The sequence below is a fragment of the Lonchura striata genome, chromosome 1, assembly GCF_050655825.1.
Source record: "Lonchura striata isolate lonStrDom1 chromosome 1, ASM5065582v1, whole genome shotgun sequence".
Classification (NCBI taxonomy): Eukaryota; Metazoa; Chordata; class Aves; order Passeriformes; family Estrildidae; genus Lonchura; species Lonchura striata.
The window spans coordinates 46,001,343-46,245,135 of record NC_140703.1 but is presented as its reverse complement, the minus strand read 5'-3'; the positions used below and the strand labels follow the sequence as shown (position 1 = coordinate 46,245,135).

The 243,793-nt window shown below is 39.5% G+C and overlaps 9 protein-coding genes across 17 annotated transcripts; 3 read left to right on the top strand and 6 right to left on the bottom strand.

The window, feature by feature from the left end:
- Positions 1-5,864: 5,864 nt before the first annotated feature.
- Positions 5,865-42,841, top strand: EXPH5 (exophilin 5). Of its 5 annotated transcripts, XM_085576025.1 has the most exons (7): positions 5,865-6,074; positions 6,884-6,967; positions 23,349-23,506; positions 27,651-27,795; positions 32,393-32,441; positions 33,766-33,892; positions 35,442-42,841. In XM_085576025.1, exons 1-7 carry the CDS (start codon positions 5,956-5,958, stop codon positions 40,727-40,729), a joined length of 5,970 nt encoding a protein of 1,989 aa, XP_085432151.1. In that variant the 5' UTR covers positions 5,865-5,955; the 3' UTR covers positions 40,730-42,841. The 5 variants fall into 5 exon arrangements, with proteins under 5 accessions (XP_085432151.1, XP_021385053.3, XP_085432162.1 ...); XM_021529378.4 differs by lacking the exon at positions 6,884-6,967 and having other exon boundaries at positions 5,866-6,074; XM_085576036.1 differs by lacking the exons at positions 5,865-6,074; positions 6,884-6,967 and adding an exon at positions 6,546-6,670.
- A 3,684-nt stretch (positions 42,842-46,525) lies between these two features.
- On the top strand, positions 46,526-69,445 carry POGLUT3 (protein O-glucosyltransferase 3). The gene is made up of 8 exons (XM_021529377.4): positions 46,526-46,833; positions 60,129-60,326; positions 60,698-60,984; positions 61,739-61,955; positions 63,298-63,494; positions 64,472-64,666; positions 65,692-65,796; positions 66,645-69,445. Exons 1-8 carry the CDS (start codon positions 46,605-46,607, stop codon positions 66,768-66,770), a joined length of 1,554 nt encoding a protein of 517 aa, XP_021385052.4. The 5' UTR covers positions 46,526-46,604; the 3' UTR covers positions 66,771-69,445.
- On the bottom strand, positions 49,103-50,518 carry LOC144245910 (uncharacterized). The gene has a single exon (XM_085576082.1). The coding sequence runs from the start codon at positions 50,516-50,518 to the stop codon at positions 49,118-49,120; it is 1,401 nt and encodes a 466-aa protein (XP_085432208.1). The 3' UTR covers positions 49,103-49,117.
- On the bottom strand, positions 53,610-56,530 carry LOC146768652 (uncharacterized). The gene is made up of 2 exons (XM_085576074.1): positions 54,489-56,530; positions 53,610-54,005 (listed from the first exon to the last, which is right to left on the bottom strand). The coding sequence occupies exons 1-2, from the start codon at positions 56,391-56,393 to the stop codon at positions 53,748-53,750; spliced, it is 2,163 nt and encodes a 720-aa protein (XP_085432200.1). The 5' UTR covers positions 56,394-56,530; the 3' UTR covers positions 53,610-53,747.
- A 14,498-nt stretch (positions 69,446-83,943) lies between the features above and the next one.
- ATM (ATM serine/threonine kinase) lies at positions 83,944-140,672 on the bottom strand. Of its 4 annotated transcripts, none has more exons than XM_085576006.1 (63): positions 140,558-140,672; positions 138,730-138,830; positions 138,532-138,644; positions 137,836-137,981; positions 137,257-137,421; positions 136,272-136,437; positions 135,755-135,993; positions 134,835-134,998; positions 134,431-134,600; positions 133,511-133,882; positions 132,788-132,982; positions 132,352-132,447; positions 131,628-131,853; positions 131,368-131,499; positions 130,509-130,634; positions 130,298-130,387; positions 129,199-129,367; positions 128,345-128,544; positions 127,726-127,808; positions 127,482-127,637; positions 126,937-127,012; positions 126,669-126,799; positions 126,199-126,319; positions 124,981-125,157; positions 124,042-124,211; positions 123,469-123,715; positions 122,783-122,901; positions 121,410-121,536; positions 119,997-120,196; positions 118,557-118,731; positions 116,804-116,968; positions 116,415-116,547; positions 114,417-114,512; positions 113,531-113,702; positions 113,006-113,147; positions 112,199-112,375; positions 111,672-111,840; positions 109,081-109,168; positions 108,569-108,724; positions 107,690-107,798; positions 106,870-106,958; positions 106,672-106,774; positions 105,399-105,547; positions 104,312-104,416; positions 103,680-103,799; positions 102,564-102,798; positions 101,068-101,235; positions 99,085-99,204; positions 97,516-97,733; positions 96,591-96,798; positions 95,868-95,981; positions 95,292-95,450; positions 94,002-94,140; positions 93,563-93,645; positions 92,171-92,311; positions 91,078-91,194; positions 89,751-89,900; positions 88,891-89,056; positions 87,588-87,674; positions 87,394-87,508; positions 85,726-85,789; positions 84,923-85,059; positions 83,944-84,802 (listed from the first exon to the last, which is right to left on the bottom strand). In XM_085576006.1, the coding sequence occupies exons 2-63, from the start codon at positions 138,799-138,801 to the stop codon at positions 84,619-84,621; spliced, it is 9,201 nt and encodes a 3,066-aa protein (XP_085432132.1). In that variant the 5' UTR covers positions 138,802-138,830; positions 140,558-140,672; the 3' UTR covers positions 83,944-84,618. The 4 variants fall into 4 exon arrangements, 2 of the variants coding, with proteins under 2 accessions (XP_085432132.1, XP_077637473.2); XM_077781347.2 differs by having other exon boundaries at positions 83,944-84,799; XR_014954015.1 differs by lacking the exon at positions 85,726-85,789 and having other exon boundaries at positions 83,944-84,799.
- On the top strand, positions 140,637-163,922 carry NPAT (nuclear protein, coactivator of histone transcription). 2 transcript variants are annotated; one of them, XM_077781349.2, is made up of 18 exons: positions 140,637-140,835; positions 143,855-143,973; positions 145,592-145,652; positions 147,105-147,177; positions 147,640-147,683; positions 148,395-148,625; positions 149,136-149,217; positions 150,274-150,406; positions 150,898-150,989; positions 151,073-151,160; positions 152,913-153,009; positions 153,427-153,558; positions 154,317-155,996; positions 157,272-157,387; positions 157,480-157,588; positions 158,632-158,689; positions 160,733-161,894; positions 162,640-163,922. In XM_077781349.2, exons 1-18 carry the CDS (start codon positions 140,652-140,654, stop codon positions 162,715-162,717), a joined length of 4,539 nt encoding a protein of 1,512 aa, XP_077637475.2. In that variant the 5' UTR covers positions 140,637-140,651; the 3' UTR covers positions 162,718-163,922. The 2 variants fall into 2 exon arrangements, with proteins under 2 accessions (XP_077637475.2, XP_077637474.2); XM_077781348.2 differs by having other exon boundaries at positions 149,133-149,217.
- Positions 163,923-164,396: 474 nt separating this feature from the next.
- Positions 164,397-178,411, bottom strand: ACAT1 (acetyl-CoA acetyltransferase 1). The gene is made up of 12 exons (XM_021529373.4): positions 178,334-178,411; positions 176,401-176,448; positions 173,806-173,923; positions 172,823-172,918; positions 171,594-171,694; positions 169,699-169,842; positions 167,696-167,846; positions 167,066-167,161; positions 166,283-166,396; positions 165,854-165,918; positions 165,054-165,211; positions 164,397-164,758 (listed from the first exon to the last, which is right to left on the bottom strand). Exons 1-12 carry the CDS (start codon positions 178,391-178,393, stop codon positions 164,638-164,640), a joined length of 1,272 nt encoding a protein of 423 aa, XP_021385048.3. The 5' UTR covers positions 178,394-178,411; the 3' UTR covers positions 164,397-164,637.
- Positions 178,412-182,088: 3,677 nt separating this feature from the next.
- Positions 182,089-213,831, bottom strand: CUL5 (cullin 5). The gene is made up of 19 exons (XM_021529372.4): positions 213,444-213,831; positions 206,133-206,242; positions 203,724-203,823; positions 202,158-202,334; positions 201,245-201,386; positions 200,053-200,198; positions 199,896-199,976; positions 198,611-198,704; positions 195,246-195,376; positions 194,377-194,484; positions 193,742-193,806; positions 191,627-191,759; positions 190,960-191,091; positions 190,203-190,326; positions 189,284-189,459; positions 189,006-189,167; positions 188,211-188,329; positions 186,811-186,934; positions 182,089-185,688 (listed from the first exon to the last, which is right to left on the bottom strand). Exons 1-19 carry the CDS (start codon positions 213,465-213,467, stop codon positions 185,494-185,496), a joined length of 2,343 nt encoding a protein of 780 aa, XP_021385047.1. The 5' UTR covers positions 213,468-213,831; the 3' UTR covers positions 182,089-185,493.
- Positions 213,832-220,892: 7,061 nt separating this feature from the next.
- On the bottom strand, positions 220,893-230,588 carry RAB39A (RAB39A, member RAS oncogene family). Its single transcript, XM_021529408.4, has 2 exons — positions 230,081-230,588; positions 220,893-224,039 (listed from the first exon to the last, which is right to left on the bottom strand). Exons 1-2 carry the CDS (start codon positions 230,401-230,403, stop codon positions 223,613-223,615), a joined length of 750 nt encoding a protein of 249 aa, XP_021385083.3. The 5' UTR covers positions 230,404-230,588; the 3' UTR covers positions 220,893-223,612.
- Between the last annotated feature and the right edge of the window lie 13,205 nt (positions 230,589-243,793).

The window sequence follows — 243,793 nt, the reverse complement described above, 5'->3', positions numbered from 1 at the left end:
TACTCACCTCACTGCTCATTTCTTTTCCAGGTCACCTAAGAGTGACAGAGTGCACAGAGCTTTCGGAAAATCAGTGGTTACCAGTGGTTGTGACCAGTTGTTACCACTGACCTTCCACTGTAATAAGTAACCTGTCCTCTTACCCTCTATTTCCCAAGTTGTAACCTGTTATATACCCATAAAATGACTTTGTATTTAATCTCGTAACTACTAAGTTTCCTTGGAAGCTGTTGATGATGGTACTATGTAGTATCTTCAAAAGCACAAGCAGATTATATCAGTATTTGCTGCCATCCTTCAAAAAGAGCACTGTCAGGTAAGGAGTTTTGTTTTTAGAAGTCATACTGAGTCTTCCGTAGTGCTTCTTTTATATAGTATTTATTGATCAGCCTTACAGATTCTCTGATGAGCTTCTTAATGTGCTGAAGAAGGGTTTAGTCCTCATTTAGAGATCTTCAGCAAGTTGTTCCTCCCAGCTATTTTTGTCCTTTCCCACCCCCCTTTTTTTCAATATGCTATCAGCCAGGATTTATGAATTTCTCTATTTTCCTCATTTGGATATGACTACAGTGTTTTAAAAGTTTCCTTCTTGCTTCTGATGACATCTCTTCCTTATTGTTTAGTCATGCCTGGTTCTTTGTACCTTTACTCAAGTCTCTCTTAATAGGTTGCATGCACTGGCATATGACCTAAATATATTAAATGTATAATTCTGCTGTATCCCAGGTATTGGCCTCTGGTGATTATGTTTATGCACATATTAGTTAAGGTGGAAGAGAAGGTTGCCTAGTTTCTGCCAAGAGAGCAGATGTTATATGCAGTACTAGCCAGCCTATGGCTCTGATAATCAAGACATCAGACCCCTAATGAAGCAGAAACCCTGCATAATTTCAACCAAACATGTTTGCCCTCCCATTCCAAGCAGTGGTTTTATACTCCAGAGCTGTAAAGGTAACAATCTGCTTCACATGCCTCTCTGGGCTGCAGCCCTCTGCAGGAACACCCTACAAGCCCAATCTGTCTCGCCCTGTGTGAGATTCTACTCACAATATTCTCTTCTCTCCAGTCCGGGGAAAGTGCCATCCCAGCAAGTATTACAAACAAAATTAGTGATTAACTGAATCCTAAAAATAAGTGAGGAAGAAGGACAGCCAGTCATAAGGACACAGCAAACAAAGGGGTGTCATGGATTCATTTTCCAAAGCAGCAGCAAATACACAGAGGGGAGTGTCATGAAGTGCCAGGGTTAGACTGCAGCCACCATTTTAGAGAGCTCTCTCATGACCACCTTTCCTTGCTGCTATGCAATGCTTTTGGCATATTGCTCTTACCTTTCTTCTGGTAGGCAAAAACCAGATCTTATTTTGCTATGATGTCCTTATGTCATTCTAAGGGATCAACAAGTCTATTTCAGCAGAAACAGCCTTGCACAGGAAACCAGTTGAGGAGTCCATAAGGACAATGTATGGGGCAGGAAGGCCTTGGAGCAAGAGGCAGCAGCAGTAAGCAGTACTTGCAAGGTGGGGAAATGTGCTGTGTGGGCAGAGCAGAGTCAAAAAGTGGGGGAAGGGAGCAGCCCACACTCCAGGGTTGGGGAGGAAAAAAGAAGCAGGTGAATGACAGACTCAGCAAGAGGAAGTGCTTGAGGAGATTGTGAAAAGGAGCAGTCTGCAGCCACACAGGCTGCAAGATGTGATTTGGGAATGCAGTGTACCCTGAAAACTGTCTGTCCCTATGGGAACAGATCTGCTGCCCATGGGGCATTTACAGGGTGGTCAGTGATGGTCTGCGCCCCGCTGCCTGCTCAACCTGGTCTTCGCTCCCTCCTTGCCTTACAAGAGGCCGTGTAGCACACAACAGCTAAAAAACACAAACAGCATTTGGATGTTGGTGTCCAGGCAACCTTCAAAGTGCACCACTTCACAGCTGAAATGCCTAAATGAAAGGCCAAAGCTCTTTTGAAGGGGGAGTTAACGGCCCAGTGAAAGATCCTGCTCAGTGGAGATGCTGACCTGTGGCAGTGGGAACCATACACTGCAAGCCTCCATGTACCCTGAAACTCAGATGGATCTCCAGATGTTAACACACATCAATAAACAATGACTATTACAATAAATAGAGGTATAAACAATGGGCTTGTTAAACAGAGGAGAGGCACTGCTTTTGTCTTACGAGTAGTATGATCTGAGTATTTTTCACCTAGCCTAGTGTTAGAAATATTTATTTGAAAAACAATAAGCAGAATTAGTATATTTTAAATGGAAGATGCTTCATATTTGTTCTTTGCCTTGTCATGAAGCCATTCTCACTTAACACAGGGAGTTAATTAAACCAGCCTTCACTAATCTGGCTGACAATTTAGACAGTAATTAGTGCAACAGGAACAGACAAGACCTTACAGTTCTTTCAAGCCTCAAGGCTGATATGAGCCTCAAGGCCAATTGCTACAAGAATTAACCAACCCTTCTGCACATTCCTCTCAATTCCTTAGGTATAGACCAACTTTTAGAATCAATCCTTCTGGCTTTCCACCCTATACTTTTAATTCTTCCACTGAGAATAAGTGGAGTTAGCAACACCCATTAGTACAGCAGTATTTGTGAAGGAAAATTTTTGAAGAATTTGCCTTATAATTAAAGTATGTGTGTCAGCATCCTCTTTAGTGGCATTGACAATTAACATGACTAATGATGTCTCATGTCTGCACCCTCTCATATGCTACTTTGGCCCTCTGTTTCAGGTTTTCAAACTGGAAAACACTACTTATTCACAAGAAACAATTCTGTATCTTCCTGGAGCAGCTGCTAGCTAAAAGCCATGGAAAAAATTTTAAGCATGTATCTTATCTTTGGTTTATTGACCAGAAATTAAAGCACCTAAGGGGTTAGGAACATTAAATACTGTAATATAGACAGTGTTTTCTCATTATCATGACCCCTGTATGGAAAAGACATAAATTGTAAGAAAGTTGGAGTAATGAAAAGATATTTGGAAAAGTGGTTATTTTTCACAAAATAATTTTTTGGTAAAAGACACTATAGATAGGAGCTGTTTCTAGTCCCAGTCCAATACACATTTTGTAATGGTTATGTGGCATACCAAGGATACTGTGTAAAATGAAGGTCTTATTATTATACAAATGGCTATGCCCAAATCTCTAAATATGCTGGATAAAAGCCATTGAAATAATTATCACTGTGAAGTCTTGCAGCATCCCTGTAAAGCCATTAATGTATGTACATGTCACTCTTCTAAACAATTCCATTTCTTCGTACACAACAAAAAAAATTATTTCTTATTACCTGAAAGACTATACATTGCTTATACATTAAATTAACATCTTGTCCCTGTTTCCCTCTGCACTAAAAATATACCAACAAATATTTTAATGATGGGAAGAAAAATGAACCAATTAATCCAATTTGTAGAAATTAAGAAAAAGAATGACAGAAACTTAGAAATACAAGTCCATTCTTGACTTACATGCAGGATAGATAAAATTATAGATAGTCACCAAATCTGTGGGGAAATGCCACCCTTTATTTGTAAGAACTGTAATATAGAACTTCCTTTGCAAAACCATAAGAAAATGCACAGCCTTCCTATTTATTCTGTATGTATGTATTTATTTTTCACCCTAGAATCACAGAATGGTTTGGTGTGAAAGTGATTTTTAAAGGTCATCTAGTCTAATCTCCTGCAATGAGCAGGGACAACATGTAAGTTTGAATGAGAAGTTAAAAGACCACAACTCACCAATAAGATGCAACATTGTTTTTAAGATAAGTGTGGGCATTGATGAGATTCATTGCAATGGATGTACAGAAAAAAATGTTACTATGTTCTGCCCCAGCTCTGAATGATGCAGAAGCAGAAGCGTGATGTGTGATGCAGGAGCACAGTGAGCAACTGCTTCCCATATCCTGCAGGTGCCAGTCAGAAAGGGAGAGTGATGTCTAATTCACTGCCTGGAAGAGACCCAGGGAGAACTCCATACACTCAGCTTCTGCTGGTGAAACTCACTCTGTTATGCTCAATGCAACAAAATGGGAAGGACAGGACATTTAGGGGGAAGTTCTCTGACTGCTCCAGGGACAGCTGTGGCTCTTGCACCTTTAGAAACAACTTAGAAATGCTTGGACTTTACCCAGAGGCATCTCCCATACACTATTAAAAATTTGCTGTCTTTTCTCTGTTGGAGACACACACTCTCCCCATCATAATCCTTCATAGTTTGCTTTTTCACATTTTCATCAATTGACTGACACCCTTGCTTTTGTTTGGTTACCAGGATTCAGGTAAGTTTCTCTTTGGGTCAGACAAATGATGTCAGAAGCTCTGTCAAAACAAGGAACCTCCTGCAACCTATTATTCCCACTGTGCTCTAAGGCCCTTATTTCCACTCAACTCCCCAGTGGGGAAACATTCTCCCACAGCCCCATGTCAGCCTGCTGCAGGGTGGGACAGTGGCTGCATGTATCACAGCCCAGCTCCTGCTGCACACTGCCCTCTTCGACTGACTTGCTCTGCCATAATAAAAATTGTGTTTTCTTTCATAGAATCAGAGAATATTAGGGGTTTGGAAGGGGTCTTAAAGATTGCCTAGTCTCAAACACCCCCCACCCCGGCCATGGGCAGGGAAACCTCCCACTAGACAAAGTTGCTCAAGGCCTCGTCTAGCCTGGCCTTGAACACTGCCAGAACTGGGGCATCCACAACCACTCTGAGCAACCTGTTCCAGTGTCTCACCACTCTCTCAGTAAAAAAATTTTCTCCCTAATATCTAACCTAAATTTCACCTCTTTCAGTTTATTCCCATTATTCCTTGTCCTCCCACTATAGTTCCTAATGAAGAGTCTCCTCTCTCAGGTTTCCCGTTGGCCCCCTTCATATACTGAAAGGTTGTTACAAGGTCGGCACAACAAATCTCTTCCAGACTGAAGATCCGCAACTTTCTCAGCCTGAAATAATTCATCACAATTTTCCTTCTCCATCTGCAGTTCAGCCCTGAATAAAGCTCTTCTCCAATGGAAAAATTTCAAAGGACGTTTTACAAAGTTTTCAACTAATATAGCGAACTAGTCAGACACATACGTTGGAGAGATACAGCAATTCATTATGCTCTCACCAACACAGAGCTGAGTTACATTAGAGCTGTTAGAATGGAGTCAGGATGAAATTACTTCCGAGATGTGATTATAACTCCCAGGTCAAGAACAAATATAGCTACCAAATATTTCTTCAGGAAAACCTTAAAGGAGAGTAAATAGGAAACACTGTCCCGTTGTTCCCTCGTGGAAAAGTTGCCGCTTTGCATCCACTCCGCAAGAGTCCCGCAGCAGCGGGACGCGACGTGCTCCGCGGAAGGGCTGCTGGGGGCTGAGTGGCGCCCGGGTGGGGCGGCGGGGCCGTACTCGGGTGCCGCGGGGAACCGGGCAGAGGCGCGGCGGGGCTTGCCGGCAGGAACGGCGCCGTCAGCGCCACGGGGGAACCGCAGCGGCCCCTCCGCGAGGGCGTGCGCTCCCCGGGCAGCGCCACAGGGAACACCGCGCCGAGCGCTCAGCGCATCACCCGACTCAACCGCGGGACACGAGCACGGGGCGAGCGACCACTCAGCACCAATCCCAACTCCGGTTCCGGCTCCGGCCCCGGCCCCGACGGCAGCGCCGCCTCCCCGCTCCTCCCTGCCCTGCCCTGCCCTGCCCTGCCCTGCCCCGCCCTGCCGCGGCCCTCCCTGCCGGGCTGCGCTGCGATCGCTGCGGAGGGTGTTGCCCAGCCGGGCAGGGCGGTCCCGAGCGGTGGCGGCTGCGGCTGTCGCCGTGCGGGGACACGCGCGTCCCGCGGTGCCGGCGTGCGGTCCGCCCGGCGCTCGGCCATGCCGGTGTGGCTGCACGCTCCGCGGGGGTCAGCGCTGCCCGCCCGCCTCCGCCCGCTCGCCCGCCGATAAGCCAAGCCATGACCGCAGCGCCCCAGGGGCCAGATCTCAGCTTTCTGAACGAGGAGGAAGCCAGGGCGATTTTCCAGGTGCTGCAGAGGGACGCGGAGCTCCGGCGGGCAGAGAAGGACAGAGTCAGGTACCGGCTTTCACCCCGCTCCTGTCGGTGCCCATGGCGCCCGCGCGGAGATGGAGGGCGCGGAACGGGGTTTTTGGAGGGCGCACGGCCCCAGCCGGGCGACGCGGGGAGGCTCTCATCCCGACGGGGAGAGCAGGAAAAGGGGTGGCAGGGATGCCCCGCAGGGAAGGGTCTGCGCCGGCCAAGGTTGGATTGGGGCTGCGGTGCTGCGCGGCGGGGAGAGCTGAGCTCCCCGCGCTCCTGCCGGGGCGGCGGGCAGCGCCAGTGCCTCCCGCCAGCGCTGGCTGCCGCCGGAGCCGTCCGGCCGGGCACCTCAAGCATCGGGACCTTTGAGAAATGCATGTTGTGACAGAGACGGCTCTGAGTCACGGCTCCGGCTCCCCACGGCACCTCTCCTTCCCCGGGGAGGAGGAGGAGGCCGCTTCTGTGCTTCACCGTGCCGCTGGCATGGGGTGTAGGCTAAACACCGGTACCCGGGAGACCACGGCGACGGGGAAGTTGTGCCGGACCTTGCAGGGAAACGCACCAACTCTGCGGCTTTTTAGTCGATCCTAGCAGCTTTTGGAACCAAAGCCAGGCACTCACCTGCCTGAAAGGTAGTTCACAAGACTCTTGAAAATTACTTAATTGAATTCTCTTTGCCTTATCAAGATATAGGAAACCTCGACCATGTTTCTATATCGTATTATCCCTTTGTACAATCACCAAAGCTATTGGTGTTGATAGTGAAAGCAAAGGTCGAGGAATTAATAGAAATTATGCTGGGAAATGAGCCGTTCATTGTTAAAGGTTATAATTTCTTCCCGCAGGTATGAATTTTGGCACATTGTGAAGTCAGTGGCAATGTCCTCTCAGATTTGCAAGCGGGCACTTTTCACAAGTAATGCTTTCATGTAAGATATAGAGGGAATGTTAATGAGTAACATTTGCGTCAAGTGGATTTTTGTACTGTGTATTTTTTATTTCGGTAAAGTGGATTTTATGATGAGCATGGTTAAATATTATGTGTCAACAATGACTTACATCTAAAACTTGTGTTGGTTTTCTGTGGCATATGCACATGGACTGAGTTAAGTTTAGCAATTTCTTTCTTCCATAATTTGGTATTACTTTTCTTTTTCTGATTAATTTCCGTTCCATGTGTCTTATTATTACCCTCCCAAAAAGGAGAAATATTTTGTTGGAGATAGGGAATTACATAGCTGGAGGGCTGTAAGTTTAAAACTCTAAAGTTTTTGGGACTAAAAACTTTAGAGTTTTAAACTTACAACAACTGAAACAAATGCATTGAAACTTCCAGTGCTGTTGAGAGTCTTGTGAAGCAGTGGCCTGCTTTTGAGCTCGAGGCTTTCACCTGCCCCCAAATTTGTATTTGTTTCTTTGTGCACTTAGGACTTTGTCAATAGAAAATGTTATTTATGTGTAAGGTGTCAAAATAAACATGGTATAACAGGATATTTCTGGTGATGCTTTACTGAGATGTAGTCTGTTTAAATCTCAGCTGAAGAGGCATGTAGAGCAAAATGTAAGTGAAGTATTTATGACCAAGGTGCCATGCTGAAAATCTAGGTTAAACCCTGGATCTGTCAAAGGTATGTGTCCTTGGGCAAGTTTCCTAATCTCTCCTGGACCTAATAAAAGTACCTTCTTCCTCACTCCACTTGTCTACCTGGTCTTATTTAGACTGCAAGCTCTTCAGGCCACAAGACTCTCATCAGGAGCAGACAGGTTCCAGTCTGTGTGGCATTGCCCTATGCTACTATAATCAAAGTAATAACAGTGATCACCCTGGAGGGCCAAATCTTGCAGTTCCTATATGACCACAGTGAGCTTCAGAGGCTCTGAACAAAAATGCATTTGTTCCCCTTTGTCCCATATGTCTACCTCTTTGTCATTCTTATTACTGTTATTTTGATAATTAACTTCATAGACATTTTTTCGGTATAAAAGTTTTAAAAGAATGCCTGAGAACTGTGGCAGCCCACTCCTGGGATATTTTCAAAGTGTGATTTTGAAGCTATTTGATTGATGCTGTCAATCAAACAAGGCATACAGGAGACACTGTGGAATGTAAAGAACAATTTCATTAAGACTATTCTTTTTGCACAAAGTTAGTGAAGTGAGTTGCCCTTCAAATTGCTCTTGAGCATGGTTTTGGAAAGAGCTAGTTGGAGCTGGGCAGGGCCAGGAGGCAAATCAATAACAACCAGTGGTCAGTAACAAATTGGTGAAGAGTTTTCAGTGACCATCTGTATTTGCAATATAGCATGTTCCTGTATAGACCAGGCTAGACTGGACTGACAGAGGGAATGAAGCATTTGCTGGCAGACCAAAGTTAGGTTCTAATGACTGTACTGATCTTGTCCATATTGTTTGATGTCATACAAGCAAGCACATAGCTGTCTGCCAGTCTCTTTAAAGATCGATGAAAGATGGAAATTCATTCCAACTTATAACTCTAGAATCCAAAAAGCAGGAACAAGCTACATTTGTTATATTGAAAAATGTTAGCACCAGTTAATTTTGAAAGATTAAATAAAAATAAAATTAAAATATTAATTCTGACATTCTCTGTGGTTTATTGTGACTTCATCAAATGTATTGAGTTTGAATTATTTCCTGACAAGTGCATTTCTTTTCTTGTTGCTTACCTGCACTGGGTAGAACTGGATCTCTCTTCATCCAGTCAGCCCATGGTTTTGTGAAATTAAGTGTATAATGCGGAGATTTTCTGGGGAAAGGTTGCTTTATACAGCCTCTCTCATCTTCCTTTCTCTTTGTAGTCTTTGTGTAGAGCAGGAATGTGTGAGTTAGGTTGTCAATTGTGCACATTTGTATAGCTCTCAGCTCTGTTTGGTGCTTCCCCTCCTGTTGCTCCTGATGTCCCTGCACATTCTCTGGGTACCACTGGTCCTTTCTTGGCTTCCTTGGAGACCTTCAGACCTCTAAGCCTGGCCTGGGACACCTCTCATTATAGCTTTGTCTTTTATGTAGAAATGAACTGTATGTCCTGTTGGACCTTAATTTATTCTTGCTATGGGCAGGGAGCAGAGCCCTGGCTGTGTCCTGTCCTGCTGGTTCCCAGGACCTCATTTTTTGGCCGGTTCTCTCCTTCCAGTGCCCTCTCGTGGCTCCTCTCAGCAGTATCTTTGAGCAGCCGCCACAAACCAGCCTGCCTCCTTCTCCTTGAAACAAGTTCAGAGACGCAGCAAGTCAGTTTTGGCATGACTCCTATGGCTGCTCACTGCTATATACACCGAAAATACTTCAGAAACTTACTAATCACATATTTAATAATTTAAAAGAAAAAATACGTATTAGTTTTGAACTTGGGTAACACTTGCCTTCAGATTTCTTTGCTCATCCAATCCAATTTCATTCATAATATCAATTCAAATAAAATTTCATTTATCATACATGTTAGTGTGGAAGACAGATGGAATTTAGGGGTTTTATATCAATTTACCTGTGTTGTTTCATAATAGTATTTGCAGTATTAAGGCAGAAGTCCAACTCAAGTCATGAAATGCTATTTAATAATGGCTAATGAAACTGATGATTTTACAGATGCTTGTGGAAGGAGGTTCTTTGTCACAAATACTTCAGTTACAATTAGATGCCCAGGAGAGGACAGGGAGGAATACAGCATGTTCACAGTGCAGTATCGTTCTGATGGCTCCCAAACAATTCAGTTTCCGTAAGATCGCAATGAATGCTTGCACAGTTATTAATACCACAGATCAACTTTCTTCATGTAATGAAATAGGCCTGAAAATCACAACATAAAAACATTTAAGATACTATTTGACTAATGGTTTTCAAGACTTCAGAGTGCACTCAGCTCATCTTCTTAAGCTTTGTCCTGCAGCTGCTGAGGCCAGAAATGAAAAAAGAGCTGACAGGTTCCAAAGGCTAAACAAACCTGAAGTGCTTCTCTTCTTCTGTCATTTACTGATGAAGCAAATGGGCAGGGTGAAGAGAGGCTGACTGCCTTCCATCTCTTCAGGACAGCACTTCAAAGCCTGGGCAGGTAGCAGAGGAACTGGCAGTCCCTGTAGGAAGTCTCAGCAGCATTTGGGCATGAAGCTATGGGATACAGAGGTGGAGCTAATGCCTTTTATCTCCAAGGCAGCTCCTCCCTCTGCGCAGTGTGGAGAGGCAGGCAGTGCCCAAGCAGGTGTCATTCCAGTCAACTTTGCATCTCTGATGTCTCATAGTGTCTGAACACTGAGTGTAGAGATGCACCTCCACCCCTGGAACTGCATCAAGGCCCAGAGAAAGCAGCTGAGTTGAGAAGAGCCAGGAGACATGGAGACAGCTACTTAGAAGAGGCAGCAGGTAGGGGAATGTGGCATGGGAGCAAGTAGCAGGTACAGTTGCAGGTTGTCCAAAAAGGGAACAGTTGGAAGATAGAAGAGTTATGGATAAATAGAAAATGCATGTAAAAGGGCACAAAAGCTTTGTATTCTTTAATCATTTTATTTAGGAGACTTGGCTGTTTTATGCAATGCTCCCATTACAACTGCATGCAATAGTCTTGTGCTATTTTTGTTCATTAATCCTTGATAAAAAGGGAAATACTGTTATCTTCACTTACAAATTAGATATTGAAAATAACTGAGAGACTGAGCCAAGAATAGGGAAATGAACCTACCTCCCCTAACAGCGATTTACTTTCTAGATTGTGTTTTGAGAACTAAATATGCATGTATGTAAGGATTTTTTTTTTTTTCAGTAAGAAGAATGGCAAAAAAATAATTGCCAGCACTAGAACATATCTGGCATATAAGCCACTGCCTATGAATAGGAACTGAAAAAGAGAGGAAAGGGAAGGTTTAATTTGTTTTGCTCTTTTCCAGGTTGGTTTATGCTTTTGGGGGGAATTTTACTAGATTTATTTTGCAGAAGACTATGAGAATAGACAGCAGCAAAACAAAGGTTTATTTTAATTTACCCTCAAATTTGAAGATGAAAAGCATATGAAATTAATTGGGAGGTACAGTCACCACTACTCAGTGCTCCACTCTTGCTGACCCATTAACAACATTTGAGTGTTGTGGGAAAGATGAATCCCCTCCTTAGACTGTTCTAGACAGTCTCTAAATTAAATCATTTGGACATAGTTACTTGTTACAGGCACACAGCTGTTCTTACTGCCTCACAAAGTTAATTTACCGAGTTCATTTGTTGCAAGTAATTTCTTACTATATTATCTCGATTGACATTTACTCTCCCAGGTCTGCCAATAGAAGGTGGGAATACAATCCTGTGTTGGAACTGTATTTTTTCACCTTCTTTTCTTGGGAAGATATTTGTTGCAGAAGTGCAGACATACTAAGTTTTGTATGTATTTGAGCATATTTGTACTTGGTGCTTCAGTTATGTTATCTTGCTTACAGTTTGATGGGTCCGTTGTTGCAGGCTTTATTGTGTCATATTCACAAAAGTAGTCCTCTTCACCTTCTTGGAGACCAAGAATAACTTCTTGGGTGTTAGAGATATGGATTTGGGGCTCAACTCCTCATAATTACAAAGAATTTTTAAAATTAGCTCTGAAGTACATGGTGAGGAGAGCAGACAGGATACCAGGACAGCATTACTTGGGTATATTGTTGTTCCAGTGGAGTTCCCTTCCTGAACAAAGCATTAATAAAGAAATTCTTTCATAAGAGATACTCCACCCAGGAATGTTTCAGGGCACAAATGTTCTATTGTGTCTTGATGTGGAGGAGATATTATTATTACTTACCACTGATACTGTGCCACCGATGTGTTTACCGGCTTGTAAACACTAATGAAAATAGGTCTTTGAAGCCCTGAAGGGCTAATATGTTAAAGAAGTGCCAGTAGAAGCAAAAATGGCAGGGAAGACTGGGATTTAAAAACCTTACTTGCTTTGGTAAGCAATTACTATCATAAGAATCCCATTTTGAGACTTCCCTTGTTTCAGTGGGTACTGTACCCAAATGCAGTTGGTAAGCTGCATACCAAGTTTTTCCTCATTGTGTTTTTTAATTGTCCTATCTTGTGGTGGGATCTAGACTCACAGACTGGGGCTTCACACAGGGTGAGAAAGAGAAGTAGAAATGGCCAGAGGCAAGTAGGCGCTGTGTGTGCCATTTTCTCTGTTGGTTTTTACTCTGTCCATCTGGGCTAACTAGAGCAAAGTCTGTGATGTAACTCCAGTTATATACCTACAGAGCAGAGTCCTGACCAGCTTTGCTGCCAGCTCATTGGTCTTGTCCTTTCACAGTGAATTAATTTCACTGTCAATCTTTTCCCCTGAAGATTCGCACTTGGTGTTTGAAGGCAGGGGGTTTCCTATGCTGTGTGTGGTGGCAGAAGGAAGAGCCTTTTGAGGTGTGTAACATTTGAAAGAGCCTGCCTATAGGGCACTGAATGTATTTGTTCTTTTTTCAGGTATTGGCTCCATGGTGGCTCCCCACAGGGCTGGCAGGGCAGAGCCTGGGCACCAGGGCTGACCCCAGTGACACAGATGGGCAGCACAGCAATCACTGTGGCGGCACGGCAGGGCTGAGCCAGGCTGTGGGGCTGAGCCAGGCTGTGGGGCTGGGTCACGCTCAGGGCTGGGGGCAGGCTGTGGGGCTGAGCCAGGCTGTGGGGCTGGGTCACGCTCAGGGCTGGGCCAGGCTGTGGGGCTGAGCCAGGCTGTGGGGCTGGGTCACGCTCAGGGCTGGGGGCAGGCTGCCACCACAGCTGGTGCTCACGGAGCAGGGCCAAGTGATGGTGCATGGCCATGAGCAAGACAAGAAGTCGTGTCAGGGTCAGACCTGGTGACAGTGACCGGAGTCAGCTATGGCCCCGTGATGGCCAGGCAGGCCAGGGCAAGGTGGCCGGACTTGAGGCAGAGTTGGGTGTCAGCCTCGGGGTCACAGCAGAGGCTGTGCACAGCCAGAGCTGGGGCTGTAAGTGGAGCACAGCCCAGCGGGACAGCCAGCGCTAAACGCAGCTCCCCAGGGAAGGAGGGCTCACCCTGCTGGGGCCTGGAGCTGTTGTCTTCATGACACCTTTGTCTAAGGACACCCAGCTCTGTTCTTCCCAAGCTGGTCCAGGGCACAAGCAGCCAAGCCCACAGGAGTGGGAAGGATATTCTCAAGGCACTTTCACCTGTGCCCATTCAAACGTGGGCCTTGTGCTGGGTCTTTCAGACTGCTGAGATTGGTGTTTACATTTTCAAATGACCAAAGAGTGTAAAAGTGAAAATCACAAAGATTATTATTGTTGTCACTGAGCTCACTTTCTGATGTCAGTAGGGCTGCCAAAAGTAAGATGGTGTTGAAAGTAAGATTTAAGCAAAGACTTATTGTTAAGTCATAGGCAGACATTTTCCAAGTCCAGGCTTAATGGTGAAAGTAGAATTTCTTGAACTCTGTCTATATAGATAAATTGACCAGCCTTCAAGAATAAAATGGTTGGACACAGCAGAGCAAGCAAGCACTAGCTATTGAGTAGACAGTCAATATGGAGAGTTACTCTGGAATAACTAATGCAGAATGGTCCAGTCTTTTTAGGTTTTCCATGGACTTGTGACCCAATCACAGTCTTGTACACCTTGTAGGAATTCTGCGCACTTCCCAGGTTTGACCTTTCCAACAGTAATGTCTTTGTATGCTCAACATCCTCTGTCTCCTCCGCAGTTCAAGTGCAGAAGTTAAATTAATAATTGACATTAGTTGCAATTGGAAATTGCCATTAGATGGAAGAAGACAGGTTTCCATACTAAGCAAGCAGAGAGTCGTTGAGGTGTCTGTATGAGGAGAAGAGAATGATTTTCTCATTCTGACAGCCTCTACACACTGTTTCCCAACACCTTCAAGTCCTTGCATGTATTTCAGAAATAAGAAATTGGTTATAACAGTAATTCAAAAAAGTGTTTTGCAGAAACACATCTGGTTCATGTTCAGAGCAGCTGGCTATCTCCCCGTGCATACCGGCATGGCTGTGCTCCAGTGGTGTGCTCAGGTTACACGTGTCACACAGGCCTGTCAAAGACTGCACTGCAGCACGTGCTTCACATGGTGAAGTGCACTGCAGTTTTGCTGGATTTGGTCCCTGATGTACTTCAAACTCCTGCATCCATCCAGACATGCAGCACTTGCACCTCCCGCAGACGTGGCTCTCGGCCTGGCTAACAGCTGGGAGCAAAGCTACTTGGGCTGTGTGTCAGGACTCCAGCTGATGTTCACTGGTTCTGACAGATACTGACAGAAACAGTGATGGCAATACAGATAGCATTTGAAAATGGTTGTGAGTATCCGTCTCCTTTTCTTCTTTTAATTTTAGGTTTTGCCAGTGGTTTGTGTATACTGAATTTAATTATCCTTTAATTTTTTTTTCTTTCTGAACTTAGTTTTCAGAGCAAGTGGAGTTTGGCCCACTGGAATTTTAAATTTTGGGCACAGAGACCCCATTTTCTTTTCTTTTTCAGAAATTTAATACAGGACTATCTAAACTAAGCCCGGACCTCTGTTTGATCTTTCCTGTACTTACTATAAATTGACAAATTATGTATTTCCTTGGAGCTTACAGTCTGAAAAAATTCATTACTGAAGTATTTAATGCAAGAAATTCATTAAAGCAGGTAGGGGAAAATGGGATTTGTTCTGAAGCCATGTGCATCTTAAAGTTCACAAGAAATGTATTTCTAATCCTTCTTTGCAGCTAAATTATTATATTTACACTATTAACTCTAATAAACTGAATTTAAATGTCTGCATTTTAAACTTTTAACTGAAACTCTCTTTTTCGCAGTCTTACCTCAGAAATAAATAAATCTATATACTGGTACAATATTGACTGTGAACAAACACATCAAAACCACAAAAGCCAAGAGTAAATGGTGAAAAGTACAGTATGCTTACACTTTATAGCACGTAAATTACATCGAATTTACTTTGTTTTGAATAATTAAGGAACTGGTTATTCTACTGGCCATGTCTTTGGATTTTTAGATCAGTAGGGGTCTGAGTGCAGAAAGCTGCAGTCAGGCAAAGTTGCAACACTGTGTATGGGTTTCTCTGCAGTCTCTTTCTCCATTAGAGATTTGTGTGTTCTTAAATACATATTTATATGTGTATATTTGTGTGTTCTTTAATATATGCAAAATTATACACATGTAAATATAATATTTTAAAGTATTATTATACTATAATATTTCCATTTCCAGTGGAAGAGTTGTGAAAAACTATGAGAGACTAAGGTACTATAGCAGAGGATCTCTGTGTAAGTATATATTACATACATGTATAGAAGCATTACATTTCCAGATGAAAAACACCCACTGTGTCAACTTTTAAAGCTTTCATTAATTCTTATGACCTATTTCCTTAGTTTAAAGCAATGTAAATGAGGTTTTTGTAACACATAAACTATGTACAAGTACACTGACCTGTCTTACTTCTTTTGTCCAGAATTGTGAACTCTGCTCAATGTGGGACTCTGCACAATTATCTTAGATTGCAGAGGTGTATTTTGAGAGCCCTAGGCTTCAGGCTTAGCTCTGTACAAGCAAATGTCTAACTCTGTTTGGAGTCTCTCAATTTCAAAACTCTGTCCAGACCCATGGGCCATCATACACAAACCTGCTTGTAGAGATGAGGATTTGCTCTTAATTTGAAACCAATTCCTCTCTTACAAAGTTCTCACCTAGTCAATGTTTTGTTTCTTGTTTGTGGGACTTTTTTTTTCTTATTTTGTTTGTTATGAAAGGTTTTCCATAAAGAAAGTCAAACAATAACATGAGGAATAGTGTCTGTGTTGTATGTCTTTGTAAGGCAGGTAACTTTACATGACTGAGCTGTAAATTACTTGCAATAGACGACTGTCTCTTTGCATGCTATCAATATTTATAAAAGATGATTGTAATCAACTAGTAGCTCTACCCTGGCAGAGTAAATATGTCTGCTGTTAATCATTAGCTTGGGATTTATTGAGAGACCTGATCCTCAGCCTTTCAACCCATCATGTGGTACACATGGTACACATCTTGCATTTCCGTATAAGATTTCTGGGACAGAAATTCAGGAGCTCACAACTTATTCCTGGCATGCAGTGTTTTTGTACTGAGACTACACCTATGACTGCAAATAAATCAGAATCTTTGCATGGAGAATTATATCCATTGCCTCTGTTAGCATGTATTAATATTAATAGAAATTCCTATTAATGAAGTAATCTCATTAGCGACATTAATTACTACCATTCAGAAGCTATGTGAAACACTTTAAAGATGATAAATGTTTTTTCTTTCTGTTGCATCATGGGTTTGTTTTGTTATTACCATATAATATTGGTAGGTAGCTTGCTAGTATTAACAGCATAGTAAAGTAACACCCTTTTTTCTAGGTTGTTATTTTTCTAGATTGTTAGCCTACAGAGACATTGTAACTAATCAATAAAACATTCACAGAATAAAGCTTTTCCCTGTATTGCATACATTGTGAAAGGAACTGCAGAGAGTCAGCCCAAGCTGGAGAATCACCAACAGCTGTAACATTCCTACTGGTATTCCACCTTATTCACTCTTAGTGGGCAGCTGCCCAAAGGACTAAAAGAATTCATTTTCTAAGTATGCATAACTGCTAAAAGATCTGTACTTACAGACTTACCTGCTTGTTCCAGCAGGGCTGAAATGATATTTTCACTGTAAACCCGGGATAGCTGCTGTAGTTTCATGTTAAAAGTAATGTCTTGAGGCATTGTTACACGTTGAGATGCATGATTAGTCACCCTTAGCTCCCATGATCTCAGTTTTCAATGCTCTGTTTTGAAAACTTAACTTTTTGAAGGCAGCCATTGAGCTTCTCATTTCAGAGCTTTAACTAAGAGCCTCTGATTCCTCAGCTGCCAGAAGAGAGTGGAATTATGTAGCATGAGAATTAACTTTTGTTCTTCCCCTTACAACATTTTCTAGTTTTCTATTTCAAAGAAAAGTGTCATTCTATGCTCTTGCTCAGGAAAGCAGACAAAAGCTTTGAGGGGAAAGGAGTGTTGGACTTGATGAAGGAAAACAGCAGCTAGTGTAAGTCAGTATATTAATTTCACATAGCTTAATATGAGAAGTTAATGTTTTGGAGAAAAAAAGGGGTAACTTTTGGTCACTGTACAGAGGGTGATGAAATTAAAGAATTGTAGACACAAAGGTCATTGTGATTTATAGAGTAGAAGTATTCATAGTCCACTGGGAGTTCAGTGTTTTGTGTATGCTCATAGTCTCACTGTCTTTGTGGATTGTGTGTGATGAATGCACTGCATTATGCTATCTCAAAGCAGGTGATCAGCTTTAATTTAAAATAATAAATTTGAATAGTTGAATAGACATAGTGTAATAATGTCAGATTTTGTGATTTATTCTACTTTTTAATGAAGAAGAGGAGAGGTGGAAATGAAAGGGTTTTCTCTGTGAGCAGACTTTAGGTAGAACTTTAAAGGTAGAACTTTAGTAAGGGCAGTAAAGGTCTTCTACCTTAAACTCACATATTCCCTGACTGTATCCCTGACATACACAGCAGGCCTTAATGTGTGAATCTGATACCTGTTCTCAAAAAAGTGTTCTAAGGACAAAATTATATTTCTGTTTGCAGCTATCTGTTTATGCGGCCCTACTTCCTGTTTAAATTTCTGACTGCATATCAAATTCACGTGCAGAAGTGGTATCTTTGTGTTTTAAGTACTTCTGTCTATATAAAATGTACAGTCTGGGAGGAAAAGCTAGAGAAGATTAATTACCTTTTCACTTCCTTCTGCCTTCTGTCTCTTGGTTTTGTACATTACTAGAATCTAAAAATTTAGGGATAATTATGAGCTGGCAACATCATGAGACCACTAAAGTGGGATTGAAAACGTATGCTGTACAATTCAGTGCTGGGCACCCCTGGCCTTCAGGTGAATATTTCTTGGCACTTCCAGTTGCTCCTTTCCATGCAGGGTTGTCACCACCAGGGGACTCTCCCTCCCGCAGCCTGGCCTGGTGCCTGTTCAGGAGAGTTAAAGTCCTCCCATTACATTTATTGGTGTTTGTGTCCTGGTCAGTCACAGACATTGAGCCCACACGCTCTATTCTGCATTGTTGTGCCACATCCTCTTTGCTCATGCACATCTTTAGTTCTCTTGGTCACATACTCGGATAAATACATCTGAGGGCAACTTAGTGGGTTAATGGGCATTATAAAATGAATACATAATAACAAAAATGATAGAAGGATGAAAAGGATGAACACTCAGAAAACTATTATTTCAGAGGAAGAGAAAATTAAATTTGAGCATCAACAACCTAGCAGGTTTATTCAAGCATTATTGATTGGCAACACATTTTGTTCATCAAAATAGAGGAGACCTTAACTTTTCAGAGAATTACTGCAGAATTGCTTAATTTTACAAATATCAAATTAAAAAATAAGTGAATTTCAGTTAGATTTTTTTACATTGTCTTGTAGTATGTACAACCAAAACATGGGAGTCTTTTTTCCTCTGTGATTCATCTACTTGTGCATAATGTCTTATATGTAATAATGAGGCTGACTTGGATAATTTTTATTAGCCAAACAGACAACAGTAAGAAAGAAAAATAAACAAAACATGCTTTAACATGAGTAAAAGTATACCAGCTACTAAGACTAAAGACTGCTTTAGAAAACAGACCTGTTGTGTGTCTGACGTGCTAGGAAAGAGTATGTTGACTCATTGTTTTTCTTCCTGGTAGGATTAACCTGCCACAGGAGTTTCTCTGGCACCTTGGAAACCAAAATGTTGTTGTTATTCCTATTATACGTATCTAGGAAATGACAGATAATAATTTTTTAAAATTATTTCACCTGTGGTAGCCTTTGCCTTTTGTCAGTAACACTTCTTGTCCCCTTTTTTCTAAATAAGATGACAACTTGGAAGTATGTCTTTAAATTGTTTCCATAAAATTATAAGGAACTATAAGTAAGAAAATATACTTGCATATGCATTTGTCCTGGTTTGGGACAAATTTGGAAGGGAATGTCCAAAGGGATATTCCCTAAAACACAAAATTCAGTGGCTCTTTCCCCCACCTATTCAGGTGATAAACCTCCTTCGAGAAAAGTAGAAAAGTCTGTTTATTTAACAAGCAAAGTATTTACAAACATGAGAAAATGAAAAATATTAAACAATGGAACCTCTCGTTGTTCTGAAGAGATGGCACATTCAGAGAGAGTCCTTTGTCAGTTCAGAGTCCTTTCAGTGGCTGTGGCCTCGGCTTTCTCTCAGTCTCTCCGGGGCTCGGGTTCGGTGTCCCGGCCACAGTGCAGCTTGGTGGGGGCCCCGGACAATAGTCCTGGTGTTCCCGGACCGAACAATGGCTGGACAATTCCAAAAAGCCCTTCTGGCTTCAGCTAACGAGAGGAAAAACCAGCGAAAACAGCAAGGAAAATCTCCGCGTCTGTCTGCTGAGCAAAGGACTCTGAGAGCACTGCTTACCTCTGTGTTTTGAATACAGCCGCGAAAAGAATTCCACCACTTTTCCTTCTTCCCCCCACTTCGCTGTCAGATCTAGTTTTAAAGGTGCAGAACTTATTTCTGGGCTAAACAGACGAATGGGGATACAATGCAGCATCATAAAGTCGTCCCAGGATAGCGTTTTAGACCTACTAGTGGCTGTGACAGCAGCCAGAGTTTTCTAGAAAAATAGCTGGTCATAGAAATGATGGAGCTGTACAGTTCACCAGTGCAGCATAATGTACAAAGTGGTGGGAAGGGAATAAATTGAACTTAAACATATTTAGGAAAGAACAGGTTCTTCAGACACTGATTTTTAACATCTCTAGCCTTTTCTTCCTGACAAAGCAAGGAATATGAACAGAGTAAAGAGAAAAGCTTGGTTTAGGTTACTGCAAGTTATCTTTTTATCCAATGCTTTCAACACTATTTTTTTCCTGCAATCCTTTCAGTCTTGTATTTTCAGACACTGAGAACTTTGATCCAATGAGCAAATTTGATCTGTTTATTCTTCACCTGGTTCAATTCCTCATTCTTTGTAGTTGCTGCTTATCTGTTCTCTTATGACGTGTGTGGTAAGAGTCCTTTAGGGCCAAATCCTGCTCTGCTAAATTCAGTAGGAATAATAATTTCTGCTTTAGCAAAAATGGGATTGAATCCTCTGTCCTCTGCAAACAAGTGCTGTCCCCAAATGTCCTACTTGGCAACCCAGTTTCTACTACCTTGAACACGTGTGTTCCTCTTTATATTCAGAGTGAAGATGGTATGGAAAATGCCTTTCCTCTTGCAGTAACAATTAAAGCTCCCTATTATCCTAAAAGGAAGTGGCAGGGGACGCTACACATCTATTGACAGTATTTATGATAACCCACATGAAAGTCTAGAGCATACAAACATTTAGGGTAACTTTTCCCTGGAGATGTCTGTAAGAAATACTGGGACATCCTTCTGCCAATAAGGAAGAGAGATGTTTTTAAAAACAGTGCAAAGAAGTTGCTCCTGAGTGATTCATTGGTTTAGATGCTGTGTAGAATAATAGATGGGAAAAGATAATGAGCCTGTGAGGTCATTTAGGGTTGCTGCCTGCACTGATTTGTGGAGCAGTCTGCTTTAAGTAATCCTGGAAATGGATTTGCCTTCAATCCCACAGTAGTTTATAGATATTTTTCCCAGTCACAATGATGTTGTCTCCTCTCAAAAAGTAGTGGTTCCAAGTGTACAGAATAGCTGTAGGCAAATGAAGAGTAAGGATAGATGGAGCAGACTGGGAAGCAGGATTAGTACATTTGGTTTGGAGGGCAATAGTTGTTTTGACACTTCCAAGGTGCAGTGTCTCAACACATAATGTGTAATCCGAGTACCAATAGTGCTGCCTCAGAGGCAGGTTCATTGCAATACTGAGTGCAGATACCATCTCCTCCTGTAATTGTTTCGTGAGATGGGCTTTCCTTCTGGCTCACAATTGGCATTCATTAGTATCGTGAGGGGGCACGTAAACTTGACAGAGCAGGTATGTAGGGAAATGATGTGGTTTGGCTGGGAGTCACGCAAGGAGAAATACTTAATAGTCGTGCAATACTGCAGCTATGTATCGTGTATCGTATCCAATAACTACATATATAGGGTTCAATGTATGCCTCTGTGTGTGTATAAATACAAATATGCACAAGCAGTTTAAAGGATTTATTTGATGAGTTGGGCATGACAGCACAATTCAAAAGCAGCCTATTCAGAGATAACGACTAGATATAATGCCAAGCATGCACCATTAAAGACTTTACAGTGTTTAAGCACTGAAGTCAGTGTTTGTGCAAGACTTTAACTCAGTTTCTCAGCGCAAGGCGTGTTCGTGCAGTGCCTGGTATGGCCGATGTTAGAGTGACTGCGGGTTTTTTCTGTTTCCCTTTGCTCTGGAATGCGTAAATGTGCAGCAAACAGCTGTTCCTGTCCGTCTGTCGCTTCCCGGCCGCGGGCGCTCGGGGTGGCGGCGCTGCCCCGGGACGCGCCGGGAGCGGGCGCGGGGCGGTGCTGCCGGCGGCCGCCGCCGGGGGGCGCCAGGGCCCCGCCCGCCGGCTGCCCCGGGAGCGGCGGTCCCGGCGCCGCTTCCCTCCCGCGGCAGGAGCGACTCGGCCGGGGGTGCTGAACGCCCGCGGGGATGGGTCGGAACAGGCGCTCTCCGCTTTCGGGACTTCAGCAGAACTGCCCAGGGTTGTTTCCCGGCAGGCGCTGTGGCGGCAGCCACTTCCCAAGCAGCTCATGCTTTCCTCTCTATGCTCTTACTCCTCCCAGTATCTTGGATCCCCTTTGGTAAGGTCACAGGAGTGAGGTCATGGAGTTGGCTCTCGAGAGCACATTGTTCATCCCCTCCTGTTTCACATCAGTGCTAGGCTGCGTTCCAGGCTGCACAATGTATTTACGGTGTTGAGTCACTCCCATGGTGCGGTAATATCTGTGATCATTAACATTTTTGCTTTTGTAACAAGTTTATTTGGAATGGCTAGTACTTGTGCATGTGGCTGTGTAATCTTCTTCAAGGGAAATACTCATTTCCCAAAAATGTCTCCCTCCAGCCTTCCTGTCCATCAGATGCCACCAGATGCACAATAGGGGCTAGGCTAGTATGGGCAATGAATTCTATAAATTCCAGATCAAAATATATCAATTTCTAGACTAGATGTTTAATTTCAGGTATTTCAGGTTTGTTCTGTGAAGTAGTATTGTCTCAGGTGAGTTTTTATTTAAATTGATAACTGAAGCAACTTAAGTTGTCTGAGAGCATCTGTATTCCTGGACACAGATTTTTACCACTGATTAAGGAGGCAGATTTACATGAAAGCCTTGCTCAAACATTGGTATTACATCTCCAGGCTGTGCCAAAGCCATGTTTTGTTGCCATCAGAATCAGTTGGGGGTGTGGATTTGCTGTATTTGCATCTATACTTTCAATGCTAGTGTAATGTAATTTGAAAACAAGTAATTTTGCATGTCCCTTGCACTGCTCCCACTCCTTTGCAATTGTACCTTGCTCTTTTCTGTCCAACTACACAATTCATTCATATGACCTCTTGGTCTAAAATCTGAACTTGCTATTAAGTATCTTCTTCAGTTGCAGCCACATGTGTGTAGTTTGCTCAGGCTGCACCTCAGTGTGGCAGAACATTCATATTCATTATTAGTTGCCTTCATCCATATTGAACACAAGCAGAATCACTATGCATCAAGGAAACAGGAAAATGTGATAAACTTGTTGAACATGTTTCAGGAATATCTATTAGCTGAATTCTCAATTTACTGTTCTCCTTTGCATGGAAAATGTGTAGTGGACTCTTCATTGTCAGGGCGTCAGTGATCTACCCTTAGAAAATAAAAATAATCTTGTTATTGCTTCTATTTAGATGAGTGAATAATTATCTAAAAAATTGCTTTATTTAGAGTGTTATTTATTCCAATTTGATTATTTGATCAACTTAATCTTGCTTTCAGTTAGTTTTAGAATGTGTATGGATCGCCTTATTTTTTCAAGGAAAAAAGATGCACTTCCTCAAGGAAGAGAATAATGCAAGCATAATGAGTCATTCACTTAACCTGGTCCCATAATCTCATTTGTGAAACAGTAGAATGTTGCTGTCACTAAAACTTTTATGTGATTGCTGTGAATGTATCATGTGTCACTGACTTTGTAAAAATCATTATATGTAGAGATATACTGTAAATACTTTCATGAAAAAAAGGGAGAGTTCCTAATGATGGCCCTGTAATATCTAAAATGTTTTAATTTCTTTTCCTTTTTAGCAAACTTCTCAAGAGAAAGAAGTCTGAAAAAGGGCTGCAGGGAGTGACAGGAGAATGGTTTGAAGAAATAAAAAGAAGAAAATTTCAGAATTACATTGATGTCAATAGAATGTTAAAACCACCGTTAGAGCATCAGCTAAGGAAGAGCAAAAACACCAGTGAGTTGCATTTGTCCATTTCCTCATCTTTATAATAGTGTCACCAAACCAATGTCTTATGGCATGTCAGAGTGTAATAGCTAAGGAGTTTCTGAAATTGCACTGAGCTTCTTCTCATATCATAGTTTTACTAAAGATGTATTTTCAAAATGGGTGTGTTTCTTTGAGCAGGTTCTGTTAAAAGCAGAGATGGGATTCACAACAGAAAATCACTGATATTTTTATGCCATAATTAGAATCATAGTATGGTCCAGGTTGGAAGGATATCAGAAGATATTCAGGTCCAGTTATTCATAGGAAAGGGAACCTGGATGAGATTATTTGGCACTGTTTGCAGTCACATCTTGTAAACCTCTAGTGACGGGGACTTTACCATGTCCCTGAGGAGGCTGTTCCAGTGATTAATTGTTCTCACTGTAAAAAATGTCTTTATTAATCAAAATGAAAATGCTATAATTATAGCAAATACAGTGGTAGTTTCCCAGAGAAAGCAGTGATGTCTGCATTGTACAAAAGGTTGTGGTTTAACCCCAGCTGGCAGCAAAGCAATACACAGCCACTCAGTCCCTCAACTGTGGAAGGGGGTGAGAATTGGGAGGCTAAAAGTGAATTGAGGTAAAGGCAGTTTATAAATAAACTTATATTTATTTTATAAATAAAGCAAAGTAAGGCCTTCATTACCACTCTCCACAGTCAGGCAGGTGTTCAGCATCTCCAGGGCTCCATCACATGTAATGGTGACTTGAAGAGACAAATGCCTTCACTGTGAATGTCCCCCCTTCCTTCTTCTTCACTTAGATTTTATGTGCTGAGTATGATGCCGTATGGTATGGGATATCCACCAGGTCAGCTGGGGCCAGCTGTCCCAGCTGTGTCCCCTCCTGCCTCCTTGTGCGCCCCCATTTCACTCGTTGATGAGGTGGGGTGAGAAGTAGAAAAGCCTTGGCTCAATGTAAGCCCTGCTCAGCAGAAGGAAAACATCTCTGAATTACCAACACTGTTCAGCACAAGTCCAAAACGTAGCCCCTATTAGCTACTATGGACATAAGTAATTATAACAGCCAAATCCAGCACATTCTTTACTCCTTATTCCATGCCATTTACATCAAGCTGAGGTCCCACACTATCCAGTATATCCCCATTAACCACCCCATTGCCGTCACCTTGTGTGTGCTCCAGCTTGGACTTACCCATATACTGCAGTGTCTCAGGTGTATATATACTCCAAGCAGAGCCACAGCTTCTCCAGGGATATACTTCTGCAGCATGGACTTATCCACAGCCCCAGTCCATCTGAGGTGCACCTTTTCCAGCATGGCCTTCTCCATGGCCACAATGCCTTCAGAAATGCACCCACTCCAACGTGGCTTTACCCATGGCTGCAGTCCCTGCCCCCCTGTCATGGGCTTATCCATGGCCGCTTTGATGACCACATGCACAACCACAGATTCTTTGAGGTGTACCTTCTACAGACTTATTCCCAGTCACAATCTCTTCAGAGGTACACCATAACCATGGCACATAACCATTCCACCAAGGAGCACTAGGCTCTAATTTACAGCCTGGCAAGTAAGCCCCATGGCAAGCACTGGAGCCTGTCAACTAATAGCTAAAAAGCAAGAACAGTAATAAATTCAGTCTAGCACATTCCACTGAGATATATTGTTATCTCAAACACTTCAAGCCTTACACTGAGCATCCTAAAGAACTCCTGTGGTTTAACCCCAGCCATCAACTAAGCACCACCCTCATTCACTTGACCCCCATCAGGATGGGCAAGAGGCTAAAAGTGAGAGAACTCATGAGTTGAAATAAGACATTTTCATAGGTAAAGGATAAGCTTTGCACATGAGGAAGCAAACCAAGGAATTAAGTCACCACCTCCTGCGGGCAGGCAGGTGTTCAGCTGTGCCCAGGAAAGCTGGGCTCCATCATGCCCAGTGGTTGCTTGGGAACACAAACACTATCACTCTGAACATCCTCCCTTCCTGCTTTCCCCCTCAGCCTTCTACACTGAGCATGGTGCTGTATGGTCTGGAATGTCCCTTGGGTCAGCTGGGGGCAGCTGTCCCAGCTGTGTCCCCTCCCTGCTCCTTGTGCACACTGAGTACACGTGCTTGTAGGGTGGGCTGAGAGGCAGGAAAGGCCTTAACTGTGTAAGTGCTGCTCAGCAGTGGCCAAAACATCCCTGTATTTCCGACACTGCTTCCAGCACAAATCCAGAACACAGCCCATGCAAGCATCTATGGAAAAAAATAACTATACTGGCCAAAACCAACACCAGAAAATTTGGTTTTGCCTAGTTTTCTTAATAACCTAAAAGCACCTAAATGACATTTGGAATAAGTAGATGACTTTGGGTGAGAAAGGTTTGACTATACTAGTGGAAAACTTTTTTCTGGTAACACTGGGCTAAAGGCATACTAGTGCTTATTATCAGGGTGAGTGTCAAAGCCTGAAAAGTTGGCCTGACCGGGAAGCAATTTCTTGAAATCTCATTTCACAGGTCCTGATGCCCATCCAAAATGAACATGCACAAGAAACATGGTGTCTCTATAAAAAGCATGGTATTCTATACTGTCTTTCATCTTCTCTCCAGATAGTTCTCATGCCTAATATATGCTTTTATTCCATTCACACTTCTGCATGTTTTTCATTGACCTTCTCCTATTTGTGCTTCTTAACCACTTGAAGTAGAGTAATGCATTTCCAAATAAAAGTGAAACTTTAAACATTCTTCTCATACTACATACCTTAACAGAACAGATCTCAGTCTTCCCTGACCTTTTATCCCCAACATCTCCTCTAGTCCTCAGCTACGTACTGTTTTTCTCTTTCAGAGATGGTCTAATTGACTAAACTCTGTGTAACTATTATCTTGTATTTAAATTTTAAAGCACCTGTTTCTGTTTCAGATCTGAAGAAGCGCTTGTGTGCCTCAGAGGCTTGTCTCATATTTCCAACCGTATAAGCTGGCTAAATAAAATGTACTACTTCTACCTGGAAGCTTTGTTTTGTCTACATCCCTAGACCACCCTGGATATGGCAGTGCTATTAGGACTCTCTTGATGTCACCTGCATTGTTAAGTCAATGCCATCAAGAGATTAGGCTCTGAAAGGGGTAAAGAATGAGGCATTTTGAAGTACACAGAGATTGTCACTGAAGGGAAAGCCATGTATTACACACAAGATTTAAATCACTTGACCTGAAGTATTCACTTCATTTTGGACAATGTCCAAAATGCTGCCCCTTGCTATTGTTATAAATGACACTTTGCCCTAATTTCTGGGTTTGCTTTCTCCTACACTCATTGGATCAGCCATTTTCAGGCTGTTATATTGTTTCAGGCATGGGTTGCTTTAAATGGGAAAAAAAAATGTAATGCCTTATTCCTGAGTGACATCTTGTTTCCTTGTATCCTCCAGTGTGGTGCAGATCCTGCTGTTTCTTTCCTTTATCTATAAGCAATACTCATCATCTTCCCACCAAATGCCAGCTGCTTTTACAGGCAGACTGAATTTATGTTTTATTTGAAGAAAACAAGTCATAACCTTCCCAAAGGAATCATTCACGATATCTTGCATTGAAAATACAGATGTGATATGCAGTTAGTAGCAGAAAAAAAAGGTACCCAAATGGCAACAGGAGTCCTGTTGTAAGGAAATCTGTGATACAGAGGACATGTTAGTCTGCATTAGTGTTTTGTAGTTACATTACAGTCAGTTAGGTCATTGTATATTCTGGGTAGTCACATATTTCTTACTAATGTAAAAAGAAAGTGAGTAATGATTGTGGGTGCCTCAATTTTCAAATGTTTGATTTTCCTGTATTTTAAAAAAGGTATGATTTTCAAGTAATTGAATTCTGATTACTTTGTGAAAATCAGCCTCATATATCTCACATTTATCACCCAAAATAAATAATACATTTTGGAACTTTAGACCTGTTTATCTTTCTCTGGCTTCTAGTTAGTCATTATTAGCATGTATGTCACATAGTCTGTCCAAAAATGTCAAAACTGGATTTACCTGACATAAAAGATAAGCAAAATAAAATTGTTTATTAAGATATAACATTTATGTATATATTAATACTGTATTTATTAAGAACTTGAAGCAAATCTACTTTTTATCACATTTTTAGGTCATCAAGAAATAAAAATGTCATCCCGCACAAATCCTCAAGCACAAAAGAACACTTCAGCTTCCTTTCTGGGGTTCAGATCACCTTTTGCTTGGCTTTCCTCCTTTAGAAGATCAAGGAAAACCCAGACTCAGAAGCAACCACGGTGAGCTATAATCAGAACATATATTATTTCCAGCTTTAAAAAAAAAAAATGTTCTGTGGTTTAGAAAAAAGTTCTAAAGTTTTAGAAAATTTTGTTAAATTATATTTCAGTCTCTTGCTTTTTACCTCATTGGGAAGGCTGGGATTTTACTTGGTCCTGTAATGAGAGATTATCTGTATTATGTCGGAAGAAAGAGAACTAAGTCAGTAGTAGTAGGTGGAGTCTCTTGGCTAAACCTATTTTGCTCAGGTTTTGCATAAAGACTTAAAGTATATGGAAGACTGTAGACTTAGCAGCAGCTGGATCCTGTTTCATTCTGTCTCAAGGACACGGTGTAAGGTGCATGGGGATCTGGTGCCCTATGGCTGTGATACAATAGGAAAGCACAGCTTTTCCAAGTCATGGCAGAGAGTACTGGCCCCAGGCAGCTCTGCTGCATCAGTTCCCACCATTTCTAGCCCAGAGGCAGCTTAGAGGCAGCCCTGCAGCTTTAGCTCCAGCCAGGCAAACCGGACAGCTCTCAGCCCTTTTGCCTTCTGTGCTTTCTTTGTTGTGCTTTGGTTTCAGTACTGTGGTTTGCTTTGGTTTACTTTGGTTTTTGAATCTGAACCAAAATTGGTCTCATATGCAGCTCTAGACCTGCTCTTTGAAGAGCATCATACTCCTTTGCCATTCCCAGGGCTGAAGCTGCTGTTCAGAGGAAAAGGGGTGAGGGGAAGCTATAGTCAGTCTGGTTAGGCTGCTTGATCTCTCTTAACTTTTGTCCCATGTGGCCGTAGATCAGCAACATGTGAATGAAGGCTTACTATTCTTTTGTGCATCTTAGAGTAATGTTTGGGACTGGCAATCACAGGAAGAGCTGCATTGTGCAGTGCTATGAAATGTAAGTATAAAGGTGCAAGATCTTTGGTACAAAAAGCTGATTTTTGCTCAGTGAGTCTCAGATTGCTATTGTGGTCTGTGCCTGGGGCTCCCTGCTGGCATGATGGCAAGACAAGGAACAGCTGTAAGAAACAATGACAGGGAATGCAAGCCTCTAAAGAAGTTATGATTAGTCTGATACGTAGGTTTTGTAACAGACAGCTTGCTATTGTGGAGTGTTTATATCAAAGCAGGAGATTTAATAAGTTTAAGTAGAGGCTGTGAGGTTAGCTTTGTGGATTTTCACTGGTAATAATTCTCTTACATAACAACACAACACAGAAAAAGAACATGCATTGTTAACACTGCTCCATACCTGTCATCTGCTCCTTCCACTTTCTTGTGACCTGGCAATGCCTCTCATCCTGGAACACAGAAACGCTGGGCCACAGTCTTTGCTGAAGAATAAAGGGACACTTGTGTAACTGAGAATCAGATTTCAATGGTGCTTTATCCTGGTGCACAGTGAGGTAGCCAATGCACATAAGAAGGTCGAGCCTTTGCTGTAGAATCTAAGCACTGAAATGATTTCTTAATTTAAGAAGGCAAAAAAAAAACCAAACCGTGCCTACTTGTTACATCAGCTTTTCTTGTGTGTTTATCTGGCTTTTCCATGGAAAATCTATCGTATCTCGGGCTCAGATGCCTTTGATCGAGCATAACTTGAAAAATAAACAAGTCAATCCTGACGTGTAACTGAGCTGATTGCTACATTTTCTAGTCACGCCTCTCTGTTGAAAACTTCCCCCACCCTCTTCTAGGTGTTGCCGTGGCATGTGGTTTGCTTTATGCATAGGCAAAGCACTGAAATAATCTGCCTCTCACCAGGTAGAGTTATTTTGGAGAGCTAGTGAAACACTATAAGACGCAGCACTGTAAATCCTGTAAGTAAGCCTAACTGGCAGAAGCTTTTCAATGGCGAAACATTAATGGCTGGTTAGAGGGTCCTTTCAGTTCTGGAGAGACAGTTTCGGCAGCTGCGGTGGTGTTCTACTGTGAGAATAAATTATGGATGCTGCAGGAAGGAGTGCACTTACATGGAGATACAGAAGATGCTAATAAAAGGTTTGTAACTGTAGTCTGAAGGCAGTTTGATCACTTTCGGTTTAAAGGTGTCAGTTCTTGAAATCATCCTTACTATTTTCTATATATGTAACTGTGATTCATCCTGGACAAAAATGCTGTTTAATTGTGTTTTCAGCCTATGTGAGTTATGCGTTTGGATTTTAGTTGGCTTTTTATGTAGTACTGATAAGAATAGTTTTGAAGAAAATAGATTATACTGACATTAGACAGCTTGGTGGTAGCCTGGGGAAGACAGGTGCCTTGCCTCTGTGGAAGTACTAATTTACAGCAGATTTTAATTCATAGATTTTTATTGTTGTTACCAGTCGTGATAGTCATCTTTTACTTTTAATCTTACATTTGATTGTCATTTAAAAGATACATATGTATGTAAGTGGAAAAGTAGAAAATACAATTTCTCATTTTCCATATTGAGGAGTATTTTCCAGATGGCAAATATTTCTGAACTTGAACATAAATTTAGCTTTTTTCCTGTTTATGGATAATAGACAATATTTACAAATATGTGTGTATGCATTGTGTACAAAATAATGTAAACATTGTTTAGTGTCATTAACCAAAAAAGAAACTGAAGTTTCCTAAAATTAAGCAGTATTTCTCTGAAAGTAAGAAAATATTTAATTTTGAAATGCTGGAAAATTTAAAACAGTTAATAGAAAATAATAAGGCAGTTTGGAAATGGAGAGATTGGCATAGGAAAAGATTAAAATAACCTTGTCGGTAAAAGTTAGCAGGGAGAAAAATAAAGCAGGATTAAATGACCAGTTATTTCTGAGAGAACAGTGACAATAAAGACACAGATGAATTTACAATAGTGCCAGAGGTGCAAATGAAAATTTAAATTTTGCCTAGACTACCAGAAGACATTTCTAACTGACATTTCTAACTAACATGTCTACTTCACGTAGGTTCGTTGCAAGGAACAATTAATACAACATCAAGTGGGAGAGCTCTGTGCTCTTGGGCTTTGCTGAAGAGCGGCTTTGCACAGTAAAGCTGAAGAAGAAAGCTTCTAACAAAGCTTTTGCATTTTTGTTATGCATAGAAGTAAAACTAAAGTAACTTGCTAAGCCACAGGATTTTACTGAACTTAATTTGCAGGAAATAATTGTAAAAGCTCTGAAACATAAGTTGTGTTCTTAATTTGTTTTGAAAGCATTAAAGCACAACTTTATTTACGTTTAAAGGAAAAGCAACATACGTTTCTGAGTTTTGGTTCTGTAAACTTCATTCAAAGGGAGAGGTACCCCCCTGATTTAATGGCTGTTTTTATTCAGAGCTACAAGGAAAAATTAGGAATTTCAGACTCAGACTGTCTAGCCAAATCCTAAGCCTGCTGAAGTCAACAGGCTTGTTTGGTTTCAGTTGGACCCCATGTCAGAGAGGAATCCTGGTTTTACACTTCACAATTACAGAACCAAAAACAAATTGCACCTTTCAACTGTTCTTCCCTGCCTGCAAGCACATTGCAAACAAATGACAAAGCACTTCGGGAGGAAAGGCTGGGCCACAAAGAACTTGCCAACAAGCCGGTTTATACTTGCTGTTGAAGCACAATAAAGTAGTCTACCTGAGCACAGGGAGGCTTTAAGAGCCTAAGAACAAGGTCATTCAAAAAGACTTTGAGACAAACAGGACTGAGCAGAACCATCTTTCCCTACTTTATTTTCTCCCAAGAATTAATTTCCTGGGAAAAAACAGTTTCTTAGACAAGGAAGAATTAGCAATCAGCACAGGCTGAACATTTCCTTCAGGGCTTTTGAAGGGACTGGGTTTGCTTAGTTGTAAAACAAGGATCTGCAGACTCAAATAGACTCAATGAAGTCTAGTCCCGTTCTTGTTTCTTTCGTTTATTTTGTATTTGTCTGCAAGTCACCCCATCAAACAGAGTACTTTTTATGTTCAGGGCTTCTCGGCTTGTTCTAACCACTGCATTACTCACAGACGCTCGAGCCAGTTCTCTGCCAAACCCCTGCAGCCTTAAATAGCTTAGGAAAGCAGATGAGCCCTCTACCATGCCTTAAAAATTGGTAAATAAAGGCTGTTTTGGGTGAGTAGTGGCAAGTTCCAAAGTTCACACCAAAACCAATCTGCTGTCTGTCTCTCCTCCTTTGCAGGGACAGAGCACAGCTCTGCATCTGAGTAGGGTGAAATGGAAGAGAAAAACAATAGAATTGCAGATGCAAACCAATCAGAACTTAACAAGTATATAACTTAGACTATGAGTAGTACCTACTAAATTATTGTTGTTTGAAAAAAGAATTAATACCATCTTACCATAATGTTAGATTGAAACAACTACTTTATGGCTCTTGCAGATACTGGGATGTCAGTAGGTTGAGTTCATTTTTGGCTGTGCAGTTAGGAAGTTTGCAAGCTGACGAGGCCAAATTGAATAGTACATTTTCCCAGCACTTTATTTTAGCAGGATTTTGGCAGGAGGGAGGTAAGGATGAATTCTTCATAGGGCAAGTTTTCTTCAGATGCTTCTCAATAGTTGTTAAAATGAGAAGCCGCTGGATATTTGCTACCTGATGAAATTACAGCAAGTTCCTTTTCAAAGCCAACATGTAAATCCCTCTGCCTACAGATATGACAGTTCTGCTAGCCCACCCTCAAAAGTGGAAGAAATGGCAACGGTAAGTAGCTTATCAATTTCTTGTCTGCAATGTTTGTGCAATTTTTCAAAAAGTAGTCCCCTTGGTGTAGGCTGTTGCTTTAACATCTGTTTAAATAGTATTCTTGCAGTTCTTGTTTTAAATACTGAGTAAAATGTCTGTGTTGTGAACTTGTTACATGTAGTAGACTGAGCTTGTCTGTTAAAATCCAAAGCTATCCTAGCTAGGCCCTACATAAAGTTATGCAGATTTCACTTCTCTCATAATGACAGAATAATTGCATGGATCTTTTCCTAGGTCAGGACCTTCATGTATTTTGGCTACTGTAACCAACCTTTAAATAGATCAAAACTCACACTAAATAATAATCTAGTATATTTACTTTGTTTCATTTCATTTGTACAAGGATGAAAAACTGGGCAGACAGTAAGCTAGAACCTCTTATGCAACATTTCCATGCACAAAGTTACCATGTAAATGTAAATTTGAAGTAGGAATTTTTTTTGGATGGATGGATGGATGGATGGATGGATGGATGGATGGATGGATGTTCCATTTTATAAGCACAAGCCCATTTTAAGGATAAAACAACAGATTTATTTCTGATGTAATTTAAGTGCATGCTGTTGAAATACCAAGTTTTCTTCCAAGGATTATATTTTCTATCTTAATTATTGTATTACTCTGTATTACTAACATGTTTTTCCTTATCTTCAGTTGGGTGGCATAACCACAGAGGGGACTAAGAAGGTATGCAGTGTATAATCAAAGGCATGGAAGATGTAAAATGGTCACCACCCTTCTCTCATATTTCAAAAACAAAGAAATAAAGCAGAGAAATATGGGTGGGATAGAACCTCTCAGTTTAACATGTAATCCAAACACAGATGGGGAATAGGATGACATTTTCCCCACTTTTACCACTAAGTGCTGTCTTCCTAGAAGAAAACGGACTGTAGTGTTAAATTATTAAATCTCTGTTGGGAGGTCAGTGGCTGAATTTTAAAATACACTGGTCAAGGAAGAAGTGATTGTGAAAAACTAAATTGAGAGATACAATGCAATAAGGATGCATTTGGATAAAATAGTTAAACTATGCACTTATCCAAAACGTGCTACAGGATGAGAACAAGATGAGTAGTTCTCCTTATTATATGTGTAGAAGTCTATAAAATGCATGCAATTTTACAACCCTCAGTTGTGTATTTTAATAATACATTATTTACTGGACTGACAGAGTTTGCTCACCTCCAGGATATGTGACACAGTTTGTGATGTGATACGTGAAATGTGATTTGAACCCACATGTAGAACTGAAACCAGGTTACCTTACAATTTTTAACAGGCTGAAATGTGTAATACCCCAATGTCAACTGAAACAAGCAGTCATTCTTTCGATACAAACCAAAATGAAACAATGGAGAAAAATACACTGGAATGGAATGAACAGCTAGAGAAGGAGATTTTCAGTGGTAAGTGTATGTCCTTATTTTGGTATTGTTTGATAGTATTGTTACCAGAAGTGACTGTGGTTTGAAATAATTTTCTGCAAAAGCACAGGCTGTAAAACATGGCTCATTTCTAGCCATTTCTTTTTGTCGTCTTTGTCAGCAGAATGTGTACTCTAAAATTGATTTTAGGAGATGTAAGTGATCAGTCATACTTAAAATGTGTTTCATCTCATACTCATACAGTTCAGAAGAATCCTGTGTAACTGTGCACAGTTCTCTCTGCTGTTTCTGCCGGGAGCCCATACTGTGCCCTTTAGATGCATACATATGGTTATGTGAGAATTCTATCCGAGTTTCCTGCATGCATAATTTTAATAATAATGAATTACTGGGCCTGGTTTTATAAACTGTGAAGCCACAAACCATACAAGCAAGAGACATTATGGCATTCACTTAGTTTTCTGGGAGCCTTTTTATACCCCCAGTCAAAAGTTGCAAGTTCTATTTAGTTTGGCTTATATCCTCCCAATGGAAGACTCAGAAACAGCTCATCGTTTTTCTTGTTCTGAGTTTCTCAGGAGTCTTCTATTTTGTGTGCTAAAAGAAACTTAGGAAAAATTGAGAATTTTAGAACCTTTGGATCACATTTTATTGCAACTATACATATTTATTGATGCTTTCTTAATGCTTTTGTAGTGTTAGCAGAGATCTGTAATGACCGATCACTCAGTCTTATGTATTTAAGTGGATTAGGAAATTCTGTAATAAAACAATCATATCCATTTTATATTATGTGTAGTGTTTTGAAAATAGCAGAATACAACTAGCAAAGGCATAATTGCTTTTGATAATAAAAATAGTTTTAATACATTGCTGTCATTCTTCTGACTATCTTGGTTAATTGAGCTACATAGTGTTTAATTCCAGTTCATGAGGTTGCCTATATATTTATATAAATACATATTTGTTGCTAGATTGAATCACAGCTTCCTAACTATTCAATTACCCTTTCATATCCAGAAAATTCCATTTTCAGTGCTCATAAAGTTCAGAAGAGAACTTATTTTATGAATGAAATAAACAGTGGACATGCCAGACTACTGAATATGCTTGTTTGATGGTTTGCAGGATGCTGTTTTCTTATAGTTATGTCATAACTGCTTTGTGAACACACAGAAAGGTCCATGTTTGCCTAGTGAATTCTTTTCATGGATTTTTTTGCTTACAGACTATATTTGGAAGGTTTACGCACACACACACGCAGACACATACAGTGAGTGAGAACTCGGACTTCAAATTGTTTTGTTCTTTTAAATAGCATAAAGACTAACATTTACATAAAGAGCAGTCATGGCGTAGAACATTTTTTTTCTTGTAGTCATAATGGGTGACTGATGAAAAATCCTATGGAAGAAGAACATGTGGTTTGGGAAAGGTTTTGAATGCTGAGAAGCTGACTGAGAAGCCAATTCTGATTATTAATGTAATACATGAAACTTTTTAACATAAGCAGTCGGAAGATTATTAAAGAAAACAAAACCAAGTATCTTTTTTTTTTCCCTCTGTGCAGTTCTAAGTGATCTGGATGACCAGCTGGCCCAGGAACAAACCCAAGACCCTTTGGACAGGATCGTTTCTACAAGCAGTGCATCAAATGTCCAAAGTAGTAGTGCATGTCCTACTTCAAAGAGGCAGACTGCTAGTAGAGAGCAACAGAGAAATGACTGGAGTGACATGCCTAGCACATTTTTCCCAGATGGAATGAGAACACTGAGAGCCAAAGACGAACACAAGATTTTCATCAGACCAAGGAAGTTACACAGTGCATATATAAACTGGCACCAAAGAGCCTTTCAAGAAGACTGCAGTTATGGTGATGCAGTCGATGGAAATCCTCGTCTGCACCGCAGGAGGCTGTCTGCGGTTTCTTTCGGACGGTCTTCGGAAGGGAGCTTATATCCTCCTTCCGTAACACACAACAGCGGATTTAGGCACAAGGGTTGTATGAACAGGGACACAGCTGGCAGAAGTTACTCTGTGTGTTCCCTTCGGAGATGTCCATCATCAGTATCTTCTGATCAGCTCTCAGCATCTAGTTTACAGCATCCATTGGCAAGGGAGAGCAAGAATGGTTTTGTACCAAGGTTTGGTCGACAGAACCCAAAGAGAATTCCTCTGTCTTCCATTATATGGAACAACACACCAGACTCTTCAGAACAAACTCCAGAAACAATGTTTAGAACTCAATCACTGATGGAGTTTCATGCTACAGACCATGGTAGATATCCCAGCTCTTTACAAGAAACTAAGAAATACCCAAGTTACCACTCAAAAAACCACTACAGAAGATCTATTTCAAGCAGTAATTGCTTTAGTAGAGTTAGTTGCCCTGACAAAGCTACTTTTCCGTTGCCCTTTGATAACTGGGAAAACTATCCTTTATACAAATCAGAAAATAATCTCTCTAGATCCTACTATAGAGACACCTCTTCTCATGGGCAGTTGTATGCAAACCAAAAAAATTCTTATGGAAGAAAAGACACCTATCCTTCTTGGGCTGATATTCCTCAGTGTTACAGTGATGATGTGTTTATTTCCCCTGATGCCAGCTTTGAAGCATTTATGGCTAATTTAAATGACCACCAATGGGCACATGCAAAGAATGCCAAGTTTGGTTCACAGCGCCTGCAGAATGATTTTCACATGTACTCTCCAGAAAATGCAGGTATCAAAAGGATGACAAGAAGTGCAAACAGAAATTTTTCAGAATTCACTGAGGGCTGTCAGCCTTGGCTAAGTTGTACCTCTTCTGTTTCTTCATCTGGTATCAGAACTGATGAGTCAGTCTTTCCCAATTCAAAGAACCAACCAGAACCTACAAAACTGAACAGGAATTCAGTTGTTGTTACCCAAAGGGGTACTAAGGCAGATTTTACACACCTGGAAAAGGCTGAAGGTGTGAAACAGCCAGATGAAGACACACTGTTACCCTCAGTTTCTCAACAAGCAGATACAAGCTACATCAGCAAACAGAGTTTTTCCTCTAACGGCCCTGCTTCTCCCGTTTGGCAAAGAGATGTATCTCTCTTTAAAACAGTGACATCAACGAGACAAGCCCAAGCCACTGCCAGAGGAGATACTGCAAAAGTTTATACATCAAATGGTGATACAAGAAATGTAGAAATGAAGGAAAATGATTGCCCACCCAATAGTGTGTTCAGTCAGCCTCCCTGCATTTTGCCAGCTGATGGGAGCAGGAAGGAACCTTTTCTTCCAAGTCAGAAAGAATGGAAACATAATCTGCATTATGCAGCACAGGATAATTGGAGTGCAGAAGCCCTTAACAAAGCTACTCCAAAAAGACAGTCCTCACTACTAAACGTTACTTCTGCTCTATCCACTGAAAAATTAGCAAACTGTCAAGGCATGTTCTGTCCTCCTGAGCTCTCATCTAGTTTCTCACAAAACTCTCCACAAGCACTTTCTCATAAAGAAAATGCTAAATGCTTAGGAATGCTAACTAGCTCTTCGGTAAATTGCACTGTTACTGAACCTCAAGCAGAAGTGGGGGAAACAGCTGAAGTGAATAGAACAAGTGTTAGCAAAGAGATTTCACAGGAGACACTGCAAAATGCAAGCACTTTAGTTACTAAGGACTGTAATGGACAATTCACTACTAGTTCTCCACGAAATGTAAATTCTGGAAATATTTATATGCGTGGCTTTGATGGAGACCCCAATACCTCTGAAAATAGTTTAAGTTATTTTTGCCTTGAAAAAGAAACTGAAAAAATGAGGAGTACTTCACCTTGTATCAGAAGGTTTCACAGGCAAGACAGCTCACCAAGACACACCAGTAGCTGTAGCATTATTGGCTCCCCTGGCAGAAACAGCTCCAAATCTTCTGACCCCCTTGTTATTTATTACACTTTGCCTAGAAAATCAGCTAGCATTGCTGGTAGTATTATGTCAGAGACGCCCATCTCTTTACCTAGAGAAAACAGAACAACATACAATTGTTTAAGGTCAGAAACTCTGCATGGAGCTGACACCTCTTATTCTAGTCAAAGAGATGTGTCTTGTTTAGACCCAAAATGTTCCTTTTTAACATCAGCATCATTAAATGCTGCCACAAGTAACAAAGATTACCACAGTCCATTAACCAAAAATAGTAATGATTCAGTAAATAGCAGTACATCAGTTGATGTGACAAACAGATGTAAACATCTAAGTAGAAGAGAATCCTCGGTGTTTTCAGATTATAAGGAAGGGGGAAATTTTTTGCAGAAATATAAAACCACAAGCACATTTACCGTTTGTGTTGATGAAGATCATGTCAAGTATCATGAATTAGTTTCAATTTATTACACACTACCACGGAGGCATTCAAAAACATTTTGTAGCCTCTTTAGAGATAATTCAGAGGATGCAGATTTAACTTGTCCCAAAGAAACTGCTCAGTCACCAAGAACACAAAACAAGAAAAATGAAGGTCATGTGAGTTTAGCAAATGTTTTTTTCCCTACTACTTCAGAAAAAGAGGTGCCTTCATATTCTTCTGACCAAGTATCTTCAGTTCTGGTCACACCTCAAAATTCAAGAACTGCTGTTGACAGTGAAGAGAATTCTCACTTATCCCCTAGCTCTGAGAAGTCAGTGAGTGTGGTACTTAACAAGAAAGATAATTCAGTATATCTTCCATTAGCAGAAAATGCACTTTCTGATGTGGTGACAAAAGAAATTTCTTTTGGTGGCCCACAATCCACTGCGATAGTGACTAAGTCAGATAAGGCCATTTCTAATGCTTCAAGCAGCCAAAAGGCAAAAATATATGTAAAAGAAAAGAAGGAAATTTTACAAAGAGCCACACCACTGATGTCTACTTTATCAACCCCTCCCAAGCCAGGCAGACATTTAGAGAAGCCCTTATATTCTAATTCAACAAATAAAAATATCATACAGAAGGGAAGTTCGGAAAGCTGCTCTCAGCCCCCAAAATTGAACAAGAAAAATCTGAACAGTTTATTGCTCGGCTCCAGAGAGAAGAGTTCCCTTGGAAGGAGTGGTAACAGAGAGCATGCTGATGTCCCACTTACTCCCATGGAAGATACGTACAGGGATAGTGCCCAAGTTAAACAGAGAGTAGATGTCCTACACCGAACCACCCCTTTGTGTAATAATAAATTTAGTGGACTGCAATTAAGGACTGACAGTTCAAGAAAAAAAGAGAATAGTTTAAATTTTTGTAGCAAAGTGCTTCCAGAGTCTTCAAGCAAAGCATCTGAGATAAGCACAGCTTCCAGTGCTGATCCATTTCTTCAGCTAGACAAAGTGGCTAGCACAGATACAGATGAAGTAAAGAATTCAAAAATTAAAAAAGAGCAAAACTCACAGAGTTCTTATATGGGTAAAGTTTACAGTGGTTTTCAGGAACCAGAGAGGCATAATGAGGGCAACCTGAACATTAAAGATAAAGTCCCCAGGGTTACACAAGATCAGAACATAACACAGACTGCAGAAGAGGAGAACAAGCTTCTCTCTGACTGCACAAGAGACAAAGTCAAAGATCTAGAGAAAAGGAAAAACAGACCTTCAATTAAAAATAAATTGGCAGCTGTTTACAAAACAAGTCGTAAATTTTCAAGTAAAAATTTACCCCCCAAACCACACATAAGTAACATTTTTTCACAGAATGATGGAAGTGCTACTTTAGAGGTCAACATGTCCCTTGACTCATTGATTTCAATGGATTCTCACCAGCCATTCCTGGAGTTGGACAATGAAAATCAGAATCACAGTCTGAACTCTGACAAGAATAATCCAAGACCAATAACAGCTGATAACAAGAAGACTGAAAATCAGAATGATCCTTCTTTGCTTGTTAACAGCAAAAGGAGGACTTTTACAAGTTCATATACCCAGAAGGAGGCCATCAGTCCTCAAAAAACTGCAGTGAAAGTGGGAAATAGGCCAAGACTCACAACGTTGTTTCCAGATAAACCAGTAACTACAAGAAATAAGAATTCCCAAACACCTGATCTCAGGTTAGAAAGCAAAAGGCAGCCCGTTGCTCCCAGTGCTACTACCTCATACCCACTGGATGAAGAGAAAGGAAGAGCTAGCAGTCATACCTGTGCTCCTCCCTCGCCACTTTTAACTGACAAAAACTCCAACACCCATGTAAATAGCTGCTTGCAGGCAGACACATGTCCAGAGCAAAATTTGACTTCCCAGACACTGCTTGGTCAGCGTCAAAATACCTCTCAGCCTGCCAGCTTAGAAAACGCTAACCTCAATAGCTATCAGCTGTGCAAGAGCCGTGTGAAAAGTCAGCGTGAGCGTCACCTCTCTGAGGGCATTTGTGCTCGAGATTCCCTTGAGACCTCTGCCTCGGGAAGCAATATTCTACCCAAAGATGGCATACATGGGAAGAGATTTAAATCTTATTCAGAGCTGTTGTCTTGTGATGAGAATGAAAACTGGGCATCAGACGATGAAAAATGCTACAGCACTAGAAATTTAATGTATCCGTCTGTGGAATTTGGTATATTTGGCAAGGAGCAACAACTGGCTTTCCTGGAAAATATTAAGAGGTCACTCACAGAAGGGCGATTATGGAGACCATGTCTACTTAACAACCCTGGTGCTTTCAGAGATACAGAGAGCTCTTCTATAAACAGGCCTGAGCTTCTGAGCTCGAGTTCTGCTGGGAGCAAAATGTCATCAGCTGCTTCATCCCCCCGAGAGCTGACTGATACCTATGTGGAAGACTTGGCTGCTTACTCGGACTCAGACAGTGATACGACCACTGATGATGAATATTACCTAGATGAGATAGATAAAGAATCAGAGCTATGAAGGGACTGTGGTACTAAGAGGGCACAATAGTGTGGTAGTTTCTGGGCAGGCAAAAACATGTTAAATACACTGGGCCCATTCTTGTGCTGCTATAAATTGGTACAGCTTCCTTAGTTTCAAGGGAGTTAGTATGGTATATTAGCTAAGCATTTGACTTTTGTATTAAATGTGTGGCTTCACCTTTCCTGTTTCTCTTAGCAGGGAAAAACAATGTTAAAAAATCTCTTCCCCAAATAATAAAAGGTAAACATCTGTGGAGCTTTGGGCAGTGTTAATCTGAGGATGGCTTTCCTCTGAGTCAGCAAGCAGTATTTAGGTTCCTGCCAGCTACACAGTGCTGGAATGGATAAATTCAAGCTTGAGCTTGAGCTTTTCTTACAGAACTTAACAGAAAACCAAAATGTTACTTTGCTGATAATTTGTTGTTTCTCCAATCTTCCTTGTTATCAAGCATGATAATGCTAATCCTTCCCACTGAACAAATATCCTCACAAACTGAAACCTCTTAAATCTTTACAGCATATTCTGCATGAATGTTCTTTTTGTGCATTCCTGGGAAGCATAGCAACAATGTCCCTGGTGGCATTTGTTCTGCTGTGCTGTTGAGGCAGATTCCACAGTAGGACTTTACAGCACTGCAAGAGCAGTGAGCAATGTGAGTTGCAGAAGTACTTCTAGTATAGGAGAAAAAGCTCAACACAGGGCACAGCAACTGAGAAATCGACCAAAAGAAAGTCAGTTGAGCATGGAAATCTGCTTTCCAGACATAGAAGATTCATAACCAGCACAGCTTTGGTAACAGTTGATATGACAGGCCAGATTTCTGGTCTTAGAAACAGGTTAATTTGGATTAAAAGTCATATAGTTTTAACAATTCAAAATATAAAACTATTTAGCTTGTTAATTTCTTTATTAACCTCATAGCTTGAATCCATAGTTGTCCTAGTGGTGAGAACATAACCAAAACAGTTTGTGAGGTCCCAGAGTTCTGCAGCTGCCTCTGCTCGGCTGTCTCAGGATGAGGCACCTGCAGCCACTGGGCTCCCTCAGGGCAGCAGCACCTGGGGCAGCCTGAGAGGGCACTTGGCTGGGACACTGCTGCACTTACAGACTGGTGGCTTCTTACATGCAAAGTAAATGAAAACACTGAGAAAGGCTCTTTGCCCTTTGTCGAATTGCCATCCCCTTTTGGTATTTATTTTTCAACTGTTCCTGCTGTGACCACAGTACTCTAAACAGAATGGGTGTAAACATGTTCCATTGGCTCTTTTTCAGCCACAACAATAATGTAGTATTATTATTCAGTAGCCAAAACTTGTCCCTGGCCATTAAATTTCTAACTAAGCTTTATTCTCTCTTTATGAAAAATCAGAAGTGGCTCACTGAACCAGAAGATATATTTTAAAATAATTATACATTTTCTTCTACTTTGTTTCTAATTTCATATATGGTCTGAAATGATGGTCCATATTTTATATGCTTTTTAATTCAATAAAATTTCTGTAGGACATAGTTATATTTTTCTAACTTGAAGGACAGCATATTGGTATTTTAAAATAATATATTTTACACAAAACAAGCAATGCTTGTATCACTGACTGTTCCACAAGAAAGTAAAAGATAAAAATATTACAGTAGGTAAGAGGTATCCTTATTTTTTCATACTGTAAGCTTCGTTAAAGAAGTGGGTCTGTAGCTCAAACCTGTACTGATATATAAGTATAGTTACTTTTTGCTGGGGTAATTTGTCTTTTGTTGTACATAGAAGGACTAACATAAACTGTATATTTATAGACAGAACTGATTTCGACCACATGCCTGTTTCACAAGGATAAAATAATATGCTGACATAAGGCAATGCTGGAAGGAAATGACTAATGTATAATTGCAGTCTTGTAAAAAGTGGTATTCTAAGGAGAAATTACCTTTTTCTGTAAATGTCTCTATTCTCTGTGTGTACAGGATTCTGTAGAGTAAGACAATAAAACCAGCTGAGTATCTGTGGAATTTCTGCTGTTGTACATTTCTGCAAAATAAATTAATCCAAAAATTTATGATACCAGCCTACATAAGGTACAGAATAATAAAAGAAATGTGTACAAAGGAAGTAAATTGTCATATGGTTTTTCTTGACTAGATATGGATGGTTTAGAACATTTTTATTTGGAAATATTTTCTAACCATTCAACAGTAGTTGGATTAAGTGCTCACTTTGCAGGCATAATTTTTTTTCATTTGCTGTGCTGTGTATGACAGGAAATCAGATGGCTTGATTTAATGTAAGCAAGTAAAAACTGTTTTTGATTGTAAATCAGTTGTGGAAGACTGCAGCCTGTTGAGGATCTGTAAACTAAAATTTGCACTGAATAACAGTATTCTAATAGTCAACTGCATGAAAACATAGGGAGCCTTTTGAATAGAAATCAGCTATTCAAAAATAGTTTATCAGCTATTCAAAAAATTCAGCTATTCAAAAAAGGTTAGCAGAGCCAAATTCCACTTCCACTCTTCCAAGATTTTCTTTAGCAAAAATATATTCTATGAATATTGATAATTTACATGATTTTCACATTTAAAATTATTTGTTTGAAATAAATTCTACATTTACATATATAATGTATTGGTATTGTATTTGCTTTTCACATGCTGTGAATGCAGCAGATTATAAAAAAAAAAATCCAGCATCCATATGGTTGCCAACATCATCAGGGTGCTGATGGCCAACAAAGCCATGGATTGAGCAGGGCAGGCAGCCTTGGTCCATCTGGCAGCTGTTGCCAGCAGTCACATCAGCTGCTGGGCTCAAGCAGGATGTGCTGTCTTCTCGTGTCCTGCCAGCTGACAAGTCTCCAGCACATAAAATAGTTTTCCATCCGTGGTAGAATCTTTACAGTAGATATATTAAGCCCTTAGAAAGCTGTATGCCTGCAACTTGCCTTGAGGTGCCAATACTCCATGTAGAGGCCAAGAGTAAAGTGATGGCTCCACGTGAAGATCCCTTCAGCTGCAATTAGGCCTGAGAGAAACCTGTCTGCCACGTGCCGTGTAATAGTGTGAGACTAATCACAGTCTTGCAGCCTTAATTACTACAGCCAGTTTTGTGGTACCTGAGCAGTCCTTCAGCCTGGCTTCAGGAAGAAAACATGGTTTATGCACTATGGTCGTTTCTCTGTCCACCCAGTAGGTCATGCATGTACTCAGATGATCTTTGAGCATTCTCCCATCTTTATGACATTTTAAAGAAGGGACAGAAATGTCATGGTTTCATCAAAGGATGTCAGGTTGGGTGTCACTTCAGAAGGTCTATGGTCCAGCCTCCTGCTCACAGCAGATTGGCTTCGAGGTCAGGGCTGGCTTTTTAAGGCTTCATCTATTTGAGGCTTGAAAATCTCTGAAGATGGAGACTAGACAGTCTCTCTGGGCAACCTATGCCTCAGCCTATAAAATGGAGATGTTACAGGGTGACCATCTTTTCTTTCAACTCATGCCACTTGTCCTTCATCCTTCTGCCCTACACCATCTCATGATCTTCCTGGGGGCTTCTGTGAGGTCCACCCCCTCATCAAAGGGACCTTAACAGGCTTAGCAAGTCCAGCTGCCCCAGTTTCTCCTCGCAGGGCTGGTGCTCCAGCTCTGCCATCTCAGTGGCTTCTCCTGGATTTGATCCAGTTTATTGATGTCTTGTACTGGGGAGCACAAGGCTGGATGCAGGATCTAGATGAGGTCTAACAAGTACTGAGTGGAGGTGGATAATGACTCCCCTCGACTTCTGCCCTTGTTCCTTCAGCCCAGGCTGCTGTTGGCCACTGTTAGTGCCATTGATGGCCCATGTCCCTCCATGCCCACCAGGACCCCCAGAGCCGTTCCCTCAGAGCTGCTCCCAGCCCATACCTGGGGTGGGGTGGCTATTTCCCAGGGAAAGGGGTGCAAGAGCACCATCAGGCCCTGATTCCTCTGACTCTCCCTGCCCATGGGCACTGTTTCAGCCCAGCCTGGGGCCATCAGTCCCTGCCCCACTGATGGCATAGGTCATTGGTCTCCATCTCTCCTCTGCCCTCCCTGCTGTGGCCCTCTCTGCAGGCTGACAACCGCAGGACAGCAGCTATCCCAGAGTGGTGTCTGACCCTGATTCCCCTCACAGGGACTGATCCTGATCTGCAGATTGATGTCCCTGCCTGACCTCAGCCCTGCCATCCTGAAACACTACACAAGTTTTTTCTCACCTCTTGGAAGCATCAAACATGGTACACTGTGGCTATCTGAAGCGAGGGAATTGAAGAGACTAAAGACAAAAGCAAGGAGGAAACCAGACTTGGTAATTCCTCCTTCAAGGAACCTGTTTTTCATTGTTTGTATGCATAAAGACTTGATGTTCATGTTATTCAAAACCAGGCAGAATCCATTTGTGCTCTCATTGCTTTGCATGTGAAAATCCAGGCTTGCCCAAAAGCTAGATTTAATTCTCCTACAGCCTTGTAAGCCCTCCCATCTACTCATACCTTGAAATACTTTCTAGTAGCAGCAAATGTTAATAATGATAAAACAACCTTAGGAGACAAATCATTGGAGTTTTACCCTCTTTACTTGTAACCCACATTTTAAATCCGTGAAATTATTTTGTTGTTATATTTTCTAGAGGATGATACCGTGATCCTTTTTTCCCCCCTCACCAAGCATCACAGCACTGATGAGAGCCACCAGCAGCATCTCACCCACAGACCTCAGGAGCACCTGGGCATGGGTGCATGGTCTGAGCCTCCTCTCTGGGACAGGGAGCTAAGCCCAGTGATAGGGAATCAGGTGTCAGTGAGTCCTAATAGGATCCCTGCTCTGTCCTTCACTTTAAATTCAATTGCTATGAGAAATCTTAAAAACAGTGAGGAATTTCAAATTATGTCAGGTTTGTTGTTTGTTTTTTTTTTTTTTTTTCCCTTTTATAGCAATCACTGTACATCAGCTGACACAAGGCAGTAACAATAAGCTATAGAGAAAGACGATTTTTTCCTCTCTAAATTCCAGGCCAGCTCTTCAGCTGCTGGTTGAGTGTATCCTTAACCACAGGTAACGCGTTCTTTGAGAGAGGGCGACACACCCCCCGATCATCTGCTCCTCAGCGTCCCGCAAAGCGCCCACAGTCAGGGAAGAAAAACCTCTCGGGACAGGCAGCCGCAGCCCAGCGGCTCCGAGCCCGCTGCCCGCTCTCAGAGCGCCGTGCTGCATTTCCCGCTGCCCGGGGCAGTGCCCGGCTCCGAGCCCGCTCTCAGAGCGCCGTGCTGCATTCCCGCTGCCCGGGGCAGTGCCCGGCTCCGAGCCCGCTCTCAGAGCGCCGTGCTGCATTTCCCGCTGCCCGGGGCAGTGCCCGGCTCCGAGCCCGCTCTCAGAGCGCCGTGCTGCATTTCCCGCTGCCCGGGGCAGTGCCCGGCTCCGAGCCCGCTCTCAGAGCGCCGTGCTGCATTTCCCGCTGCCCGGGGCAGTGCCCGGCTCCGAGCCCGCTGCCCGCTCTCAGAGCGCCGTGCTGCATTTCCCGCTGCCCGGGGCAGTGCCCGGCTCCGAGCCCGCTCCCGTCCCGAGCCCCGCGGGCAGGGCGCGCTGCCGCCGCCGGCCCGGCGCACACGGGCTGCGCTGCGCTGCGCTGGGCTCTCACCCCGCCACTTCCCTGCGGACATCGCGGGACAGCCCGGAGTAGGAGGAGAACCAGGAAAGTCGCCGACGGATTCGGCCGCCCGGGCAAAGCCCGGCCCTCTCCTCGCCTCCCTGCGGCTCTGCCCGGCCCCGGCGCCGTCGGAACGCCCCGCGGGGCGGGGAGCCGGCGGGGGCGCAGGGCCCGAGGAGGCTCCGGACCCGCTCCGAGCGGCGCGGTGGGGCCGCGGGGGCGATGGGGGCCGGCGGGGCCATGGGGGGCCGCGGGCTGCTGCCGGTGCTGCTGCTGCTGCTGCTGCTGCTGGGCGCCGCGGGGCCGCTGCTGCTGCAGGCGGAGCCCGTGAGCGCCGAGCGGAGCCTGGCGTGGGGCCCCGGGCTGGACGCGGGCATCACCGTGCCCGTGCGGTACTTCTACATCCAGGCGGTCAGCGCGGCCGGACGGAACTTCTCCCGCTCCCCGCCAGGTACCGATAGTGTGCTCCGCGGGGCGGGGGCGCGGAATGAAAACCGCGCCGCGGTTTTGACGCAGAACCTGGCTGGAGGTGCCCGGCTCTTCCCCTCTTCCCTTCCTCTTTGCTTCCTTCCTTCCTTCCTTTCCCCGTTCCGTGCGGTGGCTGTGCCATCGCTGCTCCCAGGCTGCCCCCCGCGTCCTGTTCCGCAGCGGCCGGGACACGTGGGATGGCAAGCGAAGCCCATGGTCAGAGCCTCCTTTCTTCTGGTGCTGCCCAGTGCCTCCTCTGCTCTCACCAGTATGGAATTTACAGCAAAGAACCGTAAGCTCAGAAAGAACCCGTGTTCCTAGAGCTAGTGGACGTAAAATCCCAGTACACAGCTGGGAAGTGGTAACGTAATTATTTTAACGCCGCGCTCACACCAATTGCTTAAAATCTCTATCTCAGTCAGCAGAGCCCTCTGGGCTCTGTTATCCTACTGCTGCTGCTCCGTTAAGGAGTAATTGTCATTTGTTGTTTACTCAGCACAAGCACAAAGCATCCCATGACACTTCTCCTAAGGGTGGGAATTGGGTTTGTTCTTGCAGGCCAATGGTATGATGCAAGTCAGCTGTTTGCTGCAAGTTAACTCCACACACTCTATATTAATAGTTTAAATTTGGAATAAGAATTACTTTTGTGTCACAGATTCCATAATGAAGATAACCCTGAGGTAGCCCCAGAGGAAATCTAGTGTTTCTAATTTACATAGGGTAGAACCTACTTAATTTGCTGTGTATTGTTTACTGATCACAGAGATGGTACTGAGAGGGCAGCTACCAAGTATGCACGGCCTCTTCATGTCTTGTTAGAAGGCTGCTGCTTGCAAAATTAAGGAGTAGCTGTATATCATACAGGGTATGTCTTCCGTCTGACAGGAGCGTGGATGCTTCATATATTTCAGGTCTGGGCTTTCTCCATCTGCTGCTGCAGCTTGGTGCTGGATGTCAGCACAGTTTTGTAATTGCAGTCCAGAATGTGACTGCATGCTCACTGCCTGTGCGGTGGCAGCTGAGCCGTGGGTTCAAACAACAGGTTGCTAAAGGTGAAAAGATGTGAAGATCAATTGGATTCGCATGCTAGTGTATGTCCTCCAAGATAAACTGGGAGGACATGGGTACTGAGAACCTAGTTTTGATCGCAGCGTGTTCGTGTGTGTTCGTATTGATGTTAATAAATTCAGTGTCCCAGGAAAGTTTCCAAGTCCCCGTGCCATCTGGCATGGGGGCATCTGGCATCTCCATGCATCCCATGACCTGCTGTGGCCTCCAGTCAAAGAGAGCATGTGTGCTACCAGCAGGGAAGAGCTGTTGCCTCAGCCTGTGCTAACTGCTGTCCAATGCCGGGAATTGTTTAGGAGGGTGCCTAGAATCCTTAAAAAAATTAGCAGTAGAGTTCATCATATTCCAGTGTATGAGCACTGTTTAAAGGATTCATAGAGACCCTGGCTATAAACTTGTGTTCTCGAATAATTTAAAATGTTCAAATCTGTAAAATGTCATTAAGAATTACAATTAACAATATTTATTTAGGTGCCACTCTCCAATATAAACTAAATACATCTCAAAATATACCTGTTGAGATAGAAAAAAATTCACATTATCAACACTATTGCAAAACAGAAACACTGGTCAGAGTAGCAGAGCTGCGGTTAAGGCATCACATTTGTGAAATTTGTCCAAATCTATTAAATTATTTTTTGTGTACATTAGAATTTCAGTCAAGTGGGTAAGGACTCAATGGGATCCATTATAAAACTTGTATAGCATAATTAGTAGATTTTAAATCCAGATTTGTTTTCTAAATATCTAGTCTGTTCACTGAGGCTTCTGGGTCTCCGACCACTCTGCTTGTCAGAGAGCCGAGTCCTCGAAAGCCGGATAGCGTAATGAAATCTTCCTCTATGAAGGCGGGACGGCTCACAGGCGGCTTTTTTCCAGGAGCGTTTATTGAGGAACAGCAATTCAGGGAGCGAAGGGAAAACAACCACTCCGGGAGGGAGCTCGCTCTGAGAGCCTCGAACAGGGGGCGGAATCGGGATTATAACGGGGACAAGAGAGGGAGGGTCCAGGCATGAAGCGTTCAGTGAGGGAAGGCTTCGGGGGCAGAGTCAGGGTCGAGTGGCAGGGTTATAACCAATGAGGGTAAGGGGAAGGAGCGGCTTCAGGGAAGGAACCAATGGAGGTATAAAGAACAAAGAATTTTCTAGCACCAAGGGATGACAGACATACTGATTGATAACAGGGGAGACGGGGAACTACACACCTGTCACCTCCCAGGGTAATTCGGGGGGACAGTTTCCCAAGTCCCCTCCCACATCTCCCCCGTTCTTGTTAATTAAATAAATATTTGCCAAAGTCTTGGTAAGCGTCTTTTTGAAGATGGTTAAGGCAACTGAAATGAGAAGGATAATTATGAAAATCCAAAAGAGTCCTTTTAAAATGGAGGCTGCCCACCCGGGAATGCCCCACTGCATCAATAGTTTGTGGACGGGGTCCACAGCCGAAGTTTCCGTTTTGATGTCCTGTACTTCGGTCCGGATCCGCTGGATGTTGGCTTGGATGGAAGTGCTCCGTGATGTTAAATTGAAGCAACACAATCCTTCGAAGTCCTCGCAGCTGTGGCCATGGGCGAGCAGCAGGAAATCAATAGCCGCTCTGTTTTGTAATGTGGCTTGCCTGGTGGTTTGCTGGTCTGCCAGAAGATCGGAGAGGGCGGCAGACGAGGCGTTGGCATGCTTACTTATCCAACACTCCAGGTGAGAAAGCTCACCGAGGGCCTTAGCTGCTGCATACCATGGTAAAAAGATGGATACAGCGACCCTCTTTGTTTTTCCCCAATCGTAAATTTCGGAGTCACAATTTTCGTCGAATTGAGCATATGATCTTTTGGTGCGTGCCAATTGTCTCTCTTTTTTCCAATCCAGAATTTGAGTTCTGTTTGGAGTGAGGGTAGCAAGCTTGCCAAGGCTGCATGGGCCTCCCTGGAGCCGAGATGGAATTCCCGACCATACTCTGTCCCCACAGATAAGAAACATCCCCCTGGGCAATGTCTTGGGATGAGTGGATGAAACTGAAATCACCTGGCTAGTATAATTGCACCAGGTTTGGCTGTTATATTTTTTACTGATAGGTGTTACATCTTTCCGGTATGTGTCTTTGGCCAAGTCAATTCCGTGCCAATTTTGACTTGGCCTCCTATAATAGAATTTGACACAATATCTAGCTGTGGAGGACCCCAGTAAGTCCAATTCTTGGGGTTCCTCTTTGCTGTTGGGCAAAATTTTGGTCCACTCATCCCAAGTATCGACCGGGTTAGGCCTCCTACCCGTGGTTCGGAGCAGGTCGGAATTGGATACCGGCCAATCATCAGCTACCAAGGGGACCCCTACCAGGCAAGTGGACAGGGGATTGTCCACGTTGCCCATGGCCAGACATAGGTTATCCTGCTGCAAGGACTTTGCCAGCGTGATCCAGACGTTTTCTTTCGGCTGTGGTACCACCCAGCCATCTGCTACATGCAGCCACAGGAGGATGGAAAGCGTGGCTGCAACCAGCTGGGCGCAGTGGGACATCTTCTGTTGTTTCTTTTGGGTGAATGATGTTCTGGCAGCCATCCTAGTACTAAAATTAAACAAAACAATATTACCAACATACATTTGGTTCCCTCCCCTCCCCCAGCTCCCCCTTTTGGGTTAAAATAAAAATAAATTTCAGGACGGAGGGGTAAAGGGATGACGGGTTAGGTATGAGGGTAGAGGGAACGGCACAGGAGGGGATGGGGTGGCGGAAGTTGTTAAGTCTTGCAGAGGTAGGTATGTCCTTGTGATGAGGACCCGGGAGACGATGTTGGGTGGTCTTCCGGTCCTCTTCTTTTTTCTCCGTCGCCACGCCACTGCATTATCTGGTGGTGATTGTGATGGGGTCGCTGGGTTGCTCCTCGCTGGGGGGTCCGTGGTAGTGCTCTCCAGGTACGGTTTGACGTATTTTCCAGGAATCCATTTGGGACCCTGGGCTGTGGAAACACAAGCGTACCCTCTCCCCCACGTTATCAGAGGGTACGGCCCTGAGATGATTTTTGATTCTGGGTCTCTGATGAGGACTGGCGGACGCTCTTTCAAAACTGCCCTGGTGTTATTGCAAAAGTGTCTGAGTGCAGGGGGATTCGGCTCTCGGTCAGAACAATTTAAGAAATTAAGAACATAAAGTGCCTTGCATAATCTTTCAACTGGTGTCATGGCCAGAGCCGAATCGTGTTGTTGTTCTAGCAGCCTTTTTAACTCTTTGTGGGAGCGTTCCACTATTGCCTGTCCTGTGGGGTTATGGGGAATGCCGGTGGAATGGGCAATTCCCCATTGTTGTAGAAATTGTGCGAATCTTGTCGAGGTGAATCCAGGCCCATTGTCCGTTTTGATGGCTTTTGGGACTCCTAATGTGGCAAATGCCATGAATAGATGTTTGATGATATCTTTTGTTTTTTCACCAGTGTGGAGTGACGCGAACACGGCCCCAGAAAATGTGTCTATGGACACATGCAGGTATTTCAGGCGGCCAAAAGGATTATAGTGAGTGATGTCTGTTTGCCACAGCTCCAATGCTGCCAACCCTCGGGGGTTTATCCCCGTTGGCAGCGGTGGAAGGGCGAAGGACTGACAGCTTGGGCATGTGGCTAGTATGGCTTTGGCTTGTTCTTTTGATATTTTAAATTGTCGGGCAAGGGCAGGTGCATTTTGATGGAAAAACGCATGGCTGAGCCTTGCCTGTGCAAAAATGTCTGGTAAGGTTAATGAAAGTGCAGGTGCAGAGTAATGAGATGTCATTGCAAGGAGGTCGGCCATCCGGTTCCCCTCTGCAATAGCTCCTGGCAGGTCTGTGTGAGCCCGGACGTGCATAATATAATAGAGTTGCTCTCGGTGGGAGATCAGCCAGATTAATTCCGTGAGCAAATCGAATAACTGTTTGTTTTGAACTTCTTTGAGCAGGGCGTGTTCTGCCCGTTCTGCTACCCCGGCAACATAAGCCGAATCTGTTACCAGATTGAAAGGTTGCTGAAATTTTTTGAATGCTCTCACGACCGCAGCAAGTTCTGCGATCTGGGGGGAACCCTCAACCAGTTGGATGTCAGACTCCCACTTCTGACTCTCTGGGTCCTTCCAAGTGATCACCGATTTGTGGGATTTTCCCGACCCATCGGTGAACACCGTGAGAGCACCTTTAATAGATGTTTTATTTTTGAATGACTTTTGGGCCAAATATAACGTGTCTTTGAATATTTTATGTTTAGGGTAATGAATGGAAATCTGTCCAGGGTAACTGTCTAAAGCAATTTGCAAACTTTCGTTTGTCTGAAGCAGGGATTCCAATTGTTCCAAATTAAGAGGTAGGTAAATGCACGCCGGGTCACACCCTGCGAGGGTCCGGAGGCGTTGTCTGGCCTTTATTATTATTCTAGCCATCAACTCTGCAGGAGTTGAAATAGTTTTCGCTGGCTGGTGCGGGAGAAACAGCCACTCAATGATAAGGAGTGGGTCCTTCCGCCCAGCGTCCCATTGAAAAAGCAGACCATGGAAGTTTGGGCACTTACCCAGTATGGCAAGGGTGACGGGAAGGAGCCGATCCACACGGTGGGCCTGACGGGATCGTATGGCCTCAGCGACTCTCTCCAGGGCTCCTTTGGCGGCAGGTGTTAGCTCGCGAGGGGAAGCTAGGTCGCCATCTCCTCGTAGCAGGTTGAAGAGCGGCGCCAGCTCCTCCGTGGTGAGTCCCAGGAGAGGTCGGATCCACGTGATGGTACCGCAGATCTGCTGGAGATCCCGCAGGGTCCGTGGGTCGTCTTTGACGGTGACAGATTGGGGCGCGACAGTCCTTCCCGTAATGTGAAAGCCCAAATACTTCCATGGCGCTGACAGCTGGATCTTTTCTTCAGCAATTTCAAACCCTGCAGCTTTAATGGCTTTAACAGTTTTGGAAAGTGTGATCTGCAGATAAGCTTGTGTTTCAGCGCAGATCAAGACATCATCCATATAATGCAGGATGATCGCTTCAGGGAACAGCTTTCTGATCGGCGAAAGCACCTGGGCCACAAAAGTTTGGCAGAGCACCGGAGAATTTTTCATTCCCTGGGGCAAAGTGGCCCATTGGTATCTCTTATAAGGCTCCGCCCTATTGATGGAAGGAACGGAGAACGCAAATCTGGGGGCATCTCCGGGATACAATGGGATGTTGAAAAAACAGTCCTTGATGTCAATGACTGCGAGCTGCCAATCCCGGGGAAGCATGGAGGGTGAGGGAAGGCCAGGCTGCAGGGGGCCCATGTCCTCGATTACCTCATTGACCCTGCGCAGGTCTTGGAGCAGGCGCCATTTGTCTTTGCCAGGTTTTTTAATAACAAAGACAGGAGTGTTCCAGGGGCTAGTGGAGGGTATTAAATGCCCCAGGCGGACCTGCTCCTCTACTAATTCATGGAGCGCTTTTAATTTCTCCTCCACAAGGGGCCACTGGTCCACCCACACTGGAACATCGGTCTTCCAATTCAGCGGTGGGGAGGTGCGCTCCGCAGTGGCCCATACTAAAAATCCCATGCAGGGCTAGGGATATCGAGGCGGGCACCCCATTGGGACAAAACGTCCCTGCCTAATAACATGATGTTAGATGAAACAACAAAAGGCCGAATGGTGGCAACCTGTCCCTCAGGGCCCTCCACACTTACCAGGTGTTTGCTGCGCATGGAGTTGACAGCTCCTCCCACTCCGGAGATTGTGCCACAAGGGGGCACCAACTCCCAGTCGCGGGGCCACTTTGACCGGGGTATGATGGTGACGTCTGCCCCGGTGTCTGCCATCAGGTCCAGTTTGATGGACTTTCCCTGAAGCGATAAAACAGTCTCAATCATTGGTCTGGATTTGCAAACATTCTGTGTGAGGAAGACAAAATTGTCTTCCCCGGAGTCATGTCCAGCGAAATAGTCCTGTACTGGTGGATCGGTGAGGTCGGCCACGTCGAGGAGGTACATGGCAGCGAAGGGGAGCCCCTTGGTGATGGTGCAAGGTGGTTGATGGCAGACGACTGAGACGGTGACCTCGGACCCCGGCTGAAAACACACCACTTCAGGAACGACGGTAACACGGTCTGGTGTGAGCCTGCAATCTCCGAGTATTAACACTGTTACCTCACAATTACGGTAAGGGGGTTCCAGGAACCCAGCGGGAACTCTCACCAGGTCCTCATCCTGGAGAGTCACAGTGATGGAGCTTTTGAGGACCCGGTGAGTGTCTGAATTTAAGTTGCGGGTTCTACGGAAGAGGCGGAGCCCGTCGTCGTGGCTCCGCCAACCCTCCGGAACTGTCCGCTGGGCCACTGGTCCTCCCGGATGGTGGGGAGGCCTGGGCGCTGTGAGGGGCCACTTGTTGTCCTTGCGCGGCCCCTCCCCGCGCTCCGCGACCCGTTTCCCGCCTGCTGATGGTAGGGCATCGGGTTCCTGGGTATTGGTCTTGGGGAGGGTGTGTACGAGTAGTGTGGTTGCTCCGGGGGCCAGTATGGGCAGTTGGCTTGTATGTGGCCCATCTGGCCACACCCGAAGCACCGGATGGTGTTCATCGTCAACATTGCCTCCCCAATCCCCTTACTTACTGCAAGGGCGACAGTGGTCTCGGTGGAGGCGGCTTTCGTGCAGGCCTCCACCATCTGTGCGATGGTGGGTTCGGGGTCTTGAGGTAAAGTCCTTAATATCTTCTTTGTCTCGGCTGTCGCGTTGGTCATGGCCATCTTTCTCAGGAGCTCTTCCCTCGCTGCAGGATGGTCTATCTGCCGGTCGATGGCCTCCCTCAGCCGGTCCACGAATTTTATGAAAGATTCCTCTGGGCCCTGGGTAATAGCTGAAAAGTTCTGGAGCGGGGTTTTCCCATCGGGGATTTTTAACAGTGCCGCTCGGCCAGCCTCCTTGATGTCATCTAGGACCTCCGTGGGTAACAGTATTTGGTCCTCTGGCTGGCTGAACTCCCCCTCCCCTGCCAGGGCTTCTATGGCTTCCTCTCCCTCTCCAATTGCCTCTGCTAAATTGTGTTTTTTCAGAAGAGGCTTGAGGAGCTTTCTCCATTGAATGTCCCACAATAAAAGCTCGGTGGGAGTGAGCAGGGACTTGGCAATATATTTAACGTCATGCTGGACCAATGTATGGTCCGAGAAAGTGAGGTCCAATACATTCTTAAAGAAAGGAGAGTCTCGACCATAGTCTTTGGCAGCCTTCCTCAGTTCTTTAATCTCCACATATGGGAGTTGCTCCCAGTGTGGCCGCTGCCCCCTGGTCCTCACCACAGGTGCTGCGAACGGCCCCAGATCTTTTGCGAATTCCAAATCCCCATCCTTAATTGCCTCTGCCCTGATCCGGGCCCACCCACCTCCCGGCCTAGGTGTGGGCCGGGGGCTGTCGCTGTCCTCATCCTCATCGGAGGATGAGGCAGGACGAGCAAGGGCTCGGACCTTCCCCTTGGCCGGTGGGCTTCGGTGGCATGAAGCCCGGCAGGCCAAGATGGCCTGCTTCCGGCCAGGCCGACTTCCGGTTCCGGTGGCGTGGGAACCAGAAGAGGCCTGAGGGGAGGCGTGGCCAGGCTCACCCACCGGGGCGTGGCCTTCCGGCAGGGGGTTCCCTCCCACCGGGGCGTGGCCTTCCTGCAGGCCGGTCCCTCCCACAGGGGCGTGCCCTTCCTGCAGGCCGGTCCCTCCCACCGGGGCGTGGCCTTCCGGCAGGCCGGTCCCTCCCACCGGGGGCCCACCCAGGGGTGTGGCCATGGGGGCTGGAGGGGCGGGTCCCGACGACGTAACAATCGACGCGGTGGTAGGGGCGGGACCCGACGCAGGGGCGGCACCCGACGGGGGTGGAGCCTGAGGGGGACTGGCAGGGGCCCGAAGGGAGTGAGGAGGTGGAGAGGAGGCGCCATTTTGTCCCTCGGTGGCGGGCTGCTCGGCCATGTGGCCGGCGCCATTTTGTGAGGTGTGGTGACAGAGATCAGGAATCGAATAACATGGTTTTAAACTGGGTACAGGGGTTTGAGGGCTTTGGGGAGAGGAAAGACTCGCACTGGGATGGCCAGTCCCAGGACGAGGAGAGGACAGAGTGGGGCGGGGAGCAGCAGGGAGACGGTAGCAGCCCTGTGCCTGGTTATGGCAGGATCTGCTGCCCGACCCACCCTTAGGGGAAACCGAGTTAGGAGTGGGGGGGGCGGAATGAGGGTTAGGAGAACCGGGGACCCAACTCTCACCCTTTTGTTTAAATAAAGTGTAAATAGAATGAAAAAGTGGAAAAAAATGCCCCACAGAAAAATTCCCCTTTACTTGTAATGCGTATAACAGTTTCCCAATATTTCCCCAGAAAATAAGAGAAGAAAAATCATCCCTGGAGGTGTCAGGGAAGTTATCGAAAATAAGATTAACAAAAGCTTTAAGGTCCCTCTTTTTAAAAGAAATGTTACCCAAAACAAGGGAGGATTTAACGTGGAGGTAAAAATCCCGCCGGGCAGCAGACAGGCGATTGCCCATTCTCACTGCAGAAAAAAGGAAATCCCCAAAGAGACAAAGAGAGAAACGAAAAGGAAAAGAGACGGGGTCGGGTGCCAGACAGGGCACCAGCAACTCACGACAAAAAGACCGCTGTCAAAACGAAAAAGCCTCTGAGGGGGAGAGGAAGCGCTGCAGGTCTCGTCCCGTTCGGAGTCTGCTCCCAAACTCGAAGTCGAACCAGGACGAGGTGTCTGCAGCCCGCGAGGTAGGCGATCTTCTTCAACGAAGAGCAGCCGCTCGTGGAACTGGTGGCGAACGGCGCTTTTCGTCCTCGGGCAGCCGGATCACAGAGCCGAGGCAGCCGAGGAGACGCTCTGCGGCTGACTCCTGAGAGGGGCCAGTCTGTTCGGGCGCCAGTTGAGGGCTTCTGGGTCTCTGACCACTCTGCTTGTCAGAGAGCCGAGTCCTCGAAAGCCGGATAGCGTAATGAAATCTTCCTCTATGAAGGCGGGACGGCTCACAGGCGGCTTTTTTCCAGGAGCATTTATTGAGGAACAGCAATTCAGGGAGCGAAGGGAAAACAACCACTCCGGGAGGGAGCTCGCTCTGAGAGCCTCGAACAGGGGGCGGAATCGGGATTATAACGGGGACAAGAGAGGGAGGGTCCAGGCATGAAGCGTTCAGTGAGGGAAGGCTTCGGGGGCAGAGTCAGGGTCGAGTGGCAGGGTTATAACCAATGAGGGTAAGGGGAAAGAGCGGCTTCAGGGAAGGAACCAATGGAGGTATAAAGAACAAAGAATTTTCTAGCACCAAGGGATGACAGACATACTGATTGATAACAGGGGAGGCGGGGAACTACACACCTGTCACCTCCCAGGGTAATTCGGGGGGACAGTTTCCCAAGTCCCCTCCCACAGTTCACCAGAATTGATATGCACCATTGCACATTACACTGGAATTTCAACCCAGAGGCTGTAAGTGTTTGACCTGCCTTTGTAGGAAGATGTTGAATGATGCAGAATTCATTCTTTCCCTGGAAAAATTATTTCCAAGATTAAGAAAATCCCTGCTGAAAATACAGAACTTTATTTTAGTGTAAACTGCATAGATTTTTTTCCTTTGTCTACTTGGATAAGCTTTATCCTTCTTTTCTGCTAGGTTTTATCCTAGGTTTAACAACTGCCAACCATGTCTTTATATACTACTGACCATAATAAAATCAGCTGTTAACTGTTGTTCAGATGATCTACACACTCTGCTAACAAATATTTCTCAAGGCTTCCCAGGTATTCTTGCAGGTTTCACCAAATGCTTTCAAAGAGCATGCTTCTTCCAGCTCTCATTCCAGTGCTGCCAAACAGAGTTGTACATCTCAGTTCACTCACCTCCATACCTGGGCACTGCAGGACCTCTCTTTGGTTCTTTGGTTACCATGATCCCTGGGCTTTTGTGATGGTCACACACAAGACCTGTATTTGTTACTGGGTGTATGCTCTTGCATCCGACTCTGAAAGCATAGGCTAATAATTTGTGTGTCTCTGTAGTGAGTCCATCGATTTTGTGATTTTCATCTGTGAAAGTAACCAGCAACAATTCCAGTAAAACAGTTGAATCAAAAAAATCTTCTTTTCAGAAATTTAATTTCTCTTCAGCATACATGTCAGAAATGGGGTGACTAGGTTTTTTTTGTTCTTCTCTAGCAGTTTGCCTAAATTCAGTATCTTTTCCCTCTTTCCCTCCATTTTGTCACTTGTTCCCCATGTGTGGTGTACCTCTTTTGCAAGCTGCACAGGAGAAAAAAAAATGCGTAAAGCAGGTGGATTATCTGGATTTCTTAAAGTATCCCATTTTGTCTGTATCTATATTTTAGTCTCTCTTCAGTACTGGGAAATTATTTTGGACGTAAATTGCTGTCTCAGACATGTTTTCAGAGTAACAGAGAAGTACTAGCAGTGCTGATTCAGCAAGGACACATTTTTCTTTTGTAATTTCTTTGGATTGAGAGAAACAGAAAAAAAAAAAAAAACATGAGTGAAAATACTATGGTAACTTCCTCCAAATAAAAAATAAAAATCAGCAAAAAGCTGTTATGATTAAGTATACAGTAGAGGCCTTGGCCCCATTACACAATGAATGTTGTAAATTACAAACAAGAAGTCTGTTTCCTCCAGTGAATTATTTGTACTTACAGAAGATACTCAGTCTCATTTTTCTTCCTCTTCACTTTCAGTGGAGTTAGCTTTTTCCCAGAGAGCTTTGTTATCAGTCACTTCCCTCACCAAATGATTCCTATATCTAAAGTGCCACAACTAAACCTAACATGTCCTGTGGGTACATCAAGCGCTCATCATGTCTAGAGCAGGACACATATAACTAGCAGGGGAAAAGACCTACGTAGTTACTTCCTGTAGGTGAGGACAAGGATAATATTCAGTAATATTTGACTTCTGATTTCACAATATTCACTCATTTTTATGACAGCTGAAAACTTACTTTTCTTCAGTGGAAATCACTATACCAAATAAAAATGCTGTTTAATAGAATGGATACAAGGAGACAATGACGTGATACCAACAGGAAACAGTTTTCTTTGTGAACCTCATGAGATACTGTGGATGTGAATACTTATTCATCCAAATAATACTAGGTGATAGTCATAGGGAGAGGGTACTTGGTTAAAGTCAGCTACTTTGAAGGTAGTTTAAAATGGTGGTTGTGACTTGCAATGACCTTTAGAGGCAGAAATGTTCATTCTTTCAGGATAGTAATTTAATCTGAATATTCTTGCACAGTATTTGACTTGAATTCAATTTCAAGACCCAGTGATCTAAGGAAGACATGATTAATCATTAAAAGACTGGTACTTACCACATCAGTGAATTTATCTGTGGATGCGAAGTATAGGGTTACCTTTGACATCTCAGCCATTTAGTGCTTTTGGGACATATTCAGATTTTAGTAACATCTTGATTTTATCTGGATTTTTTCAGTTTCATTTATTTCTGTATACTACTTGTTGGTAGCATTCATTTGTATTTGTTTGGTTCACAATGCTTAGACTGTCCTACTCCTTTTTTTTTATTAATAAGGTTGACAATGACCACTTGTGATAGGACTACAATATATTTATGTTTTTGCATACTCATATTGTCCATAAATTATTCCATGTCTTAGTGCATTAATGATGAAATGCTGGTGATCTTTAAGCACAGGTCAGACAGATGTCCAGGGAGCATCTCTACTATCATTCTCTTATCCCTGCTTTTCAGTAGCTGAGACTTTAAATGTGCAAGACAGTCAGCAGCAGCCCAAAGCTGAACAATTTGTATGTGACTCCTGCATGCTGCAACTGCCTTTCCACAAGCTGGCAAGTATTCTTTTCTCCTGTTACTTTAACTTGGTTTCCTGTCTTTCTTACTCCAGAGGAAATTATTGTTCCTCAGAGCACTAACTTGAAAACTTAGAATAAAACTTAATCTTAGCTTCAAAATACTGTTAGCCATTCCTTCTGTCTTGTAATCAAATATTTAACCTTTTATCTACACCTGCAGATTTTCCATTTAGAGGTGTGCAGTGACTAAGAATATTTGGTAGGATGATATTTCATCACTGGAAACTAGTTTTTACGAACTTGGTATAATTTAAAAATTGTAGTGAACAATAAATTAAATTCAATGGTCTTAATTCAGTGGAGTTTGCTCATTACCTTTATTTACTAGATGTAATTCTAATAGCTTAAATTGGTTTTGTCTGGTTTTATTTTCCTCTTGCCAGGAAGAACACAGTTCAAAGTGGTAATTAAAGCACTTTCTCCAAAAGAAGTAACCAGAATTTACACCCCTCGGCCTTTGGATAGAAATGATGGTACATTCCTTATGCGGTATCGGATGTATGGAAGTGTCACAAAAGGCTTAAAAATTGAGATATTTTATGGTGATCAGCATGTGGCTCAATCACCTTATATTTTGAAAGGTAAGGGTATTTTTTGATATAATGTGTCAAAGTTCTGAATTAGGATGTATTTGAAACTGCAATACCTGGGCTGTGGTAGCTGTGGACAGCTCAAACAGTTCTGAATCTCCATGTGCTTGGCAGGTTCACAGCAATGGAGCTTCATTTAGCAGAATAATTTCACCCAGATAATAAAAAGTCTTGTATTTCTGAAAAAAGAAGAATGTTGCTGTTTTCTCAGTTACACTGCAGAATTCCAGAAATTATAGGAAGGATGATTGCCCAGGAAAGCTTTAGAAAGCATGGTATAAAAATGCCAAGCCACTGTAATGTATAAATTATGTGTGCTGTAGAATCACACATACAGACTCTGGGTGCTTTGTTTTCCACAGAACCAGTTTATCATGAATACTGTGACTGTCCTGAAGAAGACCCTGAGATCTGGCAGGACATGATGTCCTGTCCATCCCAAGAGCCTCAGATTACAGAAGACTTCATTTCGTTTCCCACCATTGACCTGCAGCGAATGCTTAAGGAAATGCCAGCAAAGTTCAGCCAAGCACGAGGTGCAATTGTTCATTACACCATTCGGGATAATCACATCTACCGGCGCTCCTTGGGGAAGTACACAGATTTCAAAATGTTCTCCGATGAAATGCTCCTGTCACTGGCCAGGAAGGTATCGGTTTGGATCATGGCAGACTATCATAGAACCACAGAGTGGTTGGAGTGGGAAGGGAGCTCTGGAGAACATCTTGTCCAACTCCCCTGCCAAAGCGGGTTCACCCAGAACTGGTGGCACAGGATCACCTCTGGGGTGGGTTTTGAATATCCACAGCCTGTCTGGGCAGTCTGTTCCATGGCCCCATCATCCTCACAGTAAGGAAGTTTTCCCTCATACTCAAATGACACTTCCTGTGTTTAAGTATATGCCTGTCTCCCCTTGTCCTGTTGCTGAGCACCATTGGAAAGATTCTGGCCCCATGCTCTTGACAACTGCCCTTAAGATATTTATGAGCATTGACAAGATCCCCTCTCAGTTGTCTCTTGTCCAGGCTAAACATAATTTAATATGGCAGTACTGCAATTGTTGTTGTATCTTCACATGTATGATTCCTGAAGAAAGATTTGACATTCCATCAAGACAACATTGGGTGTTAGGAGTAATGTGTGGGGCTGGTCCTGGCAGTAATGAAAATCCTTGGAAAGCTCCAAGGGGTAAGGCCCAGCTGGGAGTGTTCTGTGGCCTCTGGGTGTTCCTTCCAAACTTGTTTGCAGGGCAGAAGCTTGGAATTCATGCATTGAGCAGAGCTAAATCTATGAACTATCTAGTAGGTGCACTGAGTCTACGTGACATGAGAGAACTGAGGAATAGATGTAAGAGTGACAGACAGCTTCTCTGTGTTATTATCCTGTCTTGGGTACACGTTTAGGTTCGTCTTCCTGATGTGGAGTTTTATCTCAATGTTGGAGACTGGCCCGTTGAGCATCGGAAAGCTAATGATACACCTGGGCCCTTACCTGTCATCTCCTGGTGCGGCTCTCTGGATTCCAGAGATATCGTCCTGCCGACGTATGATGTAACCCACTCAACTCTGGAAACCCTGCGTGGAGTCACCAATGATCTCCTTTCCATTCAAGGAAATACAGGTGAATTAGAGAGTATGGATTTTAAAAGAATTTTGTGATTTTGAAGAAGCAAGTTGCATTCAAATAAGGTGTTGAAGTCTTCAGTTGAAAGTGCCCTGGGACATCTCTGAATACAAGCAGCTTAGTCTTTACAGATTGCAAACATTTCTCAACACTGCCACTACGCAGATGTATCATTTAGAAACAAAATTTAAGAAGTGCAGTTTGCAATAAACATGAATTTTATGTTAAAGATGTCCAGAAGATGCCTAATGTGACCTGGCAAAGTAAAACTAAATGTAATTAAAAGGCCTTTCTCCTCAGTAAAGGGCTCAAATATATTTATTCTAATCAAAGTGTCACCCTTTTTCTGACTGTGTTGTGGTCCAATGTTCTGTGTACAAAAAATTAATTTGAATCCTGAAAGAAGTAAGCTGGTACTGTGCTTCAGCCTCTTTCAAATGAGAAAACATTGTATATATGAAAAAAATACCTCAGAGTGAGATCTCTTGAATTGCTTTTCTGGCTTTGAAAGAGGAGTCAGCTTTACTGACAGGTGTCTTCCTCCCTGTCAGGAAATTAAAGAATACTTAGGGATCATACAAATGGCATAAGCAATACCTAAGGAGTAAAACTAGAGTGGAAAGTAATTTATTTTTATTTAATTAGTTCTCGGTTCCTCTTTTCTTTATTAGTTTTTAAATTAATATTTCAATTAAATGGTCAGTGAGAGGCATTGTGTGTTTACTGATTTAGTACAGCTGCTTTTCCAATTCGGAGACAGTAAGAGACTACTCCATTTAGTAGGTCCTTCAGGGAAATTTTCAGCAGAAAGGTGAGGAAGGGCATATTTAATGCAGTAAGCAGAGATTAAGTCTTTCAGACTCTTGCTAAGTATTTAGAGGACACAGCATAGCCATTTAATTTCTTTTTGAAGGCATCATTAAGTGGTTCTTCAAGGGCCTAACTAAATTGCTGGGTAACAGAGGTGGATTTTGCTAAAGAAATTAGGTTATTGTGGCAGGCTTTATGGATGGAGAATTGCTTTAATTATTAGTATTTTCCTTACGTATTTTTTAATAATCCCTTAGGTAGCTTTCAAGATAGTTGAAGTTATTGAAATTCAAAATTGTTGAGAGGAAAAGCAATTTTCTGTATTTCCTTGTATGAGTTTCTCATCCCAAAATTCGAACCAGAATTGAGAGTTTAACCCTGTGACTAATAAGGAGTTATGGGAAACCCTGCCTGTCCTACCATGTCTCCAAGTGTAATGCCACTGTCAGACCAAGTTCCTTATTTGCCTTGAACAGATCCTGCACATTTCACTGCTGTTTGCTTTTGCCTTATCACTCACTGCTCATAGGCCCCTTCTGGGAAAACAAAACTGAGCGGGCTTTATTTAGAGGTCGAGACAGCAGAGAAGAACGTCTCCATCTTGTCAAGTTATCCAAGGAAAATCCAGAACTACTAGATGCTGGAATAACTGGATATTTCTTCTTCAGAGAAAAAGAAAAAGAGCTGGGGAAGGCTCAGCTGATGGGCTTCTTTGACTTCTTTAAGGTAGCAATCAAATTATGGTTTCGGATTAATTTTGCTGTCAAGTTCTACCAACTGAAAAGACAAAGTTTACTTTTGTTAATTCTTTTCAGTAAACAAAACAATTCTGCTGCTGTGGGCGCACAAGTCCATGCAGAGTAGATAAACCACTTGTAATCAATGTCCTAGTGTGACACACTTGTAGAGAAAGCCAAGAAAGACATTTAGAGAGACATCTTGGCTTATTTTTATGTTATAATAGACTGAGAAATTGGATTTCTCATCATCTGGGTTTCTTAGATTTGGGATAAATATGAAAACAATGGACACAACCTACAGCCATTTAAAGTACACTATGGATGTCAGAAAGAATCTTTGTAGTAACAAATCAGAAAAATAGATTAGTGTTTTTGTTGTATCTTAAAATAAAAATTCTACTGCAAGAGAGATATAAAAAATAAAGGGGACCGAGTCCTGTATAAAGCCATTATAATATATAGCATTTGAAGTTCTATTCTGAAGATCAATATTTCAGAAATGCTGTAACAGCCAAGAACATCTGCCAAAGCAGTACATTCATAGTTATTTCTAGTATAATGTTTCAGCTTATTTTATATAATAGTACTTTTCAGGTTATTCTATATAATAATGTTAAGTCAGAATAAATTTACTCTGTTTGAATTGAAGTATAGATTAGTTTTCTTTCCTTCCCTGCTGTACCCCTTGCTCTCTCCCAGGACACTTCAATAGGACGCCCATCAGGCAGTTCATGTGACACAAAGGTTCTTGACTGTCAGCCTCATGTTGAAAACAAATCCTTTTTCCATTATGTTATCCAGAAGACCATGAAACTACACGTGCTTAACGCTAAAACGAGTTTGAAGATGAAAATGAATAAACATGATTACTTCTTGCCTGTTAAAATAATATTTTATACAGTCGTTGTTCCCATTCTGATACAAAGCATTTCACCTTTCTTTTCCTCTCTCTTCACACTGTAGTACAAATACCAAGTGAATATAGATGGCACTGTAGCAGCTTACAGGTTTCCATACCTCTTGCTGGGTGACAGCCTTGTATTGAAGCAAGATTCCCAGTACTATGAACACTTCTATGTTGGATTAAAACCTTGGAAACATTATGTTCCAGTTAAGAGAAACTTAGAGGACTTGCTAGAGAAAATAAAATGGGCTAAGGTAAGCTCCATTATTGATTCAAGTTCAAAGTGATGAACAAACATGTAAACAATTTATCTGAATAGTCTCTTCTTTTGTATTTACACATATATATTTTGCATGAACTCTGTTGAAATCCTGGAATAAGGGAAGTACATTTTGTTGTTAGTATAAAATGGGGAGACCTTATTTGAAGTAACCATCTCTGTTTAGGGCAATACTTAAGTGTTCATTTTAGGTATGGGCAGAAGAGTTCATGAGTCAGAGCCTTAGTATACTGACTAAGGTAATTGTGAAAGAAACAACCAGATTCCTAGATAGTACTTTAATTAATGCTATAGCTTTCTTAGCCCCTGATTAGAGCAGAAGTCACTGCATGTTCCATTTGAATGTACAAAATATTGCTGCTCTCTGTAACATACTCAGAGTGAGAGGCTGGGATCCTGTTAGCAAACAGATACAGTTCTGTGATTGAAAACACCATTTGTGCTTTAAGTCAAAGTGTTGTTAAGGTTAAAAAAACACGGGAAGAGTTTCTTTTCTGAGAGTACTATAGTTCTACCTAAGGAATCAGAGGACAGTACTAAAAGCTTTGCAACATAGACCTAAAAAGCTTGAGAATAAGTACATGAATTCATGCAGTTATTTTTAAAAAGAAGACATTGAATTCCATTGCATTGGACAGGACAAGAGCTGTGGTTTTGTCCTCTGTAAAATTAAGTAGGTCTGGGAGATATTAGAACTGATTATGAAGAAGCTTGTGGCTTGGACAAAATGGTAGAACAGTAATCAACTGAGTTTTCAAAATTGTACAGTTAGTCATGAAAGTTGTTATTGGTAGTCCTAAGGTAGCAGTAAGTGACAATAAAAGCAATCCAGTATTTTTAAACAAATCTGCAATTTTAATCGTGCCTTTGCAATCACCAGTAATTGCAGTTAATTTTGCAGATTTGAATAGCCCATTTAATAAAACTTCTAATGCTAGTCAGGCTTTGAGCAACTCACTGATTGCTCTGTTATTCATTTGTTTCATCTGAATTTTCCAGGAAAATGATGAGGAAGCAAGAAAAATTGCTAAAGAAGGACAACTAATGGCAAGAGAATTACTTCAGCCTCACAGGTTTTACTGCTACTATTATAAAGTGCTCCAGGTGACTACAATAGATCACTTTATTATTCTCCCCGCAGCTGCTACTGATGCTACAAATTTCATATTCAGTCCTTAGATCAGTAGTAGACAATGGTACGTTATTCATAGGAGATCAGTGCGAAGAGCTTTGTTAAACCCTGCTTCATCATTAAAGAAGCTACCTGACATCATAGTTATTTTACAGAATCAGGAATTTTTTTTCTGCCCCCATCCCCAGTCAGCCCTATTTTCATTGTCACTTGGTATTTGGTTTCCAGTAGATCTCTGTGAGAGATAATCTGTATATCCAGTTTTCTTCCATTTCCCCTTCATACTTCTCACACTTACATTGTGAGCTACTCTACTGCAAAACAATGAATACATGGAAAAAAAGTTCCAGAAGTATGACTAGTAGAGTGTAGGGGATGAAGCAGGCCCTGTAGTCATTGCTTCCTTAGAAAATGCAAATCTCTAGTGAAAGAATTTTCTCCTCTCTGAAAATATCTTTTTCCTGTACTGCTATGCAGGCAGATGACAGCTTCACCAGCCACAGGTTAACACAAAGGTTGGAACTGTTCAGTGTACAACAATGACATTTTTATGCATTATCTGCATAAAATGGTTAGGCACAAATGATGACAATATTCAAGTTACCATAATAATAGGCAGAAACATGAAAGGCTCGTGTTCAGAAGCAACGTGGCCCATTAGTAGGTGTGTTACAAAGACACCTTGTGCAGAGGTTGTGAACAATGGCATAAGGAGCTTGGATAAAGGTAGGCTGCTGAGTGGAAGGGAGGAGGAAAATTCTGCTTCATGAATTATATGTTGGTGCTTATAGCATTCTTAAATGTTGTTTACATATTTCAGAAATATGCCGAACGCCAAGCCAGCAAACCTGAAATACGGGATGGAATGGAACTTGTACCTCAGCCTGATGACAGGGACTCAGTGTGCAGTTGCCACAGGAAAAAGCCTTTAAGGGAAGATCTATAACTGTACTGGATGGAGAAAATTACCCACTTAAAATGCGAGACTAGGAATTAAGCTGTGAAATCTAAGATTCTTATGCAGTAGCAGGCATTATTAGTTATTCTTCTTATATTTTCATACTCTTTTCCTGCTCATTCTGATCTACAATGTTGGTTCTTACAGTTTTGGCTCCATGACCACCACCAGACAGACACTGAGCCTGCAGTGGGGAGTGTCTAGGGGATTTGTTTGATGTACTGCATCATCAGAAGGCAGAGCACAGAGCTGCTCGTGTTCCAGATGGGACCTATTAACCGAAGCTTTGTGAGGAACTAGTCACCACAAAACGTCTTGCCATGAGTCAGTTCAAGTTTTTTAAAGGAGCATTTGTGATACATTGAAACAGTGTTATGATTTCTTCATAAAGTTTACCTCAGTGTTAGATTGTTTCTTGTATGCAAAACAATTTTCGAACTAGACAAAGAAAATGAATATTTGAGATGTAATGGTATCAGATCTGGTCATGCTTTCAGATTATTTTGTGGTTTCTGACAGGTGACAGACAACATGATATAACCCTCATCAATTTTAGAGGGAAATGGAGAGCAGGGGGAGAGATTAGAAAAATAAGTTTATAATCATCATGGCTGCGAATCACCAGAATTAAATGCTGCTTTAAAACAGACTCTGTAGCTATCACAGTCACAATGCTTTGCGTGCCAAATCACCACTCTGAAAACCTGTTCCCTGCCAGTGACTGTCTGTAAATGTAGGCACAGATCCACAAATGGACTTGGGAATTTCAGGCCATGGGCAACACTGGTGTCTTAGTTCAACAATACTGTCCACAGTATTCTGGACTATGTGAAATCTGAAATTTCAACCACCTAGGTTTAATTCTTGTGTAATAGTCTAGGGTTTAGAGTCCATGTAAAGCCATTTTTTCCAGAGGGTGTCTTAGCTCCAGACTGGACAAGAGGTTTTCAGGTCTTCTGCTGAAGTTCATGTGCAGCCATGAAGCTAGCAATGCAAAATTCACAAGGGCAGAAGGATCTGGTCATACCTTTGTGATAAAGTCTGCCTTTGGATGGGGCAGGAGAAGAATCCTAGTCCTGGATGCAACTCCAAATACCTCTATTGATTTTTGCCCAAGTTTGTCTGCTTCAAAATGCATGAATAGTCCTGGAAGGAGACAGCAATACCAAGACCAGTGCCCACAAGCACCCATTTCTGTGTTTTCATCTTGGCTAATGCAGCTTTCCTGAGCAGCTCCTGACTCACTACAGTCAGATAAAAACTGTCATGAATACTAAATTCTCCCTACACTAAAAAGAATGGAGATGTCTTCAAGACAGTGGATTTGTCTTACTGATTCAGTGCACAAAATTCAGTGCTCTACATGTCATGCAGGCTTCATTCTTGGTTCTACACTGCAAATTACATAAAATTTCTGCATTAGAACAGGAGGAAAGACAGTATGCTAAATATGGGAAGAACTTCGGCTTTCTAAAGAGGACAATGCAGCTGTCCACCAGTCATTTGTTACATTATGCTGGTTAAGAAAAATACCTGTATCATGTTGCTCTACTCATAATCTTCTTTGCTCGGGTTCTAACACTCATTTATAGTGGATGTATTCTTATTTAACATGAAAACCAGTCCTAGAACTTCAGGCTATAAATACATGTTCAATTCATCTGACACAAAATTTTGTACATCAAAGCTCAGGAACAGGGTTCCATTGCTGAAGTTGACACTTAAGACCGAGTATGTGCTCCCCTTTTGTTCAATGTATACAGTCATTTTTACTGTATTACATGATCTTATTTTGGGAAACTACCCATTATGCCATGTGCTTTTTATATTCACCAGTGTTTATGGAGCTGGTGTGCTCAGCAAAGGCAAGTAAGCATAAAAGATGGTTGAACAACAAAGTTTTTCACATATTTCAAATCAAGAGTCCAAAAGTGATTCATTTGTGTTTTTAAAAATGGGAGAGAATGGGGCGGGGGGGGGGGGGAGTTATGACACATACTTCATAGTACTTTGGAAATACCTATGTAGGAAAACTTGTCTAGCTTAAAACAGAAGTCTTTCAAACTGAAAGAAGAATCAGATAAAATTGATAAAATTTAAATTATGACTATAAATAAATGTGAATATTTTATCCCTTCTTTCTTCCCTCATAAAAAGGGAAAAAAACTATTCTTAATTCTTTTCTGCCAAAAAAGTCCTTGCTTTTGTAATAGGCATCACTTCAAAGCAAAGACTAGTTTGTCAACAGAGTGCCTTATGGATGCTTTTATAGCTCACAGGCAAGAAATATCCTGAAAAATATGACTGCGCTCATCTTCTTGCTGTAATTTACAAATTAGTAGAGAGATGGTGGAACTTTTACTACACGTCCATATTTGAGAGAATCTGGTTCAGTTTACAACTATAGCTCTTCCAAAGGTAATAGAAGGTAAGGCAAAGTCTCTCTTCTTTCCATTGGTGCTACTATATGCAATTTAGATTGTGATGAAGAACAATCATAACAATTGCCCCACCAGGCTAGAAGAGATGTCAGATATGTTTCAATTTGCTGAGAAAATTATACCCATCAGCCTGGTGTGTTACAGGAAATGCTAAATATTGAGTAAAACCTGGTTTTGCATGTGAAGTGTAATACATACATTAAATAGAATTTTTAAGTGGCATACATAGACTGGACTTTGTATTATTCTGTGGTAGTTGTTGAACAGTGGCTGCTCAAAGGTGTAAAAATCTCTTGTTGGTGGTAATTTTGGAAAACTGTTACCATACCACAGTACTAAATTTTGCTATAATAATTTCATTTTTTAAACAGAAAACCTTTCCTGTTTTTGTCAGGGATTTACTAGAGATGATAGAGGCAGGTTTATTTTTTTGAAATAGTATGTCCTACAGCCTAGGGCCAGTGTTTTCAAACACAGGAATCTGCAGAGAAGGGGTTTGACATCCAGAAATGTTGGGAAGGCAGTCTTTACCTAAGATTCTTTATTTTCAGATTTCTTCAACCTTAACAGTAGCTTCATATAGTGAACACTGCTTTTATGTCGTATGTATGTCCTAATATATTTAGACACCCACATTTGGAAATACTCAACCTCAGTTTTGTCTTGAAATGAGAACTAGTAAATCCTGATCTGTTGAACATAAAGGAGATACAGTTTCATATATATTTTAGACTGTATTTTTTTACCTTTACCTCAAGATCATCAGTATACTGGTTTCTTGACAGAATTGTGCCAGGCTTGCCTTGTAGATTCATAATTTAAAAACCCTATAATCAAAGCTTGTCTGATGGAATGTTAGATTCAAGCATCCATGCTGGGAAGCATACGCCCGACATTTATTACATTACAAAGTAAATTATTTAGTTAGGGAGGAGGGCTGACAGGGAAAATATACATCGCCTGTTGGAGCACGTCTGAGAAGCTTGCAAAGAAACTCTAATAAGGAAAATAAGCATTATATAAACCTATGATATTATCAGCTCCTTTAGCACTGCAGTTTTGCAAAAATTTTGTCTGTAAGGGCGGTGATGAAGTGCAAGATTTTATATTATTATATTGCTTAAGTTTACAGGATTTAACAACTAGAATCTTTTTGTCTGTGAGAAGTTGTATAGCATTTTAATGAGGCTATATAAGTACTAACTCTTGAGTTTTGAGTACAATGTGTTGTTAATAGGAAAATCTATACTGCAGAGAGTTACGACACTAATTCTGGATTTTGTTGTGAGAATAAGGGAAAAAGGATTATTTGCATGTTTGTTTGAAGTAATTTTAAACATCTGTAGCACATTCCTTAATTGAGTCTCATCATGTGAGCAGTGATAAGCAGGAGGTGTACTAGCAGGAGTGTGGCCAGCAGGTCAAAGCAGGTGTTTCTTCCACCTGCTTGGCAGTTGTGAGACTGCAGCTGGAGTCCCATGTTCACTTTTGGACTCCTCTGTACAGAAATACATTGACACCCGACATGGACCACCAAGGTGATGAAGGCAATGGGGCACATGGTGTGTGAGGACAAGGAGTGAGCAGGGTTAGATCAGCCTTAGAGAGAGAAGGCTTCTCAGAGGGACACAGCAGAAAACAGACACAAGCTGCATCATGGGAAGTTCCTGTTAGGTAAAGGGAAAAAGAATCCTGAAATGCTATCCCCAAGGAGATGAAGCTTGGTCCATGTGATCTCCAGATGTTCATTATTCTATGAACTGTTTTTCAGTCACACAACAAGCATTTATCTAGTCACATAGCAGCAGGATGAACCCAGCTCTTGAGTGTCTCCATGAGGTGACGTAGCCTTTCTGTGCCGACACTTTTGACACTATTTATGATCATGTCTCCCTTGATAATACTGACAAAGTTTTGCACATACTTTTGTGTTGGCTTGTAAGGCTATAAAGTTATATATTGATATTAATTATACTTTTATACTATTAATATGTATAATAATTTACCTTACTAATATACATTATCACAATATATCCTAGTCATGCAGTACACAGAAGATTTGACAGAAGTGACATACATCGATTTGGCATTACAGGCCTGGACTGAAAGTGCAAGACCTGCTCTTTCAAGAAGCTGCATATATACTTTACAGGTATGAGATAATTGTAAAATATTGTGACTACAATAATGAACCATCAAAGGAATTGATTTTAAACAGCCAATGAGAACATTAATGTATTTGTAAGTTATACATATGGTTAAATGCCAGCATACTCTGTAGGCTGCTGGTGAATGAGCATGACATATTCCCATCTCAGATCCCAGCACTAAAAAATCAGTCAGGATCCATCTGTACCACAGGTTTGCAATATAGTGTGGAGAGACTCAAGACAGCTCAGCAGAATGCCAGAAGGGCCTACCCTATATAGGACATGTGAAACATGATAACCTGCCTGCTGAAACCCCACAAAGTACCTTATCTGGATGGAACCTGTCTGAAAGACCATCAGATCAAGTTGTGCTTGTCAGATTTAACTTCCCCTGTAGCTTACATGACTCCAAGAGGTTGTTTACCATTAGCAGATGATTCTGCCTAATTTTGGGTCAACAGCAGCCACACTTTCAGTTATTGTTTCCCAAAATGCCAAGCCAAGCTGTTTCACCACTCCAGCTGCAGAGATCTGACATCCCATGGCTGATACCCAAGATAAACCAAAATTATTACTACCACATTAATATCCTGCAGGTCCAGAACCTGATTTCATCTTGCTTGTTTCTCTCACCAAATTTTTCTGTTGCAGCAGAAAGATATTTGAGTATCTTACTAACTTTAACATGGAAATCTGCTCTCAGAGTGACAATTGGTTAGAATGAAAACTCAGTTTTCTTCCAAATGACGAGGGGTTTTTTTGCTCAGGACCATCAGCTTTTATCTCAGGAACAAGGTAGTTTTGTCAGCACAGTTCATTTCATTTATTGCATGAAAAAAAGCAACATATTATCCCAAACGAAACAAAAACCACTCTGCAGGTAAAAGTTGTTACTCTTTTTTAAAAAGATGCCTGTTACAAATACATTGGTATGTTTGTAGTGAAGGCAAAGCATGAACTGAACTTTATAAATAAAATAAGTTTGAAGGGATATTTCAGGAACAGGCTGTTACTGTACACTGATAGTGATCTCCAAGACTAGATAATTCAAAACAGTAAAGTTTAGAGCCTGGATTATACAGTAAGATTTTATTTGCTACAACATAAAAACCAGAAGAATCAAGAAGACATTATACCTCTGTCATAAGCACTTATGCAAAATTCTGTAGTGAAGAGATTCAACTCTGCCAAATGTCCTTAAGTTTATTTAGGTTTTTTGGCAAGGTGAGTTATTTAGAAAATTTCAAGAACGTATGTTACTGATAGAAGCTGCTTCTCTGCCAATAAATTCTGCTTTCTTCTGCCTTAGGAACAAAGGAACTTTAAATGTGGACTAACCCTCACTGACAAACTCCAGCATGCCTTTTCACACTATAGCTGTTCCATATTATTTAGACCTTGGTATTTCTTCTATTCCCTGAAAGATTTATTTGTGTCTGTAAAGTAACCAAGAGTCAGAGTGATCCCAAACTTCCTGTAACTGAACCTGAAATGTAGGTGTGAATTTGAAATATCTGATTTGTATTAAATTAACTTTTGACTCTTTAAAAACACCAAGCATTTAAAGATCACTTAGATTATGACTTTCTAATAATTGTAAATATTTGGCAATACTTAAATACGGGCATTACATAGATAAGATGCAGAATAATTTTCAGTATTTCTTGTGAAATAGTTTCCAAATTCTGATTACCTGTGGGATGGCAAATTTCCCTGTGATAAAATGTTGTCTCAAATCAAAATATTCCCAAAGATCCAGAAAAACTGTGACCTTTTCCTGAATATTAATAATACTATATGTATAGTGAATTGTTCACTGGAGCTGTTAAAAGCTATTGCTATTTACTCTTTTGCAAGACATATGTATTATATATATATATATATAAAATATATTTATTTCATTGCAGTTCCATTCCAGTCACAGAAACACAAACTATCAATTGGATTTTTTATTTCAAATGGAGAGAAACATGGAAAAATTGGCTTTTCCCTGTAAAACTTGAACCCATCAACTCAGAACAGGCCAATTGGCATCACTTAAAATGCAAATTTGAATGAGGTCTCCTCTACCATCATATGCCTATCCTGTGAATCTAATGAAATAAAATCTTCAGGAAGTCCTTAATGAACACACAGCCCTGAGTTCCATCCACAGACTCAACCATTTACTTGAATATGGTGATGATTGAACTACCCTCATATGCAGCAGATTTTTTTTTCCATTCCGGTCCCAAGTCAGTATTACCCCAAAGCCAAAAACAATTCTTCTGCTCGGAAGGCACCACCTTCAGCCTTCTCAAGCAGCTATGGTCCACTGCCAAATGTGTTTGCTGTATTTAATATCAAGTTACACCCTGCCTTGATGACATGCACTAATGTGTAATTGTTGTCAAACTGGATCTGTTAAGTAGGTTACTGGGTGCAGTTGTCACCAGTTCCTTGATGGATTATCTTGTTAAGGAGGCCATTAAAAAAATCACTTTTGATGGGGAATAACAATTATGTTCACATAGAAATGCCAGGCTCTGGTGCCATTAGAGTAAACAGCATTGGATTTTTGCTGAGTGCGTTCAGATTTGTAACAAAATATAAGGTCTTGAAGGTTACCGGATCCAATGAAAAAAATAAGGAAAAAGCACCTACTGTTCATAGACAAATTAAAAATTAGCTTGCTTATCTTTAGGGTGAAGACACAGGACATCTAAATCCAACTAAGCATTTTCCTATTTCTAAGAACTTAATAGCTTAACAATTTGTCCCCTCAATCAATTCCCTTGAACCACCTAATCATTTGTCAAGACTAGCTAAAACCCTAAAACAAATAAGAAGTAATATACGTTACAGGCTAAACTATGGAGATGAAATTTAGCTTCCTGTCAGTTGGATTTATTTCTCATAGTTACACCATCAAGTAAAATTTTAACGACTTTTGCCCAGATATGAAGAGGCCAATGAATGTGGATGATGAGCTGTTGTTTTCAGGGCAACAGAGGCAACACCCACTGAACTCAAATTGGCCCTTGAAAATTGCATTGTATCAGATTGTGGTCTTCTACTTGTTTCTGAGAACAAAATGGTCTGTCCCTGAAAAATTCTTAGTTCTATAGAAAAAGAAAATATGATACTGGTCACTTATGTAACTCAATTTAATAAGAAAAAATTCTGACATTTTCTAGGGCTTCTCCCTTATGGTCTGGCTTTTACTGCAAAACTGTGTTAATTAACCGTTAATTATTAATTTTGGATTTGAAGTGGATCACTTTACTACATTATGCCAAGTTAATAAATGATTTCAATATTCCCCAATTGCATGGGACATAAGCATTTTCTGATTAAATGAATATATTCTGACAGTGCTCAAAGACTTAAAAGAGGTTGCCTGAAAAGAAGATAGACTGAAACTAAGCTAAGGCTCTCTTTCACACAAAATATTGTATATTAAGTTGAATCTAAACCTATGAAGTTTCTCCTCTCCCATTTCTTGAAAAAAAAAATCATGAATTCATGAAAAATCAATAGTTCACTAATTGCTGAGACAGATTTTCCTTTGGGAAAGAAAGCAAGCAAAGAAAACAAATAGTGAGTTACAAAATTAGTGTTTCACTTCACAGGAACACTTGCTCCTGTCATGGAGCCAGCAGGTGTTCCCTTGGCTGATATCTCAAGGTCTGAGAGCCGTGACAGCTTTCCTGGCACTTCCCCAGCATCAAGCATTCACTCCGAGTAGGGAAATCAGCCCCTGTGTTTTCAGTTAAACCAATGCTTATTACAGGGTCTGCTCTGTTTTTCCATGGAACAATGCCATGGATCTGTAGTTACAGCTGCCTTATTTGTATAATGTTGCATCTACATTTGTATTCTCCCAATATTGTCAGACTAATACCTGTCTGGATTTAGCTTTGCATTTTAATTTAGTGTTAAATTACATGTAATTGCTTTCTGTAATAAATTTTAATTTGGAGTACTGATGGGGATGAAGGCCTCTGGCAAGAATTGTCTCTTACAACTGGCCTGAGTAGTTTCAAAAGCTATCTTGTGAGTATAGTTGGGCCTGCTTTCAAACACTTTCTATTACTTTCACAGTCTTTTGATCACTGTTTCAAAGTCTTTGTCTTAGAAATCAAGTTGCAATTTCATCAGCAAATCTAGGGTGTGTTTTCTCTTGTGCTTTATGTCTTCTTCTTCAATCAAGGATTTTGAAACTCTTTGTTATATAAAAGGCAACAGGTTTTGTGGAACAGTATCTCCTGGCTTAATCGGTACAGGCATTCTCCTCTTTTATTTACCTGATTTTATCCATCTATCTGATCTAATAGCACTAACCAAATATAAGAGGTTGATTTTAAAATGAAAAAACGTTAGGGTTTGGTTTGTTTGAGGTTTTTTTGCCTGTGATAAATTAAGTAATACAGGATAATATGCGACATGATAAGAAGGATTAATAAATTGAAATTAAATAAAGTTTTTTCTTTCTCTGATACCTTTAAAAATTCTCGGGGCTGGATCAGCAGTGAGAATATGATAGTAATCTTTCAGGTTTTCACATTACTGACAAGGGAAGTCAAAGCAGTACACATGCTGTTACCATATCTGACTGGTCACAGGCTATCCAGAAATCAACCTATTAATTTTTTATCTGGTAATCTCTGATTTAAGAAACAGAGATTCTGCTTACTTATCAAACTGATGGATATTATATAAAAATGCAAATGGACATACACATCCACTTTTAAATGGGTCTATTGGGATATTCAATTGCATGTCTACAACTGTCATTAAAATCAGTGACAAAATCTACTTTGTTGGCAGTAGGTATTATTTTCCTCTCTTTTTCTTTAAGTAATTGGATATTCTGACAGGGAGGATACTCACCAATGCTCTTCTTCCTGAATGTTCTTGATGCAACTTTAAACTCTAGAACTATTCAGTAAGAGAAGTATTATACTAAACAAATACAATCTTTTTAAAATGACTGAGAGTCACTCCCTGGCAGCCACCAGGCACCCCGGGCCTGGAGCAGACCGGGCTTGCTGCGGGAGCGCCAGCTCCCTGTGAGTCACCCCCTCCTCCTGGCTTGATCCTCAAAGAAAAAGGTGGATTTCTCTGCTCATTCCCAGGTGGTGGGAAGCAGATTTGTCAAGCCATGACACAAGTTTCAGCTTGTGTTGCAGCTTACACCTGAGTGTCAGGCTCGGGGAGAGGGGAAAACAAGCACTGTGGAAAGATGCATGGACTCAGAAATCTAAAATGGGGGTAGTTTCATTGTTCAGGAATGGCTTTCTGTGTTCTGCTTGAAAGCTGCCAGTGGGAAGGAACCCACAGGGATCACTGAGTCCAGCTCCTGGCCCTGCACAGGACACCCCACGAGTCACACCACATAGCTGAGAGTCCAAAATTGTGTGTATCCCAACCTCAAGGATGATCACAGAACTATTCCAAACTTTCACTGGTATCCTGTTCACCTTTTATTTCCTTTCTGCTCTCTCATGGTACCCAAGTCTGTTTTCTGGACCAGCTCTTGTGAAAGGCCATTCACAAACCTGCTAATAACAAAATAACTTTTGTTATTCCTGCTTTGTCTTTTGTTATTTCTGCTTTTGTTTTTTTCCCTTTGGTGCATGTCTTTTGTTTTTAATTCAGTCATGTACTTAGAGAGGACACTCTTCCAGAAATGAGGACCTGTCCTACATGCTTGCTTGTCCATCACATGACTCTAATTCATCAATCATATACATATTCTCTCTTATTACTTAAAAAGGAGGAGGAAAAGAATTCTTCAAGGGTCACAAGTAGTTACTTAGAGCTAGAAAAGAATTAGCTTAGAAATTACCTTTATTAGCTTAGAATTAGCTTTATTTCAACCTGCTTTCAATGTAGTGAATGTGGGACTTTATACCAATACATACTTCTATGTAAAAGCTTTTTCACTATTAGCTTATATAAAAATAAATTATTTATTCTAAAAATGTTCTCAATTTCACACTAATATGATTTATTAGACCATTTCAAATTCTAAAATTATCTAAGGTTGGAATGGGAAAAATCTGTTCACAGCTTTTTTCCACAACAGTGAGTTAGAAATACCTTTTTTTTTGTATATTTGCACTTCTCTGCAGGGTGCCCATATATTCCTTTACAACAAAGAACCTGCAGGTGTAAGAGGAACAGATCTTCCTCTTCTGATGAGGAGCATTTACCCTCAGGATGTGAGGGCTGTACAAGTTAGGGAGTGCAATGCAAAGTAGCTTGTTGGGTTCCACTACTGGCTGTCTCACTGCTTTATAGCTGCGGCATAGGATTGTAAAATAAGGCTCATTACAGTAATTTAAATCAGACAGTTATTTTTGATTGCCCCCAGTCTTTTCTGGGTCCCACAGTTATGGATGCACTGTGATGTTGAAAATAACTGAAACTGGGATCCAAGGGAAAACAAAGCTGAACATCAAAGTAAAGACATACAAAACTAAAGGGAAGGAAGAACAGAAGAAACTAAGCACACAGTAGGCAGCTGTCTTTTAGAGTTAATTATGATGGACTGGAATTCATTTCTTACAAGCCACTTGAAAGCTGCTTGATAATTATAAAAATATTTATAGGCCTAGCTGACTTCCTTTGCTTATTCTTGGGAGACTGTGGATGGTGTATTCTTTAGGTAACTTTGTCTGCCTGCTAGAAACCTCACTATGCTTTGCAAGTTTTTTAGTTTCTCTACTAAAGGGCTTAAACCTGATCAAGAGCCTGTTTCTGCAAGTACTGCCAAGTAATTGAAGCAGAATATTCACAGTAAAATACTTTCTGACCTAATTTCTCTGTAGGATGCAAGCATTACAGATCATTATCTTTCCACTTGCAGACAGTGTTGCTTGGTGTTGCAGCAGACACTGTCATCAAAATCAGGCTAGGTACTGTAAGCATCATTTTACTGTATGGGGAATTCTCTGTGGCATTCATTCTGGATGCACAAAACTGCCACTGAATGAAAGCATTAGGAATATTTGCATTCACTAAATGTATTCAGCAAAGCAAGTCAAAGTGGACAAAACTAGATTCCTAAATCCACAATCTCTGCAGTGCTAACCACTTGATGTTATTGACTTAGAGATATGTGGGGGTTCTGCTCTTACTAAACCACAGGTTTGGGTTTTTTTTTTTGTTTTGTTTTGTTTTGTTTTTTGTTTTTTTTTTTTTTCCAGCTCAATCTTAGTTTCTCTGTTGATTTCAGCCACACCTGATTCTTATGGCAGACTCTCAGTGGCCAGATTTGTTCCACCTGTCTTTGGTCTCTTGGCAGAGATGCATCAGGAAGGAGCACGAGTTGTTCAAGGTGCTTCTGCAGTTAGCAGGCAGAAACTGGGATCTCTGCAGAGCCATTAACATCTTGGCTGTTGTAAAATTGCTCTGGGGAAGAACCTTTCCAGCTCTGGTAGCTACAGAGGGAGCCTGTGGAGTGTAGGCTTCTGATGTGGGTGCTACAGGGAGACTTAAAAAATGGTATGAAGTCCTTAAATGTTCTTTTACTTGAAATATCTTAGTACGTATGTCTGCTTTGGTTTAGGCATAAAATGCTTGTCTCTTGATTTTTGGTGTTTAAATAACTTGAAAAATCATAGTCCTATGTAAATATATTATGCTTTTGCCATATTTAACTAAGTATTATGGCTACCTCACATCAGATTGCTGGAAGGAAGCTAGATTATTGCCCAGATGTCTGGAATTTTTACTAAATTTCTGATTTTCTTCTATAATGATTTGATTTCTGCCTCAAACCTCTTCCTCCTTATTTAACTTCACCTTATGCAAACAATAACATTAGTATACCTCAATTCAATTATACACAAGGAAGATGAAGCATTAGGCACATCTATACTTTTGAATTACTCTAAGGATTTAACTGGTTTTATTGTTGGCATAGGTTTTTGTTAAGCAAGATTGTAACACCACTGTGTCTGAACTTAATTATTTTAGAATTAAGTTTATTTTGGTTCTGACAGTACTTTTTCAAGAGAAAGAATTCATCACTGGCTGCAAATTAAGTCCTTTGCAGCACTTTCTTTCTATTTAACTCTTCCAATATTAGGAAATAATGTCTTGTAAAAAAAAAAAAATTCAAAAAAATTGACAAAGGCCATGCATAAATGGGAGTGGTATCATGACTCTTTAATACACACCAGCTGTTTTTCTTGAATCTGCAATGATAAATCATTTTCAGATCATTAAAAATTGAGCAACTCTACAACAAGGAAGTGGTTTCTAAGTGGATGATAATGCATTTTCAGTAAATTCTAGTTACCTCATAGAGAGACTTGGAAGACCAATATTAAAATAATGACTTCTTAATAAATTTTATATGTTAAATGCATTGTGACAGCCAGCAATAAAAGTAAATTACTTATTTTATATAGAGAACATGTTGTAACAGCCTCCTCCTCCAGCAAGAAATCCATTAAACTCCTTGGTGTATTGTCAATTGGATCACTCCTGTACTGAGATACTCATATTTCTAATAAAGACTAACTGTAAAATGCAACAGAAATGTAAAAATATTTTTAATACAATCATATTCATACCTTAACATGGTTTTATAGACATGCAATTTCTTAAAGCACTATTTAACTTTAAAAGTTTCAAGCATGCCTATAATTAAGAGATAAGTAGTTCTTTCATAGCAACAAACTATGAAAAGACCCCTCAGCTACAACTGTAATGCAGATGCTGTAAGGAAGCCAGAAAACAATGACTGAAGCAGGGGAGGGACAGGCTGAGAGCCACATTCAGTAAGGGCCTTTGAAATGAAAAAAAAAAAAAATTATAACCATGAGAACAAAGACTCAAAAAATAGTGTAGGAGTGAGAAGGAAAGTGGTTGAGAAGAACAGTGAGAAAGAGGGAGCCCACAAGCTGACTTCCATGTTTTACATAAAGTAAAACTGGTAATTTGGAACTGAATGATGACAGGACACTTTTGCTTTAAGTAATTGTTGCATATCCTGAGGAGAAGCAGAGGCTCAGAGGTTTGTGTTTATCTTTCTGTACATAATGTCTGCCTTAACACAATACCTTGTGTATTGTCAGTGCTTTACGAGACCTTGTGTGTAAATGACAGAATTAAGGTGAACAGATAAGAGATAATTATAATGAGATGTGTGTCACATGGCAGCTTGCACCCACAGTGGTTTTCACAGACCTAAATAAATTGATTTAAAACTGGTTTTAATTGCACTGGTAGGACAGCTGTGTGCTGATAGGGCATCAGTTTCTGTGTTTTGACATAGCCAAGGGGCTCTTAGTGTGCATGATCTACTTATGCGTTATGCAATGCATAGGTGTGTTAGCATAATAAACTGATTAAGATAGTGAGGCAAGCCTAAAAACCAAAACAAAATCATATAAAGACCCAGATTCTCCTTTCCTTTACACCGAGATGATTGAAATGGTTTGTTACAATTTAGGACTCGCACTGCTGTCTAGAAAAAAATCCACCAACAAACTTATTTTGTTAAAAATAGTTTTGGATTTTAAACTATGCAACAATGGGAAGTGGAAAATATTAAGTAAAAAAATAAAGACTCAAACCCAGAGCACTGATATCAGATATGTCTCATAATTACAGAAACTACTTTGTTAGATGTGCCATCTTAGGGAAATTTAATTTGCTTATATCTCATTTCTGCAGCACAAATAGAACACAAATAGAAAGATGTAAATTATATATTTATTCATGTTTCCACTCTCGTTTAGACTTCCAGTTTATTAAGTCACAGTATGATCCATATCCACACTGTAACTTCAGTGGAACAGAGGCTTTTACTCCCTTCCAAGAAGGAGAAACAGATTTCATATCACGACCAGACGTGATACCAGTTAACTTCACTTTTTCTCTGAGAAAGACATTTTTCCAATGGATACAAATGCCAAGAGGTCATTTTTCTAGTATTTGTTCATATCTTCTCTACTCCATTGTGATGTGGATTTGTAATTTCAGCAGAAAAGCTGAAACAAGCACTGCCCGACTGAAAAAGCAAATGTCAGCTGCTTTTATAGTAGACTGCTGTTTACAAACACCAATGTCAATGTTCTGCCCAAAATGCATTTGCAATAATGTAGTTTTTCAGAATGCATTACTTCAGAGAACAGCACAAGGCTTCTGCACAGTAGGTTGCCGAATTAATGCTCAAACTTTATACTAAAAGCTGAAAATGTTGGTACAAACTGATCCTTTATTTTTAGCTCTTATTACCAGGATTTTTTAATCTTTAACCTGTTTCAGTAACATTTACCTAAATACATTCTTCCTGTAAAGTAATCACCTCTAAACTGTGATTCTTCTCTCTCTCTGTCCCAAGCTGTTTGCTTTACTCCTGGCAGTTCACAACACTGAAGTTCCTTAGGAGAGGATGTTGTGAAGGGATGTTCTGTCACAGTCAGTATTGCTTTTAGGAAAGATAAAGCCAAACCACAGGGCTTGCCTGCAGCATCATCCCTAAGCCCTAAAGAACCATGGAATTCACCTCAGATTTTGCTTAACTAAGGTCTTTGCCTTTATTGCTAGATAATAAAGGGGTGACGGAGCACAAGGACCATGGGTTAAGCAAGTTGGATCCCAGATGTCCCACACTGCCAAGTCATCATCTACTTTATGGGCTCAGCTTCAAGCAGCACCACTTGGCTTTTTCTCAGCTTTAGTTCGTCAGAGAGCTTATTTCAGAAATGGTGCAAAAGGGACAGTGGATAGCACTGCCTGGGGTTTGGCTCAAGAGCATTTAGACACACTGTTCTGTGGGTGCAGTCAGAGTCTGGTAGGAAAAAGAAATATAAACCAATGTGAAGACATAGTAAGAGATACTAAGCAAGATTGGTTAGACATTGCTTCTTTTTTTATGTCTGATTAGAGTAACTGAGAAGTGATGTTAATTTCCAATTAAAGACTTAGATACTAATGTGTGAGCTATTTCAGGTATCTTGGCAAACTTCATGGAATGAAAATCTTAACCAAGTACAGGTCTAGTTCTGATGTGCCTGTACTCAGGTCAGGACACTCCAAGAGTCTCTCCTCCACGAAAGCATTTGTTTTGGGAGCTGCCCATGAGAGGTATTCATTTAAGCAAAACATCTTGATTATTGATAAGTGTTATCCAGAACTTCTATGGCATGTTTAAGTGCTTGGAAGCAGGGCTGGAGACCTGAAGAAAAAATGTAACTGTCTTACAATGACTGATTGCATTGATAAAATTAATGATGTGTGACCTTGCTAGTAAGATGTTAAATTCCCTTAAAAGAACAGGACAGAGGGCTGGGAAGGAATGCTGAAGAATGTGCACACCACAAACTTCAACTACTGTACAACTATGTAATTTCAGGTTTTCCTTTAGCTTGATGGGCCCAAATCCAACAGTAGTGTCCAGGCAAAGGTAAACTCAGGGATAAAATGACTGGAAGGTGTCTGGAAATTCCAGGTGAGTCATGAGAAGCACAACTGCCTTGTTAGTTTTTATTTCATACAGTCTGAATGGAGCACTTTTTGGATAGTTTCCAAAGCCACTATTTTCTCTGCAGTGGCTTGAGAAGCACCTAAACATTTTGTCTTCTAGAAATGAGAATCTATGAGAAATCTCAAGGCCTCTCTACCACAGACAGAGGTAGTTTGGGGAAAGTGTATGTGGAAGCAAAGCTGGGTTTGTATGGAAGAGTTAACAACTGATGAGAATCTGAAAGATCTGTATCTAGATGGAAAGAAATCGCATAGAAGCAGGATCTGCTCTCCCTGAGGATATAATGTACAAAAATACTCCAATGATTAAGATGAGACAGTAACAATTTTTGGGTGCAGATAGATATGGAATACAGTAACATTACAGATCACCCCAGGACAGTCTCTGGTGAAGAAAAATACTTGAAGGACTTTGTTTAGTCATCTCCTACCTGCCATTGCTTGATAGGACATTTCTCCCTTTCCTAAGTGTCTTTTAAATTCCACATAAAGAGCATGGGCTCTGTCAGTTACTTTAATTTTCAGAGAACAAACAGATCATTGGACAGTATTTCCTCCCCACAAAAAAAGCCAGCATGCACTTTTGGTTGCAAGGATCAACAGAAATTTATGTCATGAAAACATAGTACAAAAGACTCATTTTGCTGTGTAGACAATATCTTACAGCATAAAATTGTGAGAACACCATAGAAATAAAAACCTATTAAATGCTGATTGGAACAGGAGTTCTTCATTTATATTGTTGTAAAAATGCATGAAATGTAAACTAAGGGTACATCAACCTTTATTCCTATTTTGAAATATAAAGATGGTTTGGGACAATTCATTAACTATGCAAGGTAGACCATTATTTGAATGGATTCTCTGATTATCCACATTCACTGACTACCTGATTTTTTTACTTTTAAGAAGGAGCAATGTCTTCTGTAAAACCATGTGCACTCAGAATGAGATTTTTGTGCTTGGAATACAACTTCAGTGTTTCTGAGAGGTGTTTACTGCAGATACAGTGAATGTTTGCTTTACAGGCATTTCCAATATGCTAAGTTTCATTTGTATAGTCAATATGTCTTGTCAAGGAAGTCAGTGCAACAAAAGCTAAGTATTTTTTATTGTTTTATACTATTAGAGTAATATAAAGTACCAGCATAATTTGATTTACAACAGGAAAAAAAAAGTAGCCATATTTTATTTGACCTAAAGTTGTCATTTATATACAGAAGTATGCATTTAACTAAGCTTAAAAAACCCCAACCCCAAAACCCCTTAATTCATTACACATGAGGTTTTCTGGTTTTCTTTTCTTTCACTGTGAAATTTAAGTATAACCCCCTTTTGGAAATGTAGTTTAACTGGTTATATCATGAATCCTGGATTTTGGATCATTCATTCTACACAGTCATGTTACCTCCACCAGATATGAGAGTCCTGCATTTTAGCAGATATACAACAGTGATGAATCTCATGTTTTTAGAGTGCAACAGATCCAGTCTGCCCAAGCAAAGTCCTTGTGGGTCACAAGGAACATCAAAGCAGTGCTTGGTGGTTTAGACTGCAGGATGCACCTAAGCAAAATAAAAAATGTTTCTCAGTAACACGTTATTGAAAAAAAACCCCAAACCATCCACCAAATGCTAAAATGGAGAAGGTGTTGTGGTTGCTCTTCATATAAATTTTGTGAAATACCAGTTTGAAATGTTAAAACACTTAGTGCAAAAAAAATAGGTTTCTTCTAAAAGCATGCTGGATCCTTCCAAGTCACTCCCAGGATTTCCATCCATGATAGAGACGGCTCAGATTTTTAGGGTCCATGGCCTGTTGTATGAGGAGGTTCACCTGCCCTCCCACACTGAGCACTGTTCCCTCCTCAACACCTTTCAGCTTCTCCTGAAGTCTCATCAGAACACGCTCAGCCACCTTGTTAAAACTCTGGTCGTCACTGCTGGCAGAATAAAAAAAGAAAACAGGTGCTGTAGGTATGGATCCTGAACAACATCCAGTGAGAAAACCGTAAAGCAAGGCAACAGTGCAGCAAGAGGAGGGTAAGAAAAAAATCTTGCACCTGGCTTTTCTTTTAGGCTCCTGTGGATCAGTACCAAGTGTAGAGCTCATGTCAGCCTCATCTGCTGGCCTCTGCTGCAAATACAAAGCTTTCAAGGGGTTCATGGTCCAGTCAAAAAGAGGATCATAGAGCAGCACCTACACAGTAAACAAACCTCTTTTTAATTTCAACTGTTAATTATACCTAGATCAGTGCCCTAGCACTGTTGGAAATGCTCACAATAACCACAGTATTAGGAGGGTGAGTGTTCTGTTCTGGTTTTCTTTTTTTTTAATCAATAGAATTGGGCTAAATTGGTTAGTAAATAATCCAAACTGCCTCTGAGCACTTGCAGGTATTTGTGTTGTTCATACTTGACAAAGTTTTGCCAGCAGTCCCATCTCAGCAGTGAACAGGTAATTTTGTAATACACTGCTAGACACTAAAGAGAATCATTACCTTTTAATGCACAGCATAACCTGCTTTCAAAAATCAGTTTCAGTCTGTTCTTTGTGGCTTATGCAAAGAGGATTTAATTCAATCAGTATTACTCCTGCTGGGGATGTTGCACTATGGCTAGAAGCATGTAGGTGTTGGAGAGGGAGAACTGCCTGAAGGAAACAGTCCCCACAGAAAATGCAAACTGGTTACAACTTTATCAAAGATTAAATGAATTAACAAATCTGACCAAGACCATTATGTTCTAATTCAGTACAAAACACCCTAAATGAGTATTTGGTGCAGTCATGCATATGAAGACAAAGACAAGAAACTGAAGACATTCTGGCAGGTTACTATCCAAAACCATGAAAAAAAATGCTTACTTCTACAATAGTCAACAAAGCTTCTTGAGAATTTCTCATAACAGCCATTGTTTTCTCACAGCATCTAGGAAATATTTTTACAGTATTTTAGGTTATTTTTGGCAAAATGAAATTGTATTTTTGTAATTTAAATAATGGATATTGGTACTCTACTTAAAGTTTAATTTCTAACATAAGAGTAACCTCTCTGACATTTTTTCACCTGGGGAAGAAAAAAAAGAAATTTAGACATAAAACCAAGGGAAGACTGTGTAATTCACTGATTATTTCTCTGTGGAAAGAGATGACCTGTTTAACTGCCTGAAATATTTCAATATGCAGAATTAACCACTGAGTTAACACTGCCTATTAGGGTGTGCTATATTGCTAGGCTGGATGAAAACATGTGCTGGGATGCTCTGGAACGCACTGGAGAATTGTGGTAGGGTTGTTTTCCATGAAATGAGCAGACCCAGTAGCCAGACTACAAGCAACTTCTGAAATCCCCCCAATGAGTTTTGATACAGAAGAGGTTACCTACATTCAAGCAAACTAAGCTTCTGAAATGAATCTATCCTGGAAGTTTCCCATAGGAAACTATCCTATGAGTCAGGTATTCCTGTGAAAGAGGGATTGTGCATCCTGTCTACTTCAGAATGAGAACACACACACACGAAAGTCAGCTGAACACATTCCCAGCCAAGTGCCTGTTTACCACTTACAGCTGTACTGTTCAGTACAAATCAGGCTGGCTGAGGCAGAAACAGCATCTGCACCAGTGCCTTTGATACTCTTATTTACTTCAGCTGCAGCCCAACAAGTCAAGTTTTTCTGTATCATGGTTTCAGAAGTAATACCAAACTGTGAGTTTGACAGCATCATCTTTACACTAGGAGGGGCAGTGACTGCTCCTTCATGGGTGTACTAGGAACTACTTATTAACCTTAATTGCTGCCTTAGAAAGACAACAGTTACATTATGTGCTTTTTTAAAGACATGAAATTTGGAGGTTGTAAGCATTACTTCATGAACATCGTCAAAGTCTGGAATGAGAAATGTCCTGCTATTTAGGAATCCCTTGGGTCATTCACAGAAGGTAGGATGGAGGTTGACTGAACTCAACGCATTTGGGATTCTTCTGTTTTGCAGTCCAGATCTATGGTATTTATATGGAATAGATCTATGAAGTCCAGATTTATGGAATTCGGATTTTGCACTTGCAAAGTAATATAAAATATATAATCCAAAAGGGAAAAAATACTCCAAATTATATACATAAAACTAAACAGAAATTTAGAGTCAAAACAAATTGGTTCAAAGACATTTAACAGCTCCAAAAATATAGCACGGCTCTGAAAGAAATACATAGTTCTGAAGGAAAAATAATTCATTCTGAATCAACGCTTAGCTGTGGAGCCTCTGGAAACACTGAGCTCTCCCTGAATTCCACAAGAGGGTGATAATAACCCATTGGCAAGTGAACAGTATGAAACACTGAGCAACAAAAATTAACTTTCAGCTGGTTATATAAATACAAGCATAGGAGTTAAAGGTCAGTATTTAGGTTTGGGTGTTACTAGCAGAGATCTCAGTCCCCTCTGAAGCATCAGAACTATTTAACATGTAACAATCCCAAAGCTGGAAGTACTCTGCTGCCTCCTTCTCCCTTTGCAATCCAGGGGCACTCACCTTCTGAAGACCCCTTCCACACCGGTGATACCCATTCCATCCACAATGTCCCTGGTTAACCTAAATGGAACAGTCTCTGGTATGGGAAGGATTTTGCCTTGCTCAAAAGCAACCCCTAAATGAAAGGATGATAAAAGTTAAAAAAAAAAAAAAAAGTTAAAGAAAAATTAAAGTTCTCTTGCTGTCCTACTTACCCAGATCTATATGCACCAGTTCTGCTGTTTGTTCATCTATCAAGATATTCTGATCATGTCTGTCTCCAAGCCCAAGAATGTAGCCAACTGAAACAAAAATGTAAGTGCTGAAACAATGTCATAAAACCCACAGAAAGCCTAAGAAAGATTACTGGTGTAATTGTAACAGGCAAAAAAAAAATTAATATTGAGAATATTTCTTCCCCCCCATATATAGATGTTATCCAAGGAAAGAGCAAATATCATTCCACAAATCCAAAAAGAAAATGTTGACTGAATGAAATTGCAAAAAGTTTATTCTCATACAGATGTGCATTGTTTTATCTGCTCCACAGATTTCTTCCCCATTTCTACTTGTAGATCAAAGATTATCAAATAATACTGCAGCTTTCAAAAAAAATTAAAAATTAAAAGCAAGTGCATAATAAAATCAGGTTTTGTTATTATTACTATCGTTAGCAACCCCCCCTAACAAAATAACTGTTGCCTAAGTCAGTTTTAAAAATCTCCAGTGAACCAAATTATAAGGTCTTTCACATAAGCCTATTTCACTTCTTTAGTCCTTAAATGTAGAAAAACACCAAACTACATTTCCCTTACTGCAATTTACACCTTTTACTCTTTTTATTAGCTGTTGGACATGGACAGCAGTAGTATTTCCTACGAAAATCTTTCATCTGACTTGTACTAAACTACAGATTTACTTTTTTTTTTTTCAGTAAAACGGGAGTGCACAAGCATGTTACCTTTTAAAATGGGATCTATGGCAATGTATACAATCTACCAACAAATGTCTTCCAGAGACTCAGTACAGAATTGAGTCATCCAGAAAAAAAATCCACAGTACTTACATTAAAGTATTTATTTTTCTTTATTATGACAGAAAATTAAAGGAAATATCCCTGAGCTTAAATAACCATTTCAGCCATGGATAATAATGTCAGTACAAAGACAGTAAACGACTAAGCTTTGCAATTCAGCTAAAGCATCAGAGGCTACACATGAAATGAATAAATTTTACACCAAAACAACAGAAATAAAGTCAGGTAAAAAAACCCCAAACTACCAGAATCTAAGAAAACAAACTATTATTTAAACAAAGAAACACAGAATTTCATTCTTCCTTCTGCAGGAAAAATGGGGATGTGGAGGAACAAAAATAATGCTAATGTTCTTGCTGGCCTTTTTTGCCCCCTACTATGCCTTTTTTGACATGTGACAAAAGCAGGACAGCTACTATGTCTGAAATGGTATAAACTCTCTGGTTGTATAACCTAGAAAGCCACTGTAAATAATCTAATACCTATAGAAGATGTAGCCACACTGCGAGTGTATGCCAATCGTTTTTCAAACCACACTGCTGGGTCCAGGAATTTCTCCATGCAGAAATACCGGAACACAGGTTGAAAATTCTCACAGACTTCCATGAAGATTCTGTATTTCTCTTCAGAATGTTTCTTTTGGGCATCCTTTAAACACATAAGAAATGTTTTATCCATGACTAACTGCTTCAGAAGGAAATGACTTCTTCCTTTCTACCCATCTCCCCTCCATCAAATGCTCTTTCTGAGCTAAGAACTATCGTCTGTTTTTTGCAGCAATTATTAATGCCCCTAACTCTCCATCTTACTAAACAATTCTATTTTTATATAGAACTCAGAGGCACATGAGAAAAACCACTCCTATTTCCTTGATGCAGCAGGTGCATGTGTTTTATAGGCATGTGCAGGTAAATGGATCTTGTTGGGAGGCACTTCCTTTCTTTGCACTCTCTTCTGGTATCTCTGCTTATCTGATGGCTTCATGTCACTGTGAGAAAGTCATTCTCACTCATTCCCATGCAAAAACTCCACCAAGTCAAAATGAAATATACTTTTATCCCATTATTACTATAGCAATTTGAAAGGAAGTAGATTCTTGCACAGTCATGGATATTTAAAGTAACAGGTACACTTGTCTGCAATTTTGTAAACTTACAGGGAGGTGATATGTAGAACTGAATTGAAAGTCCGAATATCTATTTATTCCATGCCACTGGCCATAGTCATTCTTAGATATACCAGAAATATAGTATGTAGTTCTCCGTAAATTCCACCTCCCTCCCCCCAGTAAATATTAAAGAATCAGCTATTTTGTGGTGTTTTTTAAGTTATTTGGACTCACCAGCATTATTTTTTGACACTGATGAGCTGTGTAATCCTTTGGCCTGTATCTCTTGTGAGCTCCTTCTTCAGCATTCACAAGGTACTCTCCAATGGGAATTGTTCCTGAGCACCACTCCAGAACTCCACTTCTCTGAGAAAGGGGAACCACCTGGAAAAGCAAAACCATGGAGGGGAGGTTATACATGGGGGAAGGCTATACACACTAAACTATGAATACACACCCTGCAAAGCATGGGTGCACATTTCTGTTTCTTTAAAGACAGCCAAGCCATGCAGTTGACACCGCAGTATCTCTTCTAAATACACATGTATACATATATAAAAATCCACACAATTTTTTTCTACCTAATAATTGCAATTTTTTCCTTGACCAGTGAACCTTCCACCAGACATGTCAGCACAACCTAATGATTAGCTACTGCCTGTTTCCTTCAATTTTAATTTCTTATGGAAGTCTTTTATCTCATAATGCAACACCCGTTCTATTTTTCCCTGCTGTTGCTCATTTTTACACACATAGAAACCTGAGTCTTACTTGAAAACTATTCAAAAAATGTAACTTTAACTCCATCTGAGAATTCTTTAAACCATGCTAGCAATTCAGATAAGGACCTTTAGAGATTCCAGAGTGCACGTTTCTCATTTGTCAAGGAGAAGAGCTTATACTTGGAGAGTACTTATTCAGAGGTCACCTTCACAGCTATTATTATAATGTCAAGTACATAAAAGGAGGCAGGAAAAGTCCCTGTTTAAATACATATTCTGCATTCACAATAACAATTTATTGCATTTCTTATTTCCAATTCCAATTCTTACTCCCAATTCTGATTCCAATACAATTTGGAATCATATTCCAAATTCAAAAAAATTCCAGTTCAAATTCTGTATGAAAGACCCTAGATAGAACTTCTGAATTTAACTGCAAGGAATATTGCAAGAATGGAATTAAGTATTAATTAAGGAATATCACAAGGCAAATTAATGAGAATTCATAAACAAACTTGTATATTCGAGTTTAATGACTAGCAACTTACAATTTAATGACAGAGAATTACCTAATTTCTTTTCAATTACAAGTTCATATAAAGAAATCTTTGAAGAGTATTTAAATATATATTAGGCGTCAATGAATTTAGTTTAATGATTTGAAAAAATAAAATTGTAATAACTATATTGTTTATTCCATACTTTAAGATGCAGTGACTATTTTAATAGCCCATAAATAAAAATCCTTTTATATTGCATTTGGATTATAAAGAGGAGAAGGAGAAATATGCTTTATTTCTCTCTGCTGCCACAGAAAAAAAATTAGGGTTCTGGGCTACCTTGTATCTTCGGATATTTAATTTCCTCTTTCGTGTTTCAGTGTTTTGCTGGAGCAATGTATTGCACATCTGGAAAACTTGTTGCATGACAGCATCTTGTCTCAGGTCATCACGCCCCTTCAGCATAAACAGAAAAAGCAGCTGAAAAACACTTCTCAGCATCCATTTCTTGCTCAGCAAGTAAAAAAGTTATTTTAAAAATTGCACAAAACACAAGTTACTTTTCCACAATAATCACTTGGAATAAAATGTAATTAACAGTTGTTTTTTCCTCTGTATTTGGTTTTCTGTTAGTGCTCAGCTGCTTAAAGAGGACCATCATTAAGTTAAATCCTTAAATCATCACCTCTTTTTTTTTTTTTTTTGACAGATGTGATTCAGGTTTCAATCAACCTACATTTCTTATGGTTCTCCTTTTAAAAACAGGTATTAGATTCACCATTATTGAACAAGCCAGCACACAGGTGAAGCAGCATCATTTGGTACTGCAGTTCTGATTGCTGGATGCAGATCTAGTGATTCATACTTCTCTTTAAAGCTTTCAAAACTAACCCATACTTAGCAACAAAACAGAATTTTCCTAGCAACTGCCCAATGTTTGCATACAAAGAGAGAATGTAATTTGCTGAGCTAAGGAGAAATGAAGTTTTTTAGAGCGCTTTACTTCTATGTGCATGCTTTTGATTGTCTCTGAATTGCAAATACTTTTTTATACGGGGAAGAAGAAAGGAGGTATTTAACAAAATACATTGATGGTTTTTATTTACAGAACTCTTCAGGTCACCAGCTGAGGCATGACCAAGCAAGTCTGGTAGTTGTCAGATAAGCTACTGGATTTTAATTATAGGTACTATTGAAAAAACAATTACAAACATATTTAATATATTTACTTATTATTTATATTATATTACTTACTAATACTTCATAATTTCGTTTATTAAAGCATTCCTCAGCTGAGAAAACTGACAGTGAAGTGTGAAAAGTCTGCTCATGGTACAGAAATGGTACATGAGAAAACTGACAGGAGAACTTAAAAAAAAAAAGTTCCAGCATGCTAAGTCTCTGAGATGTCATTACAACTGACAGAACCCACCTTAACCAGCTGCCTCCTTTCTTTACCATCTGATCCTACACAATCTATTATTTTAGGCAGATTAATGCCTCCTGCTAAACGAAATTCTCGCTTGAAAAAACTTATTGTCACCAAATTTTCATACTGTCCTGTGGGATCCACCTGAAATTAAAAATACATTAAAATGAATGTAAATATTACCTCCATTTCACTCAAACAAAGCAGTAAAAAGTTATTTACAAGCCTCATTAGCAGACCATATGCTAAATACCACAAAGGCCATGAAAATATGCTGAGCGAAGGATTTTTTTTTTAAATTTCTCCTTGTTCACCTCATTGGCAGAGGGGATGTGGTACTGCACACTTCCACTAAACAAGCTGTGACACAATGTTAGCCTGTTCCAGTTAGCACTGTCCCAAGGAACTGCTCACATATAGCTGGGGAGCATTAGGCTCACACTAGGCTGCAAATGTACCCCATCTACACTCCCAAACCCGCTGCAGGGTATGGGATCTATACCTCAGCCACCCCCTGTATCCTCATGTCCCAGAGCAATACTACCCCAGGAGCCTACATCACAGACCTGCAGCCATTTCAGTCAGTCTGTACTGGAGAAGAAAGGCAAAGAAAAGAATGATCCAGTTGTTTCTCCTCAGAAACACCCGGGGCCAACTGGAGCCCTACTAACAGATGTTATTTAGCATGGGTGCCAACTTCTGGTTTCTGAAATCAAACACCTTAAAGTATAAAGTACTTATTATAAGTCACTTGACTTATGCAGCTTTATAGACATAGCCTGAGGGATTTCAACACGAGGAATTCTGGCCTTGCAACATTTAAACTTATATACTGGTCAAAAAAGCAACTCTACACTCCTGAAATGGCAGTTTCCCAGGTGGAGTGTGTGGTATCAAAAGGTGAGTGCCTGTGCACCCATCCAGACAACTGCTTATGCCAATGGGAATGGATCATTCCCCATTACTGAATGGTAAAAGCATAGGAACAGCAGAAGAGGCACACCTATTAATTCTCGCACCTTTTATGACATTCACTTGCCTCCCTGAAACTCTGAGCTAGCACCTACAATACAAGAGATTCACACTCCAAACCCCCTGTGTGAGTTAGGTGGCTCACTATGATATCACCTTTTGATAATGAGAGACTACTCAGAGGTAACAGTGACAAACTGTCTTTGTACAATAAACCACTATCCAGAACACATAATGCCTGGGATCAAGGTTTTCTAAGGAAACCATCTCACCCTGCACCTCCCCACCTGACAAGGAAGTATCTCCATACAGTGGACTGTAAAAACTATGGGACTTGGATGAAGAGGTGACTGCCATTACAAAAGCTTGAAGATGATTCTATAATGATGGTATTATAGTGCATATTTTTTCAACTTCAGTCACCTTAATTTCCATGGTAGGAACAGCAACATCCTCCAAGTTCTTCAGTTTAATGATTGGCTGGTCAGCTGGAATATTTATTCCTTCTGTAATTAAGAGAAATTAATATTTTTAAATTCAGAGCTATGAAATACACCTGAATTGACAAAACCCAGCTTTGGGACACAAAACCTCACTGCATACTTATACTGAGCTGATGAAGATTATCCCAGGACAACTGGTGATTTTTGGAGTTTCATACTAAGGATCTGAGCCCTACAATCCAAGTTATTACTATGACTTTTAATCTAGTTATAAACTACATTCATATCTATCAAAAATAGGACACAAATGCTAGTACCACTTTTAACTAAACATCAGTATTTAGAAATACACTTTTTAATCTGAGAAAATAAAACCTATCTTCATTATTAAAACAAAAACCAGTTTCCCCAAGACTTACTTCTTTGAGATTTCCATGGAGTAGCATCTAAATTTGCCAATGTGATGTAAGCATCACAAAGTGCTTCAATGTCTCTAACCATAGGAGCTCGTCTTTTCCTTACAATATTCATTATCATGCTGGCAGCTTCCATTCTCTCCTAAAAAAACCCAAGGAAAACAAACATCAGATCTTGTAAACTACATTTTTTAATATTAAAGATGCATCATAACATGCAGTCAATCAAGTAAAATTGAGATCTGTCCTATGAAAACAGAGAAAACTGCAGCAATGGATAGCTCTTTGTGAGATGACATGAAATAATTATAAGGAAAAATTCTGTGCTGTCTAATCTGAGATAATGAGTAATGTAAAATACTATTGGCAATGGAGAGGGAGCAAACCTGTCCAGGCAAAGCATAAAAGATATGAAAAAGTTATTCAGAAAAAACGGTAAGACAGGATTTTAGATGTTCTTCCACCATCTGCCTGCTTCTTTTATTTCCTCCCAGCTGAAGAAGAAAATCTTTTACGCAAAAGACAGAAACCTGTCCATGCATTCCTTCTGGGCCTGGCTCTAAGAGACTTACTTTAGCATAAACCCAATCCTAATGGGGAAATCAAAAAAGAACTACAGATGTAAGAGAAAGGCAAAAACCCACATAAAAATGTGGTGAAAAAATGTATCAGTGTGGGGGGTAAGAGGACAATGACAACCAACCTTGTCAGGCCTACAATGATGTGAGAAAGAAGGGGTAACACTTTAGATGTGGGATGACTCCAAAGACAGGTTAAACAAAAATTAAGCAAAAACATTAACATGAAACCACAGTTCAGTTCAATATTACCTGTCAGCATGGCTTTTAGCATATCAAGGACCAAAAGATACACTGCACAAGGCAAATTGCTGAGATGGAACATGTTACCACTCAAAGCAGAAGAAATACCCAATTCAGCATGTACTTTAAACAATAAATCCACTCAAGTCTTTCTTGCATCTAAAATAACTTTTACAGAATGACACATCAGGGACTTTTACCACAAGAGTCTGCAATAATCAGGGCTATATGTGGCACCAAACATTAACCGTATTTTGCTCAACCCTGTAATGGTTTCTTTCAATAATAATTACCTACCTATGCATAAAAGGGGTTTTTTAATTATTAAAAGTACTGTTTCCCTTCTACTGCTTCTTAACGAAAGTCTGCTAATGAGCTCTATACTAAAATACCCTTCTACATGTTTTGGGTTTTTCCATTTTTTAACAAAATTAAAGGATTGAATGTGATTAATAGAAGTTTTTGTAGTCACCACATCAAGCTGGGAGATCTCTTTTGGTGCATTTTTAGTTAACTTATTTCTTCTTATTGTATCTGGTTTTGTGAGGCGTTCATCTTTGTCAGCATTAGCCAAAGCCAGTATTATAAACAAAGCATGATGTGGATGATCCAGTGAAATTTGAGACATTAGCTGCCAACAAAAGAAAAAGATCCCATTATTGAAAACAGTACAGAAGAAAAAAACCCCAATATTTAATTAACATTATTTCTTTTGAATTGCTAAGGTTCCTAAGATGAAATAAAACGTAATACTTAAGACAGTATTTCCACAACTGAAAAAACACTCAAAGTAGATTTCTATAACTGCATAAAACTACTCTTATAGTACAAGAAAATCAATAAAGTTGATTTTTTAAAGTTAAGAAATGAAAGAAGTCCCCAGTCCTCTTCCCCCATCATACTGATTTGGCATCATTCATTTTTAATACACCCTTATCACCAGTGTAAATTGTTTAGCTGTAACTGCTCAGAGGAAGGTGGATATTGTTTAGAAGTAGGCACTACCATGCCAATCAAGGTATCATTAGATAAGAAAAGCAAAAATTACATTATTCAGAACTTCATGAAATCCTAAACTATCCATCATCTTAGTTCCCATTCGAGCAGCCAGCTGGTACATCAGAGGCAAGAACTTGTATGAAGGGATCTTCTGTGCGTTTTTCTGTAGGAGAGAAAACTCAGTTAGAGAGCTGTACTAAACTAAACTAGCTGTACTAAACCTAACAAAAACTGCAATAATAATAATAATAATAATAATAATAATAATAATAATAATAATAATAATACTTTGAAATGAAAAATTATCATGGCTGTGTGATCAAGCAGCAATTTACTGAGTATCATATCATCTTGGCCCATGTCTCCTAAATGTTGCAAGTCCTTCACAGGAGTACTATTTTCATTCTACCTTTCACAGCTTTTCACCTGGAAGTATATTTAATATAAACAAGAATAATGTACCTAAGGATGTTGAAGATGGGTAGATTCCAAAGTATGTGAAGAACAAGGGGGCCACAGTAAACGATCATGAGATATGTTTAATCATACAGCCTTGTCAAATTAAAATGCTAATTAAAGTTAAATTAAAATGCATTGAGAACTACAGGTCTCATTGATGAAAAACTAGTTGATAAGCAATGAAAACTGAACAAAGCAAGTTTTCAGGAAAAGTTAAGGATCTACATAATTCATCTTCTAGAAATACAGGAGAAGGAGAAGATGGGTATTTATCTGCCAAAGCATTAGGAAAAAAACTGGAACAAACATATACCTTCATCATTTCATTGACTCTGTCAACTCCAGAATTTTCAAGCCAGAGGGAACAGAGTCGGAATATCCACATATCATGTTCTTCTCCACTTAGTAAACAGCTGATGTAGTTCTCCACTGCTTTACACAAGAAGCGGTTACGATCCTCGGTCAGGGCTTGTATTGCCCCTTCATCCAGCTCTAGTTCTCGCTGAACCTTCACTGTGTATCTATACATGAACAGATGTCATGTTTAAACAACAAACTATTTCTTAATAAACTTACAGCAAGGCATTCCCTAGGTCTCTCAATTACTAATATAACATTTTTTAAGTTGTTCTGTATGTACAAGCACAGTAAAATAAACAACTAAGAAACTGTATTGTGGGAGCTACTCCCTTGCTGTATGTGCACACAGACCCACTGCTGTAAGTAAACTTCCTATCTTCTGTCTTCTTGATTTAATCTCAATATTGGTATAAATGTGAATATCCAGTACAGATCATTTGTGTAAAGACTTCAGTTTCAAGCAGCTGAAGTACATCCTTTTCTTCTCACTTGCAGTTGCTCTTTAGTAATCCTTAAGAATTCTGTATTAAATTTAATTCTACTCTCTCACTAAATGTGAAATAGAGAAAAATGCCAACTCATTTATTTACACTATGCAACATTCTTGTCAAATAAACTGAACAGATCCAAGGAATACACATGAATTCCATGCCACGATCATCCACACTGTGTCCTTGGCTTAGTTTTGGCCCACACTATCCAGCACACACCTGGGCCATGTCCAGGCACAGTTCAGAAACCATTCACAATAAGCCACTGCTTTGTGGAGAAGGGAAAATACAGCTGTAGAGATGTGACCCACGCTGCATCTGCTGCCCAGAGGGTACAGCTGGAGCCTGTGACAGCTCCATAGTATCCACTCTCCATGTAATGCTCACCTGTTGGTCTGAACTCTACGCTCCCTGATCAGACCGACTTCCTCCTTGGCCTTCTTCAGCAATGCCTGTTTATTTTCAAACTCTGAGGATTTCATGTAATTCTCAATTCGCTGGTACTGATTATCAGAGAAACGAGCCAAGGAGAGGAAAGCCTTCATCTTTCCTTTCTTCAGCTCATCACTGCTGTCACCACTGTGGCTTGCAGCAATTTCCACAGCCTAAAGAGGAAGTTAAAATAATGGTAAGATCAATAATCAGATAAATAGTGCTGCATAAAACTTGAAACTATTCTCACAGAAAAACAGAATGGTTGAGGCTGGAAAGGACTTAGGGAGCTCATCTTGTTCAACTCCCTCCCTGCTCAGGCAGGATCATCTGCTTGAATAGATTATTTAATATTGCCTGTGATGGAATAAATATGCATACAACATGACTATAACAGGCTGAATATTTTTCTAAGTTAATTTAATCTTTGAGAAATGTTTCAGTGTAACCTTTCAAAAAAGATTATCCTGTATGAAACAGCTTTAATAGCCATACAGGAATTTTCCATGCTTATCTATCTTTTACAGTAACGAGCCATGAAGTTTTAAAATAATCTTAAAGCCTTGTATAATAAGATGGTGAGAGAAAAAAATAGAAGACAGTCCAAAAAATGCCAAAAGTAAAGGAAATTATATATGAAATTTATGGATTCAAATAATCAAGAGTGAAGAAAGCACAGAGATAGCAACAGAGAAAGGCAGCTATGTTGATTTTCACAAATTCGCATGAAATAAAGAAATGTGGAGGTGGCAAATATTTATACAAGTATTTCTATTATTGGCTAGAAGTTTAAAACTAAAAAATTAAAGAAATTTGAAACACTAGATCAAGACTTTGCAGCATCTCAGGGGTGACCTTATCACTGTCTACAACTGCCTGAAAGGAGGGTGTAGCTAGGTCAGGCTCTTCTCCCAGGTAATAAGCGGTAGGACAAGAGGACATGACCTTAACCTTAAGCTGCACCAGGAGAGGCTCAGGTTGGACATTAGGAAGAATTTCTTCACAGGAGTGATCAGACACTGGAGTGGGCTGTCCAGGGATGGTGGTGGAGTCACCATCCCAAGGATGAGTTTAAGGAAAGACTGGATGTGGCACTCAGTGCCATAGTCTGGTTGATGTGGTGGTGCTGGGTCACAGGTTGGACTCCAGGATCTCAGAGGTGTTTTTTCCAACTTGTTTGATTCTGTGATTCTCTGAAATACAATGGCTGTACTGAAAAGCTGGTGAGTGAATAATCTCTCCTGAGAAGGAAGAGTCAGGGATAGGGAACAGGAGAGGGAAACTAGACTAGCAGTTGTAATCACTGCCCTTCTAAGCCAATAAAAGACATTTCACTGTGATTCTGAGCATTTAACAAGATTACAGTGTTACATAATACAATGTGAAACCATAATATTTATATAAGAAACCATATTTTCAATACAGAAAAATAAAGACTGCACTGAAAAACCTGCTTGACATTTTAACACTGTATTTTAACACAGCATTATCTCACAGATTGTATATTTCAAAGATTAGATGCACCTTTTCTAAGTATTTCTGCATGATGACTGTAGGGTTTTCCAAGCATGTTTCTGCTAACCAGGTTCCGCAGAGCCTCAGGCACTCTGTATACATCAATTTCAGGTGAGGATCATTCTCGACCTTTGAAAAAGCAAGTTTTGGGGAAAAAAAATATAGAGAAGGAGGCATCAAAACAAAAAATCTTTTACATATGAGGTAGGAAATTTCTAAAGCCTTTAAACCCTGAATAGAATTCAATCACTGAGGCATCCACATTCCATCCACATCTACAGTAGTCAATAACCTTAAATCTCATTCACATTCTACATAAGCCAAAAAGGAGAGTGCACATTTTAAAATACCTGATAGTTTGAACAATCAAAAGCAGAATAAACCAATGACAAAATGTAATAAAAAATTTAAAAACAGTTTATAAATATCCCCATTTAGTCTAGAGTACCATAGACAACTCCGTAGGTAATAGTCAGAAACCACAAAAACCATGTGTGATCATCAAATTCTTCAGACTGACTTCTACATGGAAACTTGATTAAAAGTGTTTTGAGAAGATGACAGAGCACATTTCCAAAGGACTCTTCCCCAGACTAGATGTTCAGCTTTAACTGTAGAGTAGGATAAGTTGGCAAAATACTTCTAATATAGGGTATATATTAAAGACCAAGATGGCAACATTGACTGTGAAATACGTATGTGAACATCATAGGCTGTGAAAACACAAATTCTCCTTACATAGACAGGGTAAATGTAAGGAAGGCTAAAAGTTTTGGAGGGCCTCATCAACTGATTCATGGAGAGATTACAAAAATCAGAAGAGCAGCAACTTTTGATTTTGCCCTGGTATGTATAGAGAACTTGGCCCAAAATAATTCAGCATTTCTGAAGCATGATATTCCTTAAGAACATACATGGATTCAAAGCAAATGGTTTATCCTTCAGCAATTCTCAAAGAATGCCATCTCAAGTGAACATAAAGGTTTGGACATAGAGGCTTTTTTACCGCAGTGGTACACACAGTCAAGTTCTAGTCAAGTATTTGTAGACCATACTTTAACAAACATCATCCTGAGGGATCCATAAAGGCTGGATTGATGGGCCAAGGCCAACTGCATGAAGTTCAGCAAGGTAAGTGCCAGATCACAACAATCCCAGGCAGTGCCTGGAAAGCTGCCAGATGGAAAAGGACCTGGCTGTGCTGGTCAAGAGCAGCTGAACGTGCCCCAGGGTGTGCCCAGGTGTCCAAGGAGGCCGATGGCACCCTGGCCTGATCAGCACTGCTGTGCCAGCAGGAGCAGGGCAGTGACCGTCCCCCTGCACTCAGCACTGCTGAGGCCACACCTCCAACCCTGGGCTCAGTTCTGGGCCCCTCACTGCAAGAAAGACATTGAGGGGCTGGAGCGTGTCCAGAGAGGGGCAGCGGGACTGGGGAAGGGGCTGGAGCACAAGGGCTGTGAGGAGCAGCTGAGGGAGCTGGGGGGGTCAGCCTGGAGAACAGGAGGCTTGGGGGGACCTCACTGCTCTCTGCAGCTGCCCAAAAGGAGGGTGCAGCCAGGTGGGGCTGATCTGTTCTCTCATGTAAAAAGCAGCAGGACAAGAGGAAATGGCCTCAAAATGCACCAGGGGAGGTTTAAATTGGATATTAATCACTAAAAGGATTGTCAAGCATTGAAACAGGCTGCCCAAGGAAGTGGTGGACTCACCCTTCCTATTTAAAAGGGATTTGAAAGACATGTGGTGTTTAGGTTTAGTGCTGGACTATTAATAATGAATTCTTACATTTGCCAGTCCTACAGACTCACTTTGAAAACCTCTACCAAGATTTGCTAATACAGTTTTTTTTTTCCTTTCAGACATTTTGAGAGTACAAACCAGATTTAGTATTTAATACTGCAGACAGGCTTTTAATTTTCTTCTATGAGAAAACTTCTGAAAGTGGAATTAGGATCTTAAATATTCCCATAAATTTATACATTATGTAACACATACCTGAAACCAATCTGCATCTAATTTTTTTATCATTGTTTTAAGTATATTCAGTGCAAGACTCTCTTCCTTTTTAGCCCAGAAAACCTGAGCTTCTTCAAGTTGCCATTCAGAAACTCCATTTCCATTTGGATTGTGTTGTTTGATTTGAAACATAGCTCTTTCCGGAAGCTGAAATTGAAAAAAACAATAATGAACAATTCTTCAAGTAAAATATCTGTATCTCACAGCAAGTTTTTATTTTAGACTCTCTCTCCATTTTCTGTATTTGTGTGCCATAGTCTGCCCATCCAAATAAAAAATTTATTTGCAGTAAAGATGTGAAATTATTTTTCTATATACTTGCAGAAATCCTGATTTGCAACAAAAATAGACTGGAATCAAATCTCACAAACTCTAAAATAAAGTACCTATATTTAACATTTTAAATTGGAGGTAGAGAAATTCTATAATCAGTACCTACTGAAAAATGGATTTATAGCTTAACAATTACTATTACATTATTACATGCATTATTACAGATTACAGAAAAATAATTTTAAAAATGACACCACCATATACTAATTCTCCAGCATGCCTACATCTTCACACATATCACTGGTAAAGTACGATCCTCACTACTTAGTATCACTCTGACAGCACAAGGAGCAAGCTGTGCTTTTAACAAAATTGAGGCTCTTACAGGAGACTCACTGCCACAGGCATCAGACAAAAATATCTGAAATCATTCTCCCAAACAGCTTCAGAGGCACTGAATAAAGTGTCTCTGCAAATACATGAAATCAAAGACAGCACTGTTCTACTGAAATCATCCCTATTCAAAAAAGAGTTAGAACATTCCTGAAATCAAAGTTTAATTTAGTTTTGCATGTGTGAAGTGTTAAACACCTTTCTAGGTTCTGTATTTAGCTGGAACTATTTTCTGTAGGGATCCTTGGAGGATACTGTTGCTCTGTAAATTCTTGCAGCGTAACTCATCCAGATGCATCACCTAGAACAAACCAAGGCTGACTCTGGAACTTTAAAGCATCAGCAACTGAAAAATCCACTGATAGTGCAAATCCCAGAAAGTCATTCACAGAAACAGATTTACCACAGTGCAATGTTTTGAGAGTACAAAACTTTGAAGACAACACTAAATACAGAGATGCAATGAAGTTATCTCTGCATTTTACCCTACAACATATGATGCAAGTGAAAGTTGGATATGTAAAACTGCACCAAAATGAGAAACACAGCTAGAAGAGCATTTTTCCCTAAAAATGTCATTTTTCTATTATCTACCTCATTCAGTAGCTTACACTTATGAACAAAATTCAAAAAAACATGCCCATAAATACAATTTATTAATAAATTCTATATAATTTTAGTCTCAGATTAATTGATTTATTGAATAAACATAGAATACAGTCAATCATTAGTGCTGTTAAAAAATGAAGTTCTTTTATAAACTAAAAAAACCTAAACATCTGTTTCTGATCTTTCCTGAAATTTGTTACCTGAGTATTTTTAGCAATTCTTGCCAATCTAGAGAGCTCCACTAGATGCTTGGTCAAGAGGTCTTTAATACATTCTCTTTTAGTGTTTTCACTCTCCTTTTCAAGCAAGATTTCCAAAATTACAGTGCGCAGAGCCATGACAGGTTCCTGGAAATGGAAGTCGCTGTCTTTGAGAAGCTGGGACTGTCTCTGCCATTTCAAGTAAACATCATTCAGTTGTTGAGCAGTAACAGATCTGCAATTGTTCCCAAAAGAAAAAAGACTTGTTATTAATTCTCACTAAATATCAGTGAAATACAAGATGAGTAAAAAGTAAACTGCTGTTCAAAATCTACACTTCAAGAAATAGACATAAAACCCTACTGGTTACCATACGCAGACTAAACTGGAAACCTACCAGTTTTAATAAACATGAAGTACAACAACACTGAGAACTACTCCTTTGTAAATATTCTTGATTAAGCATCAAAAACTTCTGTTAAAGGTCCATCAGCAAAGGGAATCGCACTCAAACAAAGGGCTGCTGAAAAGACTCTAGGGTGACTATTAGCTACCAAACGGACAGAACTATAGCAGAAAAAATTCACTGTTAATAGCACTACAGACATAAATACCCTCCTGTGATTAAAAAGCAACCTTAAGAATTTATAATTTTTAAGAATACTGATGGTAATAGAGGTCCATGAAGAAAATTATTCAAACTGAAACAGCTTTCAGTAAAGCTACAGATGTCACCAGGGAAATGGAAAACAGTTTTAGAAAAGAAACCAGAAGAGGAGGACTCAGTGACCTGAGTAAACCAGAAGCTAGGGGAGATGACTACTGCCTCGGAGTATGAGGAAACTCAATATAAAGGAAAGCAAACAATTATTTAAAACACTATATTGGCATGATATCAAATAACTCAAACTAGACTGCAAATTAAGCCTGTCTGGAAATAAAGAGAATCTAAAATTGTCTTCATGTAGTGAAGCTAAAATCCTTGTCATTTTCAATATGAAGTTTGAGATGTTGATGAATAAAATCTGTTGTGGTCATTTCAAGTTTTGGGCTATGCTTGATTACTAAGAATCCTGAAAACTGAGGAAATGGTCTGAAACAATCTCAAGAAATCACCTGGAGAACAGCAGACCTGCATTTTCCAACTCTCCAATTAGCTGTAGTCTGCAAAGGGTTGGGTATAATGAATAAACAGACTCAAGACTGCCCTTGCACAGCTCTTCTACTTCATTCACCCTATGGATTTAACAGAAAAATAGTAGATTATTTTTATTTAATATCAGCAAGTAATTCCAAATACTCATAACATAGTTTCCATACAGTGAACAGAATTTAAACAACAAAACTCTTCAGTCTAGAGTTACTGTGTATTACCATTCAAATTCAAAAAAATTAAGTTTGTCAATAAACGAAAACACAGTAAGGACACAGAAACTCCAAAATCGATGTGATAGCTCAGCTAAAGAAGAGCACTCAGCAATGGAATCCACTTAAGAGGTCCACAAAGTAAGGCGTGTGTACAGGAAATGTATCTTCAATTAGCACACAAATCACATATGCACAGATGACAAACTGAAGATAAAAAAACACAGAGCTGCAGTCTGGAAGTAGTTTTTATCCTGTGCATGAGTCTTTATTTGAACCCATAAAACCCCCTGATAGTCTTTCATACATAACCTGTAACTACAAACAATACATTTTGTACATCTCACTTTCTAACATCACAGTATTTGCATACAATTTGTTACCTGGCATCTTTAAGACTGTCATGGAAAGCAGAGAATTCCTTATCTCGTAGAGACTGAAGAGCATCATACAGTGATTCATGGTAGCCTGGAAATCCTGCTTCATCTCTAACAAATAAAACAAAAGTTAACATAGAATAAAATGAAAACCATATTTCTCTATAAAGAAGTCAATTTTGTCTTTGAAACAAATATTTTTAGTTGCACATTTTCTGCTGTTAGATAGGTTGCTGTTTTGCACAATAAAAACAATCACACAATGCTTTACATTTAAATTAATTTAATGTTTTTATAAATTCCAGCTGTTCTTGTTATAGCTCACCTATACAAAGTTTGTTCTGATCATGGCATGGCATATGCCCTTCAACAGGCCAGTGTCTAAACAATGACCTTAAGATCGTGAGGAGAAGAGAACGAGCACACAAAGAGTTTGTTCCCCATCCTGCTGTAAGAGTTTTAGGAGAAAAATTCTCCTGACTACTAAAAATAGATGTAGGAATTACTGAAGATCCCATCATGTGACTTTTTTTGCTTTTGCCAAAACATAGTGAGTCTATTCTGTATTCCTCCTAAACTTGCAATGATGCAGCTGTACTAAGGAAGGACAGAGTTCACACTAGATCCTGGTCAGCCATAACCAATAACTGCTGTCATGCATCCTGCAGTATCCTCTCTCCGAGACATTACTCCTTGTGGGGGAGTAGCCATGAATCAATACTGGTGTTTGCTTATCCAGGACTTGATAACCTCTCATGGCTTACTAAGTAATATTTTCCCTATTTTCTTATAAATTAAATACTAAAAGCTCTCTCTATACCTCTCTTGTACTTAAGATACAACTATTATATGAGTCAAAAATGGAAAATTTCAGTTTAGCGTTACGAACAATCCTGTGTACAGTTTCCCAGGAAGACAAAAAGCATTCAAACCAGACAAGTCTAAGTGAAAAACACTGCTTTTCAATTCAGTGATTAAGATGAATTAAGTGACCTGCTTCACAGAAACTATATTCTAATTTTGTCTTTTCTTGCTTGGATCTGACCCTATTGCCTTTTGCCTAAAGAACTAGCAAAAAGATAAGGTGGTTTACTTGACAGAAGAGATGTGGCTCCACTGCATATTCCTCCATGCTGCCTGATAGCGTATTTCCTGGAGTTCTGCACACCACTCACTGTTTTCATGTTCCAGCCCTTTTAAGTACATGGAAAGAGTGTGGCAAAGCCCAAAATTCTGCAAAGCCTGGAATCAAGAAAATGACTCAAAATTGATTTTCCTCCTTTATTAAACTGAATTGGTATTTTTTAACGGCTTTGTTTACTATTGGAAGCAAAGAACCCTTTGCAGGAAAGATAGGATCATAACTATTTCTAAACATTACATGTAAAATGAAAACTTTTTAATAAGACTACCAATCACACTATTGACATCTGCAACTCCAGGAAAATGGTTTTAGCCACCACTTTGGCTGGCATTCTTTGAAATAAATTTTCACATTAACATTTCACATTAACTAATAAATTTTCAAATTAACTATCAGCACACATTTCTCCAGGCCAACATTCCTGGGTGGTAAGTCAAAATGAATTTTACTTCTTAATGAACCATTTCTCCTGATGAGGATTTGAAAAGATTTTCTGTAATTTCTATGTTTGAAGGCCATAATGTCTTTATGATTGTGACCTATTAATCCGGTTACATGTCAAGCCAGTATGAAGGAAAAACACAATGGAATTTTAACAGTGATACTAAATAATTTGTGGTAAGAAAGTAAAAGTACCATAGTGAACTTAAATGAGAGGAAACATATTCTACATATGAATACATATGTAGAATATGAATACATATTCTACATATGAATATTAAACATATTCATACATATTCAGTGCTACATTATTATACAACTGGTATTAACATTTTTAGGCTAAGAAAGCAACGCATTTTAAGGGTTCAAAATAACACAAATTCTTTTTATCTACTGTATCAGAAAAACTACGGCTTCATAATGGAGAAGTTTAAAGAATGATATAGCAAAAACAACCAATTGCATTACTTTCTATATCCTGTCATTTTAGAAGCTGGCCAAAATCTGGAATAATATTGAATATAATTATTTTTAAGTATTTCACACAATTCATTACCCATGATGGGTATTATGGGTGAGAGACAAGAGGACCAAGAATCTTAATGTTTTCAGAACAAATACTGAGTTGTCTTATATTACACAGTTTAGATGCCTATGACAATAGGCTAGACTTAATGAACAAAGAGATCACTTTCCTAAAACTATTTTAGACTCACTACAAATGACTCAATATGATGAATATCACTTCTTACACTCATTTCCTCTTATAAAATAGTATTACCTCTATTATTCCTGCCTGGCGAGTAGATGGAGAGAGGCTTGTCTCAAGGTCATATGTTACAAGGGCTTTCTCCCATACTGCTTCATGCTCATATGTTCTTATCCTGTTGTAAGTGAAAAAGAAGTTTTCAGTTTAAGTTCCTTACTAGTAAATTAAAGCAATGCCTTTAAAGAACATAGGAACATGAATAAATTATACCGTGCCAATGGCTGCAACATTCTTCCTCCACCACAGCCATAAAGGCTGTCAGGTTCTCCAATGCTTCTATAGATGTCCATGAGAACATCCTGGAACATGCACCACAAAACAAAGAACTATTATTTTGGAACCAGCTCAAGTTAGTTTTACATAAAGCATATCAGTTTATAAATGTTTTTACAGGTAACATAATTGCTTAATCTTCCTTTATGTAGTATCTGAGCTTGCTATCATGACTGGGAAAAAAAGTGACGCAGTCTAGCCAAACTCTTCAGGCCTACTTATAATGCTAATTTATTTTTTAAAGATCTAGAGCTGGACCTTAGGTGGGCTAGTTGAAAAGTAAAAGGCAATAGTAGTAAATGAGCATTAGCTACACCAATTAAGCAATGCATTAAGTCATACAAGCGTAGTTCTGGAATAACGAACTATGGAAAGAAGTTAACTTAGAAAAGACTACTGGATCAGATTTGATATATCAAATAAACCCGAAGGAGGTAATACTACTTTGGTTTACTTTGGTTTTGATAATTACAACTCCTACATCACTTGCTGATTTTTAGTGAATATATATCTGTGACAAAACAAACTGAAAAATATTTGGCTGGCTACCACCCTGAATTCAGTTATTTTGGGAAACAAAGACTCAATTTAATTTGTCTGTAAAGCAACTGAATTAACTTTGAATTAAAGTATGAGGAGGACTTTAAAACACATTTTTAAAATTCCATTAGATCTACCCTCGTCTAAGATGAAACCTATTGTTAATTGTAGTTATACGAGATGGTTTGCATTCAGATTAGGAAGCACACACAAGTACCTGCAAACTTAGGCCAGTTTCTTCTTTACTTTTCTCATTCAAAGTAGTAATAGGTGTTCTTTGACTTTCCTCTTCAAATGTCAAACGCTTAGCTGCTTTAAAAGAAGATCTAAAAGAAATGTTTCAATATGCAATTTCATATAGAGAACTAAAGAAATTCTGAGACAACACTCAAGAAAAAAGGGGCACAAACAATAAATGCAAGACTGCCATAATCCCAGGTTATTCAGTATGGCTCATCAGAATGAGGAAGTGATTAGTTGAGCTGGGAATATCAACATCAAGGAGTTTAACACCAAGGAGTTTTTTTGGAGAACCCCCCTACACACACCTTGTAATTTCTAATATTTTATAAATCAAATTATTTTTGTGAATGCCTGAAATGTTCTTTCTCTGTGAAAGAATAAAAGCAGCTAGTTAATATATGTGCATATAACCAAACTTTTGTTGTATTTTCACTACCTGACAGTGGTTTGTCCCAAAACCTAAACTAGTTCCATATTTTGATCTTGCTAGACCAGAAAACAAAGATAATTGTCTGTTATGGAAGAAAGCTCCTACAAGGATAATTTAGCTGTATTCACAGAATTCTGGTCATCATTCTGGGGTTTACTTTCTCCCCTTTATTAACTTCTGGCTGTAATTTAACCAACAGCACTAAGAAAAGTTTCGGATTACAAGTCAACATGACACTGTTCTGAGGCTTGGATCGCATTCAGGAGTGGAAATATTTTCCATGTCCATATACACAGCTATGGAATATTTTTACAGCTCCCTTGACATTCCATATAACTAAAACCAAAACACTGTTGGGACTCACAAAACATGATTCATTTTACCAGAAATGTCAAGAAACCTCAAGAAGAGGTTTCCTCCTACCTTTCTTGCTGCTTGTCCCTATTTATCTTGTCTGCGTAGATTTCTGCGTAGAGCAAGGCTGTGAAGTGAGCAGCACAAGACTGTGCTGCTATAGCAACCTCCAGATAATTCAGATCTAGCCAGAAGCTGTCATCAAAAACTGTGCCTGAAACAGATCTGATTAAATAAAGACTTTAATACTGCTGTAACAGACCTTTTCTCTAGCATTAAACAAAATAAACCCAGTATTAACTACAAAGCTTTCAAAAGCCTAACTTTATCTTAGCTCCTGGAAAACCCATACCACAAGAAGTTTATCAGACAAAAAGGTTTTAGAAAACTCCTTCAGCACAGTTGGAACACTTTAAGGGTAGCCATATCACTTCTGTAACAAATACAAGGTCACTACTATATCTTGTCTTTTAACCAACATGTTCTCTACCATGTTCTTTTTTTTTAAAATCTAGAGCACCAAGAGATGTTTGAACAGTCACAATTAAATTAAGGCAACGTTTTGAAAAGCTTGGATTCACCTCTTTTGTCTTCTCAGGTAATCAACAACAGCAAGCATGGCTCTTCGAGATACTTTATCCAAGCTTCTAAAATTATGGGTTTCTTGATCTGGGATGTATATTTCAAAGGAAAGAATATAATGAACTTTTGTCATATCATATTCATTTACAAAATAAAAAAATCTATTTTGCAGGCAAGAAAATAACTAAAAACTTCCTTGAATTGCATTTCCAAAATTAAATTAACAGTTTGTCACAAAATGTATTTCTTCTCCTTACATGATGTTAGTGAGATTACAATAATTTGTACTTCAATTTGATGAAATTATCTTTGTATTATTAGTTTATGGATTCTATTTCTTCTTACGGAATTCAGAGATGAGCTAACATCACTGCAAAAAGCTCTGTAACAGACTTCTGCCATTAGGCTTCCACCATGTAATGTTATTCCAAAGTCATAGAAATTAAATTACCGCATTGCAGACTTTTTGTGTATGGCTACACAAAATCCCCTAACTTCCACATACAGGTACATACTTTAAAAGAATCTATGTTTCTATGTGTTGCTTCTTGATTTAAAAAAAAAAAAAATTCACACAGCTACAGGTTGTGCTCTGGTATTTGGGTTAATAATTTCTTCATTCCTCTGGTCATTTCTGAATTACCAATTGCAAGAAACAAGAAACAGGGAGCATGCAAGCAAAGGTTTGATTACTACTGCATTACAGTAAGGTGCAGTAGTAGCAATTTCCTCTAAAGAATGCAAAAGACACATTAAGAAAGTATCTTGGCATTTTTTCTGCTCCAACAAACAGAAATGGATGTGTTCATAAGCATTTAATTCTCCCATGTCTAACTGCTTGGGTTTTTCCCATTTGGATCCTGATGGATTGGAATGAAATCTATCTAGATTTTCTAGGAAGAGTTTTCTCCTTGTTCTCACAGGATAACAGTTTCTCGTTGAAGATGATTAAAATTTTTGCTTTGAATACTGATGTTCTATCACACCAATTTTGGAATTAACATATCTTTGCTCTGTTGGCTACTGTACCTCCAGTTTACCTGTAAACAATCTGTCATACAATGAGCTGTGTGCTGCTTCATGGTTTTGGGTATTTCTTTTGTTACCAGGACAGTTTTTCATCTGGAGAACTCCATTTAAAGCTTCTGTATTTCTTTCCCTTTTTTTATTTTTTATTTTTTTCATTTATTGCCTCAGTAAGATTCTCTGTGTAGAATTATTTTTTGGAATAATTTCTTCACAGAAGGGGTGATTAGACATTGGAATGAGTTCTCAGGGGGGTGGTGGAGTCACTGTCCCTGGAGGTGTTTAAGGAAAGTCTGGATGTGGCACTCAACGTCATGGTGCAGTCAATGCAGTAGTGTACAGCCACAGGCTGCAACTGAGGATCTCAGAGGTCTTCTCCAAACTAAGTGATTGTGGTTCTGTGAATCAGAGTGTTTGAAGGGGCCTCCATCACTGGTATTCTTGAACTAACTGCAAGTTTCTAGAACTTGGAAAAATTCCTTCATATTTTTATTAGAGCATTTTGGGTCACTCTGTACATCTGAGCATAAGATTGTGAGTTGTAGAAAGAGCCTGTTACCTGAATTCAAGAATGTAACTGTTCCAGTATTTCAGTCCAGGCTAATGAGCATCCAAGCAAGTACTTTAAAATACACCTAGCATTATTAGGGTTATTTACACCACTCTTAGGAAAAACTGCAATACTAAGGGTTCCCCTTCCTCTCTGGCAACCTGAAGCTTGCATGACTTGCCTGTAAAGAGACTGCAAGAGATTGTACACACTCTTTCCTTTGGTGATTTGTCACTGAAGAAGGGAGTTAGAAGATATAGCACAGTAGCTACTGCATCAAAAAAACCCAAACCAAATCAAACCAAAAAAACAAACCTACACTAATCTGAAGTTACTGTACTTATTTCAGCTCCTGAAAAAAGTGCATGTACAATGGTACATGCAGTGTCTAATAACAGTGTCGAACAACAAAGATCTTCCTTTTACACAGATTTCTGCTAACTTCAACCATAATCTAAATGCAAAGTACATGAACAGTTTGTTTAAACGGTGCTTTGCTTTAAAATGAACTTACTGACTTTATCATACTCTGGTGCAGTTCTTTTGGTTACAACTTCCTTTTATTTTGCTGGAATGGAACGGGTCTTCTGAATGTACAGGAAGACTATTATCAGTATAAGGCAGCAATTAAAGCAAGGGTTAGTTTTCTCCAAAGGGAAAATTCAGGTGAAAACTGTTTTTTATTGCTTTTGTTTGAGTAAGAGAGGAATTTAACTGCCAATTAGTAATTTTAAAAGACAGTCCATGACTCAGTCTTGCAGCACTTGACATTGGATAGCATCTGAATTCAGCAAGTGCTGAACATCATTCAGTTATGAATAAGAAAAGAAATTATACATTGGGTGCTGCCAATGAACAGCTTCAAAATTTCTGGTATCTCCATCGAAAAAGATCAGTTGGGCAGAAGCTTCTAAATTCTGCCTACAAGTGCACATCATACATTTGATATCATAAGATAGCTTTTTCACAACCAGAATTCCTCTTTTATCTGAAACGAAAATATTATGGCATTACCTGAATCAGAACTTGGAGTACATCTACTAGAAGAGGCAAATTTGCAACAGGCTGTAAAAAACTTCTGGATATGAAGTGACAAAAGATTTCTCCAAGATTCTTCTGAGTCATGAAGAAGAATATCATGAATCAAGTACGGAAGCAAAGTTTGACACAAGTCTGTTTTCACCTAGAAAATAATAATGCACAGCAGCTGTTAAGAAAGAAATGCTTTTTGGTTGTCTTTCTCAGGTTACAGCCTAATTCACAGCTGCTCAAACAAACGTGATGCTTGAGAAAGGACATAAAAACCACACAACAGGGCCATGCTGGCATTCACTTAAAGGAGCCATATAAAGTTCACCTATGTTTGCAATTATCTCTCAATTCTGTATTTTGAGAATATATTTTCTGAGTACCTGCAATATATGATCACAAAGGCCCTGAATTATTTAATAGCAGAAATAACTACTTGCTATCAAAGTGAGTAATCGTATTTTTTGTGCATCACAGCACACATACATGTACAAATGTATTATTTAGCTCACCTCACAGAGTGGCTTCATCAACTGGAGAACTTCATTTTTCACACCTCCACTGTCCAATATTGTACTAGTTAGGTGCTTGATCCAGGTCTCATGAGTTTCTCCCAGAGGAATCCACAGGTTTGTGTCATCCAGTGTTTCTGAAGAAGCCTCTGTATCATTAGCAGACACTACAAGACACTACAGGAAAATTACACATTTCAAATACAAAAAAAATTCCATGGCATTTAAAAAAACATACTGCAATGCACACTTTCAAACATATTAACTATTACTGGTCCTTCAGCTCATTAACAATATCAATTTTGTTCATGTAAATGTAAAGTTTTCCAAGGAAATCTGAAAGTATTAAAAATAAAATTTTACTGGTGACATCAACATGGTCACATTAGGCATCACGTTTAATTTACAAATAAAAAGATTGAAAATTAGGAAATGTCTGATTTATGCACTTTTAATTATGCACTATTTCTGAATTATTTTCCACCATTTTATGCATCAAGTAACACTGGAATCCTGAGAAAGCATTACATTGTCCATTAGGTAATCAAAAATTTTGTGTCTAAATGAAAGTACACACTTTCTAATGTTAAAACAGTAATTTCCAAAGTGAAGGGAAAGCTGCCACTGGTAAAACAGAAATGAGAAGCAGAGATACAAAAGCAATCAGATTTGCAAATATATTGATGCCAAATGTACCATTTATCAAAGCCTACCGCAAACATCTTTTCAAATTCACTTTTTAAAAAAGATAGATATTTCTTTTTCCTCTACTCCATGTGCCATGTATATAAGGTGTATCAGAAATACCTTTTTCCTAGATGTTCTGAAAGGCTGTAGATAGATTAACATGGGATCAGCTTTACTTTTATAAATTTCCCAAAATTCATTGCCAGACTTGGTGGCTAGTATGTTCTTCAAACAGGAAACAGCAGCAGCTCTAACACCAATACTGAAAAAAAGAACATACACAACATTGTTATCATTAATTTAATTCAGGTATTTGATTTTCAAAATCACCTTTGTAAATACACAAGATAAGTAATTCAACAATCTAGGGTGCCATTGCATATTTTCTTTCAGAACAAAGCCTGAGTATTTACTCCACAGCACTTGTATCCTCTACAGCACAGAGGAGACTCTCTGGCTTGCATCCTACTACAGAATTTCTAGGAAACATCCAAGATTGACTGACTAATTAATCTGAGCCTTGGAGAAGCATATGGCTGGTATTAAGAACACTTTCAGAGAGTTACTCTGAGGTGATCTGAACAATGTACAACTTAATGGTTCCTATTTTGCTTTTGAGTTAACTAAATAAATAAGTATACTCACCAATTATCTGTTAAAGCAGTGTTTATTTGAATTAACATTATGAAGACACACTGAAGTTTTCTATCTTCAAATAAACCTGCTGCTCTAGAATCCAGTGCATTTTCAGTACGCTGAAGAGCAGTGGTGGAGAAATCCATGGGACCTATTTCTCCCAAGCAACTTCCAACAGCCTCTGCAAATGCATGTCATTTTATAGTCTTTCTGTAGTCTCATACATACTAAAACAAGGTCTTACCCTACTTTTAGAACTGAGACTTTTATGGGGTAAAAAGCTGCAAATATTTATAAATAATCACTTAAGAAGCTTTATGATTAAAATTACACGTGAACAAATTTTGCAGCTTAAGACTCATAAATATTAGAGTTATGCTTTTAAACTCAATTTTCTAAGAGTGCCTATAGCTCTGGATTTTCCAGCTTGTATCAGATATGTCTCTTATGTTTGCTTCTGCCAGAAACTTGCAAATGGAAAAGGTCAGAATTACTAATTTTCAATCCCTAAAGGGTATGATAAATACAAACAGAAGCCTGTGTGAGTCCAAACAGTAGACTGCAAACTCAGTAAGAATTAATCTATGTTTTACATAAAAATGTGTATCAATGGTTGTCTCCTCATTTGCTTACCAGTATTTTATCAAAAGTATTTTATCAAAACACACAACTGAAAAAAAACTAAAAAAACAAAACTAAAAGTGATCTTGAAAATAATTTTTAACAAGGGATGTTAAATGTTCATTAGAAAAAAAAAAAAATGTATTTCCCTGCTCTTTCCTTCATACTTTGCAGATGAGTTGAAGTGGAAAGCACAGTGGGAAGTAACAACCACAGTTTCAGTATGGTGTTTACAATGACAGCCATAATTTACCTGTGGGTCTAATTAACTTACCCAGCACTGCTTTTTCTCCTGTATGGTTAACTGCCATCTTGGACAGCTGCAGTAAGCTCACTACCAATTTCACTATTACAGAATCTTCTGGCTTTTCTATCATTCAAAAAGAAAAATAGATGCCAAGCATGTCAGTATATTTGCAATAGAAGTTATTAGAAGAAAACATTGCTTCAGTGTCTTTTACCTACAAATGTCAATATGTATGTATCACTGATGTTGAAGCAAGATGGTATTAAACAGTACATCAGCTAAATTACTCATTTTTCTTATTCATCATGGCTTGGAAAAATGTCTGTGCATTTGAATAAGCCAAAGAATCCCCCAAACTAGAATGCACCTATGCTATTATTTTCAGTGTTTTGATGCAAAAATGATAATTAAATACATTAAATATTAGCATAAGTTGGTGTAAGAATACTATTTGAAATAGTGAAGTCATACTGTGTGGCTCCACTGACAGCCCTTAAGCTAATGTCATCATTCTGTTCTAAATCTGAACTCAAGAAATACCTCAAAATTAGGCTTTCTGTCAGTAATTTCTGAGAATTTGATTAGCTTTCAGTTCCCAAACTAACTTCACCAAATTATAAACTCTCAAGATGGGTACTTCCTTATATATTTACTCCCTGCCTGACGTCTTTTTTTAAAATAAACTTTCCAAACAAAATGGTCTAGGGAAAAATATGATGAATTGTCAGTGTAAGGCAGAAAAAAAAAATGAAAGTAATACTTCTAAAACAAGTACAGATTGGAGTAGAAATCTGGAATCAGACTTTATGCTTACCTTACATCTTTGGAAAAATGAATACATAGAAGTGCTTAACAGAATTTTAAGTGCTTAACAGAATTTTATTATAAGGCAAAAGCCCCATTAAGCTTGCCAGCCCATTTCCAGCAAAGCAAGAGAAAATACTTCTCAGGTTTTGCCTGAGCATATCTTCACACCTAATAACCTCTATAAAATATATCCAACTCCTTTTAAAGTCAGTTATTTTGTTAATCTTCATAGTAAGTAGTATTAAGTGCCATGGTGAATAGATTTTGAAGAAATTACATGGTTTCTCTTGTATAACTGCTCCCAGATTATTTAATCTGTTCTTGTACTGTGATAAAAGTGGTAAGCACGCCCTACTATGCTTCATCACTCTATTCACCAGTCCATACAGCTCTATCTATTCATATTCAATCTCTTTTCCAATCTCACAAGGCTCTTCTCTGATGGAAGCTGTTCCACACAAGCTTGTTGCAGTTTCACTACCTCTGTTCAAAGAGAGGTATCTGTAAAATGCTAAATGATACACAGGATGTGTGGGCCAAAATGCACTTGCACCGTGGCTTTACAACATTACAATTCCCCAGATTTTACTTTGTACTTGTTTACAATTAATCACATCATCTCTTTTTATCTTCCTGTCGTGCACACAAGCTGATGAAGACTTGATGTAGAGGAGAAAAGTGAAATGGTCTGGCACAATTATCTGAAAACCAAACTAGGAAGGAACTGAGTCTGGACTGAGGGGTGAAACACAACCCTGGCACGTGTCAAAATTCAACTAAACTAAATCCTACTATTTGTTCTGAGAGCTTTACTTTCTAACATGCCTTTAATAAACTGAAGCTTCATTTCATTTAAAAGAGGAGTAAAATTCCTATACAAGAAAACACATTAAGCAACCACAAATCAATGTACTTCTACATTATCGTGGTCACTCACAATCATACATGACCCATGACAAATTCTTGAAGGGTATTTTATCCTCTCTGACATGTAACATCTCATTTACTTATTATTCAATTTGCTAAAGATATTTTTGATGCTTTTTGATACTTATGATTAAGAATTATAAATGTCAATCTACTCTGCGTGTCAAATTCTAATATGATTACATTGTTATACATACAAAAAAAATTCCATGTCAAATTAGAATAGGGTACATCATTAAACACCTAAAACCAGGTAGAAAAGAAATAAAACACATAATCAGATATCAATACCCTGGAAAATTTTCAGGAGATCCTTCATCTGATCTTTATACTGTTCCAACTTTTTGCGTAAATCATACAGTCCTTCAAGCCGTGTTAAGGGCAGTGAATCACAAACCCCAGCCGAGAGAAAGTGATTAATTTCCTGCAAAACAACACTGCATTAAGCACACATAGCACACAAATAAAGGCTTCAGGTAAAGAAGTGGCTCTAAGCAAGTTCACAATGTGGATGCAAAGTAAAAGTGGAGACCTACAAGTATTTTCATGGCTGAAACGAGCAATAAAAAGAATCCACGTCTCATTTAAACTGAAACTATAGTTAAGAAAATTAGTCCTCTGTGGAAAGTTTGCATTACAAAAAACACTATGCTGTGAGAAGTATTTTAAAATGCAATTACCTCCAAAAGAGAATATGGTCCTTTACTGTATTTTATTTTCTGTTGAGTTGCTCTCAAATCTTTAAAAGCTGGGTATTCAGGAAAAGGATCTAAGCACTTGATTGCTTGGTACAGACTTTCATTATCCTTATTATCTATCACCAGGTACTTCAATAATCCTAGGACCTGAACATAAAATGTAAATGAAAACCAAAAAAGATAGTGGAACATTTTTAAGCCATATTTCTTACTCAGGTTATAAAGTTTGTATTTCTCTAAGTTTCATAAAACTAGTAAGGTAATTTACTTACAATATTAAAAGTTGTAAGATGTTTAGAGGCTTGGGGAAATCACTATATTCTGAAATGGTGGGGCATTTTTGCTCTTCCTCCTCCCGAACAAAAATCAAAGCTTTTACTATCCCAGCCTGCTGTTTGGTTCTGTCTTTTGATGAAGCTGATTTCAAATGCTGGCCAATATATTTTCTGTGATAGTCACAATAATTTAACAACACACTGCACCCAAGCAGTTCTGGTGTCATTATGACTTTACTGTTCTCACTGAAGTGCTGGTAATTTGGAATTATACAAACATCTATATATCATACCTTACTACCAAATAACTAAACTCTGGCAGAACTTGTACAACGATGTATGTACAACTTAAATAAATGTCAAAGATGTACCGCTTCGGAAAAACATTGTTTTTATGCTTTACTTAAAAATCAGTGCAACTGGATATTCAATCCAAGCACCTTTGAGGAGTTTTAAATCTAAATGATGAGTGGTTTTATTTAAAGATTTGTATTTATCTGCAAATTATCAATTAGCCTCCATTCAATGCTAGAAGAAGAAACAAAAAGGAAGAAACTGAAAAGTGATCACCAGAGGGTGGGCATCCCTGCCAGAGTATGAGAAGGTTTCATATTTGACATCTGTTCCCATTCAATTCAGAGAAATTTCTGTCCTCTCCATTTTATGCCTGCCCAGGGATATCCTGACACGTGGTCTTTGCAGATGTGTATGTGCAGCTGTTTATACAGACATATTGTAAATCTGATCACAATCATGAAGCTGTGAAACAAGACTGCCAGGCTATTTTCAGCTGGGTCGGCACACCCCTCCAGCCGAACTGGAAGTACAAGGAGGAGGAGAGCAAAGGGCTGCAGTGCAACCATGCAGATGCCTATGGTACAATGGAATCAGATTAAGCCAGAAGGCAGCATGAGGGCTGGAGTGCAACAGGCACACTCTTCTGATCTACAGCTACTAATTGTAAATCTGTGAATTCTCTTACATTTTCAACCCCAGCAGAACGCACATGAAGAGCAACACTAGAAGGGAAACAATACTTGTCACATATCAGAAACTGCTGTTTCCCTTTTAAGGCCTATGTGCTATATTTTTTTTTAATTATAATTTATTAAATTAATAGCTGAACTACTAAAATCTATTTTCTGCATATATTTCCTTTTTGTCCTTTAGACACCTTGTACCAAAGGTCTTCATTGTATTTCCCATTAAATCACAGAGCTTTTTAAGGAGTAATTTAGCTGCTTGATGTGCTGTTTGACAAAACAGTAGTACCAAAAGTGAAGTTGCATTAAAAAAAATTAAAAGCATAGTGTTACATCCAAAATAATAGGTTTTATATAAACCTCCAAAGCATAGGATAAAGGAATTAAAATTGAACATGAGTACAGATGAAGCCTTAAGAACAGTGAACGTGAACTGGAAAACTAACAGGTAAGGCATAAGCAGCATCACAAAACTACCTGCTCCTGAATCTGAGACTGGTCCATGGCAAGAGGTATCAGGGTTCCTACAATAACACGAAGGTGAGTCTCCAGAGCATCACTGCAACATGTAACTGCTGTGTGGCAAACATGATGCAGAAGATCACAGCAGAGAGAAAAGCTGCGCATAGATATGTCTCTGATTACGATGGGTCTGTCAGAGGAAACAAAGTGGAATTAAAGAAATACAAACTGGCACTGTCTCAAGTGTCAACACTTAATACATCAAGGAATAATAAGGGAAAAGGAAAATAAAGTCAGGATAAATTGATTCTAAACTTTAAAATTTATCAACTCAATGAATCAGCTCTAAAGACTTAGTTCAGGAGACACAGAGAAACTGAAACAGTGAATTTGACTGATCACTTTAGAAAATGGAATAAAATCTTGTTAAAAAATATACACCAAAAAGAAAATAAAATCCCCAGAAAAGTTTTAGATTATTTTTTGTCAAGACAGTCTTGACAGAACCAGAAAAAATAGAAAACATGCTCTATGATTCCTTCTGTACCTAAAATGACCATTAGTTTTAAAAAAATCAGGCTATAAAGTACACCTGGAAATTATGTAGTGCAGCTTCCTCCCTTAAGCTGTGTCAGCTTCAAATTCAGATCAGGTTCTCAGGGTTTCATTGAGCTCAATTCTGAAATCCCTCTGAAAGGAAGTGTTGCTCTCCATTGCAGCAGCAGCCCCTGCCCCAATTGAGTGTTCAACAAAAGAATAATAACGCCATAATAATGGCATTTACTATAAAATCCACACATCTCAGTGTATGAAATGCTTCAAACCAGCCAAGGAATCAATTTATACATAAACTCAGAGACAAAGAGGCTAATTACTGTCTGGGAAACCCCAAGTTTAAGCTCAAGCAAGAAAGTATCTGTAATCTTCTCATCCAAAAGGTGAGAATCCCACTTAAATTTTAATCTGATGAAGGACCAGTTTTCTCAATCTGAAGGCAAGCTAAGATAACATGTACAATTCTCACTTGCTATAGGTACTTAGTACTGAGACTTTAAATGTCAACACTCAATAAGCACATTTTATTTGACATGTGCTTACTTTGCACTTAATTCCCCATTTTTAATTTTTCTCCCATATGCTTGAAATTCCTAAACACTCTGTCATCAAAATCTCCTAACACTGCTTATTTCTACAATTTGATCGCCTATTACAGATACAAAACCTGCAATATAGCAAAAATCTAACTACAAGGCTAGCACAAAACATTCCATATTTTAGTAAGAGTTCAATGTTTAAATTCTGAAATTATAAAAGAATAGCAACTTGATTTTTTAATTTTAGCAATTTATAATTAATATGACAGATTAATTAACATCTGCTAGCAATATCAGAATGTAAGGTTACAGAAGCAAGGGAGCACAGACAGGAAGAACTAGAGATAATTACTTTGTTTACCTGCTGTTGATGTGGTGAATCAGGGTGTAAATTACATCTCGGAGGACAAAAGCCCAGGCACCTCCTAAACTGTCTTTGATCTCTTTAAGTAACAGACCAACAAACAAGTGATAAATTGTAAGAACTCTGTGTTTCTTATACATGTTTTTTGTATCTGATGCATGCTTACAGAGAGCTAGAAGGATCTTCTGGAATGAATCCTAAAAATGAATAAAATATGAGTAAAAAAAATATTCATAATGTTAATACAGCTAAGAAAAAAACTTCAAAAACTTCAAACCTAAAATAGGCAAAAAAAGCTCCATTATTTTTACTGCTTTAAGCAAACAAAAAGCCTACAGAGAAACCAATTCTCCAAACAGGACTATAAGTTATATAACTTAATTTTCCTTTCTTTAGTCCCCCTACATGAGAAATGCTATGCACATTTTTCAGAAAGCCAAACAGTTATGGCAATGTCTACCAACAGAGAAACATTAACTAAAAACCATGAATACATCAGGTAAAAGCTCAATCTGCATTTTTTCAAACATAATGTTCATGTGTGCAAGATGCAATATTTCACAGAACACAGCTGTACAGGTTGCAACCGTTAAAAGAGTAAACTTAAAAAATACTAGGCAGGTTGTGTAACATTTTAAAAAAACTACTCCACTAGCTGGCAATATTAACTTTTACACTCAAAAGAGTTAGATAAAACATGATTTAGAAAAGTTTTTTTCCTATTTTTAGAGTATTTATAGGTAGGCAACAGAAGTTGTTGACAACATATGCAATAAAACAGCGTAACTTTAAACAGATACATTTCTAAGGAACAAACTTAGAAGACATTAATATGTTTATGATTTATAAAGCCGTATAATTTCCTATGTTTTCATATTTGCCTTTAACAAATGAAAATCAAGTGTCAAAAAATACCATTAAGTATAAAATTTCACCTTGTCAGTAAAAGTAAGTCAATTTTATAATTTCATTGTAGGTTGTAGTTAGTTAAAACTGACCAAATATAATTATTTTAAAACATTCTTCAGACATGTGACAAATATGCCACATTCTAAATTGTGCCTGGTACAGAGATTTTCTCAACCTTTAAAATAATCTCCTCTACTTTATATGTGTTATACAATGCATCTAATTACATAATTTACAGTTATGTAAGACATATTACACGCATAATATAATAATTAACTAATATAATTATATAATGCACATAACTCTGTCCCTGAATTTAGGACATCTTCCACTTCAAAAGGCAAACAAATGAATAGAAAAGGGTCTAAGGTTGTTTATTTTCTTTACAAAGAAATGATGACAATGTCTAATTTAACTAAAGGGTATCCAAAATAAAAATTTTGCATTCTACAGGAAAAAAAAAAATCATTATTTTCTTACATTATACATCATAATACTTACAGGGCTTTTAGAAAGAACTGCTACAATACTTTTTAACTTGCTTTTATGACAGTTGCTAATATGGTCCAAGGTTGCCTTAATCACGTAAGATGGAAAATGAGGTGGATTAGGAGCAGGATCCAGTTCACTACATGAATAAAAAAGATATTTATATTTTTCTTCTCAAAAGTCAAACCACTTGTATTTAATTCAATAAGTGAATATTAATGAATAACATTAATTCCTAGAAAATATCTGCTTTCAGTAAGAAGCATCAAAAGCATTCAGAAAAGTGACACTCATTTTGTAGCTGCTTGTTGTTCCTTTATAGTAGCTTTCAAAACTGTACTTTCTAACATTCTTTTACATATTTTTGAAATATCACATTGTTAAAACCCCATACATATGTCTCATCTAAGGTACTTAGCAAAAAATCTAGTTACAATTCATGGGTAAATCTTTTGCATTTTGTAATTGTGGGAACAATTCAGTTGAGGAAATACAGGGTAGGGAAATTTTCTGTGACCTCAAAAAGAAAAGAAATGCATCATGGTAGTAATAAAAGCACATACACGAAGTTTCATCACTCTTATTCTTACCATTTCCTTCTTAAAAAGAAGAGCTTTGTTTACAAGCAGACACCACAGTTAATAAAATCACTGCAAAACAATTATTTTAAGAGCTCTTAAATTCTCAGCCATATAACTTTTGGCAGATTTTCATAGAAATGCTTTGGATTCTTTCAACTTACTATTTTTACAATAAAGTTATCTTCTTCAAGAACTTTACAAAATGCAATGTTTTCCCAAAAATTTTGTATGTGAAAATAAAAATCTGAAAAATTATTATGCACATAGGGATATTTTAGGACAACAACAAAGACTGAAAAGGTAATAAACAAGAAGGTATTTATGGCACTAGGCTATTTCTATTATTTAGGAGTTTGTTTGTCATTGCTTAACCAATCTCCTTACCAAAGACGGGAGCTGTCACTGCAAGAACCACTAAGAAACAGTTCACTTACCCTCTCCATGACTTCAAGTTATTAAAAACCATTAAATCACTTTAATTTAGAGACTAAAACCTGACCAATTTTACAGAGGGCAGTCCATTTAAATGTGAACTTATGTCAATTGGCAGTGCCACAACAGTCCAGCTCAACACCATACAACCGCACTCCCTGGCCCACTGCTCATTCCTTCCACGAGCTGCAGTATTGCACAGCTTCTCCTCCTGATCTTGAGGAGTAAGGAGGTATGACTATGATAAATCATTACTAGTAACTATAAACCCTCTCAGCTTCAGGGTTACCTCCTCTTATGCCTGAAGGGCAAATTTTAATGCACAATGTTATACAAACACACTCAGCATTTAGAAAATTTGCACGTACATACCTTATATATTTACTTAGATCAGACCCTTCTTCAACTGTGGTGCCAGCTGGTTCATGTAAAGTCATCAGCAGTTCAACCACAATCTCTGGCAAGTTACTATGAGATAAACTGTCCATTTGCTACAAGAAGAAAAACAGCATTTTAATTAGAAAAAGGTATTACAGCCACAATTATTTCTTTGGCTTCTGAGAAAGCCTACTTCTGGTCTAGATTCTCTACTTGTTCCATCACCCATGACATACAATTAATTCATCAATTAAGCCTGGTTAAGCTTCTCTATGGCAGTCACAGGTAGAACAATCTGCTTCCCTACAGTATAAAGAAAAAAAAAAGAAGTTTCACTTTACAACTAGTTCTTAACATAGTTTGCCTTTGGAGAAGATGGCTCCTCAAAAGCATTAACAAAATATTTTAAGAGGAAAATGTGACAAATATACAACAGAGAAACTCAGGGTTGTACAATGAACGGTAAAAAAAATGTATTGCATTATGAAAAAACTATGCTTCAGTCAACTTTCTGCCTGAAAGTTTCTATTGACCAGCTCCTTGAAATCTTTGGGATAAAATTTGTCTAGTTTGAATTCAGTAAAATACTACTTTTGAACCTATAAATTTGAACTATTTACATAATATATGATTTTTTCATTCTGGTCTGTCAAACACCATAGAACTCAATTTACACATACCTGTTTTCCTAAGCAGTTTTCATCCTTAAGCACATCATAGACTTTAGAAGCCATTGCTCTTTGCTCTGCTACTTCACTCTTTTCATGGCTTTGATAGGCAAAGTACGGGAGGATATTGACAAGTAACTTTGGAAAGCAGTCTGCCAGAACTTGTCTCCAATCCTTCTCAATCTTGTTGGCAAGTGATTTCACATCTTCAAACTGACTTCTAATCACCAGGTGTGGAACCAAAACTTTGTAACAAGACCTACATGTAGTAAATAAATTTCCAAAGTGTCCTTATTTAAAAATACTTTTTAAAAAAAACTTGAGCATCATATAGCAAATACCATTCCTCTACTGTATAATTAAACTTCCAATCATTGTTTAGCTACTGCTACACATACACAAAAAAAGAAGAAAATCTTACCTGCATAAATATAGCATACATGATGCTTGGAATACATTTCAGAAGATCTCAAAACATCACCTTACAACAAAATCCTGATGCATTACTACATTTAGCAATTTGAGATCCTGTGTCATGATTGTACATAAAATCTAAATAATACTTTCATCATCTAGCAAACTTACCTGTAGAACTCCTCAAGGCTAGCATAGTTCAGAAGAACATAAGGAAATGCAGACAGGCTGTATCCAGTGTCATTTATTTTCAGCCACTCCATCACCAAATAGTCTAAATGTGATGTCATGAAGTCTTCTATACTTTTATAGCCAAAAATGTCAGACACTTTTTTCAAAACCTGAAATGCATGAATAAGTAATGCAAAAATAGCATAGAGAATAAATGGTATTATGGCAAACTGACAATATTACATCTCCATGTGTACCCTCCAGCCTTTTAATGAATATTTGTGTAACTCAGCCCTTGTTTAGCATAAGCCATTTTATTATTCGTATTGCCATATCTCAGAAGAGTGCAATCAAGGAACTACAACTAACCCATAGAAATTAAGAAAAGATGGCCAGTACACATTTTGCAGGGTACAGACTGTGTGCAAAAACAGGAAGCAGTGAATAGAAAGGATAAGAGAAACATCTGCATTTAGAAAATTACTGGCATGAAAGGCTGAAGTATAAACAGCAATCATTTCAGTACATCCTTGTGAACTTCAAAATAGAATTCCACAAGATACATACCATCTTCCAATAAACTGCATTTATTTTACATATTTTCCACATAAAAAGCTTGCTTCTTCTGGGCAGAATGATTTTTTAAAATTTAATCTGCAATATTCAACGTATAAAAGTCTATTTGTATTTCAGATCTAGGCTTTGAACACACAAAATTTACCATTACAATTGCTCTTCATGATTTCATTATTGATCTTCATTATTTCATTATAAGTCATTAAATATAAAGACAAATTAATTCAGTTATGTAAGTACCACATTAGTTATACCTTTACAATACTTAACAAATTTCAGTACTGAGCAAAACATCTTGTAGTCTTCCAGTCTTAACCTAACCTTAATTTATAACCTAAATATCAAATGAAATGTCAGACTTGCCTTTTTCACAAGGTGAGGCTCTAATCCATTCTCTTTCACAGACTGGCAAATAGCAAACAGAGCTTGCTTTTCACAGACTGGGCTGCAGCACAGAACCATGGTTATAAGCAACAGCAAAACTGCTTTTCCATTACTTTGTTTGTCCAAAAGATCTTCAGGACTTGTATCACCCCTGACCTTCAGTAAGAAATCAGGAAGACCTTGAGAAAATATTCTGTTAAAGCAATTTCCTAGTTAATAAATCAGCATAAATAATTTAAAATTAAGGGCATTGACATAAATAGTGCTGAACAAGTCAAGTCTCCTTTTTTTACTCCTTGAGGCATATAGGGAAGAACTGCCTTGCTATTTAAATGCAGTTCTCCCCTGGTTGACAAGTGATGAGTTTAAATGAAGTTACAAGAAACTGCAGTGAAAGGGGAAAAGCTAACAGACACCACCAAGCTGAGGGGACAGAACAAGGACTTTAAGCAAGAAATCAGACGATGACAAAGAGCTGGAGGTGAAAGTACAGAGGGATGAGAAAGATGACAGAGACATGAAGCCTCAGCAGCAAGGCTGCAGCAGACAAAGGGATGAGAAGTGACATGCAGGTAGGTAACAGCATGACAGAAAAAAAGGGAAAATGTAGATGAAGTAGATGACATGATAGCAAGAAAGAAGGAAAAGTGAAAGACCCTAAAAAAAAAAGTTAAGAAATTGCACAGTACTACATCACACTGTTGTATATACAGTCACTGCACTGAAGTGTAGCATTTCCTTCACTTGAAGCCTCTTCTGAATAGTTTAAATTTTTAAGCAGATGTCAGTTTTGTGAAAACCACTGCTTTAATATCACTGGAAACATGATCTTTCCGAAGTTTACATATCTGGTTTAATACTGTGTAAACACATTATTTAGTTTACACTGCTCCTTATTCATTATTTATATGTTTTCTTTGAGGCTACATTTTTCTATGATTCCTAAGTGTTACAGCACTGAACCTGCCAACAACAAATAGTATGATAAAGAAGAGCAGTCTGAAACATACAGTTTACAAATTCACAGACTTCTAATGTGGGCAAAACCGTGAGTGACTGGATATTAAAGAAATTCCCTATCACGTTGTTTCACGAGCTCAGATTACCAGAAGTCCAGAAGAATTATTTTTTCAGAAAACTAAACGTAACAATGTAATTTTATTCAAAATATCAAAACTAATGACTAGATGTTGGTACCAGATTGCTCATTCCTTCCTGAACTCTGAGGTATGCATTCTCAAAAGCCTTTTGCTGAAGCTTCAGGGGAAGAGGTCTTGACATTCCAGAAGAATCTCTCTGTTTCACATCTTGAAACAAACTTAAAAAAAAGAACAGTAATTATTAGCATAACACTAAGGAATGTATGTTGTGCATACCAGTAAGATTCCCATTTTATGAGTATAATTATTTTTGTCTTAATTGCCTTATATAGATTTTTCTTTATTTTCTTACAGAGCATTTCTCTCTATATATTGATGTCTCACATCACAGAATAATTGAAATGCAAAGTTGGAACACTTCAACAAAATTTGACAGGCTTTTATATTCTGACAAAATTGCAGTTACAAAAGTATCAAAAAGAACAGCTATGCAGTAGCAGAAGTGAGATCAATTTAACTGAAATTAAGCATTATTCTCACAAACAGAAAAGATATCTACATTATCACCTGGTAATTGACTTTGCAGCAAGAATTCGAACTTGATGGTGACTGTCTGCAAGGAAATGTGGGAAAGCATCACTCACAGGCAGATCTTTATTTTTCACATTAAGGATTGCCCACTTGCAATGAGGATCAACCTGAAGAACATTAATATTGTGATTCAAAATGTAGAGGAGATACACTGCAATATGTAGAAGATATTTATACACTCTTTTTAAGTACATCTTAAATAAATATTTAGTATGCTGATCAATGTCAGAAAATCTGGGATTACCTCAAGCAGGGTTTTCATGCAATTTAAAAGGGCCACTCTTACTGATGCCGTGCATTTCCCTCCTTGAGATAATTGCCTAAAACAAGGAAAACTCGATTAACAGAAAAAGTTGCCCACAGTTTTGAGAAACAGTCTTGCAAGTTAGTTTCTGCTGCTCACAGTTGACTCTTTTGTGTTCCATGGGCATGTTTGGGAGGATTTGACATTTTTATTGGTAATTGCAAACCATATTCTTTTTGGGTTGCTGAAGTTCAGCCCTTGTCATAACAACTGATACAATTCAGCATAGAATCAAGTCTTTGTTTATATACATCAGTGTAATGTTTATTATTCTGGTACTACCTTAAGGATTAATTTTTTGCTACAAATATTTTTGCTACAAATGACACACAAAATCTGAGAAGTTAAATGCTGCATAAAGATTCCACAGTACACAAAACTAGCAAGAGATGCAGCAGCACTACAGTCTTCTTGCTGACAGCAAAGATAAAAACCAAAAAACAAAAAATGTTATGTCCAACAGACTCCTGCAATAAATAACGTACCAGAAGGCTCCAACAACTGTCAAAAACTGTCCTTTGGCAATCCTTGCCTCTTCAGTAGGTTCTTCTAACTGGGCCAACCCTGCTGCTATAGGGAGCAAATTATTTAGGATTACTTTACAAACTTCTTGATCTCGACGATACAAAGAACACACGTTACTGTAAAGAAAAAAAGAAAAAATATCTTGAAAAAGCCACCAAATCCCCCGAAATAGATGTAAAACATGCTGAATAGTTTCTTTCTTACGAAAGAGGCTTAAGAAGCGTATCAACATCGACTGCAGGCAAGAAGTGTTCTTCCATAGGAAGCTCCTTCAACAGGATCAAGTACTGTGGAATAAAAAGCCCAAATGGAATAAAAAGCCCAAACAAAACTAAAATGATAAACAGTACTTGGAAAAATAAGTAGTCAAAAAGAAGAATTAGGAACTTTTTTGTTAAGTCTTACACAAAACCATGAAGGAAGACACCTATCATTAGCAATTGCAGTTAGATGTTTTCATGCAAACACCAACACATAATAATAAAGATCACCAAACTTTTAGTTCTGGCAGTAAAAAATATATCCTTTGTAAACTAAGCCACAGATATTATTCTACTGCAGAGACTGTTTCTAGTTCTTTAACAAATAATTAATTCTATAGGCAAGAGATATATTTTTCTCAACTCTTCATTTTCTGTCTTACGAATTCGAACCGCTGTTTTCCTGGCTACAGCACACTTAAAAAACACCAACTGTAGCCATTTTAAGTCTTCCCAGGGGACTGATGACAGGAGAAAGACAATGTGTAATCGAGAAGACTATGCAAATTTAGTAACAGTACAATTACAGAAGTGGGTCTGCTGTAAAAACCCCTCATACTCACCATGTGCAGATGCAGCGGCTTAGCGCTGTCAAAGACACTGCCTTCAGTCAGCATTAACAGCCTCCTCCGAATATCAGAGGCTCGGAAGCTCAGCGTCTGAACTTGGACTGTAGTTACACAAATACACAAGAACCTCACAATTTCAAGGAGAAGTAAATCCTGCTTTGTCAACTGTTCTTCAGCCAATGGGCTCAAAGCACCTGGAAGTAAGGTTTTCATGTAAGAAATGCTTCTCCAAAGGCAATAGAAGAGGTGGTAACATTTTAAGTCTTTGCAAAACTAATATAAGTTCTAAAAAAAGATAGAGTACAAGCAACCTTTATGTTCATTTGTTATTGAGCAGCTTGGGCATTTTAAGTAAGAATTTAAAACAAAAGGTAAAATCAGTGCTTGTAGCTCCTAACAGGAATAAACAGATTTATGCTCCTGTCCCTCTGAAGGTCCAGATATAGTGTCAAGAATTATTGATCAGCAGAAGGAGAAAAGTTAAATAGGACTATTTTTAAGATAATGAAGCACAATCTAATGAGAGACAAGTATTCTACAGACACATTTTCTAGTCTTTTCTATGCCAAAACCTTTGTCTGACTCTGAAAATGTTAAGTCTCTCTTCTTGCCTTATTTGATTTATAAAATTAAAAATACACTACTCCTTTCTAAATAAGCTCAAACACTTCATTAACATCTTTAAAACACTGATGAAAATTATTACTGCTTAGAAAGTACCTGGTTCAATCACTACCTGCTTCAACTACTAAAAATGCAGAACAATTTTGTACCTTAGTAACTTTTAAGCAAAGACGTATTTGCAAAAACAAGCTTTTGGAAGTAGTCTGGAGATAGAAAAGACTTACCTGTTACAGTTTGCATGTCACCAGATTCATTTGTATCACTGATGTCAGTCACTGAATGATCATCAAACAAACCATCAGATGCCTGGTTATCTACTTCCATCATACTCTCCTCAGGATCATTTCTGAGATCCACTTCTCCCAGTACACTTGGCTTTCCAGTAACTGTCATCTGACAAAAACACCACAGCCTTTTAAAGTTGTTTTTTAGGGACAGGAGAAACACCACAGACATAGCACAAGGACAGACACTGCAGTTTTCCAGTAACTAGAACCAGTGAAGACAGTAAGGGTGACACTGAATTGATGAATTTCATCCTTTGTGATAAACCTGTTTTCTATACATTGTCTGATCTATTCTCTTTAGGATAGAAGCTTCCTCAGACAGACCTCTGCATTTTAGATTCTGCCAAGGACAGTGTTAGTTTTTAAGAAACAGTTCTCTCTGTAAGGCTCACCAACTTCTCACCATACTTCGTAACTATAGAGAAATGAAAAGGAGCCATGTGATTTTCTGAGGGCAAACTAATTACCACTTTCCGTACCAGATGACAAGTTAACACATGGCAAAACCCCCAGCTCTTCCTCACCTGATAAGCAGGAATTTGCCTACCCAGACCTGACTACAGCACCATGTGCCAAAGAGTTTTAAGAATTGTGCTAGCCACACTTCCACTTTTCCCAGTGGGAAAGGAGTAATTTACAGTAAGATTTAATACCCACATAATAAACACAAGAAACCCTGCTGCTTTACAAGCGCATTAATGTTACCTATCTAATGGTATAGAATTATTTTGTATATACTTCTACTGCAAAAAAGTATTAAAACCATGAAAAACAGCAGAAATTTGTTTTTTAATGTGAGCTGGAACGCTAACCTTCATCAAATGTTATCCATCTGCTCTTCTTTTTACCCTAAGCCTGTGCTCAAATGCTAAAAAGAAATGTTTCTGGTTAGGAATTCTCTATAAAACTCAATGTATTTCAATTTATTTTTTACAATAATATTTAACTCGTTTGGTTTGCCTCCAGATTATTGTGCTGTAAAAACAATCCCCTCACAGAAGAGCACCGCATTCAGAAACAGACAGAATGTACTTACCAGATTCTTGCAAATATCTATCAGATCATTCATAAATTTTGATGTTAACAAACGCAGGAATAGATTAGACAGCATCTTATTAGCACTGTTCTGTAAGGAAGCAAGAGGTACAAATAGGTCAATTAATTTTTTTCAGGAATTAAAGGTATGATACTCAATTTCCTGATCTTGTTAATGAAGAAAGAAATTTAAACTCCTTTATAAACTTTACCTTGGTACAATTGCACAAACATTTTGTACACTGCATTATCAAAGTCCTCAGTGTGTTGATCGACGTATCTTCATTTAGTTTGTTTTTATATTGGGAAATGGGTTCTCCAGCATAATGAATGAGAGACTAGAAAAAATACAACATGGTTAGAAAACCTCAGCGAAATGCCCTTATACATTGGCACCTACGCAGTACACACATAAAGACAAAAGGAAATGGTTCTCATTCATACAGCTTTGATATCCATAGAGTGCATCAATGAATCCACATTTTTTTTCTGTGATATTTGCTGTGCTCACTTTTGCTCAAGTAGTGACAAAACCACGGCTTATGCGTGCTTGAAACACTAATATTTTCATCACAAAAGAAAAATACAACACATCTCTATAAAGTGTAAGTTTTGGGTTTCTGTATTTAAACCAGTAACCACCTCAGATAGTACTAATAATAAATATAATAGCAATAGCTGTCTTCATACTGATTTGAACCATCAAATTAAATTCCTGAATAAATTCCTGAATAAAATTCCTTAAATTCCTGAATAAAAGACCTGAAAATTGTTATCCTGTAATTAGTTCTCTGTCTACACGTCCACGACTTCTATTTTTTTGAAAGGCGTTACTCAGAAATATATCAATATTTAGAATAATCTCCACTGCAAAACTCATGAGCTGGTATACTGACAGAATTTCAGTGACTCCTCTTTCATCAGCAGAAACATATTTAAACCTCTCTAAGCTACCTTTTTCTGAAGAGATACCTGTACTATTCTGTGTCAACACAAACAGAATTTTATGAATGAATTTATATTCAATGCTTTATTTAATTTTCAAGAGGTCCCAAATGCATTGCTGCTTACCTTAGCATTCTGGAACAACGCTGACTTACAGGCATCCTCCTCTTTAAAAATACCGGTGTAGCAATAGCAACCCAGAACACCAACCAAGAGACTGACACATCGCGCAAGGTGCTCAGCAGCAACAGCCTTAGACTAAATCAAATACACAGGATAAATACCAGTGGTTCATCACCACCAAATATAGAATGCATACACTCTGCCTTGGAAATAGATTGCTTGGGAGCACAAATGTAAGGATGTAACAACAATTTCTAACTTACCTTAGGACCACAACTGCTTAAAAGCTTTTCTGACATTGCTAAAAGGCAGTTCTCCAGTGTTTCCCTAAGATTTTGGTTGATGGCAAGTCTTGAACCAGTCACATTTTTATCTGCAACATTTACTCCAAAGTTAGTGAAAATATCCATTTCATCAAATGTAGTCTGCAGGTACAGCTCTTCAACATGAGAAAAACTATTTTCTTCTTTCCCTTGCACATGCTGCTCACTTGAAGAAGAGACACAGTTTTTACTTTGCAGCCAGTATATAATTTAAAAGTCTTAAATACTATTATTTAAATACAGGAAATATACAAAAGTAAAATAAAATACTTTATCTTTTTGCACTTCCAAACCCTGTTTGACCTTTGCTTTCTGACATGACTTTCACTGTGGAATGGACAATACCACTCTACCTCTAACTGAACCGTAAGGAAACAAGAAGCCTGCATACAGATCATACCTTCTCCTGCAGTTATGGAGCAGCATCTGCTTTGTGTTACAGTCCCTGACCTCAGCCTACTTGACACAGCTGAAGCAGAAATCCACAAAGCCCCTGAAACTAGTATTTTTAACTTCTAGTAGGTAAGTCTTATCTTGCATCAGAACAATTTAAACACATTTTAGTCTTATTAAAAAGAAACTTTGAATATAGTCCAAAGCATTGGTGAAAGATGCAGAAGCATTCCTAGCTTAAGTGCCTATAATGATTAATTTAAAAACATACCATTTAGCATCATTTTGGAAAAACATCATGGAGGCTCTGCAGTTCTTCATCGTAAGGCTCACAAGAATTTTTTGTAATACAAGATGAGGAAAATCACTGTAAGAAAGAAAATAATTTAATATTTTCTTGCAATCAGACAAACTCTTGGGATTCCTGAAGCACACACAAACATTGAGCAGATTAACAGGGTATCTTCAATGAAATTTAAGTTTTCACTGAAGATTTTTAATGCAGAGTTCATGTATCTACTGTGATATGGGCAGATAACCAAATTATATCCCCAAAATGACATTCTACAGGAAGCTGAAAAACCCTACAGACTCTGCTTAAGCTTTAATGTATCCGAATTCGGCATTAATATAATATGCTTTTACATGCAGAATTTTTTGTGTTACAGGGGGAGCTTGCATGTAAAATTATGCCACAAAAACTTTACCTGAGGAGCACAGGAGGTAACTCTGCACATTCATCTATTTCTTCCTCCAAATTGCTGGACAGGAGCCATTTCATTATTGCCTCCCTTAGCACAGAACCCAGATTACTCTCAGAAATATTCTGTTCGATTCCTATGTCCAAATTTTCTGGCACTGAGTAGGCAGACATCACTAATGATAAACAACATGCAGCAGAACTGCAACAAAAATGAACAGGGAGAAACCAGGTGGTATTTGTTGATTAACACTCTAAAGCAAAGTGAGTATTTCTGCAGGCCCAAGAAGCACCGAGTACACAAGCAAGTTAAAAAGCATGCATACTGGTCTATTCCTTAATTAAAATCTTTGCTTTTTCTTGGCTGTTACAGACATTGCCTACCTATCTTAACGACTATATCAGAGTACTTATTTCAGAATAAAAATTCAGAAGAAAACATCCTTCTTAACTTCAAAAAAATCAACATTTGTCTATCAGATCTTTAAATTTTTAATCCATTTAAAATTTTATTATATTCTAAATGTGAAGATGCTTGTCTCTTCTGCCTCTGCTTTCAGTCTTTTTATGTATTTATGATAATTTCAAATGCTTAGAACACAAATGTGTGCAGTTTTTGAACAGAAATATAGTCACATCAACAAAAATATTGAGTAACACAGTTGTTTTGTTTGTACAGTAAAGAGAAATGTGAATCAGACACAAGACACTACCACTGATTCCATTTTACCTTGAAGGTTTGCATGCAGGTCCTGAAAATATTTTCCAGAGTTCTTTATCTGTTACAACAAGGTTCCCTTGAATCATAGCTCCAAGCAGCCCAAAGCTCTCCACTTCAATTTGCTGAAGGCTAACGCTGCGAATGGTAAGAGTCCAGATCTTTGCCCAGGTTCTCTGGAGCTCCAGCTTCTGGGTGCTTTTCAAATCAGTTCTCTGGTTTTGACACAAAGCTACCTCTGTGAGACACTTCAGCACGTACGGAGTCCTTTCTCCTCGGCGCTGCTGAGGCAGTAACTGGTGAAGGACATTGAGTAAGGCAGGTAGCTCACTGCTAGGAATACTCGTGGGATACTTGGATATTAGCTGACTTGTAATCTGTAACCTTGAAAACAGAAAGTGAAGGAATCAATACCAAATATACAGAAATCAGCATTTTCAGAAGTAAATGAACAAACAAACAAAGCCTTCTTCAATTGCATTTCTCATGTACACTTTCCAGGATTGAGCTGATTTGTTTATTATCAAAAGTTAAAGATTCAGTATTTCTACCATTTCTACTTGTAAAGACTGTTCATCTAGCCTCACTATCACTAACAGTTTCTTACAGTTCAGAGGTCCCTCATGCCAAAAAAAAATACCCCTCAATCAAGGTCCAAGGTAAGAAGCCAGGCCTTGGAATAGTTTTCAGGACAGGTATTACAGAAAACTCTGTGAACTAGTCCAAAACGGCCAAAATCTTAATGGTTACTGTACTATGCCACAGCCAGCTTAGAGCAACTTTCCAAATGCTCTGACAATCTAAGTTCACTGCTTAGATATATATCACAGCGTGTCCAGACACCCAACTTAAAGGCACAACATATTCAGGAGACTGTTAAATGTAAAAAGATGTCTGGAGTGATACTTTTTTTCATGTAAAGATGTTATTACCAAGGTATGACATCAAAATCCTTCTGGGATCTTTGCACATTATCTCGAATGGAACCCCAGCCAAGCTCAATCCTCCTGCGCTTGTTTGACACCGTGTCCTCACTGGACTCTCTTTGTGAAACAGCATAGGACTGGGTAATTTCAAGGACTTTGGTATCCTCTGTAAAAACCTTTCAGAAAGAGAATTTTAGAAGTATGCAAATTAAAAAAAAAAAAAAAAGCAGCAGTCTTTACAAGAAAACTGGAATACTTATAGCCTAACAAGAAACACAAGCAAAATACATTTCTAAACTGTACAGAATTAACAAAACACAACAGATCACAGACAAAAGGTATGAATACTTCAGTCAAACATACAGCTCAGTAATTATGTAGTCAATCTTATATTCAAATAAAAATGTTACCTGATGACAAATATCAGCCATTAACTCAATTAAATTTTCCTTTACAGCAATATTACGTGAGCCTGAAGAATACTTCCCACGGCTACTGATGAGATTTATTTCATTCACCAGCAGATCATACAGGTTATGTAAGATGCTTTGCCACCTTGTTAAGTCATATGCAGCTGTACATGCAAAAACAATTAAAAGATAGCATCACCCATTTGACCCAATATGTAAACCTACCCAGACAATGCAAAATACAGACAAAATCTGAGTAAGGCAAACAAAGTTCAGCAAGTGCAGGCCTGAAAAGCAAATTCTATACATTAGAACGAATAAAGTAAAAAAGGGGAAAAATTAAGAAATAACTTAATCAGCATAAAGAAGTAATTAGGATAGGAATTAAGTTTCTAATAAACAATTCTTCATCTAACTGGAAAGAATACAGTTAAAGGTAATTGATAGATTTGTACAAAGTATAAAAAAGAATTATGCTAGAACTACAATAAATCACGACAAACAAACATAATTACTGAGTTATATTCTCTGAGCCATTTTATAGTGTAAGTCAGAATCAACTGACTTATAATTTTTGTAAGTAATTTCTGGGTTTAAATAGATCTGGTAAGACACCAAATGTATTTGGCAATCTAAACTATTATTTCTTTTCCCCAAAGACTTGGTACTTTTATTTAGCAATTGAAACTGCCTTTTGATTAAAAGATGGCCCAACCTTTAAAGGAATTTAATACAATTAATATGCTCTCAGGGGATAAAATTTGAAAATTTCTTTTCACTTTCACTAAGTATTAACCTGTAGCATAAAACTACTGATGAATAATCATCACTACCATTAATGTTTCCAAGGCTCAGTATCAAAATTCAGAGTTGGCACAATCACATGCAGCAATTAAAAAAAAAAAAGTTTTTTATGGTACCTCTTCCCTGAGATTTTGCACCCTTTGGATGATGAATATGAACTTGGAGACGAAATAACTCAATTATTGATTCTTTCAGGGAATCCTTTGGTCTATACTGAGTCCATATGTAAAGCACTGTAGGCAAAATTTCTTCCCCTACTTTGCAAATCCGCATGCGACAGTTGTCAGCAAACTTGTTGCAGAGGATATTCATTGCTCCAACAATATGATCCAGGCCTGCAATATTCCTCTCCTGCCTGTAACACAAACCTAACACTTAAACTTCCAAGAGAAATTATCTTATTTATTTTCATAAGTGCTGTTTAAATGTAAATACTAACAAGTAACAACATTCTGAATAGTATTTGCCTAACAAATGCAGCAGTTATTAATATTTTAGACAAGTTCCTTAATTGACATTCAAAGGTAGAAGAAAATACATCTGAAGAAGTATTACCTGTTAACACTCAAGTCTAATCCCGAGCACTTAATATAAGTTATTTTCTAGCATACAAAAGGAGCACTTGCAACATACCTTGCAGACTGCATTGCTTTTGAAAAGAAGGCAAGCATGTCAGAACACAACCCATCAGTTTGGAAGCAGTACCCTCTTGTAAGTGTATGAATTATCCTAGCCACTAAGACTCTATTAATGCTCCCTGAAGGTTTGAAGTATAAATGGCCATAGAGGGTCAGCAACTCTGCAAATGCATTAAAAAAATAGAGGTAAGTATAAACATATATATTACAGAGAATTACATTAAAAAGTCTTGACACAAAATATTGCATTAAAGATACAGAGACTACCACACTGTGGTCAACAGCTAGTATCCATGTTCTTACTTTCAACAGCAATAGATCTCTGATTTTATAAATAAAAAACCTGACTTCTCTAATGTACCCCAAGAGTTATGAGCAAGCATTAAGGTGGAATCACAAGAAAAGGTTATAGTAACCTTTACAAAGATTATATAACTCTCTTTTAATAAAAACAACTTGTTTCACTTACTGGATTAAAGTCTGACTTCTTCTAGATTTATGGCCTTCAGCCCTGCCTCACCTCAGTAACTAAATTCCACTGTACTCCTTAAAACCTAATGTCTCCTTAAAACCTAATGTCAACATTTCTTCTGCCACACTTCCCAGTTTTGCCCATACACAGACTCAGCTAACTTTCATGTTCCTAAAGGAACTAACCACCCCACAGCAAGCCCCACTGGCTCCCCATGCCTGTGTTCTCTTCCAGTGACCTGCGCAGACCATGCACACATGACCTGACCGTACAGAAGTACTTATGCTTCAGCAAGCAATAGACAAACAGTACACACAAAGAAAAAAAAATCAAATCCTAATCCTTGCTGCTTTGTTTACTTCAAGTGTAAGCCCACAGAGGCTGACACTGCTTTACTCCATATTTTCTGTACTACTTCACACAACAGGACATCAAACAAAAGAAAACACATCTAAAATATGTTTCTACAAAAGGAAAAGACATCTCTAAGTAGGCTCAAAAATGTTACCTGACCACTGCTGCTGGGATATCTCACACCAATATTTCCTTACTGAGACGATATCCTTTAGCAGTATACTACTACAGTCAGAACCATAAGCAGCACAACTTATTGGATCTCTTATTATTTCCATGACATAAATCAGAAGTTCCTGACATTTCAGTCTGGGTCCTCCTATATGAAGAAACGACATGAGACTATTTAATTAACACAAATGCTACCAAATAAATCTGTAATTAATTGTTTGTAAATGTTACCAATTAAAAAAAAAACAAAACAACACCAAACTTACAGTTCTGAAACAGTTCTATGAGGAAATATTTTCTTAAACTGTTTCTAAAATATAAATTACCAGTGGGAGGATATATCAGTTATAGACACATTGAGTAATTAGAAAAAGGCACTGTGAACACCAAAAAGGACAGATAAGGAGCACAAGTGACAGATTCACCTTAAGATATTTAAATAGCAAAAACCTGGAAGCAAATATGATGAGCCCTACATTGGTAACTTCAAAGATAAATTCAAAGTTGAAAGCAAAGTACCAAACCAAACCAGTATCTCTATATGATAATACGTATTACTGACGTTTATTGGCACATCTGATGAAATATTTGACCAAACTTCCAAATTCTTGTATTTTTTTCTGTCTTGCAGTTTGGGTTGAAGCAGATGCATTTGGTTTTGTCAGTTGCAGGTTTTTAAGTTCTTTCTGGAAATATTTCTGCAAGACACTTCAAAAATAAAGGAGAGATTAACCAAGGATCTGCTCATTTATGACTGAAGTAAAATAGGAAAATGTTGGTTTAGACTAAAATGCCAGTTCCTGTTCTTCTCACAATTGTGATTATCAAAGACTAAACCCAACTGAAATACACTACAGTCCAAGCATGACTGGAAAACAGCTTATAAAAGGAGACGCAAGTTTTAAAAATAACCCATAGCAACTTGGAGTAGGAATCAAACTTTCCTTTAAACTTTGCACAGTGCTAAACATACAACTTACAATTAAGAAAAAAGCATTGCTAAGTATTTTTATTTATGCTGCAACATTATAAAACAAAATAATAAGAAGTATTTATCATTGCTTTTACTGCAAAAGCCTTTAAGTCTTATTTCCTTATAATTCGAAGTTAATATATGGATTATGTCTTAGATCTATGAATAAATTACACTTTTCACGGTATTTGTCATGTAATTGCTATAGATTTTCTGGCCTTCTATTTAAATTCATGTCCCATTCAAGAAAATTGTGACCATTCACAAACAAAACCAAGAAGCTACCTAAATACAGCATCCCAGTTGAGTTGCTTTGCTTGTTTAGAATCAGAATTCCGGTCCAGCTGGAGAACTGTTTCAGAATCACGGAGAAGTTGCTTGAAATTTTCAATTTCCTTCTGAAAATGTATTACAAAAAGAATAATTTGTTATGATTCCCTTCATTGCGATTTGAGGTATACTGCCCAAAAGAAAACTTGTTACCCTTCGCTCCACAGCTTTCTCATTTTCAAGGCGACGACAACAAACCAGCAGATCATGTAATGCAAGACTCATGGTTCAGCTTAAAGAAGAGTCATTTATATCTGCACACAGAAGAAATGGATAAAATAGTAATTATTGACCATGCAGCCCAGTAAAAATGTATACTGAAAGTCCAGTATCAAACAGAACCACGATGTTCAATGTTTCACCAAAAAGCTCATTTGCAGCTGGGTCAGTCTTATTGGTTGAAAACTCAAGCAGTTTCATGTCAAGAATGCGATCTATTCCCACAGACAACAGTCACAGAATAACTGCAGAGAACCCCATCACATAATTCTGACTTCCTCCCTTTCCCATGAGCGCTGAGTAGACCTGGGCAGACAATTGAGAGGACAATTATAGTAAGAATGACAGAGCTAAATACACTCTGGCAAGTGGACCTAACTTTCAGTAGCCCTCTTAACCTGATACTGCCAGGAGAAGGCACCTCCTGGAAAATGCTCCCTCACATTGTAAATTTTCATAGGTATGCACTATCTATTGATGAATCCCCAGGGACTAAACATGCCAAAGGATGATTAAGTATCAGTCATATGAAAAAACAACTTTTCCTTCTGTCATCACTTAAAAGTATGCTTCTTCTTCCATAGAGGTTTGAATTAGCTAGACCTTGTATTACATGAAGTTACGATGTTGCAGATCAGAACCATGACATTCTATTTAAATCCTCTGCTTCTACTTTTGCACCCTTAAAGTAGACTCAAGAGAAACCCTGTTTGGAAAAGACAGATCACACAAGCTGGAAGTAACTCCAAACACGTGCTGCTGGATGTAATAAGCAAGGGAGAACAGGCATTCATGATGCACAGCACTGCATCTTGAGTGCTTACATGACAATACAAAAATCGTCATTTAAATAAGCAAAACTTTAAATATCTACTGTCTTAGACTGCATTTATTTCCTTTGGTGTCAATCAAGATCAGGCTGGAACTAAGTAAGATCAGAGATTCGGTGACTCATAGATGTGTGTGAAAAATAATACATTTTAAGTGTGAAGGCTGCCTGTACTGCACAACCGCACTTATTTAAATTAAATGTTCCTTTACTAAATTCAAGAACCATCCTGAGTTGGAAGGGACGCACAAGGATCCCCTAAGTCCAATTCCTGGCCCTGTGCAGGACGCAAGAATCACATCAAATGCCTGAAAGAGTTGTCCGAGCAGCTCTTGCAGTCAGGCAGGTTGGCGCTGAGAGCTCTTCCCTGGGCAGCCTGCGCCAGCGCTCAACCACTCTCTGTCCCTCTGGTGGTTGGGCACCGGAACACAAAACAACCCAACCCAGCAGACTCGATGCTCTTGCTGGAAACGAAACGGAAACAAACTTTTCAAACACCCGCGGCTTCTGATGCGCTTGATCGAAAACTGCGGCAACAAGGGTCGTCTGCTGCCAACAACCATAACAGCAGCACTGAGAAATTCCCAAGAATGAATCCACGTACTCTTTCTCTTGCTGATTAGTTTTCCACCTATCCCATGACGGCCGCCTTCCCGCGCACATGAATGACACATGGGAAGGCGGGCGCACCAAAACCATGAACGGCGGAGAGAGGAGCTGGCGGAGGCGCTGCGAGGTGCCCCGGCACGGGCACGCAGGCAGCGCCGAGCGGCAGCCCCGGTCCGGGTAACCCCGGTCCCGGCAGCCCCGGCCCCGGCAGCCCCGGTCCCGGCAGCCCCGGTCCCCGCAGCCCCGGTCCCCGCAGCCCCGGGCCGCCGCCCCTCAGCGCCGCAGCCGGGGCCGCGGCCGCCCCGCCCGGGCCCAGCCCCTCACCTCGGCCGTGGCGCTCGCAGCCCCGCTCCCGGCGGGGCGCAGCGGAGCGGGGCTCACGCGTGGAAGCCGCGGCTGCGGGCGGACCTGGAAGCGGATGAGCGGCCGCGGCGGGTTCCGGCGGAAGGGGCCGGGCGCGGCGCTGGCTGGCGGAGTTTCCGCGCCTTCGCCTGGGTGGCGGGGCGGCCGGCTGCGCCCGCCCGTGCCCCGCTGCGCCCGCCCGTGCCCCGCTGCGCCTCGGGCCATGCTGCTGCCGTCCGACGTGGCCCGGCTGGTGCTGGGTGAGTGAGCCGGGAGGGACGGAGGGATGCCTGCGTGAGGCGCGGAGCACCGGGAGGGCTGTGCCGGGCATTGTCAGCCGCCCGAGGCGCGGCGGGACACGGCCGGCTTCGCCCTTGCCCCTTGGCAACGTCTCTTGGTCCCCCAGGCTGGATTGTCGCTGCCGGCGTTTATACCGGGCGCTGCTGGGCCGGCCCGCCGCCCCCCGGCCCGGCCTGTGCTCGCTGCTGGGGGATTCGGGGCTGAGCGAGCAGGCCGCTCCCCAGCCGTGCCTTGGGCTCGGCTTCTTGGCGAGTCCAGGGAAACGTGGCGGTCTGCGGTGCCCACCTGCACACCGAGAGCTGCTGAGCCGTGCTTCAACAGTTCCTGATTGCAGGAGTCCAAGCGTGACCCGAAATCCCAGGGAGGGCTGCGTTAAGGGTCAGATGGTTTTTCTTTTCGGCCGTGTTTCGCTCACTTTTGAGGATGCACTTAAGAGTTCAGACTCGTGATCAGAGTCTATGGAAAGCACTGCGTAAGTGTGTTCAGGACACTGGTAGCAAACAGTGAATCTTTTAAAATGACTTTATGCTTTGGATTATTTGGATTCTGCCAAAGGTGAGAGCAAATTGATGGTAAGGAAAAATATGACTCACATATTTCAGTCCCACATGTACAAAGTACTTATTGGCACAGGTTGCCATGATTTCCTGGCAGCTTGCCCTGTGAGATTCAGTTTTCAGTTTTTTAAAATCCAAAGACATTAAAACTGAAACTCTTCTTAAGTGTTCCCCTAGCACAAGTTATTTTTAAATACTACCTGAACTGTTGCTTGCTACTGTCTTGAGAAAAAGGCTAGTGAGAGATGCAATTTTTTTATTACTGTGAAGTAACAGGATTTTTAGAAACTCCATGGACTGTAAAAGAAAATTTGAATTCATACAAGTGAGATCTCTCATTGCGCTCTTCCAAACAAGATTGGTGAAGTTACAAGTTTCCAGGTAGAAAGCTTTTCTTATGTGCTTACCAGCAACCTGAAGATGTAGCACACAATCTTGGCATCCTGTGTGCTGAGAATGATCCATCCTGTCTTGTGTCTGTTGTGGCACGGAGCATGCATCATGTCTGGAAAACCTCTGAGCAACCTAAAGTTGCAGAACAGGACATTCCTTGTAACCATTTTTATTCTCTAATAGGGATTCATCTTCTGTGAGACATCTCTGAATTTCAGTGGTAAATAGACTTCCCAGTGCAAGCTCTTCCACCTTTCTCCCCCAAGCCCCCCACAAAATCTTTCTGGTGCTGTGAAAGTTGATGAGTATTTGTTAAAGAAACAAAACTAAAATTATAAGCTGAGCTCACACACAGGATATGCATAAGAACATTTATCTTTTCCTATCTGATAGAGTGAATGTGTACTATGGGTTAGACATTTCTTAAGGTAGAGCAAAATATTGAATAATTTCCATACATTCAAAATGTAGGACACCTTTTGTGCCTTTGATTTTGGTGTCCTATGTCATTATACAGTGTGTGCACAAGCAGTTTGGGCCAGATGCACAGGCATTTTTAGCCTTTGAAATGCTTTATTACCAGGAAACTGGTGTATGTCAAACGTGCCCGTATGCAAACATTCGGTCATCACTTGTGATACTGTAGTAGTAGGTTCAAGAAAGAAAAACGGCAACTTTTTTTGTTAAGTGTTCAGGTAAGGATGATTGTAAGAGCAGTCATACCTGCACAGATCAGAACTCCACTGAACCTAATACCCCATCTTCCAGCCTGGACCATAGTGAGATATCATCGTGTTTGTGGAGAAATACACATTCAGCCACTTGTGGCTCGAGATTTTTCTAGGAAAAATGTAATTGAAAAATTAAATAGGATATTCCTTTTCTTTCTGCAGGCACTACTGATGTTTTCTGTCAGGTCAGGCCTGCTTTTACATTGTGATTAAATTCACAGTGGGTATTCCCAGGCTGTGTTTAATTTTCAAGTTTGCCTACTTGTTGAAGACATGAACAAGACTTGCATGATGGAAATACTATTTGTTTTCTTCAGCTGTACTCAGATCTGCTGAAAGATATTTGTTCTCATTTAAACGGCACTTAAAGGGCACATTTTTCTGCAGGTATTCATGAACTGAGGTGGAGCATTTTGGGGGTCCATTGAAATAGATAATGTATATATCCTGCGTTGTACAACTAGGCACATGTTTTATTTTATCCTTAAAACATTCCATGCTAAGCTCTGCTAGGAGCGAGAAGGAAGAAACATTTTCTCTGTGTTTCTTTGTTTTAGAATCCTTCATTCAGATTGGTCTATTTCTATCTTTTAGTGTTTAAGGTGTTTGAAGATTAAAGCAGGGTTAAAATGTTTAATTAAAGCAGAACATATTTGACGAAAAGAAAACTTTGTCAGTACATTTTCTGTGATGGTAACTACTGATTCATAGGGTGTAGAGAGCAAAATTTGCATCTGGTACATCTATCCTAAATGAAAATTTCTGTAAGTGTGTGGGGGGGACCTTTTCTGTTACTAATTTTTGTATAGTGCCAATATTTTTAATATATCTTATCCACTATTGCAGCAGCTGTACAGGTTTTACCTATTTTGAAACAGTACAATGTGTGGAGAATTACTCTTACATAGCAAGGTGTTTCATTAACAAAATATTGTAGATTTCCATTGAAGTATCAAATAGGGTGGTTCAGCCCATATGAGGGTTTGTTTGTCAGCCTTCTGAGCTGAGAACATTTATTTTCTTGTGTGTAAAGATAAACTAAAATTTGTTCATATTGCCTCACTTCCAGTTTTGAGTACTTTGAAAATACAATGTCATTACAATCTATATTTTTTTTCTCTTCTGGGTTTTAACTGTTAAATATCTGGTAGGAACATATGTATTTTCAAAATAATGACACTTCCCTTTTATTACATGGAAATTTTTATCTGATTATTCCAGCACTGTATTCAGATTTGATACCTTTTGAGCAGAAATAATGAATGAAATAGCAAAATTTTCCATCTAATTTGTTGCAGGCTATTTGCAACAGGAAAATCTTCAAGCTACCTGCCATCAATTTATTCTGGAAAGTTCAGATTTGAAAGAATATGCAGAGCACTGTACAGAAGATGGTTTTATTCCAGCCTGCTTGCTGGTGAGTTTGTATTTGCAAAGCAGAAACTTACATTGTCTTGCATCCATGGAAAACAATATAGTGGATTTCTCAGTGCAACAATTAATTCTCAAATGCTGCTTAAAATGTTTGATATGTGATTTGTTTAGTGTTTTTTTCATCCTGTGATATTAGCAGTTATTTGGTTTCTAGTATTTATGCTTACTAAGAAAAATGTAAGCGTGAAATATGCAAATTGGTTTCAGAATATTATGCTTAGGCTGCTTTACAGCTTTGAGGTTGATTTATGGAAGGGTGTTGTCACAAGGGTTTTCTTGATTTTAGGGCTACTTCTGTAATTTACAAGATCACTTTCCTATTCTAGGCATGGCAGCCAATAATTTTCCATTTCAGGTGCATTGTAAGTATTTAGGTAAGGCACCTCAGATTTATTTAAGTCTAACAAATTTGATTGACAAAAATTGTGTTCAGCCTCCTCTCTATTTGATATCATCTGCATTGTTCCGGGTGAAAGGCAGGATTTTGGGTGTGCATAAATAGTGTGTAGCCACATCTCTAGATACATGTGTAGAGCTCTAGACCATAATTAGATAGTTTGCATTTTAAACAAATTTACAAAATGGAATTTTTACTATACTTTGTAAATCACAGGATTGAGGTATTGCTGTTTATCAAACCTTTTGTGTTTATGTGTGTGTTCTGTTCATGTTTTCTGTTTCATTCTTCTAGTATATTAGTTAATTTCATTGTCTGGGACTTTGTCCATAGTATTCATAATTCGTGGAAGTTTTTTCCTAAGGTCCAAGGTGCACCTTCTTGATGCACCTTTTCAAAACAAAGTATTGAATTAATTTTATTTACAAGTGTTCAGTTATCTGCACTTTGGTGGTAGGGGGTTGAGAACCAAGCTATGGCCAGCAAAAATTAGAAAACCTATAAAAATATAGATATAGGTTATCCAGATTAATAAAACTTTTTATAATCATCCTTTTCTCAGTAGAAATGTTCTTCCTATTATTCACCTAAAAGTGATATCATAGTATCTAAGACAAAATTCTTACTGCAACTCAAATACTTGCAATAAAGTGCTATATTTGTCATGTCTTGTAGAGTTCCCACTAGTAAAGAAGAGAGGAAGGTACAGGATAGTGGTAACTTTAAAATTTTAATTATCTTTGTGTCACTTAAAATAACAGGACAAGTAAACATGATAAGAAGGTTAATTCTGTGTGACTGTTAAAAATTTTGCTTCAGACAGGTTCCTTCACGTTTCCATCTTAGTGCATGTTGTTTCCCAGCATGATACATAGTCATTAGCCTGTTACTGCTCATCAGTAACAGACAATGATCATCATGCTGTTCATAATCTAATTTTCATGGTTTTATTCAATAATACAAAAAAGATGAGTGAATGTCAGACAGCTCTAACTACCAGTGTTGTGCCTTGAGATACAGTACTTCTCATTTTGGGTATATAAGAGGATTTTGTACCATTGATTGCTCTCTACCAAGTACAGTCCCTTGTACTGAGGGTCAGCATGGTGTAGACTGTTGAAGAGCTCCTTAAATATGATGTGCTACAGCAGAGGAAGTAGAAGTTATTAGTGAAAATTCTAAGATCAGTTGGTTTTTTTTCCAGTCGCTGTGTGGAAAAAACTTGACAACAATTCTTAATGAGTACGTAGCCATGAAAACAAAAGGTAAGCCTTCAGAATGAGGTGTTCTTTTATTTTTATTTATGTATTGTGAACTTGAGGAAGAGGTGTATGGTCTTAGAGTAATCCCCCATTTTAGGCACAGTTTTGAAGGTTAACGTATTACGCAGCCAACAGTCACTACATCTAGTGAGCAAAAGTAATTGATTATCTTAGTTTGCATATGCCAGCATATATTTTTACTTCAAATGTGAGCATTTTTATATCTCAAAAGCATAGAGATATAATGTGCAAAATGTATGGGTTTACGCTTGTGAAATTATACTGTTTATTGTTCATACTATTAATAGGAGGGGGAGGTGCTTATCTCTCTGGTGACCAGCAACAGAATGTGAGAAAAATGAAATGCTGTGTCAGGAGAAATTCAAATTGGATCTTAGGAAAGGGTTCTTCACTGAGAAAGTGGTCAGTCACTGGAACAGGCTACCCAGGGAAGTGGTCATGGCACTGAGCCCTGTCAGAGTTCAAGGAGAATCTGGACAATGCTTTTAGTCACACGGTTTAGAGTTTGGTAGCCCAGTGAGGAGCACGGAGTTGGGCTCAATGATCCCTATGGATCCCTTCCAGCCTAAGGTATTCTATGATTCCATGAAATAATCAGAAGGAGTCCTATGGTATGAAATATTTCTTGTCTTATTTTTAAGACTAAAATAGTTTCAGAACTACTTAATATTTTGTATGAATATTATAGGCAGAGCTAGAGCATTTGCTGGTTTTGAAATTAGTTATCAAGCTTCTGAATGTTTCCAAATCTTACAGGCTTTTGATATTTGTTGTATGATCATATTTTAATGGTGCTTGGTATTAAAAATCATACATGGAACATTTCTGAACATTTTTTTCCTTTCACACTAGGTTTGACAGAAATGGTAACTAAGATGCAGATGTACTTCCTTCAAAATGCTTTGTACTTAGCATCTTGAAAAACTTAATAAATTGAATTGTTTACTTATCTTTTCCATCACACTTCTAATGTTTGGTGCTTCAAAAAGACCAAATGTTTTTACCTGTTTGGGTAATATAATGAAATAAACTATTACTTTTAAAGGCCTGTCTGCCAGGTTATGATTTTCAAAGGCACAAAATTGACTTGGGAATATGATTACCATTTCCAGAAGTGAGTTGGGGGGTATTAGCATAGGTTAGGTTAGCATGTGTTTCCTGAGGAGACAACACCATGTGCAAATTCCTGCAAGAATTATAGTAATTAATTCAGTTTCATCAAGGCTTCTAAACCAGAACTGTATCCATGTCAATCAAAATTCTTTAAATTAGGAGTTATGGCTGTCTAATAGAAAATTAAGAAGGCAACTAAACATCTAAAGTTAGATGATGTCTGAAACACTCCATAATAATTATTTTGTTTGTGATTTTACTTTTCTCTCAGCATATATCAGTTTTGGGCATAAATTAGGTTTTTTTTATGGTTCATTTTAGAAACAACAAATGAAGTTCCAGCAATGATGTCATCGCTGTGGAAAAAATTAGACTATACACTTTCTCAGATCAGGTAATGTAGTTTTAATTAAGAAAGTAATATTTCACTCTAAAAGTGAGTCCCTATGTAGACCAACTTCCCTTATCATTGTATGAGAATGGTTAGCTCTCTGTTTCCTTTGAGAGACAGTGAAAAAGATGGGTATGTTAGAGTTAGTAGTTGAGCAGACATTTAAAGATTATAAGGAGGGCATTAGTGTGAGCATGTTGTCTTCCTATAATAAAACAATACACTATGACTCATTTAGAATCTGATACCTTTGTGGTTACTTGATCAAAAATGAAACAGTAAGCTTCACTTGAAGGATCTGTGATGATTGTTGGAAAGAATAAAAAAAATAACCAATGGATTTTTCTGAAGGAATGTGTGGTTAGGATCAGACTGACATTAACCATGTGGTAGGTAATGTCACACTGTATAGCTTAGTGCTTCCATTATGCTCCATTAATTTTTGTTACTTGCTTTATTTTTTAGGAGCATGCAGAATTCAGATTTCAGATTTTCTTCTAACCAGAGGAGTAAGTAACTGAATCAATTCCATGGAATCAGTAGGTTTTATGTTAAAATTATCCGTTTCGGCAAAAAATAGGGGTGTATGTAATGTATGTCTGCTGTCTTCAGTGTGGTCTGTGGATTGCTGTAATGATCAGGAAAGGAAAATAAGAAAAGATGAGCTTTTTCCTAGGGGCATAAATTCTCTATTATAGCATTTTCTCTGCTGAAAAAACTCCTTTGGAAGTTTACATGGTTAAAAGGTTTAAAAACTACTGCTTCACTCCTGAAATTGCTGACTTAATTTGTGCTTCGTAGATGAACTAAAAACATAGCTGGTCTAATTATAATGCAGTTGGATTTCTGTAGAAGGGGAACATAAAAACATATTGCAGTCTTGTAGCATTTGTCATACATACAAATATATATCCAGCCAAAATACAAAAACATACTTGTTGTATCTAAAGTTGTTTCTTTCATTACAAAAACTGAAAATAAGCTATCAACAAAGAAAAATTGGATTACTTAAAAACAAGTTTTTCTCTGTAGTATTTTTACTACAGAGTATTTTATAAGAAAAGAGAGTGTGAGCTATAGATACTGATTGTTCCCAGATTTGAGATTCATTGGATTGGGTGGTGTTCTGTTGTTTAAATTTTTTAAACAGATTTTGTATGAATATCAGTAATTTTTAGAAATTCCTTTATCATATATTTTCATCTTGTCTTTATTTCCAGTACGTACAAGAAGTGGAATTGTAGAAATGAAAAGGCAGAGAATGCTTCAGCAGTCAGCTACTGCAAACTCAGGACTGTTGTCAGTAGCCCATCAGTCAGGGCAACAGAATTCCTCTTCTGTTGTACCTCCTCAAGTAATTCACAGGCCAACAATAAATCAAAGCATGCCGCAGACAAGACTGACTACACTGCTTGTGAACCAGTCACAAGCTCAAGAAAACAAGATCAACAGTAAGTTGCAAAAAGTTTTAAACCTTATTTTTCTGTGAAAAATCTATGGCTATTGATGGAAGTTTTCTAAAATCAGGGCTAATCATCTTCCACCAAAAAGCTCCAGAAAATTCATGCTTTGTTCCCCAGCTCTCCAGACTGGTTCAGGTGATTAAAAGAAAATAAGTGCCCAAAAGAGAGATGGCTCTTGCATACTTGCTTGCCAATGTGAGTTCAGAAATCAGAAGTGCATTAATTTGTGGTTATTCTGTTCTGTGCTCTCACCCTCACCCAAATAACTTGTTTCATCAGATAGGGATGATCCACGTTAAGTGGATGTCTATTTCAGGATATGTTTAAAAGGACTGTTCCTCATTTCCATGATAATAACAAATTATTTTGTGTGACTTTCCAGAAATTGATTGGAACATAGTAAGCAATTGTGTAGATTTTGCAGAGCTTTAACAGTGTCACTGGAAGTGGTATTGGCTTCATGACTTCTATTTTTGTTTGTTTTTCTATGTAAAGCAGGAGGTCTCATACACATTCAAGTTCCAACGTCACAAGAACGAAAGCTTCATTCAAACTTGCTTTCTCCAGGAAGGCGAAAAGGGTAAACAGGGATGTGGGTTTGGTTTCAGGTGGTTTTTTTGTTTGATTGTTTAGAAATTAAACAGTGTTCTAACCTTTAGTGTAAATTTTGTTCAGTGATGGAGTGTTTCAAATGTAAGATCTTGGAGAGGGGGCCAGTGTTTGATATTTCACAAAGGAAAGGGAAATCAAAGAGCTTAAAAGTAGACTGATAAGAGGCTACTCATGCTTCTTTGTGTACACTCTGTTTTTACTCCACTATTAGACATAGGCAAATAACCTTGGAGCTGAAACTTGGTATTTCCTTCTAAAATGTCCTTTTCAATTATAAAAATTCTTAATACTGATACAAATTTGCATTTAACCTTTGTAAAACTATTGAGTAAATTTTGTCAGAAAAGTATTAATATTTGCACTAGAAGTTGTGTGAAAAACTTCTCTTACACTAGTTTTGCATTTTTTATTCTCTGATTCAAATGTTTATTTTTCCCCAAGTCTTTCCTAATCCATCTTGATTTTTCTTGATGCAATTTTATTTTCAGTGCCACTGAAAATAGATGTTTTCAGAAGAACCTACACTGTCTCCTAAAAAACATTAATTTTCCTATTTATCAACTAAATTCTTAACAGAACTTAAGATTTGTTTTCTTCTTTGAAAATAAGTTCTCCTTGAGAAGTCTTTGTTTTCAGTGGTAATGCCCAAATCTGATTGTGAGTTGCAGTTGACTAGTACCAGTCTAACTGGTACCACCAGTTAGAGTACCTGTAGTGGAGGGGCAGTAAATGCTGAATAGTGGGCATAGAATTCAGTTTGCCATTGTGCCATTTCTCTACAATCTCTAAATACATAACTTCTCTAAAGGCAGACACAATAGATGCATAAGAGATCATAAAACAGGTACCAGCTTTTACTGCATTTTCAATATGTCGTTAATTTTCTGGTGATTAATTTTTTTTTTTTTTTTTTTTTTTTTTTTTTTTGCTAAAAGGGAAGAGAAGCACTTGATTTACTCACCATTAGGTCTACTGTTTGCAATTTTCTCATAAACTACATCATAAATTTCCTGGTATGTTTCAGTGAATCTCAGAAGAGGAAAAGTATTGGGACATCTGGACCTCTTTCAGCAACTAGAAGTTCTCAAGACTCTGAAGAAGCAGTAGTAGAAAAAGAAAGTGAACCCCTAGAAGAGTTAATTGATGGTAACTTCCCAGTGAGTATATGCCTACAGAAGGTATTTAGACTTAAGAAACAAAGTCAAACTCAAGAGAACTTGTCTTAAACATGTTGTTCTTCCTGGTTTTTACAGAAATTACCTTTAGAAGATAAATGAATTGGTTTGTATTTGAACTAGCTCTTGTGTATACTAAATTCATAAAGTTGACATGGCTATGTAGAGTTTTGTTTTTCTTGGTTTATTTGCTTTGCTAAGATACCTGTAGGCTGTCAGAACACAGTAATTCCTTAGAGAATGGAAACCAGAAGGCACAATAAGCCTCACTGTACTTTAGGAGAGTAGAAGTACATGAATGTTTTACATTGATTTTCATAGCAATGTAATGCAGTCACAGATGACTCTGTTATAAAAGTCTTCTCTCTTTGAATTGATTCTTTAATTATTTTTTACCGGTTAGTCAGAAATTCTTGCTCCTTTTCTAGTGATGTTAAAAATAGAAACCTGACCACTTCAAAACTGTTTTCCAGCAACTGGTTATTGAAAATGCCAGAGAAAAAATATTGAGCAACAAATCTCTTCAGGAGAAGCTCGCTGAAAACATTAACAAAATCCTGGGGAGGTAATAAAAGGAACTTCTGAACTTCATATGTTTTCTTATTTGATTTATTTTTGAGTTTTGAACTAATGACATACATGTTGCAGTGATGGCAGTGTTGCTCAGGCCCCTAAACAGACAGACAGTGGTCCCACAGAACAGGAGACTTCAATTGATGAAATCCTTGGACTTCAGGTAGGTGTAGATTGCCCTGTTGACATTGTTTTTAGGTTCAGGCATGTGAGAATAATCAGTTATGGGAACTATGCTGAACCTCTGACATCTGAAGATATTCTCTCCTCTTCCTATCCTTTCTTTTTTGTTTCTGTTTGCCAGCACAGCTGAGCCTCCCTGATGCTCCCCTCTGTGCAGGGGCAGCTCTGCAGCTTCCCTTGCAGAGGTGTGAACTGCTGGGCAGGTTTGAGGAGCTGAGCTGGCAGGACACTGGTGTTCTGCAGGAGCTCATTTTGTGCGAGTTTAGCATTCTGAATTAATTCCCAGTGCCTGTCCAAGGCAGCATAAGCATGCTGCAGGGTCGATGCCAAGGCAGTGGGGTTGTTTCTGGCAGTAATTAGCTGGTAACCCTACACTCAGAGTGGATTTAAGAACTCTGTCCCAGGCACCAACTGCCTGCTTCTCACTCAATGTTTTGTACCAGTAATTGGCTACCAGTTTCTGACTGGGGATCTAATCAATAGCCTTAGAGAAGAAAAAATAATTTAAAATACCTTGCTGTCTCTAAATATGTTTAATCTGATCTGATTTTTGATTTGCTTCAAGATATGTATGGATCATTTAGTGTAGCAAGAGAAATTATTTTTGGAGCCTAAATAATGGTGCTTTTTCTTCAAATTTAGTATTTTCTTGCTTTTGGAGGAAATGTGTGTTCAGCTTCTGCAAACGAAACATAATTATAGTGTTCTTCCTTCATTTTTCTGTAAGTCTTAAGCTGGAAATCACAGAGTTAAAAAGGATTTTAATGAGGGAAATTTCACAGCCCTCATGAGAAAGACAGGAGAGTAGAGGCAGTTCCCTGTTTATGAAGTAGAGGTGTCTGGTTTATAAATGCTGTTCTTCTGTTGCTTGGCAATTTTAGGTCAGTTGTCAAAATACAGAGCTAAAAAGCTGTATTCCATTCTTCTGGGCAGAAATAAAGCAGCTTCATGGTTTGGTTGGAGTTCCTGATACAAAATCAAGGATATAACATGAAATATCCACCCTTAAGGGTGGAGATACATATCAAAAAAGGTGGAGAGATATATCAAAGGTTGGAGAGTGCGTAAAGGGTCTCCAGAAAGGCAGGAGAAACTTTATATTTTATCACTTGAGTATGTTCTGGATACTCATTTTATTCTTGGGCTTCCACAGAACAGAATCAGGAACCTTAGAGCACTGTCCCATGTAGCTGTGCTTTCCAAAGTGCTTTCCAAAAAGAAGTAGTTGGAGGTTATACTACAGAACATGAAATGGGTATATGGAATAAAATTTCCATTTACTTAATGTTGGCTTCTAGATATATAATATAATGAAACCTAAGAAATTAGCATTAATTTGGGGTTTTTTTTTTACCAGTGGTTTGCTTGGTACAGGCTCACAGCATCCATACCACGTGAATAAGTTTCCAGTGCAGCCTGAGATTTAGTCTTCCTTTTTGGTTAGTGCTGGCCATTATGTGGAGAATACTCCAGTACACACGTGGTGGGGTGATGTCTGACAGACACCTTTGGGTTTTGGAGAACCTTATTTCTTAAGCTTCAATCACTAAGATTTTTAACAGACATTAAATTTGTGGCAGAAACATTCTCAGCATTAGTCTTCACGTTTCTGTGCTGAGCAGAAGTAATAGAACTAAAAAAAATCTGAAAAGAAAACAAATCGTGTTTGTTTTTCTTTTTAAGTTATTGAAGTAACTGTCTTAACAGTTCTGTATATCATGTCTTTCTTCAGGGTGAAATTCATATGTCAGAAGAGGCTATCCAGGACATTCTGGAACAGACAGAATCAGATCCAGCTTTCCAGGCTCTGTTTGACTGGTTTGATTACGGTAGGCTACGTTGTACTCAGGTGTACTGTTACTGTAAAGCATCCTGAATGATGAGCTTCCCCAGCATTGCTTGACAAAACAAAGGAATTCAGCAGGCCTCTTGCAAGAGAAATTACATTGGTATGCCTTTATACAGAATTAGATTCTTAGATACATTTATACACAGCTATAAAATACGGCATTTTTCTGTGGCTGATATTCTGGGTTTGTGCTGGCTCAGTTTTATTGCTGTTACTTTAGACACTCCAGCTCTGAAGGATGATAGTTTATACTTGTTTGCTGTTGTAAAATTTTCTGGTGTATCCTCACATGAACCATAAAGAGATCTTTACACTTTGATTAATTTAAAAGATAGTGATGACATGTATATGGAAAATTACATATTTAACCATTCTTCATGCTTTATTTTGAAAACAGGAAAGAGCAAAGTAAACAAGAACCTACCTGCTGGTATTTCTGGTCGGAATGGAGTAGAAAATGAAATCCTGGTGGCTGAGGATAGCCTGGAAACATTTGGAAGTTCTTTAGGAACAGAAGAAACTAACAGATGTATGGGGTTTTTTTCTCTTAAGATTTCTCTGTTAACTTTTCATTATGAAAATATTTTCAGACAATTTGCACATTTCAGAATTTTCTTTTTTCAGGGATAATGTCCATGTGGACATTTACATTGCATGAGCATACATATACATCTGGCCTGTTCCAAAGTTTCAGTCTATTACATTTAAAAGTAGTCCCATCGGTGTACTTAAAAGTTGTACTTGATATGCTCCTTAATGCAAGCAGACTATCAATGAATGGGTACTTTGCAGTATCCATTGTGGAACACAGAAACAGATTATTTTACATATAACCATATTAATCTTCTTTCTCTATTCTATAATGTATCTGTTAATTAATACAGAAAAAAGAGTCTTACTCTGGCCAAAGGGGATGTTAGTCTGTCTCCACCATTCTTAACGATAGTCCATGAGTAGCAGGTATTTAGTTAAAGTATACGAGAAGTAGAGCCAAGAGGCTTTTATCATGAGATGGTTTTTGTGCTTCTGGAAATCCGATGTAGTGACCTGAGATATTTACATGTTATCTGTGTACTTAGTAGTAATGTACAAACTGAATTTTCAGATTATCTAGTGTGTGTATGTATTTTATATATATTCCACTCAACTTGAACGTAAGGATGAGTAAGATTATTCCTACTTAGTTTCATGGGAAATAGTTTTCCATTGAACTGATAGTTATTTCTAAAACACTCTAAAAAGGATCATCTGTTCTAATAATTATTGAACTGGTTTATTCTTTTACAGGTGATAATTCTGGAGAACCACTATCATGTAAAGGCTTTCAGTTAGAAGAAGCATCATGTGCCTTGAAGACCAGCATTAGTGATGATATGGCTAAGAAAAATCCAGCCAGTGAACAGCTGCATGGAAACTGTAGACCAAGGAAGCAGACTGAAGTACTTACAGCCATTACCCCTGAACATATTAGAGAGCTTGAAATTGCCTTTGACTCGGTGTCTGATTTGACTGAACCTAACAAGAGACAGAGTTCTGATAGCAAAAGTAACGAACACTGTGCAGACACTTATGTTACAAAAGAGTCATCTACATTAATTTCTGAAAGTGAGAGTGCTATGGAAATTGAAAAAGGCCCACCAAGTGATAGTTCTCAAAGTAGTCCTAATTTAGAATATGTTCATTCTGCTACTCCACAGATTCCTTTGATATCAGTGGCAGAGGATACTACAGCTGGTGAAAACAGAACTGATTCCAGAAGTAAATGTCAATTTTCACCAGACACATCGCTGTCTGAAAAAAGACTTCCTGGAAGCCCTTCTGATGGGAACCCTGGCCACAGTGTACTACTGAAGAAAAACAGCTCATCCATTTCTAGCCCATTGACAGATGCAGGAAAAGAACAGACTGTAACCAGTGATTCAGCTGCCTTGCCTGGTGTTTCACAGGAGAACTCCAGCTACCCCTCTAACCATCAGGACCAGAGCACACAGGCAGACTGTGCTGTGGGATCTGCAGTGGACATCACAGATCTTGACAAAACAGCGTTGCAGCTTGAAGCTGTTGATACTTCTAACAAAACTTACTCAAATGATCAGCATACACTTGATAAGCCTTGTAAGAAAGATTTTAACCTCCCTTCAGAACTGCCAAACACAAAGGGTCCACAAGGAGAGATGCAAGAACCTTCATCTTCTACAAAAGTAGACACTGATAATTTATATTTCTCATCTGGTGATAATGCATGTACAAACATTTCTGTAGTATCCACTGAAAACAATCTTACTACCTCTGAAATATGCCACTCACCACTCCCTGAAACTGCATCCTCAGCAGAGGAGTCAGGTACTGAGGCCAAAAGTATAAGCAGTAGTCAACCAATGGATGTTGATCCTTCTAATATAATGTCCCTCAAGATCATCATCAGTGATGATCCATTTATTTCATCAGACACAGAGTTAAATAATGCTGTTTCCAGCATCACAGGAGAAAATTTGCCTACTATAATATTGTCATCTCCAGCCAAATCTCCAACCAAAACTGCAGGCTTGCCCAAATGTCTTACTTCAGAAGACACAGAAAAAAGTGTGGATTCAGCTCTGGTAGAGCAGAATCTTCTTGTGCTTAGGCCCAAGGATCCTGTGGTCACCTCGGTTAACACTCAGAATGAAGACTGCACTGGTTTTTCAGTTGCAAGTTCAACTCATCTTTCCAATGAAGGGGGATTTATACAGTTGATGCCAGCCACAAGCACAGCTTTTGGGAATTCAAGCAACCTTTACATAGCCACATGTATGACTGATCCAGCAACCTTGGGTGCAGCTGTAACACCATCAAATGTAGTTGTATTGCCTGGCAGTTCTATGCCCCTGGCTTCCCAAGCTCCAGCTGTACAACAGTTGCGGACTCCTCCCAGATCCAGCAGTACATTTCCAACAAACCAGACTGTCTCCCCAAACTTCCCACAGGGTAATCTCATTATTAGAAAAGTACTGAAAATATGGTGTTTGTACAGTGGTTTTGTTATTTTTGTTTTTCTCCTAAGTGCTTTAAAAGTAAACAATTTTTAACTTCTCTGTCTGCCACTTGAAACTATCCAGGAGTTACTTTTTTTTTAGTATATTAGTTGCTAGTAGAAATTAAATAAAACTACGAGAAGTCATTGATCGTGCTGCTTTGAATAAAAAAAAAAGCCTCATATTTCAGAAGCTTAACTGATACAATTTCAGCAGCATTAGATGTAGGAATCATGTTTTGGTTTACATTGGAAAGAATTCCATTACTTTGGCTAAATAAAACAGGTTTTTATTTTGATAAGATTACTGTTATAAATTAAATGCTCTATGTTATAGGTATCCATATTTTGTGTAGATAACTGGGTAGATGTAGCTAGTCCTTCCCAAATAATTTCCTTGGTTTTGTTTCAAATTTCAAACAGTCTGCGTTAAAAGTACATTTAAGTAAATATGAAAGTATAACATTATTTCTTTCCATGGTTTAAAATTTGTACAAGTGTCTTTATTACTACAGCAATAAAAATTTTGAGTGCTTTTGGAAATGAAAAAAAACAGCTATAAATCAGCTGTAATCACCACATTTCTATTTCTTTCAAAAACTAAGAACTTTCTTGCAGTTACCTTTGAACTTCTGTGTGTAGTCATTTAATTGAGGTCTGAGGCCAGTGCAGTCAGAGACCAGGTTGTGCAAGGTACACACAAGGTATATGCAAGGTCTTAGGGTGACAGCCTTTTCTGCCATTAGGATTTTTTTATGCAACTCTTCAGTGTTTTTTTCATAGAGAAAGGAACAGTTTTCTTTCACTTATGAAAATATTCTTCCACTTTTCAAATAATGTGCTAGAATAGTTTCCATATTTTATAATTACGATATATCTGACAGCTAAATAAGATATTTAATGTTACTTTTACTGGTTTTTATAAATGACTTTAAATTAAAGCTTAAACGTTAAGATAGGTTTATCATACTTTATTTTGAGCTACCTCTTACAAAGGAAAACAGACTTTAACTAAAGAATTCCTTATAAATGAAAGATAAAGCTGGTGCTTACCCTGTTTTCTAGTAGTGAACTATAGCAAAGGGCAGTGAAGTTTTTCTAAAAATCCAGAGCTTTTCTTGCCACAGGTTTTGACCATGCATAATTTTAAGAAATCTTGTTTTGAAGCTTTTCTTTTCACTGAAGTACCTTTAGTTTCTGTACAATCTTAACACTTTGGTATTTTTTAGGTTCTGCCATTATAATTGCATCTCCAGTGCAGCCAGTTTTGCAAGGAATGGTGGGAATGATACCTCTCTCTGTCGTAGGACAGAATGGAAATACATTCTCAGCACCTGCCTGCCAGGTAGCACATCACAAATAAAGCTATTCGGGATAAAGCTGGAGTGATAAGAAGTGCTTTGGTAAATTGTAATGGAATATTTTGATTCTTTCAAGGTTCTTCACATGCCTGTGGCTAATCCAGTGTGCAACGGAAGTGTCCCAAAGCTTCCCATCCCTCCCAAATCACAGAAGATTCCTGGAGCAAGAAACAAGAATAATGCAGGTGCCTGCCTTGCATTCTTGAGAGGGGCAGAAAAAAAGCAGAGGGTTCTAAGGACAAGTCAGTTCTAAGTAAAAAAAGTTTTATAAATGTCTCTGCTTCTATTCCTGGCGACTGCTGGACTGTCTTGGGAGTGGTCTGTGCTTGCAGTTAGACACTTGTTTGCTCAGTTTACAAAGAACATCCAGCATACAACATGATTCCAGTTTTTGCATCAAGCTTATTTCCAAAATGTAATGTTTTGAGGCTCTCATGCAGTTTTAAACGTTTACTTTTCTTTATGTTTCTGGTTATTTTTCATCTTGTTGGTTTTAAGTAGTTTACTGCTGTCATTGGAACTGAGCCACATAGTAATGAAGATACTGGAAGAGTCATCAGTTCTAAAAATGTAGGAAAAATATTTATTAGAAGTGTTACATGTTTATATAAAAAATGCACTCTACTGTCTGTTTTCCTTTTGCCCTTTCAGGCATATGCTTCTGTATACTCTTTTCATTGAGCCCTTGCTGCTTTAAATAGTTAATTGTAATGAGACTGGAGTCATGTTCCTTTCTCAGTGTTGGAAAGGGGTAGAGAAAAATAATTGAAAATAGAAACATTGAGTTATAAGGACAACTTGTGCTTTAGCCTATCTGCCTTTGTAAAAAAGAGTAGGTTTGCACATAAAAATGAAAATAGAATGAATTTTCAAATCAAGATAAAAGCTAGGATTGTATAGTAGCTTGCATTCTGGTTTGCTGATGGATAGCTGAGAGTTCCCTGTGTTAATTTCCTTCTACCTGGAAATCACCACTGTTCATTTTTAAGTTTAGGATAGTTTGTTTTGTCTTGCCAGAGCTGTGTAAAGTGTAGACAGCAAGCTTCTTCTTTGTTCTTAGTTGGGGACCTTTGCTAGTCTACTAATTAGTAAAGTTTAAAGTTACGAAATACTGTGGAGTTTGTTGCTGGGCTTTTCTTTATTGGTTCTCTGTCAGGTGAAATGTCATTGTACTAAAACTGTGAAATTATTTACCTGTCATTCATTAATATTTCATCTGTTGTTCCAGGAAAACTGGTACCAAGTGTAGCTGAGCCTTTGAACCATGCAAATCCTCGAACACAGAGGTCAGTAGTGCTAGGTATTGAAACTTGCTTGCTTTTTCCTGTCATGAATTTCTTCATCCAGTATTGGTGAAGAGAGCAGCTTTTTTTGGTAGTGGCATAAGCAGTACCCCCTTTCCTGCTGCCTGTCTGCTAGGAGTATCAATACAGATGTGTGCTGGGACTGGTGCAGCCTCTGCTAGAATTGTCTTGTTCCAGTTCCTGTGTTAATTTTGTATGGCTTTGTCTTCATTGTCTCATGTCTCAGTTGTCAAATATTGTTTGAGCAGAGTCTAAGCTACAAGAATTTCCTGATATATTTACTGTGAGATTTAAATTACTAAAACCTTTGCTTTTTTCTTTTCATATGAGTGGTACCCATGGTTTTGTAGTGTAGTCTCATTGTCTTTACCATTCTCTGACCAAGATCCAGTAGAGTTTATCAGATTGGGTTCTTCATCTGTATTTCAGCTGTGTAGATTATAACTCTGCTTGGTCATTTAAAAAATGAGAGCTGAATGCAAAGATGGCGAGGACAACAGAATGCTAACTTCATGTTGATGAACATATCTAAATTTCTAATTGGGGTAGGCATTAGTTTTCTGTTGGCAAATGAGAGAAGGAAGCAAGGCTGCAGTAGGAACTCTCCTTACCATTAACGGACTTCTGAAAGAAAAGGATGTTGGAATGAGCGGTAGAGTTTAGGAGGAGATCAGAAGTTCAATTTAAATGTAAGAAGTGAAATTATCTTTTTTTGGAAAACTAGCACATACTTTTAAAAAAACTACCTATTTAGAACTCACTTAAAATGTTGGAAAAGTGGAGATAAAACAGGAATATTAAAGTCAACTTATTAAAAAATCCCAACCATATATCAAGTTATACTATATACATGCATGCAAAAAGTACTGATTTTTTTAAAAAACACAGAAGCAAGATCTTGGATAATACCACTTTAGTAATTCAGAATTGATCTCTAGATATATGTTTTGCATAGCAAAGAGAGAAAAATCTTTCCTGCAGAGAGGTGTAATTTCTTATTTCCACTTTTACCCTCTGTCTCATCTCAAATTTCATGGAAAGAAAACAAACTGCTACCACTCAGACCTTTTCTACCATTTCAAAGGTACCAAAGTTAGCATCCAAAAAACTTGACTTTTCCTCATAGAAATCATAGATATTTATGTGCAGGGAGAGAGCCTTACAGGCATAGATGAGTGATGGTGAAGCTCCCCTTGGAAATGCAGCACAAGCCAGGCAGAGGGCAGAGACAGAACAGTGTATGAGCTGACAGAGCAGAAGCATTTTTCTTTCCACAGTGCTGTGGTGGCTTTTTCACGTGAATGGGGCTGGCTGTCAGGTGGAGACCACACCCCAGGGAGTTTGGATGTTGTTGTCCAGATGCCCACTGTTGTCTTGCTCAATGTCCCACCATGCACAGCAAGCGCATAGGGAAGAGTACAAAGACATGTGATTACATTGTCCAATATATTCTGGCAGCCTCTTAGGAATTCCAGCTCTAAGGATTCCAGAGCCGTAAGTAGTATTCTGGGATGGACTGTCCTGTCATGAATGTACTCAGTTTCTTTTGAAGTCAAGTAAGCTACCAGCATCCACAAATATCCCAAGGTAAAAAACTTCCCAGGTTTAGTTACATGCAGTGTTCAGACCTCCGTGTTGTGTTTTGAACCTAATACCAGTGTTATTTCATGCCCTTAGTTTTTCTACTGGAACATACAGCACATAGTGTCCTTTTTGTGGGCTTTCCTCACAGAGCTCTATTGCATTTCCCCTCAGTGTTCTCTCTTTCCAGGCTGAGGAGCCCCAGTCTACCTAATTGTTCAGAGTACAGACTTTTTTTCATACTTTTTTTTCATACCAAGAAAGCCTTCTCTGAGCTTTCTGCAGTTGTCATTCCTTACTCTTGGTCTTTACGTGTTGATAAAATACTTGTATTTAGGATGGAGAGAGGTTTTTGGAGGGATGGGTGGGGACTTCCAGTCAGCTGAAATTAACTTGCCTAGTAAGAATAAACATGTCAGTGAAATGTTTTCATCTCATTTTCAGGGCTGGAAATTTGGACAAGCTTACCAGTGCAGAACCAGGAAGGAAAGTGGAAGAGAACTTACCTGTTGCACCAGCAGAGAACATAAGCTCAAATTCAAGACAGAGTGAGAGTCACAGGAGAGTGCTTTGTTTTGATAACGTCCTACCCACTCCAGGAGGAAGCACCCAAATTCAGGCTCCTAAGAGTTCATTGCAGAAAGAAAGAAATGAAAGCCCTTTACTTGCTGTTGACTCTGCATCCTCCTCTGCTAAGGCACAGGTACCAAAGAGAGACAAAGACAAAACATTGCCCAGAATTCTGTGTAGGCCAGAAGTCAGTAGCAACAGAGGCACATCTGCAAAGGAGCCACAGCCCGAGCGGAAGGTGGCAACTGCAGGGCTTTCATTAGATCCCTTCCACAAGACAACAGCAAACAAAGAGAATGAGCTCCGAAGGGACACTGATGAAAAGCAGAAGAGCCAGGACACTGCCAAACTCTCAAACGGCCAACAAAGCGTTGGCTTATGGAATGAGAAGACAGTTGCTTCAGTACAAGAGCTGAACAAAAAGCAGGGGTCGCTGTCAAATGGGGCTGGCAGCGGCAAATCATCGGTGTCTGTTCCTTTGTCCTCGAAGGAGCCGAAGCGAGAACCCGCTAAAGCTTCTGGCCAGGGCCTCGGCCTGTCCAGCCCATTCGGTAAACAGTGCGTGGAGATGCTGCAGGACATCCAGTGGCAAAGCCCTGCTGGAAAGACGGTTGAGAACGGAGAGCTGCCGGTGCCCCGGACGCCGTCGGGAGTTGGGGACAGGCACACAGATGACACCACCGACAGCGTCCGCACCCCGACCTGCCGGCGCTTCGCCGAGGACAGCGCCACGCCCCGCATCATGGTGCCCCCCGCCACGCCCGACCTGCCCGCCTGCAGCCCGGCCAGCGAGACGGGCAGCGAGAACAGCGTCAGCATGGCCGCGCACACCCTCATGATCCTGTCGCGGGCGGCCATCGCAAGGACTAGCGCTGCAACCCCCCTCAAGGACAACACCCAGCAGTTCAGGGCTTTGAGGAGCACCGTAAAGAAAAGGAAACTGGAGGACTTAAATGAGGGGGAGAGAAATTCTCGTTCTGCGAGTAGAAAGGACCTTCAGAGCTCTCCAACACCATCCAAAAAAAAGAAAATCAAGGCAAGTATAAACATCTGCTTCTTCTAATTAAAATTCTAAACATGTATTAGGTATCTTCATGTATACTATTTGTAATGCAATGGTTCAGAGGTTCTAGTGCAAATCCCCTATATCCTATTTAGATTAGCCAGTTTTTCCAGCTTTGCCTCTTGAGTGTACTCTGAACTAAGCTTTCTTAATATTGGTTTAGTCTTCAGATACACGTAAGTAACTCCTACTAACTCTCTAAATAGGCACCAATGACAATTACATTATTTCTCCTAAAATGTGAATGAGTTTCTAAATTCCAAGCTTTTAGGTGGAATGTAAGAATTAAGTGAAACTCAAAGTAGGCCTTACTAGAATTCAGGCTGCTCTTGCATCCTTGTTTAGAACCATTAGTGATACTCCCGGTCTCTGTAGTGTGCAGCACTGTGCCTTTGACTTGAGGATTTAAAGGCAAATTGCCAAGGTGTGAGACACAAAAAGGTGTCTGGATGTAAATAACCAAAAAGGAGTATAACTTTGTAATTCCCTTAATTAGTTTTAGCGTGCTCCTGAAACACTGAGACTGGAAAATGCTCCATTCCTTGGAGAGGGGAGCACATGTGAAGGGCATATGGCAGTGTCTGAGTTCTGGAGCAGATTTGTGCAGGAACAGATAAAAGGTGGATGCAAGAATGAGGAAGAAAAAAATGCTTGGAGACTCTTTCAGTTCTTCCAGGTTCTTTATATTTAACACAGTTGTTACTTTCCTCTCCTACAGAAAAAGAAGCTCCCAAATTCTTTTCCAGCAGGAATGGATGTGGACAAGTTCTTGTTGTCTTTGCATTATGATGAATGAACAAAAAGAAGTTGAAGTGGGGCCGTCTGAAGCTCAGTGGAGCAGTGCTGAGGTTTTGCATGGGAAAAGAAGTTAACTCTAAAGGGCAAGTTGCACTTTCAGTGCACTGAAGTTTCACTTTATAGCAAAGTCGTGCTGATTCTGAAGCAGGTTGCGAAGTGTAAATATCATTGAGTTGGTATATGTTTATTTTTGAAAAAGCACTTACATAATTATAGAGCCATTTAAATTGCAAAACTGTAAATTTGTGTAAATGAAATGTAAGAAAGATTGTACATTTCCTGTTAGACCACGTTGTCTGTGTTCTGCTGCTTTCTCTACTTCTCCAAAGCGCTCAGCCAGTCTGTGGAAAGGTGGTGTTTGTGATTCACCACTCTAAGATGGGGCAGCTACCTTGGCCACTTCTCATTGTTTTGTTGAATCTGAAAGTGACTTAAATATTCAGCTCTAAGTGGCTTGTGCTCACACTCTCTTGTTTCATAACTGTCAAACCTGTGTTGTAAGGCTTTGAACGAAATAACAAAAAGGCCAGTAAAACCTCAAAAAGCACTTCTTATCTTGTGGAGCTTTTCCTAGCCAGTCATTCAGCCAAGAACTTTAATTTGGACAAGCCTTCTCTGTTTTCAGTATTTTCCGCTGAATGTCATTCAAATGCAAAAGCTGTTTTTAAGCAACATATTTTTGTGTGGGGTCATGCCTCAGTATGAATACTTCAACTGAAGCAACAGCTAAACAAGAATTACAGTCTGTAATTCACAATGCAAAAGTCAATTCCCTCACCTTTCATTTGTACTGCTGAGAAATTATACTACCTGACTCTTAATTTTTAGCCAGACATGGAAAAATTTGCATCTCATTTTTCTGTTTAACACAGAAATTGTCATAGCTATTATAAAAACTGTCTCCAAAAGGGGGGCAGGAGGAGCTCAGCCTCCATTTTACTGAATGAGCACACCTTGCTCCAAAACTACAGAATTTTCTTTACTGGTATTTCTTCCTTTGTTCTCAAATTGTTGACATTTAAAAAAAAAAATTTGCAAGTTTTATTGTAAGAGATCTGTACAGTAACAGGGCAATGTTTCAGAAACAATACAAGGATTCCTAAGGAACAAGATTATGCAGTAGATGTTTATATTAAACCCATCCAGTAACTAAATACTGCATAGCATTTACAGCTTGAATAAATATTTTTGTTTTAATAAAAAGTTCTGTGTTTTGCTTAATGTTTTTAAGTCCACTAAGCAGCTTTGCAGATACTGAATAGAAAAGTCCTGTTAGTCAGCTGTTTTTAAAGACAAAGAGTCCAATATTAAATACTAAGTTCTAATAGCAGTTGTCAGAGGGACTAGGGCAGGCAAGCACCAAAATTATCTTAAGCATAAAATGCTTAATAGTGATGGTGACACTTAAATTCATTTGCTGTTTGAGACTGAAGGTAACTCTTGCCTGGGCCATCCACTACCCACCGTAAGTGTCAGCTCAGGGACGCTGGTTCTAATGAAGATGTGAATTACCCATTGACTTACATAGGAAAAAAATATCTTCAGCACCAAGCTGCTGTCATAATGCAAATAATTTTTAGGAGAAAACAACCATTTCCAGTAGCAGCACTCTGTGAGTTACCAAGAGAATTCCTTTTCAAGGGCCTTTAAAAATGATATGTCAGTGAGAGAGGGAGCTATAGTTAGCATACTTTATTGTCAGGTTTCAAGACAAAATTAAAATTTGACATTGCTTATTTGTACTTGTATAAAAACTTGAACTGATAAAGCAATAAAATGCCATTTGTCTGGATCAGTAATCATTGATTTTAGAATAGCAGTTACAGAATTCATCCACTGATTGATAAATAAGATGTAACAGCTACCACTCAGTTTTGATCAGAGAGCATTCAAGGCTGTGTTTCTGATGCTGCTTGGGCTACAGCTTCTGTATCAGTATTGCAGAAGCACCTCCGCCTCCATTGCAGATTCCTGCAAGACCATATTGTCCTGGTTTCAAAGCATGTGCCATGTGAACGACAATTCTTGCTCCAGACATTCTAGATACAAGAAAAACAAAAGAACATAGCTTAGTTTAAAGGAAATTCTTAATTTGACCTACACAGGAAGAATATAGTACCAACAAAAAACCTGAAACAATCCTTTTGTCTGCAGTTCTGTGTAGTACAGATTAAGTACTGGAGCTAGAGAGGAATAAACACAAAGGTTCTTAAACACAGCATTTTTGTTTGTGTATGTATAGCTAAAGTTTCTTCAGGAAAAATAAGTCACCTCTATGTCAGCCTGTATATTACAGAGTACCTCTACATGCAGCAAAGCTCTTTCAAAGCTTACCCTATTGGATGTCCAAGAGAGACAGCGCCTCCATTAATATTTACTTTCTGTGGATCAATGCCCAGCATTTTAATATTGGCCAGCACCACAACACTGAATGCTTCGTTAATTTCCCACATTGCAATATCTTCTTTTTTCAGGCCTGTCTCACTTAGGATCTAGAAATAATACAAAATAATTACTACTATGAGAAAATGAGGAAACTAATTAAAGAAATAATAGGTCTATATTGAAGTCAGTGACTCGGGCTGCCCATACTCTGATTCACAAATTCACATTTAGGAACCTCTTTGTCAGATGGGAAAAAGCAAAATCAAGGGATTCAACCACAAACTTGAATTTTCACCGAAGAAGGAATGGAGAGCAGCCAAGGATGCATTTCCATCACACAACGCTAAGACTGCTGCTACAGTAAGTCCATAAGTCCATTAAAAATGACACAGTACTGCCTCACACCATACACTGCTATTCAGTTCCTTTTAGAAGGAGTCTGTCCTTGTATAACCATACTTATTTTGCCTTTTGGCCATAAAGGCTGCAAAACTTCAAAGGTGCAAACATGCCCAAAGTTGCTAAAAGCAGTATAGAACAGTAGTCTCTTCCAAAACCAGTGTGTGAAATTCATTAACTCTGAAGATCTACAGTCTAGCCTTGGTCCTCTGTAAAACATCTGTTCCTTGTATTTAGGACATCATTATAACTTCAATCCTAATTTAAGAAGCCCCACTGAGGGGATGAACTAACAGTGGAATTCTAGGGAAGCCTGTTTTTTTCCAAAACCCACTCAGTTTTATTCTTACCTTAGGAACAGCATATGCAGGTGCAATTGGAAAGTCAATAGGATCAACAGCAGCATCTGCAAAAGCTGAAAAAAGAAAAAAATCAGAAAAGGTGTTTAAAGACATTATGTTTTTACCACACATTATTTTCTTTGCAAGCAGCAAACACTACCAAGATAGAGAAATTCTGAATACCATGGTCTATGAAATAGTGGCATCTAAAATGTAGTGCCTAAGTAAACCACGCAATAATACTTTCAGATTTTTATTATAATATATAGAAAATTCTGTTTATGGTCAAAAGTCTGCTGGTGTAACACTTGAAATTTCAAGGACTGTACTGGGAAGATGCAGCCATTATGTCAGGTAACCAGCCAAACAGGACTCCCAGTCTGAGGGCACACTATTGGAGTATTTCCCAGGACTTCCTACAGGTAAGGAAGATCATACCTACTATTCGTGCCAAAGGTTTGACTTTCAGTCTCTTGGCTGCCTCTGTAGTCATCAGCACCAAAGCAGCTGCTCCATCATTCAGAGTACTGGCATTAGCAGCTGTAACTGTTCCTAGGAAAGGTAAAACACTCCTCAGATACAGGTGAAAGTGTTGTGCAAAACAGCTCACATTTATCCTGTTAAGGATTGTTTTTCCCTGAGTTCATTGAACAAGAAGTCTTAATCATTTGGTGAAACCTGTTGCACTGAGTTAAATGAGTTGTTTTTTGGTATCTGATGTAACACATGCAGCCACAGGTACTTGTATCCTTATCCCAGTGCCAGTTTAGATCATGCCTTCCTTGGCAGCTGCATTGCTGGCATTTTCACAGAATTCCAGCTCAGGAAGGGTTGTAAATGAAGGACAGTTTTGAGCTAGCCAGGAAGGTTCATCAATTACAGATTCAGGAAGCAATGGCAATTCTGTAAAGCCACTCCAGCTCCACAGCAACAGTTTACACTTGGCAGAGACCAAAGCCAACAGTGAAACTGAAACCCATCTGTCACTCTTTTTAAGGTAAATGTCCCAAACAGAGGTGTTCATTGGTTTAAGGTCCTTGGACCATCTTTTAATCCAAGTCAGTTCATGCTGTGTTGCAGCATGGTTCTTTATCTCAGCAGACATTTAAAAATAAAAGAGCTGTTGTTGGCCATTCAAGCTCTTGTGAACAGTACTCTCCACCCTGACAAAACATCCCTGCACTTGGCAGGAAATTAAGCAGTTCTGTTAATTACATTTACCGTTTTCTTTTTGGAAAACAGCTTTCAGCTTTGGAACTTTACTGAAATCGACACGTTTGTATTCTTCATCTTCTTTCACTTCTGTATCTGGTTTCCCTGAAATTAAGATTTGGTTTATTATTTGGTAGAACAGTTTACTAAATACTGCCTTACATAAATAACTTATTTTGGTAAAAAATTGCAAATGCATGTAAAATGCATATCAAGAAATGTGTTTAGATAAACTGAAAAAAAGTTATTCCTTAACCAAATTTATTTACAGCAAATCCATTTATACTTCCCAGTGGCTGAACAAAAAGGACAAAGAGCCTATCCTTAATGTAAATTAAAACAAATAGATACAAATAGATGTACTTAAGCCATAACTAAATTCAATAGCTAACTTTCACTTAGACCAAAAAAAAAAAGATATAGGGTGCAACATTAAAGAAAAAATGAAAAACAAAAACCAGATGACAGGTCGCTGACTGCTGTTCACCAGAAAGTCTGACTAACAGAAAATTCTTAGGTGATCAAAGTTAATGTTCCTGAGATGCACATGTTTAAACAATACAATTTGCACTGAACACAGACAACATCACAGCTTTCTATAAGAAACAAGATTAATCTCATCATGCCTTTCCACAATACCTTTTTTTGAAATAGTGACAGGAACTATTTCATTTTTCAGTACTCCCGATTCCCAGGCTGTTTTGCTCTTGGTGTAAGAGCCTATGGCATAAGTGTCTTGCTCCTCTCTGGAAATAGTGAACTTCTTTGCAGTGTTCTCAGCACAGTTGCCCTTGGAGGAAACCAGGCCTGTTAGGTTTGGCATTCCTAAAGACGCAAAGCTCAACTACAACTGAAAAAACCTCAACCAGCAGATTTCCAGAACTGAATGCGACTAGTATTTGGTGTCTGTTTCTGATTTATACCGTCATGAACAAATAGTAACTCTTGGTTTTAAAATACAATCGTCAGATTTAGCAACTGTTTTCTGGATCCAGATTATCAAAGCCATAAAGGAACTTTTCTTAAAAAGGTGGGGGTTTTTTTGGTTTTGTTTTTTTTTTTCTGTTAAAACTGCATGCAAAAGTAAGTTTAAAGTGCTTAGGGCTGATATCTTCAGAGACTGAAGATCATTGTTCAGCCACAGAACCACATGTTCACATAATTTTCCTAGGTTTTTCACTCCATTATTGCCCTGCATATTCCAAAGATTGCAACAGGTCAACACACAGAGCTTACTTAGCCTTCAGAATCTCTAAAATAAAAGAATGCATTTGTTTTTTCTAATAACTGGAATGAAATAAGTAGAATGGAACAACCCAATTATTTTATATATATAGGCAAATCATAATTGTCATTATATACTCACAATTCATTATCCTCACTATCTAAATATCCAGTGACAAAATTCTTAAAAAATCATTTAGTCAACTGAAAAGATTTGCCCTTGAAGAGGTTTTGTTCCACCTCATTTCATTAGAAAACTCAATGAATCACACAAAACCCTTTAGTATTGTGTCCCTCCAGTTCTTCAAATAAGCAAGTTCACTTGTATGTAATTAATGAATTTAAAGTCTTCAAACTTCAAAGCATCAGCAACTTATGCTATTGCCAAAACACAGCCAAAAGTAAGTTCACAAAGCCATCCTATGGATTTTCTTGTATATTTTCACACAGACTGTTAAGGCCTTCTAAACAACCTACATCTGCTATAAGACAGACAAAAAGGTTCCAACATGCTGTCCCAATCTAATAAAACTTGGTGTATTATAACCAACTGCTAGAATTTTTCCTCACACGAGGGAACTATCAGAGCCATTCTTGAGATTCCTATAAAATCCTCACATTCAAAATACATTTTAGCAGGAATGTGGGAATGAATTTCAACATTCCCACATAGCCTAAGCACTAAAGTGCAAAAAAATAAATCATACATATGTGAGGCCTATACCAAATCTATGGATCAAAGTAAATATTCTTCATGACATTTTATTGTATCCCACCAAGAACACCAATTGATCAATCAATAACGCCCTACAGCTGTGAATTACCACTGGTAAAAGTCAGAGATATTCATAAGCTGAAAGTAGCCATTCTCTTTTCTAAATTTTCTTCCCTGGTGATTGTTCTTGATTGCCTTTGCATCAGTTGTTTTCCAAACCCATCCTAAGTTTGCCCTTGTTTGTCCAATTTAAGTTACCCTGCTGATGAGTAAGCACACCAGCTGACTCAAACCTTCCCACAGGAGATATGAGATATGTACTCTGGGGGAGGGAAAAACATGGGCCTGCTGGATCCTTCAGAGCAGATATCCTCAAAGACACCAAACAGCTTGATTGCTCCCTTGCTCAGATGGAGCAACAGCAACCCATCAGTAGCAGAATTAATTTTTCTCTTAATCCTTGCTTTAGGCTATTCAGACTGCAGAGACAGGTAATTACTAACACACAATGCTGTGCTATTGTGGTCTTCTGTTCTGTCCCTCCATTACAGCTGCTGCAGGAAACCTGGAAATGGAAGACTTTTTCCTGCTCATATCCAGGCTTGCTAGATGAAGCGGTTTCATAACAACTATAAGCAAGCTTTTCAGATCTGCAGCAGGTCTATCTATGGTTGGTACATGAGCACTGTGCAGGAATATTTACCATATGGATATGGTTGTAAGCATCTGTCAGTCCATCTTTTACTATCAGGTCTTCCAGCTTTACTCCTCCATAAGGTGTTGCTCCTCTGCTCATCGTGTAGGGAACATTAGACATGCTCTCCATTCCACCAGCGACCATGACATCCTGCCCAAAGGAAACAAGATAAAATTAATAATCATGCAGTGTGTTCTCCATGACTTCTTGTAGGAACACTATTAGTAAAAGCTTAAGCATGAGCACTTCGTATTTCTGAGAAGTCTTAGAGAAGGAGATAAAAAGAACACCCTTTAAGCATTTAAAAAGCAAATAACAGGAACAATTGATGACAGTTCATCCATCCTGGCAGAAACATGACATGAAGCAATAAAGAAAAGAAAGAAGGCTGGAGACAAAACTATTGAGAAGACAGATAAATTGGAAAGGCAGTGGAGATATGGAAGCAGCAGCAGACTAGAGGAACAAGAGTCCCTGGCATTTCAATTCCATTAAGTGAAAGACCTGGAGAGAGAGCCAATACAATTGCTTATATAATGGTGTACACTGATTTAAGCCACTGGGAACCATTGCTGACTGTCATACCACAGATACCTCACAGCCCACAGCCAGGAAAAACAAACCAATACCAAGCCCCCCATAATAAATAGCTCTAAGAAACTAATAGCTGGCTGAGTCTCTGATTTTGCTGAGACTGGCAGCACAGCTTGTATGATTAATTCAGCTGAAAATTCCAGTTCTATTCAGAGCTCATGGCCTACATCTGTCAAACCAACCAAAGGCACAACCACTCTCATGAACTCATTGGATATAAATGACTAAATCCAAATGTAGCTGTTTACAAAGACATGCTGGGCCTGGTTCAAAGTCTGCTGACAAGATTTCCATCAACTTCAGCAGGCCCCAGACAAAGTGCTGTTTTCTGCAGGCCAAGGCCAAAGCAATAAAGCAGTTGCTTAACTCCAGTTACACTGTGATTACCACAGAAGGGCCATCAAAACTTAAGCACTTTACTTTTGTTCTAAACACACACACAAAAGTATTCTTCACTTATGAGCCAATTACTTTTAAAGCCAAATATATATATAATCGAACTGATTGTATTTTTACTTCAAAGAACGAAAGATGCTGCCAAAATGCTTTGGGTGTGGAATTAAAAACAAAACTGAAATGTCTTTCTTCACATTCACACTTCACCCACATTATTTGCTTCACAGCATTTAATCGCTTACTGAAAATGATGTATTATCCTATCCTCCCATGAAGTGACAGAAATTTTTTCCCATTGTATAGAAATTCTTGTAAGAAAGTTGACAGAGATGAGCAATTCTCCTTCGTCAAGCTCTGTAATGAAATAGCTTATTCACCAACAATAAATTCTGCTTCTTCTAAAACAATAAAAAAGCCTGAAAGATTTTCAGTGTACTTGGAAAAAACATTGCTTGAACATGTGTATTTAATTCATTTAAATGTTAACACTGTCTGAAAGTCAAGTCACTAAAAACTAACTACATAAAAATTTCTTCACCTTTTCAAAACTGAAAGCTTGAAAATTCCCTTAATTATATTTTGGGGGCTGGACTGGTAGGTGGGGCGGGGGTAGAGAAATAGAGAGATGAGGTAAATACCTCCCAAACAATCCACCTTGTTTCTTCAGCTCTAAAAACATGTCTGAATTTTCCAACTATAGTATTAATTTTCTTTTCTGTTTTGCACTCAAACATACTTAAACAATTCTAAAATTAGTGTTGCATAAACAAAACAAACCCCTGCTAAGTAGCTTTATTATCCCAAGTCAAAACACAATCCCAAATCAAAAAGCACAGCCATTAGTAGGACAAGATCTACAAACAACATTAACTGTGTGGTTTTCTCCATAGAACAGCACAAAATCCACATACCTGACTCCCACACATCAGGCTTTGTGCTGCCATCATGATTGATTTCATTCCTGAAGCACAGACTTTATTGACAGTGGTGGTAGGAGTGGCAATCGGCAGACCTGAGTCAAAGAAGTTTGTACAGCTGTTATTTGAAGGGTAGACTTCAGTAATTTATTGGTGTTTCAGCAACATTTCATATGGCACCAATTTTTATCTAGACCCAGGATGTCCAGCTTGCACTGTTTAGCCTGCCAAGGCAATTTATCTACACTTATCCATAGTTACCATCCTCCTTGGAAACCCCTTTTTTTTTTTCTCCCCTTCCAACAACTGACATGCGATAAGGGGAAAGGCAAGGAAATGGAAGATCAAGAAAGGGACTCCAGAACTGTTCCTGTTCCCAAAACCCTGATCCCTGCCTCTAAGCAGCATCCAAGGCTGGAAAAGCATAAATAAGCTGCAGAATTTAGCAACTGGCAACAAGACAGACCCCAGGCAAGGCTGGGCAGGACTCTGAGCACCCTGATCTAATGGAAGGTGTCCTTGCCCACAGCAGGGGGGTTGGAATGAGATCTCTAAGGTCCCTTCCAACTCAAGACACTACATAATTCTGTGAATGAAAAGAGCCATATTTATCACTTTGCCTAACATGAAAGTAGTTCCCTCTCCTTCAAAAAATGTACAACATATACAAGAAAGTTCATAGTTCCTCCCTGACTGACAGGCTTGGCTAGAAACATGCTAAGGTATAAAATCCCACCCCCATAGAAGAAGGGAGAAGAAAATAACTTCTGCACCCCACTAACTTTCATGTTACAGCTAACATACAGTGAATCCTTCCAGTGTCAGCTCGAGACTCCACAGGAAGAGGAGTTGTACATACTCATGTGTTGGAAGGAACTCACTGACTCTTTATACAGTCAGGATTAAGAATAATGAATGATACACTGAAGACAAAGAGTATGTTTTGTGAAAGATTCAGAGCAGTATCCATCATTAATGTAAAGTGTTGTGGAATTACCAGCCTGGTCTCCAGTACTGTCTTCTCCAGGTTCTGCAAACATTGTAGGCAATTAACACCCCAGTTGCATGAATGCAATATGCACCCTTCACCCATCACAGGGCAAAAAGCATCCACGGACTGCCCTGACAAAGGGCTGCCCACCACTCTGCTTTAACTCAGGGCCCAATAGATTCCAGCTACATAAAGACAGAAAACCTTCAACCCCAGTGTCAAGAAGGAATACCTGCACCCAAAACTGCTTGTCTTGCTGGAGCTTGTCCTTGTCCAGCCTGCAGGACATTGCCCATATAGGCCTCTTTCACTTCTTCTGCAGGGATTCCTAAAAAACAAAATAGTTTTGATTCAGGATCCTTTTGACAAAACTTGAATGGGAACCTTTCTATTAAAGACTAATGAAACTTGCCACATCCAACCCATGTGCTAACAGAACCCAGGCCCCAGTGGGTGCATTCCAGACCTCTACCCTTATATTCATGGAGATAATTCATGGGAACTAGTGATCCCTCTAGAAGATAATTCCCCTGTCACCCTGAAGAACAAGCTGCAGTTATTTCACTGAAGTCAGCATTTCCAAGTCTTACTAATCACCAGAGAACCTCAATTTTCAGGGATCGTTAAATGCACAAAACTTTTTTTGTTCTAGAATCATGTATGTCTAAAGACAGTTTTGTTTGTTCAGCAAGGGCAAGTCAAGGCCACAGCAAGCTGCCACCACAGAGAAGAGGTCTGCTCTCCTGCTGCATCTCTTGCAACAGCCCTGGTGTCCAAGTTCTTGTAGTATTAACCCTCCACTCCCCTAAAAAAACTTTTTAGCTAGACTGAATCCATCAAAAGACTGACAAGGCTGTCCTTCAAGTACATGTATGTGCCCACACACAGGCAGGGAAAGGAAAGGCTACTGGTCTCAGCAGCAAGTAGCTTTTGCATCAGCTTACACGTAACAACAAACCAAATATCATGTTCAATCACATCTGGAGTAGCACAGATACCCCTGGCTACATTCTGCTCCTAGAAGCAGCACTTAATTCAAATTGAACCAAAGCCTGACAGCCAACTTTACTTAAATGGCTTTTGTGCATAGAGTTAAAAATGCCACAGGAGCAAAAAACCCAGGACATTGCAGGCTAGTTTCATTACCAAACCATTGAAAAGACACTGAGCCACTTTTCTTTGCCATAGGAAAAAAAAAAAAATGTGTATACATACCTGCTCTGTCAATTGCTCCCTTAATTGCAATGGAACCAAGTTTAGTGGCTGGCAGTGATGAAAGAGATCCTTGGAAAGATCCAATAGGTGTCCTTACAGCACTTGCTATCACCACCTCCTAAGTGCAGAAGAACAGAGTAAAAGTCACAATCTTTCTCACAATTGAACACATATACTAGTATTTTTTTAATGTATCTACTTTTTATTATTTCATTGATGTCACAGCTTCTCTTTCATCTTGCAATTGTTTTAGAGCACTATCAATGCATGCAGCATGGAGAGTAAACCTAAGGAGATTGGTGTGCAGCTGTAGCACTGCAGCCTTAGGATCAAGGAGCCGTGGTGAGATGGCTCACATGGCTGGAGTGCTGCCATGCCAGGATAAGGGCTCTCTAGGAAGGACAGGTCAAGAAGACAAGGCAAGGGGAGAGAGGAGAAGCCTTGCACTTTTATAGGACATAACAGGTAGAGTGCATTGAGCTCAGCCTTGGCATTGATGATGCTTGCAAGAATCATGAACATCCTGGAGCAAAGGGGGATCAAAGAAGTAAGCTGGGTAAAAATGCCAGGACGGATACCAAAACTCACATGCAAAAATGAACCATACATTAAGTTATGTATGAGACAGAAATAGGGACAGAGAATCTGGCACACAGTCTGAGCATGGTGGGGATGAGGTCATGAAAGCCAAGATCTGAATCTGGCAAGCGATGACAAAAGCAACAGGAAGGCTTCCCTGAGCACCTAAGAAGAAAGGAAAATATGGGCCTCCTTGGTGACAAAGGACAAGGCTGAATACTGAATGCTTTCTTTGCCTCAGTCTTCAGTACTAAGACCAGCCTTCAGGAATCCCAGGTCCCAGAGACTGCAGGAATGGTAGAGCAAGGAAGATGCACCCTTGGTGGAAGAGGAACAAGTCAGGGCAAACTGGACATGCATAAATCCATGGGTCCTGACCAGATGCTCCCATGAGTTCTGTGGGAGCTGGCAGGTGACTTTTTAAGGTCACTTTCAATAATGTTGGGACGGTCACAGAAATTATATATGGTGCCCAAGAAAAGAAGAACAGCCAAGCATTACTCCAATCCTCAAAAAGGGTAAGAAAGAGGACCCAGGGAACTACAGGTCAGTGAGATCCATTTTGATCCCTGGAAAGGTGATGAAACAACTAACCCTAAAAAAACATTTACATGAGCAAGAAAATCATCTGGAGTCATCAGCATGGATTCACCAAGGGAAAGCCATGCTCAGACAAAGTGCCAGCCTTCTGCAGTGAAGTGACTGTTTTGGTCAAGAAGGGGAGAGCAGACATGGTCTACCTGGGGCTTTCACCATTGTCTCCCATAAAATCCTCATACAGAAGCTAATGAGCGATGGGCTAGACAAGCGGACAGTGAGGGGGATAGAAATGGGCTGAATGGCCAGGCTGGGGGTGGTGACAGAGGTACAAAGTCTGTTTGGGGGGCAGCTACCAGTGATCACAGTACTGGGTCCAGTCCTGTGTAACATCTTCATTAATGAGCTGGATGATGGTGCAGTGCACCCTCAGCAGGTTTGCTGGTGACACCAAACTGAGAGGAGTGGCTGATACACCAGAAGGCTGTACTGCCACAGAGAACTTCAACAGCAGCACTTCACCATGAATGTTAATACTGCAAGGAAGGGTGCAAAGAAGGTAGAGCCAAACTCTTTTCAGTGCACAGTGAGCACCAATTGACACAAAGGAGTTCCCACTGAACAGCAGGAAACACCTCTCCTCTGGGAGTGTGGCTGACCTCTGGCACAGTTACCGAGAGTGGTTGTGAGGTCTCCACCTCTGGATATATTCAAAAGCCCAGGTGCCAGCAGAAGGTGTAAGCAGCAGTTTAAGACATGGTATGACATTCAGCCTTAGGCTAGTAGTAAAGACAATTTACTCTTCTTTTGCCTCTTAGCTTTAGTGCTACATCCACGCGTGCACCTGATAACCCTGTGAGAGCAGCACTACAATCTGGCACCAAAAAGATGCACATGTCAGACCTCTAGCTGCCCCTGACAGCTGCCAAGAAGCAACAATGATTGCTTCCAGCTGTATTAGTTTCAGTGAAATTTAACCACAAAGCTTTACATGGCCTGGTCTTGAGGGTTTTTCTATTTAGACAGACAGGCAAAAAAAGAAAACACTAGAAAAAAAATAAACAAAGACAAATTAAACTTGTTTAAAACTGTAAATGGTTGTCTGTTACTGTATCCCCTTCATAATGATAGACTTTAGTAACAGTAACAAACCTGTCCTCATCTTTCATGTTGTAACAGCAAGTTGCAGGATAACACAAATAATTTCAAAGTGATCAGTTGATATCAGCTGTATTTTCCCATTCTGGGTTGATGGTTAGATGAAGCTTATGTCAGCTGACACACTTCTAATTTTGTCCCACATTTAGCAAATCAAAATAAAAATGACAATCTGACTTATTTCAGATTTTGCAGTAAAATGTGGCTTGGGCACAAGTGACATTGTCTTTAAGCCAGTTTTTTGGTAATGATTTTCTTAAAAATTATTAACAAACAAATCTAAAACAGCAGCTTATTAGTCAGATAGTGCTTTATACTTACGTTTAAAGTACGCTGTGATGCATAGCCACGGCTTGTATACTTCAGAGCCTGAAAACAAGAAAGTTCTCAGAATCTCACTCAAGAAAGCCAATGCCATAATGTTTCATTATGTCATGTACCCATTTTCATAGAAGTCATTATTTCAAAAATTAATAACTAAGAAACACTGGAAAAATATGAAAAAATCAAAACATGCCTTTGAAAAGAAGTGTAGTCTAGTACAGTCTCACCATAACATCTGTGATAATATGTTTTCTGAAAAATAAACAAATACTCCTTCAAAAACAATGCCAAATTCATTTTGTCCAAATCTGTTATGTACATCTGTAGCATATATCGAAGACAGAGGTGAATGCTGTTATCTTGAAAAAGTTTACTAGTCCCTCTGTCTGCTTCCCTGAACTTTGTTCATTCATTTCTATTAACTCCACTGCTTTTAAACAGTGGTAGTTTGCATCTGCAGCTTCCACTCCCTTGGTATTTTATGAACAAAAATGAAGATAACAAATTCAGAACATTACACCAAGATAGGGTAATAAAATCAAGAAAAAGGGATTATCTGAGCAGTCTAATTCACCAGCCAGTCACTTCATCTAATTAAGCAGTACAAAGATAAAAAGTTATATCTGTAGGTATTGTTTCATATATTAACAGAGCAATCTTTCCATTAGTGGCTTAAACTACTTTCTTTAGCCATTTCCTGAGACAACATTTCAGCACATTGGAAACTTCTGGCCTTCTATCTGTATTACTGAATTGCAGCTAAATTAATACTAATTTATAACAACTGCTTAAGGACACAAGAACATCACCATTTTTATAAACTAGACAATACCTTCTGGTTGTGTCTCCACACAAAAATTTAGCCTGTTTCTCCTCTTCATTTGCCAACCTTAAACTAGCTAACAAAAGGCTGGCTTTTTTTTTTTTTTTTTACTGTTCTGAATTAGTTGTTTGATTTTTGTTTTGTTTGGGGATTTTTGTCTGGTTTTCTCCCCACTTCAAGTTATAATAGCCTGCATGAAGTTTTAAATTAAACTTTTGCCTGAAAAATAATTATGTCCCTTACAGGGCTTTAACAGCAGTGCTTCAAGGGTTAGTGTTATAAAAACAAAGCCTAAGCAAGCCTAGCAAAATAAATACCTATACTACTATAAATACTCTTACTGCACAACACCTGAAATTTAAACTGGACTAACCAGACAATTGTTTACCAAGTGCACCTGGCGTCTGCTAGGAGTATTCATGCTCCGTCAGGAAGGAAGGACCCACTTCCACAGCTGGTAAAACGCAACCTTCAGCTTTGCATATGGCAATTCGGATGAGATCCACTCGCGCTCCTTTTCCTCCCAGCACAGCTCCCGTGCCATGCCAGCGCCCCAGGCACGGCAGGCACAGCCAGCACCCAACGGCGCTGCCAGCCACACAGGCTTTGGGCACCAGCATCCCACTGCCTAGCTGAGAAACAACACCTACAGGTATAAACTTATATAGTTACACTGCTTAATTAGAGGAATCCAGCCCGAGTGCTGACCCGGCCCGGCTGGGACATCCCTGCGGCTGCACATCCCTAGGGCTGCGGCGGTACGGACAGGGCTCGGCACTCGCGGCGCCGACCGTGGAAAAAGCCGCGCTCAGGATGGCGGATAAAGGTCCCTCCGGGCTCGGTGCGGGGCCCGGGACCGCTGTGGAGGGAGAGGCCGCCCTTCCCCCACCAGCGGCTTCTCCCTTCACCGCACCCGGCCCGGACCCGCTCCCTCCGCGCGGCTGGGAGGAACTGCCGGGCCGGGGCTTCTCGCAAGGGCGAGGGGAGGGGGCGCAGCCGCCCCGCCGCAGGGGCGGTGTGACCTTGGCCGAGCCTTTCCGGGCCCGGCGGCGGGACCGGGGCCGCGCAGGGAAGGAGAAGGTAAACCCGGGCCCCGGGTCGCCTCACCCGCAGCAGCCCCGCGGCCGGCCGCCGCCCGCACAGCATCGCTGCCGCTGCCGCCGCCATGTTCCCGCCGGCGCCCCCGTCACCTTCACCGCCGCCGCCCCCGCCTATCGCCGGCGGCGCCCCGCCCGCTGCCCGCTGCCATTGGCCCCGCGGCGCAGGGCGGGGCACGCGCGCCCCTGCCATTGGCTGCCGCAGAAGGCGGTGGCGGCGTCGGAGGGGCCGGCGCGCGCGGTGCCGCGCCGCGGCTGCCGCGTGTGCGGGACCTCCCCGCGCCGCGAGTCCCGGCCGGCCGGACAGCGGGCGGAATTCCTCCACGGAAAGGGGATTAGACATCGGAACGGGCTGCCCAGGGAGGCGGTGGAGTCACCGCCCTGGAGGTGTTTAATGAAAGAGTGGGCGTGGCACTCGGCCATGGCCCGGTTGACACGGCGGTGCTGGCCACAGGTTGGACTCGATGATCCCGGAATTCTTTTCCGACGGAACGGATCCTGCCGTTCCTCAGCGCCAGGCGCGCTCCTCTCGCCGGTGGTGCTGCCTCTCGGGGCTAGGCGGGGCAGGTTGACGGGGACGGCCCGGGGCGCACGGCCCGGGATGCCGCGCTGAGAAGGAAAAGCACTGGTAGCGAACTGTATGGAGACCGCGTGGAAGATCCTTGCGGGAAAAGGGCCAGCCCCTGGGGTGTGTCCTCTCCGCCATCGAGGCTGCTCGCCGCCCCTCCTCGGCCCGGCCCTGGCGCACAGCACGCTGCAGGTGAAGCTGCCCTGAGCCGCGGACGTTTCATCCCGTATCGGATGGGCACGGCAAGGTCGGTGGCGATGAAAGCGCCGAGTATTGCTGAGCCCGGGACGCTTTGTGTCTGGCGTGCCCTTGTGCTTTAGCTGCGTGCTGTTTTCAGAAGAGTCAGCAATTTAACTCCCCCTAAAGCCCTTCCTGCCTGGCCATGGCATAAGCCCCAACATTGTTACCTCAGAGTTCAAACCTGGCCTTCACGGAACGACTGATGCCAGCTCAAGCCCAGCTGCGTCTCAGGATGCCCGTCCCAGGCCCACGGTCCTTTCTGCACTGTGCTTTCTCCCCTCACAATCTCTTGTCTCTGAACCTGGATTTGTAGACGAAGGCCAGCCGTTTGCCAGCCTGACAGTGCCTCTTGTCACTCTCTCTCTCCAGCATGCACAGAACTAGGCCAGGAATAGCTTGGTTCTTTCTCAGTCTTGAGCTCTGTATCTCAAAGGAACAGGTTCAAAACACAAAGTGACTTTCTGATGTAGCACAGTCTAGGACAAGCAATTCTGTATTTGTTTCTGATCAGTCTGTTCTCCTCAACCACTTTTTAAATCCCTGAAGTAGTTAGTATATTGTTACAGTCACCCACAACTGAATGAAGCATTCCCCAGAACTGAGGTCTACCAGTCACATAAATGAGCATTTTCATGCGCATTTCCTTCCTCTTGTACCCTAAGCTAGAAAAAATACCAAGAACCAGGCTTTGGATATAGCACCTAGAAAGCTAGAGTATTTCAACAACCTGTAAACATCCATTTGCTACCTTGACTTTTTTTTTTTTTTAATTATTTGGTCTTCACATTGTAGAACTAATGTGAAGTTCTCTCAAAACTACTTCAAATGATTTTCTGTTCTACATCTCATTCAATCCCTGTGAGAGAGGATTTCACTTTGTCCTTGCTCTCAAAAATAAAATACTTCCTGCTTTCTATATATATCCAAAGATTCTCCAGACATGCCGCAAGAGGCTGACTGGGACAGGCACTGGCGAGGTCTAGTCTAGACCTTCATTTAACGACAGTGTTTCCAAGTTCAAACCAGAGATAATATAGGAACTGACAAATATTGTCTCAGGAAGAAAGGTTTTACTCTGAAAATATCTATGTACCCTATAACAAAAACATCCAGGTTGGATGACAATGTTTTTAAGAAATGAGTAATGCTGAAAAACGTACAACAAAACCCAGAAAACTCTCATTTAATTTGTCTTTACTCCTGCAGTATAAAGCTCTTTTTAGGGATATAACCTGCTAACATTCTTTAATTTTTTCATCATCTCTTCTCACTAAGAACGACTATAATGTACTAATTTCAAAGTCACTCACTCTTGGTGTCCAGTCACAGATCATTAAAAAGTCACACAGTGCTGCTCTTAGCTCAGCAGGTGGTATTTGCTTTGGCCATGCCCTGGATCTGCAGAGGGAAGCAGCAGCTGCCATTCTTGACTCTAGCTGTTCTTACAGGTGTGTAAGGTTGCATGCAGGAGCTGAAGCACAATATCCAACTGAATTTCCATAGTGGATCTCCATCACTAAAATAAATTAGGATCTACCTAGAGATGTTGAGATATCCAGGGAGTGGATCAAGAGCACAAGTGCTGTGAGAAGCAGCTAAGGGAACTGAGGTTGTTTAGCTCGGAGAAAAGGAGGCTCAGGGGGGACCTGATCACTCTCTACAAATGCCTGAAAGGAAGTTGTAGCCAAGGGTGGTGGGGTTGATCTCTTCTACCAAGTAACAAAAAAATGGCCTCGAATTGTGCCACAGAGGGTAAAGATTGGATATTAAGAAATTTTTTTTTCATGGAAAGGGTTGTCAAGCAGTAATACAGAGAAGTGAGTCACCATCCCTGGACTTAGTGGATGTGGCACTTGGGGACATGGTTAGTGGTGCACTTAGCAGTGATGGTTTAACAGTTGGACTCAAGGGTCTTTTCCATCCTAAACCATTCTACGATTCTGTTGACAGGTAAAGCAAAGAAGAAAATAAAGCCACATTCTCACTTTATCAGAGGAATGAACCAGGTTAAGCCTTTTGTATTTATGTCAACGATTCTACCAAAATGGTGATCAATTTACGGGGTAGGAGTTGATTCAGCCAAGAAACTCCTGCAATAACCGGCTTCTAGGGAACAGCGTCTCCTGAAAAATCATTGGGAAAGACTATATATTGCCCTAAAAGAGGGGAAAAAGTTTGGAAATAATGGCAACCTGCCATCTAAACTCTGCCTGCAAGAACTGCCAATTGGCCAATTCCCATGCACAGTACTGAGCAGTCACTCAAAAATAACTGTTTATTCCATATAAATAGTTCTAAACTCTGCATGTACCAGAAAACACAAAACACCAATGGTTAGCTGGTGCACTTGAAGAAAAGAGCTGAAATATAAAAAGAGATTCACATTAAAAGGCAAGAACAGTCAGAGAACAAAAGTCATTAGATTAAAAGCACTCCTTCAGGCAAGCGCCTGTTCCCACATCACAGTTTACTGCAGGATCAGCTACCTGAAGGTCCTGGTGGCAACACCAGTAACTTTCAGTGACGCACATTGTAAATAACTTCAGAGACTAATGAACCAAAACATTCAGCAATCCAAGTTCATCCCTGTAAGTTGCACAGAGACATAACCTTTTAAAAAATGCCATAAACCTTTTTTAAAATGCTGTAAACTAAGTTAGGCAACTCCCAGGCACTTTTGGCATGGCAGGTTTTGATACACTGACTGAAAGACTACAGCTCATCTTTAAATAGAATTCGGAAGACTAAATAGCTCTACATATAATTTTACATATGTAAAAATTTTTAACAAGAAAATAATTGGAAGTCTCCACTTTTGTTTTTTAATTACTCTGATCATAACAGCTGTTGGGACTTGAAGTCAGGCAAATTTCATACAGTGGCAATTTTAGGACCAGCACCTGAATTCAAATTAAAAATTTTGTAGGGTGAGACACCAAAATACCTTGCTAAATGAGTAGTCTTTTAAATTACATTTTTATTTTGCAAGAAAATAAATTATACAACTTAAAAAATAAAATTCAAAAATTAAGCAGTACATCAAAATAGTTCAGCTGGACTGCCATACAGAAACTACCACCATTCAAAATTGTACAGCATTATTATCTTGGTAGTGGCACACATTCAAAATTGTAAATACCATATGGAGATAGTTATTACAACTCAGGAACCCGAGTTCGCTCAACACTCCAGACTACATATAGTGTATATGACAGGAAAGCTTTCATGTATTGTTTATTTCACAAATATGACCTTAAAGAATTACAAAGATAGCATCCCAGTCATTTAGATGAAAATAGAAAACAGTTTGAGATAGCAAATCTTTCTGTAAAACTATCAAATCTTTTTGCCAATTGTATTTTTAAAATTTGCACTTTACAGGACAATGGCATCCCAATGCAGATAAATGCAAGATGTGAACATTCAGAACAATTATATTAATTTTAAAAATATGAAAACGAGAAAGTCGCATTGTCATTTGGAAATGTAACTGCATTACAGTCATAACGAAAAATAAATGAATAAAAGTAGAAGCTAGGGACATCAACTGTGGAAAGAGGAAAATGGAAGACTTCAGAATTGAAACTGAGATTATCATCAAGTTGTTGGGACAGAGAAAGATTTAACAGTATTTCTTAATTAAATCCATTAAAAGTGATTCCCCCCCGCCACCCCTTCTACACCAGATTTCATTCTTTAGCTATTCACCGTGGCAGTGTGTGTGGCAACGTGTTTTTCAGATGCAGCACCTCCTTAAGCTAGGTCTTTGGACATATTTATTCATAGCTAAAAATTGCAGCCTTAAAAGTGCATTGTTGCCATATTGCAAGTGAAGAATAGTTTTCATTTAGATCTGAACTCTACCCTCCCTAAAAGAACAGCTTACCCCAGGTATCTCCCTGTGCCCCAGGTGATACTAATTTTAAGTGCATATTGGTGAAGTGACCTGATGAAGGATGCTAAATGTGATTCTGCATCTTTAACAAATTTGCTGGTGTCTGTCTTAGATATCATAAAAAACCCGATATCCATTTCTGGTATACATTTAAATTAAAAATGACCATATCATAGGCACATTACCAATTCTATTTCCATTCCAGGTTTTGAGAAATGTATAGGTAACAATCAGGTTGTATTGTATTTATTGGTTGGGGAATGTGTAGCTCCTTGGCTTTTAGCAAGCTTTTCCTTTCTACATATATTCCAGCTTCCTAGTTGTATCTAAGATGGAGTCCCTTAAACTTCTCTTTCAAATCTAAACCAATGGCTTCAAAATTACCATGTGACCATTTCACATCTTTCTTCTCTGGTTAAGAGTTGGAATTTTTCATGTTGAAGAGTGTGCTCAGACTGTCATGTTCTCCCCAGTTATCCCAAGTAAGCATTTATTACTTAAAGGTTACAAAGACTGAAAGTCTTGCAGCACAAAGTGTTTTATTAGAATTTTGTTTTCTAATGTTCAAATAGTTTCATTGGTTAACTACACAGAGCACCACTTCCTTTTGATTCTGAATTGCAACACCACAGGGCCAACATAAAAGATGCAATATTTTTAAACAGCATCGACTTTTGAGTATCAATAAAAGCATGTAACACGAGCTGTAGGATTTCAATCAATTGTAATTGGCCAGGCCTTGATTTCATCTCGTGGTCATAAACCCTCACTACCAAAAATTTCTTACTCAAACAAATGTCCAAATACACACTGTTCTCAGGCAGTCACACTGGCATTTACATTAGTAAATGCAGAGCACACAGCCTGCTTAAGGGTGCAGCCATTCTTGGAGAGTTTGCTTTTAAACCACTCCTACTGTATACTTTACTGTAACCATGTGAAAGTAAAACTCCTCTAACTTACTGGAAGGCTTTCTTTTTTGACTAAAGTTAATTGTATCCTTTCCCCATTTCATCATCAAAGATGATGAGGCCTTCACATATAGTTCAACTGGTTAATTAAAAAATAACTTCACACACTTGTAATTAATAGAAGAAATATTCATACAGAACTGAATAAAGCGCAACTTACCTTTGTCCTAAGACAGGCACTCTGCTCCTATGACTCATGGTATCGCTCCAGTACAGGCTGGGACATTTCAGAACAGCAGAGAGTAGGGCAGTGCCAAATGACTACTTCAGATGATTGAGAATGGAAGAGGTAACATTAAGAAGTTGAGATTCCTGATGTATGTTTGGCACTCTCTCTACATACACTGAACAAGGTATTTTACCTTAGCATTTTATCATTTTCATCAGAAGTGTACTTCCTACCCTACCAGTTACAAAATAAAAAGCAGAGGGTTTGTTTTTCATATAAAGATGTTGACTAGTCCAACTGGATTAACCTTGCATGTATATAAAAGTTACCACTGAGGAAATAGTACAGGGATCTTCAATTGTTATTCTCTTTGTGCGGGAGTTGTGCATAAATTACTCTTTAATGCATCCTGATATATGTAGTCATACTGAAATATTTGGAATATAAATATTAAATGTACAAGGAAATACACTTAATATTTCTGTTCCTATAGCAGACCCACCAATGAAAACTGCTTTTAGAGTGAAGTTTCATTCAAGAAGCTTTTACCTTGTCAAAAAGGATTGTAGCAAATCGCTTGTCCAAATTAAGGTAACAACATATCCACTTGTTTACAGGAAACAATTTAAAAACAATGATCTCTTACTTAGGGAAAATATCACTGACTTGGAATTACTTTTGTGTCACTTAATGTGTCAATTATTAAAATCCAGTTACTAGATTGAAGCACTGCTCTAGCAAACAGGTTTTAACTTTAACAAATACGTATCAGTTGTGATGCATGTGTTTGTGTCTCTCAAATGTTATTACATGAAAAGGATCAGAGATGGACAGTACATTACTCTGTTGATCCAAAACACAAAAGTGAAAGTGCTACTCCTAGTCCTAATTGCATTAAAAAAAAAAACAACAACCCAGAAACCAAAATCAAACAAAACAAAAAACAAATCCAAAACAAAACTAATAGCAGTTCCTCAGTGCATGAATATTTGAATATTTTATCTTGTGCAAGTACTGGTCATCTAAAAACCCAAACCTGTATTCTTCCTGGCGGGTGTAAATCAAATCTACTTTAAAAAGTTCACAATGGGCTCTTCATGAATGCAAGTTTCCCACAAAACAGCATGCTGTTAAAAGTGTGCAACATGAAGGGAATGCCATCATGCTAGCTGAATGAGATTGGCAAAATACAGTCCTCTGTAAGGTAAGGCAGGGATTTTAATATGTAACGAAAGTCAAAACAAGTCCTTCTGCAGCACAAACTGTTGCAGCTGTCTGTCCAAGCACCCTTCCATTTATGTTCTCAGCATCCTGCAGAGTCCTCCAATTATGCCATGTATATAAAGGTGTTGATATCTGACTCATCTCTTCTGATATATTTGTGCTCTATAAGCCATTCGATTTGCTCTTTTATCATTTTCTTTTGTGGCAAGAACATGTTTTTCAATATTTCTACCAGTTCAGTCTGAAGCTGGGCATTAGTAATTTTCTTCCGCATCTTCATTATTTGGATGATAGCCTCCTGGTGGGGACAAGAAGAAAAGAAAAATTATTTTTAAATGCCTGGGTGAAATGACAAAATGAACACAGCATTAATAGGAGGATCCTGGTAAGGCAAGACAGCAAGGAAATCTGTATTTTTCCTTGGAAATCAGAACTATGGTGCATTTTTTTAGCCTATATAGAACTGCTTTTACAAAGAAGCTGATAAAGGGAAAGAATGAAGCACTGGCATGATGCAAGAGATATAAGACAATTCCAGTCAAAGGAGCAGTTAAATCCTATATCTAGAGTGTGACTTACTCACTAAAACCAAATGTTCACTCACTCCCTGAGCAGAAGTTGCAGTTTCCTAGGTGACTTGTGATATACCTTGTGAACATCTCACTCATTTCCAAAGTACAACTAGGCTTAACCCTGTAATTACCCCTGCTATCAGAATGGTTACATCATATGTTACATCAGGTGGTACAACTCACAATGTGTGTGGCCTGCAATCCAACCTGACTGATAGAACAGACCTGAAAATTGAAGGTAAAATGAGACTCCATTGTATGTAATGATCCCGATGCCATAAAAAAATCAGGCTTTTTTAAAAACTGTCAGCTCAAAAGATTTGGCTTGAGTAGCTGACTATCAACCATAGAGCAGGAAGCTGCAGTTTGTAGTTAAGATGCACTTTTCAACTTCTCCTTTAAGGAGAAGTCATAGTACTGTTACTACAGTGTGATTCCACCTCCAAGATTATTCTCTTCATACAGACCAAAGAGATATCAAGATCAACAATGCTGTTTATTCATGGTGGTGGCCAGTGTCAGTCAACGTTACCAATCTGCTGCTGTCACCCACCCACACCATACGCCTTCACCACTTGCTTAGTATCTGCTTTATCCTCTTTGAAGGTGATGACCTGGTACTTCAGAGCAGGAGGCTAATAACTACAAGTGCACGAACACACATGCAAAATCAGGTATTCATAAGGATATAGAGTCATACAGCAGAAGTCATTCCAATGGGATTCAAAAGCACCCATTTCATGCATCAACATCCAACCGTAGGCAGCATGTAATGATAACAAATTACAGTAATGACAATACAACAAAATAAATTGGGGAATTTTGCATTCCTCCAGCAGGTTACTTGCCTGGGTTCGCAATATTCTTAGCTGGACTATTCCTTCATTCTCCTCTTCCCGCATTCTCTCTGTAGTAAGTTGCAATCGACCAATCAAATTTATCTTGCCCCTTTTCTGAACTTTAGCGTTTTTTCTGAAAAGAGTTGCATTGCATGAAAGTGAGCAAAAAAACCCCCAAAAAAACCCAAAACAAACCCCAAAACTTTCAATTACAGAATTATTGTTAAACATAAATTAGCAACAAGTACCATGACAAATCAGATACTTATAGGTTATTAGCATTAAAGCAGTGAGAGAACTGTCTGACAGATCAAAACTCAATGCCAATGTTTCCACACAGTGAAACCTAAATAATGCTAGCAAGCATAACAAGTAAATCTAGCAGCTGAAACAACAAAATTTCAGAAAAATATATTTCAATTTAATTATATAAATATAGGGTTCCTTGGAGAAAGGTTTTACAACAAAGTTCAGGAAATATGACTAGTTAATATTCCATCAAATAACTGTCTGGGACAAAACCCAGCTATTGCAACAAAGAAAGCTGATGGCATTCTTCAGTGGTCACCCACAAACTTTCTCTGCAGCCTGTGTCTTCTGTCATGTCCTTTCATCATTTCCCAAAGCTCAGAATCCGGATGACAGGAATAAGCATTATGGCCCTGGGCAACAAACTAAGCCCCAGGAAAGCAGATTCATCACTTATCTCTTTCTCCACAGATCCAGATGTCCAGCTGCTGCTGAGAATGAGGCACACAATCTGAGGTTCCTATCAAGGAGCCAGTTCTCATCATAGACATTAAGAATATAGGCAAGCAGAAGCAAGTAAACCATGATGAATGTAGTATGTATCACTTTAGACATTCTCTCTTTGTATTATCTTGTGCTTGAAGGACTTCAAAGCACCAGTAAAAGAGTACTGCAATTCTCACAGAAATAAAGACACTCCTCTCTGGTGGGAGCCACACCAAAAATCCTGGCTCTTGACAGCACACCACATTATTAAGCAGATTCACTTATTTTTTTTTCAACTTATCACTCTGTTTCTGAACTCCTCTGTGTGTATAATAATCAATACAACACTACTGCTCTGAATACAGGCTGTCTTCAATGAAATTTTATGGATCTGTTGCTCACTGGAACATAGCAAAGCCTCCAATTTTGCACCTCGTCCCTAAGTGGGCAAGAAATCAGATTTATAAAAACATTTGTTTGAAGAGGCTGCTGGAAGTCATCTATTCCAATCACCTATTTGAAGCATGACTATTGCCAAAATAAGTGAGAGCAGGGAAGCAAAGCATGTGTCTAGGTTAATTTTGAAAACTTTCAAGAACAAAGGTTAAGTTAAAGTGAATTCCTTTAGTTATAAGCCAGTACATTGTTATTTTACTTTTCAAACATCATCTTACATTAAACTGAACTCCTGGTTCACCGAGAAGAGGGTTCCTTCTGTAAAGTCTTTGGGTGAATTGACTTGAGGTTCATATAATAAAACCTGACGTTTCAGCTTTGGAAATGCTACAAGAGACTACAGAGAAAAGGGGAGGGGGAGAAAGAATGAAAATAAAACACCAGACTTTCTAAATGGAAACAACTACTTTCTATAAGAATAATTCACTGCAGTGCTGATTGTAGTGAGGGAACCACATAGCCTTGTTTGGAACTAGTAAAATCAGAGAGGGGACACAGTTTACCAAATCTTCTTCTGAAATGGGTTAGCATAAGCAAAATCATGCAAAGTAGTAAAATACACAAACTCATGGCTACAGAAGTGGTGTTAAGTCTGACTTTCATGACTTCTCTCTTTATGCATGAGCTAAATAATTAGAAATCTGCTAAAGCAAACATTGAAGTTATTTTTAACCAACATGTATTTACCAGGTGTCACTAGTTTCCTAGAATTAGACCAGACCCACATGATAACACACAATCATAACTCTCTGCTTTAGACAGCATATGGTCAAAAAATTCTTGCAGTTTCCAAAAGCTTGTGAAGTAACACTGGGTAGGGAGAACATATTAATGTAAAGGCTGTGTGTGCTCAGCAGCAATACAAGGAGCCAGCACTGCAATTGATTAATTTCCAAGAAAGGCATTCACATTTCAGTTTCACAGTGTTATCAGACAGTGCTTTAGAAATACTAATCCAGTATTTCAGAGTACAAAAATCAAGAAATAATCTGTTTCAAGAGAAAGGGATATACCCATAAAGTCCTCCTAAGTTCTGCATCAGGGAGTTCAGTTGCCAGTTTAAGATTTTCAAAGCTGATCTTCTCTCTAGGTCTTTGGTTCCATGCAAACAGCACAGCCAGCTGAAATGTTGTTACCTCTAAGTCATACTGGCCAACCTCATTCTTAAATGTTATCTGTAAAGAGGATGAAAATTTTATTTATAAGTCTGTCTGAATCACAAGATTTCTTACTATTATAAATAAACAGAGTGCAATCATTAAGACTGATACAATGAAAACTACACACTTACAATTCCATTGGACATGAGGTGGTGCCAGTGGAGTTTTCTACCACTGTGATTCTTTTTATAAAATTCTTCAACTTCTGGGATGAGATCTTCTAATTCCGTGGGCAGCGAGACAAACACTTTTTCAGAACTTCGGGACCAGGCACCAGCATTTAAAATTTTAATATTCACAGAGTCAGCTGTAGGATGATATTGGATAATATGAATCTCCAGGTATAACAGATAGATAAACCAAAATATTTTGGGTTTCTTTCCTACTCTCAACACAATTATTAAGGATTGAATTTTTAGAAAGCTGCAGGGTGTCTACCTGTTTAAACTTTAAGGCACTCTGCACCACTGACTTTCTGCCAGCAGCACTGATTGAAACTTGTTTTTTTCTCTTGCTGCTGCAGAGCTCCTTGAACACTGGCATAGCTTTACAGCTGATGCTTATAAGCACTACTCAAGAGTTTTCAGCATGGGAGGTCCAATACTTGATGTTCCTCAGCCTCTCTCATCAGTGAAACAATCTTAGAATGTGATTTAAGCTCTCTATAGCATGCATCCAGCTCTCCTGCTGGCAGATAAAGGAGGACCACAGCATGGAGCACTAGAAGAATGATGAGGGCATAAAAGGAGGTAGTTCAAGCATTCACGTGGCTGATGCCAATTCAAGCCTCTGCTTGCAATTTGTCTACAAGAGAAGGGAATCTATCTACGAGACTGCTCACAAGAAAAACCCAAAACAACTCACAGAGTGATACAGCTCTACTATCAACTGCAGGCGATAGCAGAGTCTACAGACAACTCCAGTCTAGGGGGCAACAATGCCATGGAGACTGTGTTCAACCTGCAGTTGATATAATTTTAAACCTAAGATTTAACAGGGCTATTTTTCATTAAGAAAAATAAAAAGTAGCAAATAATTTGAAAACAATACCTGGTAAAGCAAGCTTATTATTTTTGTGCATTTCTTTGAAGGCCTGGTTCAAGTCTTCAGAGACTTTGATATCCTGAAACATTCTAGCCAGCTTGTTTACATAGTCTGCTGGCATTCCCACTTCCTACATAAACAAACAGATCAGTAAATATGACATAGAAAACTATGACGAAAAAGCTTTATTTTTAAAATAATAAGCTCAAATAAATTAAGAGCACAAAGAAGTACACTGGTATCATCACTTTACAGTAATAGTGAATCTGCAATGCAATATAAAGGGTTTTCTGTATGGATCATAAGTAGTTATCCTTAAGGGCATATGGTGACTCCTTTAAAGAAATTCAAGTGCTGAAGAACATATGCATGCATTAAAGAATGTGTGAGTTCTGAAATTTGAAGGAATGTTTCAGGCATGCAAATAATATTCTGATCTACATAAAAAGTAAAAATTAGAATGGATCTCAAATTTTTTACATAATTAAATAAGTACACTGCATTTTGTTTATATGGAATATATGAAACCTTTAGATAATTGTATGTGAAATATTTTAAAAACTGTCACTGGCACTACTAGAGAAGAGCTAGACAGTTTTACTTTCATGAAGTACTGTGACAGAAGGAAAGTATTAAGATGCTTGAGTGGCCAGCTATTAAAGATAAAACTCATCTAAGCAAGAAAGATATTTGTGTTCAAGAGTAGAATATTAATTAGTCACAAGCATGCGGCACAACCGAATAAAGATGTGATGCTACTTACTCTAAGCCATTCCACCATATTCTCCTCAATTTCACTATCAGCTGATATATCTAATATCAGACGTCTTGTTAAGTGAGCTTTGTGATATCGCATGAAAACATCTTTATTCTGTACATATTTAAGTACCAAAAGCTGTCAAAAAACAGATAACATATTTATTTGCTTTGTGAACCAGATGAGTCTGAATGCTGATCTAATGGCACTGTAGACTATGACTACAGAAAGGCTACTAGATGTTGCCTTAAGAGCAACTGTGTTACTACTATCATAGACATCAGCAAGGAATGTTTCATGATATCACACCTTCAATTTCTTAATTTTTCAAACATCAATAAATTATCATAAATCAAAAAAGACATGGACACTGGTATGTGAAAATCCCCTGCATTATTTTCTAGACAAATATTAGTTATTGTAATATGTTACAGTCTTATATAGGCATTAATTTAATATACCAATTTTGTGAACCAACACAGGAGACATGAAACACTGAATGATTTACAATATTTAAACACACACACACTTGGTAACACAATAAACTCTTTTCTCTATAACTATTACACCCTGCATAACTGCTCTTGAAAATCAAGGCCTCAACCCATATAAGGAAATAAACCAGACAAATTCCTTCTTCAGAATAATTGTGAAATGGAAAGCAAAAACATACCACTTCTTTAAGCTTTGCTTCAATTTCTTCAGATGTTAGTTTTTTGCTTAGTGGTGTTTTTCTTAGCAACATGTCACAGTAATTAGCAAGAAGCTCAGGGCATTTGGATTCAGGCTGTGTTTTCAATCCAACACTAGATAAAAGAAGAACAGTATTTCTTCAAACCATACAGAATCCTGCTATTCTGGAATAGTCGCATTGTTAACAAGACAGAGTGCTCTCTCCTGATCCCCTTGGCAAGGATCCTGGTGGTGAATTTATATCCTCGTTAAACTAATGAAAAATTAGGGATAACACCCTTTCTTCTTGAAAGAATAAATACTGCCAAACACTTCCAGAAAGCTTCTACAGCTTATTTTAACTAATTACAATTTTAGATCCATAACAATGAAGTATACAGATGAAACTACAATGTGAAACAACAAAATATTGCATGGGAAGAAGTATTCCAGTAAAGAATTAACAAATGCTACAATGAAATGTTTCTCTCATCTCTGCAGTATGCTGTAATGAGGTCTCAAGAACAGCCTCCTGCACCACACTCCTGCAAACCTCAACCCATCTAACACATATTAACAGGATTAAATTATTTCATCACAGCTATAAAGGATGGACAACAGCTAGGAGATTAAATGCAGACTAAAGCTGAACAAGATACTACAGTAGACAGACTGTGGTTCTCCAAAATTCATCAAGCATAGGTCATGTTCCGAACCTGTGTCTAGACTGGTGAATAAAACCAACAGCAAGAACCAATCCCTATTCCCAGAGTCAGATGGCACCAACCTGACAGCTACTCAAGGGCCCACAGCAAGTTCAGGAATCCATTTTTCTTGCTCATTATTTCAGCCTCTCATCTATTAGTAAACACAGAGCTAACTCTTCATACAATTTGTCCTTTTTTTTTTAATTCATGAAGCAGCTTGCAGGCTAATGTCTTCTGCCCTCCTAAAGACCATTTCAAGTACAAGCAGATCACAAACCTTTTGGTTATTACAGAAGACTAAGCAAGATGAAGTTCCATTTTGCTCAAACCAGTCTGCAGATCTAGACAACTTCAAAGTGCTTGGGAAGAAGAATACTGAACAGAAGATCATCACAATTATAGTGGTTACTAAGAAACCACTAGGCTGGATTCACTTTAGGAGTGAAATGAGGTATCAACTGGGATGGTCCCAGAGGAAGTGAAACTTTTAGAAGATATCTAAGAAACTCTTCTACCTTACCTACTTCTATGCAAAGTATAGAAAGCAGGAATCCAGTCTTTTGTGACAGCATTCCTCCAATAAGTACATGGAAAAAGACTAATCCCTATTCCGGCTTGCCATTATCTGAAACCAAACCCAGAATATGAACCAAGACGCTGGACAGATATTTATAACCATCCACCCCTAACTAGAAGCAATTGGAAAAGGAAGCTGGCAGCCCAGCTACAAAAGCTTTGTTTCCATAGTAAATCAGATGACAAACTATATATAAGCAATCCCAACCACCTAAATATATACAAGCTCCTACTCAAGGGGCACATCACACGGTAAATGTTAACAATCAATTAACTGACTGCTACCTTCTCTTGGCTGAGTTAGCAGAGCAGGCACTGTAAGCATGGTCGTTCTTCTTGAGTCACGCAGGTCTGCCTAATCTACTGGAAGTTGTTTAAACTAACCTGGTTAATCCTGCACTGAAAGAAAAATGCAACAGCTGGACAGATCACACTCAAAACTGGCACAAGAGGAGGTGGAAAACAGCTTGTGGATGGTTACACCTTACTCAAACACAGTTATTCCCATGAAGATTACTGCCTCATTTTCTCCCAGGACCTTTGCTGAAGTTGTGGAAGAGTTATACAGCTGAGGTTTTTGGAATCAATAATCCAGGAAACCATTATTAACTTCAGCTAACAAACTGACTCATAGAGAACATATATCCAAATACTACAAATAATTTTAAGTTGAACCAGGTTGCTAGTCACTGATCTGCTTCCACACAAAGAGTCTAACCAGAGGTCAATAAACAGACTGAAATTCCATAATGCAAATAACACAAAGACCTTTTAAACACTTTCGGAAGAGATATTTTAAAAACCTTGATTCATATAAAGTTTACATGGCTTACCCCTTTTGCTTCAATGGCAATTCAAGTTTAAATATCGTAGCATCATTCACTACTGCTTTGTACGCCTGAAAAATAGATTATTGGTGCTTCACTCAATTGCTTTCTAATACGAATTGCAAAGATTTTATCTCTTTTTACACTACTGGAATTAATTCAATTTTTTTTATTAGCCGAAAGCTTGCAGATTCTATTTTCAGTTTGAGAGTTCAAATTCTATGACTGAATTTCCCAATAAATGGATATTTTCCTCTTTTTCACTAACATACTCATTTTCTTTAAGCAACAACTTAGCAAGGGATTACATGGAGCAGGTTGCATGTCTGAAGTCATGACACAAAGTAAATTCCAAACACAAATTATTGCTGAATCAGACATTACAGTTCTCAAAACAAAGGTCATCTTCTAATGTGCTCTACACCATTACAAAGCTGAATATATGCAACTTTATGCAACATTATAACAAATTGAAAGCTCGTCAGTTGGTAGTAAATTTCATCAATATTTTAGTCTGCAAATTTAATAGAGTAATAGCAACTTCTAAATTTAACAGTGAATGCACACAAGGGTTTTAGAGACATCATAATACAAATTGCAACAAGTCTTATAGTGAACAAAAGACCAGCAGAAACACATACCTTATCTCTGGCAGTAAGAAATCTTGGATCATCTTGAAAAGCTTCTTTAACCAACTTGCTAAACCGATTAAATAGCGTGAGCAATTGCTCTACATATTTCTCAGAATCCTAAAGAGGCAAAAATCAAATAAAAAAACAAGGTTCCACAGAATTCAGTGTGAGCATACATGTAATCCCCTAATCTGTAAAAATGCTGTACCCTAAAAAGCCTGCATACTGTGAATTTACATTTTATCTTTAGTCTCTGGATCGAACAGTTCTACAGCACATAGGCTTAAACACAGACTTTCAGGATAGTATTTCCAATATACAAAAAAAAATTTAAAAACCAGTAACTTTCAAATACTATACAGCAACATTTTATTTTAAAGGACATTTTAAAGGATCAATAAAAGACAAATGCCACATCTTAACTGCTGCAGACACCTAGGCCTCCTAGACCAGAGCAAAAAAAGATGATAAAAAGCTGAGAAAGTACACTGGGGAAAAACCCTTAAAATTCCCACTCTGAACAACCACTCTTAGATTGAAAGCAAATTTCAAATTTCATCAGGAAGTTATAATTCTGAAAAAATTGATTAGGCTTTTTAAATTAAGATTCTAGCACAACTGTATTGTAAAAACATCTCATGCACTTAATTTATAACCTTTAGAACAAATTAGACTCAGTTTTTAAAACCACAGCTGAAAACAAATAATAAAAAGTTATCCTAAAGACATTTACAACATTCAGTGGATCAAAAGTTGATCTCTAAACACAAAATCTTAAAAATTATTTCCATTCATGCATTTGTCCCAAAAATAGAGAATATTTAGCTTCTGCAAAGTTGTTTTCCTGCTGTTGTTTTACTAAAACCCAATACACTTACAGTAGTAATAGTTTCAGCAGCTGCTACCATGTCTGCAAGTCCAGCACTAACTATATGTTCTTCCAAATCCTTTAGCATAGGCTCTATGCCATTCGGAACTTTATCCATCAGTGAAAACATTAAATGCAACTCTGAAAGATACAAATACTGATGAAGCCACCAGTCAAAGACATCTATAAAACCCAAATATACTGTATTTCTCCTAGGCATGTCTCAAGCTAAACATTAAATATGTGAAGAATGGATAATCCAATTCATCTCTTAAGAAGAAAGATGTCTTGAGTACTGTTCCAATTCTGGACCCACAAGAAGATTCTTTTGAAGGCAAAAAAGGGTTATTTGTTGTAATGTAATACTTGCTTACACATGTAGCATTTTATATAATATGCTAATGCATATAGTATCACAAGTTTGAATAAGATCCCCCCTAAAACCAATGCCAGTTTGGATTAAGTCCAGGTTCTAACAAATTGCCTTCAAATCCCTGGCAAAAATGTCTCTCAGCTGGAAGTCTACTAGACGTTATGCAGGAAACTGTATGGACTCAAGAATTTTTATATTTTAAATTAAAGCCAAACACACCTGTGTTTGTGTATGTTTCAACACCACTTACAATGCTTTGTTTTATAAATCTTGCAAAGATCTGAAGTAACCAAAACTGACTAATGCAAAGAGTGAACTCTTCTTCCCAAAGACTATAGTTTTTCAGAAAGTTACCAGTACAAAAACTTCAAAAAGTGATATGCTTTGTCTACTTTCTGTGAAGCTATTTCAATACTGCTTAAAAAAAAAAAAAAGAAAAAAAAAAAAAAAAAAAAAGAGGCTATTGAAACATCAATAATTATCTTGACAAAGCTGTCCACAAAGAACACTGGGATTAAGGTCACCAGACTGTTGTAAAGAGACCACAGAGATTTGAACTCAGCTTGGCAAAAGACTTTGCTTCATGAAATAGAACAAATGGACTAATTTTTTTTTTTTTTGCCAGAAAACAAAATTTGTAGATTCACTTAGTTCCCCAATGTTATGTCTACTATGAGAGTGGAAAAGTCAAGAGGCCCTGTCTCTGCTTTCTCCCCTGCATTACTTTTGTCAGCAACAAACAAAGATCCCATCACCACTGAGGATGTATTTATGCTATCATCATCTGTATGGCAACAGCTGCTACAGAAGCAAGTAGAAAAGCATAGAGAAGAAAATAAATCCTTTCAGAATATAACAAAGCAAATTAAAGAATGGAAACTACAAACAACATTGAATAAGAACTTGCAGTGTTACTACAGACAACTCATAATGGGCTGAATTCCAGGAACCAGAAAAAAAATGTAGTTGGAGGCATTCTCAATGCAATTTAGATCTGCTGTAACAAATGGCAGCACTTTTTTACAAACAAAAAAGTCCAAAAACTCAACTTTTACTGGATCTTTTAATCTAGGCTTTTAAAAAGAGTAAGAGGGAGGAAAAGAGAGCAGAAAAAGAGAAGCAAAAATATGTTAAAAGGCTCTACATCTGTTTCTGTACAGTAGCGATGCCATAGATATCCAAAAAAATCAGAAATTTCTCTTAAGAATCAGTAGCCAAGGGAGGCTCCAGGTGCATCCCTAAGACTGCAAGATCAAAAAACCCATAAATTCTTCAAAGACAGATTTCAAAGTAACAAAACCAAGAGGAGTATTTTACTGGAACTTCTCTCAGATTATGACACTGAAGAGTAAAGAAATCAATGCTGTTGTTGTTGGGGCGCTTACAGTCTGCTTTCACTCTGTATTCATGAAAGCCAAGCATACTTTTTATTTCTGTTGCTCTTCAGGAATAAAATTTAGGCCTCCCTTGCCCAATACTATAAGCAAACAAAAACACAGAAAGTGAATTCTGAAGTGTTTGCAAGCTATTACATTTTTGCTAGATTTTAGCTGAAAAGTATTATTCCTTCCTGTCTTTGCACAGCATGTAAATATTACTTAATATAACAAGAGTATGTGCCCAGCTCATAGACAAAAATCCCCACCAAAACAGCCTTTTGCCAGTGCTGTTTAATAAAGAAAATATCACTGAATTCTTTGGGGCAGATAATTATCAGCAAGTCAGATGAGTAAGCAAAGCACAGCAGAGGACACTATCAGATGTATACATTACTATGCACAGCTCCAGTCTTTAATTACGTTTCAGTCATCTGCACCTGCACCATTCATTGAAGCATTTGAAACAGTTCTTACAGACTGAGCGGAAGTGCCCTGCAACCAAGCACTACCACAGGACACACACAGCCAGGAGAGAGGGCTGTGTGAATATTTCAACAGGCTTCTAAGGAAGGGTCCTTTGGCAGATGAACCCTTCTGAAGCTCTGCATTTACATAAGCCTCCTGCTTTCTCCCAAAGGCTGTAACATATAAGAAGTTTCACTGCTTTCTACATTTAGCTCTGGACTATCGCCAGAAATCATGCGGCTAGATGAACAGATCAGTGTGACATAGTTTTGAGGTTAAATATTTTCTTAAATGTTTGCTTTAGAAGTGAGTATTTTCTATTATATTCTAAGTCATAAAACAGTTTTCTCATTTCAATAGAAATGAAAACCTCCAAAGACATTAGTAAATATTCCCTGGCTGCAGGATACCAAAATTTCAAAGAAAAATTACCCTGTGATTTCAGTTTGGGTTGTTTTTTTTTTTTTTATTTTTCCTACCTGAGTTATAACATTTTAATGACATTTTTAGTTTGTTTTATCATATTAACTTCTCAACTTTTGGCAGCAGAGTTAAAAAAAAAATCTTCTGAAAACTTTCAAAAGGCATGCAGAGCTAACTATCAATACTCACACTGATATACTGGCTATAAAACCCCATAAACAGCTTGTAGAAATTTTGTTCATTTGACCTACAGGTATTTGACCTGTATCAATAATCAGAATAAGAAAAAAATTTCCCTGAAAAAATCTTTTATAAAGAGATGTTTCATTTTTCCCCAGGTGCAAAGAAGTACTGGGGTGAAAAAAAGAGGAAATGTTTGTATCTGGACTACTCAAAGAGAAAAGTAAAGACATATGGAGCACTTAGCAGAGTTGGTCAATGCAATGCAAGTGTAGGAAAAAATAAAGAAAAGAGAGCACAAAATATTTTCTTTCAAGCAAGATTAGAGCTATCTACTCATTCAAATTAAAGTATTGTGTATATAGATTTCAAAAGTGATAGGAAAAAATAGGAATCAATAGTAATTTTTTGTGGATTGTTCATTTGCAATAATATTTTTATATGAAACACTACCACCATCTATTAGAAACAGTAATTTGATATATCTACACACATATCTATTTTTATGCAGTTCCTGCAGGGTTCACCCTGCCCTGCTCTTGAAGCTCCACTTACTTTCTGTTTCATTTCGTTTGATCATGCCTTGGCATTCAGCTAAAATAGTCTCTTTAAAAGATGTCACCAGGGCATTGACGCAGCACTCCATGAGCTGAAATATATTAAACACAGGATTAGCTCAAGCAGCCATCTGAACTGAAGTCTGATGTGTCTCAAGTTTGCCATGACACAAAATCTAACCTGTTCTCAACCATTAACTCTATAAAATAATTAACTCCTTCACCGATTCATAAAAGTACGTGCAGTTTGAATAGAATCTGTGCAGGAACCATATTTCTTCAAAATGTTTAGGTTAGTAAATGTGGCAAAATCTCCTCCAAACCATTAATGAGCTTAGTATTTCTGTTGACTCTTTTCTCTCAAGGGAGCCACCACTTTTGGAACAGTAACTACCCTATTTCATTTCTAAGTATACATCCAAGAGCTAAGAATAGTTCTCATTCCAGAACACCCTATCTGGACCGGGCTGGATGGCTTGAACAAGGCCTTAGATCTAGAACAGAAACTGCCTGTACATGTCAGGACCATCTCTCCTTTGTCAGGCTCTTTATAAGAGCTACAATTTATGCCTGTGCAAAATGAATGACTCACAGCTGAACAATAGGTATAAAGCACATTTTGATAATTCAAAAAAAAAAAAAGATCATATTTATAAAATATTTATTTAAAATAACCTGTTTTCTGAACTAATTTCAACACAGACAATTACGACATATTCATTGTGTTCTTCCTCCAGAATCTGAACTGTGTAAAAAAATTGCTGAAGAGGGAAGAAGGGGAAAGAAAAAAAGAAAACCCATCTCTTATATTAAATGTCCATATTTCAGCCTAAGAGGAAATACATTACAGCTTTAATGAAATTTCTATTGCTCCTTTTGATGGCAATGAACTCTTTCACATGTACTAAATGAGCACTGAGAAATCGTTTGCCAAACAGATTTGACAGTTCATTTCCAAACAAGATTCTTGTCCACTGTTAGCCATAGGAAAAATTACCACCATACCTAACTCAATATAAAAGAACAAAAACCAATCTGAACAAAAACCTGCCCTTCAGTTTTAACTTTTGATCTACATGTACTATTTACACATTTACAGAAATTGTAAATTACCAAATTGGAAAGTAATACATGCTTTTGCAACAAATAATTTATGATTAGCAAACATAAAATAAACAGTTCCAATTTAGTGCTATCAAATAATACTGTAACACAAAACTGAAAACTACAATATAACACTATATAACTATGAAATACACAATTTTTCTACAAATCATACTCACTGCTTCTACAGAGTTACATTCACGTCTTGTTTCTAAATATCGTAGTGCTCTTTTCTCTTCTTCTTTTAGTTTAGCATCTGCCTGTGCAAAAGTAGAACAGCAATCATTTTAAGTACTAACACATTCAGTACAAAGTTACAACAGAATTTTTACTTACATATTTCATATAATTCTGTACACCGTTTTGTTGTAAATAAGAAGGAGCCTGCGTTCTATAAAATCTCTCTGTTGAATCCAAATATGCCTTTTCAAAGTTATCCCGATATATCTGAAGTTTATCTTCAGGATTAGAACAAAGGTTAACTGCAAAGAGAAAGTCCAAACTTACTCTCAAGTCTTGGAAATTTATGTGGCTAATAATAAGCAAATTTCAATGAGACAGTGAGACTTGTATTAAAAGGTTTCAGTGAACAATTTGAAATATCTGATAAATGGACTCTGATCACAAAGGTAACCAAATTTGGCCAATCTTTGCTCCGAGAAATATTCAGATCAACTATGGCAAACTGGAAAACAGTTTCATACTTAGCTCCAGCATGTCAGACATTCAAACTTGGTAATCATAAATACACATACAACTGCAAAATTGTAAGAAAGGAATAAAAAAAGCTCAAATAGTGCCTAATGAAGTGAAAAGTTCTCCACCTGACTAGGCAAAAAACTTCTCTTAGACACTGTTCCTGGAATCACAATGTCTCCCTTTTAGACTTTTTTCCCTGTTTTACAGGAATGAAGACAGCTTATTGCAGTGCTTTGCACTGTTTGAAAGAGTTTACACTTTCCTCTCAACTGTTGCAGAGAAATGAATAGTCATTCAATAAAATATGCTTTTTAAATAGTTAGAATTTGACTTCTATAAAAAGCTGTCTTAAAGGGTATTAGTCACAAGTTTAGTTCAACAGGCTGGAAAGCTTTCAAAAGTAGTAGGCAATGGTGAAATATCACAGAAGTTTCAGATACACAGAAACACAGATACATCTGTTCTGCAATAAAGAAAGTCTGAAAGTCTTAAATGTAGCCTGGTTAGCATTTCTTCTTCAAACTGTCTAAAGAATCAGAAACAGTATGTAAAGGAGTACAGACTAAGTTATACATGAAACCCCAAAAGGTCAAAAAGTACTCTTCTCTTTGAAAACATTGATTTTGCAGTAACTGATACACAGGTAAATCACTTAGAAGCTAAAGATTATAAACAAAATTTAATTGGTATCATGTATAACAAGCACAACAAAAAAATCAATACAAAATGCTGAGATAATTCCAACCCTACCACCACAACTGCCAACTTTTATGAAGAAAATTAATTTAATAAAGTGCAGAGGCAACAGATCAGTGTGTGGAAGACGTACCATATGATTCTCGAACTCCAATAACGAGCTGGGAGTCAAAAGCTTCTCCTAGTCTTTCAGCATGAACTAGCTTCATTGCACTGTCCTGAAGTCTATTTTTTATATTTGAAAATATGGATTCATTCCACGTATCTAGCATGAGCTGCATATCAGGAAGAAAAAAAGAATTCCTGTTAGAAAGGTACACGCAGACCTAAGTTTGTGCAAAAAAAGCACAAAACATCAGGAACAGAAATCGAGTAATTTATAATGTAATTTTCAAGTCATACACAGCAGTTCAGCTATGTCAGAATATAATCTTGCTCTGAGCTTGTTATAAAAGTCATATTCAGCTCACTTTCTAAATTTACTTTATGTAACTGGACAGCTAAGGGAACCCGTCTTGAATTCATGTCTTAATTCAATAATTCTCTATTACTTCTACAGTTCTTCATAATCAGTCAAGTAATCTTTCCAGCAATACAATGTGTCAAGAGTTGCTGTATGAGGGGGTACTTTTGAGGCAAACACCCAAATATAATTCACCATCTGGCAGGCACAGTCTTAGACAAAACTAATGACTCAACTAACATCAAAGTTACATAGAGAAAAAGACTAATGGTTATATATTGCATTTATCCAACAAGAAAATTCAGTATTAAGTAATGCATCTGTAGTTCATAAAAACCTCCACATCTCATCTAAGCACTGCAAAGTTTTAAGATTAGTTTTGGAGGCTATTATCAAAATCCTCATCATTCAATGTGCCCCTTTATACTCCATTGTGTGATTTCTTATTTCTGGTGATTGCCACTAATGCTGCTGCATCACATTACAGGATGGGTGCAACATCATCTTGAGGTACAGAATGCCCTCAGTGCTGTTACTGAGGCCAGCTGTGCAACAAAGCTCTCTGGCAGTACAGCTCACTCACCTTTCGAACAATGCTGTCTTCCACGTTGGACTTCTTGTTGCTGCCCTGCTTGCCCATCAGAGTGATCTCCAGCTGACAGAAGGGCTTAGGCAAAATGTCGCACTGGGTGAAGAACTTGCGCCACTCCACTATGTAGGCTTTGAGTAGAGCTGTATCATCCTGGTGACTCAGCACTCTCTGCAGGTGGGGCAAGCAGAGGAGGGAATTTATGAATCAATTTATGCACAAAATATGGGCTCTGTTTATGCTGAAAATAACTCCCCATATAAAACTCAAATATACAGATATATCAGAATAAGAAAGTTTACATATTGAAGTGCCTTTTGGTTTCTTGCAGTAGTTATTAGCCCATGTCATATGGGTCATTTCTAAAGGCCAAAGAAGACAGCATTTTAAAAGTACTCAGTATGTTCAAATTTTCTAAATTAACCTCTTTTTCTCTTTTTAAATCATGTGCAAGCAAAAAATTAAGATCTTTGGTCTAAAGGCATGTGCAGTAGAACTATATTTTAAAAAATTAAATTAACATAAACCTGTAAGGACCTGTAACATAACCTCTGTTATATTCTATACACTGACACGTTTTGATTCAATAGCATCTACTAACCTTTCATTAGACCCAGACATATACTTAACATCTAAATTTTATTAAAGCCTGAAAACTTAGCTACATTGTACACTGGCTACCATAATGCAAAAAAAACCCAAAAAACTGTCTATCAAATAACAGCCAACACAAACCACATCAAAAAGCCTCAGCTTAGCATAGCATTTATGCATGTAAGCAGGTATGCAATGGAACTTAATAAACAACATTTATATGCCTGGTTATAAAAAGGCCTCTACAAAAAACTATTTTCCTTGAAGCAAAGCCTTAGTGGCATGAATCACTTCACTAAAAGGATAAAATAAAAGTGTACAGAATCTTTCTAAACCATTGTCGCAGCATGCTTTAGAAGCTTTTTTTCATTTCAGAACAACTCCCTCTTTTAAGTTCCTCATAGCAAAAGACGTTTTCCGTAGTATGTGTTACAAACACAAGAATTTCCTTTGAGTCTATTGACAGCGTCACTCGTTTGGAGGGAAGCCCATAAAACTGGACAGCTGAGCTTGCTGAGTTGATAGCACAGATATTTGTAGTACATTGTACATATGGCTTCTTTTAAAGCCATTCATGACCAAGTCAAAATAGCACTGAAGCTATATAACCTTTTTTTTTTCCAGACAATAACTTCTAATAGAAAAATCTGCTTTTAGAAGTTTTCAAGAGGAAGAAGATCCATAAGTACTGTTGGATAAACCAAAATAATGCTGTATTTTGGCTTTTTTAAATATAACACAAAAATCATTGTCCATCTCAGCTTCAAGCACTGTGAGAAAACAATGAGCCAGGCAAATGCTCAAGGCTCTTCTTTTTGTAAACAGAAATTTGCAGGGTAATTATGATTTCCAGAACATCATAAAATTTCAAACAAAAAAGAATGCATTTAGATCCAACAAAAATCAGAATTATTTGGTTATTTTTCTAACAATGAGAATAAAAGATATGAAACATTAAGAACTTACTGCTTGTGCCTGTTTAATAAAATCAAGGATGTCTTCCTTCAGAGCTTGATGGATTTTTGCTGGACCTTTATCATCCCACAAGCAAACTGCATGTACATCTCTAGAAAACAATTAATTCATCTTTTAGTAACAGCTACTCAAAATTTAATACTGTAATGTATGAAACTTTAACAGTCATAATTTCAGAATGTCTAAGAAATTAATACAAATTTTATCTGCCATTGTTGAACAACACAACTAGATGCCAGTGACACGTGAGAGAAAGCATGTTTTGGGAAAAGATTGAAGCTTTAAGGAAGTCCTGGAAGCAAGTAATTGCAACCTATCTAGGAGTAGGCTATGGTCAAGATGTATAGGGCAATTCTGTTTTCAGTACCTATCCAATAATTTTTACTGAATTAAGGACAATTTTTAAAGCTTTTCTTTGACAGACATTACTTGCCAGTAACAGCATTACTACTCAGCCCATGCTGTTCTAAAATGTTATCATTAATATGCAGCCTTCCCTGACAGTTTCACAATCCAAGCACTACAACATCCTACAAAGGCAATATACCATCCTCCTGAGAAATCTGAACCCTGAGGGATCAGGTAATTTAAAAGATGATTTAATTAGTTTAATAAGATCACTCAAAACATTTCATGGCAGTGGTAGCATTTTCAAGTGAAAAAACTACTGGAGAAAAGTTACTAAACAGCATTGCAAAGCAAAATTCTGAGTTTTAATCATCATTCAAATGAAATTTTTCCCACCTTACAGCTCAGCAAGTGTATCTTAACTCCTATTCTTTCTATACTGAAGACTAAATTAAGCAAGTTACACTCCTAACCATGTATCATATATACATATAGCTTAGCAAGCCTTTTTTTGACTCATTACCATCCTCTGGCTCTTCCACCTTCCAGTAACAAGGCCACATCTCTGCACAAAAGCACCCCTATAGTCTAAAGCTATTACTTTGTTCCTATTAAATCAATACACTTATTTCAATACAAAAGCAGCATTTTTAGTTTAACCGAAAAGACAAAACTCACAAGATGCTCTGACACAGATTAAAGGTGCCAGCCCAAGGCTTACAGAGGTCTAACTCAACTGGTGAGACTTACACAACATTCACAGGCAGAAAAGGTGCTACTGCATTTAGAATGCCATTGTTTCCTGACAGCAGTGAAAAAAAAGCAGTACTGGATAATTATACTCAAAGGGCATGTAGAAGACACCCACAGATTTTGCATTTTTATTAAGAAGCTTAACAAAGAACACTGTCCAAAAATATAAATTGCAGGAAGTGGGATCCTTTCCCTCAATAGCTTTAATTTAGCCATGAAATTACTTAAGTTCTATTCAATAACTCAGCTACAAGGAAAAATAATAAATATAAAGTTTCCACTCCAATGCAGAATTATTGAACTAGTTATTAAAAATTAACACAATGACTCAGAACCGAATTTTTACCTTAACTATACCATGTCTGGCAACTACTACAGCAGAGACATTGTAAGATATTAAAACTCATCACATGTTAGACTACCTGTGCTCTTGGCTGGTGTGTGACAGGTGCATTAAACTGGTTGTAAAAAGTCACTACATTGTCCTCATCAAAAAGAGAAAAAAAGACAGAGTGCAAAAAGACTACATCTGAAAAAAAACTACTGTTGTGACAGATTTTTAAAAGCAAAAGAAGAGTCTGAAGATTTTAATTACAACTATATTAGAGAGCAAATAACTCCATCGGACAAAGATTATTTTAGATATACTTTTGATATTTCTTTTGTAACTCACTTCCATAGCATGTTTTTAAAAATCACACAATGTATACCACAAAAAAAAAAAAATCACCTAAGCTTCTGGAGAAGCAGCTTCTTGCTTTTTAGAAGGAAGAAAATGGCAAGGTTTATAGAAAGTACATTAATACCAACATTGTCTGAAAACTCTTATATTTCATTCTTAGGGTAAAAAAGTATTCAAATTAATCTGTTAATTCAAGTTAAACTGCACCACCCTGTTACTTCAGTTATTTTAGAAGAAAGCGATTCAAATCAGAATAATGTAACATTCAGCAAACTGCCTTTAAATGAATTTACTGACATAGCAGTAAACATTTTCTCTGTAATTCTAACAAAAAGTTTGTGGGCAAGTACAAAACTTGTTTACTATGGTCAGCTGAAGTCAAAAGCTCTGCTGTTCTTTCTTCATCCTATTTGCAAAGACCTGAATCTCAGCAAAGCCCAACTTTTGCACACTTAGAGTGATATTGGCACACTTATCTCTTAATAAAACTTAAACTAGTATTTTTTGTTCTGTGTTTCCAAACAATCTGTGTCAGATAACTTCTGTCTGTATCAGGAGTAGTTCAATAACTATATTCCTATCATGCAGAAGGATGTAAGATACCAAAAATTACTTACGAAAACAGATCAAACCATTGCTGTTTTGTGACAGACTCCTGACGAAGAAGTTTCAGAACGATTGGGCGCATGAAATCCCATTTGTCTTCAAACTGAAGCGAACCTTTATTCTAAAAGAAACAACAAAAAAAGTAATGTTAATAAACCCGCATCTTACTTAAGCTTATCTTTAAGGATTGTAGTTCATAAAGTTAACATTAAAATATTTTCTCAGGTGTTCCTCATAAGCCAGCATTTAAGCTACGCTACCACAGCTGAACAACACTTTTCACAATAAGTATTATTTTAAGAAGTGACAGAACTATTATTAGGTTCAAAGAAACTGCCAATTTCTTCATTTAATCACTGCATTAGCTACAATGCAAAGTTCTAGCAGGTGTTCTTCAGTTGTTAGTGGAATTATATACAGACAACATGGACGGTATTTGGAGCAGCTTCACTGTTCCAACCAAGATACCTGCAGTGGAAGTCAGGAGGCAGTTGCAAACCTCCTGTCTTCAATAAATTACCCTGATCAAAATGGTAGCCAGGAGTCAGGAATGGTATTGTGGATGCTACCACGTACCTTTTTTCTCTCACAGTGCATTTGGCATCAACAGCAAAGAGGGAGGAAGGAAGCAGAGTAACATAGGAGCTGCTGTATCGCAGACTCCCTTCCTGTGGGTTAACTGGCCACAAGACCAAGATTACCGCTGGTACAGATAAAGATTATTTACACCATGATGAAAAATCTAATCCAAGGTGGACTTTTCAAACTTGCAATACAAATTACGAGGAAAAGTAAAGAAATGAAGTGCTCCCATATAATTCTGAAAAGTCTCACCACAGTATCCAGGCTAACTTCCATTATTGAAAAAGCTCAAGCAACACAACAACTTTGAGAGAAAAATAGCAATTCTACCACATATGTTGTGACTCTATTTGCTTAAAGCTCCATATTCTAAAAAGAAAAATATGCAATTAAAAGAATACACTGATTGAGAATCTGTGGCATAAAGACTACTGGTTCAGTTATCTGCAGGGCTATGTTCCAGTGCACTGCTTACTTCTGAACATCGTCTTGGCTAGAAACACTACATTTGACAGAATTCACTTCAAATAGAGCAACTAATACAGTCTATCTGCTTTAAATTCTGATAAATGCACTGTTCTGCAACTAACATCTCTTCAGATAAACAAGCACAAACAGCACACCATGTTCCCTCAATCACCTCCTTTTGATTAATTACTACATGGAAATTTACAATTAAATCTGTTATTTAGTATTCAGAATAAGCACAGTTTGTCAACCACATCCCCTGGTGTTCTCAAATGCAAGGATACCTCATCTTCAAGCTACAAAGATGCAACAGGCACCACAGTAACTATTTTTACAGCCACAGCACCTGGAGGCCTCACAGCATTGTGGTAGACACTGAACACAGCTTTCATTGAATTTCACCAATTCCATGAAATATTGTTTGCCTGTTCGGAGACGGTTTTACCTATTCTTTCCCAGTGCAAAAAAAAGAAAAAAAGTAATTTGAATGCATCATCTTTGAAAATCATCAACTAAATGCTTCCCCTATATACAAAGCCAGCTCTCTAATTATTTCCTAGTGTTTGATGCATTGCTCTAATCTTTTTTAGTCCCATGAAAATTGTTAGCTTCTACTTGCAGATACTTCTGTTCCAAGTCTCTCTTTGAAGGATAATGAATATAAAATATCAGCTACTGAACAGTGAGAAGTTCCAAAAAAGACATTATTAAAAAAGTAAAAGCAACTTCCTTAAAAGATTTCCTTTTGAATGAAACATCAGAGAAGATCCCTTAAGTTTTGTGGAACAGGTAAAAAAATCTGTTCCAAAATTTTTGAGAAGTGCAATTCAGACCATCACCAAAACCAGCTGAAGATAAAACCTGAACGCTCTATCTTTGTGAATAAGATTAGTTTCACTACAAAACATGGGGAGGAGGAGGACTGCAAATGCAACTGTTTAAGTGATTTAGATTGGAATTACCTACTTAATCCTAAGAGGCACAAATAAAACTCAACCTCAGTTGTAAAAAACCCCTGTGTCCACTTGTAACCAATATCTGCCTACTTAAAAAAAATTCCTCAAACAAAGCTTATCCTGAAATCCCATTACAGAAGTGTAGAACTTTGTTTCCTATACACAGGAGTAAATTTTTTCCACATTTCCTTCTTTAATTAAGCAGAAGATTAAATAAAATTAATCCCACTCAACTAATCTTTAAGTTAAATAAACAATTCACAGAAATATAGGATCAGCTGAGTTGGGAGGGACCCACAAGGATCATCAAAGTCCAACTCCTGACCCTGCATAGGACCATCCTCAATCACACCATATGCCAGAGAACATAGTCCTAGTGCTTCTTAAACTCTGTCAGGCTTGATGCTGTGACCACTTCCCTGGGGAGCCTGTTCCAGTGCCCAACCACTCTCTGGGTGAAGAACCTTTTCCTGATAGCCAACTTAAACCTCCCCTGATGCAACTTCAGGCCATTCCCTCAGATCCTGGCCACCACAGAGAAGAGATCAGTGCTTGCCCGTCTTACTCCTCTCACAAGGAAGCTGCAGACTACACTCTCAGCATCCTCCAAATTGAACACATCCAGTGATTTCAGCCACTCCTCATATGGTTTCCCCTCAAAGCCTTTCTCCATCTTTGTTGCCCTCCTTTGGATATTGTCTCTAGTTTAATGTCTTTAATATACTGTGGTGCCCAAAACTGCCCCCAACACTGGAGAGTGCAGAGCAAACAGAGCAGGACAATCCCCTCCCTTGCCCGGCTGGCCATGCTGTGCCTGATGCTCCCCAGGACAGGGCTGGCCCTCCTGGCTGCCAGGGCACTGCTGGTCATGTTCAGCTTGCCACAGACCAGGACCCCCAGGTCCCTTTGTGTGGCACTGCTCTCCAGCATCTTATTTCCTGGTCTGTCTGCACTTCCAGGGTTGCCCCATCCCAGGTGCAGAATCCAGAATTTTCCCATGTTGAACTTCATCTGGTTGGTGATTGCCCAGCCCTCTGATTTGTTCAGGTCACTCTGCACAGCCTCCCTGCCTTCAAAAGAGTCAGCAGCTCTTCCCAGTTTTGTGTCATCTAGGAACTTGCTTAGTGTCCCTTCCAGTCCTATGTCCAAGTTATTTATGAAGATGTTGAAGAGCACAGAGCCTAAGATGGAGCCCGGTGGAACCCTACTTATGACAGTCTCCAGTCTGACATCACCCAATTCCCTACAATGAGCCAGTTGCTCACCCATCACATGATGAGTTTATACAGCTGTGGGCTGGACATTTTTTCGAGAAGGATGCTCTGAGAGACAGTATGGAAAGCTTTACTGAAATAAAAAAAAATATTACAGAAACATAATTTAGGTAGATTTAGGCTTTCATGACATTACAATTTTACAGTAATTACAGGAAGAAAGGGTGCATTAAATACCACCTATTTCCATCTCTTTTAGTACATGACCGAAAACAGGTTTTATAGTAGGAGGTCAAACAGTGGCAATTCTTAGTTGTTACCAAAGTCACACATGCAATTTCTGAGCAGTATTTCCTGGGCAATTTTTCTTTCCTACTTTGCTTCCAACCACAGTTCCAAAGGAAAGACAAACAGAACAGTAAGGCATAACTGATGAAATAACATTACTCCACTTATCAAATCTTCTCTGAAAACACAGACTACAGTTGATAGCCACACCCTTAAGTAGCCATTCTAGTGTTTAAATTTTAATGCTTAAAAAACAACTCAATGTATGAAATATTTTGTTTTAAAATTCACTTCAATAAAGTTGTTCATAAAGATTTAAAGTTCTATTTTAACACTAAACTTCACTTGAAATACATACTACTTTACACATTGTACTTTTCCCTGTTTTTCAAATCTACGCATAAGCAATTAAACATAAAAGATATAACAAGGCAAGGCAATACACTACAACCTTCATGCTACTCTCCCTTTTGAGCTTCAAAATGTCTCTGTGGAACTCTCAGGCCACACAGAAATTCAGTCCTGGTCTCTCCAGATGCTTTACATAGTACTGTAGAAAAGAAGTGTTCTCTAGGTCTTAATGTAGATCTGATACATCTGAGTAACATGTTCATCTCTACAACTTCATTGTTTCCAGGGAGTACTTATACTGAGGCCAGCTCAGAGAGGGATGAAGTAGGAAATATGATGTCCTAAACAGAAACAAGCACTGTCTGATTAATCTCCACTACAAGTAGCTCTAAAATGCTACTTGTAATACTTGTAGCAAGTAGCCACAGGAAAAGCTTTTGAATGTAACTAACTAACGTGCAACACTCTTAAGGATCTTAAGGATATCCTAATGGACACAGCCAAAAAGAAACAGACAAACTTAAAATCAGATCTGGAAACATGTACTCCAAGTCAAAAAATTCAAAACCTTCAAAGGTGTTTCTAGTTGTCAGCAACAAACAGGTCAAACTGATACAAAGGTAAGCAGTGATTCTCATATAATTTAAGCTCAAGGAAAAACTGTTGCTTCTTTCCTAATATCAGGCTCATAGTGGAGTTCATCTTGCAAGGATAGACTCCTGCATTTGCTGGCAGCTCCAGTAAGGCCCTACAATAGCAAGATCTGCCAGCATGGATACAGCTATAGGTTTTCTTTGTGCTACAATAAGCTAACGTCTCTTCTGTTCAACAAACTTCAGAAAAACTGAAATGTCTTCATGTCACATGGGTGAATTGGTTTAGACTGTATCATCACTGCAAAGAGAACAAGTTATAATCCTACAGGGCCCCTGAAATGAAGTATCGCACTTTAGAAGTGTCACATGTGTGTTGAGACAAAAAACTCTAGGGACTCCGCTGGAAATGGCTTGGTCACCTATCAGAAAGCCACTGCCTCAGCGAGGGAGAGCAGCTCTGCTACAGGTAAGGCAGGCACCAGCTGACCCTGTAATGGCTCTTACTAAGCATTTCCATCACATTACCGTTTGCTCTGTCTCACTAGGATTCAACACGACTGCTCATTCTAATTTTGCATTTCAAGAAGGCTCTCCAAGAATATGCTTTTCAGAAAAGAATTTACAATTAGGAAAATTAAGCACTAGTGGAGTTTAAATGACACCCTCAAAAATTATGATGGCCAGTCAGATTTCGATTCAGCTACTATCTGTTAATAGAATCAGAAAGGAATATTTCACTTCATTGTCTCAACTATGCGGAAAGCTGGACCAGGATGGGGGAAAACAAAAGAAGATACTCAGGTCCTGCTCATGCTGGCAAAACTAAGGCCTGTCTATACCCAACATAGATTTGATTATGCAGGCTTATTTGAAACAGATATGAAAAAAACTTGCAGATTTTAACACCTCTCCTTCCTTATCCTGGGATTTTTACTGTGCCCAGACATTGTTTTTTTCCCCATTTAAAGATGAAAGCAGAAGTAGTTTGGACAGACTCAGAGGGCACAAGGCACTGCCAGGGAACACTGACCTGGAATGAAAAGTTTGCTTCTCAGAGAGCACTCTGACAAATGGAATTGGGGAACAAAACACCTTACCTATTTCTAATTCTCACACTAGTTTATCTTGCCATTATAAACCAAGTCAAATCACTGCATAATCTTTCCTTCTGTAATGTGGGAATCATACTTTATTGTCATTGAAAAACTGACTAATTAGTAAACTAAATGCTTAGTAACACTTTGAGTGACCAGAAATGCCTATTTTACAAGAAATCTCTGCGGCATTTTTCCTTAAACATACTGCACATATATATCTTATTGTCAATATAAAACACTGACGACTCAAAGGCCAATGGCAAAATCATGACCAGTTAACAAAAAGACTTCAGTTTGGCAAGGGACATCGCACCAAGTCAAGGCCTCTTTATTGCTCTTTCAAAATAGCTGAAGTGGAATGCTGACAAATCTTACGGCTTATGTTTCTCCTATCTGCTGTGGGCTATCCCATCACATGTATCATCAGAGCATGTGCTGGACTTTTGAGAAATCCTCAAATGCACAGAAAAGAGATGATCTAAAACATTAACAAGTGGATAAAACTGAGACCTGCTCTGAACACATGCATTTCCACAAAAAGAATATTTCTTCTTATGAGATATTTTTTTCGCCTGTATTCTTAGGTTCCTCAGTTTTAGATTTTTAAGTATTTTGAAGTATTATCTGCTTAAATATCTAACAACTTCTTACAGGCATAAAACTATACAGGAATGAATTCAAAATAATTTCAATTTCAAGGAAGATTTTTTTTAAACATTTATTTTTAATATAGAGTTTTTTTTAATATCCTGAAGAAACAAAGGGATAAATTAGTTCTCATTTCTTCACAATGAATGTCCCAGAGTAATAAATAAAACCAGCAGATTCAGGCTAAATCTATGCATCCAAATTAGGTCAGGTTAGTAAAATGCAAGCAGCACTTTTCCAGGACCATACTGAACTATAACATGCAGTAATGAACATATGTTTATGCTTGTATTTATATATATCTTCAATTGTCAATCCCTCAAGCAGACAGCCTGCCCTAGGCCTATCTTAGCACTGTAGTTAACTGGTGGTTTAGAAACACTTACTGTAGGCACTAATAACAGTGGTTTCAAGTAGGCCCGTCTTCCCTGTGCTAGCATGGCCTCAAAGGCCACACAGAGTCTTCTCCTCATACATACCACAAAGATCAGGACAGGCAGTCCTGAACTCTAACACTGGACTGTCCCACTGAAATCTTCCGTTCCAACCTGTAGGAGCCTGGGGTGACTGACATCTGCCATCAAACGCCAGGAAAGTGCTTGAAAACATATGACTACAAAAGCAAAGCTGCTTAACGTAAGTGAAAGGCCTCCGGGAGTTCTCCTTTGCAGGAAAACTGCAGTTAACAAAAAAACTGGAACACGGTGGGCACCCCAATAACGGCACCTGCCCTCGGCAAAGCCATTTTCCAACTCTTTGTTTAACTTAAAACTCATCTCCCGTACACCCGGATTTTCTTAAATAAACAAAGAGAAGACACGGTGCCCTGTCTATCCGCACGACGCAGCGGTGTTTCCCAACGGGGCGTGTTTGGGAAGGGAGAGCCGGGGGCAGGGATCGCGGGCCGGCAGCAGCTGCCGGCGGGGCCGGGCCGGGCCGGCAGCCCAAGGCCGCTCACCTGCGGGCGGGCCCTGGAGCGAAAACCCCGGCCAGCGGCACCCGCGGCCCGCGCCAGGCCCTGCCCCCGGCCCCGCTGCCCTGCCCGGCCCGGCCAGCGCAGGGCCGCCCGGCCCCGCCGCCTCCCCCCTCCTCCCGCAGGACTCGGCCGGGCTCCGCTCTCACCTTTAGCAGATTAGACGTCGCCATGATCCCCACTGCGGGGCCTTCCCGGCCGGCCACGGCGGTTTCTCTGCTCGAGCTCGGCTCGGCTCCCACCGGCCGCTGCCGCTTTACATGGCCCCGGGCCGCTCGCCCGCCCGGCCGGACCCGCGGCGGCAGCGGCAGCAGCGGCGGCGGCCTCAGCGTTAGGCTTCCTTGTCCCGCGGCGAGGCTCAGGGAGCCCGGCAGCGGCTGGGACCGGCCGGGTGCTCGGCACGCAGCCGCCCTCAGAGCCTCATGGCAGCGTCCGCCCGGGCGGCGCTCGGCGGCCGCGGCTCCATGGAAGGGGCCGGGCCCACATGATGCGGCGCTGGGAGCGGCCCCGCCGCCCCGCGCGGCCGCGGCCCGCCTGCAGCGCCCCCTGCCGGCCCGCCGCCGCGCCGCCCGGCGCCGCGGGGCTCGGCACGGGGCCCCGCGTTCGGCGGGACGGGGCGCTGTGGCCCGCAAGCGCAGAAACAACTTGACTACTAACTAACTAACTAACTGACTGACTGACTGACTGACTGACTGACTGACTGACTGACTGACTGACTGACTGACTGACTAGCCCCGGCCGTCCCGCCGTGCTGTCCCTGCGGGTGCTGCGGCGCAGACCTCCGCACGCCCTGGCGGAGGGATCGGGGAGCACCGCGGGCACACCCGCACGGCCACCCGCACTGAGCCGTGTGCCGACAAGCCAATTCCCTGCCCTACGCCCATCCAGCTAAGCCGCCACGCTTCGTGCCAGATGTCACGAATGTTCTATTTACAGAATTATTAAGTGTGTAAGCATCTGCAGGAAGGGTGTCAGGAGGATGGCCAGGCTCTTCTCAGTGGTGCGCAGCAACTGGAAGGAGAGACGATGGGCATGGAAGTTCTACCTGAACATAAGGAGGAACTTCTTTACTGTGAAGATGCCCGAGCACTGGAACAGATTGCCCAAAGCAGTTGTGGAGTCTCTCTCACTGGAGAATTCAAGAACTGTCTGGACACAATCCTCTGCTCTAGGATGGCCCTGATTGAGCAGGGAGGTTGGAACAATGACAGGGAGCCACCGGTTAGGGAATGTCCTCCTTTTAAGTAGCAGGGAGAATGGAGTCCCAGCTTGGGGTGTGGGTAGGACCCTAATTCTCCACATGGCAGGGCGCACGGGGTGGTGTTCGCACCTGGTCCTGCACGGGGTGGACTGGGCAGGTGGACGCATCTGGTTTCAGCCATGAAAGGGGAGTTAGGGGATCCTCCTGGCCTGGTGACTCAAAGTGAGAGTGGCCAGCTAGGAGAGGCCGTTCAGCTCATTAGGAGCTGGAGTCGGGGTTGGGATCTCCTCCTAGCCTGGGTCAGGGAGAGTAGAACCTACCTACCATAGGCAGGTAGTTTATAATTTCTATTTTTCTTTTTCGTGGTACTTCAGTTACATAGTTTTTACTTTCGAGTCCAGGACTACCTGGATGTAATTTGTTGGTATAATTGCTTTTTAGATACTGATTATTTGGGATACAAATGGTTATTGTTTAACTGTTTCCAGCCGAGTTAATTGTGTGAGTGTGGAAGGTGGGGGCACCAGTATAGTGAGGTTCTGGGATGGATGGTGGCCAAGAGTCCCCAGACCACTCACCAGACAGGGAAAGTGAATTTAAAAGCATTTAGTTAGAGAGAGAGAATTTCTGCTTATTGTACTGTTAGTTTGAAAGCAGAGGTATTAAAATTTATAAGCTGCTAATTTTTATGTTCGAGTTCAAGACTACTTGAATGCATTTAGTTGGTACTAACTGTTTTTTTGGAATAAGTAAAAAGTTTAATTTTAATTTTGGGGTGAGTGGTGCTGACAGCTCTGAGGTGCCATTTTGAGTGCGAATCAGTGGTGGCTCAGAGGACCCATTTTGTGACTGGGCTGAAAGGGAGGGGGAGCCGTAACAGGCAGGCATTGATTGATACAGAAGGAGGTGGACCAAGGGGGGTCTAAGATTGACAGAGGGCCCTGGTGGCTGTCTTGTTAGCTGTGCTTAGGTTTGTGGTCCTTATCATTAAATTATAAGAAATACAATTTATTTATATGTGTGACTTAGTTGTGATTGGAATCTTGTGGTCAGTTATAGTGAGTTCTTTTATTGTTTTTTGTCTCTAAAGATTGTTTGTTTTATTGGATTATTTAATTTTTTTTGTTCATTGTATTTATTTCAATTGTGAGAATTCCAATTTGGCATTTTGGATCATTAATAGTTAAATTTTGCTTGATCTTTTTATTGTAATCTATTCAGATTGTTTTATTTAGTTGTTTCTGTTAGATTCATATGGTATTCTAATAGTTTAGTTTTATTTTGATTCTACATTTTAATTGTTTTATTTCAGTTTATCAATTGTTTTAGAATTGTTTTACTAGACTAAATTTGTCCAATTTAATTATTTAATTCCAATAATTCAATTTAATTGTTTTATTATTTTATTCAATTGTTCTACCTAACAAAATTTGTTTAATTATTTAATTCCAATAATTCAATTTAATTATTTTATTTAAATTTGACAGGTGTGATTTAAATTATTCTATTTCAGTTATTCTGTTTCAATTCTACTAATTATTTCATTCTATTTCAATTATCTGATTTTCAATTATTCTCATTTAAATCTGAACTAGGTTAAAAGTTGCTATTTCAATTATTTTATTCTAATTGTTTTATTTCAATAGTTTTATTCTGATTTATTTAAATTAATTAATTTGTTATTCAATTGTTAAATTAAAAATATTCCAATTGTTTTATTTCAATAGTTTTATTCTGATCTGTTTATTTCAATTCATTAATCATGTTATTCAATTGTTATATTAAAAAAATAAATCAGTTTTGTCAATTCCATTGTTTTGTTGGATACAGTTATTCAAAATGAGATCATCATATTCTATTGTGATTGCTTATTTCTAATAATTCTATTTAATTTTAATTGTTTTATTCCAACTGTTTCTTTATTGCATCCAAACTTACCAAGTGTTGGCGCAAAAATGTGTGAGTACACAGAATTCAATAGCACCAGTGTACTTTTCATGGTCTGGTCTAAGTCCCCTTAGGCACCTGACAGATATCGTGTAACACGCTGCTAGCCTGGATGGGTCAGCAGTGACTGTTCTGGGTATGAGAGTTTGTGCATCCTGCCCCAATATGCTCTTGTGAAATACTTATAAATAGGTTAGCCAAGGAATAAAGAGAACTTGAACATCTGAGAAGCAGAGAGACAAGGAAATGCTGGTACTTTTTACTGATATTGAAAATAGTGAGTATCTCATTTTACATGGTTTATACAATGACTGTAATTGTTTGGGTTTTTTCCCCCTGAAGATCTGTACACGAATTTTCTGGGAAGCAAAGACATCTGTGAATCTTAAGGATTTGTAGGATGTTAGTACCACTTCAGGGTGTTTCTGCAGTGCTCAGTGTTACACAATATTGTTTTATTTACTTTAATTCTATTACAGATGGATTATTATTCAATTCTGCTGTTAATGAAGATATTAATTACTGATTGGTACTACACTGGTCTACAGTTTTAATCCTTTGCATGGATTGTAAAAGGCAGAGGGAATCACAATCCCAGACATGCACTGCTTCAAAGTGATTTGCAGGGAACAGCTCATTAAGATTTGGATGATGAGTGAAACTCATATCATCATAATATTCTATATATTTTGGAGTACAGTGATTCCAAGCTTTGAATGAGTTGCATCAGAGAGGAATATGTATTTCTATGATCTGTTCTAATGACCTGAAACCAGTAAGATGAAAATAGTTTCTTCTAATCTTAGTTCATGAAGGGAAAAATGTGATGCTTGATTAGTCCATTTTAAACTCTTCTCCCATCAATCTAGTTATATTCAGTAGGGATACTAAGACTTAGTTTTTCTTTCAATTGGAAATTCTTGTTTATCACTGCTGTGGATTGTCACAACGAACCCATGCACAAAACGTACTGTGAGTGACTAAAGACAATCCTTTTAAAAGGGCAAGAACACTCAGATATCTACCTATAGCTGAAAAAAGAAGCACTGTCAGTGACCAGACTTCTGTGTTTGTTTCCATTTCAACAGGCAAGCAAACACTTCTGGTGTTTTCTATCTGGGCTTCACATCACCTTTTCTGTTAATAACAATGGCATTCTGCAGAAATTGCCTGCATGCGATAGTAAAGACTATTGTTGCTTTCACTTAAAGCAGCCCAAGGCTTTGCTATTTTAGCATCACCAGAATCACCTATCCTGTGCATCTCAGTTGGACCCCTTTGTTCTCATGCCAGCATTGTCCTTTAGCTTAAATAACCTCTCTCCCTGATGTTTGTTTTTCTCTGATGTAATTTTTAGACAACAGTACTATTACCTCATAGTTTCCTTGCTGAAAAACCTTACACTTTTTATCCTGAGTGTCATTGAGGATGGTGTGGGGTGGTGCAGAGCAACTATTTGCAGGCAGAACCTGCAGGAGGTTTTTTGTTGAGGCCAGATTCCTCCTGGGACACAGAAACACATGGCATGTATTAGGCAGAATGTGGCCATTGTTCCTCACACAAGCACAGAGTTGTGGAGAACTGCTGTGGGCAATTACACTTGATCTCCCAGTGGTTTTTGGACAGCTAGAAATTTACTGTTCCATTCACTATGTACTTGGGGAGCTAGAGTTGGGCTGTGAAGCATGGTAGTTTGAAAGAGGATACCACCAGAAAAAGCATGTTCTACTTTTCTGACACTCATTCACATGTGAATCTCTTTCTTCAGTGCTCAATAAGCTTTGCCTCTCTTTTGTTTGGAAAGCTGCTCTGAGAATCAGACTCTTTTCCACAGAGAATTGGGCAGAGAAAAATCCCAATAAAAGGAACCGTTTCAATGTTCTGATTGATGGCATTTGAGACTTAAGTATTTTAAAGTTACATCCTGGCATAGCTTATTTCTTTAAAACATACAACACAAGTTGTATGTGAGCAAAATTACTAAAATTATCTGCACAGAGAAGACTTTTCTCCTGGAATAATATGCAGTAATTATTTTAAACTACAAACTAATATAAATTATTACTAAATAGCTGAACTATTTCCTTGGCATTGAAAACTTAACCAAAACGGACAATTCTCAGAAGTGCTGCAGAGCACTGCCAGGCCTGGAAGGTTTTTATTACTAAAATTATGACTGGAATATTTTCCACAATTCTTCCCCTCAGTTTTAGTACCTTAATACTTAGCAACTACCACTAAAATTTCCCCCTATTGCCCTGCTCACTGTCAGACCTTGGTGCCAGATATGCCTTCTGTCAGTTCCTTCCTGTAAAGAAACCACATGGGGGAGAAGGTGAGAGGGAGAAAAGCTTGCAACGTAGACATTTGCCTTTACGCAATGTAGACACTATGCAATGTAAACCTAGTGCCAGCACACAGGAACCCAACTCTTCCTGCAGCTGTGCCACAGAGGTACCCTATCCTTAGGGAGCACTGGGGTTAGGAAGTCAGTAGCCTACATCTCTGTGCAGACTCCAGGTCTTTAGCGCTTTCTTTCATCCCACAAGTCCCACTACAGTGATGGATATTTCTGCAGGGTCTTACGGGCTCTGGCAGTGGTTAGTCCCACTTCTCCCCTAGGGCTGTGCAGAGATGGAAGAAATTATCTGTGTCCTCCTTCCACCCTTATCTTGTGCAGCCCTCTCCCTCGTGACTGACTTTATTGCTAAAGCCAAGGAGGCTCGGTTTGTGCTTCCACGATTTTCCACAATTTTCATAGAGCAGGAAAACTCAGTTTGCATAGATTGCACTGATTTGAAGCTACAGCAATGAGGAATGGCAGTAATTGAACTATAGCTGAAATGCTAGTTTCTTTACCTAGACATTGCTTTTATTTACGATGCACAGGTTTTGGGTTTGCTACTTCTACTGTTACCTTTCTGTAGAAGTTCTTTAGCTGCAAGGTGAGCCTTTGGCAGCCTGTGATCAGTTAATTTCAGTTTGAGCTGCCCTTGCAGCCTGTGAGGCAGCGGGGGCTGCTGTCAGCTGGCTCCCAGGGAGCAGTCACCTCTCTGCTGGTTACACACTGAGATCCATCCCTGCATAACTCAGGCCTGGCCTGAAATGTTACTTTCTCTGAGAAGTAAATGAATTAAATACTTGCAAAGACAGCAATCCACTCTAGCAGTTTAGGATTGGGATTTTAAATCCCTCAGTTTGAGTTTAAATGAAGATTTACCTTCCCCTTCATAAAGAGCTTGCTGCTACCAATAGCCTCTGTGGGTGATGGACGATTCCTCTTTTAGAATTTTAATTTCATTCACTTATTTGAAAGATAGTCTCTAGACTCTGAGAAATGAGCAATGCATTGTTTTGTGATATTTAATGATTTCTTAAACAGTCCACCATGTTTGTGGTAAAGTTCCATGCCCATGTAGAGAATAAACCCTCAGCCTTCCTTCTTTTGCTTCAGGACTGAATAAAGGCTGCTGAAATTGCTGTCCCAGCTCTGTGTAAAAAGCAAAGGTGGAGACTTGGAGGAGCTCCTATTGTGCTGGGGTCTCCAGTGAGGGAAAAAGCACTCTTCCTGGATGTTAATTATGTAAGAAGAGAGCAATGAAGCACGTACTCCCTAAGGAAGCTGAAATGCTGAGACTGAAATATCTCTGATCATGGTGCATCCAACCTGCCCTCGCTTTCAGACAGGCTTGGGTACCAATAGCCATTTGTCTGGGGCAGAAGGGATCTCAGCACAGAGCAGCACAGTGTGCCTGGGGGCTCAGTCAAGCCTGCATCATTTTCTGTGAGCACAGGACAGTCGCCAGTTTGAAGTTAGATTGGTGAGTCCATTCCATACTAAAGGCATAAATTAACAAAATAAAACCTAAATATTTTCCTTGGTTGATTCCTATGGTATGAGGCTAGAGTTTCTGTTTCTTACATGGGACAGATACAATTATAAGCAAGCCAAAATATTTTAAGAATTAATATGTAAAATATTTTAATGAGTATAGGAAGATATTTACTCCGCTTTATCAAACTTAAAACAAAAGCAATGAAAATTTAAACATTTTAGGAGTCAAAAACAATACTTTTTATCAGTTCACTTGCCAGGCCTATGAATCTAAATAAAGCCTTTGTCAGGGTTTATTAACATTTTTCATTTCCTAACTGGGATTGACCAAATCTTAATTTGCAAAGTTTGTGCTTTCTTATTAAAAATGTTACATTTTTTAATTTGGCTACCATGTAAGATTTATCTGATTTCTGTAATTTCTGGGAAATTAGTTCTGTTGTCAATATTCATGCTTCCTTGGGGGTAAAAGAATATATGTGCACTGAACTATCACCCATTCTAAACCTTATTCAAGCTGTTACTTAGATATCATCTTGCAAAACATCTGAAAAGAAAATAATGCATTTTCACAAATTATATGTTTATCAGCCATTTCTATCAACTGCAACTGTGTAGTGAGAAGATAACAGCAGTGGTTTAATATATCATAAAGACAGACAATGTTTGAAAGTACATGTTAATCTACATTTTTAGGAATTACAAATAAGACAACTATGTGCACGGTACTTTAAAATGTAGTGAACTTCTCTTCTAGTTGCACGGCCAATACCAGTTCCTTACACAGTTGAATCTGGTTAAAAGCTCTATTCCCAGTGTAATAAACATGACACCACAGGTACAACATTGACAACAGAGATTAAGGCTCTGTTCTGATGATTGTTTCTCTGTGCATCCCTCCCCTCCACTCCCCTCTTCTCCTAGTCCTTTCCCCCATATATAACCCATTTTTTTTTCATACAGAATGAAAAGTTCATTGGCTCCAGAGTATTCAGGAAGAAAAATTTGAGATACAAGATTTTAATCTAAAAATAATGAAATATGCAATGAGATGTAGATTCACAGCAATACCTGGCACTAATAAGGCTGTTTTATTTTTTTTTTGTTTTGTTATTATTATTTGGGTATGTCAGAAGAAACCAGTGTCTACATCCCATGTTGCTGAACACTCAAAACCACATAGTGCACAGAGGATAGAGTCCAGGACTGAAGATCGTATAGTCTGATTTGGTCTCAGCAGTTTTTGTGTATTTGAGGAAGAACAATCATCTCTATATTTGAGATACAGGTGAGGTACAAAACCCACAAATGCTCAGAAAAGCACAGTGAACCAGTGGTGAACTTTGGGTCTGTTGGCTCCCTGGTCACTAATTTATTAAATTAAATTATTAATTAAATAACAAAAATGTCTTCTGAGGAGCACAACATAATCCTCATATCATAAATCAGTGTTAAATGCTCACAGCCTGATTCTGCACTACTTTTTGGCATCTGTAGTCATGTTTACTTTGTAAAGAGGGCTTAAAATACCCTACAAACAAAGATGATTTGGTGTCAATACATGTAGTTTAATAGAGAATCAGGTTCACAGCAATTACTCTCTGGCATGCTGAGACTAGAATTATCTGTTCTATTTGCTAAAGAATTAAGGCTGATTCCTGTTTATATTAAGGCCTCTGTATCCTTCCATTATAGTGTAATTTTGCCTCAGTGCAAGTAAGACACAGGCTTTAGAAAAACTTAATCTTCTAGCTCCCTTTGAAGTCAATGATTTTAGTTGCCCTAAATGTATAAAGTAACTGCTACCATACAACCTGTCTCCATACTACAAAATATTTGAAAAAGATTGTAAAAGAATGTAAAAATAACTTGAGGTAAAACCAATCATATGCTTGCTGAAGAAGAAAATTAGATTAGATAGACTTGTTGCCTGATCTTCAAAAAGGAGAATTGTGCATGATAACACACTTTTATATGCAGATAACTGGCTTGATGTTTGGTGGCTATGATTATGACAGATAAATTGTAGATGCTTATTAACTCTGGCAATCAAGTAATCTTTTATACTACTGCAATAAAATAGAAATAGATTTATTTGGTATTTACGTGCTAGACCTAGTTTGCATAAAGCTAGTGTGTGTTATATTCAGAGGAGAAGGAAGATGACTCCAAGCTCAGTAAAATGCTACATGATCACAGATTTCTCCTGTTGCTGTTATTAAAAGCTATTATGGATTTCTTTCTTAGAATAGGAGTTCTCTTACTTTGCTCTCTGTAGATAAGCATTATTTTAGAAAATATTTCCTCTCCAAATGCTCTATGTGTAACAGTTTTAGTTTAAAACCTTCAATTTTTAAACAACAGTTTAACATTTGCTGGCTAAGAATAAAACTCTCTTTGCTCTATTCAAATTTAAGGCCTGGGTTCCCATGGGTTGCAGCACTTTCTAACTTTTTTTTTACTTCTAGTTAGAAGTAGGTTTATTTTTTAAAGCTAATATGGAATTTGTTTGTGTAAATTAAGGTAATTCTGTAGATATCAGTGTGATGTTGATAATTACCCAGCTGAGGATCTGGCCACTGAAATATAACTCCAGTGATTGGGAAAGCTGTTTTGTACACAAGTCAAATAACAGCTGGATCATACATGATGTTATGTTTAGTTTCTTTGACAATTCAGAAAATATGTAATAATAAATTTCATTGTTTCTATTCCCCATTTTTGTTTACAAATAAATCATCTTTTCTAAAACTTTCTTTAGTAAGGCTTGTACTCATTGTCATATCAAAAATGGTTGCTATTGGAGCAATCTTTCAGTTTGTTTTCCTTAGAGTTAACTTTATTATCAAATTCTACAGCATTCTAACTTTAATGGTCATTAGCAACCCTGCACTTGAGTAAAGAATCACATTAAAAAAGTATAAGGTATAACATTTTCTTGTCCAAACCTAAAGCAGGATGAACAAAAGTAATGAACTCATCTGATCCTCATCTAACAAGACTTGATTTTAAACAGTATTCAAAATACAAGGCCCAAGCAACGATGTTGTCATGATGATTATTGCACTTTCTCAGTGTCATTGCTATAGAACTATGTTTCCCTTTAGCAATATATAATTTATTTGCCTGAAGACCACACAAAGTTCTTGTACTCTGTAAAGGAAAAAAAGCACTTAAAGTGATGGACTATAACCTAGACAGAAGGATACAAAACCAAATTACCGTTCTATGATTCAGCTATGCCGTGATCTAATATTGTTTCAAAATTATTTTTCTGTCATTTAGATTGGCATCATCTACTAAACACCCCATGGGCTCTTTGGCATGCTACAAACTCAGCAGATGCACTGTCTCCTGGGCTTTACAGCTTCTTCTGATGAATGTACAACATTTGGAACAAAGCCACTTTTGACACCTTCCCATCCATCTTGTATTGAGATTTCTCCATTTTTTACAAGTTCATAGATATCTCGTGTAAGAATTGTAAAGGACTCTTCAACATTTGTGGCATCTTTTGCTGAAGTTTCTATATATTTCATACCACAGTCCGATGACAGTTTTTCAGCTTCTTCTCTTGTAACCTCACGCTGTGACACTAAGTCACATTTGTGTCCTACTAACAGGAACACAATCTGAAAGGGCTGCACATGCATTTTTGCTTCTTCCAGCCAGTCCTTCACATGTTCAAAAGATCGTCGATTTGTGATGTCAAATACTAGAAGGCCACCCACAGAATTGCGATAATAAGAGCGTGTTATTGATCTATAAAGGAGAAATAAAAAAAAATGCATTTTCACTTTATTAATAAAGTAATTACTTTTCCATATGGCAGTATGTTTTTATCTTTTATAAGTTTTATTAAATAACTTTCCTTTTTTAAAGCTGATTGAAATGTATTAATTTAATCTACTAGACTACTACTTTATTTCCTACATTCAAAATTCACTTTCTCAACATTCATGAACCCAACACCTCTAGGGCAAATATTGAATGCTGAATTATTTTGTAAAGTGGTGTTTATTAGCAACTGTGGGACATGTTCACAAAAGAAAAGATATATACTTTTGGTGTAAAGTCTGAGTCCTTCAGCTTCATAGAAACATGCACTTCACTTTGTTATAATCAATTACTTCAGACTGAAGTATGCACACATATGTCAAGAAACCTGGAGCCCAAACTTGTCAATGTTCAAGCATCTCCTTTTGCATTCCTTGCAGAAACATTCTTTAAAATAATGATTATATAGCTAATCATAACTCTTGGTGCTTACAGAAGTCAACAGGTAGCAGGCAGAGAAAGGAAACTCCCTGAATAAAACTACCCAAAACTTTTGAGTGAACTGGGCAAACGCAAACTTATTACAGTCAAGGGACACACCTACCTCCAATATCCTCCTCATACAGAGGTTCAAAAGCTCTTTATATTTTATAAATTTACAATTTTTTGGCATGAGGGCTGGCAAGAGTTATTTTCTAGTTTTAAGCCCTCTAAGCTCCAGAACATTCACTGAAAGGAATTTGGAAGTAGGAAACTCTTCTTCTGGTTGAAAAAAAATATTAATGTGCTCTAGAATAAAGAAAAAAATTAGACTGTAGAGAGAAAAAGTGAAAGATATAGGAACTAAACCATTATTTTAAGTCTCTAATCATGAGCAATAGGAGACAATGGAGAAGGTGAGAAGAGACATTTTAAAGGAAGTGAAAGCCTACCAAGGAACAAGCACTTGTTGCTGGCATAAATATATAACTAGTGTATATATAAGTATTCTCCAAATGAAATGAGAAGCACAATCTCTAAACAGTCATTATTTGAAATCATAACCTATTCTAAGAATTAATTCCATTTTATCTCGTGATTATGAAGCGCATGCTGATGCCAAAACCTCAAAACTTTTGGAAGCAGGATGAACTGTGCACAATAGCACAACTTTTTATAGCAGTAACTCCCTCCAATTCTTAGTTAATCACATTTCATAGAGTTTTGATGACAATTTGAACACAGAGGTATGATTAGCAGCAATCGTCCTATTACAGATAGGTAAATGCACAGATAAAGAAGACTTAGATTTCTTGGCATATCCAAAGTCATTTAGTGACGGCAAACAGCATTTGAAATTGTTTTATTTAGATAAGAGGGAGGGACTGTTTCTCCTAATGCTTAAAAAGGTCTTTTCTACATTCCCAGAAACAGAGTCTATGCAGTGTCCCTCTGAATGTGAAGACAACAGGATCTTAACCTCAGATTAATTCAAAAGGGCTGGATATGAAAAATGGCACACTATTTCATAAAATTGTTTAAGAACATAAGTGAGAGGTATCACATTTTGTGAAGTATTGAATACAGGTACCATAAGGATCTGTTTCTGGTTTTCTTAACCCTTTTTTTTCCCTCTAGAGTGTCTGCAAACACAAATGAAGGCAGAAAAATAATTCAAGTAGTTCTAGTAAGAGCAAATGTGGATGACAAAAATAGGATTTGATATGGAGAAGCGAAAGCTAATGCAAGCTACTTTCATTTAAAAAAACCAAAAACAAAAGCCCCAAACAACCCTGCCCCCACCCCAAACCTTGAAAAAAAAGAAATGCATTAGCCAGGAAAGAAAGTAGGTTAGTATTGAAAATGCAATGCATCATCTGTGAAGTATTTCTATATAAAAAGATCACGTATCTATGAAGTACTGAAACACATCCCTCTGTGTGTTTTTGGATGTTTATGTACAGCAGTCAGTACCCTCATCTCTTGCAAGACCCTTCTGCAGAGACGTACTAATTTACAGTAGCTGATGCTCTAAGCCATTATATTGAATTATGTGTATGTATTGCTTTTAATGGAGATGACTAAAAAGTATCCTGTAACTTTGTGCTGTACATCACAAAAACTGGGTGAATATGTTGGAGAGGCAACAGTCATTTTTTCTGCACTTCTCGTATGTATAATTTGAAACTAGTTTTCTTATTACCAAAAAAAAATTGTATAACAGAGAGTCTTTAGAAAACAGCAACTCAAGAAAAAAAGCAATACAAAAAATTTAAAGAAACATTGATACATACAATATCATGTTATGTGGCTTCCTAAAATCTGAGAAAAGGATCATAGAACCACAGAATCTTTTAGGTTGGGGAAAAATCTTTAAGATCATTGACTGTTAACTCAGCACTGCACAGTCCACCACGCTACCACTTCCTTAAATTGACACACCTACATATCGTTTAAATAACTCCAGGGATGGTGATGCCACCACTTCCCCACACAACTTGTACCTGTGCTTTTACTTCATAAGCCAGCAGTGCCATGGCAACCAGAAGGGCCAGCCCTGTCCTGGGGGGCATCAGGCACAGCATGGCCAGCCGGGCAAGGGAGGGGATTGTCCTGCTCTGCTCTGCTTTGGGGTGGCCTCACCTCCAGTGCTGGGGGCCACCATATAAAAAAGACATTAAACTAGAGAGTGTCCAAAGAAGGGCAACAAAGATTATGAAGGGCCTTGAGGGGAAACCATAGGAGGAGTGGCTGAAATCACTGGATGTGTTCAGCATGGAGGAGACGAAGGGGAGACGTCATTGCAGTCTGCAGCTTCCTTGTAAGGGGAAGAGGAGGGGCAAGCACTGATCTCTTCTCTGTGGTGGCCAGGACCTGAGGGAATGGCCTGAACCTGTGTCAGGGGAGGTTTAAGTTGGCTATCAGGAAAAGGTTCTTCACCCAGAGAGTGGTTGCAGAGTTTAAGAAGCAATAGGACTATGTTCTCTGGCATATGGTGTGATTCTTGGAGTCATCCTGTGCAGGGTCAGGAGTTGGACTTTGATGGTCCTTGTGGGTCCCTTCCAACTCAGGATATTCTATGATTCTCTGTATAATCACATCAGACTGTGGCTTTAGGGAGGCTTTAAATCAGGCACAGTGTTTCTTTTTCATTGTGATCTTGCTGATCTTTAACAGATGAACCAAACTTTCACTAAAAGCTTTATCTAATTTTGAAGAGTTATTTTTATACTATGACTAAAGACTACATTGTAATGTAATAATTTTGAAAATACATATTGCTTACCGAAAAAGAATAGGATAGTATTTTATTTTCAAGATGTGCAAGAAACAGAATGTGTTTAATATCCTAGTCTACTAAAAAGTGCATTAATGGAAGCACCCCCACAATATTTTGCCCCTACTGAAATGAATTCTCAGTCTTAGCACCATGATCATTTTATGGCATTGGTGGTTTCATTATTTAAATATATTATTGGATTTAAATATAGGAAAATTAAACAAACAAAAAAGCCATAGCAAAGTAGATGATGTAAAACACAGGCAAAGTAGTAGATTGCTCTAAATGACTGATCTGAAGATAGAAAGAAACTGAGGTTGTGCCCTTTATTTACGTTAATCTGCATTAATGACCTGCGTATATATTAAGCCGGTCTGTAGGTTCTTGTTCTAAGATGTTAGAGTAAGATGTTAAAGGTGTTACTGATTGTCTTGTTATTGTCCATGTGGCACCTCAGACAATGAAAGATTCTGCTTAGTGATGCCTGATTGATGTCAAAATAAATATATTCAATAGCTATTTCAGGGCATGTTAAAGATGATTTCTAAGTCAATATATGAAATCCAGTTCAAATACAGAATCATCAGTGAGCTAGAGACATGTAAGAATTTTCCCCAAATAATTCCTCCAAGGAAGAGGAAGAACATGACAACTTTCAAGAGAGTGTGATGGCAGGTGTGTCACATCTTCCTTTCCCCCTGGGAGTGTCCCTAATGCCTAGGACCAAAAGAAAGGTGTTATTATGCAGCCAGTAGTTTTCCCTGCATGCAGAGAACTCCCCAGGGAGCTTTAAAGACAGGTTTTACCTCCTCTGAAATCCCAAGCGAGGGATTTTGCAAGTGAGCCAGAGCAGAACTGGAAATGAGAACTGCAAACTGCTTGGTGTTCCCCAGTATTAGATAACTTCTTGGAGGAATTAGCTTTTCCCTAAGATCATCTTCACTTGTGATCTGTAGTGCTCTCCATTAGCAGAGAACAGAATGCAACATTGTAACCTGTGGTGTAAGGTAGTAAAATATTTATCATTTATTTGACTAAACATAAAACAGACTGTACAATAAACACTATTATATTTAGTGCATCAACTGACAAGAAAGTCTCAGCAGAAAAACAAATGCAAAGATTTATAACTACTTTCTTCAGGTTGTATCTTCTGAGTATTAGAAAAAACAAAGAGGCAAATCTAAGAGCAGCTGACTGCATGACTCATCAGTGTATATTCCCTGAGCATTTCGGGGTTAAAAGATTTTGATAATTTGATTTTAAATGTATGCAGAGTTCTGTACACTAGCATTTCTTTAAGTTGAATGTCTTGTCATTGGCCGTCCTGGTCATTTGTCAGCAAATTCAAAAGAAAGAGATTGTACACTCTTAGTCGCTTATTTACAAGTATTCTACATTCTGTCTGGAATGCACAGAGGGTGAAAAATGCTAAGAGCTTTACATTAACACTGTTAATTTCTTTGCTAACCCTTCAGAAGCCTATCGGCAAAAATACATCTCAAGTTGTGACTCATGCAAGCCTAGGAAAGTTGTTTGTTGTTTCACTCTAATGATTATTATAAAGAAAAAAAAAAGGTGTTCCCCAGTAAAACAGTGCAATCCCACCTCTTCAGCTGGGTGTGGGCATCAGCACCACCGTTGCAAGAGAAAACAGTGAGTTTAGAGGAATTGATTCTGGCCAGTGAAGGGGCCCATTTTAATCCTCCTCCTAGCATTCCAGTAACAACAGGTGTGTGGGTGAAGTACACAGAGATGGGCTATGTGCTTGCTGATGCCATGAATTCATAGCTATTGAACCCCAAGTCCAAACTAAAATCCATGCACAACTTGCCTGAAGTGGCAAGCACTACAGATACAACAGAGACACAAGAGTGAGTGAGTGACAGTATCAACTTGTAAACTGGGAAATGACTGAGACTTTTCTGGGGGAGGAAAAGAGGGTAGTTTTGCTAGTGTTTGTAACAGATGGGAGAAAGGAGAGTATTTAATACTCAGTGCAGCATTTGAGCTAGCTTAGCTACATTATAAATGGTAGCAGTAGTAGTGAGGACTCCTGGCCAACATGAGTGCACAGCAGGTGCAGAAGGCAGACAAAACACTGAAATAAGGGACTGTAGCTGGTTGCCCAGTGGCTTCCACAGTGCCATGGCTGCACTGGTGCAGTGTTGCTGTGCTGGAAGGCAGAAGAGCTGGGAGGTGGCCTGGTCTCCAAATTGCATGGGAGAGTTAATTGCAAAGCAAATTACTGCAGGGGAGGATGAGTTCAGAGGTGATGACAAAGTAAGAAATGCAGAGTTAGGCAGAGGCCTCTTGCAGCAATGAAAGAAAAAAACGTGGAGGAGGGATTGCTATGTTCGGTCCAGGACTTCAGGGGAAAGATGAAGGAGGGAAGAAGAAACAGGATAAGGGCACTTGTTACCCTACAGTGAGAGCTGAGAGGAGAAGGGTAGCTGTTCCTTGGTGTGCCTGAAAGGAAAGGGTGGTGAAAGCAACTCCTGGGAAGGAACTCGTGGACACTGGGGCAAGAAGGATGGTGGGCCACAGGGCTAGGACCACTGGTGGGCAAAGAGGTGGAAAACTGTTTGGGGCACAGCAACCAAATGGGAGCAGGGAAATTTTGCAGAGGGGAAAGGCAAAGTCCTTGGGGCTGGGGATGTGTCAGATGAGGAGGGTACAGGGCCGGGGGAAAGCAGGGCGTGCCCGGAGGACGGCGGATTTGGGGAGAGGGCGGGAGGGGGTGTGGGTTAGATCCCAGGTCCTGTACCTGAACCGCTCCTGCCCCGCCGTGTCCCAGAGCTGTAGCTTGACCCTCTTGCCGGGCTCGATCTCTACCAGCCGGGAGAAGAAGTCCACTCCCACGGTGGGGTCGGAGTGCAGCGGCCCCGGGAAGCGGCCCTCGGTGAAGCGGTGCAAGAGGCAGGACTTGCCCACGGTGGAGTCGCCCAGCACGATCAGCCGGAACTGGTAGATCCAAATCGCCGCGTCCATGGCGGCCCCGGCCTGGCCCGGCTCTGCCTTGGGGCTTTTCCCGGGGCTCCCGCGCGGCCGGTGCCTGCACCGCGCCCCGATCGCCCCCACGCCCGGCATCGGCGCGGCGGGCGGGCGGCGGCGGGCGCTGCGCGCGGCCCGGGGCGCCGCTCCCGCGGGGGCAGGACGGAGCCGCTCCGCTCTCCGCTCCGGGCGGGGGCCGGGAGCCGGGTTCCCCCGCCCCGCTCCCGGGGCTCCGCGCCGTGGTCCCTGCCGGCTGCCCGGGCGGGGCGGGGCGGGGCGGGGCGGGCGCTGTCCCTTCAGCACCGCGCTGCCCCGCTCCGGCCGCGGCTCCGCGCCCCCGCTGCCCCGGCTGCTGCCGCCGCTGCCGCCGCCCCGGCCCTGCCGCCGGTGCGCGCTGGGGCCGCCTCTGCCGCCCGCTGGGCGGTGGCGCGGCCGAGCCGCCCGCCGGGGCCGCCCTCCCACCGCGCCGTCATGTGCGCGGCCGGACGGGCCCTCCTCCGCCGCGCCGAGCGCCGAGGGAGCGCTGCCTTGGGGCTACAGCCCGTGCCCAGCGCCCAGCTGCCCCCGCGGGCAACAAGTTCGTGGCTGGGCCGGGAGAAGGGGGATGCTGGGGCAGGGCGCCAGGCCGGCATGGAAAATCGTGGGAGAGAGATTGTTAAAGCATGACTTCTGCAAAGAAATTGGGAGCAGAAAGGAAATACTGGGCGAGGTGTGGAGGAAACAGATCGGCAGGTGAAAAAGGGGCACGGACCTGGAAAGGAAGGTGTCTGATGGGGTGGGAGCTGGGCAGGCCAACAGATAGAGAGGAACAAGTGCCAGATTGTAATGATGTGCTGGGAAAGTGGCAGAAGGGAAAAGAAGAGTTAGCAATCTATTTATCCCCAGAGAGAACCATACAAACTGCCTAGAGAAAGGACATAATACTGGAAATGACAGGGAGATACGCTCTTCATTTCCCAGTGGAACAAACTGCTTGTATTTAGCCTTGGTGGAAGTGCCTTTACCCAAAGTAATAGAAGAATTGTGTCAGAAGAGATTCCTGCATCAGAGAAATTTCTTTGCCCTCCTGGGATCTTCAGCTGACTATCATGTTATGATAAATCTGCTGAGCAATAGATTCCTCAGATTTCTTTTAAGTCTCAGAACCACATGGGATAACAAACACTAACAGTCCTCAGATGGCTGGTATGGGCATTAGAGCCAAATAAAAAGAAATAGTTGGACTTCTGGTAAACAGAATTGCATAAGCTTCTTCTGTAGTTTGGGCTGGGGTGAGTGAGCCATGGGCAGTGAGCCTGAAAACCCAGCTGAGTAGGCTGGGACAGCTGGGAAGTAGGTTGTTGTTGGCAGAAGATCAGCAGCAAGTGGACACTGATATGAATAGGCACTTTGACAGTGAAAAGGACAGGGAGAGGAGATGGATGACATTATTTTTCACACAGCCTCTTTTCCTCTGTCTATGTTGGGCACAAATGCAGCTAAACCCCTAAGTACCTGTGGCTGGTTAGAGGCATATCTGAAACCACATTACTTTTGTAAGTCTTTGGGGCAATTTGTTGTGATGAGTATTCTCATTGCTCGAGGCTGGCATTGTTACTGTGATGCGTTACTTGTTCACCACTGTGAGACAGGCAGATTTCCCTTGTAGGCCTGGGTAGATCTTGCAGCTCCACAGAGTGGATGAGTGAAACTAAGGACAGGGTGAACTTGCAAGAAGGGTTGCATGCGCTGCTCAGGAGATGATGTCTCCCAGCCCCAAATTGCATTTGTCTGGGATATGAATGGGTGGCTGGCCCTGGGGAACAGATCCAGATGACCCCAGAACCTTTCAGCAAAGATGTGGCCTGGCAATTTAGAAACTGTAAAAGGCACATCCAGGAGCTGCCAGAGGGATTTATCTTGCTGTGCATGCTAAGCTGAAGCTGCAAGATGTGACCTGCTCCAAGAACCTCTTCTCTCCAGGGATCTTTTCAGGCTGTCCAGTCAGTCCCTGGGACATAGTGATTCTGTGTCTGCAGGTATCTCTGAGTGTGTTCTCATTTGACTCCTGTACTTTTATCCCTTGTACTTTTACCAGCTCTTCTTAAAACAAACTGAAAATAGCTTGTACTTGACTAGTTGCTCCTTTAAGTAGCAATTAAAATAAAACTGTGTTAATAATGATAATGATAAATGAACCCTCATAAGGCTGAAATCAGTAAATTTCTTGCAGTTCCTCATGGGACATGATTACAGGTGATTCCTGGGAATCTTTCCTAAGTGTTCTGAACAAAAGTGGCACTTATATAGAAGAAGTATTCACATGTGAAACAGAGGTTCAAGGTACATTATATCAGTAGTTCTGATACTTCTCAAATGTGAATACTGAAAAATTTCAAGTGGACTGTTTTCATTGTATAATACCTGGATCAGATACACAGCAGATTACTGTCCTTTGTACATCTGGACTGGAAGAACTCCACACTAATCAGCTGCACAGCTCATTTCATTCCTAACAGGTGAGCAAAGTCAATTTGCCCAGGGCATTGAGCTAAATATGTCTCCAAATATTATCAGGCTTTTAGAGTCTGGTCTGTCTAGCTAAGCTTGTCATTGTAGATAGGCTGTGGCATATAAATATCTAAAGCAAAAACTTTTATCTTAATTTGTGATCTTTTGAGAGTCATATGATCAATGCTACCTAAAGAACCTGCATTTGTATTGTCTGCTTTGAAGAGAACACAGTGGGTGAATTTTATGTCCAAGTCATTCAGTTCTTGTTCATTTCCTGGTGAGTACAGAGGCCCTGACAGCATGCAGGTCTCACAAAGGTCTCAGACCAGCAGTCAGAACAAGCAACCAGAAACTGCTGTTTTGAGGAGCTGGGATGGTTCGCTCAGAGTGGTTAAAGCAGCAACACAAACCTGACTTTCCTTCAGACAGTTCCTATCACTTGTGCATTGGCAGCTTCAATCTGCTCTTCCCAGGGAGGGTGAATCAAACATAAATTTGAGGAAAAAAAAAAAAAAAAAGAACCAAACAACCCTAAACTTTCAGATCTTCTCCATTATCACCATTATGACTACATTAAGCTGCAAATCTAAGATGTTTCAATATAAAAATTCCTCATTTCTTGTTATATTTTTGACTTTGCAGGTGTATTTCTCCAACACTGGTGACTGGATAGGTGACTACATACATCACAGCACTCCTGAAGAACATGTTAATGTGCTTACATAGAAATTTAGAGAAACACAGATGAAAGAAATTGATTTTTAACCCTAGATAGTCTGTGACTGAGAAACTATGCCCTCTGCTGCCACCCAAGGACCTTAGAGAACTGAGGGACCAGTCTGGAAACAAGATGCCATCAATGCCTGTTTTAATTGCCTAAGCTATTAATTTGGAGGCTGATACAGCTGTTGATTTTTTCATAGAATAAGTTTCAACAGATGCAAATTATTGTTGTTGTTTTTTTTTTTTTTTGCTGCAAGCTGTTTTCTTTTGATAGAGTAGTACTGGAGGTGGGATACTCCCTACTAATTAGTAGTGACTTTCCTTCCTCTTAGATGTCATCAAGCCAGCTAGGTTTCACATGATGGTAGGAAGGACATTCTTAAATGACAATGTCTTAGAAGATGCCCTTGTTTGATGAGGGTGTTCCTTATGTTGTTGAGATAAATATGCGCATAGAAGAACATCGTACAAACCTCAGGAAAAAAAAAACCAATTTGCCCAACTGAGTGATCAGAATCCATGAATGGACTTCTAGATAAATAAATAAACAAATATTTACATAAAGGTCCACTTTGTGAAGCATTAAAATGGCTCTGTGGAGATAATGCAAGTGAAACTACTCAACAGCTGAAAGAATTCACAGAGGCAGCTTTAGTGAAGAAGAGAAACACCCATCTGGGACAAGAAAAACTTCTCCTAACTGTTCAGACCTGATCTTCCAGAAGTAACTACAACATAATTTCAAAGACAAGCCTGAGGGAAAATAATTCCTAACTTAACAGAGTACTAAAAATCAAGGATTGGGTATTTACTCAACAAATTCTTTATAGCCATTAGATATTTTTATACTTTTCCTCACACCTCATTAACTTTTAAGCCCTCTGTATTTCACACTGGTTGACAGTGTGTACCTAAACTATAGGGCCATCATTGTCTTAAGCCTCTTGGCCAGTTATCTCCTCTTTCAAAATGATAGGAATATTATGTTATACTCAGAGCAATTACTCACATCTTGGTCTTTGCTGTGCCTAGATAAGATGCACTACAAGAAGGGTATTTCCCTCCCAAACATCCGTGTATGCTAGGAGCAATAGAAGGTATCTAGCTCTGAAAATCTTGCCATTTTAGACATCTAAGGTGGCATCTTAGACAGCCACAGTAACAAAGGCACATCTAACACAGTAAAGTGTCAGGAAAATACAGGAACATTTGACCTGCTCCACTAAAACACTAAAGTGGATTCATGCTCATTGATATGTCAGACATAATGCCTAAACTGGCTGAGAACCTGTATTTATGCAGGATTACATTCCCTTAGGTGAGATAAAGAACCAAAAACCCCAAATGGAAATTTATTCTGTTACTAAACAAGTGAATTATTTGTTCTCCTGACTCACTCTTCCATTTGTCACTTGGAATGGTTCCTTCAAGGATTCTATGCATCTTTTGCTCTGATAAAGTCTGTCTGCTACATTTACTTTCTGTTTGGGAAATGCTGGTGTGTGAAACTATCTAGATTTCCACTAACAAAGAATACTCTTTGAGATTTGTGCCATGGACCCCTTGGACACATTGATCAAAGAGGTACTTTCTTCTATTAGCACTGCATTTCTTAAGGAATCCTACAAGTTATGGCCAGCTATCATGGTCATCTGTTTTTGACAGAGTCCCACTTTTGGTCCAATGCAATCTCTGATAATTTCTTAAGAGGTGTATAATTTTTAACTGCTTTCATAAATGTAATTGGTGAGATAATTTGGGACAGGCAAACAAGTCTCCCTGCACTGCTGGCAAATATTAAACAAAGAATTTCCCCATATGGTAAGTTCTGCTGAGTTAACCTATCTGGAAAAATTGCCCAGACAAATAAGCTATGATAACTTCTGCCAAGTTTGAACTGTTGAATCCAGAATGAGCTGGTAGCACAGGTAGCACAGGTAGCACAGGTAATGTTTCTTCTCTTGTACATTACTTCGATGGAGGGCTGGAGGCTTATAGAAACTCTGGTGGGAACAAATGATTTGCCTATGGGATGGAGGAAGTCAAAGATGCTTGACTTCAGGCCATGTGATTAGCACAGCCATTGCCACCTTATATCAGTGATTTAATATTAAGGTATTAAATTGTTAAAGTGTCCTTTGGACACTTTTGATAGTCCTTCGGGAGTACACCACACATGGTCATCTGACACCATGTAGGAGCTGAAGCACAAGAACTGCAATGCATGGAAGCTACACTGTCATCCATAGACCCAGCACGTCAACCAGTCAGAATGAGAGGCCTGCTCCTCTGGGATTACCAGTATAGGACTGATGGGGCTGAAGCTCTGATCTGTGTGCGATGTGTTTGCAGATCAGGAATCATCATTATACACTTAGCCATCTGCTCAGGCAAACTGTGTATCACACCTCATCTCCTCATGACCATGGGATGCAGGTGTAGATCAGAGACAGCTTTTATTCAAAAAACAGTGACATCTGCCCTGCAGTCCTGCTTCTGGTGTAAAGGCTTGTCTTAAGTTTTGCAACTGGATGTAGGCCCCATGGTCTTTCTCCCAGAACACCATCCCCTATGCTTCCAGTTAAAGCCCCACCTTGTTTACTCTGGAGGTAGACTGACTTTAGGACAGGAAGCCTTCCCTCTGCCCATGGAAATTTAAACCCTTTTAAAAGTGAATAAAATTTCTTATAAACTCAAGAGACTGTGTCTCGGCTGAAAAAGCACACATCACATGAGGATATTTAGAACAAATAAGAAGTTTGTAGAAGAGAATTAGCAGAAATGAGTGGAGAAAATTTTTACAATTAGGGCAATCATCAGAAGCGGTTAGACTTAAAAGACTACTGTCCCAGAGCTATTCAGGGACTTTTTACCCCACAGAACTTCAAGAAGCGAACCTAAATGAGTACAGCATTTATAGACTAGGTAAAGATTAGGTTATATGACTGAAGGCTCATTCCCATGAACACAAAGGACCAGAGACACAATGACAGGCAGGGGAATCCCAGTAATTGCACCAGAGCTGAATGAGCTCCTGGCAGGATTGTTCCAAGGGTAGGAACAGGGGAGCCACCAACCCTGTTGGTTGGGGGTGGCACCCCGAGCTGAGTCAATTGAAGACACTTCCCATCAATGCCTTTACAGACTTGGAGAGAATTACTGCCTACAGGACCATAGCACTAACCACAGGAAGTTGGAAAGGACATTTTGGGGTTGTACAAGACTTACTATGGGATGTTTAGGGGAAGGATCAAAGGAGAGGGAAAGATCAAATTGTACCTGGGAAGAATGATTATGAAAAAACAGAAGAAAGAAGACAAAAGGAACCAGAACTATGTGAGTAGGTTACTGGTCAGTGTGCTTGTACTGAAGGACAGCGCTGGCTGGGCCCTCGCCTGGGCTCCATTCCTGGTGGGGGATGGCTTTGGTGTGCTCAAGGACACAGCCAATCTATGCCAATGGTCACCAGGAAATGGAAAAGCATCAAGAAATAACTGAAGCAAGAACTGGGAAACAACAATAAATCAGAAAACAAGTGGTGTCATAATCAATGAGGTATTTTCTAACCAATCCTATAAGTAAGGACATGGAAGGCTACTTGGGTAACTGGAGGGGATGAAAAATGACCCTGGGGAGGGAAGGCCTCTGACTTTGCTCCAAGATGCAGGACTGTACCTGTAGCTTCTGAGTTCAGGGAGCTGAAAAGAGTAAGGGAAACCTAAGACCCACACATGTTCCTGTGCTAGGATATCAGAACATAGCAGGAACAACCACACTGACCCACTCATGCTCCCTTCAGGATTGCACCATGTCTCCTTGCAGAATAAGGATCTCGTGAATGAAATCACAATGCCAGCCTGTCCAACTGCTCCACTTCATTGCACTATCTTTCCCATGGCACAGGGAAGTCATATAATTTGCAAAATGTCATATATCTGCCTATTAAACATAATCAGCAGGTTGGGGAAGGGGCTATAGGGATGAGTTTCTATGGGAAGGACACAGCCACACTGGACACAGCCAGTTTCCTTTTGACCCACTGCAGGCCACAGCTGAGCACATCAGCCAAGGTTCTTGGTGGCTCTGAGCCACCAGATGTGTTTGTAGCACCTCTGAAACATCTGTTTTAGAAAGGGCAGAAAGCACCAGCAGGGAAGGAAAAAATGACCAGGAGTATAACAAAAACCATGCCTGAGCAGGGCCCACCTGGCATGACTCGAAAGGGACTGCTGCTGATGGAGGAACCACTACACACTGATCCCAGTGTCTGCACTGGCCATTGCCTCACTGAAGGGATCAAGTGCCATGCATGGCATGAGGGAATGGGACAACAGAAGGAGAGGGGAAAGCTGTGCACAGGGAAGAGGGGCATTTTTTCATGAGGGTTTGTTTACAGTCCTGTTAAGAACTAGCTCCTGACCATACTCCCAAGAGGGTTTCACTTCTGCTACGCCTTCTGAATAATTTAATGCTAGTGTCAGAAATATGCCTGTACCCCAGACTAGACAGTTCTTTAGAAAGAAATACAGACAAGCCTTCCATCAGTGAAGTCCTGCTCCTCATCTCAGGTAAAATACACTATGAATTGAAACAGAACTCAGCAGACCTTCTGACACCAGTAATGAAAATAAAAACTATCATCAGCATGTCAAACCCTCATACTAACACCTATCTGGGATCTCTCAAATATCATTCGAGCATCTTTGCTCTCACTCCTTTAATTCTTATGCCCCAGAATGTGTCTGGGTTCAAAAGAAAAGCTCTCTGATTTTGCAGGAATCCATCAAAGACATTTGGAATTCAAAGAGATGCTCAGTGTTCAAACTTGGAACACTGCCACTCACATGCATGTTGTTCTTTTTTTATTTGCTAAAGGATGTGGTGTGGAAGGAAAGAAAACACCTTAAAGCTACGGCAGCCAAAGCCGACAAGCAGCACTATCCACTGGAGGGCAGTGAAAGGCTGGGGAAACCCGAGACGAGCTTCCGCCTAAACACAGCTCCTAGCTCGAAAGATCGAGTTGCCACAAACGGAAAGAAAATGCTACACCGTGCATAGCTGGCAGTTTTGGTAGCAGTGGGGCTAGAGGTATAAACTGTGTAGGACAAGGTCTGCCCTTCAGCCACAGCTGCTTCCACCTGGTTTGGCAACAGGTACCACCAACCCACCACCATGCCAAAACCTAAACCAATTACAGAAGCATGCAGCATCTCTGTGAAACACATTTAATAAAGCAGCTGCTGGGAGATTTGTGAGGGTACAAGTGATGATGCACAAGAAGGCATGGGTGCAGAAATATCCCGAGATGACTGCAGTCCATGAAGGCATCCCTGCGGGAACACATACTACACTAAAGGGGACCTACAGTCTGGGGAGGAATCCAAACTGCAGCAATTGAAAAGCATAAGAAATATGAAGTGACAAGGAAAGAAACCACTACTAGATGCTGTAAGAAAAAGGCAACTCCTGTTGTAGTGATCTTTGTAAAACTCACCTGAGCAAGTGCAGATTAAATAAATATGTATCAAAAGAGGATGCTGCTGTTTTGGTGAAGATTGTGTGCTGTGAAGAAATGTATATCAGTGTGTGCACACCTGCAAATATCAAGTTAGATTAGTTGGTGAGAAGGACAAGAGGCTTGGTAGCAGTAAAATGGAGAAGATGTAGATCTAGGCTGGATACCAGAGTAGTGAAGATCAGAGTGGCCTGACAGTTGGCTGCTGGAGGGACCAGGAGGTCCAACCCAACCACTGGAGAGCCTATGAGGTCAGTGATCAGCCTGAGACCCATGTCTCTGAGTGTGAGTCAAGGGGAGACAGGAGGAGGCAGGGATCTTCTTACTAGGAAGATCCATAGTGCACACATGTAGGCTGTTGGTTTGTGTGGGGTCATGCAAAGTAAAGTGGAAGGTCAAGGGTCCAGGGTCAGTTACTGGACAGAGTGCCTGCATTGTACTCATTCCGTGGCCATTAAAAAAAGTACAATAAAAAAACCCATTCACTGCCAAAGAGGAGGTAGGATTAGGATGTTTGTGCCACTAGTGGTGTGATCAGCAGTGCATATATACACAATGCACACACACTCTGTGGGACTATTGGGAATACAAACAATAGCCCACCCAGTACTTACTGCATCTGGCAACAAGGAGCTGCAGCAGCCTCGCCTCTGTTGGACTACCAGCTGCAGCAATCCTCAAGCCAAAAGATTTCTCTCACAACAAAGAAAAAGCACCAGCACTTGCAGATAAGTGGTTCTGCACAAAGTACACCATACTAATGCTAGAAGTGGATGCACTGAGCCTCTATTCAGAAGAGTACTTGTCTGTATTGCATGTGGAACAGCCATTTAATCCACCAACAAAAGGTCACTGTGAATGACTTGCAGCAGAAAAGTGCTGAAGTTTCAGTTCATAAATTTTATTTGCAGTGCGCAAGTACAGAGACAGAATTTGGAAATTTAGCTAACCTGAGAAATTAAATAAAAATCTCTGGAGGATGTCTAACATTGCCCCAGCTCCTAAAATATACCTATGCCATAAAACAATGGCATCATATCTGTGTATCTGTAATGTTTTCATGTGTGCCCGCTGAGTCTGTTATTGATTTGGCACAACTCACATCTTAACATTTAGAGTATGACAATGAATGTTAAAGATTTTCCTGGATAAGCAATCAATGAAACCACTTTTTCTTCCTCAAAATATATGCTGCAGTCTGGCATGCTGAATAAGTGTGGTATATATGCAGAGGAAACTGCTCTTTACTCTTTAAAAATTAAACATTGCCAAAGAAATAGTTAATATTTACCCAGGACTGCAGAGAGAGCTTTTTCATAGAAGAGCACTTGCCTTTCCCCATCCCCCTAGTAATTGCTTTAGAATAGAATACAATAAACTAGGACTATTTTTCCTGGAGGGAACCTACAATGGTCATCCATTCCAACTGCCTGACCACTTCAGGACTGACCAAAAGTTAAAACATGTTATTAAGGGCATTATCCAAATGCCTCTTAAACTCTGACAGGTTTGGAGCACTCACCACCTCTCCAGGAAGTTTTCTCCAGTATGTAACCACCCTTTTGGTGAAGAAATGTAGTATTCCCATGTCCTCTGAACAGAGAGAGACACTTACCTTTCTCAGGATTTCTCCTGAGAGAAGCTGTGAGAGAAGCAGAGAGAATCAAAACAATTCTTATCTCATTTGCTGCTTCCTGTTTGTGCCCATGCAGAATGTGGTATGGAGATTGTTTACCCAAGGTGATTGCTTGATTGGATTCTGGTGAGGGTTCTTTGGATTTATTGACCAATTGGATCCATGCTGTGTCGGGACTCTCAGCGGAGGGTCACGGGTTTTTATTAATAGTGATATAGATAGTTAGTGATAGTTCTTGTTAGTGTAATATAATTTTAGTATAATAAAGTAATGAATTAGCCTTCTGAAATCATTGGAGTTCAGACATCATTCTTCCCAGATGTTGGGGATCCTAGCACCAATAAAGAAATGCTTCCTAATGTCCAGTCTCAAGCCCTTCTGGCACAGTTTTGAACCATTCCTACACACTGTCCCACTGGATACTGGGGAGAAGAGCTCAGCACTTCCCTCTCTACTTCCCTTCCCCAGGAAGCTGTGGAGAGAGATGAGGTTGCCAGTGAGCCCCCTTTTCTCCAAAACAGGCAAGCTAATTCAAGGACCTTCACATCCTTCTTAAATTGTTGGCCCAGAACTGCACATGGCACTCAAGGTGAGTGCCAATCTAGAATACAGTGTAATAATCACCTTTAAGCCCAATGCTCCAATCTATATATATCCCTCTGCAGGGCCTCCTGTCCCCTGAGAGAGTCAGCAGCACCTCTCAGTTTGGTATTACCAGCAAACTTGCTGATAATATTCACCTCCTATATCCAGACCATTAACAAATATACTGAACAGAACTCACTCTAGAATTGAGCTCTGAAGGAGCAATGCTGGTGACCAGTGGCCAGCCAGATGTAGCCCCATTCACTGGAACACCTTGAGCTCTGCCCTTCAGCCAGTTCTTCACCCAGCACACCATGAGCCCACTCATCCCACAACTGGACAGCTTGTCCAGAAGGATGCTCTACTGAAATCCAGGAAACCTACATCCACTCCTTCCCTTCATCCACTATGGAGCTGACCTTGTCACAGAAGCATACCAAATTACTTAAACAATAATTTCCTGTTGTGAACCCATGTTGACTACAAATTCTTCTTTAAATGGCTTTTAATAGTACCCAGTATAAGCTTCATATTTTTTTCCAGGAACTGAGGTTAGACAAACAGGTCTGTAGTTCTCTGAGTCTTCCCTCACATACTTTTCTGTAGCTGGGACTAGTATCCTGCCAGTAGGGACCTGCCCAGACACCCAAGACCTTTGGTAGATGATCAAGGGGGATCCTGTCATAATATCTGCAGGCTCCTTCAGACCTCTGGCACAAATCTCATCAGGCCTCACGGATTTGTGAGCATTCACCGGCAGAGCTGCTCCTTTGCAATTTCAGTGTCCATAAGGGGAAGGTCACTGTTCCCACACTCGTGGTCCTCAAATTCAGGGGACAGGGCAGCTCAAGGTCTATCATTATTAAGGGCTGAGGACAAAAATAAGCTTTGAATGCCTTAATTAGAGCTGAAGTTGCCACGCTCGCTGCCTTTGTTGCTTGGAAGGATCGGGCGTTTCTCCAGGCTGCGGGACCTGCCCGCGGAGGCGCCGCGGTTCCGGCAGGGGGCGCGCTCCGCCCGCGGAGCCCTCGGGCTGTGCCGGGAGCGCGGGATCGCCTCCGGGAGCGGCGCCGGCCCGGGCCGGCAAGCGCTGCCCGATCAGCGGCACTCAGCGCTGCTGAGGGCACACCGCCAACCCTGTGCTCCGTTCTGGGCCCCTCACTGCAAGAAAGACATTGAGGGGCTGGAGCGTGTCCAGAGAGGGGCAGCGGGGCTGGGGAAGGGGCTGGAGCACAAGGGCTGTGAGGAGCAGCTGAGGGAGCTGGGGGGGTCAGCCTGGAGAACAGGAGGGACCTCACTGCTCTCTGCAGCTGCCTGACAGGAGGGTGCGGCCAGGTGGGGTCGGCCTCTGCTCTCAGGTGATAAATGACAGAACAAGAGGAAATGGTCTCAAGTTGCACCAAGGGAAGCTTACACCTGGATATTTTGGAGAATTTCTTCCTTGAAAGGGTGGTCAGGCATTGGAACAGGGTGGCCAGGGAAGTGATGGAATCACCATCTCTAGAAGTGTTCAAAAAACGTGTGGCTGTAGCACTTGGCAACATGGTTTAGTGGTGAACACAGTGTTGTCAGGTTAATAGTTGTCCTCTGTGATCTTACAGGCCTTTTCCAACCTCAACCATCCTACAATTCTATAATTCTAACACAAAATTACAGAAAATATCTACATTTTACCTTCCAAACCTACACATTGTCTTAAAACACATTGTCTTTAGCTCATTGTGTTCTATGGAACATACTAGGTTTATGTGGCTGCATTTGCAGTAATTAAACTTGGTTCGAATTTGTAATGGCATATCATGCCCATTATGTGCTATGCCAGAGATGTGTCTGCATGCACCAAGGGCATTTTAAGATGGGAAAACAACCAAATGATTTGACAGTTTTGTGTTTTGTTTTTTTGTGGTTTTTTTTTTTTTTTTTTTTTTTTGCTTGTTTTTTTCCCTAAAGTCAAAGGAAAAACCCCTTGGTGCTGAGGAGATTCTCACTGGTTTTTCAGGATCATACCTACATTCAGGTTTATAGATGGAACATTTTTATAAAAAATTTTTTCTGGAAATAAATTCCAATTGCTGTGATCAGGATGTGTTTCCTACTCTGTCCTCTGTGATGTCTTTGAAAATGGCATGGTCACTGCCCCAAAAGAAACACTGTCATGAATGTTATTTAGTACAAGCAGTTGTCCATACAAGTTTATCAAATAGTCTAGAAGACAATTACCCAGCTGCTTTTAAGAGGGAACACAGGATAAACATGTTCAGCATGTCGCTTTTTTTCTTGGAGGTGTTAAACACACACAGGTCTCTTGGCATTACAGATCAATCTCCAGCTCTCTTCAAGCCAGACCGGAAGATAAAATCTATTTAGCTTGGTCAACATTTATTGAGCCTCATTAGTCTTTTTAAACATTCAGGGTTTTGTATTTCATTCAAATAGATGCATTTATACCAAACAGTTGAAAAGATAATTTTTGGCCTTTTTTTTTTTTTTTTTTTTGCTTTCATCTAGTAGTTATAGCTAGCCAAAGCCAGCTG

Excerpts from the sequence above, each read along its gene's own strand:
- CUL5 (XM_021529372.4), bottom strand. The coding sequence starts at position 213,467 with ATGGCGACGTCTAATCTGCTAAAG. Across the intron at positions 191,760-193,741 it reads TTGCCATTGAAGCAAAAGGG|TGTTGGATTGAAAACACAGC; the intron begins GTAAGCCATGTA and ends TCTTTTATCTAG. Across the intron at positions 191,092-191,626 it reads AAGCAAAGCTTAAAGAAGTG|CTTTTGGTACTTAAATATGT; the intron begins GTATGTTTTTGC and ends GTTTTTTGACAG.
- NPAT (XM_077781348.2), top strand. The coding sequence starts at position 140,652 with ATGAGCGGCCGCGGCGGGTTCCGGCGGAAGGGGCCGGGCGCGGCGCTG. Across the intron at positions 149,218-150,273 it reads TCTCCAGGAAGGCGAAAAGG|TGAATCTCAGAAGAGGAAAA; the intron begins GTAAACAGGGAT and ends GGTATGTTTCAG. Across the intron at positions 161,895-162,639 it reads CCAAAAAAAAGAAAATCAAG|AAAAAGAAGCTCCCAAATTC; the intron begins GCAAGTATAAAC and ends CCTCTCCTACAG.
- POGLUT3 (XM_021529377.4), top strand. The coding sequence starts at position 46,605 with ATGGGGGCCGGCGGGGCCATGGGGGGCCGCGGGCTGCTGCCGGTGCTG. Across the intron at positions 61,956-63,297 it reads TTCCATTCAAGGAAATACAG|GCCCCTTCTGGGAAAACAAA; the intron begins GTGAATTAGAGA and ends CACTGCTCATAG. Across the intron at positions 65,797-66,644 it reads ACTATTATAAAGTGCTCCAG|AAATATGCCGAACGCCAAGC; the intron begins GTGACTACAATA and ends TACATATTTCAG.
- RAB39A (XM_021529408.4), bottom strand. The coding sequence starts at position 230,403 with ATGCCGGGCGTGGGGGCGATCGGGGCGCGGTGCAGGCACCGGCCGCGC. Across the intron at positions 224,040-230,080 it reads GCGGGGCAGGAGCGGTTCAG|ATCAATAACACGCTCTTATT; the intron begins GTACAGGACCTG and ends TCTCCTTTATAG.
- ATM (XM_085576006.1), bottom strand. The coding sequence starts at position 138,801 with ATGAGTCTTGCATTACATGATCTGCTGGTTTGTTGTCGTCGCCTTGAA. Across the intron at positions 93,646-94,001 it reads TCCATGGAAATCTCAAAGAA|AAGGAATAAATATTCCAGCT; the intron begins GTAAGTCTTGGG and ends TCTTAATTACAG. Across the intron at positions 87,509-87,587 it reads ACTGGTGCATATAGATCTGG|GGGTTGCTTTTGAGCAAGGC; the intron begins GTAAGTAGGACA and ends CCTTTCATTTAG.
- ACAT1 (XM_021529373.4), bottom strand. The coding sequence starts at position 178,393 with ATGGCGGCGGCAGCGGCAGCGATGCTGTGCGGGCGGCGGCCGGCCGCG. Across the intron at positions 171,695-172,822 it reads ACAAGCAGTTTTGGGTGCAG|GTCTGCCGATTGCCACTCCT; the intron begins GTATTCCTTCTT and ends TCTTTGACTCAG. Across the intron at positions 169,843-171,593 it reads GCCTGATGTGTGGGAGTCAG|GATGTCATGGTCGCTGGTGG; the intron begins GTATGTGGATTT and ends TCCTTTGGGCAG.
- LOC144245910 (XM_085576082.1), bottom strand. The coding sequence starts at position 50,518 with ATGTATGTTGGTAATATTGTTTTGTTTAATTTTAGTACTAGGATGGCT.
- EXPH5 (XM_085576025.1), top strand. The coding sequence starts at position 5,956 with ATGACCGCAGCGCCCCAGGGGCCAGATCTCAGCTTTCTGAACGAGGAG. Across the intron at positions 6,075-6,883 it reads GCAGAGAAGGACAGAGTCAG|GTATGAATTTTGGCACATTG; the intron begins GTACCGGCTTTC and ends TTCTTCCCGCAG. Across the intron at positions 33,893-35,441 it reads AGAGAAGGAGATTTTCAGTG|TTCTAAGTGATCTGGATGAC; the intron begins GTAAGTGTATGT and ends CCCTCTGTGCAG.
- LOC146768652 (XM_085576074.1), bottom strand. The coding sequence starts at position 56,393 with ATGGGCAATCGCCTGTCTGCTGCCCGGCGGGATTTTTACCTCCACGTT. Across the intron at positions 54,006-54,488 it reads AGACCACTGTCGCCCTTGCA|ATTGCAGGCTCACACCAGAC; the intron begins GTAAGTAAGGGG and ends TAATACTCGGAG.